Here is a 222,094-nt window from a genome sequence, read left to right on the forward strand (position 1 = left end):
GGTGACATTGCCTCCATCATACAGCAGTATCACGTGGCTTTGTGGGTGGCTTTAAAGGACAGAGTTCTGCCAGCCTTAAGGATAGATTGGAATTACAGATAAGTGGAAATACACAGGCTTCATCTATACCAGAAAATAAAACTGATTAGGACTCGTTCTGTAGGTGTCAGGGAAGTGGCATGACATAGCATGGTGCAGCTAAATTCTTTCCCCTTCAAAAGAGTGGCCTTTGTTTTCACTGCCTCCTGGATTTGTCAAGCCTGCATACCATTACTGAGCTGTGCTAGCCTCCAGCTTGGATGTACAAAGACATTGCTTGGAAAAAATACTGGCCAGGGACCCAACCATTCCTGGAATCACACCAGCAGTCAGAAGTATGGATAGTCAGGTGCCAGCACTGATTGGGCCTCTGTCCTGTTTAAGTCACTGCACTGTCACAGAGTCAGATGAGGGAGGAAATTTGGCTCAAGCCTGCAGCCAAAGCAGCATGAGAAAAATCCAGGAAGAGTGATGGGCTTAGACCAGAGGGAGTACAGACTGGTCTGTAAGAGTTTTTTTTGTTAGTTTGGAGAAGTAAAACCACCATTGGTGTGTTAACTGTGCTTTTAGAAGTGCAGTTTAACTGACTGAAATTGTTACTTGCATTTAAATACATTTGTGTGTATGTTGCAACACCAAAAAAACCCTACTGTTTGTATGATGTGCATACAATAAATTACCCCTCTGGTATAACAGGAAAAATATTTGATGTTTAAATGGTTAAAAGCTATGGGGCAGTGCAGAGCTACTCATGATCCATAGTGTCAATGGTTTTTGGTTTTTAAGCAGCATTTTCATATTCATGTGCACAACCCGACAGGTCAGTCAGCCAACAGTTCAGTGTTTGGGCTGAGCATGTGCTGCAAGTTTGGGAATATGGAGTAACACCATTCTAAAGATAGATGTCCCTTCTCTACCCCACAACACAACTGTTCAAAAATATGTGTATTTACTTGTCATTCCTAATTGTGAAAAGAGGGAGGAAAAAAATGCTGTGGGAAATTCCCACATGGAAAGATATTATTCAGCTTCATTAAAGAAAAAGTGTCACAATATTTTATTTTTGGTTCTAAAAGAGGTGGTGTGCCAAGCTGGTTTGAGGGCTGAGGTGAAATGGAAATGCTCAGTGTACAGAGGTCTGAAAGGAAATGAGAGAGAAAAAGAAGAACGTGAGTGCTAGAGCTGCATAATTCCAGGGTGCCGGGGCCTCACAGTTTTGAGGTATTTGATTTACTTTGTTTCGGAAGGGGAGCTGCTTATGGAAATTGTAATTTCTATGGAGCTAAAGTTGAAGGTGTTTGGTGCTTTCTTATGGTCATTGAATTGTTATAGAAATAGGTGTTATTTTCAAAGGACAAATTTCAGAAGGCTAGATGATACAAAATGTTCTCCTTGATCACTCCATGGAGAACATTTGCACAGCAGAAGAAAAAAACAATCAAATTTTGGAAACCACAAAATGAATTTAGGGAAGGACTCACTGTGAAAGACAAACTTGATATGAAACAACTTTTGTGAGAAATTTTAGTTTAGTATTAGTTCTACTTTTTAGTTTGCATATCTTCACTGTGATTTTTATCTCTTGTTTAATCTGAACCTTTAATTGAACAGTCTGTGCTTGATAACTGTCAGAAAAGTAGACTGGGTAGGTATATTTGTTGTTAAAAGTATTTTTTATGAAACTGCTCTGGGCAACAGTTTTATCTCTCTAAAACCACTTAATGTTTTTACCATGAAAGGAGAAGTTATGATAAGCATCCAAGTCTAATAATTCTCTAAACGGAAGTGGTACAACTCTGTCAGGAAGTGGATCATTTCTTGAAAGAGTGCATTTAAGCATTACTGCTTGCTTCTAGGGTCCTGTTTCAGTTAGTATTCATTTCTTCACTGAAAAGTGATTTGTTTATTTTTTTTTTCAGTCACTGTACAGTTGCAACTACCATTATATTACAGGCAGCACTTTCAAAAGTTTAATTACTAAAAGTCTACCTGGTTATAAAAGAGGGGAAAAAATTGTCATGTCTCTCAGTTTCTGATGAGGAAGAGGAAAATGAATGAATGCTGTCGATAGGGGAAAGAAAGCAGTACTAGCCATTGACACAGAAATAGGAGTTTATTTCACTTTTTGAACTGCTAAAGCTTCTTAAGGTAGGCAAAAATAGAATTTCTGTTTAATAAATATAATTGACTTTTGAATCCTAATCCTTACTCACAATAGTTTGAACTTTTTTCAGATTTGTTGGAGGAAACACAGTGAACTGTTCTACATAATGTTGTCATTAAACCTCAGTAATACTCCCTGAGTAAAGTCTAAGTCCTTTTCAAAAGACCTGCATGTGAATTCTCACTATTTTGAAAATTTACTGTCAACTTTGGAGAAGGTGACTTTAGAAAGGAGAAGTTAATCAAGGTGATCTGAAAGCTAGTGATGATGAAATTAAAACTTATAACTCATCATGAAGACTCTGAGTACATTCTGGTAATTGCAGAACTTATGGTTCTGTTTTCCTACCCCAGACAAGGAAGCATAAATATGAGGAAAAAAAGGGTTTAAATGGCAGAACTTAAAGCTATGCATTGTAGTTTTTAAAGTGAGCCTGCAGAAAAAGAGTGAAAAGAAGTGCCACATAAAATGAAGGGGGAAGGACAATTTTTTAAAAGCATAAATGAAAAGTAATGAATTAATTTCCACAAGTTTTCTTCTAATGATGTATTTAAAGGTATTGCATCTGTTAAATTACCAATGAGCAAAAAGAGATTTAATGAAGTGAACAATTATTACAGAGGTTCCTTTCCCTCTATCTTGAGAAAAGCTGTCTGATTATTGATTTTGAGCCTATTCTTTGAAACTTAAAAAGATAATATGGCTCCATTAATTGAAATAATGGAAAAGAAAATCTGTAAACAAATGGATAAATTAAGATAATATGTTTCAAACTCAGTTCGTGAATCTCCTGGATTTTGAAAGGAACTTGGAGCTCCTCAGAAAAAATATGAAAACTCCCATTAGTTTCAAGTACTATATTAGGTGACTGGAAGGCACCTCTTAACATAGAGTATTATAATATTTTATAATACAATATGATTTAATATAATCAGCATTACATTATAACTAAAAACACCTTTAAAAGGACCAGGAAAATGTTTTGATGAAAGATTTGAAAGATTACCCTTAGTTTTAAAGAACAAAAAGAAACTAAAATGTGTTAGAAAACAAAAATGTGTCTTGAGACTAGAGCTAACAGGTAACTGGTATTGAAGCAGTTCTATAATTTCATTACTGTTTTTCTTAATTTTTTCATCCCATACTGATTTATTTAGATACAGGATGCAAACTAGGGTATCTCTAGCTCAGCATTGCTGTCGCCAACGCTGGCCAGGAGCAGCTGCATAGTGTCATGAGAGTCTCTGGTTTAACAATGCAGTTCCTAAATAAAGACATCCATTTGCTTGCTTTGACTTTGCCATTTGCTAATTTCATCTGATGACCCATAATGATTTAGTTACAAAAGAGTGTGAAGAATTACTACCTTTTATTTCTTCCATGATTTTGTTGCATCTGTCCCCATTGCCTATTTCATAGGGAAGCTCAGAATATGAAGCAGTAACTTCACCACCTAAAAATATCCAGTACAATATTTACTGTAGATAATCTGCTCTAGAGGTTATGCACCAGGCACTTGGAGTTCTTTGAGCTTTCAATAATCCATGCACAGCCTCATTTCTTTCATTTTTCTTAAGTAGAGGACTTCTAGGTGAAACCTAGGTTATTTGAATGTTAGAACACTCCGTTTTATTAATCTTTTTTCTTTTTTAGTGTAAAGTGTTTGCTGTGACAGTCTTTGAAGAGGATATCAAACTCCAGTTGGTCAGAAGGCATTTTACCTCTTTTTGTAAATTCCTTGGGATTTGCATTTTCTCTGAAGTGTTAAAGACTTCTATGCAAATAAGTGCCCCATTAAGCAATTTTTCTTTGGCTGTCATTTATTAAGCCTGGCTAAGAGTGAGGTTTGGCATCTTCCTTCTTACAACATGTCACATTCAAGCTTACTTTTCTGTTGTGACTGCTTCTTAATGTATTGATGGGAAGCATGACAGCAATGCAGATTATTGACATTGTAAATAACTCCATTAACTCTGAGGTATTTCAACCCTCTCACCCCCAAGCATTTTTGAGCTTTTATAAAGATTTATACTAGTAACACATCTCTCTCCATTTTTAAGAGAATGCATTCTATTCAACCAGATTTTATTCCAGACCAAACACTGATTACAGAAACTGTCGTCAATTATTTGCTTCCCATTCAACTCAGTGTTGCATTCCTGGAACTCTAGTGAGATGCATCTTCAAACGGGAAGTCAGATGAGGCAAATGCCACAGATTCTTAGAATTACTTGTAATATGCAGAGAAGTTAGTGTATAAATTTGATTAAATCACTTCTCTCAGTGACTGTCTTGCTTTAACCCCAGCCAAGTCCAACCACCTGCTCACTCACTGTTCCACCAGCACATTTGGGGAGAGAATTGGAAAGGTGAAAGCTGGAAAACTCATAGGTTGAGATCAAGACAGTATAATAGAGAAAGCAGAAGTCACAAATATGAGCAAAGCAAAATAAGGAATTAATTCACTGCCTCCTATGGGCAAGCAGGTGTTCAGCCATCTCCACCAGAGCAGACCCCCATCACAAGTAATGGTGCCTTGGGAAGATGAAATCTGTCATTCCAAATGCGTCCTGCTTTCCTCTTTGTTTCACCCACTTTATATACTGGACATGATGCCATAAGGTCTGGATTGTCACTTTGGTCAGTTTGGGTCATTTGTCCCTGGCTGTGTCTGTCCCCAGCCTCCCATGCACTTCTAATTTCCTTGCCAGCATGGCAGTAGGAAGAGTGAAAAAGGCCTTTGCTTTATGCAAGCCCTACTCAGCAATAACAAAAACATCTCTGTTGTCATCACTGTGTTCAGTCAAATCCAGAACACAGCCCCATATCAGCCACTGTGAAGAAAATTACCCCAGCCAAAACCAGTTGTAAGGCCCCAAACAACTCACTTGATGAGACTTTTAACAGGGCTTACAGTTGTTCATGCAGTTTGAATTAGATTCATGGGAGAAATATTGACAAGATATTCTCAAGAGCTCAACAAAGAAAACTTTACTGGCAACCCTAGAAAATCAAATAACTTTGACAAGAAGTTTGTAGCAGCATTCAGTCAACATAAACCACTTGTCAAAGTATTAGTTTCACCCATTCAATTTAGCAAACTCAAAGCCCATTCAATTTTAAGTTGCTCAGAATTCTAACAAGAAGGAATCAGAAGAAAGAAAAGATATTGAAAAGAACAAATATAGCTACCAACTCCTGAGTTCCAGCAGCATTCAAGTAATAGAAATTCCAAGAGGAGGAAGGTCAAGAAATTCTTGTCTCATGTTTGGCCTTAAATACCCCTTGGCCTTCCTGGGCCCTTTCCCCAGGTGGGACTTTGGTCATTTGGCCACTCAGGAGCTGGGCTGGGAGCTCCAGGGGCAGGTGTGGAGCATTGCCTCTGATGTCTTGGGGATCAGTGGCTGCTGCAGGGCTGGGATAAAGGCCTGGGGGTGTATGGGGCAGAGCACTGCCTCACCAGGGAAAGGCCTGTTCTGCCTCTTCCACACACACACACGAAAGGTTTCGAGCCAGCAGTGCTTCCAGTCTCTCACACCAGCACAGAAACATGTATCTATAATGTGGTGTGGCCTTATAATATCTCCCCACCCAAGAACTTGGCTTTGGCAGTTGTGAGATGCTTGCCATTATTTTCCTGCTTCTTTAGATAACAAGTTGATTAAACTGTTCCACTGTGTGACAGTATTTTTCCTTAGAAAACTGTGATTAGTGGAGGTACTGGTTTGGTTTATGCATAAGATAAAATAATTACTTTTGGATAACGAGTACCAAAACAACAGAACTATAAATCATTTGAGTTTGGACAGGAACCCACTGCAGTCCCTGAACTATGCTTTGATGGATATTTAAGGAGGAGATGGAAAGGATTTCTGAGGAAATCATCAGAGCCTCACTGCTTTGACAAACAGCAAGTGTTAATCCCTTATTTAATCTTGTGTCTCAAGGCAGACCATACTCGTGTTTTCTTTAGCCTTTTATGTACCCTTTTTGACTTCAGATATGCCATGTAAAAGTAATCATGCCTCCTCTAAGACAGCAGTTGCCTAATCTTTCCAGTGCCTCTCTTTGTCTGCAGAGGTAAATGCCTTCACACCACCCACACACCCCAGGAGAGCAGCCTTCCCCCCACTCCCTGCCTCTGCGACATCCATTTGCCTTTAATTACAGACTTAAGGATGTTGTTGTCACAGCTGAAGGTGACGTTAAGTGTCTCTCACATCATCACTTGTCTCTTCCTATTGCTGCTTTTACCCCTCTATGTTGATGCTTCACAGTGCATCCTCTTAGATAGTTGAAGCTTTGGGCTACAATTTAATCTGTTTTGGCCTTATGAATTTGGTTGTTCTGTTTGGTTTTGTAAACTTTATTCCTGTTGGAATTCTAAAATGTGACTAGTATAGAAGTCATTTACTCTTATTAGACCACAGCCTTTTCTAGAATAACCATAAAACCAAAACATTTAAAGAAAGTCTGCGTATCCTTTTTAATAATACCGTACCTTGTTTGTAGAATAATCATCACTAATCCTCATCTGTTTTCTGTGGAGAAACTTGTCCCTTCTCTTTCCTGATTATTTGCTTGTCTTACATCTACCTATTAACTCAACATATTCATGAAATAAAATATTCCAGCCATCAAATTACCCCCAGTATTCATAAGTTGTTTCAAAGAAGCCACAAATGTATTCTGATTTATTACAAAAAGACCTAACGAATTTATTCTAAATGTTATTTTATAGATGGTATTGAGGCTATTTTCAGCAAAAGTTTCAATCTCTAATTGAAAATATACAGCTTTACCAACAGGACAAGTGTTCAGTGCAGGTGAGAGATTACATCACCATGCAATAATACTGAAGAGCCCTTACTATAGCTGGGGAAGATACAGACTTCATGCTCAGCAAGATACAGACTCGCAATAAACAGCTGCCCCCCAAAATTTCTTATTAATGTGCTATGATAAAAGCCTTTAGGAGACAACTGTAAACTGGAAAAATTACTTTTTCACTGAAGCTGATAAATACTATAAAGGTCAAAAATTGCTTGTCCATCAGAAGTATGTGTCTATCAGACACAAAGTCAGCCATCTATAAGTGTGATATTTTCTCTCTTCCTGTTTATTTTTAAGAAAGGCATTTGAGATGGTTGACTTCTGCAGAGCTCTTGAACACAAGGTCACTGAAGTTAGATGCATTTCTGTTAATATTCTTAGCTATTTTTAATTTACATAGTTTATATTCTAAACAATGCCCACTTAATACACTTTATTTCACATATTTTCATTTGTACACTTAGTAACTGTGGAAAAGTCATATACTGATCATTCTATTCTTTGAATTATAGGTTACACATTTTGGACTTTTATTCTGTTAAATTATTCAGTCTTGAAATAAGTGTTTAATTTGGAACAGTTTGCTTTATGTAATCAACCATGGAATTAATATATATATTCATATATAATGCATCTATAGTTTTTATAAATATATATATACACACTTTTTTTGCCTAGATTTTGAAACCAAGTGGAGATCGCAATATTTTCCTCCTTCAAAAGGAGTAGAAAACATTGTGTAATATTATCTGGATCTACTCAGAATGTTTGCTTTTTAAACTTTCCACTAAATGGGGGAGGGGTGGGCAGAGAACCATATTTGTTGTTTGATGCAAAGGACACTGATTTGTTTATTTTTATATATGGTTTCAAGTTCTTTTATGTGCCTTCTGGTAAACTTCTGGTATCTGATGTCTAGCAAGAAAGTCTCACTTCATTCCAGTCTTATAACTGAATGCATTGATGAGCTTGCATTGCTTCTGACAATTTTCCCATGGACACAATGATTGTATCTCTCATATATCTGCAGTTTGAAGTGCTTAATAGATTCAAAATCAGCCTTGTATAGCAAGCTTTCAATGTCAAATTCAGCTAATTTATAAAGACAAGTATTATGAGAATATGAAAGAAATTTCCATTAGGGAAATCTGTCAGTAGAGAATGGAGTTTGAAAGTCATTAGGTACCATCATGTCTTCAAATGTTTTAGTTGTAGTAACTATTTTTTTTAATACCAGTCTCCTAGTGCTCCATCAGTGTGGCTGGAAATCACAGCAGTTTCTAGTAACTGATGCCTGTTCATCTTCCTTTTGACTGATTAAAATCTTCTCATTTCAATCTGTAATGAGAAACACCTTGGTCCTGTATTCAAATCAGGAATAAAATTCAAATCAGTTCTTCTATCTTTGCATATTATTAAAAATACTTACTGGTAGTTAGGATACAGCAATATATGACAAAATACACCTTGCTCTATATGATTTTGGTTTGGTTACATTTACAAGTAGCTGAACAGCTATCCATTCTGTAGGTTTATTTTTTTCTCTCCAGAAATTATGTTCCTATATATACTCCATCTTCAAAATTCCAGGTGGTCCCAAAAATGTGTCTTTATACTAACTATATTAAAAGAGAAGCTACCTAAATAGGTCTAGGTTTGAACCAAACTCATTGCTCCCTTCCCCCACAATCAAAATCACACACATTTGACTAATCTTTTGGAGACAAACCCCACAGCTTTTTAGAGTTGTTTTTCAAATGTGAATGCTTTATTTTAATTGCACATTTAGACTTAGAGCACATTAATGCAAGCTGCTGAGTGCTTTTAATTTGTCTTGTCTTTTGCCACTGCATATACTGTGTAGTCTGACCCTTCTTTGGGAGGAGATACTGCTGAAAATTGCTGGAAGACTCATGTAAGATGCTTGTCTCAAGAGGAAATATATTTATGGAATAAGGATCAAAGGAATGTCTGTGTTTGTAGATTGCATTCTAATACAATTTTGTTACTTTTAAATATATTTGCTTTGAAAATGGAATCCTAATGAAACAGCCCATGTATAATTCTTAGCAGTTGCATCTAGTTTTCCAAGTAAAGTAATTTAGAAGGTAGCTGGTGAAATCCATATGAAATGCTGCAAGCTGCAGTTGTATGGGATAAAGTCCACTTGGATATCAGATTTTACATTAACTTCTATAAACAAAGAAATGTCCCTTAGCTCCAAAGTTTCTAAACCAGAGGTCATGAAATGCTGGAAGGATAAACCAGTTAGGTTTTGTGAATGTTTTCTCTGCTTTTGAGCTCTTCTTTAGGCTGTGCATTATTGATCCCTATCAAAGTCAGGATACTGGGCTAGATGTAGCTGTAATGCTATCTTCTGAAGAATATTGTTTTAATAATATTTTGAATTATTTGGACTCTATGTATATATTAACTGTACCATGAAACTATTCAGTCTCTATGATGTAATGTCAATTGAAAATCCATTTCAGAGGAGAAGGAAAATTCAGCCAGATCAAAAACTAATGCTCAAACAAGCCAAGAGTCTTTTCTCATTTGAAAAGAAAATAAACCAAAACTTAGCACACTCCCCATACTTAGGATTTATAATAAGACATGTTAACAAAAAGGTCCAAGAACAAAAATGGCATCTTTAAAATAGCCTCCTAAATAGGAATATCAGAGAATGGTTTGGGTTGGAAGGGACCTGGAAAATCATCTAGTTCCAATCTCTCTTCCATGGGGAGGGAAGGGACACCTTCCACTAGACCAAGGGGCTTTCTCAAATCCCCTTTCAAACTGGCCTTGAGCACTTCCAGAGATGGGCTGCCTGGGTCAGTGCTTCACCACCCTCTCAGGAAAGAATTTCTTCTCAATATCTAACCTAACCCTACCCTCTTTCAGTTGAAAGATACAACCCTTTGTCCTATCAAATTCCAAACTGGGGTATGGAATTTTAAGGTATGTTATTACAATTTCCTACCTGGCATGTGTACAGAAACCAGGAAAAAGGATCAATGGTTGCTAAGCAGACAAAAACAGAGCTAAACATAATTTCTGAACTGTATGGTTCATCAGTACTAGTTATAACTTATATCAAGGTTCTTATATCAAGGTTGTTAGCTTGTTTCATGTACATGTTTATAAAAAGCAAGTGTATTGCTTATATACTTTTCTGTCTTCATGCTTACTTTTCTGTCATGTCTTTCTCTATGTAGCTCTGCATATAGGATATGGCTTGTATGCAAACATGTATGCAGCTGAAGTAAAATACAGCAAATGTTTAAGCACTTCGTCTGTCCATGAGCTCAGTAGGACTAATTATCTGCTTATCTCTTTTACTTATATTTGTAGAAGAACTAGAGGTTTGAGTCCTTAAACTGTAAGCTCTGTGGTAAGGTTTTAGGCTTATTTACATCTACTATATCTGGGAACAAAACTCTAAAAAAATAATAATAGTAGAAGCTTAAACTTTTGTGCCGTTTCTATACAAAATATAGGCTCAATTTTTGAATTAGAGCACACCAAGATACCAATCACTATAGCTTATTTACATATTTAAAATATAAAATGAGGTGATAGAAGTGTAAAACATTTTCAGCCCTTACCTTCATATTCTTTGGTAATGAAAATCAAAATTATGTCATCAGCATCCCTTTCAAGCCAGCTAACTGATGCTGCAGCATTATGAGTAATCTCTTTTAACACCAAACTGCTTTTAAAAAAAAAATTTAACGGTGAGAAAAGGTTTGAGGGTGATACAGATCTTACTCTATTCTTGGAACATAGGGAAAAGCAGTAAAAGTTCAGGATTAACTCTATGAGCTAGAAATGTAGCTTCATTTTTCAACATCTTAAGCTCTTAGCTGATACTGCTCATGAACACAGTGGTTTGAGATGTTCAGTCTGCCTGCTGTAACTGCACTGGACACAGTGGTGTATTGTACTTAATTGTGTAAGGCGCTGAATAGCTACAGAGTGAGAGCACTTAGTCAACTGATACCTGATCTAATCTGTCAGCAGCAACTTAGATGTGAAGTTCTTCACGTGGCCTGTGCTGGGACCAACAGCAGAGCAGAGCTCCTGAGCTGCTCCCTTGTTGCATTTGTCACTGTAGCTGTCACACTCCCTTGCACTTGCTGCACGGCCATGGTGCTGCTGCCACCAGTGGTGATGCCTCGAGGGTGCCAGGACAGAGTGACTGCATCAGGAATACCCACATGTTGTGGGATCAGGCTGCCCAGGACAGTTCAATAAGGGCCTGTATCTTTTCAGGTCCTTAAAAGTAAGGTAATTGGGAATTTTCTTTTCAGAACACAATGCTTCAGTTTAAGCCCACCTTTCTCCTATGCAATAGGCACTATGGCAGCCTCTAGCTATGGTGCAACATTCTCTGCTTTGCCAAGGGTTGCTGTGGTGGATGAGGACAGTTGCCCAGTGTAATTACATCATATGCTGGTCTTGAATGACTGGTTTGAGTTCAGAAATGGTATAGGGAAGTGTTGACACTCTGCAGCACCAACACACCACTTGCAGGAGGTCTCTTCTCATGGTCATCATGGTTGCCACTTGCCTATGAAATTAATTCATTCCTGGTTGCTGTGGATGACTGGACAATCAGGTCAGTGTAGCTTGATTGAACTGCCACATCATCCAGGTCTTCCATCAGTCACATTACTGCGCAGCTGAGGTCCTCAAAGGTTCACATGCTGTAAAGTTTCATATTTTCTCTGTTAGGCAGGGGAAGAAGGTTAGCAATGATGTCAAGATCTTCATTCGACCCACCACAAGGAGCTTTGACTGTTCAGGATTATAACTCACTCATTCTACATGTTCTTGTTCACAAGTTTAGGAATGTTGACCATTATCGGTGATTATTTATGGATTCTGTGATGCAGTCTACCAAATAAGTATGTAACATCCGTGGTTTTCAGAGCTTGGGCATCTTCACTAGTGACAAAGCAGCACTCTCTTCTCCAAAATGACTGTGGTATTGTCAGCCTTAGAGTATATGTCTAATTACTGATAGCACTGCTCGTTGCTACTCCTTCTCATTGTCCTGCTGTACTAAGTGTTGGTCAAACACACCCTGATCTCTTGCAGATGGAGTACAAATATGTCTGCAGGTGCTTGGCTGCACCAAACAGACCACTGAGGGCAGTTTCCAGATCATCATGACAACTGTAGTCACCACGTAATACCACAGTTGTCAGGTATGCATTAATGAAAGCATAGTAATGCAGCCATAATTCGTCCATAACTTGTAATCCTTCAAGTTAGAATGGATGCTGCAGAACAGAGCTGTCCAGGTATCCTTGATGCAAATTAACATTTATTAGAGGGGAGGGCAGTGTGGATGCTCCAAGACAAAATAGCAGTCCAAATGCAGACCATTTGCTATCACATAGTACAGTTGCTAACAGCAATTTACCTGTACATACTCCTGAAAGTTGCAGTGAGGTATTCTTGGACATCCTGCCACAGATTCATCTGATCATCCATATAGCACTACTGAAGCCTGGAGGTTTGTCAGGGAAATTATGCTCTGTCCTTTTGAGCTATTCCCAATCCTTCTTGGTCTAGGAGTAGAAGGAAGCAGTGGAAAAAAGTAAGTTAATATCTCTTCATCACAGGTATGTGTGGAGATGGAGATATTTGTTCTTGGTAGTTTGGAGAGGTACAATTCACTGGAAATTCCCCACACACAGCCTGCTGAGACACCCACATCTCAAGGGCACTAACTTTGTGTAAACACATGGGCTGAAATAATTTTAGTGACCATTGCTGAGGAGACTTGCTTGGTGAGCAGTGAGTGGGTGCAGTGACAGCACCTGCTGGCAGACATGTGAACAAAAAAGGAATGGCATAATCCTGGAGGTAGCCTGAAAGACCTGAGAGCAAGAGCATGGCATGTTTTTTGGGAGCATGGTTCTATTTTTATGATGTGTAGGTAGCAGAACACACTTACCTGCTTACCTTCAGATGGAATTCCTGTATAGGAATGAGCACCCCATCAGCCCTGTGACCATGCATGATGTGACTGGGTGTAACCTAGGTGGTGATATATGTTCTTATCAAAACAAGAACCTGTGGCTGCTGCCTTGCCAACAAAGCAGTACAAGTAATTGTACTTTGTCCTATGGACTCCATTTTCTCTCCTTCTGGGTAAGACTGGAAAGAAAAAAAATCCCTTGCTTTAGGAGTTTTTGTCCAGCCAATGTACTGCCACAGGGGCTTGGGAGAGGATGGTGCTGGTGGTCTGCAGCAAGGTCCCCCTGCATTCTTGCGCTGTCTTGGTGCCAGAAGAGGCCAAGATAGAGAAATAGTATCTGGACCCAGCCCAAAAAATTGCGGAGCAACCCTTAAAATCTGTAGCTCAGCATAGATTGAGAAACAGTATTTAAATACGATCCCCATGCCCTTATTTTTTTTTTAAATTTCTTGAAGTTGAATAAGCGACTCTTGTCATCTTATATGATAACAACCTTCGGTGGATCATTTACAGCCTTCTCTTGCTACTGGTGAGTATTCCTGCCAGCAGAGTCCAAGGCATGAATGTAGCAGTTTTAAATCGTGATGAATTTCTTAGTCTCCTCTTAGGTGTATGCTGCATCTTGCCAAAGGTGCATGTAAGTGTGGTAGCTGTTCTAAAACTTGTTGGTTGTATGTATTTGTAAGGTGATGAGGCAGGAAATTGGGTATTAGGGTATGACTCAAGGGGTTGGAAGGGTGTGTGAAGTCATGAGGGCTCATCCTTTGCAGGATAAAAAAGCCTAAACAACTGGGATCTTGCATAGGTTGTGCCCATGCAAGGGCAGGGCCCAACGTGAACTATTCTCTAGCCTCTGCCCATATTTCTCCACCTGAGGAACAATTTGGTTTGTTCCAGAGCAGAAGCTGAGTGTAAAGTTATACCAACGCAGTGGTTGCAGCAGCATACGGTGCTGTCTGAAACGGCTGCTTTGAAACTGGTAATTGCTTTCTGTTATTTGTTCTTAACACACTGAGAGAAACTAGATGTTGTGTAGCTTTTTTGCAAATAAACAAGACTGCATCAAAGACATATTGATCCTATCAATTTCTTGTCCTGGCATAATCTGCAGGCTCTCAAATATAGGCTGGCTGCTTTAAGCAGCAGACAGAACACTAATGGAAGCTGATTTAAATTTCGATTTGCAGCCCTCATTTAGAGGTGCATAAACTTCAAACACAAATACCCTATATTTCAAATGTAAAGTTAAATAATAATTTGCTGGATGAGCTACTGTCTGAAAATACACTACACACTCCCCTTTTGGAATGATACACAAAGGTCTTCTCTGCTTTGAAATGATTCATAGCAGATGAGGAGAACAAGGTTCATTAATTGATTCTTCAAATAAAAGATCACAAGTGTAACTGAAAGATCCTGTTGGAAAATCAAATGAAGTAAATTTTCAGAGAAGCTTGTGCTTTTCACAGAAGTCTGCTGGCAGAATTTCAAATCAGCTTGATGATTAAACAGCAGGTCATTTAAAGTGTGTTTACGTTAACAATCCTCTGTAACCATGTTCATACTAGGGCAAGGCAAAGTACACAAAGTGTTTGTTAGATTATAATTAGTTTAGATTACTTTCCATTATGTATTGGAAAAGGCAGCCCATAGCCTGGCTCATGTTTCAGGTTACTCTGCTGTAGTAGCTCTGGGCGAGGTATCTGCGTGACAATATTTAAAAACCCTGCCCAGCAGTTTTAAGTACTGACCCTTGCACTTTTTTGGCCCATGATCCCGTACATGCCACCACCCATTCTTATTATCAAACTTTAAACTGAAAATAGGACAAAAGTGATATGAGCAATGCAAGGTTATATTTCGTAAGAGTCTTTGGGCTCCTTGCAAGCAAGTCTCTAGATTATGCTGCATCAAACCGTATTCTTACTAGTCTATCAGTGCCACTGGAGAAACAGACCTGTAATTCATAACACCAGAAATTGGTGTTAACTACTTTGCAGTGTTCAAACCTGTTTATTACCTTTACCACCCATACTTTTTACAGGCTGTGTGTTGTCATGTCTTCCATTTTAAAACCCCAGAAATGCTATTGTTTTGCTTCTATTTCATTATTTCACTTGATATGTGTGAAGGCAAAGTAGTCACACTGACACTTCTGAAGAATGTTTTAATCCTCTGTGTTATTACATAATTTCTTCATTCGTTTTTATCTGGTGTAGTTTAGCACAGCAGTATGGACCCACCCACTGCATTTCAAAGTGTAATCTCTCTGACACTTAAATGACATTTTTCCATTTTCTTGGATGATGAATAATTTACAATGTGGGCCTGTAAAGAATCTATGTTCGTATTTAAATATCTGCAAAATTTACAGATTCACTTTTTCATTTTGAAAGCTCTAAGATAATAGAAAATGTTTCATGTACTGGCCTTCCTTCTTTTTCCGTAAAGAGGTTTTGTTCTGCAGATTGCAAAAACACTTAATAAACTGTAGCTTGTAAGAGATATAACTTTGTAAGGCAGTTGGTGGTTCCACTGTCAGAAATTAAGAATAGAAAAATTAAGAACTAAATAGAAAAACTATGCTTAAGCCAAGCCTGTCTGTAATATTAAAAGGGATATATAGATATAGATGTATATTCACCTATGAGTATAGGTGGGATCAGAGGAGTCTAAATCTTAAATCTAAGTCTGGGAAGACATTTGTGAATTTATTTATTTATTTATGTGTATTATGAGTTCTGATGTTAGACTATTTTGTCTCACGCTAGGAACAGAAAAAGCTTGTTTAAGATTAAAAATTGAGATGTTAAGGTAAAACTGAGAGATACATCAACTATATGAATTAGAAAGAGCCAGTGAGAGGAGAGAAGGCATTAAAATTCCCATATTGCCGCAGCATGCAGTCAGACAAACCAAGGAAGTAAGTGCTACAAAGGTCAGCCCAGCTTGGAGTTATGGAGATAGGGGTGTGAGCTGAGGGAGGAAAAGATGCAGAGATAAAAGCACACTGTAGAAAAAGAGGGAAAAAATGAGGAATAGCCTGGAAGATGCAAAGAGGCTACTCTGTCCATCATGCAAGTAATCTAAAATGCAGGGCAATCTCTTTTTTTAAATCTTTTCTGGAACTACATTTTTCTTGCTTCATGTCTTCCTCTCAGCACGCGTTTTTCCTTGCATGAGTTGTGGATTTTTGGGCAAGTAGAGCATATTCTTTACAATCAGTTACTCATATGAGGCTTGGAACCAGTCTCATTTCAGTCATCTCAGCAAAGATGAGCACAGCATTGCAGTCACCTGTATTCAACTAGTGCTCTGAGAACAGCATGTAGAAATGACTTAGAGGTTAATGACTTAGAGCTTCATATGGCAACCAGGGAGCACAATTTCTAATGCAAAAATATTCACCCTCCAAATATGGCTTTCTTGGAAATTGTTTTTGCCTTGGTAATGAGATATTTTGAAAATCATCTGGGCCAAATAAATCAGATAGGGGTAACTGCTTAATTCCATTGAAGTGGTATTAAGTACGACTGCACAAGTATTTACTGAATGAAGATGTCAACTAACAATTTTATGTTACTTATTAAAGCCAGACCAAAGATCTGCTTGGAACTTTTACCAAACTGTACTTCCTGACTGCCACTATGATACAAAGAGAGTTTTTTTTCTTGAATATTTACATTTTCTTATTTTCTTGAATCTTTATATTATAAAGATTTATAATATAATGTCATTTCAATACAATATTGTTCCTTACAAATTGATTCATTATTCTGAACTACTGATCTGGCATAAACTAAACTGTCCTCACACAGTTCACACAGATCACACAGCTCCCTACATAATTTTCATCTTTTTCCAGCTTAGAAGTTTCATCATCCTTGTCAAGATCTGGAAGACCAGCTCAGGATATGGTAGTGCCCACAAATCAGTAGTGGGTAAGTGCCATCTTAATGTCTCAGACAGCAATGTATTTTAATCCTCAGCCATTTCATTCAGTATGTAAAACTCAAGCTACACACTAAATACATTGAACCTTCATGAAAATTCTAAAAAGAATAGTGTTTATTGTGCTTCTAATGTGGAAGCAGATATTTAAGAAAATGCTCCTCAAGAACAAACTTGATGCTTCAGTGCTGTGAAGCTTTACTATATTGATTGTTAGTGTTGAAAGTCAGGAAGTCTGATGTCAGCTACATGACTTAGAACAAGGTATTTTTTCAGAGTGGGTGCTTTAAGTATGAAATTTGTCATTATGCAGCCAGTCAATGGCTTGATTTTCAAATGCTGTTTGCACAGGATTCTATCTGGTCTGCTTTAAATGTTCATTCCATTAAAGAGAACACACTGGAAAGCCAGATCTTAGGAGCCCTTTTGGGGGACACCACATAGGATACCTTCAGGCACAACAGCCATCTTATAAGCTCTGTCAGCCTCTTCTCTTAAGGCCTTTTTAACACCCTGCATGTTGTCTTGTGTCATGATCCAACATACCCCCATGAGGTAACTGATACTATCATTATCTGAAACGATCTCAGAACAAAGTAAAGGAATTAAGAAACCTCTGCCAAGGCACAGATCCTGCTAACTGATTAACCACTGTCTCACACTGTTTACTTAGAGTGGCGCATGAGGCCCTATGAAGTCAGTCTGTGCATTTTATTAGGCATCCTGACAGAAAAAAATGGAAAAGATGCTTTAAGATCCTAATAACCTCCATACTTTTCTCCAGACATTCCAAACATGCCATGGTCATGATAGCTCCAAGGATTTTTCAGGAAGTCCTAGAGATGGTTGGGGAATTTAAACCTGACTATGCCTCCTAACTTAGAGAAATAGCATACTGCATTTCCCACTATTTGTGGGAAAGTCACATAGCAAAAGCTGGTTTTTACTGTGACCATCTCACTGGTTTTATTGTCTATCCAATATTAATTTAGTAATTAATAAACAAAATAACAGCATAATCTATTACAGATATTGTATTGCAAATACAGTGATCTAAAGTTAAAACTCAGAACATTAATCAAATTGAATTTTTCCTGTTACTATATAAAACTGCCCCAGGAAGGTGAGTCTTGTCTCACTGTGCTTATACAAAGTTAGTGTTTAAATTATTCACTTTCTAACCAGTCATGATCAATAGTATATGTTTATTCACAAGTAGGAGCAACAAGCCCAAGTGCTTCTGTATGATATCTACAGCTGACATTTCAGCATTACTGATATTCATAGTCCTGTAGCTTGTTAGCCACTTGCTGTCAAATGAACCAAAAACTTTTAGAGACCTAAATATTTGCTGATAAAATCTCCTAGGTACTTTCATTTCTGCTGCTGGGCCCAAACTTTATGAGAGGGCTTTCCCAACATCAGAACAGGGCATTTGTGACAAAATACTTAGCTAAAGACAGCTTTTGTTCCAGACTAATTTTCTGGACTTCAGACTGCCTTTCAAGTCCAACTAAACTAGTAGTTCATCAGTAGCAGGCCACCAATCCTACAGATTATTTAGATGGTTTTAAAGATCCTCAGAAATAAAGAATTATCTGAAAGAATTGAATGAACACGTCTCGAATATTTTACTAGGATCATTTTATTTAGTTTGAAATGTCTTGAATTAATCATTCCAGATTAGTGTTAGAAATTCTCTCCAGAGTAAGAATAGGGTATCTTAAATTGATACTTATAGGCCTGAATTAGTGCTCAGCGACATCTCTATATACAACTTCTTGTTATCTTTAAAGTGTGTGTTTGGAATTGTTCATGATTTTGTAATGAAGACTATTTTTGTACAGCATACAGAGTGATAATGTAAAAGCAGCAAAGAAGATCTAGAAAGTAGTAAGCTGGAGTTCAGAAAAAGACTTTTCATTTGGCTGACAATGTTATATAAAGATTTCAGAATTAAGAAAAGAGACAAAGTTTACTTTAAATTTCAGTGCACCACTCTTAACCTTTCAGAGCTCTGCAAACTCTGGGAAACATTTTGGACAGACTAGGATAAAAGTATCATTTCAGTCAAAACATATCACTGCTCTTCATGTTAATTACAGAATGATTGCTCAGAGGTATAAATTTTCAAACTATTCCACTCCACTCTCCAATTGTGAGAGTGAAACTTTGTATTATCATAGTTACAGAACAAAAAACTGGACCTTTAACAGAAAAATTAACTTTTGCTAGAAGGGTGTACATCTCATTATATATTAATTTAGCAACAACTTTTAAAAAGAGCAGCACAGCTTCTCTCATATTTATTACTGGTTTTGAATGACATGAAGAATGGCTTGTTCTGATTTAAAGAAAAACTTGGAGGTTGGTAATTGAATTAACTGGAGGATAGTTCAGTTTCTTTACCTGAAAGTAATCAAGATTAATATCATATGCAGCCAGTTATTATTTTAGTCAGACCTAACTCTTTTTCCTAATAGTGTTGTAATAAATCCTTTTTAGTTGTTAGTAGTTCAGGTTGAGAAAAAAGCTTTGTGTGAATTTTGTCTGGATTACAGAAAAATGACATTTTAAATCTTCAAAAGAAGTAAAAAGAGGCAGATATTGATTGTAATTAGGAAACTTTTTTCTGTACCTACTCCAGATTGTGTGACAAGTGACTTGAACATCTCTATGTGTGCTTTCCCAGTGGAAGAATAGCCACAGGAGTATTCACTTCTGCATAATTAATGTTTGAAAACCATAGTTCATGTGAAATGAATTACAGTGACACTTTCTGAATATAGTTCTCTCTTTACCACAAGGCTGCCTTGCTAATTGCCTAGAAGTATTTTGATCAGAGAAGTAATTTTATAGATTATACCCTGGTAGGTTAATCCACTTGTGCTTTTGCAATTTTAAATTTACAATGACTTTTGTAAAACTGCATACTCTAGAAAATGAATATTTATCAGGGAGGAAATAAATGTTTTTTACATTATAGGGCAGCAAAATTTTGTGTTTTATCCCAAATATTAAAATGCATGTCTCCAGCTAATTTATTGAAAGATTCAGTTTGCATATAGTCATAGAATGTCAGTAAAATAACCTTTTGAATTTGATCTCCCTTTTGAGCTACAACTTAGAATTTCCCAGTGATAATAACTTTGGTGGAGTACAAGGAGGAAAAATGTAAGCTAAGTTCTCCAGAAAATCAGAATTTATGGGGAGGGGGGAGGTGCTTTGTGTTAAAATTTATTATTATCTTTCTTTAAGGAGGAAAATATGCTTTTGACAGGAGGGTTGAAATCTCTCCTTCCCCGTGTGCTAAGAAGAATAATTAGATGCAACAGACTCCGTATTAGTAATAGTTCTGGAATGGCAGAAGGTAAGTAAACCTAACAGCTCTCTGTGCAAAGTAATTCTATTTCAGATTCATAACTACGTTGTTTTTGTTTGTAAAGGATTGAAGAAATATCAAAAGCACCAAAGTAAAACAGAAGAAAATGTTATATTCTTGGGTGTTTTTGAAATCATACTGTAAACACCTGACTGTTTTTTAAATCATAAAGATATATCAGAGGAAATGCACTATCCTACCTGAGTAATGTACATGGACTTTATTTTCAGTGTCTGCAGTGCATCCCTCAGCTTCCAATTGTCATTGAGAAATTATGGATGTAGAAAATATTTGAAAAATCTTTAACCAAATCTGGGTTTTCTTGCATGTTGTTATCACATTTGTAAGATGTTCTTCACTATGTTCTTCACAGAGACCTTGCTTTACTTAGCACATTAGATATCCTTTGGGAAAGAATTAGAGACATACTGTTACAGGAGTGCTTTTCTGCTTCATTTTTTGCAGAAGGTGAAGATTACTGGGTCAGCAAGGCTGGGAGTTATTAGGAGGAGGGAAAAATTAGTTTTATACTGAGATAACTGAATGCATTTTGGAAAATTGATTTCTGTCTTGCATTTCATAGCTGGGCTTTTACAAAAGCAGAGAAGTTTGCCATTGTTCTGATCAACTTTAAAAAATAACATACAAAAATACCATGGCAAATAGCTGATCAACAAAGCTGTGTGGACAATAGTAGCAGTACTATAAAATATGTTAAAGGTCATATTTTAGAACTGTAGTGAGTCTTGAGATTGTGTTTTTCTTTTCTATCAGTTCATAAGTTGAAAAATACTAATGGAAGACATTTTATAATGTTTATAATTTGCAGTTTGCCCCGACCAAAATTTTAAAGTTGAATTTATTGCTGCAATAGTTTTAAATGTATTCGTTCTAACATTTTTAGAAGACATATAAAACAAAAAAAATTTGACGAACAACCAGTTTCATTATACAAAAAGAACCATTGTAACAAATTGTCTTATGTTGTTGTTAACCAATTCTTTCTTACTGCCCTCACTGTCATTCACCATAGAAGTTAAAAGCTCTAAGCTTCTCTGAACTTGGACATGAGTGTGTTGAATTACTGCCTGGGTTGGTCAACACATCCAGCTCCACTACCATTGCTTGTGAATACATTCATAATGATGGCTCCATAATGCAAGTGAATCCATCAGGAGATATGGGTTGTGTACAAAAAGTAAGGATATCTATCAGGAGAAGCAATAAAGTTCTCAAAGTATTATAATGAAGCTGCCTGAGTTCATCGAGTATTTGCCTGAAGATTCTGCCTCTCATCTCTAACTAGTATGTTAAATTCAGTGTTGTCAGTTGAGTACCCTGACTAAACCCATAATTTTAAGAACTGATTAATATAACCAGCAGAGCAGAAAGTGCCTGTGGATTTCTCATGGATGGCAGGGAATGAAACTGAGGGGTAACCAAACTTAATGTTTTATTCAGTGGTTAATGTAGTATATTTATAAAGCAAAAATATTTTTCTGTATTTAGCAAGAATCTTGTTCTGTATTTAGTAACTTTTGCTAGTAATAAAATGGATTTTTGTGCTGACTACTCCCAAGAGATCAGTTTGTGGACAAATTCAGTATGCAAATGCATGCTTATCTCAGCCTTTGCTTTGCATTTTTCCATCAGGAATAGAATGCTCTTTGGATGTCTTGGTTAGCTTTAGTCAAGAGTAAGATTTGGCTCATTTTCTACAGCCTTTGAAGGCAGCTCATTGGTTTCAACTAAATTATTGCCTCTTTGATGACAGACTACTGCAGTATTTAAGAAAGTGAGTGCTTCTGTGCAGCCTCCTACTCACCTGCCTGATATCAGACAGTAATAACTCTTCAAGAGAGAATGGGTACAGAATTTAGGGATTGTAAATTGCTGGGTTTATACACCCAGGACCAGTTGTACTCCAGATTTCCCCCCATTATTTGAACAGTTGATATTTCCATGCAGAAGAGTTTAAATGGCATTGGTATTAACTACTACTGTTAAGAAAATAAATTTTTGCTCAATGGGACCTTTCTGCAGTGGTACTCATTGCAAAAATGTTAATGTCTTTAGAAGCTATTTCATAGTAGTAATCAAGAACCTTTTAAATCAAAGTTGTTTCCAAGTGAAGAAAGTGTAGCAGTTCTGTTTTAGTTTGTTTTTTTTTTTTAATAAGAATTTAAATCAGAACTTTAATTAGAAATTACTGCAATTCAGTGGACAGTCAAGAGTTTATTCCTGAGCTGTAATCATATCTGTTTAATTGCAGCCCACATTAAAATTCCCTAGCCAAGAAATTCTAAAGAATGTGCTATGAATATCAAGATACCAGGAGTTTACTTTTGGATTGATTTATATCTTGGTGTGGTGAAAAATAATTGTGTGTGGTGTGTGATAGCCTTTCTTTGGCTCTGAGTTAGCATTTGCAAATAAAGCATATTCCTATATTCTAATGTCCCCAGTTAGAAAGGAAATTATGTTTATGTATAAATGAATAGAAATGGTTTTTAATTATGGTGTCTTCATATTCTGCTACTACCCATGTTTGCCAACTGTTTTAGCTGTGAATGACTTCTCATATAGAGTAGGCCTAGTTATGATTTTTAAAGCATTTCAATAAGTTTGATCTAATTACAAAGTTCTGAATCAAAAATTTCCTTTAGGTAATTCATAAACCATCTAAAGAAATTCATACAGAAAAGTTATTGTTTCACAAACAAAAAACTGAATTAATAACCAGCTATTCCTACCTTCCACCATTTAAGGCTACAAACAGGCCAATATTGTGATTTTGCACAAGTCCCTGGCTGATGACTTTGAGAAGTTCTGCCGTGCAAACGATGGACCCCTGCCACTGCTGTACAGAAGTCAACCAGGTGACTGGAAATGTCCTTCCCTGAGAAGTGATTCTGATATCAGGTAACTACAGACCAACTCTGCTGGCCAATATTCTGAAGTGAATGCTGGTGGTGATTAGGAGAATTTGAGGAAACAGCCTGGTTACACTGTTGAAGATTTTGAACAAGGTTCTTGGAGTTATACCTTTGAGTGAAAACCATGTATAACAGCCTGATTATCTTGTTCTTGAGCCACATGTTATGATAATTGTCATTATTAAAAGTAATTTTTCTAATCCCAAGGTGAAATTTTGTGTAATTTTTTAATATTTTGCAGTCTGACCCTGCAGAATTCAATAATAGGGTTTTATATTTCTTTTATTTACTACAAACACAGTCAGGGTGCCTGCATTATACTTGTAGAGTCTCTGAAACTTGAAATATGTACTCCTATGGTAAACACTAAAAACATGGTTCAAACCAGCTCCCTAATTTTTGAAAGCCTGAGACAAGATATGCATAAGGGACCTTTACCTATAAAACCTAAAAAATCTCAAACTCTAACATTCTGTCTGTCAGCTTGGTTTGTGCATGTTCTGGGGGTTTTGCCTGTGTTTGTTTCGTTATTAGTCAGAGAGAACAAAATGGATAAAGCAGGCTGTATTGTGTGGTTTCACACTGGGTTTATGTCAATTCAACCAATTCACCTTGTTTTTAAAAAATATGACAAAGCTGTGATAACTTCTTATTTCACTAGAACTGATTGCCTACAGTACAGAAAATATGAGCATGGAGATTGTACTGGATCACTGAAAAGCCTTAAGGAGTATTCTGAACAACTCAAGGACATGGTGACTTTTTATTTAGGGTGCAGCTTCTCTTCTGAAAAAGCAATCCAAAGAGCTGGCATTCCTATCAGAAACGTTGAGCAAAAATGTAATGCAAGCATGTACAAAGTAAGTATATGCACACACAATCTTTGTTGTAATTTCACCTGTGAGTTTCACCCATAGTCACATTAGGTGCATATACCTATTGTTCAAATCAGAACTTTTTTTCTCTACCTACACAGTAACTTAAGGACATGTGCTAGTGCTGAAAACACAGGGTAAAACATTCCCAGCCTCAGTTCAGTGTAAGGCCAATCTCCTTTTTTATTCATTTTTTGTGACAAAGCTTTCCCTGTTTCCTGTGGCAGCCATTTCATGTGGATTCTGTTCTGGTTTGCCCCCTCTGTTTTACCCAGTGATCCATGCACTGTTCTGACCATGTCTTTACATGTGTCCTGCTCTCCATATCAGCCCCTGTTGGCAGTTGGAGTATTCCTTTTATAAACCTATTCCTTTTAAAACTATGACAATAGTGGTTTCTTCTGCCTGACAGCCACATTCTGGATTTTTCCTGTGACAGTAGAGCCTCTAAACAGCACATTTACTACAAACCCAGGCCTCTGGGCCACAAGATGGTCCCAAAGCAATGACTTGAGGTGTTTACCATAGCACTGAAAATTATGACTGTGCTCAAAAAGCTTGTGGTGTACATTTAAATGGTAACAGAAGTCTTAGAATAATTGTCTCCAGTAAATAAACCCTTTAATACTAAGAACATTGAAGTATGCATCTGCATGCCTTTTTCATTTAGTTCAGCTGCTGTGCTGCTGGAGAAAGGTTGTTATTTTCAGTGTTATCATTACACAATCTATGCTACACTCCACTCAAACAAAGGTGCAAGCATAACTCACACGTGAGTCCTTCTACCAAGCGTAAAGAAAAAAAATACAACTATGTATCTGTTCTAGAATTTCAGAATTAGGAAAATTTTACAGTTTATAGCACATTAATGCTGTGAAGAACTGCACAGTGTGTTTCTTAAGTGACAGGTGTGATTATTATCATTATAAAGGCTTTAAATGAACATTTTCTTGACAGCTCCAGCTCTCTGGATGTCTTGTTTATGTTCAACTACAACTCAGAAATTTGACATTTTTTCCTAAAAAGCTGACCTGCTTTCTTTCTAAATAGAAAAAGCTCAGCCTCCCAGCTGGTGAGGATGATGAATTCCATAGAGCCTTTGTAGGGGCATGAACTATTTGTATGTATAGAACTGTCATGCAACTTCTGTACAAGAGGGTGCTGCCATCAGCAGCTGCTGACCCTGCCATGTTACTGGGCTCTGTATTCAACTACAGAGGGTAGAGTCAGACTAAGTAGATTTGCAAGTGTGCCATAATTTTCTATTAGCTTTTTCACCTTCTGTAGGGGGGACACACCATTGTTTTCAGCTAATATTCAACATACTGAGCTCATCTTGTTGTGTGCACCAAAACAATGAATGCATTAAGTTGAAAATTTTAGTGATGTATATGATGCAGCTACATGATAGAACCTTAAAGGAAAAAAAATGCATTATCCCAAGAATTTTTTTCAAAAGGATTTAAAATGAGTGTTAGCATGCAGCCTTTCTAAACTCAAGTGCAGCACAAAGATTTAGTTTTATTTATTCTGACACTTTAGAAACATTGTTCAATATTCCTGCTAACACTGGATTCTTTTGAACTGCCAGACATCTGTGCCTTGCAACAGCATTTCTATGTTTCACTGCAACTTAGTAGTCACAATGAGACCCATTCCTGAAAGCAAGGTGGGAGTAGCTGTGTCAGCAACATCTGGATTAAAAGAAGCCCATGGAGCACCAATTCACATAGGTGACCCTGGTCAGTGCTTTTCACTTCTCATTCTGCACACACCTGACTTTACACAAGTGAGGGGGAAAGCATGGGAAGTGGTAGGACTGAAATACCTGCATCACTTAATCTCTTAATTCTTTCTAATGGTCACAAACCTGAATATAGAAGGAAAAAAGAAAAAAGGTTTTGAGTGAGCTGAATACACAGATTTCTTAGATAAAAGATAGTTGTCAGATGTAGATAAGTTATCTGGCAGGGGTGGTTTTGGTAAGAAGTATAATCACATTCTTCTGAAATGTGTGCAGTTTCATTTATATGTGAATACTTTCTTGCTGTCAGAGATTCCAGTGACAGGATAGCAATGACTGACAGCATGGGGAGAAGTATGTGTGGAGGCATCTTGTGCCTTAGTGGTTGAATGCGAAAGTAAATACTGCATTATTTTAAAAAATACTGAAATAGCATACAATGAGCAAAACACTTAAGACAAAATGAATAGAAATATGACAAGATGTTTTTTAAATCTAGTTTGAACAAAAATGAAAAAGTTAAGAGGAGGCCGTTTGAAAAAGAGCAAAACCAAACAAACACCTGTAATATGAAGATAGATTGCAATAATTTCCCCCCTGCTGTCAGAAGTTTGGTAATCATTGGCTACATACACAGAAGGGTCACATTGCAGGCCATGGAAGGAGATGTCATTGGTTAACACAACACTCCAGTAATGTACTTGAGTAACATATCTGAGTACTTAAGCCTGACAAACTAGTAATAAATCAGTGCAAAAGAGTAAATTAACATACATACAGATTATATAAATTAATTTCAGAATAGAGAGTGGTATATTAAAGCATCTGAAGAATTTAAAACCAAGGGAAGATAGCAAGTGTTTAGAATGACCCAGATTATTACAAGTAGGTGTTAGAATACAACAAAGGACAATTTAATGAAAGGCAGCTAAGAGTGAGATGTATTTATCTAAGACAGAGAGGAGAAGAGAGATTTATCATTTCTCTAGCTAAAGAATGTAGGAAGTTAACACAGTAGAAAATGTGTTCTAGAAAGAACTCATTTTGCATTGCAATCATTTATTCTTGTTTGCCAGTGCTATGAATAGAGTTCTTCTGTTGATCCAGAAGATTTATATTATCTTGGAAACTCAGCATAGATGCCTAAACTGCATTTTGTTGAGGAAATAAGGTAAATACATTCTTACTGGTGTTATCAAGTACAGAAAGAGGGAAATCAAGTCAGCTCAGGCTCTGAGGATGTGCACTCAAAGGCAAACTAAATGCTCCACTTTAGGGGGACTTAACACTCCTGAACTCTGAGCTCAGTGTCATAGAATGATGTTTGGGGTCCACCCCCCAGCTTTGCAGTATTACTGCTTAATTAGAATCGCTCATGATTTCATTTTTGATCAATTCCAGGTCTGCTGGGAATACAAGATCTTTCTAAACCAGACTATGGCGATCCAGTTCACCTTCACCCTGGTGACATTCCAGTGTTTTGGGCCTCAGGACTAACAGGAGTAGAAGCAATTATCAACAGCCGTATGTGCTGCTTGGAGACTCTTTAAATTATCCCTCAATCTCTTTTCTCTCTCTGCTTTATTTTGCTTTTTTTAAAAGGATACTCAATTGGCTGATTAGAAGGCTTGATTTTAGGGGAAGATAAAATACACCCCAAACAACCAAAAGCCTTTGGAAGGAGAGTTTTTGTTGTGAAATACAGGTCTACTTTAAAGAAAATTCTTACTGAAATTTCACTACTTTTGTGTATTTTAAATGTTTAAATCTACAGCTCTGGCAACATCAAAACAGCTTTTTTAGCATTATAAAAACCAAGAAGTTTAAAAGCATTAATTTTTAAGCTTCTTCCTTTTAAAATATTATTTTGTACTACATTGAAGTAAAGCAATAGTAAAGGAAAAAGAAAAAATTAAAAAGGAATAAAAAGAGAAGCCAGAAATTTTTCCAAAATGTTGTCAAGAGCTACCAAATTGATTGACATGGAAAAGGGTTCTGAAGTGTCTCATGGAAAATGTTGAGCTTTTAGTTTTCTCCAAAATTAAGTAAATGTGACATTTTACATAAGTGAAACTTTTTTTTCTGTACAGTTTTTCTGCACTGTGTGCAGTCATTTATGCATGTATGAGCACCAAGGGCAAGAAAATGCAACAAAACCATAGTAAAACAGTATTATATACTTCTCTTAGTCACTATGTGAAATGAAATACCATAAAGAAGCCTAAAAATCATAGGCAATATATGTGGGAGAACCCTGGGAGGTTATCTGCTTTGTCCTTCTCTCCCTGCAGAAGCCTTTCAGATCTAGTTTCTTACAGATGTTTATCTGAACTTCTCCCAACACCTGCTTTAATATGTTCAGCTCTCAGAAGAGTCTTCTTGCTCTTTCTTACATACAATCTTTTTTCTCCAGTCCTAAATCCATGCTGAAAATCCTATTCTTTCCTGGCTTCGTCAGCAAACCTATTCATCTTCCTTATGCATCCTTGTGGTAGGGAAAAGAGAAAAAAATTGCCAATGTCTCTCCTATCTGTTGTACATGTGGCTGTCTATCCTGCCCTTGCCTGGAACAGACTTTTCACTTTCATTTATTTCTCCATTTTCTATATTAAAACTAGTTGTCATTAGTACACTGCAGGAAATTTTTGGATAGATTTTATTTTGCTGTGCTACTTTCTCAGCTTGGACATTTAAAATCTGCCACACCACCAGTACCCATACTTTAGATGAATCTGCTAGCTGGTCACAAAAAACCTCTGCTCACATTGTTTGGTGAGCTATAGTAAACCTCAACAACCATGTTCCCCAGGTGCTTTAAGCTGCTGGCCATAAAGTCCCAACAGATGTAGCTCCAACCAAGCACATATGTACTTATTAAAGAAACATCTTCTCCACTTTCACCCTCCTAACCAAGAAGGTTTTTCTTGTTTAAGTATACCAGTTATGATTAACCCAAAAACATGCCAATTTTGACAAATCAAGTATTACCAAGATTCAGACTTTTGGAATCAGTATAAAGACAGGAAATATTTTCAGTTTAGGAAGCTACTAGGCTGTCAGGTGTAAAGAAGCTTATTTTTCTCCAGGGTTTTAGAGGTTACTAATATTTCTAGTTTTCAAATATTACTAATATTTGCTAACACTTATTGGTCCACTTTTGACATTGCTCCTTGCCAGTTTAAATTGCCATGGTGTAACCCCAGACATGGATCAGGGGGAGAATTGGAAGAGTAAAAGCTGGAGAACTCATGCACTGAGATAAAGACAATTTTGCAGGGGAAGCAAAATCCATACATGCAAACAGAGCAAAATAGGGAATTAACTCACTGCTGCTTCCCATGGGCAGGCAGGTGTTCAGCCATCTCCAGGAGACCAGGGCCCCATGATAGGTCACGGTGACTTGGGAAAAGAAATGCCATCACAACAGACCTTCTGGAAGGGTACCAGAGTTCCATTCTTAGGTTACCTCAAGTTTAGACCTGTTGTCATTATATTGCAAAGGTTCCATATTGCTAGAGTTTCATACCTCCTCGATGTTTCTCACAGACAGCTCCTCTAGGCACTTCCTTGTCCTCACAGCAGCCAACTGACTCCAGCTCCCCCCAGCCAACCAACCCACTCTTTTATAACACTCTTCTTATTGGCTACAGCTGTGGCCAGTTAAAATCAGGCCTGCTCCTAATCCTTAATAATTGGCTCAGCTGCAACTCTTTAGGTGGCAAGATAACTTTCTATACTACCTTTATTTACTTATGGTCTATCCTCCTACATAGACCAAAGAGGACATTGTGGAAAAAACTGATCCAAACCCACATGAGCTTTTTAAAAGTGAAAAAATTTTCAGATGTACATGTGCACATTTCTTTCTCAACGTGTATTAATTGCTCCAATGTAACTTAAAATATCACCTGTTTTTGTAAGTGTCATCAGGCAGGGATTCTGTTGTTATATTAAGTGGCTTTTTGAAACTTTATCATGCCTATAATTTGTTACATTGCAATAATAACATTTAACTGAAGTCTTTTCATTCATTTTAGGAGCTCCGTTAGCTTTTACCAATTCTCCTGACTGCACGTTCGTTACCGACCTAGAGAGAGGTACAGTCAGCTCCTCAGGAGGAGCCCCACAGGTCCACTGCATCTCTCAAGATCCTCTGCATTTCAGCATTGTGTCAGCAGAAGCAGCCCAAAAGATAAATACTTTGGAGACCCTAATTGGAGTAGATCCAGGTATAAACAAAACCTGTCTCCCTTTAATGGGTTTGTTATGGGGTAGATACCACCTATCTGACCTTTTTAGATATTTTAGATTTAACAACACAGTAAGAATCTAAAGAGGGTTTTAAGAATTCTTTATGGAATACAGTGAGTTTATATAACTAGGTCTTATACTTTCTGTTACTGTAGTTAATATCAGAGTCTGGCCAAATTCATTCATTGTGGACAATGGAGTATCTGATCTTGATGGCTGTATGCTCCCAAAGTACACAGAATCAGACTGCAGAGTCCACAGGGAATAAGAACTGAGTAAAACAGAAATTGGTATGGGAAGTACAGAGTGCCTCAGCTTGCTGGTAACAGCTACATGGGTGTTCCCTGTGGAGTAAATAGCACACTTCTTTACATATATTCATGCCTACTGTGGTCTTACCAGAGAATTCCAGTAGTTGCATGTGTTTTTCAGACACCACTCTCTGACAGTGGAATTATATTAATTTCTGCTGACATATCCATCACTGAGGTGTTGTATGATGGACCAAAGTGACCCGGTCACCACAGAAGGTTGAGTGGTGGGGCTGCCTGTGTGTGCAAGGAAGAGAGGGAAGTAAAGGCACACTGAGTAGTGCAACCATTCCTAAAATACACACTGAGCTAGTCCCCTCTGGCTGCTGTAAAGTCTGAGCTCAGTGTGCCATAAATTTTCTGAAATCCTCTGTAGGCAGTAGTGGAAAACAGCTTACACCCAGTACTCCCAAGCTCTGGGTTTGGGCTGTGTGCATACATTTAGGTCTGTTTATTTTTACTCACAAGGCCTCTCCTTTCCCACTCTCTGGAGCTGGCTTGGCATGATGCCATGCTCTGCAGAAATACAGTTCCTAACTTAAAAGTTAGCTCATTTTATTGCTAAGGGAGAGTACAGTACTTTTTCTCAGTTAATATATCCCACTTCTCAGATACTTGTATTCTGCTTATGTTAAGTTTTCTGAACTTTTTTCTCTGCCCATTATCTGTGTATTGCCTGTGTGTTATTTAGGAGAAACAGGAGAAATGCCAAAGGGGAAAATGAGGACAAAAAGAGGAAAATGTGGGGGTCAGGGGTGCAAGAAGGATGAATCTGTGAGGAGACTGGAAAACACCAGTGAAGGCTTACCTCTATAAGCCCATCATGCTGGTACTCATGGTTTTCTTGAGTACTAGCAAACCGAAAGAACTGAGCTGTGAACTTTTTCCAAGTGACAGGGAAGGAATGTGGGATAGGAAGTGTTTGAACAGTGAGAGCGATACCCAGGTAATAGTGTTGCCCAGTTAGGGACTGACCCATGAGAAGAGACTCCTGTTAATATTCACCTATTTCTCAAGGTCTGATAATGTGGTTCTCTGCTACATGAAGTGTTACAAGAACTTCTAGTAGTCACCTGGATACCACTGCATTAACTGAGTTTATGAAGTCCCCAGGAAACTTACAATGTCTCTGAAACCTCACTTCTGAGGTTAATAATTTCATTAAGTGAAATTTATTTGGGAATTAACTCTTCCCAAAGGGGACAGAGTTAAATAGAGACAAAGGATCAGTTCATACATCTGAAGTCTGCATCAGAACTTCTGTAAGGCATGGGATGCTTGACTTGCAATCCAGCTTCAGTAGCTAAACATGATCTAGCAGGACTGTCAAAGGAAAACAGAGGGCCTAAGGAAAGGAAATAATATGAAATAAGCTCTCAGAAAAAGCTATTTACATTTATACCTAGAAAAGCTAGGTATAATAATTTTCAAAAGCTGACCTGACCATTCTTAACCTGGAAGCACGGCCCATTATCTTCATTACTCATATCCTAGATCTCTTAGGTTTCCTGAGGAAATTACCCCAATTCCTGCCTTGACCAGAGGTTTCTCTCTTTTATTTTTTTAACCCATTTTATGTCACTAAAGCATGTACTTTCACCCAGAGGCAAACTTGAAAAGGAGAGTGATACACTGAAGCGTACTGCTCTCTTTCAACCCTCTCGTCCAGGGGAGCGGGGGATCGGGCACCTGCGGCGGCAGGGGGAGCTGCTGGGGGCCAGCCTGGCCCTGTCGCGGGCGGGCTCGGTGCTGGTGACCACGGGATTCCCCACGCACTACAGCCACCAGCCCCCCGAGGAGAACGACGGCCCCCCGGGCGCCCTGGCCATCGCGGCCATGCTGCAGGCCCTGCAGAAACGGGTTGCCATGGTTACGGATCGCAGAGCCATGGAGCTGAATACAAAGATTATTGAAGAAGCTGTTCAACTAGGTAAGAGACGTGGGGTTTTCAGTTTTATATCTTGCTGATTTCAGCCAAGGTTTGCTTCAGTTTTTATTGGAATAAGATCCCAATATTACCAGGTAGAACGTGCCTGGGCTTGTCTGACCCTTGCTGCTGGGCCAAAGGCGGCAACTGTGGTGTTTCACCTCAGGGGACACCTTTGGCTGGCTGGATGTAGCAGCTAGGCACTGGAAAGAAGCCAGGCTTGTAAGAACTCAGTTGACCTCTGATGGAAAGGCTTCAGACGACAGTGAAGACAAAAGGAGCGGATTCCGTCGGAGGGTTTAATCCAGAGTTTTATTCTGTGGTCACAGACATCTGAATCTTGGTAACAGCTCCAACAGAATAAAAGAGGCATGGTCTTGGCTCAGTTTAGGCCCAGGGACAGGGGAGAGGAAGGGACAGGTGAGCACCAACCAGGTGGGAGGGGCAGGGTCTCAGGGAACGAGGGACACCCAGACAGGCCAATGACCCTCAGGCCTTAAGGGCATCCTTTGAAAGTGACCAACCACACAAAGCCTTGCTGGAATGTTAAGCCTGATTAACAGAACTCATTCAGCAAGGGGGCGAGGGGGAAGGGAGAGAGGTATTGCCACACCTGGGAAGGTACTGGGAAGTAAAACAGGGAATGAGCTCACACTGCAACAAGTTTTAATCTGTCACTTAGTCCAGGACATTATTTTCCCCAGAGAATGAATCAGAATTCATCCTCTAAGCTCTGCTCATGATGACATATTGTTAATCTAGCTGGCATTAAGGTAATGTGTACATAGCTGAGTACTGATTCTGGATGTGATAAATTGTGGATGTCTGTTCTTATTCTTGTAAACCTGTTTTCTACTTCAAGGTCCCATTTAACAGCATTTACATCTAAAGAAGTTTAATTTAAAGTAAGGATATAGGGAGCTCATCAAGAACTGTGTAAAGACCTTGAATTCTTACTATTCTAGCAATTTTGCTTTCTTTTTTTTTTTTTAAGTTACTCAAAGATACATTAAAAAATATGTAGCATCTGAATTTCATTTTGCTTTCCTGTAGGAATCCTGAAGAAGCCCATCCCTCTATTGAGTTATCAAAGGGAAAATGCCAATTCAGCTTTAATGTTTTTGTGTGAGAATGGGAATCCTGAAAGACCTAGGTATGTACATTCAGTTTTTGAGAATGGGTAACACCTCTACTGTGCAAAATTATAATAAAAATAAGGACCATGGTCTAAGAAGGCACAATGGCTGCAAGTAAATCCTTAAGACTTTGAATGCACAGAGCAAACTTTGAGGCCAAACACTGTTATTGGAGCATACACTGAGTACAGAATTCCCCATTACTCTGCAATTATGCACTTCTGGAGTACAAAAAAGAAACAATTCTTCATATATCAATAGTTCTTTTCCTTCAAAGAATTTCTAAAATATTTTCAGCTGTTATTTATAAATATATGTGCACACACTATATATTATTTTACCATTTTTTAAATCTGTGAGAAGATCAAAAATTATTATATCAAAGTCAGTGAAAGAGCTAAGGAAACTGCTGTGGAGAGTGTGCATTTTCTAGAGCTTTAGCTCTAGTCTGACAGCTAGGGAATCTGATCTGACTTAATAAAATGTCATGTGTTTGTAATGGTGTGATTAGGGTAAATGCACTGGAGAATTTGCTAAGTAGCTGCATGCTTATTTCATTACTTAGCATGCAAGTTATATTTCCTTGAAGTAGGCGTACATTGCTCATTTTTATTGATCTTTCCTTGTAAAGTATTTTAATATAGTTGCCCTCAGTTTGCATTCTTGAATAAAAAGGTCTTTCACGCTGGTATTTGCTTCATTAACTTATTGAATTCTCATCTCTTTCCACAAGTTAGTGGGTACTGTAACAGTATGCATGATACTGTCTTTATTTTTTATGTGTTGTTTTAAAAATGTCTTTTATAGCTAAGCTTAATTAAAGTATAGGCATATTATATTTAAATTGGTCCCTTAGTCCCAAAAGGCTGAAGTAAGTATATTTTTAAGTAGACAAGTTACCTGCTAAAGGTCTCTGGAATCCCTGTAGATACCCACCCACAAGAACATTAGGTAATTCAGCAGAATTAGTAACCTCTTAACAGTAAAATCAGAGAAACAGAAGCAAAATAACTTAATTCTAACATACAGTGGCAGAACTGAGCACTGTAGTTCTACTTAAAATGTAGGACAGCTGCAGTACATCTGTCTACTTTCATAACCACCAAAACAGCCATGCACTTAAAAATAAATCCTCCAAATCTAAAGACTCAAACATTGCCTAACTAGAAACTGATGAATATTTGCCAAGAAATGTACTTTAAGCAGAGAATATATTTGCACTAATAAGGATTTAGATGATCATTAATTTTCCACTTTTTGCTTTCTTTGAATGCACTTACAGAGACTAATATTTTAGAAGATACTGTCTGCTTTAATGTGAAACAGAGCCAGGCCAGATGGCTGACCCAAAGGATTGCTGGCTAGGAGGATTGCAGGAACTTCTCAATTTCTTGGTAGCAAATGTAGTTTAGGGGAGCTGCAGTAAAGCTATTTAAAAAACCCTAAACTAACCTTTGGGAAAAAAAACCATAGACAACTACATTCAGAAATAACAAAACAGTGTCCAAGTTTTACCTTGAATCCCAAATGGTCAAAAAATAGAAACAAGTACAAGCAGCCAACAGAAGTATTTTTCATGTGAAAATCACAGCTTTGAATTCTCCCCTCTGTTTTTTCACCCACCTCTGACCAGATTTGATCACCTGGTAGCAATAGAGCGTGCTGGGATGGCTGCTGATGGCAATTATTACAATGCCAGGAAAGTTAACATTAAACATCTTGTGGATCCCATAGATGAACTATTTTTAGCTGCACAAACCATTCCAGGAATCACAACAACAGGTAAGTGTGAGTTTGTGTGATGTTGTCAGAAGCAAGAGAAGCACAGAGCAGGAACTCCTACTGATATTGAAGAGGAGCAGGAGGCAGGTGCTGAGTGGCTGCTTTCAGGCTGCAGCTGTTTGTTGGGATTGGATTTGAAGACACTGTTGCTGTAGAAAAATTACAGGTTTCTATTGAAGGATTCTCACAGCCAGAAAAAAAATATTTCAAAGTTATTTAAGGACAAAAAGGAAAAAAAAGCAGGCCCAGATGTATTACCTAGACACAAGTCTATGTACATACACTCTAAGTGCAGTTTTTGATAGTGATTTTATTCTGTATTTTTTTGTGTTGAAGGCAACATAGAACATAAATGATTGTTGGATGGTAACAGTCTTTTTTAAAGTATTGGTTTTATGATTGTTGCACCTAAGTTAAAACAGCAATCTGGATAGAGTCTTTATTTATATTGTCCTTAGCAGTACATTCCTTTAAGCAGGGATTACATATGTGCATCTATTAAAATAGTGCCTTCTCCAACAAAATCCATGAGTACAGTAAGAATCTTGAAAGGAATGCCTTGTCCTTCCCACATAAATAACACTGGCCTTTGCTAATACTTAGAATGAGAATGCTTTGGTCAACATTCTGCTCCTCTCTTTAGGCAACAAACTTTTTTTTCTTGAAAACTTATTTATATCTGGTTTGGAAAAAATATACCATAGACCATTGTACAATATCCTTGTACGATCAAATGCTTCCTGCTACCATGTGTGGCCCAAATGAGAGTTTTGGAGATATATGATCTCTGTAAATATTAAAATCAAATTAGAAATAAGTACCCATACCAGACTGATTTCTGTCACATCTGCTGATTTAGCTTTTTTTCTTCTTACATTGCTGTGGACTCACTCCTAAGTATTACCAAAAGCATGGGAACTTTGGCTTCTCTGTTTTGCTGGTTTTCAATTGTTTCCACAGAATTTAGAGAGCTTCTGCAGAGATAATGCATAGTCTGATTTCACTCTATTGTTATGATTTAAAAGCTGTGTAGCAGAGGACTTCACTGATATGTATTATTATTGTAAAATTTGCAATACTTTGTATTTAGATTTAATTCAGGGTTTTTTCCTCTTCATAAGATGTACCTTCCAACATTCAAAAGGAAGCACTCTAGATGGCACTGTCTTGGCAGTCTCAACAGAGGATAAAGATTGACTGAATAAGTATTATAAGCATTCTATAGGAAAAGCTCTGTTTTATAAAGATGTGTAGCAATTGCCTCAGAGCTTCATCTGCTGCTGTTAGTTTCAACTCCTGTCCCTGATTTTAGGTTGTTGATAAAAGAATTTGATCTCTTCAGCTACTTACATAACATCACAACCTGATTTCTTTAGTAAAAATACCCTAATCTCTTCAAATATCTCCCACAGCAGCTCAAAGTATATTATTCATTTACTAGAGTTTGGAATGTTCAGCCAGCTGAGAATTTGAATCTGTTCAGCAGAATGCAGTTTGTTTCAAACATTCGCTAAATATTCAAATATACTATGAAATGTCATTAATAAAAAATACCACAGGCTTGTGAAAAAGAAGAAAAGCAGTTATTCAGATTCAGTGTGTCTCAGTGCTGTGAACTTTATCTGAAGAGATTTCTGCATAGAAAATGGTTTAACAAGTCAGAGGCTTTAAAGGACAATGAAGGGATCTGCTCTGTTCTCCCATGGCATTTGTGTAAGTGGATATTCTGCTCTGGAGAACTGACTGGGTATCTGTAAGAAAGCAATGTAATTGTTTCTTACATTGTCTGTTATCCAGCTAACATTTCTTGTTTTGCTGATCACATTCATTTTTTGTGTCTGTTATTTTGATTGGGTAGCAATTTCTTGGGTTGGATGTTGGGTTTTTCAGTGTCTTTCTGCCAAGTGTAGTTTAACTTGGCCACTGTGGCCTTTGTGTTTTGTCTCCCATTACTGATAGCAATATGTTGCTACTGATGAGGATAATTTTTTTTTCTGGTGGGGCTGTCTTCAACTTTCTTTGTGGTCAGTAGGCATTTGGAGGCATATGACTAGTGCCAGAATAAATGCAAAAATTGTACAGAATTAGGGTGGAGTACTTGAATAACCTTATAGGCTAGAATACCAGAAAGATCAAGTTTTCAGCCTACAGAAGTTCTTTATATAGTGTGCTCTGTAGCAAGAAGCACTGTGTCAGTAGGTGGAAAGGGGAAATGTTAGAACATTTGTTACATGCTGATTAATTGCTGTCAAGTGTTGCATTTAAAACAAGATCTGTGTTCTTTTAAAAAAAAATTTGATCTGGTAGTTTGACCACAGACAAAGCATGAGCAATGCCTGAATTGTATGGGTACTGACATCCTAAAAACTCCGGGAGTGAGGAGCAGCCTTGAATAATTCACAGAGTAAGAAGCCATGAAAGGCTGAGTTTGGAAGGGACTTATTTTCCACATAAGTCTGAAAGAAAAGATTAAGAAATGTTACTGGAACTACATATTATTTTTTCAGCTGTCATACAACTGACATAGCTATCTGCTATTTATATAGGAGCTAATTAAAAGCCTTCCAAAGTACTTCATGAAAAAATGGGGTCACACATTTTCCTTTCATACAAAAGATTTTTAGCACAGAAGACTGATATCTCCTGCATATTTCATGAATGCAGTTTCAGAAAACAATGTAGTCAGTGGGAGCTTGCATGGAAGATCCAGCAGAACTATTTTTCCTTTGCCTGGAAAGAAATTGGGCCTTTAGAAAAGGACTCATCTTGCCTATTTTCAGACATCTATATTTGAGATGTCTGCCTTGGGGTGAGATGAACTGAATGTGTGAAGGGAGTGTTTCTTTCTGCTGACTTTAAAAGCAGCAAAGCTGACTGGCTCATGTATGGATAGCTGTGTTGCACAGGTGAATTTCACCCTGGAGATCTACAGTAAAGTACAGTTCTCTGGCAATGTGTGGAAGAAGAAGAAAACAGATGGGAGAGGAGATTTTTCAATGGGTGTTCCTTTCCTTCCAGTGTGACACAAATGGGATCCATCCACAGCAATAGATCTACTCATGGTGCAGCCATCCTGGTGACAGGACTCCCACAAAGACAGGAAAAGCAAAGCAGAACACATAGAAAAAGCCCTGAGCAACGGAGCAATATATTTCAGTTAAATAAACTGTTGGTTATTTTCATGGGACAAGAATTCATCACAGCCCTTTTAAAGAATGTTGAGAGCAAAAATTTTAATTTTGAGTGTAAGAAAAAGCAGAATATTGTGTGTGATTCTTACAAAGCAGTAAAACTTCCATGTTTATATATGAGGATAGAAGCACCAGGATTATATCAATACCTGTTTGAAAAGTACTACCAATAAAGAGATTTTTGAAAGCACCATTAACTCCCAATGGTGAAATAAATGTGAGCAGATTATTAAAGCAGACAGAAAGGAGTAGCTGTTCCATGGCAAATCCTTTTATGTAAGCTTACTCAGTTACACCCTGCTTGACTGGATAGACTTAAGGAATCAAATAAAAATTGCTGCTGAGAAATAACTTTCCATTTCACCTAAGAAGAAATTTGCTACAGACACATGAGATATTTATGCAGTTACTAAAAGTGTTAAATTTACCAGTTTTCAGGCCTTGAAATGTAAATTATAAATATTGTAATTTCTCTGCTGCAACACAAACTATGCATTAGAGCACAGTCACATTTCAAATTCAAATCTGATACATCACAGTGAGGACTTGGAGCTCTTCACTATTCTGTTTCACAGACATGGTCAGGGATTTTTCTGTAAAATCTTCAAATTGAAGAAGATGCCATTCAGACTAACAGATGAAAGAGAAATTTTAATTTCCAACTCAATAGTAATAATAATTTATTAATAATTATAAATAATAAATAATTTTAGTATGTTTTTTAATATATTGGTAAGAGACTAGAGGTACTATCCAGCTTTTATGTGAACTGCTAGTTTATATATTTCGCTCATCTCCAGAATGTCATCTGACAACTTTATGTCCTAAATATCAGGTTGCCTAGAATTTTCCTGAAATTGCATAGATCTCATTGATTTCACTAAAAGCACTAAGACAAATACACAGTATTTCTATTTGTGCAACAAAAATCTAGGTCCTACATCAGTATACAAGAAAAGTAAAATAAATAAAGACTAGCTATTTTTTGGTAAGTGATGTGGAAAATGAAAACAGTAGTAGTATATGGGGCTGGGCTCTTTGTGTACTGCAGCACATGAGGGATCTGTATCAAACAGGTGGGCACTGCAGTCAGGCCTGCTTCTGCCCAAATCCTTATGGATATTTTTGCTTGTCTTTCTGCAATAATTGTTATTTCTATTCTGGTTTTTTGATTAAAGCTTGTAACAAGCCAAGGTTTTCTATGTTTGCTTTATCATATAGTTGTTGGCTGATTTCTCAGCTTGATTTGGGTTTAGTTTTCTGTCTTCTTTCTTTATTTGTGATTATGTACTTGTGATAACACATTATATAGAACACTCGTGTGAGGCCTTCCATAAGCAAAGTTCACTGTCTTGATTCTGTCTGCAGTTCATAACCACTTGATAACTGTGATTTCTTTTGCATGCGGGCAATGTACAGTGTACATTGCATGATAAACTTAGAGGCTGGCATGTAATAGATGATTCTTTCAGCTATTTCATTCACAGTCTTCTGTTTTTAGGTGCTATGGATGAAAAAAGGATAAACCATCTCATATGGAGCTATGAACTATCATAGCAACTGTGGGGAAGAAACTGGATGTTTTCTAAAGGGATTGTCATTTTTATGCTGTGTTCATACTCATTTTGTCTTTTTCCCTTTTATAAAGGTGTTGGAGATGGAGGAAATGAACTAGGAATGGGCAAAGTAAAAGATGCTGTGAAGAAGTACATAAAAAATGGAGATGTTATAGCTTGTGATGTTGAAGCTGATTTCACTGTTGTAGCTGGTAAAGGATTTTTGGTGGGGTGGGAGAGTAGCTGATATTTGAGAATGAAACTGACAAGGAAACATTTGTCTTTCCAAGTAATTTTATTTACCCTTTCCAAGTCATCCTCAGCAAACTGAGGATCTATCTCTGTATTATGGACATTTTCTGAAGAGTTAAGCACAGAAGAGTTGCTTCAGGAGAACTGACTGAAAATTGAGAATGTTCCATGAACAAAATGCACTTAATTGGAAATAGTTTGGAAAATCCTGCATATTTTTGAAAAATCACACATTATTTAAAATCACAGAACCATGGAATCCTAGAATGGTTTGGGTTGGAAAGGACCTTGAAGATCATCCAGTTCCTACTCCCCCTGCCATGAGCAGGAAACCTTTCACTAGACCAGGTTACTCAATAACAAATATTAATAAGGAAAGCTGCAGAAGTCATCTATGTGAAGACTAAAATGTCTGTGCACATAAAAATTTTCAGTATAATTGATAAACTTCTGTTTAGTGTGGGCCCTATCAGGCATAAATTAGTCATATTGCTCCTTTACAAAGAGATAAGTCCTTTCAATAATCACTCAAGGACAAATGTATGTTCTTGATGTTCAACAGTTGAATGTTATAGTTAAAATTCTGTTTTACACCAGCATGAAATAAAATTCCCAGTGAGAGAGAGAGATGTTCAGCACAGACCAACTTCTGGACTGGAAGGTCTGAGTTGTCCTTGGGCTCAGCTTTCTCCGTTCTAACCCAGGTGTGCGTGGCACACTCTGGGCACTCGGCAGCCAGTTTGTGCAGGTTGGTTTCACGGTGTCTCTCGTTGCAGGTGTGTCTAACTGGGGCGGCTATGCCATTGCCTGTGCCCTGCACGTGCTGCGCTGCTGTGCCACCCACGAGCGGTACCTGCGCCGCGCCCTCGGCTGCCCGCGTGCCCCGAGCCAGCAGCCCTGGCTGCCAGCGCTGCCCTCCGTCCCCAAGGTACCTCCTGTGCCCAGGGCTGGGCTGCTGGGACACGGGGCTCAATCCTGCCTGGGCTGGCTCGGGGCCTCACCTTCACAGGGTCTTTGGGTGCTCCTGGGGATTCCTTGTGAAGGAGCAGCCACGCTGCGCTTAGACTGTTTTGCACAAAGGAGACAGATTGCAAATAAAAATCCTGCAGTATGAATGTGTTCATGTCTTGTGGCTTCAAGCAGAAGACAGTGCTACAATTTTATGGGCAATGCAAGAGATACAGTGATTAAAATTCCCTGTTTGCTTCCTTAGTGTATAACCCTCTGTTGTAGTGTCCTTTAGATGTCTGCTTTCAAAATCAAAAGCCACAGTTCTTATGCAGTAGCCACTCCATACTTCTGATCTTTGTACCTTCCCCCTTTTCTAGTTTGCTGGAGCCTTTCTACAATTAGTTTTGAATGTTTCTAAATTGAAGTTGGAGAAAAACTTGTACATGAATATTTTTAAATGTGTTTTGACTAATGCAGCTCTGTACAGTGTGATATTCTGGGAATGCAAAGGTTTCAGACTGAGAAAAAGTAAAATAACTGAGAGGGGTGAGAAATGACTCTGATCTGTGCTCATCCTGCGAAGCACGTGCCTCTATTTTTAACTTGACAGTGGTTAAAAAAAATCTGTCTATACACACACACCCCCCCCCCAATGATTAAATAAGATTTGTTCCACAACTTTGCAATAAATTAGGAGCTTCAAGATTTCAAGATTCCGCTTTATGAGCAGAGTTGGACAAACCCATTAAGTGTGTGATGTCCAAGAATGCTAAGCAAAATGCAATCCATCTACCATAGCTACTGCCCAAAACAAAGAAGTTTTTCTCCTGAGATGATTGGACATTCTGCATGAAATTCCAACAAAGCACATTTTAAGTATTTTACAGTAGATCCCACTTTTTTTTTTTAATTCTTGCTATCTTAGTTTTTCATCTAAAGGTCATAAAACTGAAACTGATCCCAACACTTGGCGTAGCCATATAGCTTAACAAAGCTTACATGAACCTTTTCAGCAGTCTTTTTTATAAAACAGTTTAATTATTTTTCAGTTTTCAGTGTTTTTTCCAGTTGCATCTACTGATTTTTGACCTTTAAATTAATGCATCCTAAAATGACTGTGATCAAAATTCCTGGTAATGAGATAGTGTAATTAAATGTTATATTGTGTACAGGAAAACCTTGTTTTTGTTTTACTAAGCTATACAGCTGGGAATATTAATGATCCAATAATGGGCTACTGAAAGTGAAAAACTAAAATCTGTTGAGATAAAATTAATGGAAACAGTTCTGTGGAGGAGAGAAAATGACAAAATGTCTGACAAGAAAATATGATATCTTTAATTATAAATCACACAACAATGAACAGTGCAGAAAATTGAATACATTAGTATTCATGTGATCCATTAGTATAAAAAATCAGACCATATCTGTTTATCTGGCTACTTTCTGCAAAATTCAGCTTCATTTAATGCTATAATAATTGCCCTAATGAGATAAAGAGCAATACCACACAGATCCATCTTGGTGTTTATATTTGTGATTGTAACTGGAAAGAGGACATTAGGAGTCCCTTAGCACCAGGCAGCTTTCTTATAATGTGTTGTATTTTTCTTCAAAAAATGCCACTTGCATGAATGCTGTAGGTCATAATCACTAAGTGAAGACTTCCCCTGAAACATCAACATTATTTCCTTTCAGGCTGGTGTTCAAATAGTGTCAGGATTGCACTGCCAAACCCCAGAAGTGCAGAGCTGTCCCTTCCCACTGAGCAGCAAACTGAGATTGCTCTGAGTTCCTGGATGAGCCTTTCCACACAATTTAGTGAGATGCTGCAAAGCATTTGTTCTGTGCTGAGAACTGCAGGAGCAGGAAACAGCTGGACCTAAACAATCTTTGCTTACCTTTACCTTTGCTTACCTAATAATTTGATTATGGTATTGGCTTGGTTTTTCAGATGTTCATAGTGCTTTTACACCAAAGTGACTGTAATGAAATTAATTCATTCATACATATCCAAATGTAGCTAATGCTAAACATCCTGCAGTCAACTCTGCATTCCATTGCATCTCACAAACAGGTTCATATATCAAGCATTTGTTCTTTTTCTGAACTGTTTATTAATGGCAACATATTAGCGGTATAGTGTTATTTTTAAATTATGACCTATAAGAATATGAATTATATTATAAATATATAAAGGTATGACATATTTTAGTGTGCTTAATTAGCTTTGTCTAAGGAAGTTTGTGCTTGAGAAAAGCACAAACTAATGAGATATTTTTCTATTAATATGATTATTTTTCCAGTTAACCCACTCCCAACATAATTATTTAGTAAAGAGAAAGCTGTGGTCAAATTGCAGCACTGTACAGCTATTTTATGGCAGGCTATGGTTTATCAGGCACAGTTATGTAGTATTAAACAAGCAAACTTTTTTTACCTCATATAAGCAGATCAGAGAGCTCTAATATGTAAATATGTAGCACAAACTATTCATATTAGGGATTACATTTTGTGTATCCAATTTAGGTGCCTCTTTTGTGACAGGAGAGATCTCCTTTTCCCTTTTAGATACACTCAGTGCTCAGAGAAACCTCTGTTGTGCAGAAAGATCAGTTGTATATATTTGCATTTATGTATATGATCATTCATATGATGTAAACTGATGTGCATTTATAGTTATATTAATTATAAAGTAGCAAATTTATGCTACTACTGTATCCAGATAATTTCCTTAAATAGCTGTGTCACTGCTGACACCATGTAACTTTGCATATTTTTCCTTTAGTAGAAAACCAGAGCCTCATTTAATTTTGTTGCAGCTAAGAATTAGGATGATTTACCAGGAAATAAAAGACACATCTTTAGAAAGTGCATTCAGAGAGGAGGTTACAAAATTAAATGGAATTGATCACACAGGGCATGCTTTGCTTCATTCAGAAATGATTATATTTTGGCCATTTTACCATTAGGTAAAATACAACTATATTGTGTCTCAATTCAGATCCACAGCTGCTGTATTCTTTGTGGTTTAGAAGTGTTCCTAGAAAAAATTCTAGCATTTGATAAGAGAAAATTAGATATTTTAACATTCCTTTTTTTCATCATTCATGTGTGTACAGGAGATAGAGAACTTCTGCTAGGTTATTGTGTGGTAGTGTCAAATATGAGGTGTTCAAACCCAGAGAACTCCTTGTCAAGGACACTGGTAGGATTGTTGCAGCAGCAATTTGCATGGAAATGGATGTGGCACGGTAGGCAAGGCTCAGAAAGGGCATTCCTAGTAAAGAAAGAGAGGAAAAGAGGAAGGGAAAGGAAAAGAGAGGAAAAGATAGATAGGTGAGTGTTTCAAGGTCTTATATAACCTATCACAGGGTTGGCATAGGGAAAGCTAAGAAGTGACCAGGTTTTTAGTTTTCTCAGACTTTTATTAACGGAATTCAAGGAATAAATTCTCACTATAGTGAATGCCAAAAATTAGGAAGTCTTACTGTGTACATTTCACAGCAAATGAAAAGCAGAGCAGTTTATGCCAGACATACATTCACTTGAAACCAGATCTTCAAATTTCACTGTTCCTGTGGTTTTTTCAGAGCTCATTTTATCCCATCTTTTTATCTCACAATGCTAACTGGCCCATAGCTCACAAAAAAAGGATTTTGTTCCCTCTGTGTACTTTTACAGCTCAACTTGGAACACACTTTGTTATCTGCTTATATTAGTTAAGCAAGAAAATAACTGTAGTTCTAAACAAAGCCTATGCTAGTTCAGAGCATGCCAAGGAAGCACAATTTCCGAGGTTGTTTTCTCCCCAGTCCTTCCCTAAGCAACCAGAATTGTCATAAAATCAAAAAATGAAAAGAGAAGAGAGTGCCAAAGCACAGAGAGATCAGAGAAGCTGCAGGAAAGGAAAGTGAGTGTGCAGCCCATCCAGGTGCTCTCTGTAACCTTTTCTCCTGGTGCACCCTCCTTCCCTTCTGTCTTTTTCTATAAAAATGCAGCTGCAGCCAGCTGCCTGGCTGGGGAGACCACAGATGGATTTCTGAAATACTTTGGGTGGAGGTTCCTCTGATTCTGATTTGTGCAATATAGGAACTTGAAACCAAGCAAAAAATGATGTTTCTGAATTGACACTAATGTTCTGTTGGAGGCAGTGTGGAGAAAAATAATATTCAGTGGTTAAGTAGCAGTTAAGATTATAAACCATCTGACACTCCCTGAGCTCCAGCTGCTAAACATATTCTTTGGGACAAGATAGTACTTGCAACTTGATGGCAAAATAAATATGAAGGATATGGTCAGTCTCTCCCAGAATTAAAACAAAGATCTTGATGACTGACCTTGTCTGATTCAGAATTTTAATTGTACTCTGTTTCTTTGTTTTTCAAGGAGGAAAAGCTTCTGAAAGCACTTGTGCAGCTCGGGGTCCGCAGTGGCAAAACTGCCAGTCTGGAGATGGAGGTAGATGGGCTGCCCTTCTACAGCACCCACTCACTGATGATTGAAAAGCTGCTGCAGGAAGCTCAGCACTGACTGCCCCTAGTGATTTCTACATGAAGAGATGCTCCCATGTCATTTCCTTATTTTTGAGGCTCTCTCAAGATGTAAAAGATGAGAAAAAGATGGCTTTTCATCTCTGGTGTCTTGACCACACACAGCCTTTCATTGTTATCCTTACAACATCTCTGTGAAACAAGAAGAGGATATCATCATCCACTTGGCTTACATTTCTTTTTTGTAATTTTATAATTTTTAATGGAAAATTAATATTAAATTATATTATACAATTAGAGGTGATCTGGCTTTTACAAAGAAAGCATGAAATTACAATGAGATATTATTGCACTGCTGTTCTTGTTTTACTAACTTCATAACTGCAACAGGAAGTAACTTTCATAGCAACCTGGATTTAAAAATACTTGTGGTGAGGAAAACAGCTACAGTAGAGAGAGAAGATTCAAAACAAAACTGCAATGTTACAGTAGTGAGAGCTCCACTGCACACTTCCTGTAGCCCCCCTCTTGTGTTCTTATGGTGGGGGATAGTTTGTGGAAGTGTGAGGGGAGAAGGAGAAAATTTTAACTGAACTAATGAAAATAAGGGCAGCATTGCAGATCTTCTGTGTAAAGGGTTGGCTGTGCCATTACCCCCTGTCATATTAGTAATTTGCCACTTATGTATTTTGCCACTTTATGGATAGTAGAGAAAACGTGTAGACATTTCAGAGTATCCTGTTGTTACAAAGAAATTAATTGAATACAAAAATAATTATTAGAAATTAAAGCATGATTCTAAATGAATAAACATTTGCATTCAGTATAACATTATGTTAATGAACTTTTGCATAAATTCTTAATGTAGAGGTTCAGCTCCTGACAAGACCAAGTGCAGTAACATTGAATTCTATCCCGTAGGATTACTGACACTGAAGCAGTTCATGACAAATGGTTGTGAACTGTGCCCAGCTTTTGTCATTCAAAGCTGTAATTTTACCTTAACTCCAGGTGAGTGGCAGGACTACAGTTCAGCTGGCTGTCAGCCCTGCCAGCAGAGAGAGGGGGGTGCATTTGACACCACCCCTACAGCACTGGTGCTTTTCCTGTCATGAAATGGAAGTTGCCTTCAGTTGGACTTTCAGCAGCAAACAACACTTTATATCTCTTTTCCTTCCTGGCAGGTGAGTTTTATTTTCCTTCTTCAATACAAGACAAACAACATAACTTTTTCAGAATGAGAAAAATAATTTCATACCACAAACACCAGCATATTTTGAACATTAATCAGAAGTCCCTGAGGATACAGGGCCTTTGAAGACATAGAATAGTAGAACACATGACAGAAAAAATCTTAATGCCAGACTTCTGCTAGACATTCAGGTTCACCAAAGATCCCAATAGTCATTTTCTAGATCAGTCTTCTTTTTTTAGATTAATTTTATCTAAAAACTTCTCAAAGGATGTTCTAGAAAAGTATCTTGGAAGTTTCACAATTAGAAAATATCTCCTTTAGAAGTCTCCAAACTCTCCTAACTATATATAAGTATTAAGTAAAATATTTCATAAGAATGCTTGAACTTTTTGCCAAAGCCAGTGACTCTGCAGGATGGCATGTGTTCACTGCTGCACAGAACTTGCAGAATGAAATTTGCATCCTTTTAAAAGAAACAGCTGATTTTATTCTTTCTGTGCTACTGACATGTTACACTAACGGGTGCAATGGATAATTTAAAAAAAAATTCATTTAGTAACCTTTTGCTCTTTTCTCACCCCAAAATACAAGTCTTAACAGTCAGTTTTCATTAAGAAATACAAAATGTAATAATTTTTTTTTCTTTTTCTCGAGTGTGTGCTTTTAAAATGCTTTCTTGTGTGCATCCCAAGCATGGCATTTACTTCAGTAGCATGTGTAGCATGTCTCTAGCAACCTTAGCAGGACCCTTGAGTGAATGTCTTTTGACTGAGAGGGAAGGAAAAGCTGTGAGTGGGAGTTTCCTTCCTGCTCTGTTGATTACAGTTCTGCAGCCTAAGCCAAACAGTTACAATACAGAAAGAATTGATAAAATATTGGCCTCAAGGAAAAAAAAAGGGGAAAAAGAAGAAAAAAAACCCTCCTTTCTGTTCTGGGTTAGCAGGATAAGTGCTGAGAACTGGAGCAGAATGCTGCACTGTGTTACACAAGTTTCCATCTGATTTTAAACTGCAGCAGCTGACCACATCAAAGTTCCATCTCCAATGAGCCTTAATCCCTCAGATGACAATTCCATGTAGTACAGCATGCTCTGCATTCCAGCTGTCTAATTTAAACAGCATGGGGACCTGTAAAGGAGCAACACATAAACACAACAACAAATATTTAATCCTGGAACAAACCACGTGTGTCTTGCAGCCTGGCAGTCGTGGGGGGCCCAAGGAGTTGGTGCTTAACAATGTACAAGGTCAGCACTCCAGGGAGGGAGTCCCTGCTCTACAAACCCCTTGGAATACACAGCAGAGGAGATGAAAGATTAGGAGAAAATAAAGCTAAACAGTGCTAATAGTCAGGGGAAAAAAATGCAGATGTAAGGTTAATTAATCCAGCTGAGTGGTCAAAGTATAAAGAAATGTAAAATAATTAAACAAACCAAATGTTAACCTAAGCAAACCTAATCCCCTCTTATGACTGAGGACATGAATCCTTTCTGCAAGAGGAGGGAGGAGAGGATCTGTAGTCTCACAAATAGAAATTGTGCACCAAAGCTAAAGATAGTTATTTCAAACATGGTGTGAAAAAATATGAAAACTATAAAAACATTCTTTATTAAACACATCCACTAATTATATCCAATGTTGCACTCTCAAGGTGGTTTCCAGAAAACTGTTAGAATATATTCCTTTTGGAATCTGATTACTAGGAAGGCTGTATTACAATGACATATTCAGATAGCAGGAGTAAATCATCTGTCTAGACAATCTTTGGACTCAAAAGCAAACCAAAGAAACAGAACTGATTATACTGCTGGAAGTTATCAGCTCTGGGTTGCAGAGAGAGAGGTGTTTCAAGGAAGGTTTGAAACCAGAGAATTGAAAAGACAAGGCAATATTTATGGTGTAACAGCTGCAGGTAAAAGGATGTGTGATGAGCAGATCTCAAAGAAGAATCACACAGGAATCATTAGTGTAACAAAAAAACTCTAAGGAACCTAGAGAGGAGGTGGTGGTAGAAACAATACTGAGGAGCACAACTCCCAGGTCTTTAACAGCCATTATTCTCCACTTACTCCTATAGTTTGTTTCTGTCTAAACCAGGACACAGATCATTCATACATCATATTACTGATACTGTATTTACTGAACAATGACCAAACCCTAAACGATGTTATCTGTGGGCAAAAACATGGTTTAAACAGAACTAATTCAACAGTTTCCCTGACAAATGCATTGTTATGTAATTGCCTGCATGGTCTGTGCTGCACAAGACACACAAATTGTAAAGGACACAATCAAAACCTTAGCAAGGTGTAGTAGAATTTAGATGTAAATAAATATTCTTGAACAGAGTGACTCAGAGAAGCCCACGGGGTCAAAGTACCTCACATACTACCAATCTCTTGTTCTCTTCTGAGTCAACACACCAATTATAGACACTCACTGGAGCCCAGAGTCTCCTACTTCCAGAAGTCTCTAGGAGCCTTACAAAGAAGTTTAACAGTCTGAGGCTCAACAGTGAAATAAGAGCCTGAAGGTCTCAGCAGGTGCTGAGTTCCTCGTGCATGTTCTCCCACAATGTCTCACACTATCAGACTGATTGTTTTAGGAATCTGGTTCTGGCATGGTCTCTGCAGGCTTTGAAACTGGCAGAAGGAGAAGTTTTTTACAGAGAGTTACAGAGATGTTGCAGAAGTGTTTTTTTGTTGGGATTTTTGTTTTTAAAAGTATATATGGGAACATTAATTTTTTTGTCTCTGACCTTTTCAATAGATGATGACAGCTTGTAGAGAATTACTTTCTCTAGATGCTACAGGGGCAAACAGAAGCAGCTAAAGATGAGTTCACCAGAACTGCACACCGTGAGTACTGGCCTATTCCAGTCAGTGCAGTCATCAAGACAAACAGATTTTAAGTGGCAGCACAAGAGATACGTGATTATAACTGAACTGACTTAGCACATACTTTCCTCACTATTGCCAGGGTCCAAGCACCTCTGGAAACAGCTCCACTGTACAGCATTGCTCATAAGCCTTTGGGAGGTCACACTGTTGTAATGCATGAATAATTCAGACAGATCCACAAACACAGCCATAGCTGCAGGTGTAGGATTAAGGTCCTTTTGATTAATGCTATAGGCTGTCTGCATTAGTTGTGAAGCAGTCCTTCATTTCCAGCATCATCAAGTGGTATTTGTAATAACCCTGGTTGTTGTTCATGCTGTTTTCTGTTGGGAGTTTCAGTAGTGTTTAGTGGATAGGATTCCTTTGTCTCAGTACTCAGATGGCCTAAACACGTTAGGCAAGAGTCTCTCATCTTGACGAAATTGTGGTAAGTGCTTTCACTGGAAAAACAGTACAATACTGGGTCAGCAACACAGTTAAAAGTGGTTAACAGGAGAGAAATATGGTAAACATTGAATATTTTCTCAGCAAATGAGCAGCTGTTCTCCAACAAGCTACGAACTACAAGTAGGATGTGGTATGGTCCAAAGCAGACTAAAAATATGAAAACAGTGCTTGATACCAGTCTTTTAATTTGGATTTTCTTCTTCTTTTGGGTGCCAGGACTCTTGTGGACAACTCGTAGAATCCCACAGTAGGAGAAGGCCAGCAGAAACAAGGGGAAAAGGAAGCCAGCAGAGAAGCGGTAGTAATTGACATTGTGCTCCCATTTCTTGATGGGGTAATGCTCAAAGCACACCAGGTGGCTCTCAGCATCCATGCTGATCTCTCCATGTGTGAAGACAAAGCTGCACGTGATGATTTCTTTGGCCCAGATGACGCTGCTGACGATGGCAGCAGCCCTCATGGTGCGGAAGCGCTGGAAGCGGAAGGGGTGCACCACGGCCAGGTAGCGGTCGATGGAGATGCAGCACAGGAAGCCCACGCTGATGTAGATGTTCTCGTACAGGATGATGCCACACACCTTGCACAGCAGCTCATCGTAGGTCCAGTTGTCATGCTGTAAAGCATACTGAAGCCAAAAAGGCAAAGAAAATATGTACAGCAGGTCTGCTATAGTCAAATTGCAAAGGTAGACACCTAATTCATTTTTAGCCTTGATCTGTAAATAGCCATAGTACAGGGACAGGCAGTTTGCTGGCAAGCCTAATACGAACACAAATATGTACACCACAGGGGATAATGTCTCATGGATTTCGTGATTAATATTGCACTTCTCAGTCACATTCTCTGTGAAATTCACCATCTTCTACTTCTCCCTCTGTATCACTCATCAGGGTCCTGAATGTAAGACTTAATTACATTCAGTTTTCATGTAGAGTTTATTTCTTCCAAAAACCTTTAGGCTGAAGTGACAACTTGCTGCAGGATGTTAATAACCTGAAGATAAAACACAAGGAAATCTTTAGAAGGGATACAATTGTTAAATACATAGTACATTTTTCAGAAAGCTGCCTTTTCCTACCTCTAAATCTTTGATAAAGACAAAGCCTGTTTGGGAAATCAAGATTCACATAACTCCTAGTACATAACAGAAAAGTGCCAGAAAATTATGTGATTCAGAATCACAAAGCAAGTTACAAATATTTATTGTTTTATCTTTGGAGGTAACTAAAATGTGAAGAAATATCATCCCTGGTTTACAGATGGGGCAGAAAAGCATTAGTCAGATTTGACTGTGATGGAAAAGGTGTCTCTGGTAAACCAGAAATCCACAGACTTCCTCAGAGGATGTAGGGTGCACAAAACTCTTGATTATTAATTTCCATTTCTTAAATTTCCCTTTACATACAAGATACCTTGTAATATGCAGTTCAATTCAGCAGGATGAAAAAAAAGGGAATTTTTAGCACTTTCTCTTACAGTTACTTGTAAAAACAATCCTGAAAGCAAGCTGTCTTCCTCTGTTGGAAGGACATGGTGAAACTCTGGTAACAGGGCATCTTCATAGTCTCACTTCTAGAGGATATGCTATTAAATATTCCTTATTTGCCATCAACTCCAAAACCCACACACTTATGACTGATTCATTTGTAGCTTTCCTTTCATCTTCACTGAATATGAATGTAATTGTTTTCACCTGAAGAATCTGGCATAATCCAAAGACGTACCCACAGAAGCCATTGCTATGCTTTGCTGTACTATACTGAACTATACTATAACAACTTCATGCACCAAAACCACTGCTGACAGTGGATTTGCGCTCAGTTCTACGAGGTCAAGCCTGGACCAGCTCTCAGTGATGAAACCCTCAACTGAACAATGAAATGCCCCACCCAGCATTTGATCACCTCATGGTATACTCACACAGGCACAGATGCTCAGCACTGGAGAACAGTAGAGCAAACTGTGCCTGATCTGACGGGAATGAGTTTTACCTGGTGGTGCAGAACAGCTAGACTGTATTTCTTTCAATCTCTCCTCAGAAGATTCAGGGATGTTGGGTATATGTTTGTAAGGTTAACAATGTGTACTCTTGTGTACTCCTTTCACAGCTTCAGGTACTATGGATTCAAAAGAAGCACTAGCTAAAGACAAGGCCTTGCTGCTTTTTCCTGTTTGCTATGCTAATTTGCATTTCTGTTGTCATCTTCTGTCCCATCTAGGAACATAAAATTTCTTCCAAGGCAATGCTTACAAAAATATGACCACTCTACAGTAAAATTACTGTCAGCTTTAGCATTTGAGGATGTTACTGTCAAATAATTTTTTTAATACATACAGGTTTTCTTTAAAATAGTGATAGATAGGCTTTACTCCTGTGGAAACTGAAAAAAAAAAATTTGCTTTAAGCCAGAAAATAATTGCCTGGCTGAAATAAGTGATCAAACCTGCAAAGAATTTCATTTTTTAGCTTCAACCAGCATAGTTCCACAGAATTCATGGCAAACACACAGAGATAAGAATTGGGATGTGGTTTTCATCCCTTTACATTTAATATCCAACAGAGGAACATCAGCCTCTGTTGATGTGTGGGGAAATGCTGTGAGGGGACCCAGGCACAGGTACCTGTGCTTCAGCTTGAAGTTTGCTCCAGGAGATTGCCATAACCTCCATTCTGGAATAAACATGACAATGTTAGCAGTGCTGACATGTACAGCAGAAATCAATCACTAAAGTTAAGTACAAATTTCCCCAAACACTGATACCTAGGGCCCGTTAGCTCCCCCGTAACACTACGCAGTTTCTCCAAGGGTTCATAGCCACCACATATCTCTTCCATCTGCAGACAAGGGCAGTGCACAGAATCTTTGCTGAGACAGATTTGATAACCTTCTTACCCCAACCCACCTTTTCAATCCAGAGCTCCAGGCCTGAGTTTGTATTTCATAGCATTTCTGTATAATGATTTGGTGACTTTTACATGTAAGGGTTTGCCTGCACAGGATTATTGGCACACCTTAGTTATTGTCTAAAATACCTAAAATCTGAGACCTATCATCATATCTACCAGCACAGTGCCCAGCCAGTGTCCAGCTCCTGTCAATAGGGCCAAATAGTAATTTAAAAGCTGCTGACAGTTTTGAAAATTCAGAACTGTCTTTATATGTCTAGCACTGAGTTTCATTCAGTGTTACCCAGTGAGTCATTATGGATCACAGTATCAGGAAAAGCAGATGTACTCTACAGCTGCAGTGTTTTTTGAAAATGTTTATTTTACTCTAAGAACTCTAAATGTTTTTATCAAATTGTGTTTTCGTAGAGAGAATATAATTCTCTGTAATAAGTAAAATAATTTCTGCTTAGTTTAAGAGTCTTGCCAGAATGCAGAATGTGAAGGAGGCAGCAAAAGCCTTATTGATACAATATTATGGTAATATAATATACATTTATGATTACAGCAACATTTCCTGCTCCTGGAGGAAATGCTGGATTGGGGTGTTCAAAGGGGCAGGAAGAGAAGGTTGGCTGTAACAAATCTCTTTGCCTTGTACTATCAATCCCTCCCCAGTTTCCAAGATGGGGATGAAAAAGAAAGATCCAGATTCTTGTTCAATAGCTGTTCTGGTCAGTGGCAACAGTGAGGCAGGAAATCCTTCCCTTGTTTCAGCCTCCTCAGTGTGTGGGCTCTGGGCTGCCTTTGTACCCTTTGACCACTCATGCCTGGCTAAGGACAGACTCAGCAGCCAAGTGGAAATACAGAGGCAGTTCAACTTTTCCCCAGCACCAGGCACACCAAATATAGCTCTGCACCAGCCAGGGAGTGAAACTGTAGGATTTTCTCAACAAACCTGGTATCAAAGGAATGCACCAGCAGGTTTAAACAAATGGGTGTGCAAGAGCCCACTCTGTCATTAAGATGATGTGACACAATACTTTACAAGCTGTCTGAAAAAGTGGAACATGAAGGAAAGGTGATGCAGGGTATAGAAGAGAAAAGACAAATAGGTCTCTCATTACTTATTGGCCACTTCTGTAAAGAGGGAAGTGAAAAATTTAAAAAGTTGCTCTATGAAAAACATCTGGGGTGCAGACAATCATTAAGCTGAAAGCAGTTATGAACAGGAACACACAGGCATTTCTTTTAGACAGCTCTAATACAGACATAGTGCAGCTGTGTGACTTTTTTTTAATCATAGTTTATGTAACACCTTCAGTATCACGAGTCTGCAGTCATTTCCAGGCAATATTTCTCTCTTCTATATGCCCACATCTTTTAGATGATACCCATCTAAGCCTAAGTCTTGGCAGTAAATTAGAAGACTCTCTCCATCTACATGAGCTCCAAACAATTCTCTTGTTCCTAGATTAGAAACAGAGCCAAGAGCTTCAGAAAGCCTCACTTTTTCATGGTTTAAACAAGCCAACTTTATTACTCACTGGAGAGTTCAACAACAGTTCCTTTCTTTCCCAACTCCTGTGTGCCTTAGCTGCTAACAAACACATGACTTGCCCCTGCACCATGAACCATGGGGCAGCTCAGTGCAAAGTGCTGCCTGCTGGCAGTGGCACAGGAACAGCCAGAGCCACAGGCAGCAGCAGCCTCTTCACCTTGGACCAAGTGGTAGCATGGAGCCCAGGTGGGTCCTTTCAGTTTCAGTGAACACTGCTACAATTTTCATTGTAAGAAATCTGTCTGCAACTAGGCCTACATATTTTTGGCAGAGACAAATGGGACTGAACCAAAGAATTTTCTTGCTGGAATTTGCAACCATTGTGCACCCAGCTTGTCTCATCCACAAAGCACCCACTTCCATTAACAGGGAGTGTAGCATTCTTATGTGCCTGCATGATCTCTTGCTATTTAATCTGTCCTTGCACCTGTCATACAGTGCAGACAGGCCTGAGACACTTGGATGTCATTGCAGGACTTCAACTGTCCTGCAAATCTTGGAATCAGAAACATGGGATGGTTTCAGTTTAGCGTTTGGTTCAGGTCATTATCTACACAAACACCAGCCTTAAAATTCACATGCTAAGCTTCCTTCAACACTTGCAGGTTTGTAAGGTTGTTTGATCCTGTTTCACAAAGCCTGGAAGCACAAGGTCAGACAAGAAGGCAGGGAAGCAATGAGCAGCAGAAGAGACAAGGGACTGGCCAAACAACATAAAATAGGAAGGAAAGGCATAATACCCTTAGAGCAAGTTTGAGGGAAAAAAAAAGGAGAGGAAAGCAGAAATTTGGGTGCACCACCAAGAATGAAGAAAGAGCACAATGATATATGGGTTTAATCAGAGGAATTATGGTGTAAAAGATGCATCTGTTGGAGCACAGAAACAAGACAAGAGGGGTGGAGCACTTCTCCTACGAGGAAAGGATCAGAAATTTGGAGTAGTTCAGCCTGGAGAAGAGAAGGCTCTGGAAAAACCTTGTTGCAGCCTTTCAGTACCTAAAGGAGACTTACAAGAAACACGGGGACAGACTTCTTAATCAGGACTTGTAGCAACAGGACAAGGGGCAACGGTTCTAAACTACAAGAGGGTAGAGTCAGACAACATACAAGGATAAATATTTTTATGATGAGGGTGATAAAACATTAGCCCAGGTTGCCCAGAGAAGTGATGGATGCCCCAACCCTGGAAACATTCAGGGTCAGGTTTGATGGGGCTCTGAGTAACCTGGCCTAGTTGAAGAGGCCCCTGCTCATTGCAGGGCTAGAGGGCCTCTAAAGGCCCCTTCCAAACCAGACCATTCTGATTCTAGAAGGATATCAAGTAGAAAGACCCATTAAAGGCAATGAAAGATATTTCTATTAACACAAAATAAGTAAAGGAAAAGAAAGACAAATACATATGAAGCATAAACACACATATATATATTTGTTTTTATAATACAGAATTTAGATAATATAATATATAATAATAATAATATAATATATAATAATAGTATCTATAGTATACTATATGTATAACATATTGTATATATTATATATTATATATTACATATTATATATGTTATATATATTTTATATATAATATATATAAGATATAATTTATATGTTTATATGCTATATGAGTGTATTTATATTTATATAAAGATAGCTGAAATATTTACTGTTGAGTTTTATTCCAGTCTTTGGAAACAGAATTGTTAACCAGCATCTAACAAAATTATTTTTAACAATAGGATGGGGGCATAGAGGAGAATGGACCAGCAAAGGCTAACAGATATTTTAAAAAACTATGTGCACTCCAGGGAATTTAGTTACAGCAATTTGTGAATTATTGCTGATAATGTTTCAGAAATTATGACAAACTAGGGTAAAACAGACATAACCCAATGTTTTGTGAAAAAGAGGAATCAAGTTGAGCTTCTAAACTAAAGTAATTTACATCTATGCAAAATCCATTCGTGTTTGTTACTTGCAAGTGGATTTTTCTAATGCAAACCTCTGACTATAATAATTATTACTGTGTATATCTGTTTCTGGTGAAGGGAACTATAAAAGTGTTCTGTAAATTACAAATTACTTTTGTCATTATCAGATGACTGGTCTTATAAACCTATTATCAAAGAAGGAAGTCGGCAACATTTTTTTCAGAAGTCACATAAACAAAGACTAATTAGTCATCAATGTCCAATTTTTCCTAACACAGACATGCAATTTTTTACAGTCTTGAGTAAATCATTCCATTTGCACCATCTTTTGATATTTTGAGAATTCCATATTCTGTTTCTATACCTTTCCATTTCAGGTTTTTATGACTTTAGACTTTTATGCCTGCACTTTTAAAGGACAACTTGAGAAGAAGGGCAAGGGAGGCAGGTGGGATAATTAGCACAGTTAGTCCAATATCATAGAATCACAGAATGGTTTGGGGTGGAAGGGACCTTAAAAGTCATCTAGTTCCAACCATGGGCAGGAACAGCTTCCACTAGACCAGGTTGCTCAAAGCCCCATCCAGCCTGGCCTTTAACACTTAGGGATGGGGCATCCACACCTTCTCTGGGAAACCTCTTTCAGTGCCTCAACACCTCACAGTAAAGAATTTCTTCTTCCTACTATCTAATCTAAACCTACTCTCTCTTACTTTGAAGCCATTCTCTCTGGTCTTATCACCACATGCCCTTGTAAAATGTCTTCCATCATCTTTCTTCTGGGCTCCCTCCAGGTACTGCAAGGCAGCAATTAGGTCACCCTGGAGCCCCCTCTTCTCCAGGCTGGAAAATCCCAATTCTCTCAGCCTTTCCTCACAGGACAGGTGCCCCATCCCTCTGATCATCTGGGAGACCCTCCTCTGGACTTGTTCCAATAGGTCCATGTCCTTCCTGTGCTGGGACCCCAGAGCTGGATGCAGCACTCCAGGTAGGATCTCAGCAGGGCACATGCTTGGCTCTCTGGGCTCCAAGTGTTCCTGTCCAGCCTCTCACCCACCAGCACCCCCAGGTCCTTCCCAGCAGAGCTGCTCTGATCTGTTCATCCCCAGCCTGTGTTGATACCAGGGGTTGCCCCAGCCCCAGTGCAGCACCTTGCACTTGGTCTTGTTAAACCTCATGAGATCCCCATGCACTCACTTCTTGAGCTTGTCCAGGTCCCTCTGGATGGCTTTCCACCCTTTAAGTGCATCACTCCTCTCTTTGGTGTCATCTACAAATCTGCTGAGGCTGCACTCAATCCCTTCATCTATGTCATTAATGAAAATGCTAAATAAAACTGGTCCCAGTCTGGATCCCTGAGGGACACCACTTATCACTGAGGTCCTTTAGGACTGAGCCATTGACCATGACCCTCTGCACACAATTACTTATGCACCCAACAGTCCACCCATCAAATCCATCTCTCTCCAATTTAAAGAGAAGGGTGTTGTGGGGAACCATGTCAAAGGCTCTACAGAAGTCCAGATAAATGACATCTGTGACCCTTCCCTTACCCTCTAATGCAGTCACCCCATCCTAGAAGGCCATAGGCTGTGAGGCAGGACTTGCCCTCGGTAAAGCTCTGCTGGCTGTCCCAAATCACCTCCTGTCCCTGATGTGCCTTAGCAGAGTGTCTGTTCTGTGATCCTCCTCAGGAGGGTCTGTCCTGTGATCCTCCCCAGACACAGAGGTGATGCTAACAGCTGGGTAGTACCCAGGGTCTGCCATTCTATTCTTTTAAAAGATGGGTACAATGTTTCTGTTTTTCCAGTCACCTGGGAGTTCTGACTGCCATGACTTCTCAAGTATCATGGACAGTAGCTTGGCAAATACATCTGCCTGTTCCCTCGGACTACTCACTATCTCACACTACTACTTATTTTTTATCTAGGATTAGGGTCTTTTTACCTCATGTGAGGTCTGAACAACTGGTTGAGCACAAGAAAGTGCTGAAAAAAATTTTTTGGAAAATCCCTATTTATGGTAATAAGAAGTTCATGCAATGTGCAATTTCAGGCAAGCAGTCTAAGTAGTATCAGGGAGGTGAATCACAGCTGAAATTAGTCATGCTATAGCTGCCTCAAAGACTTAAAAAATGACCCTCATTTGCCCCCCACTTCCTGCTGTTAAAGATCAACCAAGTGGACAACATGACCCTCCAAGTATTTCACTGCTGAGTTACTATGACTAGATCCTACCCACAGGGCACATGTTGAAGCTTCGGGTATGACTTGCTCGAGTACAGAACAGTGGGTGGAGGAAAACACATCACACCACTTCCTGCAGACATCTTAAATCACTCTATTACTCAGAGAAAAAACTCCAGATCTTCCTTTCCCCTGAAATAAAATCTCAACCAGGTCAGTGTCCCTCTCCCCCACAATCCTCCTTGACACAAAAGCCAAAAAACCATCCTGCCTCTGTTGAAGAAGCAGCAGACAAGTAATAATCAGACATAGACAACAGAACTGCTCATAATTCCAAACTTGTACACTGATCCTCATTGAACAGAACAATGCAAGAAAAGCCAAGATTACACAGGTCTTGCTTATTAGAAGCCACAAAAGCCATGATCAATATACAAGATTACTAAGGAACAACGACTAGAACAACTGTTGTAGCCTAGGACTGAGATATAGGAACTTCACCCTTCTGAGTTAAATGAGCTCTGATTCATTTTACCATTTACAGCCTTGGGGAAAATCATCCTCTGATTCATTTTCCTAAACTGTATTATTGCCTCTTTTGATGCTGCAGCCTGCTCTGAAAACAGCACAGTGCTACATCAGGCAATGCCAGATATCTCGCACTGAAGTCAGTGACTTCAGGTTGAATTCATATCAGTATTTAATTAATATCTGCATTTCAATGACTTTTGCCTTTCTCGGATTGCCAGTGTGTCCCTGCAGCCTCAGGACTGCCACACAGCCCCTGTTTCAGAGAGGCTACCCAAAGGGAGCCATGGGAGTCACCCACAGCTTTCTCTGCTGCCTGACCATGGGCCATCCATCACATACCCTGGGCCATAGCACACTGCCAGCACCCCGTCCTGGGCAGAGCACCCCGTCCTGGGCAGTGCACCCCAACCTGGGCAGAGCACCCCATCCTGGGCAGAGCACCCCAACCTGGGCAGTGCACCCCATCCTGGGCAGTGCACACCAACCTGGGCAGTGCACCCCATCCTGGGCAGAGCACCCCAACCTGGGCAGAGCACCCCGTCCTGGGCAGAGCACCCCATCCTGGGCAGAGCACCCCATCCTGGGCAGTGCACACCAACCTGGGCAGTGCACACCAACCTGGGCAGAGCACCCCATCCTGGGCAGAGCACCCCATCCTGGGCAGTGCACCCCATCCTGGGCAGAGCACCCCAACCTGGGCAGAGCACCCCGTCCTGGGCAGAGCACCCCATCCTGGGCAGAGCACCCCATCCTGGGCAGTGCACCCCGTCCTGGGCAGAGCACCCCAACCTGGGCAGAGCACCCCGTCCTGGGCAGTGCACACCAAGTCTGAGTGAAGAACTGGCTCTCAGCCTCTACCTTGAGTGTATTGAGAACAATTTGCTCTCTGTACCCACATGCTCACCCAGAAAGGGAATGGAATGCCAGCAACATGCATGGCAGTCCCTTCTGTCAAGCCTCCCCAGCTTCACTCAAGGGAAAACTTGTTCAAAAACTGGCAAATTAGAGAATGAAGCAGGGACCAGATTATCTTTCTGCTTGCATCTTTTGTAATGCCACTCTGAACCCAAGGACCAGAACATCATACCCTCCAAACAAAACTATCTCATTAACTAAAAGTCATTTGGAAAGCAATCAAACACCCATCTATACAATTTTTTCTCTCTGTTTGCTGAAAATTCAATGGATAGCACTTATTGCACAGTGCTTCTGATAAGCTTGGGATATCCACAATCAATGCCTGACTAATAGCACTTGACAACCAGCAAAGGCTGTCTGATAGAAAAATTGCTAGGTCTAAGTGAAATGTGGTTGAAACTCTGGCATGTCTAAAGAGATTGAGCAGATCTCCCGTTTAAGGAGAATGTTAGCATTTTCATTATTTCATGCATCAGCAAATAATGATACATTCAATAAAGTAATCTCTTTTTAAAATGCCATTTTCTGCATATATGATTCAGTATATGATTCATTTTGTGCTGCAAAAGTTTTAACACATGGTAAAATTAAAAGCTGCTTACAATATTTGAAGACTTTTCCCTTCCACTCCTCATTTTTCTTTGACTTAATTATTTTTCCTCCATTTGGATTTATCTTAATAAAAGAGAATAAATTCATCATGGGATAGGAGCCTGTTCAACTGAAGCACCTAACACTGTGTGCACTGTTGCCATCTAAAAAACTAAAATCATTCTTTTGTACCTTTGTACTGTTTGTGTTTCCAGTTTACACTGATCACCACTGTGCACTTCAGACGTGTTTCTGTTCTAGATCCAATTCTTCCTAGTCTAGCACACCATCCGCCCTTCCACGCACTTCTGTTTAGCTCAGCTCATTTCCTTTTGGGCTCAATTGAGTCTTTTTGGCTCTTGTATTGTATTTCTGTATTTCTTCCTTGGATACAGAATTGGAGGGGTGGTGTGTGGGGTGCATTATGCATATGTATTTGTGCATGTCTTCAAATAGTCCCCATCTAGTTGGTAGAAACATAACTCTACTAAACTATCCCTTATTGCTATCTTTAATTAAATTTCTTCTCTTTTTTTCAGTTTCCCTTCTGGAGGTTAACCAAGTTTCCTGCAGAACTGAGTCAATATGCACATGGAAGACATGTTCCTCCATTGTTATTTCTCAGTGTTCTCACGAGAAGCAGTGTGCCCTGCAGAAGGTTTTCCTTGTTGCTGTTCTTGCTCCCTATATGACTATTGTCCTTTTTTTTTTTTCCCACTTAAGGGTACAGGACTCCAGCAACCTAGTTCCCAGTGGATTATTTAAATAAAGTGCTGGCATCTGTATCTGCAAGTTTGCTTACATTACTGTTTCCTGATTTTCCATTTCTGGATAAAAGAGGTTCAACACGAAAACTGAGAAAAATAGTTGGAGAGGCATGAACTCATAGAAATGCAACCCACCCCCACCCCTTCTTTAATAGTATCAAAGAAGCAATTCACAGCAAAAGCAACACCCTTGCTGTAAACCACTCACACTTCCAAACATGCTTCTGACCAGAGAAAAGGGAGAGAATCAAGTGCTTGTTACAGGGGAGCTCTGATGAGCTCATGAGGAGATGGAAAAGCTGGCACAGGAGATGTGAGATTCCAAATTGAGAGCTGTTCAGAAATCCAGGTCCTGCTTTGGGGTGGAGGTGTAAAACCAGATCTGAAATTTGGACATAGTTTTAAATTCCAAATAATAATATTCTGACATGATAGTCTCAGGGATTTTAGTTTAAGCCTCTTGTAAGTTTAAAAGACAATTGCTATTTTAAAAGCTATGTCTGAACAGTTCTTAAACATGGAGCATAAACCAGATAGACCCTCTAATTAGATGTGAGTAGACACTAAATCATTATCCATCACAGAGAAAAAGCTCTCCTTCCTTGGCAGAAGGAAGATGAAATGTTTCCAGATATAAAATGAAAACATTCTAATGGTTACTAAAATACTGAGTTAAAAGAAAGCCAAACCAAGAGATCTTGGAAATATTTCCATTCTTCCCTACTGATACTTCAGCATTTTATTCAGGTGTCATTAAAGTGACTGAACTTTGACAGTTCAATTACATTTGCTTTTGTAATTAATCCGTTATTTATCTCCCTCTGTTGGCAACTCAACCTCTCTTCAAGGCTTTGTGTCTTTACTGCTGGCCCATAGGACACAAGAAGAGAAAGGAAGCTTGAAGCCTTGCTGACTAAAGCAACAATGTTCAGAAAGGAAAGGCCAGGCTCATCCCAGCAGCAATAGCTGCCTGTAGCAATACCTAAATGGAGAATGTCAGGAGGACAGCTCCTGTGGAGCAGCAGGAACAGCAGCAGAGTGCCCTCTCTGTTACAGGTAGGTCACATCAGTTTTGCATTTCTATTTGATTCTGGCATGGTGACAGATCTGAGCCTAAGCAATCCCAGATCAAACTCCAAGACAACCCAGCTAGAAAGAAGTTTGTTGCCACAGAAACAATTTCTGGCAAGAGTGCTCCATGGAGAGGAACAGAGCATATACTTCCAGGTGTTTCTCACTCTGCCTCTAACAGGGTTTTAAGCCTATTGTCTACTCTTTTTCTCTTTTTCAGAAAAATTAGCTACAGCTTCCAAAGTGCCTAAAAAGCTCTTGTTTCCCTACCCTAATAACAGAGTTCAGAATGTGTTTCTAGTGGAGGAAAAGTGTTACAGTGGATGTATCCCTTAGAGAATAAACTGCAATGTTTTTCTTAGCAGCTGCTGCTGTTGCTTACTAATACCTTTAGTTAAAATTATTGGTAAGTTTCTTCTAAACATTAAAGCTGTTCTGTGTCTTTTCAAAAACAATTGCCACCAGCTGTCAGGGTCAGCAGCTCTGCAAATGCTTCAGCTGGCAGAATAATTCATAACAAGCAATAAAAGCACTCTGAATAAGCTTTATAGGAAAACCAAACATATTAGAGGAGACAAACAGCTAGTTATAAGGTAATGAGCCTCACAAGGCTGCCATGTCTGGAGCTCTCTTTCCACAGTTCTTCCCTTACAAATAATTACCAAGTTGTGCAAATGTCCTCATGAGGGGACATAACTTTCCTTAGTTACCACCACGCTGACACAATACAGCCATCAGCAGTGAAGCCCCAGGGCACCGTGAATGCACCCTCAGGTCAGGATAGAAAAACTGGAAGGGAAAAAATTTTCTTCTCCATGCACTGTTCACTGGGATGCCACAATAACTCACATTTAGAGCATTAGCTGGTTAATCTGAGTGACACCATCCACAAGGCTGGATAGGGGAGGAGAATTTACTTGAATGCCCCCACCCTTGAACACCTGGCTCTGAGCAACTGTGCTCAGCCACAGGAAGAGGCTTCCTGTCTGTCTGACCTCACCAGCAGCCTCAAGCTCCCCCTAATCAATGACATCTAGTGCAATGACACCTGTGTACCCTAGCTCTGCAGACTCACTTCTGTCCCTTCTCTTCCCTTTCCCCATATCCCACTTCTCTCTTTTCCTGCTGCTATAAGATTGCTTCCAATCCTCAGATCCAGAGCCAAGGGAGCCAATTTTTGTCCACCAACCACAAAGTGAAATAAATACCTCTCACTGAAGGTGTCAAGTGAAACAAGTTTTTTAATGAGATATTGGAACGACCAAATCTTTCTTCATTTAAAACAGTGATAATCAAATCACAATGCTGTGATGTAGACATTTTCACCTCTGCTCTCACAGAACAACATACTTGTCTGATCCTATAAACCCAACATTTTCTTATGGTATTCTTCCTAGACCCTGTAAAGACTTTAAAATTTGGGCATGTACTTTCCATGTTATCACCTTATCTACAGCTGTGTAGCACTGAATGTTAAACAAACTGGAAACAGCATTCTTCTGCCTCTTCACTCATGTAACAGAAAGGCTTTATAGGAGCATGAGCAGGAGCAGCCTGATATGGGGGAACAACAACAGAACAGCAGCAGCAAGATGGGGAGGCAGAAAGGATAGGGGAGAAAATTTTGTTTCCTCAAAGAAGAAATGAAAGAATGGATGTTAAATACACAGGACTGACTACCTTTTACTGGTCTCTTGATTAAAAAAAACTTCAAAGAAGAAGTGGTTAGACACACTGCTCTTCTGGGACCAGTGTGAATGCAGGGTGCTAATGTGGAAAAAGTCACAGTGGGTACTGACTAACAGACTGCTCAGAAAGTCCCATAATGCTCACAGTGACACTGTCACATCTTGTGAGCCAACGTGTAGCCATTTTTGCTTACTTTACGGTTAAGTTCCCTTATATTTTTATTAATAAATATCTGTATGTGTTTTGAACAGAACAGGACAAGCTGTTATATTCTTCTAAACTCTCTATTTCTCAGCTTTCCCCCCCATGCAACACACAAAGAAGAAAGCATCACTCAGTGAATTGCTTTACTTGTTTCTTTACAAAGACTGACAAGAACAGGAAACACGTTCTCATAACAAGGACAAGCTACAGTCATGAACAAAAGTTTTTTATCCTCTTGAAAAAAAAAAGATTAATTTCTCACCTGATGGATTTCACTTCTCTAAACAAGCCCTCACATTTCAGGTTTTCCAAGCCAGATTCTGAACAACAGGAAGAAAAGTGGCTTGGTGTTTGGAAAATATAGTAATGATATACATTTGAGTTACAAAGACAAAACTATATAGGTGTACACAGAGCACCCACACATCAAGGTATGTGGTTTAGCAGTTTCATGTTGGGTGTAATTTTGGCTTGTGTTCTCAGGGGAAAAGTCACTTACTTGTCCTTCAAAATATCTTGTATCTATTCCACTTACACAGTACTAGTAAGTGCTCTGAAAATTACTCCAGGAACTTATCTACATGCTACTGCTCTGATTACTTTCTACAAACAACAAACAGTTTCTCAGTTTATCTTAACAATTTCCTTTCATCAATACAACTTGAACATTCAGCTCTCCTTGTATCTAATTAGAACTCAAGAAAGAATTTTACTCAAAATTCTTGTTAGTAGGAACTTTGCCAAGGAAATTAATTTTGAAGTTGTGAATTTTTTTGGACACATTGCTTTGATTGAGTCCTTGGAGCACCTTGTTGTTTTGTTTTAACAACTCAGCTAGAAAACTCTCACCACCTCTCCAGGGGTGAGACCTGCTCAGTGATGGAAAATTAACTTGCTTTCAAGAATGAATACATAAAAATGAAACTCACCTGTTAGCAGAGTTTATGCAAAGAGGTTTTGCCTGCAATGTGAAGACCACAAAACTTCCCTTCTCCTCAGTCCTGCTCAGCCTGCTGGTGAAGCTTGTCCTCCTCCCAGCTGTGAGCAAGCCTGTCTGTGAAGCAGCGCAGGAAAGGAGGAGGAGATTGTTTCAGCTCCTGTGCTCTTTGTGGTTCATCTGTGAAGGAGTCAGCCCAGCCCAGCCCTGCCCTCTCCTCCCTCACCCCCTCATTCATGAGACAGAGATGAGAGTGCCAAAAGCAGGCACTGAACACAGAGATTGCAAAGTATGAGTGGTGTTCCCAGCTGTTCCCCCAGCACACACTGGCCAGCAGAGAGCTGCACTGTGATCACTGCAGCTGGTGCAGAGGCCAAATCCAGCTGCTCCCAGCTTATCTAAACATACCCAGATGTTGCCTCATGCAGGGTATTGAAAAGTATACAGTGTTAGTATTGTTATTAGTATCATTTACAGGAACTTGTTTCTAGGGCTCGAGGAGATCAGTCCATTACATCCAAACACAGCAGAAGGTGATTACTGCACAAGGAAGTACCTCCTCTCACTGTGAAAGAGCAAGGGCTGTGAGGGGGGGCAGTGCCTTCCTCTCTTGTCTATACAGCCAGACAGACCACAGAGGCATAAACAGACTGAAGAGCTTGCCCAAGGTCATCCAGGAAGGGTGTAGCAGATGAAAAAGCTGACCTCCTGCTAACTCACAGCCCTACTCCCACAGCAGTGAAAGCTGCTCTGTGGGATATGTTTAAATTGTCTCCCTCAAACTGAAACACACTACTTTTAAAAACACAGATAAATACAAATTACACCATTGAAGCTGGAAACAAAAGCTGTTACAAGCTCAGGCTCTAAATTGATGTGTAACTCACCTGATGCAGTGCTCCGCCATGCAGCTGTAGGGACACCACTGGCACTGCCTGGTCAGAGCAGCTCCCAGCCAGAGCTCCCTTCTGCTCACTGCAATGGCCAACAGTGCCCCGAGGACAGCCCGACACAGAGTCTGGAAACACAATCTTGTACAGGCAGCTCCAGGTCCATGTCCAACCTGGTGGAAAGCAGAGTGACATAAGCACAGAAAAAAAATAGAAAAAATGAACCAAAACAGGGAGAAGACACAAGAATATTTAGAAAACTTGGAAATACTCCAGGAGTACCCATGGCTAACATCAGAAACAGTATCAAAAATAACTCCCCATTCCAAACACAGGCAAAGGGCTCTTCAGGTACAGCAGGCTACCAGACAGCAGAGCCCTTCCTCTGTCAGGGCTTCTGGCAGATCAGAGACCTAAAATTACCTGCACTGTTAAGAAACGTCTCTGAGTTTCTGAGGAGGGAAGCAGCAAAAAAAAAAAAATAGGAAGTTCTTGGATATGGTCATGAAAGGCTGCAGCAAGCAGAGAACTGTCCTCTGCAGGCTCACCATGCTGCTTGGAGCATGTCAGAGGTCAGGCAGCACACCTGGCTGAACAGGCAAGGCACAGCCAGAGGCTGAACACCCTCTGCAATATTAAGAAATATGAATGGTTGGTGTCAAATTTATTAGGACTACTGAGAATACTCCCTCTTCCAATTACTTTTTGTTGTTGTTGTTTGTGGTTTAATTTTTTTTTGTACTCATTTAATCTATATTATTTATTTTTTAAATATATATGACATTTATTAAGAAAATCACCCAAACTGGGACCTTTCAGGAAATGAAATAAAGCATTTGTTTCAATACCTCTTAATCCAAAATTATGTGCCCTTGGATACTGCAACACTTTTACTGAGGAATTTATAAAAGATGGTATTAAGAAAATGAAATGCAGTAACTTCCTCAGAAGTATGTGCACTGTTCTACAGGGCATTATAGTGGGCTGCTTGCCTTCCTGAGAGGCTGTCTAGGGCAGAGCTCATGGGGTACCCAGTTCTCACTGGTGGCTGCAGGGAAAGAATTCCACCTTCTGCAGGGTCCAGGCTGCAGGCAGGGAACAAGCCCTGAGAATACCCACAGACAGTGCTTACCCTTTGGGTGCCAGGGAAAGCAGAGATACTGGCAGAGGTAACATTGTGGGCAGTGTCTCTTTCCTGGTTCCCACCTTGGCTGCAGTTGTCTTGTTATGCTGATGTGTGTACATGCTCACAGATGTGTTGCACCAATGCTGCATACAGATGGACAGAATTTCCAGAAGCACTGGATATTGCCAAGCCTGGACCTTGCTCATCAGACACAATACAGGTCTATCAGAGCAGGCTAAAAGGCAGCACCTGACCCATGCAGCTGCTAAATTACACCTTGCAAGTGGAACAGAAACAATGACTTCCACAAACCTCCCTCTCAGAAAATAAATAAACTCCAGAAAAATCCTGGGTTTATTTCTTTTTCATCCAGACATTCTATTTTCTTTGTCTCAGCATGCAGATGCTGTAAAGCAGGTAACTAAAATAATGGGATTTAGGGACCTGGGCTGTCTGCCCTCATCACTTCCAAGGAGGCAGAGCCATGTGTTGCCTCCTCCATCACACACAGCCACAGCCTGCTGGCAATATTTAAAACTCTCAAAATGAAAAGAAATTACATTTTTTGTAGCCTTTTATGTCCATGAATTATACAGTAGTTATTAAGGCTGCCAAACAGCTATTACTCGCTGCAAGTAGCAATTCCAGCTTTTTGCTCACTTTGGTCAAATCATTTTAATGTGTGTGATGATTAAGTAACACTTGGATTGAATTGCTCCTGGCTTGTGTATGTCAAAACCAGAAGCAGCAAGATTCAAAAAGAATGGAGCTAAACTGGTACAAATGTCATGGAAATGCAGCAGGAAGGAGGTAATCTAGACATTTCCTTACCCATTGAGGAAACCTAGACTAGCTCCTCTAGAGCTTCAGATTCTCTTAAATTGCCATGAAGGAAGATTCTGCCTCACCTCTTGCAATGTCTCCATTCCATGGCCAGGGCTGTTCTTAAGAAGCTTGCACTGATATAAAAATCTTTACCTTCCATGTTTCCAATTATAATTTATCCTTTTATTACCCTTCTATGAATGTACATGCAAAACAGACTACTGCTACCTTTCTCAGTATCAATAATTTAAATGTCTGAGGATTAATCATGCTGTCCCTCTTAGCAGATTAAGCAACCCAAAAACTTTTCCAGTGTTTTTTTGTAGATCATGTTTTCCAGGCCTCTGCTCACCCACCCTGGTCTCATTTCCAGTCATCAGCATCCCTCCTTAAGCACATTCTAGCAGAGGCCCTTTCTGGCAGTGTCAGCATTGATTCCAAGTACCTGATCTATGCCTTGCCTATGAGGGTCAACTTTCTGATGAAATTTGATTTAAATCCTTTCAAGCACCCATTCTGGTTAGGAAAAGAGGAAAACAAGTAACTTCTCTCTTTTGCAGTGACAAGCCACAGAGCCATTCTCATTTTCTACAGCTGAGTAACAAGAACTAGCTAATGCTCTTCCTGGTGCCACCCTAGGAACACTGCTGGGCCAGCTTTTACATTGCCTGTCAGGGTGGCTGTGCAGCAGAATGCTTCACTTGTTTCTGAGGTTTCACTGCAGCCAGGCATTTTGCTTTATCCAGCTGTTCTTCTCCTACTTTCCTTTGCTCTTGCTCCTGTTCCCATCTGCATTGCACCACGTGTTATTTTTAACCTTTCCCAAAAGTTAGAAGGGTAACAGGTTGTTCACAGGAACATGTGACCAGCAGGAAATTCTCTCTGTCCTCTCTATGCTGGTGTTTTCCAAGCTCCTTCAAAATTTAAATTCAAAGCACTCAAAATACCCTACTTTTGCCCACCTCAGTAGAGGCAGGAGCCTGGAAGGGCAGCAAGGACTCAATAAGCTAGATAGGGGCAGCAAGCCATCCCCACAGGGTTGGGGTTTTTTGCCAGGTAACATATGCCTCTCTACTTGTTTCATTGACACTGAAAATGCAGTTCAACAATCTTTTGCACCTAGACTGCAAATATCCAACATAGAAACTTCATTTTGCACACTAGAAATGGGCTTCATAGGGGTGAACTTGGCAACCAATACAAAGTACGGTGGCTACATGTGGATTGCCAGTCATCTGCAGAGGATTAAGGACCTGTAGAGGATCAGCTGGCCTGTCCTAGAGTGCTCTGTGGTGCAGCTGCAAGCACCCAATTCTTCCCTTTGCCTGTGAAGGCAGAAAGGCCTCACTCTTACAGAGCAGTGAAGAGTGAGGTGGTGTGAGCATCACACAGCTGTCCAGGAGCTCTGCCTGTTTCTGTTGACAACACTCAACAGCACAGACACAGACACAAAGGAAGTGGAGAATGCAGCAATTTCTATGCCAAGACTATCAGAATGAACAAAAAAGGTTTTTCAAAATCTCGGCATGAAGGGCAGTGAAATTACTGGTAGCCATTACAGCTACTCCAGAATCCAGGCTGAAATACCTTTGCTCTTGTTATCTACAGAACAGACTGAATGAATTCTTCCCCAGTTATGGTGCCCCTAGAGACACAGGCTTTGGTTACAAGAACCCATGGATGATTTTGGATGTGTTGGTACTCTATATATAATGTATGCATGAACGTCCATTCAATCACAGGTGGTCACAGGTAAGTGGAGCTCACCAAGAGGGACTGCCATGTGGACTTGATCTCCTGCGCTCTCTTCCCCCTATTAACATGGATTTGGGAATTTTAGCTTGAGAAGAACTGCAGTCATAAGGTAGTCCATACACCAGTGCCCCGATGCAGTGAGGAAGACGAGGCCTAAATGCCCTTCAACCAGTACTTCAAAGACAAAATAGTCCCCAGTCTTCTATCAAAGTATGAATGTTCATAGTTCCTCAGCTAATGGTGTTTGCCATAAAACACTGCTACAGACATCGTGCTAAAAACAATAGACAGGGGTCACTGAGTTCACTTTTTGCTTTCCTCCTCACATTCAGTTTTGGATTCCCTTCTAAGCATATTGTCCTTTTCCAGACAAACCCCGTGAAACAGATATAACCTGGGAGTTTAACGTGTGAAGGGAACATTTCTTCTGATTTTACTTATAAAAATTCATGTGGATGAAATTTGATACAATAAAGTCTTGTTGGTATCTGTTTTCATTGATTTGCTCCATTGCATAAGGAGAGAACAAGCATGTGTTCATATAGGGCAGGGTGGGAATTCAGGAGCTGCCAAATGGGACTCTGTTACCATTGATATGGCTGGTTAAATAAACAAGGAAAAGGATCCGTGTTCATGGGAGCTAAATGTAGGTAATAGAACTGGGCTTCAGGAATTCCAAGTTTTTTTCAATTAAAGAAGCCAAAATAAGCAAGGAAGGAAATTCTAAAACAATGAAAATTATGTGGAAACTTGTACTGTTAAAAATACTGAAGACTAAATAGAAACAATATTGCCTCAATATGCAAACAGTGACACGGATCTTCTTAAATGTATCATTCTAGGAGTGTTTTAAGTGTTAGCTAGTTCCCAGGGAGAATAAAGATAATACTCTGGGGTGAAGAACAGAAAGATGTCTGGTGCTGGCAAGGAGAAGTCACAAAGGAAGGAAATTTGCTGGAAGTGAAATGGGCTTGGCCAGACTGTAGCTGGTTGCACTATCTGAGCTGTAGGACAGGATCTGGCAAGAAGGCTCCTTCAAACACTTCATGCAAAGAATTTTCTACCAACACACCATGTAGTTGTTGTTGGAAGAATTAGTTTTAAGAGCACACCGAAACACTAAAAATATACTGTTCCCCATCAAACATACATAACCCCACCTCCTTTAAGCCTCAGCTATGCAGGAGCAAGATGCCACTGTGTGGAAACACAAGACAAAATAGCAAGAGCAGAGGGATCCTCCTGCCAGCAAAGGTACCAAAGCTGAGTTCTAGAGTGCACAATGGTTCCCTCACTGGATGCTGCTTTAAACCTTTTGTGCTCTAACTGATCTGAAGCTACTCTGCATGGAGAAGGAACAACTGTCTCAGAAAGCTGGGAGGCATGATGGAAACAGAGTACATAAACTGCACAGTCCTGCTTACATGATGCTGTTAATACAGCTTCCTAAACATTTTACCCTTACATCATTTACTGAAGGACCAAAAATGCTGTGAGCAAGCTCAAGAGACTGAGATAATCCAAGGTCACCAACTTCAGCTTAATTTTAGTTAAATCCCAACTAAACTGACACAAGGTCTACCCCATACAGGTTTGTGCCTGTTTTCTCCATCGGCCTTTTTACATAATCACAGAATATCCTGGATTGGAAGAGACTCATGAGGAATTGAGTCCAATTCCCTGCTCCTTGCAGGACTATCTAACACTCAGTCACATGAGTAAGAGCATCATCCAGATGCTCCTTGAACCCTGACAGGCTTTTACACTCCAATGAGCCAGCAGTCCTTGTTCAGAGGATTGCAGGTGTAAAAAAGGTCCCAAGATTTTTCCGTCCCATAAATTTCCCCGATTTCCATGATTTCTTCTACTTTCACTTATAAATGGCCATAAGGGTCCTACAGCAGCATTCAAACTGATTGGAAGTTTTCCATTCTGTAGAAGGCTGAGATACTGCAGCTGAACACCCCCAGCACTGTAAAACACACTTATCTGTGGATTAGGCATTTTGTGGGCTCACAGTGCACACAAATGCAAGTCCAAGTTTTGCATAACTAGAGAAAAAAAATTGTCTTGCAAAGGTGCAAGGAAGAAATGTTTTGTGGGTTTAACAAGAATGGGATTATTTTAGTTAGAGATAAGGGAACATAGGCTTCCAAATCATAAAACGTCCAAAATACCCCACCAAATGGTAAAACAATCACAGTAGTGGCCCTGTGAAACACTCACCTCAGTTCTTCAGACACATTTTTCCACTTCTTGCAGAAAACTCCCTCTTCTCTCCAATGCAAGTCTCTAGAGATACCTCAGCAGTCCACTGGCAAGTTGTGCTTCTCCATCTGGAATATCCTTCTCAAATCTCAAAGGAATATCTCCTGCTCTTCCTTAGCAGTGTGTTCCCAAACAAAAACTGTGCTTTTCTTGCCATTAGTGCATCTTGCACTTCCAGACCACTCAACAACTGCAAAAAGTGAGGTGATGTCTGACTTGCAAATTTCAGGGTTTTTTACATGGAGAGGGTGCTTTCTGTTCCAAGTGTGGAATTCAAAGGCAGCCAGCACATGATGCTGGAGAGGAAGCAGGAGGATTTTATACTTTTATCTGATGATGTTTTCTTAAAGCAGAGGCTGTTAAGCTCTCTCATATGATAACTCAAAATCATTATAACACTAAGATATTCTATTAAACTATATCATTTCATTAGAGCCTGGTACAATGACTCTCACCAACAGCCTCATTTTCCCTTTCCTAAGCACTCTGTCCTTTAGCAGAGTTTCAGATCACCCATAGGGTGTCACTCACTGCAGAGGGAGCTGGGCTGCTTTTGGTTTCCCTCATGTAATTCAGCTTCTCACAGGCTGGTGTCAATGCTCAGATCTGCTGCTCTTTTTTGTTCTGGTATGCAACACACACATCACACACTTTGGCATGGTCTCACCATCAGAGCCACATAATCTTCAGTTATGATAATCTTTGGATAAAAATGTTCAAGTATTTTAACAAGAACTGATTAGAACATCTGGGAATGATGAGCTGACAGTTTCCATGGCATTCTGTGTTATGTTTTGGACATTTGGACATTATGTTTTACATTCCTAGTTTCTGCAGAATAGCCACAACTTCATCATCCTTTTCCCAGGAGAAAAGCAGTTTTGCTTCCCTAGCATGACACCCTAACCCCCCACAAGAGTCACCAAATAAAGTGTCTCTTCCATGTTTGAGCTGAGAGAAGCACAAGTACTCTTCCACTGGGGCCCCTTACTCATCTGTGCTCTCTTTAATGGGATTCTTCACAATCCTTCAAATCTGAACTAACCTCAGCTTTCTGCCACACTTCACCAAATCACATTTCTGTCTTTAGGGCACAGGTTAGCCTTTTAAGGACTTTCCTATTTGAGAAGCTATTGAACAGCAGCCCTTTATTTTCTACTGTTCTCTTCATACTTTTGAAAAATTCCTTGTAACCGGAAAAACACTGTTTAGTTTTGCAAGACTTGCCATAGCTTCTCCCAGTAACTTTAAACTCCTGTCAGTACTCTATTAAATTGTAATTTTTTCACCCTTTTCCACCTGATGCCATTCTCTCCTAGTTCATATGGCAGCCTCTAGCACCAACCTTCAAGACCTTCACAGCCCAGCCTAATTCTCCAGTCTAGCAGCTCTTCAAAACAGTAACTTCATTTGTTATTTCCAGTAACTGAATTATCTCACTCTGCACTGTTACATCAGGTTAATTCTGCCTGCTACTGGTGATTTTTAAAAATATCCACAAATTTTCCACCTTGTCTTGAACATTTCCAGTGCTGTTGGGATCTGATATTCCATGATAGTGATGGGCAGGGAAGCAAATTTTAGGACAAATTTTTTATGTGAAATCTACAACTGACTCCACACTCCACTTCCCTCTTCATATAAAAATGCAAAACCATAATCAAATGCTCTCTGGACTGCTGGGTTCATGTTCAACCAGAAAAAGAAGTGAAATTGTGTTGTTCTTTGTACATCCATTTAATATCCAGGCTGTAATCCTTTCACATGAACTAACAATTTATGTGTAAATGTCTTTCATGGTCTGTCTTAAAAGTCATTTACCTATAGCTGAGCTAGTATGTCCCCAAATGTCTAGACAATCAGAAATAATTTCTGACCACATGCTGATGCACGGTTTTCCTAAGCTAAGCACTAGTTATTTTTACAATATCCTTAACACTTATAGAACGATAAAAAGTGAATTCTATTTTTTCAAATTCTTCTTCTGGTGGTTTTAACTTCTGAACTCAATTAACTGAAATCAGAAAAGGTCTGCTCACTTCACAATCAGGTCCCAAGTCCAAGAACAGTGGAAGAATATCTAACGGGAAAAATGTTTCGTGACACACTACCATTGTAAATGACCTCAGATTTCTGGCAAAGGATATTCTGTCACTGCAGAGCACGCAGCCCCGGCACCTATTCCCACAGCAGCCATTTATTTCACTTCAAACACAAACCATCATTTGTTTCCTTGAGTCAGCTTCACTGACCTCAGAGTCTGGGCCCACTGCGGGGAGCGGGCGCTGCCACAGCCGCGGCCCTTCGGCTTTCTTGGGACACTGCTGACAGCTCAGCGCCCTTCTCGGGACGGATCCCCCTCAAAAACCCCTCCTACAACAAAAACTCCATCTCGAGAATTAACGAGCCACTGAACGGCTCGAAGCGTTGAATCCAGAACCACTCCAGCAGCACTTAGCACACAATTAGGAACCTTCGGAGAGCACACCCTTCCCTCCTGTCAGGAAATATCAGCAAAGGCAGCGTGCCGAGGCCCGTGGCGCCTGCAGATCCTTTCCCCGGTGTCCAAAAGCGGCGGCGGCAGCTATGGCCGCCTCAGCCAGCTGGCCGTGCCCCTCCCGCAGCCGGGCCGGGCCGCAGCAGCTGCAGATCGAAACCGCTGCCATTCCATCTGCACTTCTTGGGAGGCATCGAGCGCGGGTCGGGCAGCTCCGCGCCATCCTTTACACACAGAACACCTCTCCCCACAGTTCCGCCACCTCACGGCACCTTCACCTGCACAACTTCGGAGGATTTGCCGATCCGTGTCTCTCTGAACACAATCGCTTTCTCCCCCTCAGGCACCAAAGCGGGTTTTGTGCCACTCTGAGCTGGCCTGAGGAGGCCGGAGCGCAGCAGCCCAGGGCTGAGGGCAGGCCCGGGAACAGCTGAGCATCGATGAACCGAGCAGATGGCAAAATGACCGCACCTGCCACGGCAGGGCAGGCACCGCTACCAAAACCAACCGTAACATCCCCAGAGAGGCCCGAGGGCCACAGACAGCACCGTGTGCTTCAACAACTGTTCCATGGGATAACCTCTGTATTTAGAATCATCCCACAGCTGAATGGTACTGCAAAGGTATTCAGTACTTTTTAATTCAAGCTCATTAGAACCGAGAAATAATTGTAAATAACTCAGAAACTGCCAACTAAGGTGTGCCACTGGGCAGGTATTTATAGCAAAAGCAGATCTACAGTAACTAACAAGGCACAGACCACTTCCTCAGCAGCCCAGCCTGCAGGTGTCCTCCAAAAAGGAGCTGAAACAAGGGAGAAACACCAGTCTCAAACCTTTAGTGGTCTGGCCAAGAATCCATTTTGAGATAAAATTTATAGAAGAAGAATTTCAGTTTACTAAAACATTCACTATGTTCTAAAATTGCCATATAGCACCTATTAATTTTAAATTTGTTGCAAAACTATAGTTTGCAATTAAAATAGTAGAGAAGGCAGAAAGGGTTTTTTTGCCATTCTCTCCATGTTGAAAGATTAATAATTCTCATTTTTATATGGCATCCCAAGAGTTAAGTACAAAACAGACTATATAAGATGCAAGCTTGGTCAAAATTGTCAGCATGTTTGCCCTTGTCCAAAGTGGTCTGAGAAGCATAAAAATCAAACAGTCCAATTCTAGAGTGAATTGTAACTCACTTATTATTGTATGTTCAACCCTCCTGTAGTCTTCACTAAGAAGGTGACAATCAAACAAAAAGACTCCTGGTACACCTTCTATGTTATAAAAACAAACCTAACTTCACCACATAGACATGAAAATCAATACTAAGGCTTGTGAAGAGCTGTTGCAGACAGACCTCCAGCACAGTCACTCACATTTTTGGGGTTTTTGTTTTTCCAAGGACAAAAAGTAGAACACCAATCTGTTTATTTTAGTCTTTATTATAAACAATTCTGTAGTTTTCAGAATGGGATTGCTACATATTAGATAACAAAAACATCAAATGAATCAGTTTTATCTTTTACTAAATTAAATCAGAACCAGCAAAAGAAGTATTTTTTAAGGATTTAGTCTATTGCAAGAAGAACAGCTTTACAAACATGGAATTAAAGATACACATTTGATCATATATACATAAGCAGCTAATGACGCTCTGGACAGAAACATACAAAGAACTTCTTTGCACATAAATAGATTTTTTAAAGTATATTTCTTTCACATGTGTACAAAATTATTTTGCTTCTATACTGAGAAAAGTTCTTGGAGACAAACAAGGACTTCTAAGAGACAAAAGCCCACACAGGATGTGTGTGGGCTGTCATGCACAAAAGAATGTAATAATACAATTTACACAGCATTCTTATACAGTACTCGAGCTCCTTATATACATACTTACAAGACACTTTTGTACATGAGATGCCACCTTTGCAATTCGCATGGCACCTCCCCTGAAAGGCTGCATTAGTTCCAGTGTTTGTATAAAAGATAAAACAAGTTTCAAAAGGCAGCACCACTCTGCAGAGTCAAGGATCCACTGAGCTGCAGCTATAGTGAAGGCAGTGGGGTAATTCTGCTGGCTTCTGTGTTTACACAGCCCAAGTGGGAAAGGTTGAGATATGACCCTTGAAGTCTATACAATACCTTCTACAAGATGTGTCTGTGGCTAGAAAAACAGATTTTACCAGATCCATGGCTAAAGCCACACACTTTTGCTCTTCATCTCTTCTATGCTACTTAAGTAGATTCTGTCTTTGGGGGAGGAGTCTGGCTTTCACATGACCTTTTCAGTATGGTTATTTACCAATGGTGGGGCTGAGTTTAGCACACACAGGACCTGTGAAAATTTCTTTAATGCATGCAGAAAGAGTGCATAGTGCAGCAATGACAGGAGACCCTGCTAAGCTTCTGCTGGACTGGGGAATGCTCAGAACCTGTAAGAATCAGGTGCCAAGTTTGCTGTGAGATTAGGTCAGGCTTCCACTTTGTTTTAGGCACAACAGTGTCTGGAGGACTGCAGTTTTGCTCCTTGATTCTCTTTATCACACTTTGTCCAACTAGGAAAGAGTACCCAGAGAAAACTCAGAGCAACCTACAGGTGATGCCTTTTAAGACCTGACTGTCTAGATAAATGATACCTGGACATCAGCCATACCAAACACACATGTTACAGTTACACTGTGGCTTACACACAGCCATACTCATACCAAACCGTCTGCTGATCCCCCTGGGGGTCAGGAGACCCAGGAGTGCTGCTGGAGCTGTTTCCTCTCACAGGCTCCTCCACAGCCCCAGAGCTGCTTTCCAACAGCTTACCCTGGCACTTGGTAAGGAGGGCATCACCCTGGCCTTGTCCTGGGGAAGTATTTGCCTCAGTGCTGCTGCAAACAGCTCTGGCAGGGGCCACTGTGGCCGCCTCCTCAGTACGAGGTGCTGACTTGGGTTTGACTTTGGAGGGAGTATGGGATGCAGATGAGTAGTGTTGCCCGGCGTTCACACGCTCTTGCTGCTGGACATTCAGACTGCTGCTGGATGCAGTGGGTGAGGCAGAGAACTGATGGAAGGAGAGTGGCCTCTCATCTTTAGGTGGGAGCAGGGAAAGGCGCCTCGCTTCGAGCTGCCGACAGCGGGAATCGGCACCTTGCACGGAACCCGCCGCCTTTGCGGACTGCGGCCTCTCCCTCAAGGGTGCCTGGGAGCTCGTTGGCACAGACGCCCTGGTGCTCTGGCAGACAGTGTCCTTGCCCCCATGCAGCTCTGCTCCTGACTTCTGAGGGCTCTCCTGCCTGTAGGCCTCTGGGCCAGCAGCCCTGAGGAGGTCTGCAGAGGCCAAGCTGAATGCCCTGTTCAGCGATGTGCTCCTCCTGCCCGCGGTCCCGGGCTGCTGAGGCTGTGCCATCTGCCGCACCCCGCTGGCACACTGCTGATGTGCCGGGTGAGGGAGCTTAAGGGACCCTTGGGGGTTTGCCAGAGCATCAGGTTCAACTTGTCTCAGGTTTGGCTTCATGTAATTGTCAGGCTTAGCCATTCTTCCTTCTTCACCAGCCACAGCCATCTTCACAGTTGGAGCAACAAGACTAGTGGGCATCTTAGCAGCCTCCTTTCTGGATGGCTGAAGCAGCAAGTTTCCAGCAGCTGAAGGCTCATTTGCTTTCCTAAAATAATCACCGAACAAGTCATCTCTGTTTGTGGAGGTGTCCTGGTGTGAGAAAATATGCATGTCACATTAAAGACAACACATTTTGTTTAAAGAATCATGCAGAACACTGTATTCACAAAATCTTCCTTCCCACTTAACCTAAACCCAATAATAGATTTTACATAGTGGAAACAGAAGAATGTTTAAAATGGGTATAAATCCAACCCAAGGAACAATGTGCTTATTGTAATTAGATTGTGACAACCTTGCTTGCCAGGTTAATTGTCATAATTTTAAAATAATTTTGGTTGCAACCTGGACAGCAGCTCTTTTGCTTCCTTTCACATCAGCCACTGTCACTTTAACATCAATATCATATTGATAACATCAGACATTAGAATCAGCAGATATCAATTATATCTGTCATATTCCAGAATATAGTTTATCTGGATAACTCTACTGTAACTTCAGGAATGTAACAGAAGTCAACACCTTGGGGAGATCTGCTAGCATTACAAAAAAATTTCATTCCTTCTTCATCGATTCCCCTCCCCTCTCCCATTCAATATGCGATGTATATTAAGAGCTGCATGTACAATACAATGAAATGTACAAAAATCATTACAAAAATTGTTTGCCTACAATGAACTTACAAATTTCATGTCAGACAATTAACCTGGCAGTAAAAGAAAATATACAGTGAGTATTTCATGGGGATGGTCCATGCAATCAAAAAATGGTGATGTTTGAACAGCTGCCATTGTACTATTAGTAGAAGACATGCTTAGAACAGTTAAGGGACATGCTGTCATTACAAACAACAATGATAAACAAGCTCATGACATTTACTTCTTTACTCTTCTCTAGGGAGCATGTTTAAAGCTTAATACACTTATTTCACTAGTGTTCCAAATATTTCTTCCAGTCAAAAAACTCATTTTCCATAAGCAAACATCATCAATGGCAATAGTGCAGTGTGAAAATTTCTAAGCTCAACTAAGTGTTAAAGTGTTAAGGTTATTTTTAACTTTATTTAAACAGCTGTTATGGACATTAGCATTACAGAATGACAAGTCCTCCAAAAGCACGCATGTGTACGAACAAACGCTGCAAATGCTTCATGAGCAATTAATGCAAGTGATCTTGCAGCCTTTAAAGTAACAACTAGGAGTTACAGTATGCTTCTATAGGTATTAATATGCTAGCAAAAGCTGTGGTAAGTCAGGAGCTGTTGCCTTCATAATAAGAACAATGGATACCCTGGGGATATAGAATGAAGCAGATCTCCTATTTCCCCTGCCTGTTCTGTGCCTCATGCTGCTGGGATATGAAACACTGAGGACCGACTCGAGAGACTGCGAATGTTCCTGATGAATGGAAGGACATAGGGAGTAGCAAGAGGGATACAGGGCATCAGCTTCTAACAGAAACTGGTGTAATGAAATCATTTCACTCTCATTTAAACTGCACCGATGCTGAAAAGGAACAGGATGACAGAAAGAATGAAAATGGACATGGTCAGGTAGTTACAGACACACAAAAGTAATAATTTTAAACATCTCGAAAAGCTAAGAATTGTACTTAGGGTAATGAGGGAATAGGAGGTATATTTCAACATTTCTGTGAAAATTCAAGGACCAGAATTTACTGATGCAACAAAATGGCACAGCTCTGCTGATTTCAATACTTTTACCAAGGCATTTATAAAACAGAAATCTCCATTCACTTAGACTATCAATTAACTGTTTTTAAGATACTAACCTGTTCAATAGTGCACTGCCTCACTATTGTACAGCATGTCTGAGCAATGAAAGACAAATGCCATCTTGAAAACAAACATTTAGTTCTTGAAAAAGGCACTTCAATGAGTGACATATTCTTGCTGTCACTGAACCAACAGGGCAGTGTCAGTCAACACACAAACATGGTGAAAGTATCAAAAACTTCCTTTTGCAAGAAGAGCCTGTCTCAAACACACTGATATTTTCAGATTATGAGATGGTTTTAACAACTGCATATTTTGCACTTTAATTGAAAATTATTCTAGGTTTCATTCCTAATTTTAGATTTAGCAGCTGAAAATTACACAGAAAACATACCAGTTTATAAATAAAGATACCTGGAGGTGAGAACTGATGATACGAAACCATGACCACAATTATTTGCTACAAAAGTACTTGCAGTGAATTATCTAATTTGCCATAGCTGATAAACAAAAATAAATTAACAGAGTGCTATATGAAAGCTAATTTTACCTTAGTTATTGAAACGGTCTCATTTGTTTTGCAAGATTCAATAGTACTTATGTATATGAACAAGGATCATCTTGTCTCTCTCTGTTTCCCTATGCCCTCATCCTCCTAAATCAGTTTTGAACAGTTTTTTGACATCTGAAATGGGCTATCTAGCTCTATTTACTTACACTTGGTAGAGACAGCCTGTTGCTCTCTTCCAAGAACTCTTCCAAAGTTACCATCTCACTGCCAGGAGAGGCAGATCGCTGCCTGCCTGTGTGACACTGGGATGGATTGCTCCTCTGAGGTATATCACAGGACATCAAACCATTCCTGTGGGAGGAGGACTCATGCCTGCTGCCAGGGCTAAAAAAAGCAGCAGCAGAGTGAAGGGAATACGTATCTCGGAGCAAGACTGGTGCCTCTCTGCTTGGCACCATATCTTCACTGCTGAGGCTCTCAGTTCTACCATGGATATGGTCAAAGGAACCTGAGGAGAAGCATAAATACCATTAATGACATTGCTCTGACATAATTTCAGTAGATTTCACACTCAGGTGGGAACTCATCATCCAGGGCTGTTTCCACACAGACTGGGTAGCATTTTTTACCTTCATTTTTTTTCTCCTACAGAGCTCGAAGCAATCACAGCTTTGAAAAATCAGGACTACTAAGTATCTTACAGCAACTTAAACAAACACAATTACTTCACCAGAGAGTAAAAATAGCACTGGAGGCTAATAAAAGCCTTATATTAGTAAGATAATGTTGGGATGCCTCTTTACAAGCTGTGTGTCATTGAACCATCTCTCAGTCCTGGCTGTGTGATCTGAGAGTTACAACCTGACAGTGGAAAAGCAGAAAGCGGGTTTTTCCAAAGTATCAGGTCTCTTGGCGTCCTTCAAGGATGCACAATTTGCAAAAGCAAATCTTGAGAGCACACTGATTCCCTGCACAAGCTGTGTGCAGAGTAAGAACCACAGAGATCTCTTGTTAGAGTCTAAGAGTGACCTGATATTTCCCACAATACGATGCCAGTCAGACTGAAGCAAAACTCGACTGTCTGCCTTAAAAGCCACCCCTTGCCAGAATCAATCGTAGAAAAACACTTCTTGCCAGCAGTTTTGATTCCCAAGACAGCCATGTCCAGATTGCATAATCATTACCATTTCAAAACAAGTCTTCAAAATTAATTGGAAGGAAAATGGCATTTTACACACAGTTTCATGGAATTTCACTTCCTGTTTGTCACAACTCAGCTGTAAAAGCTTTACCTTTCAAATTGAGAGGTGAACTACTGCTGGAAGCGTTCCTACTGCTCTCTAAACTGTTTGGCCTGGACACTGAAAAACACAAATCAAGCATTGAACAAACAGATCTTAAGTTCCTCTGATTCTCTAAAAGACTTGGCTACAGTCTCCCTCCTGAAAATAGGACCTGTGCAACTAAGTCACTTTGAAAACTTTAACAGCGTAATAAACACAGGATGCCAAGATCAGGACAGAGTAGAAAACACCTTCATTTTTCAAGTTGCTTAGGATCCATCTTGTTTATCTCATTTTTTGCACAAAGAAACACATTCTAGGTTTTTACAGTAACTATAAAGTAATGCAGATACTTAAAAAGTTCAAGAATAAGTTGCTGTCTCTTTTTCAGTTTTCTTTGGAAGGAGCTGGTGGCCAGCTTGCAAATTCAGTTTTCCGCAAATTCAGTTTTCCGCAAATTCAGTTTTCTCTAAGCAGGCAGTGCTGCTGCTGCTTCAACAGCATTCCCCCTGTGGATCCCCAAGCCCCACAACAAATTTCTCTTACTGCTGATTCACTCCCTTAAGTAAGGAATTAAACATTCTCCAGAAAAATCAACAACTAACCTGTAGGACATGCATTAAAAGGTCTGTTGGTAGTGGAAGGCAACTTGCCTCAATGCCAGCATTGCTTTGAAAATTCATTTTGGCAAAATATCCATTAAAAGCTTCAACAGAAAACCAGAAGCAGTTAGAATCCCATTCCCAAAATGGTGCTGAATTACTACATCTCCTTCTGTAATATAAATGCAACTAAACCACTCCAGGACAGCTCATGTGGATGCAATGAAACAAGTCTTAATGCAGATGTTTTGAGCACTCACATGTTACAAGCTTACCGTGCCGTCTGGTGCTTGGAAACTCCACCTCTGGGGACTGCTCACACAGGTTATCTTCTGAATTATAGCCTGGAAAAGAACATAAAACTTATGAGGCCAACTGAACACAGAAAAGTTAATCCTTCAGGTCTGTCTCCAACACATTCTAGCTGTGTAGAAGACTGAGGTGATCAAGAGGGTTTTATAGGCCCATCTTCTAAGCAGGGAACCACTGAAGAACTGACTCTCAAATATGCTCTGCCAAGTTGATGACACTACAAGAGCGAGTAAACCCCACACCTCATCAATTAAACCATTCAGCAGATAAAGCAGGAGTGAAAATATCAGTGCTCTGAAAATATCAGAATTGAATGCCGCTAGCTTGCAGGAACTGTGAAGCAGCCTGCCTGGCACTAGCAGCTGCTGTACCAAATGCACACACACCTTTTGGCCTGCTCTGGAGCCGGGAGATGGGGGTGGAAGTGTGCACGTGAATGGCTGAGCTTGAGTAAGTCCTGGGACCCATTTCCACACAGCTGGCTTTTGCTGCACAGTCTGCTGAGATTTCAGCATTATCATTGCTGCCTCCGTGATGGGAATTCCTTTTTTGCTTTAGGTCCATTAGCACTGGTGGGGAGAGAAGTAAATGAATAAGACTCAATGAAAAATAGCATTAGGGGATTTGTATTTATCTGCCCATACAAACATGACAAACAGGCACAAAGAAACTGCACAAAAGAGGCGCTAATTTGGCAAGCTTTTCCATAAACAGTGCAATAGTGGATAGGAAATTTCTGCCACCAGCTTGTCAATCATGTGTGCTCTCTGTAAAGTGTGGGAGTGACAAGGGCTGCTTAGTGCCAGTGGGAGGGTTGATATTATACATGCAACAATTACTGTGAAAGGAGGAAGAAAAGGAGCAAAGACATGAATCCAGAGAAGATAAGTGAGGTGTGAAATTCCCTTAACATTATTCCTCGCAGGTGCATTTTACAAGAACTTACTTCAGTAATAAAACAGAATAGGGAAAGAGTGACAGTAGTCATGCTCTTACTCAAAGAAAAATAATGCTGATTTGAAAATTATCTATCATGATCCATGCACTAAGCTAACTGCTTTCAGGTTTATATCTTTGCTGTGGATAAGAGCTCAGTCTTTACAAGGCTGAAACTCTGCTCTTACAATGTCCTGGTGCAATGATTTTTAAGTGAAGTTCCTGGGATCTTAGCAGGAGAATAACAAAAACTCTGCTAGAATATAATTTAGATTAAGAACGAAAAATTATTTTCTACTGAAAAAGCAGGTTAATTAATTTTTTGTAATGTCAATGTAATGCTTCAAGGCACACCTAGAACAAGATTTAAAACTATTTACTGCAGAAAACACACCTAATGAGATCCAAGATTCTAGATTTTATATATTTCTATGGAATACTTGATTAAGTAACAGAAACTAAATGCTGAAAATGCAGCAGAGTGCAGCAGTCAAAATAAGCAACTTGCAGAGACAATGGACAGACAGTTCAAAGCACAGAGCAGCTGTGAAGCTGTATTAGAGGAATGGACCAATGTGCTGTCAATCTTAGGTGGCTCCTAGAAGCTGACTTCATTCAGGAACAGTATTTTCTCCCTAGGTCTGCATGGGCTTCACAGACTGGGCCAGCACTTGCTCTCAGAATTGAAACATATGCCATGCCTGCAGGGGCAACTACTGGCTAAAAGTTCACATGCAGATCTGTATTTTTAATTGACTTCCTAGATACACTTAACACCTTCCATGAATGCCAAAAAAATTAATTGCCCTGGAGACTAACACTCTGCACAAATCCCCAGATGGGCAACAAAAACCCGGCTGCTCTGCCAGAGTCCCTGATTGTGCCACTGGGGACAGTTCTGAGTGAGAAGGGAAACAAGATCATCTGACCTCTCTGCTGAGCCCCTGGTAGCACACTGCCTGTGCTGCATCCAATTCTCTAACAGGTGGGGACTGGACCTGCACATTCATTTCAGAAGCCACTAGGTCATGATTATTAGGCAACAAGAATTCTGGGCAATGGATTAATGAAGGTTATTCCCAGCCTTAAGAGAACAAATCTACATTCTTCTTCCAAAAAAATCTGTTGAAACTGAAGCAGAAGAAACTGAAACGTCATCTCAATTCAAGATGAATTCTCTTAATTAGGACAAAACCTTGCTAAATATCAGGTCTGAATGTGAGCATCAAGACACTTGGCTGAGAATAATTTTTCCAGTAGCTTCCATTCAAAGCTAAACTACTCAAAAGCAGAAAAAGGTGTTACAAAACATTCCTTTTTGAAATCATTTAGTAGCACAGACTATTGGAAAAATCTCTGGAGCTTAGACTGTATTTTTATTTTAGTAGGACTACCACACTGTAGAAAGCATAGCAACAGCAAACCAGTTCAACACTAACTGGACACAATGCAAGTACATGACTGCAAGAAAATACTGAAGCGAATAGCAACTTCACTTACTGACAACATGCACCACAGCCAATATACATACGCAAACTGAATGCCATGGGGTCCCCTAAAGTGTGCTGCATTGAAGAAATGATCCACAGTGTGCAAGAGTGATTCATCTTCTACAGGAAAAATTAAGTCCATGTTCACTAATCTTTGCTTGTATTTAGAGTATTGTATAGACATGCTGAGTGTCTCTATCAATGTGCGTGTTCTTTTAAGGCATGGGGGATTTTTTAAAAATATTTTTATTTTAATATTTGTCAGAAATAAATGAAGATAAATGTTACAGAGAAGGTGTTAGAAAACTCCCAGTTCCGGGAAAGAAAGAATTTCATTAGGAGAGGATGGGATGTCGGAAGAAGACCAGAACCGGAGCCGATTAGAGAAAGACTGATGATTCGATGGAGACTTAGGAGACTTTTCTTTATCCTTGCTTTTGCTTCTCAAAAAGGCAATCTTTTTGCGCTGTGCAGCTAAATTGTTATCACCCAGGTATCCCAAAAAGAAGAAGAAAAAAAAAAAGTAAAAAAAAAAAGCCTTATAAATAAAACTTAAAATGACTTAACATAGATTAAAGACTACACCATCAGTAAAAACAGAAAAGGCTAAAACAATGACCAACACCTATAATGGAGGACTGATGAATGCATAGCTAAACATATCTAATCTGACTCAGATTAAGGCATAGATTAACACATATATACAGTATTTAAGCAAGTCTACTAAGAAAGTACTGTTAGATCATTCAAAATGTTTTTGCTTTATAATATAAAATTAAATTGGTGTACATGTTACTCAGTGATAACACACCCAAATTTCCTAGATGTCTCCTAGGCTTTAGTACTGGTGAGCCTCATCTCCACTGAAGTGTGTTTCATGTAGCATCACAACGAATGAAGCCCCAGAGACCTTCTGTTGTCTCTGGCACTCTGCAAGGGCCTTGTTCTGTGGCAACCCAAGCCCAGCTTCCCATGCTGAACTTAGGATACATGTTAAAAACCTGGAATCATATGGATGATCTTATTCCATAAAACATCTCTTTTTACTTTAAGTGAATAAATGACCTCAAAGAATTAGAGGAAGAGTTTTACCCAATTCAAAACAAAAGCTTCAGACAGACAGGTTCTTGCAGTAGTTTATAATAAGAGTTCTTTTCTCAGCTACTCCCCTTCTGTTTCCCACCCCCCACAGTTGGAAGACAGGCATTATTATTCAAATATCAATTTCAAAATTGTTTCTTGGAAAGTATTCCTGGAGTATGACAATCTATCTATACAAGCTGACAGAAGTTATCTCAATGGAATAAACAGAGCTTGGGACATATATATTACCTTTAATAAGGATGAAAAGTATTTATTTTGAGAAACTTTCTTTTAAATTTCCCATAATTAGGAACATCTGATTTAATGTATAAACTAACTTAACAGAAAATCATTCCATCTTCCTTACGTATTCCTTAGTGCTAAAAATATAATTTCATCATTTTACATGAAAAAACTCCTAGTTTAATTCTAAATCAAAACATGGTATTGTCTCCAAAATCCTACACTATGAATTGGTTATTTACAATAAATGGGTTATTTGTTCTGCACGTGCACCACCTGCTGGCAGTGGCTGTCAGCCAGCTCATGCCCCTCAAAGAGCCTGAACCACACACTATTCCATAATCCAGCTTTAAATGCTTTGCTGCAAAACCCCAGTAAATGAAGCATTAGAACCAACTTATTCAGTAACAATGTATTATGCAATACATGTGGGCAAACAGAGACTGAAGGGAGAAGTAGAAGATGAAAGGAAGAAGGCAAACTAAAACAAAAATAAACCTATTATCTTCTAGAGTTTACTCAAATTTCTATTTTAGGGTTTTATGCATACTAAAACTTCTATTGTACTAAAAAAAAAATCCAAACAAACAGCTCAAAACCAAACAACTAACCAACAAAAAAAAAAAAAAAAAAAAAAAAAAAAAACAAACCAAAAAAAACCCAAAAAACCCTAAAACAAACAAAAAAGGACATAAAATATAATGTGATTGGGCATTAACATATCCTATATATGAATTTTTATTTTTTTTTTAATTCAGCTCATGAATTTAGGCTAGGCATTCCTTACCTTTGTTTGAAGAACACCCAGGGCTCTCTCTCTCTTCCACAGGGTTTGACCCTGGAGAGGTATTATCCTGAGCCTCGTGTTGATGTTTCAATTTTTGGGAGGCAGATGGAGAGTTTACCATCTCTGGAGATTCACAATGCCATGTGGAGCTTTCTGCTGCTGGTTTCAACCGCTCCCTTGAGGTCTCCTTCTTTGGCTTGATAAATTTGACTAAGGCTCTGGCTCCAATCCAGGGGTTTTTCCTGATAAAGCAGGTTTTGTGAATGCAATCCAGAAAATGCTACAAGAAATACTCCCCAAAGAAGTTTACAGCTGTGCTAAAGCCATCAAGCCATCCTACATTTTTTGTTTACTGTCATGAATTGGTTCAAAAAATGCACCATGAATTTCACAGCACTTGAGATCCATTTCCCTCCTGAAGTCAAAATTACTTTTACAGAAATATTTCTTCAGCATGAGAAATGTGAGAAAGACAACTGTTCCCTCTGCCAGAAATCTAAACTACACATATGGGCCACATAAAGACATTCTTAGAGTATGACAAGCTCCACTACAGGAACAGACTGAGGAGGAAAAATGAAAGCTGCTTTGAAGCCTCTTTGCTAAGGTTATCAGTCAGAACTATGTATAGTGGAATTAATTTGGCTCTTTTTTGTTGTTTTTAGTATAATTTTTAAGTCCTTCTCTCTAACAGACTGGTTATGCCTTGCTTTGAAAGAGCACCTCTGAAAGCTCCTAGTGCTGCTCAGTCACATACTGGGAGCAAAGTGGTTCTTTCCCAATTATTTTGGGAGTTTCAGATTCTTGTATTAATACAGAGGGCCCCACATGAGATCCTGTACTCTACATTAACTCAACCTGCTGCTTCAGGGAGTACCTTGCAGAGTAAGAGGGAAGAGACAAGTGGAGACGACACCACCCATTATTCAGATGAATTTTCTGTTATCCCCAGTTATGGAAAGCCCTTTCTTGCCCTCACTGATCTGTACAGCAGAATTAATCCATGTGGAACTTACTTTTTTGGAGCAGGATCATAGAACTTGTACTGGTCCATTATCTTCTCTTCAAGTTTTTCCTTATGTCTTCTTAAGGCATTCAATTTATCACTGTGAGGGGGGAAAACATATTCTGAGTCATCTGTATGAAATTAAGCATAATCAAAAAACTGAAGACCAAAAGCCACCAAGAGAAGAAAGAGACTGAAATATATTCCTATCCTGAACCTTCAGGATTCACAGTCTGTTTGGAGAGGGCAAATGCAAAAGCCTACCAACTATGCTGATGGGTGATTTTTGTGCAACAAAGCATGAAAGGTGAAAGAACAACAGTAGATGGTGGTGCAAGATTACTAACTAATATTTCAGGCACATTTTGTTTGGTGGGTGTTAAGACTAACTGTGGTTTTTACTGATTATTTTGTTAACCTATACAGGGAAGTTGGCAGATCTTATTTTCATTCAAGTAGTAAGGCAAATGCACCTCCATCATAGAACAGTCAGACACCAGGATAAACAGATCAGAGAACATCTGAACTGTATTCAACCTATTTCAGCAAACAATTTCTAACACTTCAACCATGTAAGCCAGTTGATATAAAACTCAACTCCGTAACTCCCATATCATCCTGATGTGCTTAAACTAAAATTCTTGGGATTAAGAATATTTTTATTCCTTCTTTCATACCTATAAGAGAAATTCACTGCAGTGAAAACAAGGTTCTTTGTAAACACACAGTATCTTTAAACAGGATATCTCACTTTGACATGTCAACCTGGGCATGAAGGGCACAGCAATGTAGGTTGATGTCTGTATCCTTAAAAACAACATCAAAGCAGGTATTTCTTGAAATGCAAATGAAAAAAGCAAGAGGAGTATGAATATTTGCTATTCTTCAGGAACCTAAATACAAAATGACTCTTATAAGACTGTATTTTTGTTGCAACTTGGCTGTTTTCCAAAACCTTAAAACTCTTTCCCAACCTCCTCTTCTTTGAGAAGTACCACTGGGTTTAGCATTCCATCTTTTCTAACTCTATTTTCCACATAGGTTCATCTGTATTATTTGAAAAGAGCTGCCCAGGTGTTTTGTGAACAACCCTTTGCAGTAAGGCAATGCAGAAACATTTTGTGCTTTCTCCCATTACAGTTATCTCCTACCAAACATCCCCTTTTCCAACAGCTATCAAGAAGACCTATCAATCCACTGCCTGCTCTTCTAGTCCTGATAGATCATTTGCATTCTATAATTGTCTAGATTACTTAAGGTTTCACAATTCAAATCTCTTTTTTCTTACATGTACTGTTTCTGTTCTTCATGATACTGCTCCTTGCTCTCCATGTTCTGCTCCAATAACATCTGATTCTGCTGGCTCAGCATCTGAATCTGGCTCAGGAGATGATGGTTTTCTTCTTCCAGATTTCCCTTTAGCCGGGACAGGAGCTATGAAACAAGACAAATTCATCTTTCCTCTCCATCTGGAGTGCACCATAATCAAGATAACACAATAGCATGGCAACCTAAGATAAAAACCATACACTTCAAACTATGTGGGGGTGTTGTTTCACAGTTTAACTTTCTATATACAGCACGCCCAAAGCTTCACACCATGTGTGGCAGCTCTCTAACCCAAAAGCAGCAGTAGCTGGGTATTCACAGCCACTCACCTCACAGTGGTTATCCAGCTTGGTCAGAGAGATATCCATGGATTGGTGCTGTTCTTTCAGCTCATCATAGCGAGCTTGCCAACGATTCAACTCCAGCTGAGAGTTGTTCAAGGAAGTTTTCAGCTCTTTAGTGTGTGAATGGAGCCCTTCATACTCTGCCTTTAGCTGGTTGTGCAAGAAATTCACCCTAAACACGAAGAAGAGAGCAGGCTTATGAAGGGCACTTCACAGAAATGACCTCACATTCAAAGACCACACCATCAGTTTGCAGCTCTCAATACATCAAACATAGTTCCAAAGAATAACTCCTAAGGACATTTTTATTCTAAGCATTTCATAAAATTTTAAGAAGTAGTGGTAACATTACCAAAAAAATCAAATTTACAAAATAACTGAAAGGAAAATACATGAAAAATAAAACTGCTATTTCTTCAATATGGAAGAAACACACCACAGATTTCTGAGGCACAATGTATTTAAGAGCATTGGGATATAAAGGCAGATCTATTTGGCACAAATAAAGAAAACTCACAAGTTATTTTTTTATCCTGATGTATGAAATATAAGCATTCAAGTGTGAAACACTGTGGTGTTGTAAGAGGATACTGTGGCATTTTTTTACACTTTGAGGTAAATCTAAAAATGTCTACAAATAAGGAAGGCATAATATTAAATAACTAAATGAACAGATTAAGTTCTGTATCTGCTGACAGACAAGCCTGGTTCTGCCAGCCCTGTAATCAACATTATGCAACATCTTTGTCCCTAAGTAAATGAATTAGGAACAGCAAACTTGAGAAAACCTCTCAAGAGCTCTGTACTGTTCTAAAGCACACTGGTACAATTGTAGCTCAATTTAAAATGTGATTTTTAAATATGATTCAAACTGACATTGCTTTAACTTGATGTGCTCTTGACTGCTCATTTGCACCAAACAGATTCTCAGAACACCTTTGTGGTATGAACAGGGCTACAGGGAGGTTTGTGGGTGAGGCTCTCAAAAGGGGCTCTGCCCTAAGTTAACAGCTACCCACTGATCAAGAGTTTCTAAGATTGCTTTTAATAACAGGAATGGCAATTTTCTCTGGACAGCAGAAAATAAACAGTGGTAACTCCTAGAGGTAAAATCATACTGTGTAAAAACCACAGACCAGTGCTCCTCAAGGGGAAAAAAGCCAGTATAATTTGGGGCCTTGGCATTTGTAGTTCTGCCTAAAGGCAAGTGCTTGTATACAATTCACTGCAGAAAATGCTTTTGAACTGAACCAACCAAGCCCATTTTGTATGAGCAAAGGTTTCAGGTCTGAAGCACCAAATAACAGTATCAGTTGACAGTATTCATGAAGCTGACAATCTTTAACAAGTAAAAATTACCAAATTAACAATACAAAATAGAGAAAAAAGAACAGACACGTTATATGAAGGTACTTCAGAGCTAATGCAACACATCCATGTTTTGCATAATTGACTTTTAATTGATATATTTAACAATTTAGCAAAGGAACCATACCTATCCAGTTCCTCCCTCAGCTTCTGATTTTCCCCAGTGGTTATTGCATTTGATCTTCTCTCTTGTTGCAGAACCTCTCTCTCATTTTTTAAAACTAATTCCAACTCTTCTAATTCTGCTTTGTGTTTCGTTAAACTGTTGTATCTGCAAAAGGAAGAACAGCATACACTCAGCTTTCATTGAAACATTTTTCTTCCTCTGGGTTAATATTTTTAATAGCTAATCCCACAATGATTAGAAAGCATTTTTTTTTCTGGCTTTATTTATATCATCCACACTTATGTGGTTAAACTTCTACCAAAGCTGAAGAATTCAACACTATGCATGAAAATTCAACTTAGTATACAAGTCAGCAGAGAAGACTTTGGGAAAAGAGAAAGAAAAAGCAAAGCATTTTTTAAGGAAACAGGAACACCACTGCCAGAATCTTACTTCAATTTCAGATTCTGGTAATTTAGTAAAAGCATGAGATTCTGCAAAATGAGTGGACACTGCACCACTGAACTGGAATCCCAGTCACAAATAACAGAGTGGCAAGAGTTCAAAACCTGACTAGAAAGCAGCTCCCAAAGAGCAAAAGAAAAACAGTGCAATGAGCAAGAGTTTGTTAGGGAGCCACCTAATCCATACTAGGTTATATGCAGAGGTAATAGCATCCTGCACATCTACTAATCTCCTGCATGTTCCAGACAGATGATGAGGTATCAGTGAGTTGACAGCAAAACACCTTTAAGCAGAGGCTGACTCACCTGCTTGAGTTTTCATTAGTGAAGAAACCAAGAGCAAAACCAGTGTTCACATCCAGGCCTCCAGTATTACTTGGTTTATATAACTTGTGCATAAACCATTCAGGGCAGGGAGATGGGGAGAGAGAGAGGGCTGAAGGCATCAGCCCTCTCTTTAATTTTGATCTCTGGAATGCTAAACTAACCGAGGTGTGGAACAACTTCCCTGATATTTGGCACATGGATTAGGCAGGCTCAGCCTCCCTGAGGTGCTACACCACCTGCATCCAGAAAACTGAGAAGAACAGGGTGGACTGACATCATTTCACAAGGCAGCAAGCTGTTCCCAGATCTTTTTTCCTCTCTGGTGGCTTCTGTCAGAATTTGTGCCCACACACACCAGCAGAGGCCACTGGGGCCATTGGTGCAGTCAATGTCAAAAGTCATCAGCACAATTTTGGTCACCGTAATAAAAGGGAATTGCCCCAAACTATGACATACATCTGTGTCAAAAATGCAGATGTACTCTTCCAAGCACTTTTACAAGAGAATCTAAGTGGAAGATGCAACATTGCTTAAAAAGCTAAAGAGAACAAACATCCTTCTGTGACTCTCATGCCAGCAGAGATGAATGCAGAGCACAGTTACTCTGCAGTCATGAAAACTTCAAAACAAAACCAAAACCAGCAGACAGCACCAAATACACTGACTCCTGCCAACTTGTTTTTCTTTCAGGCTACCATTCCATTCATCCCAGGGTCAAATTACAGCCTGTCCCAAATTCCAGTCCATTGAAGGGCCACACAGGAAAGTACCTGTCTCCCAGACAAAAGCTGCTTTATACTACCCATTCCCAGTAACAGCAGTAGAGTTTAATTAACCTTATTTATTTGTTTTCTTGCTCCATTCAGCTCTGGGACATTTCAAATTCAATGTCCATACAACAAATGGAAGAACCTGAAAGCAGAGGAAGGTTTCACATCCAGCTCCAAGAAGCATTTTAGACAAACTGTGTGCCAATGCAGAGTCTGAGAACACAAACTCCAGTCAGTCCTTTAGCAGAGATTACCATGGCTGTCTCTGCAGAAATTGCACTGTAAATTCTTTTGCTGTCTCTGTATGGTAGGGCTACTCTGTTCATTTTTATCCAAGCCCTCTATGTTTTAAAGAGGGCTCCTTAGAGAGAAGCAGAATACTGGTCCAGCATTACCAGCCAGGCCCAGCACCACAGGCTGCCACATTGAGCCTGAGGCAGACCACAGCTGCTCCCCTAGTTGTTAGGTGAGAGGTAAGAAAGAGGAGAGAGTGTCTGCAAAAATGGAAATGATTGTTCGTGTCCGGAGCCCTAATGAAATCCTCAGGCAAAATCTTCTTGTAGTAGAGATTCAGCCTGGAGTCTACAATTTGAGCACAATCCGTGCAACCTGACAAGCTCTACCACCAGAGACCAGGTCACCCTTCCTGGAGACTATTCAACACTCATGTTCATTTCACTTTATAAAGCATCAGGCTCTTAGAAAAGTTTCAAAAAGGTTTTCTCATACATGAGTATAGAATTCATTTTGGCTCTGACACAATCTATTCCCAGGACTGAGGAAATGTAGTCATCTTTACTCCTTTTGGCTTTTATTCTTTTATTCTTTCTGCTGCTTTTTGAGGAGAAATACTATGGGTAGATATTTGTGAATGAGACAATTTTGAAAATGCTCAGATATGATAAAAAGTGTGACAAAAGGAACCCAGAAAAATAACTACCAGGCAGCACCGGTAACATAATAATACAACTCCCTGCTATATGTAACCCTGCAAAGCAGAGATTATTTTCCCAGTGTCTCTGCAGGATTAGACTTCTCCAAACTAAGCCACAAAGAAATGCTCAGGGATCTGTTAATCATCTGTAGCTACAAAATTATTACCTTCCCTTAGTAATATGCAATATGTAAAGCAGTTTCAAAAATGCAGAAGAAGCCAGCCTGTGTGTTCACTGAGACCATCAGACAGACAACTCAAAGTCAAACAACTGCTATTAATGGTAAATGACCCTAACATACTAATTCTCCTCTTCTTGCTGAGCCAAACCACACATCTGTGGTTTCCTGGGCTATGACAGGCCATTTCACTGCAGTTACAAACAACCCATTATTAAATCCCCACTACAGTGTTAATATGTGCAGAAAGAACCAAAAGCGGTTTAATGAAGTTTGCTCAGGTGCAGAAAATATTCTGTGGTTAGAATGCTGCAGAGTGAACTACACAAACCTTTGGGACCTTGGCTGTACATGTTATTGGATGTGCACAAGCTAACTGAAGTTGCTGTGGATCTAGATGGTTGGATGTAGACCAACTGCAATCATAGGTTTGTGTGGAAGTGTAATCCTGCCTTAAGCAACAGAACTCTGATTACAGAGCTGCCAACAGCTGAGGAAAACCAATCACCGTGGAGCTGTGACATGCAAAACTCATCTCCTAAACACCACACAAGAAAACCTCTTGGTTGCACTGAGCTGCTCTGGGGAAAACTTAGCAGGTGGCACATTCTAGCTGAACTTGAAAGTGAAATATTCTATCTTAGCAGTCACAGACCTTAGTTAAAAAGAAGAGGTGTAAGAAAATTCTTTTTATGCTACTCTTTCTCCCTTCTGCTCCCTAAGCAGCACATGATGGAGGGAGAACAAAACATGCACTAAAAAAGTAGCTTGTGGCTTTTTTCCTGACAGCCAAATGGAGTCCTTGGACAAATCACCTTGATAAGTACCTTTTAAGACTGATCTGCTGAGGAGGATGCTGCACACTTAGTACTGCCAAATTCAACTTGCTTTGAATACAGAGAAGGCCACCATCTGCTCCCCTGCAACACCTCTCACTGGGAGTCACATCTCAGAAAGAGAGTCCAAACTGTTAATGATCACAGTGGTGACCCTCTATAGATAACCTATTCTTTGAAAAACACTTTTTCCTTAGGCTAGAGCTGCTTAGTGTTTGGTACTCATCAAGCAAAGAAAGAACACAGCAAATTGCCTTAACACACTGCAGTGTAGTAATCTCAAGCAAAGCCTGAATCAATGAGAGCCATTAATCAGTCTGAGAAAGACTTGGTGAGCAGGAACAGTGTCTGTGTAATCACTTACAGCTCATTTAGTTGACAGCCAAGCAGCTGTCCTGTCACACAGCCCCAGTGGATATTTTAATCACAACAGTTTACTTCTGTACTTCATAAAAATCTACCACACATTGTATTTGCCAGCTCCTTAGTCTTTCAGGAAGAAAAGTTTAGCACCAGTTTGCAGTCCACCATCAAGGATCCCCACCAAGCTGCTCTGAACCCAACTCATGATCTTGCACAGAAATGAAATCTAAATAAAAGTGTTTTGAAGAAAATCTCTGAAAAATATAAGAGACATCTGAGAGGCAGACAGAGCAGCACTTTTGTAGCAATACATTATGTGTATTGTTCAATTCATGCATAATTGTCAGAAAATGACAGTGACTAGAGACTAAGCAATTAACAGTTTAGTCATTTCCTAATTCAGCTGAAGGGCCTGAAGCAAAAGCTATAGATATGAGAACTACAAGAAAATTAATAATACATCATTATCTCATAGGTCAATACAGCTTCCTTCAGAGAGCCTCCTTTGACATGACACGGATGTCACAAGGTTCAATGATTGAAATTTCTCAAGATACACCCTACTCACATATAGGTGACCTGCAGACTTTATGGTTAGGAGAGAGACTCCACACAGTAGAATTGGATAATGTTTTTAAGGCTGTATGATGTTATACCACAAATCTTTAAATGTAGTAGAAGAATTTATGTTATGTCTGACAAAGCATCTGAGATCGAAGCCCATGTTTGCTAAGTATCACCAGAGTCACCTCTGTTCTGCCACCTTTAGAGATCTAAAATCTAGAGCTTTGAAAATATTTTCATCTAATGTCCCAATGACAACAGGAATGACTAGACACTTTTTCAGGGCAACAACTTTGTAATTTATGCTTGTAATTGGAGACAACATTTAAGGCTAAAATTGTAACACAGGCACATTCTCGCTACACAATACCCCTGAGCAGTGAGCGTACCTCTCACGCAGACCTTTGTGCTCCAGATCCAGGGTTTTGTGTAATGTTTTTAGGCAGCTGTGCTGATTTATTAGCCTCTCATACTCTGCAGACTGCCGTTCATGCAGTGAAGTAAGGTGTTCATGGTCCTGAAGCAATGACTCATACTCAGCTTTCAGCTGCTCCTTCTGTTTCAGCAGATTTTCATTCTCGTTCTCCTTGGCTGTCTGCTGATTTTGCAGTAAAGCATTCTGGGCCGTCAGTGAAGCACTCTGGGAGTTGAGAGTTGAATTTTCTACCTAAAGTTTTGCAAGTAAAAGTAAGTATTACTTATCCACGTCTACTGGTACATACAACAAAGATTTTGTAGCAGCTCACATCCATATAGAGTTAGTCAAGAATGCCTACGCTGCCTTGTTGACTTAAGACATCCATGCACAATTTGGCATAATTTTGGGATTACTGCTGGCAGTATGCACCACATAAAGCTATGCTGTCAGTAGTAGGAAAATTATCACAATAACCTCTAAACTGAAATTTTTTTTACCAGAAGCTTTACCAGAAGCTCTTGAGCCCAAAGACCAAGATGATCTGGAATACTCAGAACTCAACTGCATCTCTGACAATCATGATCAGAGTCAAAAGTTACCCTGTAGTTGTGTATAAGTAATGAAACTCAAGTTCACCCAAACTCAGAAACATTAACTGCATCACTGTATGTGGACAACACTCCTAACACTGTGTATGTGAGCATTACTCCTAACAAGTCTGGTTTCAGTAGAGAGATGGTGCACTGATTTTATGTAAATCAATTACAGATGGGAAACAATTAATGAGAACAAAAAACCCATCTCTCCATCTCTGAACGTGCAAGAGGAAGACCTTGAAAAGTGAAAGTCATGCAAGAGAAATAGAGTTAATCCAATGCTGTCCTTTGAAACTGGCCTTCTTCTCAAAGTAAGTTTTTTTTTTTAATCAAGTAATTTTTAAGAGTATCTTTTCCACTGGCAACGTTGACATTTTGTCTGAAAGTCTGAAAACCGTGATTGGAACTCATTGCTACAACACCTATAGGGAACTGACTTGTGTCCTCTTTCCATTTCTGCTGAGCTCTTTCACAGGCACAGCATTAACACAAAAAAGAAAACCTTTTTTTAATTTCAGAATTATAGCTTCTGGAATAACACATCTGGATTTTGCTGTATTAATTTTAGTTTATTCTCTGTAAATAACCACCTTCTTGCTGAAGGTAGCTACCAGACATTAGCTACAGACCCAATTTCCTTTCTAGCTTGGAGAAAGTCAGACCCCAAATGAAGCTCCACCTCCTAGGCTTCATCTTTCCATCATTACATCAGCCTATCAACACAAACATTTCATTATTGTCATCTCCTCCACACTACAGTAATCAAATCCAACCTCCTGGCACAGAGACAGAAGGATGTTCTGACCTGGAGTTTGGCTGTCTGTGTCTGCAGGGCAGTGTTATGTTCTTGAAGGAAGACATTTTGCTTCTGTAGTGTCAGGATCTGATTGTTGAAGGAGACATTCTGTGTTTCCAAATGCTTTAGCTGTTCCTTAAGCAGCTGCTTCTCTGTATGCAGGGCTGCATTCTGAAAGAGAGATGACATTGAAGAGGTGACAGGAAGAAAAGAAACAGCTGTCCTGATTATCTGGAGTCCTTTCAAAGATGAGAACCAATTAATGATGATCATTCTGCAACAAAGGCATAAAAAAGCCTCTTTGCAGCATTAAATACAGGTAAGACAGATGGTAATACACAGGATCAACCCTTGCAAAGATGGGACAAGATGGACACAAGGCACATGAAGCACTTAGGTCCCGCGCAGTCCCAAGAGACACCCAAGGAATCTGGTAGACTTGGGTGCCCCAGAAAACCTATCAGATTCCTTTAAGCTCAAAAATCCAGTTCTCACCAACCCACTCAAGAGTACAAGAGAAGTCTATGAGCTAAGAGGACACAGGAGAAGGCTTACATTCCTTTCTAGTTCAATGGCCCTGTCCTTCAGTTTCAGCAGCTCTGTGGTGGCCTCTTGGTGCCCTGCTTCCAATTTCTCATTCATTTGCTGATTGGCAATGAGCTTCTCTGCTGAATTCCTCAGTGTCTTCTGAGCATACTGCCCATCCTGCTGAGTCTGCTTGAGTGCATCAAAGTCCTTCTTCACCTACACAATCAACAAGCAACAACCTTTAACACTGAAGGAACTGGAATAATGCATTAATAATGATGGGATATGTCACTCCTTTCTTGCACTGTACAGACTTTCATAGATTCAACAACCATTACCCCACTTCACAGACAGGGAAGCTGAGACACAGACAGGTGGAAAAATCCACATCTCTTGCCCTCATGCCAGGTGCCTTTAGACTCAAGCTCAGTCACCTAACAAACAGGCTGTTCTTAGGAGAGATGTTTCAACTGCAGTCTTCCTCAGCCCATGGAAGACTGGGGCATTCTTGCCTTGCTTAGTTGTTTCCACTAAACAAGGCAGAAAAACACAGCCATGCCAATGAAAAAAAAACATGGGAAAACAGATCTACAAAGAGCAGCTATCCAAGAAAACCCCTCCTAGCCCAAAATTTTTTTATGCATTTTGTGTCATTACATACAAAAGGACAAAAAAAAGGCAGTCTAGTGAAAAAAAGGTTCTTAGAAAGGATGTGTATTGGGAGGGGCAATGAGAAGAACAAACCTGCTATTCAATTAAAAAAAAAAAAAAATCAAACCTCAAACCAAAAAATCCCTGAACATGTGAATGTGCAGAACTGCAATGTGAAAAATTAAAATCCACTTAAGCTCTTACCATATTTAGATCATTCTGTAACTGCTGGTTCAAGTTCAGAAAGTCTTTCACTTGAGCTTCCAGCATTGCAATCTTCTCCTCTTTCACAGCTAGAGTTGATTTTAGTGCTGATTCAGTTTTGCTTTCCAGAACCTTGTATTTTCTAAAAAATATGATAATAGCTTTCTGATGTCTGCCACCAGGATATGAGCCACCATCTAAACAGCAGACTTCACCTTCACCTGTTCCCAATCCCACTACATCTTAAATTATACATGCCTGCTTCTTCAAGAAAATTATTTCCTCTACTGCTGCGGATTACTACTGATATATTATAGCTAGAGAATTCACTTGTGGGAAGTCCAATCAATTTTAACAGAGATTAACTCCAGCATGGTTCTACAGAAATATCAAAGAGTTACAAGACTTGAAAGAAAATAAGTTTCTTTCTTTCTCCCATAATTACACTACAGAAAACTCTTCTTATGGCTCTTTTGTAGATTCTTAACAAGGAGGAAGATCCACATTTTAAAGGTTCCTACAAGATGGGTAGGTTTCTCTAAGTAGGTCTTACCAAGAAGCCCATATGCACACAGGTTGTTGGGATTTTCTGTTCATTGCTATAGGACTTACAAAGAAATTCCTTGCCATCAGAAATTTCACATATATGTTTATATAAACAGGTATCTAGACCACCAATTACATGAAGTAATGACAGACACTGTTTAACAGACATTCTACATGAAGAGAAATACACACTGAAATAGCTACTCAGTTACTCTGCTGGGGAATACAGAGGCACTGCAGTAACTGTTAGCATGGGGACAAAGTGGCATTTCTTCCTTCCACCCAAGAAAATGTTTTGCAAAACTTACAGTATCCTGCCAAGCTTGCCTCATAAAAATGTGGTTTATGTCCAAAACTGTTAAGGGTAATGGCAAGGAGGCAGATGAGAACCAAAAAGAAAGGCAAAGGGCTTCAGTTAGGCTGAGTCAAAAGAATGTCTGGAAGAGCTCAGTTTCCTTACGTGTCACCATTGCCATTATCATCCTCCAGCAGCAGCTCTTTGTTCAATCCCATCTTCTCCAGTTCCTGGCTCAGTTTGTCCAGCTCACTAGACAACTTTTGACTCTTCAGCTTCTCCAGGACCAAATCCTGAAACAGCATTAACACAATTAGTTGCTATGCAAAGGGTGGTGGTAATTATCCAGCACTATACATGTTTTTAAGTGTACTGAAAAATTCATTGGATAAAATCCTAGTTTCAAGTAGGTCAGTTAAAATTCTTCCTCAGTGACAGCTGAGTGCAGAATTAAACTGATTGGTTTTATTTATAGGTCACTTGAAAAAAATCTGCAGAATGCTTCTTTTGGCCTTTGTTTCACTCACTGTACTGAACTAATTCTGCCAACACTGGCTTTGTGCCTGCCTGCTGAAGGAGGGAATGTGCAGGCCAGGAGACACCACCCCATCTCTGTGCCACACAAGGACTGTGCAGGGCAGGGGACACCAGCAGGGGGAGTTTCCATCTCTCAGCTAGGACAGAAAGCCCTGCCAGCACTGGTACACACACAGGAGCAACAGGACTTCAGTATGGGAGTCTCCTGAGGTATCGTGGCTGTGATGTTATTACCAAGGGACTTGGTAACAGGGTCAGCAGTGAATAATGCACTGAGTTTCTCACATATGGTAAATGCTTTGTTGTTGGGCCAGTAAAGTGGTCTGTGTGGAAATGGCCTGGGTAGATGTAGTGCCACCTGCATTTCTAAAAAGGACAGATTATTTTTGGTGCATAGCTAAGTGTGAAGATCTCTACCATTCAAAATTCTCTGAAATACAAATGCACCATAGAGATCTACATTGCTTGTGTTTCTGCTAAAAGTTTTCTTAACACATGAAAAAAGAACAAAAAAGCTACTGAAGAACTTTAAATTAAAAAAAAAATATCCTGAATGTCAAACAGAATCAAGAATAAAATTTTATAAAAATACTTTGTCAAACTGTAGGTATTCAATAGTCCTCTGACATCAAATTTAGCCATGAATTCATTCACACGGCAAGGTAAAAAATATGGTTAAGGTCAGTGCCAGTCCAGTGATCTGTAAAAAGGTCCCTTTAACATCCATTAACTCCTTCTGCAGGATCTATAGAAAATAACTAAAGAAAAGAAGATGGGCTATTATATGGGTGTGCACCACTGGAAATCTGCAAAATCTGAGAATGGAAAGATTATAGAGGAGCCTTCTTAGAAATTATATTGTTTTAATAATTTTTAAGGAAAGTTGGATAGAAACATAACTTGGGCCTGTGTCAAGTGTTTCTGACAGACTTTATTTCTCCTCCTCAAAATTACACTAATGCTTCAAAACTGAAATAAAACTAAACCTTGAAGTAAGCAATTGCTTACTGTATTAATCTTGCTAAACTTATCTATTTCACTGAGCTACTGCAGCACAACCCTTTTTCATTTTAATAGTCCTTCACAGGGAATCTGGTGCTGGCAGGACAGCAGCAGCCAGGACAGGCAATGAGAGCCAGCTGCAATAATCTGAATCTGCTCATAGGCCACTTGTAGAGTGTCAGGCTCTAGCACACACATCCTCAGATTGCCAATGTCCTAATGCTTGGCACAGGAAGAGAGCACTGCTGCTTAGCATGCTCTCATCCAGCAGGGAAACATCTGGGGAAAGATGCTGTAAGGTAGCTGTAAAGCAAAACCTTGGTGCAGCTGGTTTAGGTTGCTCATGTGGGATGGTTTTGTCTCAGAACAGGGATGTCTATGTGTCCTCAATAAGTGCCAGACATTTCTAGGCCTGAGAGTCAATCTCCCCCACTGGAGCTCTCAAGTTAGCAAAAAATTTTGTAGCCACAGTTGGAGGAAAGTATCAAAGTCTTTGGTTAACAGGCACCACATAAGAGCTGTTGTAAAATTTTATTCTGCATGAAAAAAGATGTAATTTAGAGACTGCATTGTGGACACAAAGTGGACACTGCACAACTGCACCAAGTGCAGTTCTTGGCCTGTTCCACTTTCCAAGGCAACACTTTCAAATGACTGTGAAGGCTGTGTTAAGGCTGTGAAGATCTCCTGTGGGACAGAGATATATCCCTTCAGTAGTTCACTGAGCTGAAAAAACAAAAAATAGCAGCACAGAACCCAGTAGAATTAACTTGTTTACCTCTCTCAGTGTAGCTAGTGTTCTCTTATCAATTGTAACTTGCTTTAGGAGGTCTTTATTGTCCTTTTCAAACTCTTTCAGTTTACAAGATGACTCTCTGAATCGAGCAATTTCCTTTTCTAGTGTCTTGTTTTCCTTCTCAGCGACTGCTAGCTTTACTGTACTGTCATCCAAAATAGCATCTTTCATTTCCACTTGCTGCCAAAGCCGTTTTGTTTCTTTCTCTAGCATTTTTTTGTCTTTTTCTAGCTGAGATATTCCTTGTTCTAGGGCTTTATTTTCCTTTTCTAAGCTCTCTAGCCGTTTGGCAGAAACCTTTAGCTCTTCAAGGTTCCTCTGGAGGACCTGATTTTCACTCTCCATTCCTTGAATTTCTTTTTCTAATTCCTGGATCTTTTTACTGCTGTTCTCCACAATTTGTTGAAGTCTCTGGTTTTCAGAACTGATACTCTGATAGCTTAGCTCCAGCCTCTCTGACTTCTTGTTCATTGCTTTTAACATTTCCACATTCTTTCTTAAGTCCTCTTTCTCCCTCTCCAAATCTTTATTTTCTGCTTCTATTTGTGCCATTTTTGTGCTAGTAAATCTCATGGTCTCTACCACTCTTCTAAGCTCCAGATTTTCTTCATCCAATTGCTTGTTGTCCCTTTCCAGGTCACCAAGACGGATGGAAATATTTTGTAATGTGTCCAAGGATTTTCTTAATTTCCTATTTTCCACTTCCAGATCACCATTCTCTTGCTCAAGAACTTCCACTTTTTCTGTCACTATTTTCATCACTGCTGCCTTTTTTGTGAGCTGTTCATTTTCCCTCTCCAGCCGATGGAGCTCTTTTTCCATTTCTTCCACTCTTTCCACTTTTTCTCTAACCTGGTCAAAATTCTTTTGCAATTGTTTCTTCTCAAATTCCAGCTTGCTCAGTTTGCTACTTGTCTCAGTTACCGTTTCATGAAGGATTTTGTTCTCTTTTTCAATATCTTTCACTCTTGCCTCGCTGCTCACTTGTGATCTTTCTCTCAGGGATAGGACAACTTGATTAAGGTGATCATTTTCTTGTTTAAGGTCCTTTATCTACATAAACAGTTGTGCAAATGTTATTCATCTACTTACAAGTATGGTATAAATTAGTCCTAAAGCAGAGAGATGACTGTTAACAAAATCATATCATATCAAAATCAATTTAATCCAAGACAAATTCCTCAGCAAATTATTTACTTGGTAACCAAGAACCCAAACTCTTAAAAAATTTATTTTAATAAATTAAAAACTGTGCTACATTCCTGCTACCATCCAAGAGGCAGGGGCAGAAGGAGAAAGCAGACAGAGGACCTTCAGAGAACACCTTGGAGAAGATGCTTTGTTACAAATCATTCTTAACAGAGGGTATCTTTCAATCTAGGTTTACCTTCATCTTGGGGACCTGAAGACTGAAATTATCTCTGGTAAGGTGCCAGGAACCTCATAATACTTGAAAATGTAGAGCAGTTACAGATGTCATTAAAGACACACTTCCTGTAAGGACAGTACACTTACCCCACTGGTCAAATTTCAGCTGATGCAATTGTAATTTAGACTGCAATTTGCATTTGATTTTTATACTAGACAACATCCACACAAATCAAAAGCGCCTAGACCTGAAAAAACCACAAACTACTCTTTTTTAACAACTGGGAATATTTCTGGTTTCACTTCCTGCCCTACCTTCAAACCATCTATTAATTCCTGCCACAAAGAGTCTGTATTTCTTCTAACTAAAATATAAGACTTTGTTAGTAAAGTGCATTTTCCCAGGGAGAAGTCTGCATAAAAATTCTTCGAGATGAAAAGAACTACACAAATGGGACATTTTGCTATTTAATTTTCACCTCACAAAACCTTAAGAGTAGATTTTAATACAGATTGAGAATATTCAGACCAGTCTCTAATGATCTGTGTCTGTATTTTTTTCGTTTGTCAAATCAGTGCAGATGGTACTTGCACAAACCTGTAATAAGAGTTTTCAGGCATTGCACACGAACTGCAGCACAGTGGTTCAAGCTGAAGGGCAACTAAAATGTCAATCTAGAAAACAAATACTTTCTCAGCATCTCTTTTAAACAGAGCAAAAAGGCTGAGTGGCTAAAGAACCTCAACCAAACAAATCATGCCATAGTGGAAGTCAACCTTCAGGAACAAAATGGGGATTTATTTGCACATCCTAAAACCAGTTGGTATTCCATTTAGTAAGATCCAAGGGCTATTTTCACTCAAGGGGGAATGTCTGTTCATATAATAGCCTAAAGATCCCTTTATGGTAACAAGAGCAGGAATCAGCAAAACATGCTGGGCTTTTACACTTGCAGAAGATTTTAACCTAGATTTGAACAAGTTCAACCTGAACTTAGTAGCTCTCAAATTGCCTTATCTCCCTGAGAGAACCAGATGCTGTAAATGGCATCACTGAATTAGCATTACTGAGCACATGTTGTTATGTTACATTTGAGAAATTCGCACCTGTCTGTCTTTGTCGGCTTTCAGAGTCTCCATGACAACTTGCAGCTGCTCTTTATCTTTTATCAGCTCCTCACTCAAGGTTTCCAAATCTTGATTGCTTTGCTTCTCTTTTTCAATTTGATTTTGCAACTTCTCAATCTGTGTGAAGAGAACACACCAAAACACATCAACCACAGCTGGACACAAGGACTGTCTGCACTTTAAGTCATTTTGAAGATCAGAGAGAAATGAGATGGAAACTATGGCTAAAAGATTAAATCCCTCTCTCCTGCAGTTACCATTCTCAGAGGAGGAAATGATCTTGTTTTTCTCACAGTGCTAAGAATCTTCTGCATGCCTTTAAAGATCAGAGCATATAAGGCACAGCAGTAAGAAATGCTTAGTTCACCTGCCTGCTGAATGCCATGTTGTGCTCCTGTCAACAGGAATTAAGTTACAGCTGCTCCCCTTCCTGAGGAACTTGCCTCCTCCTCTCCATCACTGATGGTCTTACTCTACCAGTTAATGCAGGCAGTTATTAAGACACTTCAGTGAGCAACAGCACTAAAAGACCAAACAACAACCTAAAACAGTAGCAGAGGAAAAAACACTAAAGCACTGGGGTGACCAAGTTCATGCTCCCACTCCGTGTTCTGTTCTCTTTTCCCCAGCAGGTGACAATACCACATTTGAAAGATTTGTGAATAAGGCTCCAGTCCTACAACAAACAAAGTTTTCTCACTTATTCATTTTGAAAGCTGTACTTGTAATGCATGAAGAACAGAAAAGCAGTAGCTCTTCAGTACTTAGAACCAAGAGGTTCTGGGAACTGTACTTCCCAAGGCAGGAAACAATTCCTTTTTAAACTTGCAAAGTGCTGTGAGCACCTACAGCTCTGCACAAGTATCAGCTCATTTTTGTTTTGGTATTATCAACTCTGCCAACAGTGAAAATGTCAATGAAAGGGGTATTAAACCTAATTCTTCCAAGTGGGAAATAGCTGGAGGCTGGGCTCTGCCTATGTCAACATGCCCCTCATTACAGGAAGTGTTTAAACAAGCAGGGGCTGCCCAGATTGGAGATAAGGAGGGCTCAGCAGCCAGAAATGTAACCATGTGGAGGTTCATTGGTCTCAAAGGAGCTGTTCACAGAAAGCTGCAACAAACTCAGTGGCTCAGCAATAGCTGATCTTCATCTGCACTTCCCAGAGAACTGGAGGCAAGTAAGACATTACTATTTCCAGCTCCTTTCAGTAAGTCAGAAAGGCAGAGACAACAGACAGGTACTTGGACTGCTACTACTTGAGTGTGCCTGAAAGGAAGGTTTTCTACTACCAGCTCCCCTGAAAACCTTGAAAAAAAAAGGAAAAAAATGTACATAACTACTTTTTCTAGCATGTCCTCTGGTACTACTAGAATAATCTTGTTTCAGCTACATGATCCCACAATCACTAGATCAGCAGATAAACAAGCATATTCAAACAACAATTTTTGAAAGTCTCAGACAGTGGATGAAATCTCAGCTCAGTTAAACAACTTTAGGGAGACAGGATTTTGGCAACTTTCCTGAGATATGGATATCTCAGGAAAGTTACCAAAAGAACCCCAAAGACATAGAACATTTGAGAAAAATACTACTTCATCTCTTGCCTTCTGACTTACACATGCTTGACTTTAACATTTCTCCAGAGCTCTTGCACTCCCCCCTGCCCACTGTAGCAAACATTCTGCAACAAATCTGAGACTTGGCCTATTATTTCCCCTGGCACACCTCACTGTATTCTAATTGAAGGGAATCACAACTGTTGGCACCAATAGAGTGCCATAACAGGAGATGCCCACAGGAATCTGCCTGGGGCAAAGCCAGAGGCTGATCACAGTTGTTCAAGTGACTTAAATTGCAGTACACCACAGGTATCTGCTGAGTGCTTTCTATGCCTCCATCTCCAGTTTTAGGCATGTAAATTAGAGCTGGATTGAATTACTTATACACAACGGGTCATAAAAAGAAGTGTGGAAGGAAAATTAGAGTAAACAGAATCTTTGCAGTATTCCTTTTTCACAAAAGAAAGGAAAAAAAGCAGAACTGATCTCAGCTTAGCAAATGAATCTCTGCAGAAGATGGAATGATCCAGTGCTGGATACTGCCCTCCCTAGCAGAGAAATGGGCTTGTTACAATCTAGGAGTCCATGAGCAGCATTTCATATGTAGGTGCTTCTCTCCCTTGTTCTTTAAGGGATTCAGCTAGCTCACAGGCAAGCCGAACAGAACTGAAATGATTGCATCAATGTCTCACACACACAGGTTACAGAAGTCATGGGAAAAGGAGAAATGTGGCTTAGATTGTGGATAATTTATGAATGGTAGGAATTTGGAAAAATCCAGCATGAAAATGTTTTATACTACAGAGTAGGAAGCATCCTTTTTTTCCCAGCAGCATTTGGCTCAATTCATCAGAACTGAGGAATCAAGTAACTAGTCAGACAAAAATGAGGCTGGTAGTTGTAGGTGAACTGAGCAGTGTATTTCACAAGGACAAGGACTGAGGTGGCATTTGAGCTAAATGTAATCAAAGTTAATAACAGAGTGCAACACTTGCACATGTAAGTAAAATAAAAAAATTATGACCTACATGTTTGTTACAAAGATGGAAAGAGCTGAAGTCTTTACAGGCAGAGATAAACACTAAAGAATTTATAACAGCTAAGAGGACAAGAAAAACAAAAAGCAGGCCCAGGACTCTGGACAGCAAGAAAGACATTTAGAATATACTAACCTGAATTCACCTGTGTAATTTATTTGACTTACATGTAAAAATTATTTAACTTTCAAAAAACAAAAATAGTTCAATGTGACCATGGCTTCCTTTCTGTGAGACAACAAAGAGGGACACAATCAACAGTACAATCTGACAGGGGCAAAGAGGCGCTGAAAATCAGTTTTTATTTAACAGGAACAGTCACTTTTTCTTACTATGATGCACATAAGCAGGCAGTGAAGTAGAAGGCATTAAATAAAATTATTAGGATTTAATTGCATTAGAATGCAATTAAACAGACAGGACCAAAATCATGGTCAGTTTTATGGGGATCACGAGTGAACTCCCTGAAAACTCTCATCATTCAGGAATGCTGCACAGCCCTTTTTGCACTGTGTTTAAAAGAACTAAGAGATCCATTTTCTCCTGTGAGGAAATTACCTTTTTGCTAAGCTGCTGATTTTCCTTTTCCAGTTCCACAAACTTTAGGCTGCTCTCTCTGGAGGTCAAGGAGGCATCTCTCAGCTCTTGGATTGTGTTCTGCAAGCTCTGATTATCTTTCTCCAGCTTCAGTATTCGACTTGAAGCACATTCATTCAACTCAAACACAAAGGACTTTCTGGCTGTTGAAACATGAGAAGCAGAAGGTGGCACCAATCAATTCACCAGTGTCTCCCTCTGAGGTGCACAAGATCCACCTGGATGAAGACTATTGCCATCAGTCTTACAATTTCAGCTTGACTGCTAAGTAAATACTTGGTTAAAAACAGAACTCATTTTCACAGACAACCATTAATACCTTCAATAAATAGAGTACTATCTGAACAGCCAGCCATCTACAAAGTTGCTTACTTTCTTAATTCATCTTAAATTTGCTTTAGTCATGTAGGGAGCGTAACAAAATATACTGTGATACCATCTCATACTTTCATCACAGAAATAAACTGAGGCAGAAAGTAAACCTCTGCTAAGTTTTTGCTAAAACAGTAAGGTGGTGCACTTCCAAGAGCTACTGAAAACTCAGGTATTCAATCACATTCAGTTATAGAAAAAATTCTTACACAAGAGAATTCCAGTGCTTATCATTATAGCTTCTTCATCAAGAGTATGCTGAGAATAATTTACTCCTAGGTATCCAGGCATGGGACACCCATCAGAATGCTGATCTGAGAAGTGTCTGAAGTAGAAATCTCAGAACGAAATATATACAAGTCTTACAACAGAGATGTTGTTTTACTCAATGCTTGTAGATCAAAAGACTCACTACCTCTCAGCCTCAAATCCATCACCTGAGCCTCACTGCTCTGTTAATTTCTCTGCCCAGCATTTGAATAATTACAAGAGCAACCTTCTTGTACACATGAAATAATTGCTACCCATCACCTCAAAATCACATTTCATATGAAATTGACTTTAACACTGTCTTTAAACCTAAGAAAATTAGTAACTCCTTCTAAATAAGCACTACAGCATACTGAGTACTTTAAGCTGGCAACTTTCTGAGATTGGTAACATTCTGTTTGTCTCTTTTGCAGAGCATCACCTGGAAAGCTTTGGTCAAGTGAAGACTCAAATACTTAACATTTACTAACTAAATACTCCAGGTGAGTTCTGTTCTGAAGTCCACCTAAATTACTTTTTCTCATGCTTATTTTTAAATTTATTTTTAATAAAAAATACCAAACTAGCTGGTAAAATCTTCTATCTGCCACCCTTGCAGACTCTACTTGATAGCCAGGAATGGGAGATTTTCCAGAAGAGTTTTGCAGTCTGACTCTATTTGTACAAACAAGCTGCATTCAGAACAGCAACATGGATTGAAATAAAACTTCTTACAGAGAATTACTGTAAAGTCAGAATAGCACATCCATTAAATAAAAGTACAAAGTTAAATGTTCTTTAAAAAAAAAATCCACTTCCTTCACCATTTTATTTTCCTACTGAATACAAATTTATGGACATTCTCAGTTCCTCATTCTTTTTCTTTGGTTAATCAGGGAGCTTCTGAAGCTCCAGTGCTAAAATGCTACACATCAGTGCAGTGCTAAATCACTCAAGCAAATTTTTCAAGTTATGTTTGATAGAAATTAGTTAATAAGAGGTAACTAGCATTCCTCCTTTGATTACATCAACAGTGAAAGCAAATCAGGAAGGGAACAAAACTTGCTATTTCAAACGGGCCATAAAATTTAGATATTTTTATATTTTCCTGAAATACTCTTGATCAAAATTTTTAAGTTTGGAGAGAACTGTGCTTTTCTCCCCACTAACACAATGAGCAATATTGTTAATTTCAAAGAAGCAGTAATAGAGTGACATTCATTTCTCATGCTAACATAACCTGCTTTGCAAGATTATTATTTAGAAGTAACAATTAACTAGCCATTAATCTTAGTGAAGAGAACCCAGATCCCAGACAGCAAGATTTCAGAATTGGTGTCAGCCACACACACAGCTGTTTTACAAAACAAAGCTATTCTAGACAGTTTCACTGAAAACTTAACATCTGCTTACTCTAATTTATTCCTTTGTCTTCAAGTTCAACTGTTCCTGGCTCACAAAGCCAAACACGCAAACCTTAGCAAAATAAGGTGAATACTCAATACTCAAAGCTGCATGTTGAATTAGAAGAAATAGTTTGTATTTCCCCAGTTCCACTTAGAATTGTTATTTAGGCTGCTGTAATAGACAGAAGAAATGCTAAACACAGGAACCAAAGCTAAAACCTGTCCAGTGAAGAAAGAATAAGCTATGTTTGTGATAGCTACGGAAATCAAATCAACCACTCAAAGAAAAAAAATCAGCCAGTTATTTTAACTGCACACATTTTTCAGTATCTTGTAAAAATAAATGACTTCAGCATACATTACTTCCTGGGACTTAAAGACCACATAACTGTCTGTATTAACTGTACTAAAGAACACTAAAGATCACAGACTCCACCCAACCATTCAGTTAGAAATATTCAATGTGACATTTCTGCTGTGTCATTTGCAAAGCATTCTTTATTTTTTAAATTTTATTAAAGTGTAATACTTAAAAGTCATTCTCTCAGTGATGAACATAACAAAAGGAAACATTTTGATGCTTTCAAAAGAGAGTGAAAGGAAGAGGAATACATTTTAGAAGTTCAAAAAAATGAAGGTCGAAGTCAAGTGGCTGAATGAGAGAAGCTTTCCAATCTTGGATTCAATTTCTGTTCCCAGTGAACCAATCTGTTTATTCAGCAACAGATCACAAACACCACAGCTACCCAAGTGGTACTCACTATCTGCAAGATCAGTGCTTTTAGACAGCTGTTCTAGTTCCCAGCCTAGGTGTGCAGACTCGTTCATGCTCTGTTTCTGTGCAATCTCCAAGACCATGTTCTCCTCCAGCAGCTCCTCAATTCTCTTCTTGTCCGTGTCCCGGTCCTGTGCAAGACACACGTGAATGAAAGGGTGACTCTAAGTCTGCAGGCTGAGCTCCTGCAAGCACAGTGCATGCTGAGGGTAGAAGAATCTCCTTAAACATTGGGGTTTTATAATGAAATACATCTTCAGCATTACACGGCTGCAGTGGGCCACCTGTATGAGCCACAGAAAGCAAAGCCCAGCTGGCCCTGTTGAGCACCAGCTCTGGTCCATGATACACTTGGAGAGAGGGGAATGGCAGTGAGAACTCACTGGGTGATGACAGGGCCATTGCAAGCCAGGACTACTATGGCAGACTGGATTGAAGATGTCTCCAGAGCTAAGCTCCTCAAACACATGCAGCATCACACTCTGACACACTAAAGTTCTTCAGACAGAACCTTGAATTCTGCAGAGCTTCAACTCATCACATCAAACTTGGACACAGTCATATGGATAAGCAAGTAACACCTGCCTCCTAATTTTAATCCTAACTCCTGAAACAGACCTGGAGAATGAATCTATTGTTGCTTCTTGTGACTATTTGGGCCATTTGCTTTTGTGGGAACTGAAATGCTGCCTCAGTGGTTCTCAGCTTTTCAGAAACCAAAACTCAAAAATTCATCAAGTCACCAGAAAAGCATGCAAAATCTCCAGCAACTTTGGAGAAGCTGAGCATTACATGATCTTTATAATATCCTGAATCATAGAATCATAAAATGGTTTGGGATGGAAGGGACACTAAAGGTTATGCAGTTCTTCCCAAGGGAAGGGACACTTCCCCACTAGACCAGGTTGCTCAAAGTCCTGTCCAACCTGGCCTTTAACACTTCTAGGGATGAAGCACCCACAACTTCTCTGGGAAACCTCTTTCAGTGTCTCAACACCTCACAGTAAAGAATTTCTTCTTCCTACTATCTAATCTAAACCTACTCTCTCTTACTTTGAAGCCATTCTCTCTGGTCTTATCACCACATGCCCTTGTAAAATGTCTTCCATCATCTTTCTTCTGGGCTCCCTCCAGGTACTGCAAGGCAACAATTAGGTCACCCTGGAGCCCCCTCTTCTCCAGGCTGGAAAATCCCAATTCTCTCAGCCTTTCCTCACAGGACAGGTGCCCCATCCCTCTGATCATCTGGGAGACCCTCCTCTGGACTTGTTCCAATAGGTCCATGTCCTTCCTGTGCTGGGACCCCAGAGCTGGATGCAGCACTGCAGGTGGGGTCTCAGCAGAGCAGAATGGAGGGGTAGAATCCCCTCCCTCACTCTGCTGATCATGCTGCTTTGGATGCAGCCCAGGGCACATTTGGCTCTCTGGGCTGTGAGTGCCTATGGCAGGGTCATGACCAACCTCTCACCCACCAGCACCCCCAAGTCCTTCTCAGAAGGGCTGCTCTCATCTGTTCATGCCCAGCCCATGTTGATACCAGGGGTTGCCTGACCCAGGTGCTGCACCTTGAACTAGATCTTGTTCAACCACAGGAGATCCCCATGGGCCCACTGCCTGAGCTTGCCAGGTCCCTCTGGATGGCCATCCCATCCTTCAGGTGTGTCAGCCACACCACTCTGCTTGGTGTCACCTGCACATCCACTGACAGTGCACTTGACTACTTTGACAATGTCATAAATGACAAATATATTAGGTAACACTGGTCCCAGTATGGATCCCTGAGGGACATCCCTAGTCACTGATGTACATCAAGATTTAGTCATCCCATACAGCATTCTCCACACTTTTATTTCCAACAGAACCCGTTGAAAATCCTCTATAGATAAACTACAAGAATTCAAATCATGGTGGGATAAGAGGAGGACTGTTAAGTAAAATACAAAAGATAAAAGAGTAGTTATTATTTCTAGTAGGTTTATGAAGTCCAATGTTTGTTTGTAGACAATAGTCTCCCACTTATTACCTTTCCTTATTTATGAAGCAATAAAACATATCTCTGATTTACACATAAGCAATTCTAGAATTTTGTGTCTTTTACAGTGGTAATGGATTCTTAAAGACTCTGCAATGGCTGGGGATTTTGTTTCCAACAAGAAAGACTATTAGCTAGAGTAGATTTAATTTCCTGATCTAAGAGACTTCTACTTAAACAGACTTTAATATCTCCATTAACAAAATGTGTGAAAGCAGACTGTATTATAAAATTGTGATATACCTTCTGCATAAAAAACCTTCAGTCTCATACAAAGTAGCACTGGCAATAACTACACTGTTAACACTGCACTATTTCAAGAATTCATGTGCAGAAAGTTCAATCTAAAAACCTCTTCAAAAGCACTATTGATTTATTTGCCTGTCTCTACCAGTTTCTGTGACTTGATTTTGTAATGTAAAGATAAAAACAGAAGTTTAAGAAATAAGCATAATGAAAAAGAAAGTGCATACCAGCTCTACATCATGAAGTTTGGATTTCAACTGTAGATTTTCCTTCTCTAATTCATGCAGCTTATCACCACGAGCTCTTGCCATGGTTAGCTGTTCTTCTAGCATGGCTTTTGTTTCAATTAATACAATGTTGTCTTCTCTTAATTCCTAGGGAAAAAAGTAACATTATTAATTTCTTACTGACTTTTCATCAACCAAGTGATTTTAATAAAGTGACATTGCAAAAAAACAAGAAGGAAATCTGACATGTTTCATAGAAAGACTTTTACTTAATATTTTAATGAAAGATGATAGTATTTTTTTATTACCTTTGAGTCACTATACAAGTAAATCTAATATTTCTTAGAGTTTTTTCCTGAATTTTACAAGCTTAACAGTTTCTTTGCTTCATACAAGGCTAGATCAAAAGGTGCACACAAAAGAGCAACTGTTCAATTCCACTGTTATAATTCCTTTGCCAATTCATCACAGTTCCTTGTTTTCCCAGCTTCAAAACAGATTATTTACTTTCAAGGGATGGGGAACAGTATCCATCAATACACTCAAGATCCACATTCCTGTTTCAGTACACTCATGTGCAAATGTCTGTTTAATAAAGTTTATCTCTCTGTCATGAACAGAATTTTAATTCACTTGAACAGCAGAAGTTGTTTTATATTTATCACTTAACACTCCCTGCCACTTCCCCACTACACACCTGAGCATCAACTGCACAAGCCATGTCACTTACTCATTAGAGCTTCTGGATCTGGTTTTACAGAGTAGAAGTTTAATTTATTCTTTTGTTGTAGCCACAGCATTAGAAACAGGTGAATTACACTGCACTGCAACTGCTCCTTTGCAAACAGCAAATCAAATGAAACTCTGTTCATTCAAGTATCTTATTCTGGAAACATGAAATATCCAAAGCATGAAATCTGGCCATGAAATGTTGGTCATATTTTAAACACATTTATCAAAAATGTCTCATTTTAAGCTATAATACCTCACTGCTAGCTTTTACTTTAGTTGATCCTCAGATAAGTCTTGAGTCCAAGATATATGTTCTATTGCAGGAATTCATCAGCATTTCAAGATTAAATGGATATAGTAAGGAATTTTCCCCAGATGAGTTACAACTGGGCAAGAAGCAGATTAATTCTCTACAGAAACTTCATCATTCTCTCCCCATCCACTCTGCTGTTCCAATGAAATATACAAAACCAGAAAATGTGCAAACAGGACAAACTGCTAGACAAGTTTATTCCTGGATAACTGACTCCAAATGTGATGTCTCTGCTGACACAGTGTTCATGTCTGGTCTCTCAGACCACAAACATCCAAACCAAGTAGATTCCTGAAAGATCATGAGGCATGAGCAAATCACTTTCACAACTTAATCAGTTACTATCTTCTCCTTTTTGGGGTGTAATCAGCCTTAAGAAGCCTTATATAAGCTCATTTATTTAAAAAGTAAACAGAAAAGAAGGAAAAAAAGACAGACAGCTGTAAAGAATTAGTTAAGAGTGTCTGATGACAGCCACTCCCCCTGCCTTTTGGTACTACAGGGGCCATCATTTAAAAGCCTTTCATAATCAGAGTTGTTTGTTGCAGCTCAACTGTATATGGCATAATATGGAAACTCTACCTCATGCAGTACCCTACTGCCCTTGATCTCTCAAGGGTCAGCTACCAACTTGCAAATCATGAGAGTAAAAATTCCCCTACTATAGTAGCATTAAAAGGACAAGTATGTCAGTGTTTGTGAAGAGGTTCATCTTCAATTAAAATGTCTGAGTATGCAAGTAACTAAAATAACAATAATACTGAAACACTAAGGTTACAGAACCTGCATTTTGGGCCAAGTCTGATCTAACAGGGTCACTTCAGGGTGGGCAAACTTAAAAGGCTGACACTGAACAGATGACAGACCAGAAGTACATGGCACAAAAACTGCTGGGTGTTATGGAAGCTGCCAGAATATCTGTAATGAAACTGCAATGTGCCAAGAGTTTACTTTGCTAGATCACCACACTCAATCTGGACCACAGCCCCAAGAACTGAAGCGGTGCCTGACCTCAAAGACATGACCTCATAACTATCCTTAAAACTGCCTACCAAGCAAGAACTAGTTATTTTAGTGTCTCATCAAGAGCCAAGCTATGTGCCAAGAGCATACACATATGCAGGCTCTGGTACAAACCACAAACCAGTGGGAGCTGCACTATATGGAAAACTGAAGCATTTTCCATTGAGCACCCAGGATGGGCAGTCATGCCAGTTCAAAGTAGTTCTGATGAAATATTAAATAAATAACCAGGTGGAAATGCCTGCTGTGATGAGGTAGACATTGCTCACTCTCAGATCTGAGGTTGTCTTAATACTGAAAAGTTCATATAATTTAAATAATTAGTCCATGGGAGCTTTCCATGGGAAGAAAAGCTGTCCTAACTAACACATGTCAGCACTAACATCTCCCAGAAGTTGCTGGAATAACACAGCTGACCTAAAAATCTAACTGGCTACAAATCACACTTGTTAGACAGTCAGCAGGTAGTGGTCATGGGGTGGTGCTGCTTCCACTGGAATTAAAGTTCCTTTTAAACCAAATTAACAAATTCAAATATAAAAATAGCCAAATATATAATTCAAATATAAAAAAACCCCATTATTTTAAAACTATAAGGTTATTTTAAAATCAGCAACAAAAACATTTGGCTGTGGATTTTGTTTAATACACTGGCTATAACTCAGCTTTTGCACTTTCTAAAATGAATTACATATTGTGGTTTGATGCCCTATCAACTGTAACTTGAAATAGCTTTAACAATGTGTACTGTGCATTCAGATGGTTATAATTAACTCTGGGGATAAGTGGTTGCACAGTCAGGGTGTGCTGTCACTGGGTAACATTTTCAGAAATTTAAGTAGCAATGAGAGTGTTTAAATCTTAAAAAAAAAGAATTTTCACATGCATCTGGCCCAATTCAAACCCTTGCCTTCAGGCAGTTCAGAAGCTGTTGCTACTGAGCCATAACAGTTAACATCTTGTGACAATCAAACATTGAACACTCATATGACAACATACAAGACATGCTTTTGCCTTTTTTTTTTTTAATTGACAAGAGACTCCTCCCATCATCCTGCATAGAAATTTGATTATGATAAGGAGAAAAACTGGGCAAGGCATACTGCTTGGCCTTAGAAAATAATCTCATCTCATGGAACAACAAAAGGTTCAGTGGAGATGATCCTGGAAGGGAGCTCTGCACTGCAGAGAAGCACCTCTATGGAGGAAGCCCAGCACTGAGCTGCTCCCTCACATTCACAGTTGTGACCTCGTTAAGCAACCCCAGCAGGAAGGCTCCAGAGGACATTCATGTTCCTTGAATGATGGTTCAATTAAAATGTCACTCCTGAACAATTTGCCAAGACATAGAGAGAAGGAGAACATCACACAAGCTTTAAATGTGTTACATTGGCATACAGATTTCAACCTTTTGCACTCCTCCTGCAATAACAGGAAGGAAAAGATTTTAAGAGCTCATTTAATACTTTCTGCATTGATGCACAACATTAAATCCTCTTTTTCTTCTCACCTACCAATCTGGCACTGCTTATTAACAACCCTGTCAAGACCCTATGAGCCCTAAGGTATCACATTACCACAGAAAAGCAGCTGATGCTGAACACACCTACATTTTCACTGTGTGCTCTGGATGATTTGTTCAGGTCTTAAGGGTTAGTAAGAGCTTATTAAGCCATTGGCAACCAGTAAATGCCATTAAATAAATAATTACTGTACTGTCTAGAGGGAAAAATCTCTACCATGTTATATCCCTGAACAAATCTAAGCAGAGACTATACTGACCCCAGACATTAATTCTTCTTTCAGAGGGGCAGAGGACTTGTGTCAGATTTGACAGAAAAGTAAGGCCCCGTGGAAAGCTGGATACTGGCTAGTATGCACAGTCTTTGTGCTACTCTGTGACCATAAAAACACAGAATAGGGCCCTGTGGAATCCTCTGAATGCACCAGCCTGAGACCAATGGAGTTTGCCTGCTGCTCAATGCTGTCAGTCCATGGTTGGATTCAAAACTTGATCTATGATGCCAGAGGGAGTGGTGAGAATGTGAAACTCGATGTCTATTCTAAACCACACAGCACCCTGCACACAGCTGTGCAATCCTGTTGCCTGTTAGAAAAGCTCAGCTCCTACAAATGTGACTTTTGCTAAAGGTCACACTGTGGCTCCAAATTAGACATGTGCCAGATCAATGGGAAATACTCCTGGTCTCACTAGTGTATTTGTGCTGGTTTGGGCTGGGGTAGGCCAAATGGCTACCATGGGGCTGTTTTACATTTGGCTGAACACAGTGTTAATAGAGATGTTTTTGTCATTGCTGAGTAGAGCTCACACAGAGCAAAGGCCTTTTTTGCTTTCTGTGCTGCCATGATGGCAAGGAAGTGGGGGATGCATGGGAGACTGGGGGGAGACACAGCCAGGGCAGGTGACTCAAACTGACCAAAGGGATATTCCAGACCATACAGCATCATGCTCAGTATATAAAGTGGGAAGAAGAAGGAAAGGGAGCACATTTGGAGTGATTGTGTTTCACTCACTTTCCAAGTCACCATTACATGTGATGGGGCTCTGTTCTCCTGGAGATGGCTGAACACCTGCCTGCCCATGGGAAGCAGTGAATTAATTCCTTGGTCTGCTTTTTGCTTTCCCTACTAAACCATCTTTATCTAAACCTGTGAGTTTTCCAGCATTTACCCTTCCAAGTCACCCTCCAATCTCTCTGGTGGGGAGTGAGTTAGTGGCTGCAAGGGGCCTGGCTGCTGGCTGGGGTTAAACCATGACAGTACTGCAGGGAGGTATCCCTGGAGAGCCAGCACTGATCTCTGACATTCTCCAGTTCCACCAAAAACTGACAGGATGGAAGAAAGCAAGGAGAGTTAGAAGAAATTTGAAACTAACATGAAGGTCTCTTAACTGAATGCTATGTTAAGCAAGATTAGCAGTGCAGGACATGAACACAGCAGTCCAGGAAACTGCTGGCTCTGAGACAATCAGGAAAGCTACAGCCTTGATCTCAAATGAAGGAGACACAACATCTCCTCTCTGAGCTCCAGGTAAATTATCTGAGCAGCAGGCACAGCTAAGCATCTCCAGTGCAGAGCCAGAAGGGAACACCAGGATGGCTCACCGATAGCCAGTGTGCCAGGGCAGAGCATGACTGATTTTCCAGCTTGAGGGAGGAAAACAGAGAGGCAGAGCTTCATTCTTCCTAATGCAAACTGGGAATTACCGAGAGGCAGGACAGGCTTTTGTAGTCTATTACTACATTTAATAACCATCCATTCTAGTGAACCTATTCATAAGAAGCAGCAGCTAGCTGCCCCCTTAGGTTAAAGAAGGGGAAAAAATAACCTACAAAGTAGAGTTTATAGAGCAGAAAAATAAGGTCTGTGCTCTCAGCCAGAGGCCTGGCAACATCACTCTTCTACCTCAGACTTGGAATTTTATCTAATTATAGTGAGGCTGTCAATTACTGAACCTCCATTTGGTTCAGCAGCCTGGATATTTATTTGACCTTGGCTGAAGTGTTTTGTATGTGGATTACTGGGAGTTTTGGTGTGAATTCCTCAAAGAACTGAAAGAATAGAAAGTAGGAGCAGTCCTACCAAAATTTAACATCAGCCATGCTGAGCCAATGAGTTTGGCCAGATGATCTCTAAGGTCTTTTGCAACCTAATTCAATTAATAATTCCAGGATGGGCATAGCTGCAGGTGACTTAAGCAACTGAAATTACTGCTGCAACAAAGCCACACACTTCTCATTGACATACCCCACTCATGGCACTAGGGAGGATCCAAATTTTTTCTCCTTTCTACAACAAGTAACAGTTGCAAAAAGGAGTTGCTAGAATTTGTCATCTGAGGTCATCCTTAAAAATCTTGACAGATGCATCTGCTCCAAAATCCTAAGGAAAAACACCCAGACATTCACTTAAGTTATAAATGCTATTTAAAATGTTTGTCCGAGGAACAACTTTGGAACAGAGGGAATTTACCTAAAGCTAAACTAAAGATCTGGACTCCAGAAATACCATCCAGAAAAGGTCTGTCTTGTTTAGCCACATAACGGTGAACTAAACAGAGTTCTTTAAAACTAATGTGCATTTATTTTGTGTGCACCAAGTACTTCCTCTACTGAAAGAAGTTTTAATAATGCTCAGTCAATAGCTACAATGCGTGTTATGAAACTTCTACTTGCTCTGATGCTCTGCTACAGTCAGCTCAATGACAAATGACACATGAACCAGTAACACAACAAAAGCCAAACATTAAGGATTACTCAGCAAATCTTTCTCCTAATTTTCACTTGCCTCCATGCGGGCTTTGTAGAACTCCACATCGTGAAGTTTCTCTTTGCACCGAACCAGCTCCATCTCCAGCCTCTCCACGCGGTTTGCCCTCTCCCTCAGGGAATCCAGCTCATCCCTGTAGGCTCGGGCAGAGCGAGCATCTGAGGCAAGGTGCGTGTTCTGTGAGGGATAAGCAGGGACAAAAACCTAACTTAATACTTGTTAGCATATACTTTAAACTTTATTATTTTTTTTATGCGTACCATCAGTAAGTAAATACAAACAGTATTCCTCTGGTTAAGGAGTAAGTATTCTCCTAGTAACCAGTAAATTCCTTACAAGACAGAGAGGTTTTTCAGCCTGTTGGACCTCTGACATTACTATGCCTGATGCAGCACACCTGATGCTGCATAAGCATGCAGGCACTACTAGGCTACTTGCAAGCTGAAGAGATGAGACTGCTCTCAACAGTTAAGTGGGAAGCATAGCACTGCTATGCCACAACCATAATCTTTAAACAGCTTGCTGGACTAAGTTGATTTCCTCATTATAAAACAGACATAGTAGTAATTTTAGCCTCACACTGAAACAGGATTTTTTTTTTTTTAATAGGGAAAATTGTCACAGTAAAACGAGCCCATCTCACCTCTTGCTTTATTTTTTGCAGCTCTAGGGTGAGCTGCTCAACTTCATGTTTAGAATCTGCAAGCTGTTCAGACTTCTCTTCCCTGAAAAGGATTAGAAAAATCTTAGTAATTTTTTTTCTTTCCTGAAACAATATTGATTATATAGACTGCCAGGAATCTGTAAAGGAAGAGAAAAATCTCCCAGCATATTCTTTGTTATGACAGCTTCATCATTTTCTCATGGTACTATACACATATCATGGATCCGAATTTGCAACCCCGTTTTTATACTAAGTTCCTGTGTTCAAATCTCACTGGTGCACAGCTGTCATTGATAGCTTCCACTTCAGGTTAAAAAGCAGAGCTGCCAGCTGGTATTTTGAAGGGGGGGAAGAGAGAGATGAGACACAAAAAGAAGAATGTAAGTAGCCTTCACTCTACATTTAAAGGCCAATTATGAAAGAAGAAAAGATCGAACACACTACTAGCTTCCTACTGCTCTGATTTAAAAGGTGTGATTCTGAGAGCTCCTATGGAAGCCAGTGTATTGGAGTCAACAGGCTCCTGCACCTTCAGGATGTACAAGACTTAATATGCAAGTCTCTCTAGAAGCACAAAATAATGGTGACTTACAGCTCCTGACGGATTCTTCTCAATTTAGCCTTTGTGTCTGCCAGCTCGACTGCAAGGTGCTGCTTTTCTTCATTAGAAAGAGGGTTTGCAGGGTTTGGGGAAGAATCTGGACTTGGTACTTTCAGAGGGCTTGGTGGTTGCTGAGACTGCAGATAATCTCTTTCTTGAGTGAGATCTACAATGACCTGGAAATACAGAAGACTATGTAATTCCAAGAGATAAATAGTGTATTTATACATTGTTTTAAAAATACCTAAAAATTATTTTTAGATTTGGGAAATTACTCATCTGGCATGATACAGAATTCAAGCAACAGCCAGGAGTGAAGGTTTCACAGAAGAGGAAAGGAATCTCCACTATGCTCCAACTACTAAGACATTCCCCTTCCAAAGCTCAAAATAAGTAGTCTGTTTCCCTTGAAGAATTCATAAAAACCTGTAACAACTAAGTTTTAACTAAAACAATTGCAGTCAAAAGCATGACAGAAGATTAACAGGCTAAAGAAGAGGAGAAGGCTTCTCCAGAGATCTGAAGGGAAAGTGTTGATGAATCACAAAAACTAGAGAAGACAATGGAGCCCAATGGCTAGATGCCAATGGAGAGACTAGCAAGCACTGCCTGAATGACTGGACAGACATGCAGAGACATTTGGTCTCCACTTCATGGAGACACTGCTCAACTGCTCTTTACCAATCATTTCACCACATCTTAGTGCTTACACAAGAAGCAATGAAAAGGCCAAAATCTTTCTACACATTTTCAGAGGTGTAGTAGAAAGGTCCAGAAGAAATAGAAACCTAGTGCACAAACAAGAGACAAGAGAAGGAATAGAGCCCACAACTGCTGCTTCTCATGAGCTCTAGATGGGAGAGATATGTCCTCATACTTCTGTGCATTCATCTCTCTCATCAATGAGCCTCCTGAGGTGGAAAACCATATTCCTGGAGAGAGACTCTAGTTCTTCTGGGGCCATATCTGGGAGCTCCAGCCACTGCAAGTCAAAGACATTCTCCTGATTGTGAGTCACCTAGGAATAGGAACAAAAAAGTATATCTTTGCACTGGTTGAGCTGAGAATTTGTTCACCATATATGCAGCATCCCCCCACTTCTTCTACCCATAAATTAAAAAACATATCCATTTTACCAAATGCAGGCTGAAAATAATAAATGCAACTACTTTAACTGTAACGCTACCCAGAAATTTTTGGTATTTGCATTTTTTATAATTATTGTAACTGATTTTTAAGAGTGATCAGATAAATATTATGATCAATAGTATGTGCGCTCACACATTAGAAGTGTGCAGCTGACTTACTGACCCAGAGGTGATTTCCACACAGAAGGGACTTATTCCCCACTGGACATTACTGAGAAGAACCTCTGATATCAATGAATTTGCAATTTGCAGCTGATACAGCTGGGAGGAGCTGTATCAGCTGCAGAAATACCTCTAGTTGCTGCCAACTGTATCTTTCAACTGTTACCCTACCTAAACTGATTTACTCTGAATCATTTAGCAGAAACATCAGGCATGTCTCTCAAGCTCAGTTAATGACTATTCCAACTTTTGCTACAACCATGTGCTTAGCTCATCACTGCTTTTTTCTTTCCTAAAAAATGAGCTATTTTTTAAATGTTAAGAAAAAAGTTCCTATCTTAAGACTTTCCCTATTTGTTCCTCAAATTTGAATGTACCAGGCTTTCTACACCTGTATGCACTGACCCCTGGGAACAGTCAGCACACATTCCCAGTGAGGGGCACTTCCACTTGGCTCACCAAAGAGACCTTCTGTAGTCTTTGGTAAGTCATTCCTTCTTCTGAAGCATTAGAAACCCAAGAATGTTTGTCATTGGATCAAAAACCTTTCAAAACAGAGCATATGCTCAATTTCAGCTCTTCAAGATCATAAGATCATCTAGCTCAGAGGTCACTGTCTGAAGCAAGTCACTGGGCAGGCTGTGCCACCTCCCACAGGGCTTGGGGAATGTGCAGCTTCTAAGACACACATTTTGTCACTATTGCACATGGATCCTTACAACAACTCCTTCTGCATAACCCACAAGTTGCAAGTAAGGCATGTACCATTGCATCTCTTTAAAAGACCACTGAGCCAAGTAATGATCCCAACACTAATAATTTTCATCTTACAGTTTGAGTGCAGCAGTATATTTCATTTTCTTTTTGGTGAAGTTTACGTATCCACTATGAAACTCCAAGCTTTAACATCTTATAGCAAAGATGTTAAGTCAAGGGAGAGAGAGATACAACACCAAAATACACAATACTAAGAATCCTACCTCTTGAATGTGTGACACAATGGCAGCTTGGGTTTCAATATCCAATTGTTTTATTCTGTCAATAAACTCTTCTTTTCTTTCACACTGTTAAAAGAAAGCACATCCTGAAACAGTGCTACATACCCTAAACTTACTGCTTAATTTTTCATTTAAATTTTAAAAAAACACCAAACTCAAACAACCTACACTGCTAATAAAAAACTGTTCAAGATCTACACTTTGTCACACTAGAAGGTATAACACTTCACTGCGCCATATGGAACATGAACCAAATTATGCATTAAATTATTTAAACGTTTTAGTCAGTACAATCAAGGCTAAGTTAAATGGCTGATTTTGCTCTTAAAAACAAGTTCAACATGCAAGAGGTGGGGAAACAGCCAGAGGAAATCATCACAGCTTCATTAATGGAGCTGCACAAATGTAAACCTTCATTCACACTGCATCATTTAACCTGTCTTGCTGTTTGCATTTTGTTTGGTTTTGGCAATGAAAAGAGATGCATCACTTTAGATACTATTTACATCAACACTCAGTTTTTGTTTGTTTGAATAAATCAACATATGCTTTAGATAAAAAACAAGAAACATTCTGGATAAAAATGAATGACATTTCAGACAAACAGATTTTAGTAAATCTTTTACTTAAGGCTTTAGAAGAGGCAGACATCTGCTATCTCTATATCTGTGATTGTGCACTAAGAATGTTATTGTCTCCTAGTAACAACAGGGCACTGTGAAGAACTTTAGGAGTATTTAAAAGGGTGTTTTTAAACTCATTTACAGTGTCCTTCTGGGCCTGGTTCTGAGACTCAACCATTAACTTTCTTGGGAAGAATCTCAGACCAGCAAATGAGGACTGAGGATGCTCAGCAGCCAAAACAATTCTTTGTGCTGCAATGCAACACTAACATAGTTCAGAGCAGCAATACATAGACAGCTTTACCCTGACATAATCGAGCTGACATAGCTGAGCAGGGTAAGTGTCCCAAGGCAGGGCAGAACCACAAGGCAGACCCACAAACAAGGTCAATTATCAGCAAAGGCCTGCCTGCAACCAGGCCATTGTTTACTGCCTCAGAGGTTTCGTGTGCAGAACACTGATTTCTTTATCTGGTGACCGCTGTGCATTTCTCCAGAGTTTCCCATATACATTGTCTCTCTATTTATTTAAACAAATGTCACATCAAGATCCCCACACTAATATACAAAGTATCTATTAATCTGGTATTTTTGACACATAATATTAAATCAAAATATTGTGCAAATAAAATCATGATTCATTAAACAAATGTTTAGACTTGTTAAACTATTTGTTTGGCTTTAACATGTACTGTTCCACTTCGTATTTTAAAACAGTAAGAAAATAAACCAACAACAATCTTGATATCAAGAACACTGTTCAAAACTTATCTTGTCCCACTGTGTTATGGAAGTTTAAAAGTACACATCCTGTGTCTGATTAAGCACTGGCAACAAATTGAGGCTACTGCTATCACACAATGTGCTTCCTCTCCCCTGCATTTCTTTCCTTCACATACTGTGTTTCTCACAATTTAGCTCATGAGCCATCTTGAGCTCAGGATTTGCTCAAACAGCACTGATCTTTGGGTAGATTTTCTCATTCCAGGAAAAAAAAACAGATTAGAAAAAAATCTTAATTTCCGTGAATTATCACCTGCACAGCACATCCCAGAACCAACAACAGCAGCTTCTTGATTTCATCCATACTTTTACCTGGAGAGGAAAAAAAAGTAATCAGTACATATGTGAAACAGATAAGTACTTGCAAATGATCCTCTCCAAAATATGTGCCTAAAACAAAACTACCTTTGAACAAGTGCCTGAACAATATATATATGCCTGTTATAAAGTTACCATATTTTCTACACAACAGTACAGTTCTTATGGATTAGTTTGAAATCCCAAATCCAGCAAGACTTTTTTCACTTGATATGCTATTCTCACCCATAGTTTTCTAAGGCTTTTCTGATCAATATATCACAAAAAAAATTCCTTTAAATAGTTCGATGCATTTGACCAGTGCTTGTCTCTTGTGCTGTGATTAACAAGTGTGCAAAAATCCCAACAAACCACCAATAGCTCTCCCCCCTCCAAAAAACCCCATCAAAATAAAACAAAAACACCATGGGCAAGGCAAAGGAGGGTTACTCACAAAGAACTTGCCCTAAATTCTTCTGTAAAACAGTTGCCACTCAGACTTCCCGAAGCTGAATACCATTCTGTGCATATAAATTCTCTCTGAGAGATCGATGTTACAGCAAATGAGTTCTGTCCGTTGTGCATCAAAGGCTGTTCACACTTTGAAGCTAAAGCCCATGTGGTAGGAGGGCAGAGAATGAGGGATGGCTGAGGGACACTGACCATATGCTGGGGGCCCTGGGGAGAGCAGCCACAGCCCTGCTGCTGCTGCAGGGAATCCTGCTGTGAGCAGCAGCCCTGCCTGCCATTTCCCACTGTTAGCAGAGGGAAAGCCTCAACTTCCTCAAGGGGAACTGGTGCAGCTTAGAACCAGCTTGTTTCAACAAAATTTAAGTGGACTGTTGGATGGTGAAGGAAATTATGTATGTCAAGGTTAGACAAAGGGCAAGACAAAGAGGGCAAAAGGAAGGCCAGGAGTTTCAATGAGAAAATAAAATATCTTTACAGAGCTAGGTTCAGAAAAAGCCTGTCCTCATCAACACTGGGGGAAGATGAGAAAAGAGAAACAAAGAAACCAAACAGGCCACATACACATTTCTCTCATCCCTACATATTTGCATTCTTTTTGAGTGTGTAATTGTGGGACTAACGCTGTCATTTATACCCTGATTTAATTGGGTACTCAACTGTTCCTATCACTAAATAGATACTAATTTCTGAGTGCAACTGTGCTCCTCCACCAACACCATGCCCTTGTGAGGCTGCCCTGGCAGACAGTCAGAGGCATGTGCAGGACCCAAGGCCAGGGAAGGGGAGTTAATCTGACTCATCAATTGAGCTGCCACAGCCCCACAGCTGCACAAAGGCACTGACCTAAATTACCACAGGGGCTCTGCCATTCCCACAACCTTGCAAGCCAGCAGAGTCATGTGCAGGCAGCTTAGGAACTAATTTGTTTCCTGATTTCCAAGCACACAAACGTCCTAAACCAGTCTTTACACATACTTACAAAATTTTCAATAACTTTTATGTATGTTCATCTTTATAATGACTCAAGAATGCCCTACAAAAATCATCAGTAGACTGTATGCATGAACACTACAATTCTCAATATCCAGGTCCTGCATTAGTAACCATTAAGATTCTGCAAGCAGAAACTCTTCTCTCCAACAGGAACAGCCATCTTTAAGACATGCTAGCTCACACTCCACCCTATAAATATGAGCTTATTCCCCTGCAGAATATTTAAAAACTGGTTTTGAAAGACATACAATCATTCTTACTCTTCTTCATGCAGCAGCACACGAGGCCTCCTCTTTCCTGGAAAGTTACAATTTAATTTACAAATTCCATTTCAGTCTGTGAAAGTCTGATTGTTCTGTAGGAATCTCAATAACACAATCTTAAGGATAGACAATGACACAAATCTTCACCAACAGCAAAAAAAAAAAAAAAAAATTGTTACTTCATGAACAATTCCTTTGAGGGCCCTACCGGGAGACTATTAGTTCGGTCAGAATGTATTTTTTCAAGAAACTGAGTTGTCAGTAGTTTCAGTACTGGGTTTTATTCTACATCAGCTCTGAAGCAATACAGACCAGGTACTAAATGCAGAGCATGCCTGTGGGACACAAAATCAAGTCATTAAGTTACGGAGACCAAGTGATGTGAGCACGTCTCTCATTGACCTAAACTTACTCAGGCAGAACATCTCCATGGAGAGACTGAAGGAGTCAGACTGCTTGCACTGGATCATGCCAGACACAAGATCTGACCCTTGTGCACTCTGGGCACCTTCATCTGTCAACCATAAATTCCAATGTGTGCACCACAGCATCCCAGTTCTCCTTGGGGTGAGCACAATGACATGAAATCACCCATTTTAGGAAACACCAGGGCATCTTCCCAACTGTGACAGCACCTGTACCATCCTAAAGACAACTGAGCTACTTAAAGCCATTCAAACCACACCCTACCTCTCTGCACCAAGGCTCTGCTATTTTCTCAGAGATAACAGATGGACATTGGTGTTGCCACATGATCCTGTGAGGTGAAACACCTTTGGCTATTACAGCAAAGTAACTTACCAAGGTCAGCCCTGGTCTCCCAACAGGGACAGACCTTGCCTGGAAATAGTGAGGTCACTTTGAGCAAGACCTTACCCCACTCCAGTCCTCCCATGAGGAAGTGAAGTGGAGGCAGACATGGCAATCCATGGCAGGGATGGACAATCTGGAAAGTTTGGACAAGCTCTTTTATAGAAAAGAGTGAGAAGTTAAGACTTGAGATAATCATTAATTACTAGTTTCTTAATGCTTTAAACATAGCATTTGGCAGTCTGCTCTCTCCCCTGGCAGCTTGCAGCGAAAATTTAGCAGTCAGGATTATTCCAAGGTTTCCTTTCCAATAAATTTTTCTATGCTTGGCAGACAAGCTACATCATGTAATAAAAGTGAGTCTGTACTACCCACTAGAAGCACTTCTAAGGCCACACAAGTGTTTCAGAAGATCATGTGTGATTGGAAGTTCCATTCCTTGGGCTTTCATTCAGAAGTTGTTTCCCATGGGGAGGAGACTGTTGACATAAAGGCACTCCCAGATCACTCATTCTCAAGCTAGGTTTGAAGAACATTTTAAAGCCTTGTACAATAACACTATTTACAGAAGATTCTTAGCAAAAATAGGGTACGAGTATGAAAAACCTCTCTACCAACCTAAAGTGCTTTAGAGAGAGTTTTCAATTAAACTTCAAAACAAGCCAGGAAGGGATTAATTACCCCTCTATCCTTTCATCTCATCCACAGGAGAGCTGAGCTACCACACACTTCAGTGGAATGCCCAGGTTGACAAAGTGAGTCAGAAGCACTTCTAGGAGTATTACAGAGTGCTGGACTGAAGTTCTGCACTCCAGACAGTGCCTCTGTCCTGCAATGAATGCTAAAGAAAGACAAGTGACCTTCATCCCTGATTCAATCATGCCTTCTAAACAGTCCTCATATTTTTCAAAAAGCTTGATTTGCACCCATTTATAAGATGGTAAAGTTCCTTGTGCAATCTCATAAGCAGGAACGTGCTGTCTCCCCTCTGCTGGCTTGCTGGGATGCCACAAATCCTTCCCAGACAGCTGGGAAGAAAGTCTAAGTCTACTAGTGCTTATCAGCTGATCTCACCACGACACTGTCCTCCTGAGACCTGGGACACAAACATTTCTGTCTAGGGTAGCTCCTTGCAGAGAGGTACCCACAAGATAAAGGGACAAGAGTCAAACTATCTCTTAAACAGAAAAGTGCTAATTAAGAAATAAACAGGTTTTTTTATTCCTTTTCTCAAAATTCCAGGGCAGTTGCTTCTCAGGCCCCGTGTTTGTGCCGCAAGGGAGACAGCCAGGCACCTGGAGCAAGCCCACGTGCTCCCAGCCGTGAGAGAGGGAGGGCCAGCAGGTTTCCTGGAAAACAAAGGCAGGGAAAGCCCAGACACCACTTGTGCAGCCTGGGAGCCTCCCTGTGCCAGAGCCACAAGATCCCTCTGCCCTCATGGGGCTGGAGGCTGGGAAACAGATGGCAGCACTCAGGGAGAAGGCGGGCACAGGGATTAGGAGATGCAACAACAAAAAAAGGAGGATCAAGGCACAGAGAGAACACAAACAATGATAAAAATGAAGGGGGGATGGGAAGATATCAGAGGAAATGGGAACAAGGGAGTCCAAGTAAGTGCAATTTTGGGCATGTGCTGCCAGTTTCTCCATACTTCTACTCTGATGTTACTCCATCCAGTGCAGGAGAGGGAGTGCCACATGCAGCAGCTGGAGGGTGTGCAGAGAATGTGGGGAGGGTGAAACATGCAAGTGCTGTTTTCCCAGCAAGATCCTCAGTGAGAAAAGTTTGAATGCTAAATTTACACTATTGAGGCAGTGTTTTGTTATAAACTTGGTATTTTATGAACCGCTGTGACTCTGGAGGACTGTGAAACAAAATGAGGAAGGAAACCACACATGAAACATACCCAAGTGAGAGTACACTTTTACAATATTAATGAAAACTAGATTTCTATAGGTACTTGTTAGCAGGGACTTTGGGGTCCTCTCATTCACAAACTTAACATGGGATTTGAAAAGTGCATATAAATAGCAAAGTTCTCTGAAGGGACAGAAATGAGCCTATTTTAGGCAAGTAAAACCTCATTTCCATCCTTGATCTTAAACAAGCTAAAATCTCTCCCCTCTCATGATTATGTCTGCTCCAAAAGATTAACTGCCACATATTTCCAAGTACACTCACTAGCTGTGTAAAATTAAGAATGTCCAGAAATGGAGAATTTTTTAAATGTATCTAAATTGAGGTTCCCAACCATTACTGATATTCCCCATGTGGCCACATGAATGAGGGGCCATTTATAAGGCATGCTAAAACCAGACATAATATGGAAGAAGTGATTACAGCAATGTCATAGATGATAAGTAGGCTGATGATTCTCTTATTGAACACAGGGGGATTTGTGGTGCAGTAATGAATTGAAAAAGCTGTTCAGCGAGAAAAAGAATTGAGGAGAGACAGAAATTAAGATTAAATTTAATGGTAGTAGCTGTCTACCACACAGTGCAGTGAAGAGAATAAATCCTCTGACATCAGCTGCATTATTCTGCAAGTCAAATTCCTGGGAAAATTTTTTTAAATCCTTTAATTAAACTTTCAAGTTTATTTTTAGCTCCCTATATTCTAGAACAGAGTCAAGCCTTAATATTCTAACAAATATTTCTGCTATTTTTATGCCCTTAGACAAATAAAGTAGGTAAATTTGCCATGACCTGGAACTGTTTAGAGGACATGAAAGCAAGTAAATAAAGCTCACAAACCCAGCAGACATGTACCTTTTCCTATGCAAAAGCCCAAGTGCTACTGCATTTTTTGTGATGGCAGTTCTGTTTTTCCAATAATCTCATGTTCAAAGCAGAGCTGCAGAAGCCCTCAGCAGTCCCAACTGGTGAGTGCCAAATGGAAGCTAAATGGTAAGAACAGCATTCACAGCCTCAGAGCTGTTCAGTTTATCATTTAATGCCTGTAACACCCTTTTGACTGTGTTTTAGAAGGCAAAAGTAAAATTCCTGAAAAGTGTGCATAGCAAAACATCACACAGGCTTGTTACAAGAAATAAGTCACTGAAATTTTACACAGTGCATCACATCTAATGGCTCTCTGGTCTTGGACCTGTGGAGACAATACAGTCATTAAGAGACTTCCCAGCTGAAACAGTACAAAGCAATGCTGGATTTGTTCCAGGAATGTGACCATGGGATTGGTTCTTCTTCCTCTGATCAAGAGGGACCCTTCTGTGAGATAACTTAGCTAAAGGATTGGGAAGGCAAAACTGGAATTTCATCACTGCCTCACTAAGAAAGAGAGAATATCTTTGTTTTGCTTGTGTTTCCCCCTCCCAAGAGTTCCTGCCTTCCTCTGACTCCTCTCTGCACAGACAGTAACAAAGACATCATCACCTGATCATCACAGCCTATTCCTCCATTCAGCTTTTTGCATCAGCTTTACTCCCTCTGCCTCAGCCACCTCATTCCTGTTCCCCCTTTCTGAGCTTCCCATTAGCTCTCAGCCAGGTTCTTCTTCCTGAGGGAAGTTCCAGTTCTGCACTTCTCTGACCACGTCCCCTGCACATCTTACCAGTGAATGCCTGCCCAACACTAAGATTAAGATGAGTTTTTCAGACACTCTCCTCAAGTACATTCTTTAAAGCAAACACATCTGGTGTCTTCCTTTGCTCACCACCTAGTCTGTTGTGTCTAAGCTGGGACTGGTTCTCCACAGTTGTTAGATAATACGACAAGAAATTTGGGGGTTTTTGTACACATACCCCACCAGTTTTAGACGTTATAATCCAGAAGTTACATTTTTACATTTTTTATCTTTCTTCTCATGTTCTGTCCAAATAATGCCAGTGATAAGTCAGCAATGGGGAAAATAAATTTTGAAAGATCACATTGAAAAAAAAAAAACAAACATACCCTCCCCAAAGAAAACAAAACAACAAAAAAAAAACCAAACCACCACTTTTTAAAAGATCTCAGAAAGAGAAGAAAGTTTTCTCACTGTAATTAAAGGACCTAGAAGACAGCAACACATGTATGACCAAGTGTCTTTCCTACAAGAGACACAGGGACTTTCATCAAAGAGAGATCTGAGGCGCTGACAAAAGCCAGCAGGCCAATGATAGCAAATTATAGCTGAATACAGGACAGCTTTCAAATGTGCATTTTCCCAGGAACCAAAACTGTATTTACCATATCATGAGTCTCCTGCCAGCTGTCACTCAGGAATGGCTGTGACAAGAAACCAGCCAGCCTTTCCCACTGACACTTAGCCAGCAGAGATACTGCCTTGCTGGCCCAGACACTCCTATTCAGAAGCACTCCTGATGCTACGGAGCCCAGTGCCCATATGACTGACAAGAACAAAGCTCTTGTCTTTTGACTTTCTTCTCTGCCCATAACAGTAGCCTGTGCAGCTCAATTAACACCTGCAGACTTTATTCTGCTTGCTGAAGAAGTGGATTTCTTACTCTCAGTTTGATTTTTACACGACTATGTAACAAGTAACAAGACTATGAGATTCAGGGGTTCAACACTGGCTAATATTCTTTTCTGACAAATGCTTTTTTGTACATATACACTCTACAGCTCCTAAGAGCAGCAAAATAGAATCTTCTGCCAAGGTTTCTGCCATTTGTTTATTCTGGAGATGCTGATTAGCATGTGATTCTCCATCACTGCTGAGAGGTTTCATTCAGTTTACCTTCTTTGGTAAAAACAAATACAATGTCCTTGGCACTAGCACTGGGCTTAGGGAGAGAAAGAATGGGCATGCAAAAAGAAAAAAAAGTAAGAAACACAGAAACAAAACTTTCCATTTTGGGTATGCGTTTCAAAGAAGTCAACTCAATTTTCAGGTTTTTGCTTTCTTTTGTCTCACCAAAAGCACTGGACTCTGGACATGAGCTTACTGGCTTCCACCTTACTTCTGATGTGATACTTTGTGCAACATATCACTGTCTAAACAAGACAGTCAGACAAATGTTTTTCTTTTTGTCCATTCTCTTCCTCACTTTTTCCTGGTTTTTCCATATATGTATTTTTCTCTCCATTCTCATATTTCTTCTCACATTTCATTTGCAACATTTCCTTCACACCTTCAGGCAATTCTGCAAGACTCTGGTGTGTATATATACAGCAAAAACTAAACTCATTATACAGGCACACAGAACACCTGGAGGACAGCACATCTTTGTGCCATGGCAGACTACATCCTGGGCCACTTGCAGTAAGGGGTGAAGGGACACAACTTGCAAACAAACAAACAGCTGCTCTTCTGGCTTTGGCAAGAACTCACTCATCACACGTACATATGCATCACATGGAAATACACATGCATATTTATATGTACAGGTATATAAATACCTCAGTGTTACATCCTAGATACATGAAGTTGTGAGATTCAGAGATGCTCAAATACTTGTAGTTTGCCTACAAATACACACAGTTTATTAAAAGTCATGTTTGTATTATGGCCTGTTTAGGAGACTGGTTGCCAGAGTCCCTTAGGAGCAACTCTCAGTCCAAACAGTTAAATCCAGCTGGTGGCCAGTCACAGGTGGGGTTCCCCAGTGCCCAGTACTGAGGCCAGCCCTGTTTAATGTCTTTATCAATGATCTGGACAAGGGGATCAAGGGCACCATCAGTAAGTTTGCAGATGACACCAAATTGGGTGGGAGTGTTGATCTGCTGGAGGGCAGGAAGGCTCTGCAGAGGGATCTGGACAGGCTGGATCCATGGGCTGAGGCAGTGGTATGAGGTTCCAAGCAGTAAAAAGGTCCTGCCCTTGGATCAACAGCAATCCCAGGCATCACTACAGGCTGGGGACAGAGTGGTTAGAAAGTGGCCCTGTGCAAAAGGACCTGGGAGTGCCATCTGACAGCAGCTGAACACGAGCCAGCTGTGCCCAGGTGGCCAAGAAGGCCAATGGCATCCTGGCCTGTGCCAGCAATGGTGTGGCCAGCAGGACCAAGGCACAGACCAGGGCACCACCTTGGCCCTGCTGAGGTCACACCTCAAATCCTGTGCTCAGTTCTGGGCCACTCAGGACAAGAGAGACATTGAGGTGCTGAATTGTGTCCAGAGAAGGGCAATGGAGCTGCGAAAGGGCCTGGAGCATTAGTCTGACACAGAGCTGCTGAGGGAACTGGGGGTATTTAGTCTGGAGAAAAGGAAGCTCTGGGGGACTTTATTGCTCTCTACAACTACCTGAAAGGATGTTGTAGCAAGGTGGGGGTTGGTTTCTTTGCCCACATGGCAAGCAATAGGTCAAGAGGAAACGGCCTCAAGTTACACCAGGGGAGGCTTAAGAATACTCTTATGGATACTAGGAAAAATTCCTAACTGGAACAGTGGTCAAGGATTGGAACAGGATGCCTGGAGAAGTGGTTGAATCACCATCTCTGGAAGTATTTGAAAGACATATTTGTGGTGCTTAGGGACATAGTTTAGTGTTAAGGGCTGCAATCTTTAAAGTGTTTTCCTACTTAGTTAGAACAGAATTACAGAATTGTTTAAGAAGACAAAAAAAAAATACAGACTTTATTTAGTAGTACAGAGGAGGAGGATGGAGAACCCAATGAATTACTCACCAGAAAGAGGATCTTTGCCAATCATTAAAACATTTGGTAAATTCATTACAATCAGCTGCTGAAGGACCTCCTAAACAAAAGAGAACAACAGACAAAGTTCAGTGTGAAGGAATCCAAATCAATTCCACCACAAAGAATACAAAGCTCCATCAGTTACAAAGCTTTTAACATACTGCTAGGTCAGAGGTCACAAGAGGAAGCCCCACTTGAGAGAGGAATCACTATTTGAAGATAGCATCAGGTTGCAGAGCTAACACAGACTAATCACTTTCTTTTAACAATGGCTAATATGGAACTTAAAGGGTCCCATGGCACTAATCAGGATAAATGCATGACCATGCCAGGCACACCAATCATTCATGCCTTTACCCCAGGCATGACCTGTATTCATCTGATGTGCAACATACAGCTGCTGCCATGGTTCAGGGCATATAAATGCAGCTGGTTCAAACATACCTAAGCCACTCTGTGAAGTCTGAGTAACTCAAATAATTGGTCACATTATTTCATGGGTCTGAAAATTTAAGGATGGGCTGGGGAAGTGGGTGTAGGGAAAAGCACTCGACCAGGCATCTGGCACTGCCCAGAGAAGCTGGATATAAAGTTCTAGATTTATTTGCATTGTTTTTAATCAGGAGTAAAACAGAATTAAATTATGTTCATTACATAATTAAGGGTCATTTTATTTTGGGGGAGATGACAGAAGGGAGATGTACATCAGGTTGAACATCTGAATGAGCATCTGTCTGAAGCTGCTCTGAAATCACAGAATGGTTTAAGGGGGAAGAAAGGCTATAAGCCCTGGGGCAGGTACAACATCTGAAGTTGCTCAAATAAATACATTGCAAAGGGGATTCTGTACAGTAATACAACCAGCCATGCAGCCCAGAAACGAAGAGCAGAGCAGTACAGTTGTCACCTTTGACTTGCAGTTTCCAGCACCCCCACTTGTGATGATCTGGATAAAACATTTTGCAGGTGGGTTTTTAGTTCACATAAAAAGATGGGGAGGAAAACAGTTGTATGACTGAACCACTGTGCTGAGATTTAGGAAACAAAAGTTCACAGATACAATTCAACCAAATGTTTGGCAGGTGCCTTTTTCCGGCTTGTCTCCACTTCCCAGACTACCCCCAGGCCACTGGAAGGGCACAGCATTGATACTTGCAAAGCATTCAGACCAGGGGAAAAAGCACCACAGTGCAGCAAAGTAACACACTTCCTGAAACAATCACCCATTCACCCTGACACTTCCCCTCCCAGCTACCCATTGTTATTTCTCTGCTTTTAAAGTTATACCACAGGAGCAAAATTAAGCCTGATTGAAGGAGGAAATAATTTAGAGAGCCTGCAGCCTTTGATAAGCAATCAGAGTGCATATTTAAAAAAATGTTTTGGACAGAACACATTTCATTTTTTTTCTTCTGATCCATACCAAAACACATTTCTTGTTGGATAAAGTAGAAATATCTGTGTCACAGCTAATAGGATTTCTGGAGCTGTTAAGGAAAAAGATTCTATAGTCCTTTATGTAATGTGAAGCTTGGCTACTGCAGACCAAACACTGGCTGACTCATTAGCCAAATACATTTTCTATTTTGGGCATTTGAGACACATTAAACAAAGTTTGTTTACTGTAACAGGTGCAAAATCTATTGGATGTAAGAGCACATGGCTGGACTGCAACATGTGCTATGACAACACAGCACGGCACTGAGGCTTTAAACAAAAAAAAAAAATCAGACTTTGCATATACTGAAGTATTGAGCTTTAACCAGCAATTTCCATGGCAAAAAAGAGGAGAAAGAATTCTGCTTCCAGTCACCCAGCACGTGGAGCAGCACTGAGGCAGGAATGCATAAGGAATTCGCGTTGTCTTTGTGTAACCATCAGATCTGTAGCTTTTTAACTGGCAGACACTAAAGACATTGCTGCTAACCTTTATGCTGTCAACATTCCCATGAGCTCCTCCTGCAAAATTATTTGAGTATACCACCCAACACAACCATGACTGAACTCTCTCATAATTGTCTGAGCTCAGTATCTTCTGGCAAGAATCTGACAGTCACTGAATAGAAGCTGAAATGGCCCCAAGCCTGGAAGAGTGAAAGATTCTGATTGTTGCAAGACATGACACTCTGACCCGTTTATTTTTAAAGTAAAATAATTAAACAGATAATTATCTGTATTATTCTAAAAGCTTTTGCCTTCAGATTAGTGCTTGTGATGATAACACCTGACTTACAGTGCAGCTCACCAGCAGAGCTCAACACTTTATACAGGAAGGTCAATGCCCCTGCTGCCTATTTTCAAGCTCAGGAAAGCAAGTCAGAGAAACAGAGTTACTTCAGTTTAATAAATTATCATCTGCGAACCAATGTACCAGTGAACCATCCACTCACACAATCACAAGCACGAGATAAAACATGCCAAGGGAAAGCTCCACACTGATGAATTTAACTCAGATTTTGTCCAGATTGAAACCCCAGAAAGTCAGTGAAGCTCAGCTGACACTCAGTGACTGACAAAGATGATGTGACCACATGTCAGATTGATTGCCCAAGATCCCACATCTGGAAATAGAACTAACATCCTCCTCACCTAAAAGCACATCAGGAATTCTTCAACTTCTATAATTTATCAATGTTTTCTTGTTTTCCTTCTCTGAAGCAGTAATAACACAGATTATCACACAATAAAAACATTTTACACAAGTAAAACGCTGTGCCTCAGCCTGGCCTCTCAGCTCCCCTCAGATCTTATAATTCCTCCTTGAAGACCCCATGAATTCAAACTCTGGCTTCAGGCAGGGAGCTGGGCTGTTTCCAGCCTGTGAGCTGGCACTAAGAGTCAAAGGGCCCTGTGGACCCAACCATCTCCCAGGGTACAGCTACCCTGGCCATTGGCTTAACCTGGACAAAAAAAGAAACAGTAGATAAAATGGCCCATTCCCCCACAGGGGCAGCAAGCTGTATTATTGTATTAGATATAAATGTTATGCTTGAAATCAAACACAGCTGTAAGACTGCAGCAGAGGCACAAATGGTGTGTGCAAATCCTTCTGCCTCAGGCAACCAGCATGGCTAGGGGCAACACATCCAGGCAGGAGCTGCTGGAGAGGGAAGCAGGGTTTTCAAACATTTCAAATAGCCTACAGCAATCCAGAGCACCCTGGAGAGCAACTGTACAAGCAAAAAGTCTAATTCCTCCACTGAGAGGCCTTGTAATCATTTTTACAGCACAACTAAAGCTTGGTTAAAACGGTAAAGGTTACAACAACACATGGTAAAAATGTCCCAGATCATTAAAACCATTAGAAACTGAGTTGCCAGGTTTACAGCTTAACCAACTCAGAAGCCAGCTACTGCAAGTCAGCAACCACCTCCCTCAGACTACGGTTTGTGAGAAAATAATGTTGGTATCAGAAGGGTTTTTTAGGGAATCTAAACAAAGCCCTGTCAGTGCTCAGTGCAGTGCCTGTAGGTTTCCGAAATGCTCCTCACCCAAAGAACAGGATATTTTAAGCTTGAGGAGATTTGTCCAATGTCTTTTGACAGCAGTAACGGTTGCAAGAATGGAGACTTCTAGGTAGTACATCCAACACCACGATCACAAAATATAAGGATCAGCAGCCAAGTCTTACACTTCTTGAGCCAGGCACTCAAACTCTGTAGATAAAGCCCACAAAGGTTTGAGCAATCAGTTACATGGCCTTGTATTGCCAGGGAGGGCTTCTCAAGGAAGGTCACACTGTGTGCTCAGACCTCGACTGCGGTGTTTGCTCACAGAGACATGGAGCCTGAAGCTGACTGGGACAATTGTGGTGCCCCAGGAACAAGAGGGACACTGCCTAAGCCACAGGTAAGCTTTGCTGGAAGCATCTAGGACTGGTACACCAAGAAATATCAGTGAGTTACCTAGAAATCCTAAGGTTAAACAAATATTAATGCTCTGTTTCTCTCAGCAGCCTTCTGGTGTCTAAGCCCCTGCTATGAACTTGCCTGACATTTGCAAGCTCTTTGCAATCACTTTTTTAAAAAGAAGCTTAAGACAAAATAAAGCCAAAATTCCTCCACATTGATTCAGACAGTCAAGGGCCTTAGGAAAAATCAAGACACATACAAGATTAAGGATAAAATTCTAAGCACCAAATTAAGCATTTAGGCTTACTAAATTGCATGAATAAACACATTCATTCTCTCCATCTGAAAGTTTCTAATCATTCCTGGAGTGCTGAGGCATATTCTGCATCCTCTTCTTATCCCTCCAAGATCACCCACACCGGATGTTTGCTCTTTGTCTCAGATCCTCAGCAGAGATGCAGAGCTTCCACTGCCTCGCAGTCTCCATGGTCACATATCAACATTCTATTTACCTGTAACAGGCTAAGTGGGCCTCTTGTAATTTTGTAGGAACAAAGTCTCCTTGGCCCATACTGTACTTCAATATATATTTGCTTCTTAAAAATACACATGCAACAACAGCATGGAATAAAATGGTCTTAAGGTATTATTCTTGGATGCACTTTTTTAGTCCCAATTTAAGTGTGCCAACAGCTCTTGCAATGAATGAATTGCTAGGAAAGGAGTAGGTAAAATTGTCCTTTCCATGGCTGAGAGACCCAGCAAACACAAGCTTTACAAAAAAACCTTTCCCTGCATTACCATACAGCACAGCATTAATGTAGAGTAACTACTAGTTTCTCATGCAGAATTAAATTAACCTCTGCCTGAATCCTAAACAAGAAGCAGTACTAAATAAATTATGTAAGGAGAGAGGCAGTCTAACAGTCATTGTAATTCAATGCTCAAGCCAAGCAATTCCATTTAAGTATATTGCTTAGCTATAAAACGCTAATTGCCCAGCTGACTGGGAGCCAAATGGTGCTTTCCTATTTAAAATGCCCATGAGGAAAAACCATCATCAGCTTTATTTATACCAGCAAAAGCAAACAGTACCTAGCCAGGGAATCTGGCTTACATTTTATCTGCAACTCAGGCCAACAGGGGAGGAAAGAAGAGTCCTATCTGTGCAGCACAGGCAACACCTTACTCTGATAACCTCAGTATGGATCTGATCTCACAAACATCCTTGGAGTGGGAAATGTTTGGTGAAGCACTCAATCCTCAGAGAAGGTCTCAGCAGGAATCAGTGGCCATCTGCACCAGCCCAAAGCCCCCTAGCAGCAGGATGGGGTGCCAGCTTTGCCCCTATACATTTTAAGGGCCTTTGGATGCTGCCACAAAGGCTGGGAGCTGCATTTCCCAGGCAAAGTGCACTCCAAGGGACAATCAAACCTAAATTTTTTTCTGGAATCAGAATTCTAAGGAAGAACAAACATGCTAATGAACAAGCTTTAAAATAAACACATTTTAAACAGCAATTTGTGACACAAGGGTTGCTTTTTAAGTTGTTTTTTTTCAAAGTTCCCAGTTTTGTATTAAAATAATAATGAAAAGCTATTTTCAGCCTACAAAGACATTATATTTTAGACAAAAAATATATTTGTCTTCCAACAGATGTAAGCTTCATAAAGTTTGGGGGGGTTGCTGTAATTATCTGAGGAGTTATTAATGGTGACAGAGAAATCACAGCAAGATTCTGTGAGCTGTATGGCAGGGTCTTACAAAAGATTAGACAAGATGAAACAAGTTGTTGCCAGAAATTACAAGGAAGTGAAACACAAATGGTTTATTGACATGTTTTTCATGTACATCTTACCATGCAAGCAGGCCTGATGACACCATGTATGTATGTGACTCAGTATTGTTTCCCTGCCAACACATTATATACATGACAAAATTTGATTAAGAACTTTGCTCATCTCTGCAACAATTGTATTCGTTATGTGATGGACTAGAGGATTAGCTGTCTTTAAATGGATTTTTTTTTCCTTCTGAAAACCAGCAAATTACAAAGCACATTTCTAAAGACCCTTCAAGTGGAAACCCAAAAGCCACTAAAATAACTGTGGCCTCATCTGCTGAAAATAATCTGTTCTGACAATTGTAGACTGGAATCTCAGTGGGAGGGAATGTGAAGGAATCATACCTAGTCTTAATTGTGCTCAGTCTGTGCAGGGTGCAGACAGCCAACTAAATGACAAAACTGTTATCAGTGTGTAAGTACACCATGTAAGAACAGATTTTATTTTTAAAAATTACACATATGAGATTTGGATGGCATATAATAGACTATCACATAAAACCTCTCAAAATACTCAGAAGGACCCAGGCATAACCATGCACCCTATTCATTGCTCAGGTTTTGTTATTTGTATTCAGGTGGTGCAGAGGTCCCATCCAGGAGTAAAATCTCATCCACTGGAGCTGTACAAACAGTGAAGCATCCCTGGAACAAAGAACTTGTTATATATACCCAAGTTCAGTAAACTACTAACAAGTTGGGGGGGGAAAGTAACAAGCAATGGAGGAAGGAAATGAAAATAAGATTCTGTGGCTATAATATGATTCACCATGTACATTCTCACTGCTTTATGAACTGGCTGGAGGGAACTACATCTCTCCAAATATCAGAGGGCATGGGAAGCAAAACAAGTCCTGATAAACACATTTTGCTTTAAGATGAAATTGTTCACAATGCACATTGTTCACATCACAAAAAAATCTGTGTACTTAAATAAAGGTACTTTTATAGGACACAGTTTTACTTCTATTTTAGTGGAATAAATAATGGACAGACTAACACACATCAGTCACACAAATTTTATTTTTTTAATCACTCTAAATACAAAAGTGTACATTTACTTCTGAACAATGGCATGTATAGCAGTGGATTTTTTATCCTAGTTTCACTAACTCCAGGTTGAATAATCTCTGTTAATAAAACATACAGCCCTGTGGTTGTGGCTAGTGGCAATATTGATTTGACCCAGAGAGTAGAAAATCCAATTGTGGAGCACTGTGTTTTCCTGCTTTTATTGCCAACAGCACCTTTGACTAATTTATCTACTTTTGCTGCAAATAAACAACCTATTTGATTTATCCTCAACTTCTCTTTTCAAATTATGTGCCAGTGAGTACACATGTTTGTAATAGTGTCCTGACAAATTACTCTTGACTTGTATTTTATTTCATCTTAGATTTGTCCTGAGGTGGTTTATGCAGTAACAGGGAGTATGCAATGTTCTGTGTTAAAGGCTTGTCACTTGACATTACAAATCTAACCAGCTAAAATGCAACCCATCTGTTGAACACACTTCCAGCTAATCTACAGTGGTCTCTAAGGACCAAATTCACCTTAACACAGTAAAAAACCACCATAGGCCATCAGAATAGACTTAAAGCACCACTAAATTCCCTGAAACTCAGCACCCAGCACACACTCGTTTTAAAAGGAAGTCAGTTTTCCCCATACACTGGACATATTTTATTGGGATAATCAAAAAGTTTCACATCAAACTCTAAAACTGAGCAACTGTATTTAAGCTTAACACTGAAGCCTGATACCAAAACACAAACACATTAGCCATGCAGAGCTCTGAGGTACAAACTCTGCTCCACTGCCCTTGATCACTGGAGTGAAAACAATTATATTATAATAGAGCTTGTTATCAAGCCACAAACACCAACACAATTAAAGCTTCTCTAAGGAAGACTATGTGTAAGATCTGTTTTTTGCCATTTCTCCTATTACAAGCATTTCTCCTATTACATTTTGCCATTTCTCCTATCACAAGCATTTCTAAATCTTGGGAGGCTTATGTGTTTATATAAAACATACACAGCAAACACCTAACTGGGCACATGATACCAGTTCACATAAAATACACTGGATTTCCTAACGCAATTGCTATATGCCACGAAGAAGACCAAACTTATTCAACCCAAGGCAACAATATGGCAAGTTGTGAGGCTTACTTAAGAGAGGTTCAGAACTAAAGATCTGTATTGCAACTTCAACACTGCAGTGGGGGTCCAGGCTTTGAAAATGTGCCAAGACTCTAAAGAAGCAGGCAACCACCAGACTGACAATTATGACACAACTCCTGAAAAAGCAGCAGTCAAAAGTAAAGGAAATAAGGAGTCAAAGATGGGAAGATGTAGGAATACTAGCTACACATTATAGCAATCATACTTTCCCAAAGATAAATAATGAGCAGGAGCTAGGTAGCACAAACGTATACTTTTTGTAATTTATTAGTACGAATATTGCTTTAAAAAGAATGTGTTTTCTTGGGGAAAACCCTAAAACAAACTGTTACTCCTGTGAGGGCACAGGGGCATGTGTAACAGGAATAATTTTGATGTTTCTCTAGTAAAAACATTGAAAAGCCAAATCAAAGCTGAAATTTAAATATGAAAACAAATCTGTCAAACTAGAAAAAATTAATAAAGCAGAGAGGGGACAAAAATGGGATAATTTCATGATTTCTAGTATTATGAAAAACATTTTAGTAGCAAACAGAAGGCCTAACAGATGCAAACAACTATAATGTGAATGTATGAGTCAAATTTCATCAGTGACTAAGGGTAATAGAAGCAAAACTAACATCAAAGTTGACTGTTACCAATCTGAAAATCTTATGTCCTGTTTGAAGCAGGAACTCATGAAAAACCTTTGATCTACCTCTTAGTCACCAAACAAAACAAGCTGCTTTACCCTGCCACTCTTACTAATGCTGGTAACATCCCACTGTCTCAGCCGTCTTGCCTGCCATGGGGTCAGAGCTCACAGAGAAAAATATTTCTGTTAGCAAAAGGCTCCATGCCTTGCCTTCACTACATCCAAACATCCTCAGAGCTGCTCAAATATAAGGCAGTTAAAGGCTCAGAAACAAGCACAAACATGCTTGGTCTTCCCAGGATAATGCTCCCTTGAACAAACAAGATTTAATTAACATTACACTGGTAAACCATTTTCAGAGACACAAATGGGTAGCACTGGAGCAACACAGAAAATGACACCTAGAAATTGACAAACTGCAAATACATGGACAGTATTCACAAAGTGATGACCAACAGGAATTTTATGGAATAAACATTTAGGTTATTGCTAAGATCACTTTGAAATGCATGAAAATCTTTGTCTCCAACTCAGGAAACTCAGTGTTTCCGGAACAATTTTTTTTCTTCCAGTGAAGAAAATGGTTGTGACAGCGCCTGAAGAATACCTGTCAGAGAACTGAGCAACTGGTGTGACAGCACTTGTCCTACTTTTTCCACCGAGCATGTTTATAAATATGAAGGGAAAAAAAATCAATTAAGTTTAAATTAAACCGACTAATTTCCAAAAGCTAATTTAAAGATTTTTAACCATGAGTCTCCACACAAGCTTGAAACTTGTGCTTGGGCAGCTTACATGCAACCTAGTATTGGACAACAAACTAATGTTTCAGGAAGCATGCACACAGTCACTGTGCCATCATTTATTACCTAACTGCAACAGAGAGTGCAGCCTGGGCAAGAGGGGTCCATGAGGCATTTGCAGGTGACCATGCAAAAACCCATGTAGGATTTACAGAAGAGGGAAGTTTCCAGCTGGTCTGAAGAGGAGAGGGTACAGGGAACAAGCTGTTCTACACTACAAGGATGCCTGATCCAACAGTATGGTGCTATGGGTCAAATGAGGTGACTGGGGAAGGTTTTTTGGGAAGGTCTGTAAGTTGAAACAAAAGAGTCCATAATTGCTAAACATCTGATTATGTCAGGTGCTTTCTGCTACAACCGCCTGATGGTCTCTTGTAGGCAAACTGCCATTACCAACCAGTTACCAAGGGCACTAAAAACTTCAGTACCATTAATGCAGAGTGGAGTCCTTGCAGTTCAGGCATGCCCCCCTCTCAAATACTCCTAAAAAACCTCTAACAGGTATTATTGCAGGTTAATGTTATAAGCTTTCCAACTACTCTAATGCAGAATTTATATCCAGCACATCATTACTTCAGTGTATCACTGCATTATCACTATCATTTAATTTACCCAATATTAACAAGTTCAACAAGGTGCTTTGCCACTGCAGTAATAGTCTCAATTTTTTTAAGTTAAGGGAGAAGCTTCAAGGCAGGTCAGATGGGTCTCCCATGCACAAACGTACAGTGGTGTTTCTCTTTATAGCTAGCAGATTGCCCCAGGCAGGGAACACGCAGAGAATTTTCAAGACCGTCAACACTTCTTGCACTGTACAGGTGCAGAAGCTGCAATAAATTTCACATGACTTTTTCAAGGTAACCCACGCACCCTTTGGAAGGAAAACACTCCCAACATTTACTGTGATAATCAATTTTACCATTAGCACTGAGTTGCAATAGAAGAAACAGAATAAAAGAAATACAAGAGAAATAGAATAGAATAATAGAAGAGATAAAGGAGGAAAAGGAAGATTACCACGGAATCTAGCAGTGAATAAAACCAAAGGGAAGGAAAGGAAGCCATGTCCTCAAAATAGCCACTGGGCTCTCATCGTTCCCTTTCTAGATTTTCTATGTTCATTTGTTTTCAAAGGCAAACAACCTTTCCATCTGGAAAGTTTCTGCGTCCCCCTCGGAGGGGGGCACGGTACCTACGCAGAGGAAACACAGTTATTTGCAGTTGTCACTGGGCTATTCACGGAGTTTGCTGCCAGCAATTCGCACCTCGGCCAAGCCAGGTCAGGCGCAAAGCAGAGGCAATGGCCGGGTCGAGCGCAGCCTCCCTGACTGACCCACCGTGCTGCCAGCGGGGAGGTGACAGGGGCTCGTCCTCAGTCCCAGCCCACCGAGACCCCTCGCTGGCATTGATCCCTTCGTAAACTGCCAGCCTGGAGCTGCCAGGGTAAAAATCGGTGATGCTTCAGGATGCTGAGTGCCCAGCGTCCACCCGAAGCAAGCGGGTCCAGGAGGGGACCTGGGGCAGCTCCAGGACATCCATCCCAGGACACTGGGGGACTTGCCCTCTCCTGTGCCATCCCCATCTCACGGAAGTTCACTTGCTGCCCGTGCCTTCCGGGCGTCCCACAGTAACAGAAATACCATCCTCTAACAAGAAATGGATATACACACATGTATCTGGATACACGTACACTGAATTTTGCGTATATGTGTTTCTGCTATTTTTCCCGCCTACTACTCCGGTATTATTCTAACGGCTCAGACCAGTAACAAGCAAAATCCTTCTGGAAGCCCCATGTGATTTGTTGTATGCACCTGTCCCCCCACATTCAATTATTTGGAGTCCCCACAGCTCAACAGCAGGAGCATCAGGAATCTTGCCCCACACCACACAGCAGCAACAAGGTGGCTTCCTAAACACACAACACTGAAAAGGCCGCTAAAAGGCCGAAAAACCACCCTGTGACACGCTGTATACGTGATAAAATTTAACGTTAGTCTTTCAGGGTCAGGTCATTTACCCAACTTACCTCAAGTCTGAGAATTTACACCAAAAAATAGTTGCTATAACACTTGCTTTAAAAAAAATGAACACTTTGAACAAATATGGAAAATCACAGCACAAGGTGCTGTGGTACATCAAGACTTTACATCTGCAATTATCAAAGTCTTCTTTATGATGAATTCACCCCCTACACACTTACAAACCCCACTCACCTTCCACATTCTATTTCACAGATTTGCAAGAGAAAGACATTAAAAATTAATGCTGAAAAGCCATGAAGCCACACTGAGTCCACAATTCAAAGAGCAGTTAACATCACAGGACAGCAAAGATCTCCTTACTGCACAGCAGGGGAAATACTTCACCAAAAGAGAGTTATGACCAAAAAGAGACAAAAGGAAAAAGTCGCTTCCAACAGCTGCCACAATTTCACCTATACACAGAACAGGAAATAGCCAATATCCCTGTGTGGTAGCTGCTAGGCAAAATTTCCTTATCAATGGTAATCCAGGCTATGCATTCACACACATATGCATACTTGCTCATGCAAACATTCTCTCAAGAAGAACTTTCAGTCTTGCCAGAGCTTAACAGTGCTCCTTTAAGTATCTGAAAGGACTGATTAACCCCGCTTAATACAATCTGCGTAATCTACTGTGAATCTTGCAGATAACTCATAACTGTTAACATTAATTAACTCAGCAAAGCTTTACCCTTCTTGCTCCCCCACCAGCCTCATACCACAGAGCTCAGTTTAAGCATTCTTTCACTACAGCCCTAGCAGACAGTTTCTGTATCAGAAAACTCAGTTAAGTAATGACACTGTTTTAAGAGAAGACTTTTCCCCACATTTTATACTTCTTCATTACTGATCAGTAGTCACAGCTCACACTCAAAGCATACAACACTGTGGAAATACCCATGATAAGAGAAAAAAATGTAAAGGATACTGCTACATCCCCAAAAATTCTATCTTTATGCTATCTGTGAGAGAAACTGACATAAGCTGTGTCACTTTGTTATTACTAACATTTCAGACGAAGTAACTTATAACACCACTATGCCAGTTTTTAGGCTTTTGACCACTGATTTTTTTTTTTATATCAACAAAATACAGTTTCCTTCTAAGCTGTGATGTTTAGCATTTTCCTGAGAGAGGATGTCAATCTATCATATGTTCATACAAAAGTCTCATTTATAGCTGAAAGAAAAAGCAACTTTCAAGACCTTGTATTTATAGAGGAAAACCTTAAAAAATGGTCACAAAATACTCAAAGTCAGCAAGGGCCCCCAAACACAAGGAGATACCTTGGCTGTAGGTAGAAAAAGTAGAACTATGCATACTACCAACCCCCTTCTTTATCACAAGTACCATTTTTTAGATCATACTACTTAATTTTCAGTGTCCTTGAAGGGCACACAAAGGTGGCAGGCATGTATGGTTCTCAGCAATTTCCAAGCTGCCTCACACGTGGCTCATATCCCTTACCTCCACCAGCAGAGCTCAGGTTTATTATTTAAGCAACATAATGGAGGGAAACTCAATATGAAGTATCAAGTGACTTGGAGCTCCCTATCAACCAGATCACAAAACAACAGCAGCGCAACCTTATGAGCTGGGAGCAGAGGAGGGGACAGTAACTAACCCCCCAAAAAAATTGCTCCAGGCAAGAGAAATTCAAGCCTCAGGCTGCAAAGAACAGCAACACCTCCCATCCAGCACATCTGGGCTGCACTGTCTGTAGAAATAAAGATTATTAGTATTTCAGCAGATATAGGTTATAAAAACGTTTATATTGTTGTTGTATCTACTGAGTACCAGATCTAAGCCTAGCAGCACTCAAAGCATGCTGAAACCTCCTTGGTGGTGTGGAAGAAGCCTGATTCCTAGAAGCAGCTTCCAATGAAATTTTCAGGGACACTACAATCAGAAAAATGTAGCACAAGCAGTATTTTATCTACAAAGACAGTGTTTACACTCTTCACCTCAGTAAAGTACAAAACCTTGGCAAGGAGTTCCACTATAAAACATAAAAAGGAGCCATGCAAGCTCCACTGCAAACTCAGGAATGACAATGATGTTAAATGCTGGAATAAGGACTATCTTCCTCTGGTTTAGTAGCAGCTTTTAAAAAAACTTATTAAAATGGCTCTGCATCATTGTTTAAACATACTTCGGTGGAGGCATCAAATTACTCTGACAAACCAGTTTGTCTCAGAGTACCATGAATTAGTTCAGTGATGAATGGCCCATCAGAAACTGGAGCTCTATGGGAACTGGCTCAGCCACTCACCAAAAGAATGTTACAGTAAAACGAATTCAAACCTATAGTAATAGTCCGCATTTTGAAGCTGTGCATCCAAACTAATGGTCTTACTTCACATTGCTCAGAAAACATGCAGCTCCCACAAATGATAAAGGGATAAATAGATGCTTACTACCTGAAGGAAGCAATTAGAGAAATCCAGCAGTTATAATACAGTACCTTAACACAAGTCTAGGTACTCTGGCACCTCAGTTGCAGTACCCAAATCCACTGTTCCTTAAAGTCTCAGAAAACACAGTTTGTATTTTTAGAACATTAACATACCCAGTAAATACAGGGTACTAAAATCAGGCATTTTAGTTTGAACCTCCAAACGAAGCAATTTGTTTTGACAGTGGAAATATGCAGATGATCTGCTAAATTGAAGATTAACACACTGTAGTAAAGACAAGAATTTCCCCCAAACTAAATTTGTATTCACTGATGTTACTTTCTAAGCAGCAATACAAAAACAGGCACAACTGAAACTAAAAAGAGCATTTGCTGCATTTCAGACTAGTAGATACATGACTCCTTGTGAATTTTGACTGGAAGTCATTCTCACGAGGTAGAGGGAACAGGCCCTTTGAAATTGGCTCAGCACAATGCAGGCAGGAACTAAGCAAACTTCTTCAAACAGCTCTGCCAACATCATTCAGCTCCAAGCCGCAAAACTCCTGCTGTTTCAAACTTAGGGCCTCCCGTGAGCAGACTGCTGATTACACCAGGTTGTATGGCAGGTTTTTGATATGTGCTCAGGACAGAAGAATAAGAATGAAACCTGCCCACTAGTTATGTTAAATACAAGATTTCACACCAGACTGAAAGAAAAGGACACTTTGCCATCTATTCATTCCCTTGCCCTCCATTTAAAGGAAAATTCATTGTAGTACACTGTACACATGCCCTGTTCAGAGTGCATAACTCATGCAAGCATTACTGGACACACTGCTATCACAAAAGATAAGTGGGAGACAGCACCATGCCAACACCTTATCTCCAAACAGAGGAGATATGCTCAGTCAATAAAGCCAGAGTGCTGAAATGCAGGGCTGCAGCACATTTAATGGGGTTCTTTATCCCCAGTTATGCTTGCACATTACAGAACATTTGGAGCAGACAAGGAACAGGAACTACAACAATTCCACAGGTATCTTTCATATTGGTTTTTATGACGCCAATCCAGAGGAATCAAACTTGTACAGGTTTCTGTGCAATTTTTCCAGGGGAGACCCTTGGGTATGACCCCAGGCAAGGCAAGAGCAAAGGCTGCCATAGCAAGCAGCAGCCAGGTCACTGCACACCTCGATGCACACAGCCCACCCCCCAGCCATGTGTGCCTGGAGCCATGGGGAAACAGCAAGGGAAGAGGAAGACATCGTGTCTGTAAAAATCTCTCCCTTGTTCCCATAATACTTGTTTTTTTATTTATGAATTTGAGCAAAGAGGCCTTTTCTGTCTAATCAAGTGCAACCCCCTTGCTGCCTTGTAATATCACAGCTGTGAGTCTCCTAATTGCATCTTTAGTATGCAAAAGGTAAGAAATGCTCATGAAAAGATGACAGGAAAGGCTTGGCTGCTTGGTCATCAACATGGACACGAGGGTTTTTCCTTAGGGAATGGCCAGTACAGAAATCAGATGTTCAGAATATATTTCTGGCCATATGGTTCAAAGTGATGAATAATGTGCTTCAGAAAAGAAGGATGACAAAAATAATACAGCATTGCAGTAAAGCACCAAATTAAACAAATAACAGGTGGTGACTAAAAGTGCATTTTTAATGAGCATCTCTTTATGAATGCACACAATACAAAGTGCTTTCCACTGTTTTGTAACACACCACTCCTCATTATGGACTAAAAACATCTCAGTTATATAGAGCCAGATGTATAAACTCTTACTCTTTGGACATTTCATAGAATTTATTTTTGTGAGATTTCACAGCCAAGCAACAGGAACTTTAAATTACAAACTCTTAATACTCACCAATTCTTTAATTAACACTAACTTTTTTCACTAGGCAATTCTATTAAATGTTGATGTGTGGTTTAATAAACTTTGATATGTTTCCAGTGCATCTGCCTCATCAAGTGTTCTGCTCTTCACATGTATGTAATTAAGGAAGACAGCAGTCCAGTGGTTAATACAGGAGACAATGTTTGAATTCCTGAGTCCAGACAGACATGGACAGATCCACAGCAGTTCTTCAAAGTGAATTACTGCCTTCCCAAGCTCCTCCCAAACCAGTCTGCATAAAATCCAGTGGCCAAGAATGAGACACTACTCCACACCAGGAGGTACTGCTATACCATGGGCTATTAAAAGAACTGAGAGAAAGCTAGAGAAAACATTGCAGAGACCAGTTATCCAAGAAAGCAAGACTAGTTTAAATGGCCCATTTCTGCAATGGAGGAAGTCTCAGAAAGAATGCCAGGCAGTTAATGCAGTCAGGAAATGAGAGTTTGTGGTGTTAGAGCTAGAGTCTAATGAAGTATGTGCAGCTAAATCTGTAGCCTACTTTGTCTCACCAGAAGAGCAATATTATCTCAAGGATTGTGGCGGCAGTTTAAGTGGTTACTCAAGCCTGAATCTTCCTGCATGAAGGAAGGTCAGTGTTACAGAACATGAAAACAAATGTGCTCCTCCTCTCAAGTGCAGCTGTCTTGTTAATCTCAAAGATGACATATTCCTCATGTATCAGTCACCACTTTAAAGCCCTGATTCATACAAACAGACTTAGGAGCACGTGGCAGGTTACTATTTCAGCAGGTTGCTTAAATCTGCAATGCATAATACTCCTTGTAATTCTTAATTGCTTTACTCCTCAAGGGCATACAGCTATGTTCTGGGAACTGGAACAGACTTGCTCTGAATATCAAAGAAAAATTAATGACTTGTCATTAAAAAGGTGAGAGGTAGTATTTAAACTCTACCCTCTTCTAGCTGGCTCCTTGGAAGGACAATTTTTAAAAATTATTATTTTTCCCTTTTAATAGTTGCTTTGATGATATGCTAAAAAAATAAACAAAAAAGGCCTGCCCCACTCTGCAAACAAATTATTTTAGGTGCCTGTGTATTTAATATTGCATTACATTACTCAGTATGGTTGCTCTGTTAAGCACAAACTCTGATGGCTTCCCAAGTGCCAGGAAACCAGTTCATTCATAATTTCTCTGATACAGCAGCAGTAGGTGCCAAATACATGGAACTCAAAAGGGTCTGTATCACACACAGAGAAAGATGATTAAACAAACTGGAAGTGCTTAAACTGGCCAACAGTGCAAAAACCTTCCTCTCCCCCCAGTAAGAGCACTGAGCTCATCTCAGTTAACACCAAGAGCCAAATTCTAACTTTTTATTAACACACAGCTTCCCTAAGGCCTTAAGATTTGCATCACAGCTTATAAAAATTTTAAAATCCTTTCCTAATTTAAAACTAGCAGAAGGAGTCTAGAATATCCTTCTAGGAGATTGCTTGGAACACCAAGCAAAGCACTGCACTTCCATCATGACATTTGAATGCTGCTTCACATGGACAGGGAGTAATTAAATGACATGCCTTATGCCAGCCAGCCTGATACCAAAGGGACAGATTAGTCTGAGATAAACAAACTGAGGATCATGAGTGTTTGTGCAGAGGAGATGCCTTGTTGAAGCAGCTGTCCATGGCTGCAATTCTCAACCACTGTACTTGGGGGAGGAAAATCTGTTTAGTGAGAACTTCCTTTTGTACTGCAAGATGGCAAAGCTGGGGTTTCTAGAGGCAGGTGGGTGCCAGCACTCCAAGGGAACACACACAAACCGAGCTCCCTGTACCTCACTGGGGTCTCTGCTTCCAGGCACGGTCCCTGTGCCCGAGCTCTTGTGCCCTGCCCCACAGGAGCCCAGCTGGAAAGGCTTTCTGCCCTCCACAGTCACAACACACCCAACAGGCTGAAAACCAGTCCTTAGAACATGGCATTTATCTGACAGGCTTGTGCTGCAAAGTCTCAGAATGAGGGAAGCTGTACATTTCAGTCTGTAGAGATTCATGCTTTAAGGAAGTCAAAGTCACCATCAACACCAGCATATCTACCTGGTAATAAAGAAAAGACTTCAAAGTTCAAATCCAACAAATGGCATTGTATTTCAGATGTCCCCCTTCTCCCAGGTAAATCTATCAATATGTAGAGTACAGATATTCTGGGGTCTTTTCCTCTGACCACTGCTCCATTTAATTTATTTCCTCTTCTTACCTTATCTCATCTGAGTCACACAGATGTACTTTAATACCACTTTTTCTCATTTTGTGAAACTACCTCTTTTCTTACAAGCAGCCTGAAATCTTTCACTTGGGGCAAGTTAAACTTCCATCTGACGGCTAAGAAAGTAGAAAAGCGTTTTTTTAAAAAAAAAAATCAGAACCCTAGTTGAAAGTGGAATAAGACAACAATGAAAACAAAATTATTACACTGCATGAAAATAGTTTAAAAATCCATCCTATAAACTCATACATAATTTTTGTTGCTGTGGAATCAAACAGGTGTGTGAAATACTCAACAAGTGTTACATTTGACACCTCAAACACATCTGAACTGACCAGCATGAAATACTGAACAGTACATTTTTGCAGTTTAATCTCCCTTTCTTTACACTCAAGCACTCTTCCTTGTAACTCTCAGACTAACTTGACAGTACCAGAAAACTCCATTTCTGGAGAGGAAGAAGTTCCAGGTATGTATCTTCAGACCTGTACACTTGTCCCTTTCACAGTTTGTTGGTACCAGGTTAGGCAGGACCCATTCTTTATCTCAGCAAAGGAAAGACAAAGGCTGCACACATCCCAACAAAATAACACTGTGGCAGCCAAACACTCCCCACCACAGGCACCAAAGAGGATAAACAGGGAACCAACTGCAAGGTCACAGCACATACCAGCAGTGTGCATTTACTCTCTTAAAAGAGACAACTACCCCAAAAACTAGACACACAAATGCAATGAAGCCCACAGTTCAGAAAGCTAGTCTTTGTTATAAATTTATGGGCAGGGAGGAGCATGTGTGTGAGATTTTATTTTCAGCATGGCTTTGTCTTGGGAATGAAAAACAAGGACTGAGTATTTCCCAGCCTCTGCCTATGCAGATATATCTTTCAGCACCTCTTTACCAGTTACACAAACTACTCAAACTGGAACACTATATATCAAACACAAAGAGACACACACCCCCACACAGAACAAAAACCAAAACCCCACACACAGAACAGAAAACCCCCACAACTATAATGACTTAAATCTAGTGTTGACCTGGTAACCTCCTTTGGCACACTAGTCAGACAGCTGCTTTAAAATCCCAGATTCACTGATTCAAAATTATCACACATAGAAAAGCTTATTTAAAACAAATGTGCTGAAGGCCAATCTGCTTCTCACCTCCTTTGCATATTAAATATAGTTGGTGGAAGCAACTGAAGTATTTTACTTGAGTTACTGCTGAAGTTTTGAGCTGGGAATTATATGCTACCTATTAACCTATTACAGAAAAAGCAACCGTTCAGGAACTTGTTTGTGTTTTAAGCACCATTCAGAGGCATTTAACCAACTAAAAATAAATCACTCTTCACCATTAACTTTCTTAACATACAAAACACTTAGGGGAATTAAGATTAATGCACCCTGAAGGGAGAGACTTGCATGAGTATCAGTAAGATCAAAGTGGCTTGTGGGTTTGGGGTTTTTTGTTGTTGAAGTTTTTAATGCATTTGGTATTTAAGATTATTCCTTTACAGTCTCAAGAGTTATAACTAAGTAGATATAGAGTTACTGGTAATAAGTATATTTTCCACTTGTTTGAAAGCCTACTGAAAAGAAGAAGCTTTAAATGAGCTGTCCTTTACAAATGGGTGACAGGACAAGCCTGACTGCAAAGTCTGTGTGCTAGAAGAGCACAGCAATTTACTGGGTTATAAAAACAACTGCTTTTTAATCTCTCATGCCAACTCAGCTCTCCCATCTCAGTGTGTCCCTCTTACAGCAGGTTTGGCAGAGCAAAGCCTCCAAAATTAGGTGCCCTGCTAAGCTCTAGATTGGAAAGCAAGCCAGTATCTTTGGATACTCAAGCAGCTGCCATAAACACTGCAAAATCTCTAAGTGCTGATCAAGTGTGATACATACCTCTACACTAGTAAAAGCTGCAATATGTCAAGAAGAACCAAAACAAATTGTGATCTGGCAGACAGCACAATATCCAAGGGTTTCAAAACAAAACTGTTTGAAGACCCTGCTATGCAAGATGCTCAGCACCTCTAGTCCAAGTCAGTGTCACTTAAAATCAGGTATTATGCCATACAAAGAAAGGACAATTGCAAGTTAACTGAAATGCTTTAGGAAGCAAAAGGCCAAACTGCAGCTGCATCTAAAGGAAGACAAATCTTCAAGCAACAGCAAATGATTCAAAATCTGAATCCCTTCAATTGCACAGAATTTGGACCTAGCAATTCATAAAAAGAGAATGGGCTAAGTGAAAAAAGGGGCATGAAAATCACCTCTCCAATCAAGATTTTGGCTCAGGCTACAAAGGCAATGCATGCTGGAAGAAATGTGAGACAGCTCTACCAAGTTTGAGAATTAGAGCACTCTGGTTTAGTTCCTTCTGCATGACTGGAAGCTGCGAGCTAGCTTAAGTGCCAGAGCACTGAAGTGTAAGCAAGGCTTCTAATAATGGCAGCTTTTGTGGTCCTCTACTACAGAATCATTCCTTCTGCATGTAAAATTGTAAAAATACATCCACATGCTGTTCAGATAAGCAATGCCACAAACTCTGAAAAAAGGAGAAAGCTTTCAATACTGATACACAGCTTTTGAATATTCAGGAAAACACAGAACAAACACACAGAGTGGGGCTTTTCTGGTCTAGTTGTTGGGGGTTTCTTTCACTTTTTAAAATAGCAGCATTGAAGAACTGGCCTTAAGACACTTATCACCTTAAAAGGGCAGCTCCTTGTAGGTGAACTGTTGTTTTGCTTTGAAGTACTACACAGTCTTGAGAGACTCCAACTAACTCAAACAGGTTACTAGTCAAACTAGAAGAGCTGTGACTGTAGGGGTTTTTTTGGTGACCACAGTTTTTGATGGATTTTTTGTTGTTGTTGTTGGTTTTTGGTTGGTTGGTTTTGCTTGTGTTTTTTTATAATTTTTGATTTTATTTTTTTTAATGCTTGCTTGGCTTTGTTTTTTTTTTTTAAGTGAAATGTATTTTACTTTTAGAGCAACTGCTTCTTGGGACTGACGCTGTTTCTTCAGAAACTTCATCCTGACAAATGACCATTTTAACAGACTTAGTAGCTCTGCCCATAGTACCAAAAACTTCTAAAAGAAATTCACCTCCTTCCAGTTTCTACCAGTAAATGCTCATGCCTTCCTTGGGACCCCAGTAATTTTGCTTTACTGTAACACAGCTGCTCCAAAAAGAACCAGGCATTAAACTCAGCACCAACCTCCCCTCCCCTATAACACACTGCACACCTAACAGGTCTTACTGACATATAATTTTGATACTCCACTCCCTTGCAAATACTGTTCCAGTGGATATATTGCAATAGGAGCACCAAAAAAAACCCCACAAAATCAAAAAAACCAAGACAGCCAAGAACTCTTAAGGTTCCACAGGGAACTTATCTTCTTTTGCATTTTTGCTTCTTAAACATACAACTTGCTTTGTGTAAGCAAACAACTTACACATTTCTGAAGTCAGTTCATTAATGTAAGGTAAATAAAGGCAAGTTTTTTTAGAGAAAGAGCATTACATGCTGTCGTTTTAAAATATTAATAACCCCCTAAATAAATATCTTCCTGTCCTGTGAAAATTATTAAATGGAATTCATACAATACTTTTCTTTTGTGCCAAGACAAGTCTTTCCTGCCAGCTCCCAAAGGAGCAGATGTCTATCACTGTTATCTTGATCACCTAACACACACAAATGATGTCATTTTAAGTCTAAAAAACAAATTAAATAAACATCTAGAGACTTTTAATAATGCTAATTATGAAAGAGAACAGACAGTGGCAACTCCACAGGGGCTATTTCTGTCTGCTGAGCAGATTTTTATTTAGGCACTTTTACTGGCCATATGAGGACCCAGCAGAATTTAAACACTTCTCCTTCAACTCCATCTCTTAATCATAATGGAAAACAGAGGCACAAGCTCACAATAGCTTATATTCAAACAGCCCATCTGAACAGCTATTTCAAAAAGTCATTCTGCTTACTCAAAATACAACATGCACACACTTTAATTTTCTGCTTTATTTGCTCCTTCGAGTTTGCTCATTTTATAAATCCTTTTCAAAAGCCAACGTGCAAATGGGAGATGCATGCATGCATGAGGAAGTGACAGCATTTCAATTTCTGTGCATTCATGAGCAGGCGCCTTTCTTAACTTGCATTGGTGTAAAGTCCATGCACCATGTAAAGTAGGAAATATACTCCTCCCTGTGAGCTATCTTTAGCAAAGAAATCAGCACACTAAAACTCCCTCCTATCCCCAGGTCTGTGACTCTCTGGTCCAGTGACCTGCTCAGCAGGATAAACCCCATCATTCTCAGTCAGAATAGGTGTCTCCACAACTTTCACACCAATTTCTTGGCCCAAGAGCACTCACATTTGCCAAAATACTGGAGGTCAACATAAACTCAAGCAGACCTCTACAACACAAACCACAAAAGCTTTCAGAAGTAAATAAAACTCTGCTTTAGATCCATCATCTCCCACCCAGTTCTGAAACCCAATACTCCTTTGAAAGGACAGGGAAGCATTACTTTAAAAGACTTCTCAAATACCTGTCTGAGATGAAAATGAACTGTGGAAGAATTGCTTACAGGTCTAACAAGCCACTAAAAAGAGCAGTATACAGAAAGGTGGAAGTTCATTCCAGAGCTTTGTAGCAAGAGCTGAACTAAGATGCTGTTGAGTGGAAAGCCAAGGCCAGCTGAGTTCCAGGCACAGAGACACCTTTGCTTGCTCCACAGATCCCTGCCTGGAACAAGCCTGGACACCAAACCTCAATCTGGAGTCAGAATTCTGTGAAATCCAGGCTGTGGACTGAACCATGGGTATCACAATACAGAATGTGACAATAACCTCAATGAAAGTGACACAGGATTAAGTAACACTTATACAAGCAGAACATGCCAATAAAATTAGAATATAAATCACTTTCCCTTACTACCTGCCATTAAAAAGGAGAAGTTATTTGCTTTGGGAACTGGTATGCAATTAGGGGACTGTTTGGCAATCATACTTCATACACTTGTGGAATTCATCTTCTCTCTTTAAAGACTTTTTTGTTAAAAAGTTTTTAATGATATGGAGCTCATTACAGAAACAGGCAATAAAGTAATCTTTAGCTTTTATTTTTTATTTCAAAAAATGAACCTCAAAGCTATTTGCAGCTGTAAGTAGCACACAGGCTGTTTTCTAACTTACCCAAAATTGGTAAGCTCTACGAAACTTAATTCACCCCTTTGCAAAATTTCAGCTAACAAAAATAGAACACTTGCCCAAAGTTGAGGCAGCAGAAGTGAACATGGCTGTCTGAACAGCAACTTACATGTCAAACCTAATATCCAAAAATACCTAAGTGGTAGAGGACTGAAATACTCTGTGGCTTTAGCATTGGTAACAACAGCAACAGTCAAGGAGATTAACATCAGGCCTTGGCTTTGGTTAAGGAAAGTCACACACACTCTCACATTACTCTTTTTAAGCCATATAAAGGACACTGTGGGTGTGTTCTGCAGTTCAGACATCCCAAGAATTGCTCTCAATTAACATAGGTTAAGTAAATGCTGCTGTGTGGGAACCAAACAGCTATTCCATACTGTAAAATTTTACAGGTCTCCTCCATCTGCCACTGTATGTTAGGACACTGCTCCTCTCTTAGCTCAGTTTCTTCAATTATCTGCACAATACATTCACACCCCTCTAGCCTGTTAGGCAAAACAAAGACACGACTGCAGACATATGTCAGGTTATTCTGCCCTTTCCCATATTCTAGCTCCAGGAGAAAAGTAGTTTCAAAGTCAAACCATTCTCTTCCATTTGTTTGAGGTCAGTATTTCATTCTGCATTCAAATGCACACAGAGCCTCAAGGATAAAAAACAGGTCTCTAAAATCAGTCCTCCCTTGAACTTCCAGATAGAACTCAATCTATCAGCCAAAATGCATCCTGGATCAAACCCAGTAATCTCAATCAGGTGTCCAACAGCATGCTACTAAGTCACTTGGAATGGTGCCTCTCACCAGCCTGGAAACACTTTTAAAACTGACCTCTGCAGAACCTTATTTCAACTCTGAAGCAGAAATGTTTGTTTAGTTCTTCTGGAAATGATCAAGACCATTTTCACTAACAAAGCATCAGACAGTCTGGCTGCTAGTGATGAGTCACTTGTCTGTCTCTTTCCCACTGAAATACCTGATAACAGAACCTATACAAAACTATCAGATTTTTGTGATTCTTGTGTTTGTTCCACTGCAGCAGAGTGGTACCCATTTTCAGCTGAACTAAAACAGAGACTAACATCACTGGTTCAGCATTTCCCAAATGGCAGCAGCAAGGTCAGTCACTCCCTTGCCCTGCACACAGCACTACAGTAAGTGAATGCCTTCACAATTCACTGTGGACAGCACCAGTCTTACATGCAACCTTCATGTTGCATGATCATGCTCCAGCAGAAGAGAAAGCCTAACTCAAAATATTTTTGCCACTCCAGAACCAAGAAAGCTTCATTAAGCTAAGTACTGCATAAATACATGTAGACAGTCTGTGCCTGTAGCAAGTTTAAACTAGCTAGAAGTCAAATGAACAGAAGCAGAAGCAAACACACAGCTAATAAGGTTCTACTCCAGGTTGTGCCAGTGGCAGAATCTCAAGTCCTGAAAGGCCCAGTGCCTCACTGAAACACAGACCATCCCTACAACAGCACCTTACAAATATTTTTTTGTCACAGGAGTTGATTTATTGTAGACTGGTGAAAAACAGAGGCTTGGTTTATTTATTGTAGACTGGTGAAAAACAAAGGCTTCATGGCTGCTCCCTGTTGTTGCTTTGTGCAGCTGTAACTTCAGGCCACAAGAACATGCACACTGCCTCTGGTAGGTGCAGCAGCACAACTGCCAATGCAGAAAATTTGGAGACTCTATGAACACAGCCCACTCAACTGCACAGAAAAGGGAGAGAACTGCACTTAGGAGTGCATGGCATCAGCAAAGCATCTGAATTAAAAAGGTTCTGTTGAAGCTTTGGATACCTTTGTATGGATATCTTTGTTCATGAGAAAGTTGACACTCAGTTAATAATTTTGGAATTTAAAGCTCAAGATGAAGAAAGGTTGGCCCTAAGCCAAAACAGTTCCTAGGGAATAGGAAAGGAAAGCAGTCACTCAGGCACAGTACAGCTTAACCCACCAAACTGACAAAGCTAGCAAAAAGCAATTCAGTTTTACCTCATTTCAGCAGGCCACTGCAGGTACAAACTTTCCCCTAAGAACAGAAAAATACTTTTTTGGCTTCAGGGTGTGTGCATTTATGTGCATTTCTAGCGTTTTGCTGTTTACTTTGCTAAGGACTAGATCACTAGCCCACTAGAAGCAGCCTGCCTAGTGGGGAAAAGATTCCAGCTCAGAAAAGAGGACACTGCTACTTCCAGAACTTTATTTATAGCTTGAGTACAGTTGCAGGTCCCTAGGCTGTGCCCAAATCTGGAGCTCCAAGTTGGAATTTCTCTTTGCAGTTCAGTTAAGGACTCTAAACCTGACTCAGTGCTTCAACCACAGAAGTGGGAGGTGTTTACTCATCTGGAAGCTATTGGTATTGCAAGACCTTCACTGATCCACAGGGAAAAACTGCATTTGCCTCACCCTGAAAGCAAATTCCTATCTATTCCAAAGGTTAGAAACAGCCTCAGCAACTCATGGGCAGCTAACATCCTTTAACACACCTGATAAAAACTCTGCTGCTTGCACTTGTTTTACACAAGTACAGAGCAGGGGAACAAAAGGAGGCCACGTGTCTGAAGAAATATGCCTTAGAAGCAAGGCATCCTTGCCCTCCATGAGCTCTGGGCCCAGCTAAGTATTTAGGGGGAGACAGCAGGATTTGTGGTAATATAGTCTCTAAAAATTCAGTGAATTGCTTCCCTTTACCCATTCCCCTCACTTTAATGAGAACACTAAGGGTTTTTGAGTTTCTTACTGAAGTTGCACATGCCACACAGTCACAGCTCTTATCAGAATTGCACCTCAGTACAACTTATTTCTTAAGTAAGAGATATTTCCAACCTTATAGAAACACAAGGTAATCTGCTAGGTATTTAGTAGCCACAACTGCAGGGAATAGAGGCAACAAAAATACAGCCATGTACAACCACACTGTAGCATTTCTTCCAACAGCATTTCTCATCCACATACTCCAGATGTGACCATAATACCCATCCAGGCACAGCCAAGGGATGATCACATTCTTTTCTTTGTCAGCTTCAAGTTTTTCATGTAAATGCAAGGAATTTTTGCTTGAGAGTGCAATATATATATACTGTTGGAGTGATTACTCACATTTTTGAAGGTTAGGAAGCTAGCTGTTTTCAAAAGAGGCCCTTTCATAAAACTTTTTTATTTACTGGTATCAAAGTGATTCTTTGTTCCTTAGGAAAAAAACACTAAACCCAAAGACTGACACATGAGGAAGCTCAATAAAGCCAGTTCAAGCCTCCCCTGCCACCTGCCTCAGGCTTCTTCCAAAACTCTACAGGTATGAGCACATTATCCCAGCATTGCAGTTATCAGGTGCTGCTCTTACACGGAATCTTCAAGTAGCAGCACCTACTGGATTTAAATATTCTCTACAACACAGCAAACGGAGAGGCTAACACCCTTCTGATTTTCCAGCATTCTTCCATCTTCTTTCAGTTTAAAGACAGACAAGCATTAGAATTCAGAGCGAAAAGTCACATAAACAGCACACTATGAGCAAATTTTCTGCTGTGTTCAGCCTTTTCCAAGATATGGCACCAATTCCAGAAGTTTTATGACCAGCCATTTCTCTAGTGAACCAGTAGTGTAACTGTTATTAAATGCAATTAATGACATTATCTTGAACACTCATAAAATCCCACAGCAAAATGAGTCATATGCTCTGTTTCAAAAGAGGGGCCCTCTCAAGTCAACAAAACCTACAAAGGCACAAATGTTGAGAAAGTTGGAAATGCAAAGATGTTGCATGGTACCACTGATAACATGTATTACATAGCCAACAAATAAATTTAAAAATTACCAAAGCCAGCAACAACCAGTGTTGTCCTCCATTTTAAGAGTCCTGACACTTTTTCTTAGTAGCCACCAGCAATGAAGTCTCATGTAGTTGAAAGCTGCAAGATGGCAACTTTTCAGAAAATTGCAAATGAACAAATTCAGTTAGCAAATTTCTAAAATAGAGAGGTTATTCAAACAGAAAAAAGGCCTCTTCGTTGCATCTCCCAAGTTGTGTCTGGTAAAGCACATACAGGGTCTGATCTTGAAAGCTTAAATCAAACCCAAATTCCACCAACAACCTGCTCATATGTATCTCCAGCAGAAACCCTCAGCTTATGAGATAAGGAAAGTGCCAACACTGTAATACTTGGAGTTGTGCTTCTGGAACAGACCTGTCCTTGTTTTCTGAAGTAGCATTATCTGTATTAATGAGAGTTTTGCTTTAATGAAGAGATCAGCGATACAGCTATACAAGAAATCTGATATTAGACACAGACTAGACAATTACATGATCTGAAATGTCACCTGCCTTCTGAATAACCAGCATTAATTTTAGTAGGCACTTATGTCACCTTCCTCAGATACTGTTTACAGTACCATGAATTTATGTCACACTCTTGGTTGCTCCTGCCCAGTACAGAGAAGGGCAAGTATTCTTTCATACCTACCAATGTCCTTCAAAAAAGGAGAAGGAAAATGCCACTTCATTCTAGATAATCTGGTCTTCCAAATTCAGCAATTATGCCATAAACTTAACTTTGGCCCATTAAGCAAAGAGGAATGTAAAATGTCAAGGCAAATGTCATTTTTCAGAGCTTTTGTTTCTCTTGAGCAAGCAGAAAATTTGTGTTCCTATTGTTTGTCAGGAACTTCTCCCTCACAGTCTGCAAACATGTTTTCAGCCAGTAAGACACTACCCTCATTTAAACTTAGGCTAACATATTTATACTGCTTCATTAAACAGTGCCCATAACTTCAGCCTATTTAAAAAATCTCTACTACTCAGGAGAGAAGTAGCAAAACAACATTTAATTATTAAGAATATTTGATATCCCAAAGCACCTATGTGGTTGTATGTAATAAAAAACCCTAGTAAAACCTACTTAAATCATACACTAAATGACAAGAAAACCTCCAAACATCCAAGAGGGACATGAGTACAGATGTAATGCTATACTCCACATCAATCTCACACAGAGGTCAATTACAGCATAGATGGCCTCAGCTACCCCCAGACGATGGAGAGCTGGAGGCTGCACACACCACATCAAAGGGAATCTCAGATTAGCATCAAGACCTTGGACTTGCCCTGAAGATATGATTGTGTCAAGGAAAAAAGTTTCTTATATAATCTTATTGCCACAAAAAAAGTTATTTTATTGTAAACTTTGTTGTAATTACATCTTCAGGACCAAATACAAAGACTGATGAGCTCTCTCTGACTGCTTTGTTTACATACTGTATATATAGTCCTCAGGCAGCAAGATTCACAGTATTTAATTTCTGGACTACAATAGGAACATCATTGTTACAGCTGCTACTGCAAGCCTCAGCTACTGTTTCCCATTGAAAATTCTGTGTCTTAACCTATTCTACTTGTTACTAGCTTTATTGGATTAGCTCAACAGCTAGGTCAACAAGCAACATAACACATGACTGAATCACTTTTTTTTCCTGACTCTGATCGTGCTCCAGGTACTTTTAAAAGAGGTCAGAGTATCAGCTTCAAAAAAGAAGCAAAAAAAAAAGAGAAAAAAAAAAAAAGCTTGTGAATCAAAGCTTCAACACCTGAAGGACCAGACTCTCAGACAGCAAATCTTGTGGGGGCAAGGAGAAAGAAGGTTAGGACCAGTCTCTCTTGTAGACTCCACATACAGTTAAACTTCAGCCTCTAGTTATGACCAAATGGAATTTCCCTTAGAAATCACAAGTCTCAGCAATGACATCACATTGCATCAGCATTTCCAGATCTCAACAAGAGACACAGATCAGTTATCTTCAGAAACACATGATATGCTCTCCTACACCATCTCAAACCTGAGTGAGTTTTTCTAGCAGGCTGCTGGAACTTGCACAGATGAGTCACACAGCCCATCTGACTTTGTCACTTTTCACATGTGCCTCTCCCTCAGACTTCCCTAGGCAAGTCCAGGAGCAGAGCAGCCATGAAAAGGCACTACTCTACATATCTTCTGTATTTTGAAGACAAAACCAATATATAGTCTCTTTTATATACACAGAAAAGATGAAAGGTCCAGGGTAAACACACTGGCATCAGCTCCTACAATTTAGCTGGCTTGTTCATTGTATGATTGAGACACACAGGAGCATTTTAACAATCCTAAGTGGTTTTAGCCTGGTTTATATACTGCACAGCGTTCAAATCTGGCAAAAGACTCCTAGAAACAGTAGAACAGTTACCTCCTCAGTAAGAAGTCCAAACACACACAACAGTGAGCATACAGAAATTCTATTTAGAGTAACTGAGTTCATGCTATGGCTCTCCAGCAGTAGCCAAAATGCTCATAACTCTGCAAAAGTGCTCAGCTGTCACCAGCCTGGTTTTAGGGGAGCACAGTTACAGTAGAGGAACACTGACAGCTCAAGAATGACACCCAGCAAGTGCAGTGTGAGACTCTGCAGTCATTCCTGCGCTTGGCTCTCTTAGAGGACTTCTGAACAAACAGCTGCTTGAACACTAAAGTACAGAGTGTAAGAAGTCTACCTTCAAGCTAAGCAAAGATTTATTGTTCCTATCATTTCAAGATATATATTCTAGTGTTAAAAACATTTCTTCATCAATATTTTATTTTCTAGCAGCCCCTTTAAGAAAAGGTTTCCTGTTTTTAAAAAGTCTTATGCCTAGAAACACTACTTCCATTTCAGTAAACCCCTTCACATACACAACCCTACCACAAAACAGCCCTTTTAGTATATACATCTCCAAATGCTGAGAGTCTTTGAGGACAACAACTTCTTCAAAAAAAAGAAGGCAAGGAAGCAGCCTCTGGCCATGAGGAATAGATGAAGATAACCGTATTGTCATTTTCAGAAGAAAAAGCATGGCTGAAAGTACCTTACACAAACACAATTTCCTCTCCATTTCCTGCAGCAAGCTTCTTTGAGCCCCCAGCCCCTGCACAAGCTAAAACAGGACAGCAGTCACCACAGATTAATGAGCAGAGAGCAGGAATCTCACCTGATAGTAAGTCTTAATGTTTCTGATCAAGATGGTCAGGTTTTGAACCCGAAGATAGGTATCATTATTGACGTGCTTGTTGACACGCTGGTTGGTCGGTCGAGGATCTCTATTAAAAAGGAACAAAATAAAATATTAGTAATTAAACTGGTGTTAAGACTTAACACCTCAATAGCACATTTAAGTATTATTAATTAAATATACTGAATTATACAGGGTACATAAGCATTAATTCATGATAGAATAAGCTCATTATCTCTGCACCTATGTGTAAGTTGGAAATATTTCCTGCATGTCACAAAGTACCCTACTGCAACCCACACAGAATTTCAGGTCAGCTTCCCTTCTTACCCACATTTCCCTGAAAAAAGAGCATATCTAGAGTTTGTGCAAGCTAGATCAAAGCAGTCTCTGATAAGATGGGGTTTTCCTTGTCCAAATAAAGGCAAGTTTAGGAAATACTATCATGTCTTCCTCAGCTTTGGAGTTTTATGACAAGAAAAGAGTATTAATACTTGATTGGTGATCACTGTAAAAACTTCAAAGACCAGATGTACCCTAAACTGGAGGGAAAAAAAAATAATGCACTTATTACCCCCATACCATCTTACTAGATCGCTAATACACATGCTATGTTCTTGGTTTGATTTTAAAAACAAATCAAAATTGTACCCAAAGGAATTCTATTTCTAAAATAAAAAATAAGACAGAAAAAAAAGCTGCAAACTATTTCATACAAATGTACACCTTCAGATCATCTCCATACACTCACGCTATAATTCTGAAACAAAAAAGGAACCCGAAAATCTTTATCTGCCAATAGCACAAATCAAAGATTTGTGTCTGTCTTCTAATAATGACTCTTATCAGCAGACTCCTACACAATCCAAACACCTGCCTCCCAGAGCTCTGCTCTGGCTGGTAATTAAGCCATTCATAGCTCCTCCAGGGCCAACTACTGAACTCAGGCGTTGACAAGGAAATAAAAGAGGAACTGATCCAATATTTATTTTTAAAATATATCTGCCAACATTTACATAAGTACGTCAAAGAGTTTACATAAATATGTTTACTTTTTTTTAAAATGCACAACCAGTCCTGAGCACCTCTTGAGTGAAAGCAGTGCTATGTGAATAAATATGAAAAAAATACACAGACATTCCAGACACGAGAGAAAACTGCCTTGAGAGCAGGTAACATCTGACATGGTATTTATGTACATGCATTTAAGCAGATGTCCAATACTGGCATAAACTAGCAGGACACTACACAGCCTTTCCAGCAGCAAAGGACTTTGTATACACATTTATACTATAATAAACTATGAAAGAAAGAACAAAAAGAGGCAATTGCAACAAGCTTTTGAAGTAAAATCTGTAGTAAGTATTCCATGCTACTGCTGCTCAGACACAGAAGTGCAGAAGCCACACTGGTAACAGTCTGACAGGATGGGTCCTCCTTGAGGGAGAAGAATAAATCCCACCTGGGCCTGAGCCCAGACAGCACCCTGCCCTCAGCACACTCTGAGCAGATGCTGTGCCTCAAAGGAAGCTGGACACAGCTTTTTTAGGCAAGGCCATGACAACAAAGTGGGAAGCTAAAAGGAAGAAGCACTCAGTAAAGAGAAGCTGGCCAAACAGAAGGGCCAGGCTACAGTTTTCATTTCCACGTGAAAGCTCACGCAGGCAGCACAGTGCCACGCCACTGGTCACTGTCTGGCAGGGTTCCCAGCTCTGTGGCCAGGAACTGACATCTCTGACTGGCTAGCAGTCACTACTCCACAGTCCTGCCCAGAACTGCACAACATAATTTTTGTGGGTCAAAAATCCACAAAACAGAGGGCACCAGCCACAGGAAAGCAGAGGCTATTTCTTCAACAGCTGCAGCAGTGGAACTGCAGGACTTGGATATTTTCAAAGGCACACAAGACACAGAACAGCCACTTCCTGGACAAGACCTGCTCATTCTTGCACAGTGGGGACTCTCTTACAGGAACATAAGCACCAGCAGGACCAGGCCCTCAGGAGCAATTCCAGAGCTTTTATCCTATCATCTTCGTTAAGGGTAATTGATTGCTCCAAGAGCCCTTAATGCCACTGACCTCAGGGTCCTCTTAACCTCCAGCCAAGCTGCAGCACAGCACAGCTCTGGCACTGCTGCCACTTCTCCATCACAAAAAAAATGAAAAGCTTTTCTGAAAACAGAATGTAGCTCAAAAACATGTTTTCTGGACATGTTGTATAAACAGCTTCACAAAGCACCCCAGCTTACTTCAGAGAGGACCCTCTGAACAAGATGTGGAAACACAGTGCAGCCTACACTGCAAACTGCCACAGAGCTTATTGTCTGCACAGGAAAATGGAACAATGCCCCTCAACAAGCAAGATCCCATTTCTTCTTTCTGTGCTTGAAGACAACCCTACACTAAAGAAGACAGGGCTGTTGGTACTACACTTTGAACATTATAGCCCTTGCCTGTATGGTGAAATTTGTTCATCAAGAATTTTACAAAAAAACTCTAAGGATCACACTGAAAATTATAGAGAGGGGTTTTTTTGTTGTTGTTGTTTTTGGGTTTCTTTTGGCAACACTAACCAGGCAACCAAAACAAATTCATGTCTGGATTTATCTAAAAAAAATTCCTGAACACCACCTCAGATGCCTTTTCAGTCCTTTGATGTTTGGCCTTTCCCTTACACACAAATATAATGAAAACTACATTTCTTTTTTTGTCAAAACCACCTACTTGTCAAGATAAAAAAAGTTACCTAAATAAGACTGAGACAGCATGGCTGAGGTGCGACTTAGGGAAGTACTCCACAAACCAGTAAAAACCCACCCAAGCCAAAGAAACAGAAAAAGTCTCAAACCTCACTATATATCCAAATATTTTAAAGAAGTTGTCTGGTTTGTACATGCCCAAGTCTTCTAGGAACAGAGAGGAAAGGAAGGGTCAGGAGACACAGATCAAGTGACAAATTCAGTGGGCATGAGGCCACCAACACAAGTGCATGATAATGCAATCCCTTAAGTCATAAAACTAACCAAAAAAAAAAAGAGAATCCAATTCTTACAGTTTCTGACAAGCCATTTTGAGGAGCAAGGGGAAAGCCCCCAAGCCAGGCCCAAGGGTTATGAGATGCCAGAAGGAACTGAGTGGCCCAGCATCCTGTGGCACTTCGCTCTGCAGGCGAGGTAACCAAAAATGCACCACACCAGGGCTTGACTAACTCTTTCCTCTATCAAATGAAATAGTGCTACTAAGGCTGGCAGATTCCTAAATTGCCTAGAAAATGGTGGAAGAATGCAGCTCTACACAGCATTCTAGAATTTTAAATTAAGCAGATGCACATCTCTAATACATGTTGTAGTGTTTGTGCCATTTGCACAAACCACGAGGCGCGGGCACTCACAATGTGGCTGTTCCTGTCACGTGGTCCAAATTAAAGACAACACATCAACAGTACCACAAACCATGACAGCAACTGAAATGGAGAAACCTATTATTGTGCATTGTTATAACAGGATTTTAACACAAATAGCATTATCAGCAGTATGCCTAACACACATTTCTGTTTGCTAAATGCTTTGACAGTCTATTTTCAATTAGAATAATTAGAACAAGCCAAAGTGAAAACACTTATGTGCCTGCATAAACCTCCATGTAATTTCTTACAGGAAGTTTTATTTGGGAAGTTAAATGAGGCAAATATTTGCTTATGCTTGTAGATATTATGCCACAGCTGCAACTGTACCACTGAAGGCAGTCATTGCAGTGCCACCACGTGCTAATTCCATACCAGGAAGTGACATACAGCCATCTGAAAAAAGTTCTTTAAAGTATGTCTGCAGAGAATATCATTAACCTGGTACACATAAATCCATCAGCAACACAAGCTTGAAACACAGCATTTCCACTTTAAACACTGACATTTTTGTATGCATTCAGCCAGTACTGCAAGTCTGCAAAAATCAACGTCGTCCTTCATGAACAATCATGTTGGGATATACACTTGAGCAGGACACAGGCAAAGGAAATAATTCATTTACAACAGAATTATTTGAAAAATCATTTATGTTGTTTTAAAATCTAATAAATTTGGGGAAGCCAAACACTGCTGTCTGACTCTTGCTACTAAATTTATTAATTTAACAGTCAGGTGCCCCTACTGGGAATCAAACAGCACTCAGCTTTCTTAGAAACAGTCTTGTTTTAGAGATCACTGGTAAGCAAAGGGATCACCAGCCAAGGCCAACAGCTGGTGTCCCACTGACTACAGGTTCCCCCCCGCCCTTGTGCCGTGGCTACATTTGGCAAGCCTGAGCAGAGCACATTTTATTCTGGGCTGCCATTCCCAGGGGCAGCTCATTTCTGCAGAGGATGAAGTCAGGGCACAGCCCTATTTTCACCTCCTGTCACAAAGCCAGCAGGGACCTGGCAGGCTGGAAAAGCAGCAGATAGCTGTCACATATCTCTCTGGTGACACAGCTGCCTTGCTGAGATGAACCCACCACCTAAAAAACGTTGACACTGCAACAAAAGCAGCTGGGATCTTCTCCACCCAAAGCTGCCAGACAGCATTTTGGAAAAACCTGAAGTATTACAGCAGAAATTAGGGGCTGGCTGAACTCCTACAGCCCCCACCATGACTCAAGCAGCTGAAGCCTTACTTTCACTCAGCAATCTCCACTCAACAGGTGTATCTGGATTTCTTCACAGATCCACCTGTCTTCATTGTCTTCTGAATTAAAATCCGCTTTGCTGCAGGGCAGAAATGTTGTATTTTTAGTAATGAATTTCCCAAGAATCTGGCTTTCAAAATCTTCACTGAAGAAACAGCTTGACTTGCAGCAGAGCACTGCATCACACCTGGTGTTTAGATGCAAGCTCACATGCCCTGTTATTTCTGTTCCCATAATCAGGCAAACAGGACAAAAAAATTCAAAGTGAAATAACACACGAGTGATGAGGCAGCTGCCCACATGAGTGCCCAGCTCTTTCACTCCACCTCCCCCTACTCTCTACATGTGTGTGCATGCCTGCATCTGTGCTTCCAAGCAATCAACACTATCATGGCATGGCAAATCCAATTCCAGATTTATCAAAGGCCCTCATTAATTGGCTTTTAGCAGGAAGAAACTTCCAGCCAAGCACTGAAATCCATCTTCAGGACCCAGGACTTAAAGTGATGAGGAAGAATTTTTAAAAACACTTTTTTTTTTATTCTGAAAGCTTTGTGGGGCAGAAACATGCCTTGCAAGACTTGCCTGACTTACATGTAAGCAGTAATTGCATTGCCATTTGAAAAGTTAAAATCAAGGAAAAGTAAAGGTCAGTCAGCACCTTTCCCGAGCACCTTGCTAGGTCAGGATACACTGACCTATATAAAACTGCAGTCCTTCCTATATTAAACAATCTTGGCTCTCAGAACAAAGCTCTTGGTTTCCAGCTCTTCAGTCACCATTAGAAGCACTGCTAAAGCTGCCTAAAAGACTCCAACACTTTCTGAGGCACCACTGCCAGAGATGTTTGTGGGGGAAAACACAAAGAAAGAAGCTTAAAACTCGTAAACGTGCCAGGGCACCTCTCACCATCACAGGAGATCACACAAAACGCCAACTAGTGTCACTGCACTCAGCCAGCCTGTAGGCTCCTCTTCCTTATTTCCATGAGCTCTTAGCATTATCTCCTTGTCCCCAGACCATTGTTCAGTTGCTCCCTTGAGTTTAACAAACAAGAGTTTACCAACTCTTAACTCCTTAGACATAGTTCAATGGCCAATTACAAATATTTAAGTTTGCACACACCACCTAATAAAACTCTCCTGACAATGCCACAGTCATTCAAAAGCCACATCGCTTCATAAATTCATGATTAACTACAACTTGGTTAATTTTTGTTTTGAAAGGAGACGACTATTGCACATATAATAATATAAACATATTAGATAACAGTGCTGTTTAGTTAAACCTGCAGGCAACTCAGTTGCTGCTCTGTGATAGTTATGTTGGTCATCTCTGTGCCAAACACAATGGTCAGGAATCAAAATTTAACTTCTCACATCTTGGAAAGCTACAAGCCTAGACCTAAATGTTGATACTTGAGGCTCTAATTCGCAGAAAATAATCTTTTTAGAGTATAAGCATTCCTTTAAAAATTCTGGAAATTATGCCTTCTCTTTACAAGAGGCTTCTATCTCTGCTAGTTTACACCACTAGTTTGTTATCTCCGTTTGCTGGCTGATCTGGGCTCTGTTCTGATTAAGGATTTTCACCAGCTTCACTGTTTAAGCTTCAGTTCACAATTTTCACTCCTGGTAACATCAAATCAAAAGACAATTTTATTACCTTCTCATGCGGAGCAGCCAGGTACCAGAAGATAACAAAATTTCTCAATCTGACTGGGTGAGGCACTGATTGTCAGATTTAATGTTATTTCTCAAGATTTTAAAGGATTCTAACACGAATTCTTCATTTAAATGCTTGGAGTAGCACTGGAAACCACTGGCCGAGCTTCAATTGATTTCAGTCACTTAAGAGAGCACACTGCCAAAACTGAGTGACTCCCAAGCTCTCCTCCCCTGAAAGCCAGACACTTGCCCCTACAAACTCTCTCTCAGATGTATTTCAGGATATTTAAAATCAAATACAGTAAAAACAGTCAGGCTCAGCATGCAGCACAGTAGATCAGCAACAAGAAAGGATGTGGTTAAAAACAGCACAAGTCCTAACGGCAATTCAATTCAGGGTGTCAGGGTATTTTCAGCACCCCATCTTTTAACCAATTTCTAAGTCTCCTAAACACATGGCCTTACAGTGCCGCCGGAAAGAGGCAGCACTAAAAGGTTTTTCTAAATTATGTATTTAGTATCGAAGTTTACACAAGAGCAGACAAAGTTCAGATGAAACCCTCCCAGTAAAGCTTTATTTGATACTGTACTTTCATTTCCTTCTTTTTACTGCCACACACCTTCCACTGTAACACTGACTAAGATAACTAGGAGGAAAAAAAAGGAAAAGAATACAAAAACCGCACACATACCAAGCAAAAAAGATTAAAAAAATAAGTTAAAGAACCCTGGACCTGGATTAGTTCAGAGCTTTTTTCCCCCGCACTGTTTTCTGTTAATTTCAAAGAGCAGCCACAATGAAAAGCGCTCGGGCCCCAGGCCGCCCCCGCGCCTGAGGACAGCCCGGGGCCGGAGCCCGGCACCCGCGGCAGGGCCCGGGCGCTGCCCCTCACGTCTGCTGCCCTCGGCCCCACTCACATCTGCAACATGATCTTGTTCAGGACCACGCCATCCACCAGGTCCATGTAGACGCCGAGGTTGTCCTGATCCTCGCTCCCCAGGTCCCCGAAGGTTTTCACCTGCCGGAGGAAGGACAGCAGGGTTGGGGGATGGCGGCCGGACCCAGCCACCCCCGGCAGGACAGGGCTGCCCCCTCGCTCCCCGCCGCCCCGCTCTGCTCACCCATGTCACCAAGGGGCTCTGCAGGAAGAGCTCCAGGAGCTCGGAGACGGTCACGTCCATGTCGCCGGGGCTCGGGCGGCGGTGGGAGGCTGCGGGCGCGGGGCTGGCTCACTCGGGAGACAAAGGCGCGGAGCCCATGGCCCGCCGCCCGCCGGGCGCTGCCTACGGGGCAAACAATGCGCGGCTCATCGCTCCCCCGCCCCGCGCCGGGGGCACACGCGGGGCCGCTCGCCGCGGTCCCTCCTCCCGACGGCAACAGGCCGGTCTTCCCCGCCGAGCTCGCTCCGCAGCTGCAGAAGAGGTTCGCCAGGCAAGAGCGAGCCACGCCGGGAAAGGAGAGACCTCAACCCCCCAGCCGCCACGGCGAATGCCCGAGGGCCGGGAGCAAAGACACGGAGCCCCGCCGGGACAGCTCCGAGCAGCCCCGCAGCCGCTCCACTGCAGCCGCCCCGGTACCTGTGGCGGGGCGCGCCCGTGCCCCGGCAATTAGACCCGGGCGGCGGCGGCGGCGTGACGGGCAGCGGCTGCGGCCAATGGGAGGGGCGGAGGGGCCCGGCGCCGGCCAATGGGCGGCAGCCCCGGGCGGCCGCGGGGGCGGGCCGCGGTGTGGGGTCGGGGCATCGCCCGCACGCGGCAGCGAGAGCGGCCGGAGAGCGGCCTCTGCCCGCCCGGCGGGGGCGGCCGCGCCTCATTCCCGCTGTATCCGGGGTGATGCGCGGCCTCGCCAGCAAACTCTACCGCGGGGCCGCGCCGGGGGCGGCTGTACCTGCCGGGAGCCGCCCGGCGCCGCGCCCTCCTCCGCTGGGAACGGCGCCAGCGCCGAGCGGGAGCGCGCGGGTCCGAAGTTTACGCTTTAAAAAGCACGAAATTAATTCCCCACAAAGTAATTCACAGGAGCGGTTCCAGACGTGCCGCGTAAATCCCTTAGTGCAGCTCAAAGAAGTAAGAGGGAAACTCGGAGCAGGGCGAGCGGCGCTGCCTGTTGCGCTCCCGCTCGGAAGGAAGCGGCAGCAGGTGCCCGTGAGGGCGCTCCCGCCCGCGCCGGGACAGGGCCCGCGGAGCCCGGCCGAGAGCCCCGGCCGGCCGGCCGTCTGCCACAGCGCCCACCGGCTACCAGAATTTATTCCGTCTTTAGTTAGGAAAATAAACAATGACACGTAATCTGGATGATCGCTGCTTTATTTATCGCAGGCTCAGAACTTGAAGAGAAATAATTTAGCCGTGAAGCTGAACAGTGTAAGGCAGGGTGTCACACAGTGGGGCTTGGTTTTGTCAGGGTTTCTGTTTGACAGTTTGCTCTACTCTTCACAGATATAATCATTTGTCTCTGGTATTTATCAGTCTGTGCATCAGCCACTTCCTAGTGCACTCTGCCTGTTTCTTGTTCAATCATACTGAACTCACAAAATGAATTTTGGATCTTGCACAGTCAGGCGAGACATCTGAAGTTCTGTTTATTATTAACCACCTACCTTCGATATGTATTTTTGGTAAGGGGTTGGGTACATGTGTTCTTGTGCATCGGCTGAGGGAGAGACATCTGTTGTTGTGCCTGAGGGACCAGAGAAGTCTGCGAGCAAACGATTACTAAGGGATAGACACTGGTGTTCATTGCAGAGGCCTGTTTGTCCCACTAAAGATCAGGTTTAATGATCTGCCTCATGTGGATCCTCATTTTAGGCAGCCCTGTAGACAAGGAGGGATAACTCCTGTTCATGTGAATTGCAACTTGCTTTCAGTTTCTTAAGAGGATGTACCAGGAGGGCACAAGTGGTTCAATTAACCCTTTACTATGTGAGTCATGTACTCCAGTCATTTCGGGACCTGAAAATAAGGAAGTTTTGCAAGCAAACCATGTGTTGCAGTTGGATGGAGAAAAAAGTATGCTTTTGAGTGTAACAGCCTTGGAGAGAAAAAGAATGGTCGATAGTTTCTCAACACTTCAGAGACATGGACTGCCATACTTTAATTTATTGAAGCCTTTTGATTTCCTGTCTTGTGGAAAGATTTTATTAAATAACTTTTCAAAGCATTTATTGCAGTGCTTACTACAGATGTGAGTGTTAATCAATAGAATCAAAAGCAAAACACCTTAGAATTTGAAAACTATGTAGAGCTATTCACAGAAGACAGATGCAAGAATGCTTCCCCAATTTTCACAACTTGGATACTACTCATTTGTAGGACAGACTCCTGAAAAGAAGCAACAGCAGCATAGTCCGATCCAGGTCTTGCCAGTAGTAACACAATTGAAAGGGAGGGCGCCTCATGGAGCACGGTCATAAAACCCAAATTTCTTATCCAGGAAACGTTCCTGGGGATGCTGTTAGCTGCCAAATGCTCGCGCGTTATTCAAGGTGACTGCCTGCGTTACAGGAAACATTTGGCCTGGGGCAGTATGGAGGCGGGTGCTGGAGGCGCAGCCGCCGCAGCGGGACGGGGACGCGGTCGGGGACGCGGTCGGGGACGCGGATGCCGCCGGCTCGGCCGCGGCGGGCGGGGGCCGGGCGCCCTCTGGCGGCGGAAGCGGCTGCGCGCTCCGCTCGGCTGCCGACAGCGAAACAGCAGCGGGCAGGGACACTTGGCTCGCTTTGAAAAGCGCTGGGAGCGCTGATGTAGTCTGGAAAACACTGACAAAATGCTTCAACACGCACGGGGCAAGGGGAATGCGCTGTTGCGAAGGGCTGCAGGCCTCGGGGAGCACGCCGGGAGATGCTGAGCGGCTGCGAGCCCCCCGCACCCCGCGAGCCGCAGGGCGCGGGCGGGGAGCGCCGCTGCCCCGGGCACAACGAGCCCAGGCTTGCCCGGAGCTCCGGCGGGAGCAGCCCTGGAGCAGCGCGGGGCTGCGAAGGGCAGGCTGCCCGCCTTGGGCAAAACACTTACCCTGGCTCCGAGCCCCAGAACGCGTGCGGAGGGGTTTCCCCTCGGTAATTCTGTCCATACCTGTCAGCCCCAGCTGGGTGTGTGCTTCCTCCACCTCCTCTCCAAACTGTGCCTTAGCATCATTTATAGTGGGAGTACTTTTATTCACCCACCTGTGTTCCACCGGAGATGTATCTTGTTAAACCTCATCTACCTACTACAGGTCAAGTTCTCCTTTCTGATGGTACCTGAAGCTGCCGCCTTCCCAGAGCAGGTAAAATAAAACAAATACCAATGAATATATCCGAGAAAGTTCAGATCCAGACATTTACAAGCAATTGCATTCTTACAGTAGAGCAATGATGAAAATTTGTAGTATTTAATTTTAATGTGACTTGAAATAATTTTGATTTGATACCATTTCACATGGTCAGCTTTTAACTAAGAACATAATTATCAAACAATTAAAAAGCACCAGAATTGTGATTTAAGATACCGACATAGGTACAAGCTACTAAAGACACCAGTGTGTTTAATGCCGTCGTTATCATCATGTCTATTTCTAAAGTAGCTTTCACAGCCACCAAGTACTCGATTTCCAAGGACAGACTACAGAGGGAACTTTCTAAGCTCAAACATTTCCAAATGTTCCTTTAGGCTGACTGTAAATGGCATGATTCACCCCCCTCAGACTGTCCCCTAGCAACGAGTACAACCATCAACAAAGCTCCACCATTCATCTGCTGTCTGAAGTCTAAGTTGCTGAGGGATGGGAATAACAGAATTCATGAGGTTACAATACAGGAGTTAAACTCATGGTAATCAGGAAAGAGCTTTTTCTCCTCCTTTGCTTGGGACTGTTGTTAAGCAGCTTTCTTGTAAATATGACTTGACTGTTCATGAACCAACTTCTCAGCTATGGAGCAAGTTTGCTTTGAGTAGAGACTGGAGCTGTAAACAGTGTGTGCCAGGAGAAAAAGAAGGTGGTCGGAAGGTAGCTTTGGTCCTCACAATATTCGATTCTGTTTTCAATGTTGTTTGTTTCGAGAAAAGCAGTAAAGAAATTTGAATGAGAATAACGAGACACAAATCTGTACGTGCCACCAAAACACAAACAAAACCCTAGAAGTATTTGCTAATGTGCCTTGGATCAATCCGGGGGCGGGGCGCGCGATTCCTGTGATTTACAGTCTATGGTTGGTATCTGAAGCATTCAGAGAGAAACTCTCAGGAAAAAAACCCCTAGAATTAACCTTCGGCACATGTTTGTTCAGTGCTGAAATATAAGCCAGCTGCTTGGGCTCCTGAAGAGACTAACATAATACAGAATCTAAAATACAAAGAGAGAGAGTTTGGGCAGAATAAATATCTCATAAACTTCTGAGTCCATAGAAAATAAACAGAGACTCAAATACACAAGGCAAACAATAAAGTTAATACAAGCAAAAGATATGGGGAGGAGATGAAGGGGCACCAGCAGTTTATGGCTCTTTGCATGGACTTGAAAGCAAGGTAGGAGTACTCAACATCCCAGGCAAACACAAAATGGTGACATAACCTCCTTGACTCGAACCCTTCAGAGAGGCAATGAGTGTCACAGCAGTGGAGCAATGCCCATGGGCCTGCAAGGAGAGAAATGTTTTATTAATATGAAAATATTTGAAATCATAAGTATCAATTCCTATCAATCATAACTAGCAAATGTCCTTATAAAAACAGAATGTGATTTTGAAGGTCCAGCACTTGTGGAAATTTTAGGTTTTCAGACTGCTGTTTTGCCACTTTAGTTTACAAGAGTGTATCAATATCTGTATTAATGACACTGGGGGTGAGGTAAAAATAATAGGCAAGCACAGCCAAAAGTTTTATAAGCAGCTTTGGGAGATACTTAGGCTGGCTGGAGTTGAAGCGAAGTGTAAATTCAAAGGAAGGAAAACACTCCAGGGAGAAGTTAACAAAGCCTCAGCAGGAAGGTAGATGGCAGCAGGGCTGGGACCACCACCTCTGATACCTACTAAGAGCAGAGGCATTTCTTGGGACAGTGAACAATATGGCAGTGAGGAAATTTGTGACCCTGCTACCTGCTCAAATTGCACCCCAAATTCACTTCTGTGTGCAAGAGTCACAGATGTGGAGAAAAGAATTTGAGGAACTAATGAAAGACTCCAGTTTTGAGGGGTTGTGACAGAAGGCACAAAACTAAGGTTGTCCAGTGATAGTTAGATATAGTTGTTTGACAAGATTATGGTAAAAACTGGTGGTCAGCACTTTATGTATCATGTGCACTGACTGCAGAAACACAGAAGGTAGCTTTAATTCTAGCTGAATTATATAAAAATTTAATGTTATTTAGAGAAGGTCAGTGTGGACAGAAACTGACTTTAAATCACATGGACTTGACTTACTCCCTTAGAAGTGAGACTTTTTTAATTACAGATGCTTTAGAGAATTGTTATTTTCATTGTAACACTGGTATTTCACAGATGCTGGAGTGACTGCAGACTCACTGCAGAGCACACAAGGAATCTCCTGTGGTGACAATACTGTTCAAACCCCATTTTTGAACTTGACTATTCACATCTTCTACCTGTCTTTATACTCTACATTCTACAGTGCACAGCAAGGCCACGGCTATAGATCTGAGATCACTATAAATCAGTGGCTATTTCAAACACCTGCCAGTAGCATTCTGCTTTTTTAACATTACCTACTGTTTTATATATCATTTTTACATTGTTCATACAGACAATTGGATACAGAAGATGGCATCTTCCCCCTCCCTTTTTTAATTGCCTTTTTTTTTTCCAGCAGTCCACAGGGGTTCATTTCAGCTTTCAATTTTTTTATTAATTTATATTAAACCCTCACAAGATTCATACTCCAGTGAATGTGGTTGTAACTAGAGTAATATCAAATCAAATCTACCAGCTTATCAAGTAGCCAGGCACTGATGGAAATCATGAGAGAAACCTGGAACAGAACCACAGAATATCACAGGTTGGAAGGGACCCACAAGAGTTGAATCCAGCTCCTGGCTCTGTACAAGACAAACCTAAAATACAGTAAGTTATGTCTCCCTCACATATATTAAGACATTCAATTATGTATCTGACTGAAGGTGGGCATTACAGGCCCTCCCACAGGAGGTTTTCCTTTATCTGCAGCATGCCCACATGCTCCTTTCTGAACTGAACTATGAGCTGTATATTCCTTCATTTCTTCTGGACTCCAAAAAGACAGAGTGGTAGAGAACATGCACATGGACAACTTCTCTTCTTTGAATACTTGCTCAGTTTTACACGTAGGCTGTGGGTGACCCATCTCATCTCCTGCTTTCACAACTTACCGGGAATGGGAGATGATGTTCTCAAGGCAGGGGAACTGCAGTGCTGCTCTGGGAGAGGAACTGAACTGCAGTGCTGCTCTGGCAGGGGAGCTGCAGGGCTGCTCTGCAGGGGAACTGAGCTGCAGGGCTGCTCTGGGAGGGGAGCTGCAGGGCTGCTCTGGTAGGGGAACTGAACTGCAGCGCTGCTCTGGCATCCACAGCACTGCTCCAGAATGTCTCTGCAGCTGTAGAACGGTTGAGAGGGGTAAGGCTGAACTTGGGTGGCCACTCTACAGATGCCAGCAAACATCATTTAACAAGGCAACCAACGTCACTGTGCAGGGCTGCAAAGGCAGCTGCCTGCCTAACAGCACCACAGCAGCAGCATGAGAACAGAGCCTCACCACTGTTCCAATTAACCCTCTCTGCAGGAATGCAAAACCACAGGCAAACCCAATCTGAACAGTTCCATCCTCAGCACATTAAAAGGACTGGGCCTACTTGGCATTTAATTCCATGAGAACATGATGCCTCACCTGGGTGGGCTATGAGAGATGGATGAGTGAATGCCCTGATCTTTGTTGCCAAGCAGGCACATTACAGACAGCACATTCTAGGAACAAGTCACTGTTTAGATACATCAGGTTTTAGATCCTTTCACCTTCAAGATACAGGAGATCTCTTTTGTGCTGATGTGCACTGTTAACCTGAATGCAGCCACACTCTGCACACATTAGAAGAAAATCTGAAAATATTCCAGATCATGTGAATTTCTTTCATTAGTGGGTGGGTTCTTTGAGGGACCAGGCAATATTCCCAGTAAGTCTAGGCTCAAAGCTTGGACGTTCATCCAAGGAATCAGCATCAAATCTTTCAGCCACTGAAGGAACAGAGGGACCTGTATGGATGATTCAAACACCTTGGCTCTTGCCTGTAAATACTGAAGGGTTTGCCCTGTAAAACATACTTCAGGGCACAGTTAAAATGCAGTTAACATGACTGAGCCATGCTTAGTACAATATACATGCAGGTCTCCTGGGATTAAGGACAAATGGTTTTAAAAATCAGCCCAAAGAAAGATCTAGAACAGATACTGTTTCCAAACATCATTTCTTCCACCTATAAACTCAAACTCACTCTTAAAAAAAGAAAATCAATCACTTCTCACAATCCCAGTTTTTTCCCCTAAAATACATTTCAAGGTTTCCATGAATACAGAAGTGAACATCACTGTGCAAGAGTATACCCACCACTCATCTACTTCCAACTTCCATGAATATATTATATCTGTGCAGACATGTCCTGTCAGGCTATGAGCATTAGGTAACTGGGAAGACAACTAACCATCCAACCACAAGTCAGACAGCATTAAAAGATGTACAGCCTAATGTTTTACCAGCCTTTTAGAGCTTCATAAAAATATGAAGACATAAAAACTTCAAAAAGTTCCTGATTTCATTATTATTTTGACCAAGCCTAGTAACATCAGCATAATACTTCTTCTGTTAAATGTAATGTTTCAAAATCCAAGATTCCTACAAGTATTATGAAAGTATCTGAAAGTCTGGAAGACTGCAGCATCAAACATCACAAGATTCAGGCACTTGACTGCTGTAGGAACAGTAAAAAGTCTTTAACAAAAGTGTTCTTTTGACTAACTGAGAAGAATGGTTTCCTGAGATAGATGCTGCAAGACTTGCAGATGACTGTATGGATGAATTTTGAGAGCTTTATGCTCAAGAAAATGTTGACATCTTGAGCTGGATTTAGATTCTAATTAAGAAAACCTGCAAAATTGCAGCTTTCCTTGTCACAATGTCTGCTCTGACACCAAAGCTGCAAAAATCAAGTTTCAGACAGTTTGTTGCAACTGCATGGGGACTCAGCCTGCAGCAGCAAATTGTGTCTAATCCTGCAGTGACCATGTGCATAACTCCTGACCTCTGTAAAACTGCTGAGAATTGCCCTGTCACAGACATTTCAAATACATTATAAAAACACAACCTCAGAAAGTGACCACAAATGAACTCTTTGAGGAAAAGATGGCTAGTGATTTTTCCCTGATGCACACTTCTATCTAAATCCAAACGGGCTGGTATGTACTCATAAAGCACAACCACTGAAGCTTTGCCCTTTGTGGCTGGCACAGAACCTGCCAAGCCATCTACAATGTTCAGAAACAAAGTGCTCATCTACCCTTGGGTGTGATCACCTGTGATCCTGCCTCAGATTCTTATTTCTCTTATTTCTATTTGTATTGATACATTTATGCATTAAACATCAAGATTGTTGCAACCTGGTGCTTTGAATGCTCAAAAGGAAATTGGCTCTTGAAAACAGATGTAAGAAAGGAACTGAATAAGCAACCCTTCACAGGAAGCACTGATGTGCAAAGCCATCTTCTGTAGGAAGCAGAATATAATGCCTGATTTCAAATTAGTATTACTTAGACTTTTGGGAAAAGGGGAAAAAAGGTGGTCATTGATTCAGACCAAGTTAATTGCTGTTTTTCAATTGAGTATTAGAATAAATTTCAAAAGATGGTGTCCTTGTAAAGAGTTTGTTCTACAACCATCTTTTATTCATGAAAACTGGTATTCCAAAGGGAATCAAGAGATTTTTTTAAAATACCACTAATGCTGTTTTCCTTCAGCTTTAATTATTTATTTTTTATTTTTCTAAGTCAAATGGGTCAGTATATTGATATTCCTAATTCATCCATCTTGCATTATGGTGAGTTAGTTACCATCACTGTTCTGCATTATGAAATTTCAGTCTCTTTGGAATACTAATTTCCTATCTATAGATTCATTTTTTTTATTTCATCTTATTTCCCTGATTTTTCTCTCAACAGGTACTGCTGTAAATTTTAATATAAAATATTTAGTCACAAAATAGTATTGCTTTTATGCACATTGTTGCAAGATTTTTTTTCTCCAATAAAAACGTTACCATCTTCTATAAAATCCTCAACATATTAAGAATTGTGATGCAGAACAAAATTACACAGTGTGAAACAGGTACCAGCACAACAGTGAGATTATATTACATCAAAAAATTTTAATGGTCCCAAATATATACTCAACAACTAAGCATACACTCAGGGGGGCAAAAAAAATTATGACACAAAAGTGACCACATCTAGAATTCCACTCAATCTTTAATCAAGAAGGGATAAACAAATCCCCCACCTCAAAAAAAATTTCTGCAGTTTAAAGGGCAAAGGGAACAGATTTAAAAAAAAAGAGGAAACTTTATATTCGGCCCTCCCCCGCAGAGGTTTTTAAAACCTGTTGTAGCTCGAGTAAAATGTTCAGAATGTACGATTTCAAAGGCAGGTCTCTTTGTACAAAGAAACTGCTGGCATTCTTAACTAGTGAAGAATTATGGCAAAACCTGCCTTTTCTTCAGAAGTCTCATACGTGGTCCAAGAAAGCATATTCTGATTGTAGCAACTGACCAGCCAATCCAGAGTTCCACTAACAAAACTCCTGCCCTGTTGGCTTTTTTTATTTTTTTTTTCTTTTTTTTTGTTTTGTTTTGTTTTCCATTTCCTTCCCTGAGAAAAGGGCAACATGTGGTCCAAGCTGGAGAGCTCAAAGGCATAAGTCTTTCCCCTAAATGAAGTATTTCTCCTTCTTCTGCTCCTTTGAATTGGCACTTGATTGGCAGAAATCCATTTGTATAGGTTGATCTGTGTCACACACAGTAATTCACAAAAGATTGCTGCTTTGCTGTGGGTTTGTTTTGTTTTTGGAAAAAAATCCTTCCCCAACTGGTAATACTCTTCAGCAGTTGCCATTATGATGACTCAAGCTTTGCTTTCTTTGACAAAGGTAAAGTTTCCTCTTTATCTTCATCTTCATCATCCTCTTCATCATCATCAGGATAATCTACAAGCCCAACGAGGCCTCCCTACAAAGACAGACCAAATTATTATAATTAAGAGAATGTTTGTATAAAATATTTCCCTAAGTACACTGGTTCAGAAGGCTTTGAATAAAATCATGCAGAACAAAAAGAAATCCTTCAGGATGAATGACAATGACATTAACTGAGAAATGTTAAAATGAATAAATCCAAAATGGAGTTTCACCTATCCAACTGGAAATACTGCCAGCTGAAATTTAAGCAAAACCAAAAATCAACATGATTTTGCTAAGTGTCACTGCAGCTCCAGGTGTAAAGACAGTTTATTTTTACTGAGCACAGCTGACTGTATTGAGCAATCTGGAAGCACTTCAAAAACAAATGCAGAATATCTTCAACTGAAATTTTTGAATTATGATACTTTAAGAACACAGTCTGTCTTGGCAAAAGTTGAAGTGTGTAGTGATGAAGAATTTTTTTGAATAACATAATTGAATGATGTGTACAGGTTACGTAGTTTAAATAACTTGTCAGCTGAAAATGAAAATGTATCTAATATCACTAAAAACTCTCTTGTATTGCAAAAACCTACAAATTTAAGATTAGACAGCTCTGTACCCCTGAAGAAGCAGGATGAACTTCTAAAACTTGCCCTAACTATGCTATGTTGCAATTTCTGAAGCATCAAATACTTTACTCAAAGGTCCTATTACTTATTCAGGTGCCTAATAATGGACACTCAAACCAGAACATTTCAGTCAACTGTATGCAAAAAAATAACTTGAAAAACAATTACACATATTCTGTACAGTCACATACACATAACATCAGGTAAGTAATGAAAAACCCAATTTCAACACTGTTTCTAGTTTGTGACTGGCATGTTTTACTCTGAAAGAAGGTAAGATACCTTCTGCCTGAATCCAAGAGTGTTTTTCAGTCCACTGCATGTTCCTTTTTGTAACCTGAACATTTTTCTTTTGTCACCACTACTTGAATTTGTGCAGTCAATACTGTATCCAATATATTCCATATGTTAAGACTCCATTTCAGACTCATGGAATTACACTGTCTGGGAGAGAAAAGCCTCTAATAGACTGAAGGGATTTGCAAGCCAATTCCATCCCTTTTAAAAAGCACTTTAACTCTTGGGTTATGCAAGGAGTTTCCTCCACAGAAGGATTTAGAGGAAGTGTCCTTAGGTTCTTCCATCAGCCAAACACTTCTGATCCAGGTGTTTTCAAGGGAATGCAATCCAAATGCAAACTCTTGAGTCATGTGGAGTAGAAAAAAATCCCTCACACCCTGAACCCCCATTTATCTTCACTAGAAGTTAGGTGAACAAGCAGTATGGTAGCATTACAAAACAAGCTGCTATTCCAAGACTGTTATTATCAGTGTTATTCCAAGACTATCTGACAACTGGAATACATACCTCATCTTTTAGAAATGGATACACCACTTGTTATGAAAATAAATTCTCATTATCTGAACTGCACTGTATCAACATTACCTTATCTGTCCCCCTGTGCTGAGAAAACAGCAGTCACTCTCCTGACTCAGTCTGAACATTTTTGTTCAAAAATCTGATAAAATCCAACAGTGTCCTCAAATGTATTCTAAAATGCTAGTTTTGAATATTCACTGCAAGTTACAATGCTCTTTTAAAGCAGCCGCCTTCTACTTCAGAATGTTCCAAATCAAAAGTTAGTTCAAAGGTAAAAATGTCACACTCAGGTACTAAAAATTGTTCTGGCTTACAGCAATCACCATCCAATGCAATTTATTTCTTCCACATAGGTCGGTTATAGAATTCTGAACAATATTAAAGTGGTGATAGTAGAAATCCTCAATGGATGTGCAGGGCATTGTGGTATCTACCACAATTTGGCTATGTTTCCAAAATATGTATTTTTACCTGTCAAATACCCCTGTGCAATTTAACATGAGTACAGAGTTGTCTGTATTTGACTGTAAATATCACTGCTAAGAGCAACTAATGGCATGCTTCCTACTTGATCAGTCTGGGCATTAAAAGAGCTTTTATTTCTTTCATATACAGCAGATCTCATTAAAAATTATGAATGTCAGACAAGAAGTACACACAAACCAGACAGTCCATTACTGCTTAACTTGTTGGGACTCACATGAAGTTCAGAGAGATGCAAAAGCAAACTCCTACGCTGTAACAATAAAGCCAAACCTACAACCACTCAAAATTACCTTAGTTGTAATAGCTGCCATCTGAGATGTGCTTTTAGAAACTGATCCAGGTGAGCCAGGGGACCCTGGAGAGCCAGGGGACCCAGGAGATCCAGGCAGATTACTTGCAGATGACTGGCTGGTAAGGTTAGATTTTGTACCACTGGAAAAAGAAAGCTTGAAACTCGGGCTCTGGCGACCTGAAAGGTTAGTTTTCAGAAGAACTTCCTTTTCTTCACTCTCTTTCACTGGAAAGAAAAAAAAAAAGGCAAAAAATAAAGGATTATTGAGTGAAACATTTAATTACAAATCACTATCTGGGAAAAGGGTTAACATTTTATGTATAACTCAGTTAAGTGAGTCATCACAGACTTTTTCCTCACTACTGTATCACCTACCAGTGGTTGTCACTGGCCAGGAATGAACACTTTTGTTCTACCAACGGTATCACCTGATCATTTATATAGAAAATTTTGAGTTAACACGTAATATTTAATTATAACCCAAATAAAACACTGAAAAGCTTGACTATTAGATAAGATTTTAATTCAAATGCTTTAAGAACTCTACAACACATTTTCTATCATTCTGCTTCTAAAGACAACAAAACTTTTTTAATATGTGGTCTAACAAATTGATGTTGCAATTTCAAAATAAATACATGCAAATCCTTCACTGCAGCAAGACTGAATAATGCAAGTTATGGCTTTCATCTTCTCACCACTTACATTTTTTTCTTTCCATGAATTTGCTGATAGGGTCCATAATGTCCTCATCATTTTTAGGCTTGTCAGAAGGGGGCACCACTGCCTCTCCATCTTCCATATCATCCTCATCAGTATTAAACCACATTTCCTCCTCATCCTCCAGGGTTCTCGCATCCCTTCTGTACCTGTGGTTTCTCAAAATCGAGCGCATGCTGCAGAACAGGAGGTTTGAAAAGCTTAGATTCAAAAACCAACTTATATTAAAAATAAAACTTCTACTTGACACTCAGTGACAGCTTACAGATCCATACATTGCAGAGCAATAAAAACACCAGCAAATCATTCCCTATCGTGAACCTTTGTATTTTCAACAAAATATCATTAAAAACTTCTCTGTATAAAGAATCAAATAAAGCACAACTCTGCTAACAGCACATGCAGACAACTCGATCAGTACAACATTCTGTAGCATATAAACAGCACTATTAAAAGTAATTTTAATAAATCTCACTGAAGGGTTACATTCAAGCTTGGTTCACCAGTTTGCACTGGTAAATAAAAAGTTGTGAAACAAAGAGCTTAGAAACATACACATATTCTCTGAAAATACTTTGTAACCTGTTAGCATTCAGGGTCCAAGAAGTTAAATATGACTCCAATTTTAAGTAGATACATTGAAGAGAAAGTTCTCTCTCTGCCACATCCACTTGTTACAACTTTTGGTCACTTATCAGTATTCATTTTTCAGAGCCTTGGATATGAACTGCTACCTCTCCCTGTTTGATCTATTATCAATGTTAGCTTATCTCAGCTCTACCTTCCTTTTCTCTTTTCTCACAGCAGTATTATGGTCTTGGAGCAGAGGGACAGGGATGTGGCCCTTGAAAAATGGGGAGGAGAAGTGGAAGAGACATTGAAAACATTTTCATTGCTAGATGTTGATTTTAATAGTCAGTTTCCAACAGCAGCATGAAACTCTTGATGAAGCACTTCACAGTTTACTGGATGAAATTTCATGTTTTTCCGAAAATGTCTGTAGTGGTTTTGGTTACTGGGATCAAAATGTTAATAATACAACCTAGACATCTGCATTACAGAGTGCAGGAAAAAGCCAGAAGGGAAAAATCAAAACATTACAAGCTATTGAGAAAAAATGCTAAATGCACTTTTAATAATAAATCTAGGTGTAAGTAAGTTGCTTGCCAGCATTATCATACATCTATACATACTGCATCATTTTACATTTTATTTAAACTCAAGTTCTGCTAAGAGCACAAAACTATGGCTTAAGTGGAACTCTAATGAATACTTTTATGGCCTGTGTCCACAACATACTGGGCTCCTTCCTTACTGAACTATTCTTTGCTAAAATATGTAAATAGATTCTTGTTATTTGTACGTTTTATTATTTCTGGGTTTTCACTTTAAAAATTACATGCGCTGTTACAGGACTTGTGCAGCCACAACATTGGATGTAGGAAGAAGGCTGAGCTAAAGACCTCCTGGAAGCTCTGTTTGCTGTCAGATAAACTCATGCAGCACAACCACTTAGCTCAACTTAAGCCAAGAAAAAAATTACAACTTCACTTGCTATAGTGGATGGAAATTACTGAAGAAAGCAGCTGGCTGCTCTTTCCCACACATGAATTAATGTAAGCAAGGATCACAGCCTTGGATTTCACAGCTGTTTAAGTGATATGCTTAGCTGACATAAGCCAAAATAATAACATCTCACTTTTTACACCTTAGTACTCAAACTGCAGATCCTGCACATGCTCTTGAAAGTGCTTCAGTGTTTTAAAATAAAGCTACACTTATAATCTCATTTTAATTGCACAACTCTCAAATTTAGGTATTAAGAAATCTTGTGGCAAGAAATAAGTCTGAAATGTCAAGATATCCTACTAGGACTAATCAGAATTAATTTTCATGTGTTTTCAAACTAATTCAAGACAGGAAAACAAGAACAGACCTTGCTACAATTCTTATGAGTAACTAATCTGTTCACATAAGCAGTCATTTTGTTTTAATGAAACTAGACATAAAGCAAAAATAAATGGAGCAAAAAGGCCTAAACTTCCTATTTTAATACATTTCAACCTTTTAAACTTGAGCAACTGCGTACTAAGGAAGGGAACTTTTGCTCTGGCAAACAGAAAGAGTGATTCAAGCTTTGCATCAGATTGCTTTTTACTCCATCAGCAGATCTAACAGGGACAAAAAAGCATTCTCTGAAAATTTCTTTCTATGTTCTATTCCTCAGGCATTTTGATAAAGCTTATCTAAATATCTACTCCCACAACTAGAATGAAGGGAAATCTGATGTGGAAATTTTTGAAGGAAAAATCCACAGAATGGTAATTCACAACTAACAGTCTTTCAAATTAGCAGTGGAAATCTGTTATTTAGACAAATCAGCTTGGTAGAGATACTTGGTAGGCTTCCAGCCTCATTAAAGTACTGCAGATAAGTTTAAGGTATGATAAATAAGCATTATGACTAGGGGTCCAGCAACTAGTGTTTGCTGAAAAGTCTATAGAAACAAATTTGAAAATCACTTTTAACCAGGTAAATTCAGCAAGGCTTGAGATGCAAGCAGGAGTCTAAATTACTTGTATTTCCCAGAACAAGAGAACAACCCACCAGTAGTCTGATAAGAGAATTAAAGCATCAATATGCTATTAAGAGCATTTAGTGTATTTTACCTGTCAAGTTTTGGATTATCTTGTCTTTCCCTTTGTTGCTCAAATCGTAGCTTCAGTCCTTTGAATGTCTGCACATAATCTACATCTTCCAGTGCCTTCCAGTAATTTTCAATTACATGAGCTGTTAACGATTTTATATCTTCCTACAGAAAGAAACAAACATAAAGTGACTTATTTTCATTCAAATAATTTATTTAATACAATATAAAAAGTATCTGAAATGAAAATGCCATAGCAAGCACTGTAGGAATTATGCAAAAATGAGTATATAAGTGTAATTAAAAATCTAGAGCCTCAAGTATTTGATTAGCAAACAACATAAATTTTCTAGCAGTATCTCCTTCAAAACATTACAGAACCTAAAGCCTGATAAAAACTGTACCAAACCCAATCCTACAATGTCTTTCCTCTGTAACTGAGAGATACTTTTACACTGATAGAGAGCATGGCAGGCAGTCCCTCAGGAGCAGGCTGCTGCAGCCAGGGCTCCCTGTGGGTCACAAGCCCTGTCAGTGAAGCTGCCCCAGGGTGGGCTCCTCTCTGCACAGGGCCACAGGAGCCTGTGACAGCAAAGGCTGCCCCTGGGGTCAGAGCCTCCTTCTGCAGGCCTCACCTGCTCTGGCCTGGGCTCCTCCACAGCCTGCAGGGGGATTTCTGCTCCACCACAGACCTCCAGTGGGCTACAGGGACACAGCTGCCCCACCTGGACATCACCATCACAATGGACATCACCATGGGCTGCAGGGGAATCTCTGTTCTGACCTCAGCCAGTGGCACATTCATCTGGAGCCAGCTGGCACTGGCTCTGTTGAACACAGGGGAAGCTTCCAGCAGCTTCTACAAAACCAACCCCTTAGCCACTGCCCAGCACTGCCCCTGCAAATCCAACACACCACGTACAAGTCATGACCACCTATGACTTTTCCATAGCTTCAAAACCAGTTTTCAGTCAACTCTTCCATGATGATCAGGTCATCTTATTCTTGAATTACCTTGAGTCCCAACTCAAAGAAGAGGTGATCAACACTACAGATTTCAAGAGGTGACAGTGTGTGGTGACTTACTCCTCCACAACTGTCTGCACCCTAGCTTGGCCCCATTTACCACATTTACAGTCTGTACAGCACCTTGTCAGAATCTGGATGCAAACAACAGCAAGGAAATAGTACTGTGCAGACAGCCAAACTGGCATGAATATTTAAGAGACGCCCCATGGAAGGAACTTGGTAGCACTCCATTAAAATAATCAAAAGAGATTGGTACCTCTTCTGTATAATTCCATATACCATTGAATTGACATTATAAAGCACAGCTAAATTTGATGGGTTTGCAGCAGTAGTTTCTAATTACATTCCTGTCATAACAAGCCCATCCAATCTGCATGATGAAATTTGATTAGTGCTGCCTTTGCAAATCTGGGTACTGTAAGTACAGTATCAAGTGAATTTAATCTTCAAGTAATGGTACTGTTTGAATGTAAGAAAGAACATGTACAAATACGTAACAGTGATATAAAACAAGGTTCATATAAATACAGCATCCTGTGGTCCCATTATGATAGCATAATTTAGGGCAAAGGCAAAAAGTAAAGTAATCTTGAATTACAAGTCTAAACAATGCAGTAATTATCCTCAGCATACACTAGCACTCACCACTCTGATAAATTCAAACATCTCTATTATGGCAGAGTTCATCAGATTATAACGGGAACCATTATTTAGAAATGCTTTGACCACGGGTTCAAACAAAAAACTTTTCATTATGTAACGGTTGTAGAATTCATCCTTCAGCCCAATTATCTTTCTCTTGAAACGAAGGGCACCTGAAACACACATGTTGTCAAAAGAGTTTTTACATTTTAAAGCAAAATTGCAGAAATTACTCAGCATTATTACAGCAATTTACAGCCTCAGTTCATATACAGCAATACATTCAGTCCTTCTCTGCTTCTCAATAGTCTTGACTATGCTGCTGAATATTACTTAGCAGTTCTATCATAAAGGAATCCTCCATCATAGCTGTACAAATGAAAACACCTCTGTTCACTGAAGAATTCATATAGCATTGTTCAACTATAACACTACCAACATAAAAATCTATTTTCAATTTTTAAAATTACTTATGGTAAAGGTAAAACATTTTCTCAGTGAAAGAGCTCAGAAATTTGCTTATCATCCCTATTATTCAAATGTCTGTTTAGATTTAATTAGTTCTATCAGATTAGAATATAAATTATCCCATTTTAAAATTGGTAAATTACTTTCTATTCACACACATAGTAAGGCAAAGGCTTGATTTACAACCAGTTTAAAGCTCTTTCTGAAACTCCGAAGTGTACACAAGTGAGAGAATGTCCATGCATAAAGAGAAAGTACAGTATCACATGGCAGCACATTTTGTTTAGCAACCACGTGTACAGGTTATTTGGCTACAAAATGTAAAAGGTACTTATTGTATGGTACTGCTCAGGCAACTGAAGGCTTTGTTTTTTTAACTCTATGTGCACAACAGAATCACAGAGAAAATCTCCCACTTGCCTCTAGAATTAAGTCTGCTTTGACACTACTGAGCTGAGTGTGACCAAGAAACTACCAGCCTGAAGAGAAGCACACTCAACTTCTGAGCAGTTTAATGCATTCAGGTAGCCATAGCTCCAATTAGTACCTCTGGTAATTTCTACTAAAAAGCCATCAAAACTTACAACGTTCTCTTAGTATATTCAAAACCGACATAACATCTCTTAAACTCCCCTCTCCACTGAAGTAAAATCCTTCTTTTTCAAGGATAAAAATGTATCTATAAATGCAAAATTATTTATTAATAGTAGCTGATATAAGTAAAATCTAGTATGAGAAACACAGACTATAATGGTAGAATTTCTGTATTCAGTAAAAAAATGTCATGATCCATGAACAGTTTTTTTTCCAGCAGAGTGGAGATATGTACCAGTTCACATGCACAAAATTCTAGTTTATTCCTTAGCTTTCAAACTTACACAATGCCAAGAAAGCGTGCTTTGAGGCCATGAGAACGAGTACCCTTCGCAGGATATCTTTGTTAATAATGTAGTTTTTTATGTGATAGGTATGATGTTCTACACAGAAAGTTAGCAATTCCAGTATTAATGCCAAGAGTTGGGCTGTCTGAAAATCATCTGTAATAAAACAAAACCAAAATAATTAAATGTATCTGGAATACTGCCTTCAGAAGCTAACTTCAAATATCCAACTGTACTTCAGCAAACATTTTTACTGCTTACAAGTTTTTTTATTTTCCCACAGACATTTTATGGAACATGCTGCAGAATATGTTTAGTCTTTAAGACAGACATTTGTTATGGATTGAGTATTTTCTATGAACACAGATAGGGCAGGAAACTCTTAAAATATGGAACCAATTACATTTTTCTTAAACTGGTGTTTGAAGGTTCAGAGTACAGATGTTAACCCTAACAGGTGTAGTCAGGCTTATTTAACCAAATCCCATTATAATGTCCACAAATCTAGATCATAAACAATTTCCCCATATGCAGTGCCTTGACTAAGTTTACAGCAAAAATGTGATCTATAATGCCTTTTAACTAAAGCAGTATGCAAGAAATACCTCGGGGTCTTTTAACACTTGTAAGAAATGCTGCTAGCAATCAGCATGAACAATAACTTTATCACCAATCTCTGCTTTCTTAGTCTGTTGAAGAAACAACTCTGAAATTCAGCACACCTTCCCAGGGGAAATGTTGCAACATTTCTAGTAATCCCTGACCTTAAGAAACCATTTAGACATGTTTAGAAGTCTATGTCAATGAACTGCCCCATGAGTTCCTAAAAATTGTACAAGTATTTTATTTTTTGCTAAAGCCAAATTTGTAGCAAATGTTGTTCACTTCTTAAATCAGGTCTCTCTGCAGAGTTTTGTACTTATACATTATTCAAATGACTAAATATTGAATCAGCATTTTACTTTGAACTATGTTTCATAATCTCAGACTCAATTTATTTAGATGGAAAATGTCCTTTGACAATTATTCTAAACGTTGACATTCAACAGCCTTGATGTGCCCAAAATGCAGTGTCATTACCTTTGCTAGGCTTGTCCTCTGTAGTATTGGCCAATAAAGGGGCTGTCAGAACATGCATACAATGTTTGTAGAAGAAACCCAAGAACTCTGTCTTTTCTGTTTTCTAAGGAATGAAAAAAAATATATGCAACATATATCATCAAATACCCTGAAAAAATCAAACATAATTTAATTTGAAGGTATTTACTTACATTGGCAGTGGCAAGCATATTTTCTGGATCAACTAAAGTACGAAGCAAACCCATGAGTAGCACTGCTCCTCCAAGTTCTGGATCTGTGTCACAAATCATGTGTTCTATAATGAGGTTAATGAGTAATATATCCTAAGAGGGGAAAAGAAAAAAAAACAATTCAAATGCTACTCCCTTGCACCAAATCTGAAATTATACAATGCAACAAGTATCTGTGAACAGGTGAACTCATCTCACCTAACAGAACTCTTTAAAACACAGCAGTTCAGTGTCCTGTTATCAAATTACTTATTTGAAACTAGGGCTCATGGCATTCATAGTCGTAAATACACACCAGTAACTTCAAACCCCAGTAATTTCCAAACCAATGCCTCCATTTCTGAGGACTCTTTACTTACATCATCATTCTGCTGTGCCTCCTGCATCACAAATTCTCGTACCATGGATGGGTTGTATTCAACCAAATATGAGAATATATCAGTGGCTGCACTTCGTACTTGTGCATCATCCATACCCTGCAAAAGTAAAATAAAATCATTCTGCTTTCTTGAAAGGGTTAAATGAACCAGAAAACACACAGCTTTAATTCCTTCTCAAAAATCACACCTAATTATTGCTAAAACCAGATTGTAAAATTAAGTCAACTTGTACTTCTCTGTAAATTTGACAACAGCTGACAAAATAAACTTTATGGTTCCCCTGCCCTTTTATCTATTTCCCTATTTTCTAACTTATCTGGATACCAAAAAGCAAGCAAATCTAGGAAAGCAAATAGGAAAACAAAAACTGAAGAATGCCAGGGTGCTTACCAATGTCATATTGTAAAAGCTTTTAAAGTTTTACAAAAATATTTTGAACATTCTGAATCTTAAGCTAGGACAAGCCAAATGAAGCAAACAAAAAGAAAACCACTTGCTGAAGTTTGTGCTAAAGTTATTTTTTAAAAAAGCCTCTCTGAAGACAAACAAAGTTGTTATGACAAATAGAATTAAAATGACTTACCAATATGACTTCTAGTGCAGGCAGTATGCCCATATTTGACAAAGTTTTGAAAAATGCATCTCTGTTTTGAGGTTGCAGTGTTTGTGAGAATGCACAAAATTCTTTCAGAAAATTTACCTGAAAATCAGGAATATACTAGTTTAATATTTAAAAAAAATAAGATTCACATGTCACTTTGTGGTAACTGTCATATATTTTACAGATTTCTTACCAATTCCTGTCTTTTCTCCTCATCTGTGGCTTCATCTGTTAGTTGTGCAAACAAGTCTGTCAGAAATTTTTCATCTTCCTACAAAAGCAAAACAATACCATTTGTTTATTTGACAATATCAAAACGCATCCAAGTATAATATAAAAATTCTTCTAGACCATGCTTCCTGGAATGAAGGGAACATATGTTTGTACATTGTAATTAATCACAACAGTATCAACTTTCTAATTCAATTTTCAAGTAAATTAATATGCATCTTGTTTTTGAGCTTTAATCATGTTCAGCATCCCTCTACCCCCAGATCAATTCATTCTCAATTACTATGTTTGTTGCACTGCCTTCTAGTTGTTCTTTTTCTACTTTCTACTGCAACTCTCATTGTTTTGTCTTTGACTTCTTCAGCTTCCTTCCCCCTTGTCACATGCCAGTCCCCCTAAATCACACTACCCTTGGTCAGCTGTTTATATACATTTATAAACAACATCCCCCACACAGACACAGGCATATCTTTGGAATGTTATTAGATCTCTGAAGCAGAACAAAAGCAAGGACACAATGAAGGGAAAGCTGCCTAACAGCAGGAATGAGGTGAGCTTCCTTCCCCCTCACTGTTGTGAAAAGGGTGAATTTTAGAGAGCAAATCAAAACAACTGTTCCTACTGCATACAGAATTTATTGGACATTCTGGCCAACAGCAATCAAAACCCATTCCATTATTTTCACACAGCTGTACCTTAGCAAAACTACAAACAGCTCCAAATACATTACAAATGTGTGTTTAGATTGAAAGAAGGAGCAGTATTTAGCTTCCCATAACCTTTACAGTTCCAGCAACTAGGAGATTATTGAGACAGAAATAAACCTTCTCCCATCCTTTTCCCAATGTTATGCACTAGTAAAGCAGCAGTAGTAAAACTGCTTGAGAATTGCAGTTGCTTGTTCCAGTACATCAGGTACTAATGCATTTTTTCAGAAAGCTGCCACTGCTGTTTCTTGTGAAGTCAGTAACACATGGATGTGCAACATCCCTCCATCCCAGTGCCACAGTGCCACAATTCCAAGCTGCTTTGCTCATGTTAGCACTGCATAAAGCAAACCCATCAAAGTACTTCAGATACACACACAAGAATTTCTTGTGTTGTGAATTACCTCAGTACCTCGTTCAGGCTCACCATGCAGCCCTGCTGAGGAAGTGAGTACCTCAGTTCTGACAGCACACCATGCTAAGGCTGCCAACAACACAATTAGCATCTCTACATGGCACTGCACAGCACACACAAACCCACTACAGGCTGGCATGAGCCACTGTGTCTCACTGCACTACAAGGTAAACCTTATATTTAAAATGTGCCACCTTTTCTCTTGTCTGATGCTGAGCTGTGCTCCGAACCTGACCCAACAGACAATGAAAAAGAGTGATTTCTGTACACAAGTTCAGGTGCTGTTTCAGTGACTGCTTCAACCCTCACTTGAAGTATACCAAAATACACCCTGGAGGATCAAGCACAGATGTAAATTTTGACTTCCAGATATCAACAGTGAAATATGTTGAAAACAACTATGAAGGTATTTGATTTCAAGAAACATACCTTAAGCTTTGATGGGCAAATGCAAGGCTGTTTGACTACCTGCTATCCAGCTGTTCTATGGCTTTCTAAGTTTTCTGTTCTAATATTTAACTCATGAGGCATCACCAGGTAACCTAAGTAACCACAGTAGATATACTGACATATTTAGTCACTGAAATTAAAACAAACAAACAAACAAACAAAACAAATCCCCATAAAGCCCAGGTTTTTTGAAGAATATGCAGGTTTTTTTCCATGATTAGCAGGGCATTTAAGAGAAGGCCACATAGTTTGATTTCATTTCTCTTTTCGGTATTTTGATCAAGACGTAGAACTAATCTTATCTATGAAAACTACTGAGAAGATACATGCTTATCCTCAGCTGGAAAGCATAACCCCTATTTCCATTCTCACTGTGAAAACAACTTTTCACCTCTTCCATATCTGAGAGTAAGTGCAAGTCAACTGTCTTAGAGTGATCACTGTGAAAAAATAATGGAAACTTCAGCAGCAGACAACCATGGCTCTTACACATGTAAGAGTAGTGTACCTCTGGGGGGAAAAAAAGGTATGCAATATTAGCCCAAGTATCAAACTGGGGGTTTATGTTCTGGAAGGAGGAGAGCCCCTGTACTGTGCTATGTGGGTCTCATTGATGGTCTCTGCAGTGTCCCAGAGACAGAGTCAGCTGCAGAGGCTGCACATGTGACATTATGTGCCAGAGCAGCACAGGCAGGACTCCAGCTCAGCTCTCTGGCAGGTCCTGCCCCATCCCTGACCTGTCCAACTCGGGGCTGTCTGCAGCACAGGGCAACCACTCAGCCTGGTGCTGGCTGCAAACATATGGGACTTGCAGAGGGAACCTAAAACTGGCAAGGGATACAGACTTCAATGCTGGCACTTCATGTTTCAGGATGAATTTGCAGAAGTTCAGTACATAACTAATTTCCAGCATTCCAAATATAGACTACAATACAGTATTTTACAATTCTGCATTAAATATAATACTGAAACATATCTCCATGTCATGTCCTCTCTCAAACTCCATTAAATACCTTGCACTTATAAATTAACAAGATTACCTGAAATCCCTAGGCTCCAGAACAACCATGACCTATTTAAAATTGGACAAATTAAGACGGACCTGAGTGATTGAAACATCCCACCCTTGCATGGATAAATTGCAGTAAATGGCACTTATTTCAAGAAAATAAAAACAACTTATTACTAGCTTCACACTTTGGGCTCAGCCCTGAAAAGCATTCAGCACTTATCTCATTCCAGATGCTAAATGAAAGGTTGCTGTTCATGAGAAAAGACTCAGTCCTCTCACATATATAGAAAAAGTGTCATTAAAATAACATTCTAAGTATAAGATTCTCTCTCTCAAGCTGTAAAATTACTGACAAGGGCAATATATCTAAAGAAACATTCCTGAACAATGCTGCCAAGACCCAAGGAAATGCACAGTCTGAGAGCAGAGTTCACATACTTTAGAAGTCAGAAAGCACCAACACACAGAATGATAGAACTACATGAATTTGAATGTTTCCTTTTTTTTTTTTAACTTGCAAAAATCCCTCAATGTATGTCTGTGAACACAGTGCAAATGCATAATTCTCTGCAGTATGTGGTCTTTTCACACAGCCAAGTATCAAAACACACTTAGCTCTACCTTAGAAGCTGTGAAGGTCACAACTGTTTTCCAAGAAAACCAAACTGCAAACAGTAGTTTATGATGTAATTGTGGATTCTAGGTACTTTCCCCAGGCACAGAAATTATCAGAAGTGCAATACTTAAACTATGTGTCTACCAGACACTAAGTATATTAATTTCTGCTTTGCAAGATCTAAGTAGATGCTTCTAGATTTAATAAATTTCAAAGCTCATGAAGATAAAAACAAGCCAGGCCAACTACTCACTCAATTATTTATGACTTTAAAAACCAGAAAACTCACAGATAAGCCAGGGTCACAAAAAAGAACACTATTTACATTTGTGATTTAACTCCCAAAGTAGCCCTCCTCCTCCTGAAAGGCACTTTAAAAAAGGATTCTTCAAAACCAGGTCTCTCTTAAATATAATTAACATTCAGTTATCAGGTATTTTTGTGTCTGTGATTACAGATGAATGACATAAAACATACTTTTCTCAAAGAAAAAAAATCAAAGAAACTCAACACCACCCAAAGAAGAAAGAGAGCACACATTCCATACTATACTCCACCTTCATATTCATTTTGGGTAGAAACAGTATTTTAGCCCATAAAGTGAAATTTTCATAAAATATTACTAGCAAACAGATAATTACCACTTCAAACACACATTCCTTCCTGCTACCACACAAAAGATTTCTTAGTTTAAAATCCCCTTTGTATCAGACTGCCTTTCCACACATGCCTTCATCTGCACTACCTTCAGAATGAAGAAAGAGAAAAGAACAGAACACCCAACAACTCAGCTGCACGCACACGAGTTGCAGGATGCCTTGGGATATCAGCTACTCAGGGAGCTTACTTTTATCCTGCCAAGTGAAACTTCCAAAAATGACATCTCTTTTGTCACATCCTCAATGATCCAAGAGAGACAACCTAAAGTCAACAGCAGAGGCATTAAAATCCTTTTTTATTCATCTACTAGGAACTCGAGACTCATCCATGGCTTCCAATAAACTACCATGAGGCAACCCAGAGTGTTTTCAATTAATGATGACTTCTAAAAGAAACCACTTTTCAAGTACACATGTAAGGTTAGTGAGCACCAAGATCTCAGAAGATCCAAAATAACAAATGCCAGGAACTACAGGAACTACACATCCTTCATACAGTAACACCCCCTCACACACACAAGTATTGTAATACAGCTACAGGAATGCATGATGTTAAACCACACACAAATGGAAGAAAGCCCTCAGGAATTAGTTACAGAAGTGAAATCAACAAAATCAGTCCTTTAACTCAGTTCTTAGAGCATTATTTATTCTGTGTAAAGAAATAGGAACAAATAGTATCATATATTTTATACACAGACTGTAGGAATGGGGGATAAATGAAACTAGAGTGCAGAGATTACAGAAAAGTGCAACCTGGCCTACTGCTTTATGAATAAATAAATGCCAGGTAAGTAGGCTGAAACCTTGGGTTACAGCTACATTGCAAGAACTTGAAAAATCAATCAATCAATCAAGCCTTTTAAACTCTTAGAAATGCAATGGACACATAATTTGTGAGTCTTTTTTAATTCCCTCAAACCCAAAAATTGATCAATGATGTCATATTATTTCTAACAAATTCTTACTTAAAAACTTAGGGAGTTCTCCCTCCTTGCTAGAGAGCTGTACTGTGAAAGTACTAGGAAGTGCAGTCCAGCACAGGGTGCATTATCTTTCTTGTGTGCTCTCATTCTGGGCTCCTCAAAGCTGCAGAAAGCACTTCAACAATGCCAAACCTTTATCTATTTAAACTGCAATGTTAATTCTTCTGGCTCCAACATACATGAAGTATACTTTATTCTCAACCATAGAGAAAAGCAGTGAAGACAGCATTCAAAAATCAGCTGTCACACAACAAACCAAAATCAGATCTGAGCCTTTACTTCAACTGTAAACTGCAACTAGCAAGTCTGGCAACAAACAAAACCTTGTTATTGTAACTTAAACCTACCCTACAGCTATTAACCTAACAAAAGTTGTAAGAGACAGAAAAAAGGAAACACATCAGTCTTTGGTTCTCAATAAAGTTATCTCAGGATATCTGGCAAACACACCCGTCATGATTTTGCAGGATCAGACCCTCTTTTTCCTTGCCCAGTTTTCTTTTTTGAAGCTCAAGATCCCTCTCAGAATCAGCCACTGTCACCAAGACTCCTGAAAAATTCTTCCCCTCCTCCTCCTCAAGTCAAAATATATAATCTTCAGAAATTGGCTTTTAGCAACACTTGCAAAGAAGGCAAGACATTTTTGAGACAACAGTCATACTGGATGCTCCAGTTGAGACCCCTTAACTGAGTCTTTTTCAACATTCTCTCAAGGTCAGACTTGTAAACTCCTTCAAAGGGGCAACTCCAAAATGCTTCAGGCGTTCTCACTGTTTTAGACAAGCAACTGTGACTGTTTATCAAGGACACACATCCAGACATGAACAGTTTGGTTCACCTGGGCATAAGCTGGGGCCTGCTACTACTGAAGATGCCTGAGGTCTTTCACCTGACAGATTAAAGCTCCAAGAGAGCAGATTAAATACAGATTAAATAATATCAGTATTCTGATAACTGAGTGCGATGGAGGAAAAGTTGTGAGGCCTAGTTTTGACAATTATTTGTTCTATGAGCTTGCAAAAGGAATTTTCACTCTCCTTTGCTATATATTTTCCATGAAACTATACAGGGTACATCCTGAGAGACAAACTGAAAATAAACATGATTAAAGTAATCAGTATCACCTAACACTTGGTCCATTTCTCCAGATCAGACAGCCCCTACTAAGACAGTGACTATTCATTTATTATACTCTGGGAGAAACAACATAATTATCATTAACTTCAACAAACCAAAATACATGTGCTGTAGCACTTTGCTGAGTTAGCTGAAATCTCCCCTTACAGAGATGGGCCACCAACTTCTAACACCATTCAGAAAGTTCATGGGTTGGTGCAGAACACCCTAGACATTGGTAAGCTATGTAAAGCACCAAATAATCTCTTTACATTTGCACTAAGACATATTTCATGAAAAACTGGTAATTCCAAGCACCATTATTTAGGGATTTATTAAGACAAACTAAAAACAACATTCAAGCATCTAAAGCGGTCTTATGTTCTGAATCTGTACTTTCCAAACAGCTAATTTAATTTACTTCAAAATTACAACAGCTGCATTGTGGTACGAGATTATATTGTGAAATTTAGGCAAAGAGATTTTTTCATGGTAACATGACAAAAGATATCCCTAAGTCTAGTGACTAAAAAGTCCCAAAATACAAAACCAATAACCTCAAAACTCCTATTAAAATCAAAGATTCAAAGTGCAAACAGCACTGTTCATTCCAAAGAACCTCATTCAATATTCTATAGGTTTGCTCCATTTAAATCAGTTGCACAGCATCTAGCCCAAATCCAGAAATTAAAGGATGGGTACTTGACAACTCAGTACTCAAATCCATGCCTCTTCTGTCACACTCCACAATCATTTACAGAATCACAGAAGTGAAGGTTCCACCAAAGCACCTCAATCTTTCCAGGAATAATCACCTGACTTTCTTTGCCCAAGCACAAGTAAGAGACTGAATTTTTGAAACTTACCTGTAGCATGCCAACTATTTCCACTTTATTAAAAAAGATGAAAGAATGAAGAGTTGATAGCATATTTTCCTCAAAAACTGAGGGAGTGGGTAGGACCATATCTTGAATATACTGTACTCTGTATGTCTGATGTATTTTTTGCTTCAGCTCTGGATCAGATATAGGTATCACCTCTTTAAATTTTGCTGTTTTAGTCAGAAATTCCCTGTGTTTCCGCGACTGCGATAAAGACGGATCATATTCTAGGCATCCAATTACATCCATTATACATTCCTCGGAAAACATGACTTCAAAAAGTGCAGTTCTGTTCAAAAGGAAAATTCCCTTAATAATTTCATATAAGTGGTGTAGTCCTTCAATGTTCTCCAAGTCTTCGCACACGTGAAAAATTTCTAAGAGCTTCTTAATGTAGCCCTCATTTTCCAGTGCCAGGGCGAGTTTTTCACGGCGCAAGGGGGAAGGCAGGGAAGATGCCACGAGCTCTGCGATCTCCTCCAGCCGGCTGAGCTCACACGACGGCAGTTCCAGGCCTGGTGAGGACATGTCATCAAAGCGCTCCTCCTCAGATTCATCAACAAGATCCTGAGTAATGTCCACTGAAGGGTCTTTGCCTTGAACCTGCAAAGTAAGAGGGGTCAAAAAGTGGAGTTTAATTTTACTGTTATCTGAATGCTTTTTAAAAAATACCATCGAAGTAGCACACGTTTTTAATTTGTATGGGCAAAACAGAAATGCAAATCTAGTCTGACATTGAGTACAGTTGGTTTGGAAAATAAAAGAGACAATGAGAAGATTTGTTCAAATAGAAAGCATTATAGAATGTTATGAACAAAAATTCAGTTGATTTTTTTCTGTGAGAAAAAAGTTACCACTATTGCTGGGCTGCTGCCTGTGTTATGGTAATTACGGGTCGTTGTTGTTAATAGTTGTTTTTGTATCGGTAAAAGCCCTGGCTGGGGCGAGGTAATGGCTCTTCTGTCAGACAGTAAAGGGTGCGGTACCTCTCGAACAGCGAGGAGAAAAGACTTTGGAGGGGAGGGATATGCAAAATAACTCGAAGGACCAGCATGCTGTGTGGGACCCCTACTCCAAACGTGCAGGAAGAACCCCAAAAACAACGAGCCACCTAAGAGCTGAGAGACTGGAGTGATGTCTGGACGTGAGGAGCCGAGTGCTGAGCCTGCAGAGATGCGGAACACCCTCGGAGTCCCTCTCGCCCTGACCACGGGAGTCGTCCCGACGCCGGGAGCCGGCGGGAAGGGGTCAGGAAAAACAACAACGAAAGGATCATCACGCTCTGCAGGCTCCCACGAGGACTTGATCCCCAGCTCTGCCCTTCGTGGACAAAGCTGCACATATCCTCTGAGTCGCCCTGGGACAGACGACGGGAGACTGCAGCCCCGCCGAGCTGCCCAATCCTGAGCTGATCACTTTTAATAAAGGCATTAAAAGGAGAGAAAGTCTCCTGGCCCTGTTTATTTCATAGAACTGTTTCAACATTAAACATTTAATTTGATTTATTTATTAAAAATGGGAGAAAGAATAAGGAAAATACCTACATTTTCCGAGTACTTCAAATAAAAACAGAAATTTGCATTTATTAATATGGACGGCAACTTCTTAACAGACTACTGAACTTCTTAATAGACTACTGAACTATTTGTTTCCATCCTTATTCTCAGCAGACAGATTTTCAAATGCAAATCAGCATAACATTATTCTAGTGATAGCTTTAAACATTTACCTATAGGCTATTAACTGCTCTTGATGCTTTTCAAAGCTTCCACTATCTCAAACAGAGGAGAGAGGCCAGTCTTGCTAATTTATCTGTTTTCAGTTCTGGAGAGCTGCAAGTCAAAATCTGTTACTGTGCACTTTCTAAATACTCAACAGAGACAGAGTCTTCTCTTAAGAACAAAAAAGCTCAAACCAACACAGACAAAATAATAGAGGAAAACTGACTGTCAGAAAAATAATGCACAGGACTTGCAAAAATCTCTCCAGAGATATGAGGAAACTGTGGAAAGTATGAATTAGTAAAAAAATACACAGATGCCTGGGCAGCAGAGTGTATCAGCTTTAATGACATCTTAATTTTAGCATCTGCTTGGAATCTGATGTCAAATTCAGAGAAACACTGCTGAGTGGAGCAGTAGAAGGTGCTGTTGTTTTTATTCTTGAAATTCAGCAAAAAACCCCAGGGAGAAATAATGCCTCATTTATAACAGCAGCCTATACTCAGAATGATGCTAAACCCCACATATTGTTCTGCTTATAGAGCAGCAACCACTTTCTCTATAAATGGTATCAAAGCTTTCCTTTTAGAAGTTTTAATGACTGAGGAAGCTTAAGATCTATAAAGTACACTAGACACAATCACAAAGCAGGATATAAAGACACTGGTTTCCTACAAAAATATGAGGTCTTTACATGAGGGTGAGGAAACTGGGCTTCTTATCTGGGTGTTTCCTAAGAACAAAACTTCCCCCTTTCCCTACTTTGTTTCTGACCCCAGCTTTGGGGCCATGACTGCTAGGGTTCTTGGAAATGTTTCCGTGTTTATTTACATAAGTGGTAAACTGCTTAAAAGACTCATTCTTAAAAAAAAGGAATAATCTATACACATGTAATTGTGAAACCAGATTTCTTTCGCTTAGATTCTGAAATTACTAAGAACAAACTTCAAAAGGCAGAGTGGGGAGAGCTAGATGTTTGTTAAGAACAGAAAGAGAGTGCAGAGAGAGATTTAGAGTGATTTAGAGAAATCCCACATACTGCAGCCCAGAATTAAGAGAAGTTGCAATGCTTGGATGAAAAAGCCCAAACAAGAACTGAGAAATGAACTAACATCAGTGAATATACTGATTAAACTATTTTGTTTCAATAGTTAATACCCAACAAGTATTACTCACAAACAACACTGATTCAATGACTACACAGTCACCTGGCTGTAGTGGTAAAACACATTTTAAAATATATACATGCTGCATATACATTGATTCTTAAAACATTAGGGTGATGATACAGGGATGGAGCTATCTCCTACTATCAGATTAATCAAAAAAGTTATGTTAAGTAGCAAGACCTGAAAATGCTCTAAAAAGTACCCAAAACTTAGATTGGGTCTGTATTAAATTTCTGGAGGAAGGAGAAAGTTTTTAAATTGAAAAATGCAAGATTTGGGAGAGCTGGCTATAACAGTAGTTTTTACTTTCTATCTACTATTGTTCAAACTCTTTACTTTCTATCTACTATTGTTCAAACTCTTAGAACAGCCTCTAAGTTTTGAACACAAACATTTAGATGAATTAGGTTGTCTCAATCTTACATTTATCAAACTTACCTGACATATTTTTTCCCATATTTCATCACAACCTGCTTTTTCTTGAAAGCTAAGTGCCAAATCATAATTTTCAGCTTCAGACCACACAATCAAGGTATCCTTTAAAGAGAGGAAGAGTATTTTCAGGCAATATATTTCAGATTTTATTAACCTAAATAGTGTTTAAAGAGTAAAATTTTAAATTAAAAACAGCCTGACACCTAATTATGACAGGACACTATTGCAATACAAATGTAACCACCACACTTCATAAAATTTTTATATGTTTATACAATTAAAAACATTCCTGCATTAATCAGAAGAAGTTCCAGAAATATATAAAAAGCCTTTGTTCTTATTTTATGTGACCATAACATTGTAAATCTCAAAAATTTTGACCTAGAAAATGCACTTCTACCACAGTGTATTCTCTAATAAAATACAGTAACAAAAGCAACAGGTTTATGTTAGGCGTTTCTTTAATGTTTCATTTGGACCACATAAAACTGTACTTCTTCTGTAGGATGAATGTTACAACTTTTTTTTTTTCATTTTTGTAGGCCCCAGAAGACACTCTGCTAATGCACAGAACAGCTGTTTAAAATCTAGTCCCAAAATGGCTACAAACTTTAAAGAGGAGAAACACCACAGTTCCCTGCCTGGGACCACAGGCACCCACTACACTGAACCACGCCTGAGAGTTTTACTTATTCCAAACTACAATTCTGGAAGAAAAATACTTGAAACTACTTCTAGAAAAACTTCTAGAAACTACTTGAAACCATGCTTAGCTATGTTCACTTCCTAGACACCGAAGCTCTCATCAATTTACTAGGATAGTTCAAGAGTTTACCTGAGCCCTCCTACTGCATGCCAAACCAATATATGGAAGTGGAAGCTGTGCTGCAAGCAGCAATGTCACACACACTGACAAGGGATTTGATGGAGTAGGTTACAGAGAGTCTACTAAGTAACTCTAAGAATAACTAAATAGAAAATAAAAATTAATAAAAGAAGAAAATAAAATCAGCATTGTGTTTATGTATTCAATCAAGTTTCATTGCTAGTCTTTTTTCTTCCTGTAACAGCTGAAATACAACCACAGTAAATACACACAGCTCCATGAAACTGCATTATTTCAGCCAAGTGCCAAACCATGCCTTCACTCACTAGGACAAGAGACATGGGAATTTTTCTTATACATAAAATACAGAATTTCTACTTCATTAAGTACAGATTTTGCTTAGAGTGATATTAAAATGAATACTGACAATATAAAGAAACCTTACCTTTAGATTTTGATATGCACTTACTAGAAAACACCTTAAACTAAACTGTTATCTAAACAGCACAATCAGCCAGCTCCAATGGGACTGTCAAGCAATACAATATAATCAATTTGCCATTACCAGAGCAGCTACACTGCTTCAGAGCCACTAATGGCTTTACCTTGTAAATGGCAAATAGTTTACCTTTTCCTTTTCCAAAGGGCTGAGGAAGAGGTGGTACACAGAAGAAGGAAATTTAGGAAGACCACCTCCAAAATACAAAAGGAAGAAAAAAAAATTCATCATTAATAGTTTATTCTCTACAAGACAGGCCATGGAGCAAATTCTCTGGTAATAACAGATTGACAGCACCTGGTACTGCTGACTCCAACAGAGCAAAAAAAAATTTTGTTTGCAAAAATCTGAATAGTGAAGACCTCAAAAAGTTTTTCCCTTTACCATCTTTAAAAACCAGTATGTACCTTACTGCATGTTAAGTGTAGGTATCAGGTTCAAATTCTAATACATTTATCTCTCCAACTGTATTTCTACTGCAGTCATTTTCAAGGCCACTCTCTCCTTAGCTTCACACTGAGTACTGCTTAATTAATTAAAAAAACCAAAGCAACTCTAAGATTAAATTTTAAGTAGACCCTAGCAGAACTTGCAACATTGCCATCTAATTACATTTCCATCCAGGTGAAAGTAGTTAGATTTCTAAGTAAGTAATTTCCAAAAGACCAAAATGTATTTTCTTCTTGATAAAGAGCACAACTAACAAATGGGGAAATGACTAAAAGAACACTATTAAGGGCAGTGCTATTTACATTAACTGCTTAAATTTAATAAACATAAGCTCTGAGTCTCTGAATAAAATCCAGCAACAGATCAAGACAGAGAAAGGAAGGCAGGCAGAGAAAAATAAAAGAGAAGACAAAATTTAAAGCTGCTTTTGAAAATTACAGTCACAGATGCAGAAAAGTGTATTTGGCCACAGCATAGCAATTTTTCTCTTTAACAAGACCATCTACTACTAAACATGGAAGCTCACACCTCCATATAGTCCCATTTTTTTAGTTATTTCTTCTTTGAAAAACAAAACAAAACACTGCTTAAAGAAATAATTTGAGCAGCAGAACAATCATCTTTCAGTTTGTTTTATCAGTATTAGAAAAGTGGTTTCCAATTGCCAACATTAAAATTTGAAATTATTAGCGTCTGTTGTCTTAGCACAGATGGGTTTCATATACTATGGTTCCTCAACAGAAATCAACCAACTGCTGCTCTCTGGATCTGGAGTAAACTGTATTTGTTTGTACAACCTTTCTTAAATGGAAGGGCTTTTAAAAAGAGAACATGAAACAAAAAGCACTTCACTCTGTTGTGCAATATACAGTTTTGTCTAACTTTAAATTCACTGTTCAATGCAGACAGTTGTGACTATAACTTCATTTCAATCCTACAAAACTTATAATCATCAAAAAGAACAGTACAAGACTTATACATGTATGAAGAAATGACTGAAGGAAATTCCAGATGAAGTTAAAGATAGAAGAATCACATCAATAACAGTCTACTTTCTGCTTATTTTATTGAAAGAAATCTTTGTACATGCTTGATCTGACATTTCTTCAGTGTAAGTTGAGTCCACTAACTACTCTGCATCTCTCAGCTATGGAACTGGAGTTTCTGTTGCTTCCCAATGTCAAATACTACTTCTTGAAACTTCCAGAAAGCAACTGAAATTTCTTAAGACTGCCTCCTCCATTCAAAGAGAAAACAGGAGTTAAGGACAAATACGCTTAGTAACAGTGGCTACAGGCTAAAGAGGTAAGGAGATAAGTCTTGCACATTTCATCTTGGTGAGCATAAAATCTTCATTTCATTTGATTCACAATAGCAGTTCTGGCTCAGATAGAGCAAAGACATCTTTGTTGTTGCCTTTCATATAAAATATTAGCATCTACATGCAAGGAACTGGATGGGATAATTAAAACATCTACAAATTGCTCTTATCTTGTTCTTTACGGAAACAATTAAAATGTGAAACAGGAGTATTAAATCATAGCTACACTGTGTTAACTGTCACAAACCTGGACAAAGGTTTTATTATTGAAGGATCTTATACTGAGTTCTCTGACAACCTCAGCATTCTAGCTCCTCATATTTTCAAGATGCATCACAGTTCTTGGCAAGATCTTTTTTAAATAGGGTGATAATCAGCAGCTATTTATGTAGAGTTCATGGTCTTAGTCAAAGATTGAAAAATCATTTTCTGCTTTGCAAAAAAATATCTTGGCAGTAGTGCCAGTTGGAGGTGTCATCGCTATCTTAGTCCATACAAAATTTGCTGTCTCCTTAAAACCATTTACATGAATTTGTTTTCTGTTACAATAGTGCTCATTATGATTGAGAATATAAAGTGAGAATTTTAAAAATTTAACCAAAATTTCTGAGTATGGCTTCCTTTTAGGAGACCTATGTACTTAACACTCCATTAAGAAGGTATCAATCATTTCTATGGGTGTAGGATAGCTTTGGACACTCCAGTTCTTATAAGGACACAGCCTGAGGCAAAAATTCAGAATACAATCGGTGATTCCTGGGCTGCTTCTCTCTGCTGGCTGCATCAAGCCCCCATGAAGCAAGTTCTGGTTAGTTAGAGGCTCTCCAGAGGCACTGCTGTGTGCTATAGTTTTATCTGAGACATCATGCCTCAGAAGCTAACCTGCAATAATTTAATCCAGGAAACAGCAGCAGATGCACTGAAGAAGGACAGGGTTTAGTATCTACCCTATGCCTCTTCATTTTTTTGAAACTATTGCCAAAAGGCTTCTGACTTACTTCAAGATTAAAAAGGTCTTTTTAGTTCTTCTAAAAATAACTTTAGACTGATACATACTATCAGTCTAAAGTTCTTGCCACAGCACTCACTAAAGGTCAACTTTTACTAGACATTAAATCAGTTCTATTTAACCATTAGAAAGCTGATTAGTAGGTGTCTTGTACAGCACTCACACAAATCTCCAAAGCAGGCTCTGGGATTTCATAATGAAGAATTTCAGAGCAATCAGCATTCAGGATTTGACTCTGCTATGACTAAATTAACAAAACTGTTGCTGTTTGACAATGGACTCTCACTATTGCTCATCTCCAGGGACAAGTCTTCTCCATAGCTCCAAAAGAGTCACTTGGCAGCTCTATGAGATTTAATCTACACTCAAGAAGTAGATATGCCCTAAATTTGGTTAAGTATTTTGTAAATTTTTACTTTTAGCCTTAAAAAGCAAATGAATCTCTTCCTATTAACCCTCACATGGTTCAGGCTTATGGCACCTTCCTGGCCCACAGAAGGTTCAACACAGCCAGGCTGTTTCTTCCCCTCCTGGACTGCCTGTCGCAGACACTTCCCTGGACACGCCAACCCATCTTTCAGCATCCTGCAATCTAAATACTTCCAATCAAAAGTACAGCTTCATAAGTTCAGGTCTCTCTTTATGAAATAAACTTATTTGCACTACCCAGGCATTTTAAGCCAAATAGAGCTAGTGTGGTAGGTCATGGCAGAATCTTCAGGCTAAAAAAAACCATCCAAGTAATGTAATATAAAGTTTCAATTCTGCATTTGGTTTCATGCACTTTTTCACCTAGAAGCTGGTTATCTGGACTTGCTAACAATTTACTCAAAAAACCTGATTAACATGTCAAAGGCATACACAGATTGAGGTCCACCACCTTCTGTGAAAGCTCAACAGTCATACACAACTTTTCAGTTAGTGATTTCATAGCTGTATTGCCATGAATCAGAAGGAATAAAATCAGTTTATTAGTTCTGCAGGAGAAACTTTCTAACATATTTAGTGTCCTGGGGTGATTTTATGATGCTGAATTGTACCCTCATTCGTCTGTTTAAGCCAGAAGTAAGTTTTGCACCCTTAAAACTAGATCTGAGAGTGAAGGGTGGAAGGAGAAGAAGCAGTGGAATGTCTGAGGTAATTGTATTCAAAACCCAGAGATAAGAGCTTCAGCTTTTCTCTCTCACAGACTGTGTTGTCTGCAGCACAGAGAAGTAGGAGAGAGTTCTCCTTTGTTTTTTAGTTAGTTTTTAGCTAGCTGAGGCAGAGATGTTCCCCAGACTGGCTTTTCTTTTTCCTGGAACTGATCAGCCCAGCTCTGGACTGAAAACCCAGAAGAACACCAGGAGCTCATGCCTGGGCCGTGGCATTATCCCACACAGGTGGGACAGGTAAGGGACTGAGTGAGCTGAGCTACACCCCATGACAAGGACTTGCTCAATTTCTCATCTCTTCAGAACAGTGAAAGGTTTTATTGTTTAATATTATTCATTTTTTTATGCTTGTGAATACATTGCTTGTTAAATAAATAGTTTTTCTCCCCCACTTTTCACCAAGGAAATATTTTCCCAAATCAGTCTGGGGAGGGGCCACTTGAATCTGCTTTCTAGAGGGACCCCTATGGAAGTTTCTTCCCAAATTTGTCCCTAAACCAGGATGCTCAGCAAAAGCAGAAAAATCTGAATACACAGGAAAACAGAAAGAAAGGAAAATAATCCTATGTTAATTTAAAATAGATGAACCCCACCCCAAACCCAAGAGCAGCCCACCCTGCCCCTTGTTTACTCCCTTGCCCCACAAAGCCACACACTCTTCCATACTATCTTAGCTACAATATGTACAAATTTTATTGAAATCATTTCACTGTTGGCTTGCTTCTCATGACAGCAAGGGTATGAAGTTCATCTTCTCTGACTGAGCATTCAGTCAGTGCTCTTTTGGATAGTTGCAAAACTTGGCTTTTTTATCAGTAAGTCTGCTCTCCATTATTCAAGGATGGCCACCTTCAAGTTACATAGCTAGTAGATAGTACTCTGGATGAATTTTAGCTTTTTATGTTTGTGAGGAACCGGAAAAGAGACTGCAAAAGCAAAGGACACAAGAGACACCCCTAGGGCAGAGGCAAGACTGTAGGTGGAAGCTGTAAATAACTCAAGTCTTCTTTGTATCAGGCACAGAGAGGGATGCAATATGTACTTCATCACTGTTACAGGGTGTACATGGATGCATCTAAAACAGCTGAGGATACAAGTCTTTACTGTTCTATTTTTAAAGCATTGCCAAAGCATACTGAAAAGCTCTACCCCCCCCCAATATCAGGCTTCTCCCTAGGTAAATGCTATGTATATAGAGAGGTTTTTAATCATTTAGAGCTGCTATAGGAAAAGGTGTCCTAATATACTAGTGCAATTATTCATTTTCTGAATAAGGATCGCATGTTTAAGAACAGCATCTTTGTCATTAACATTCTGAAATTTCAAAGCCTTAAACCCCCAAACCTACAATTAAATATCTTCTACCTTTACTAGAATATTAAGAAAACAACCAACAACAGAAGAAAAAACTAAGTATTCCATGTGTGACCCAGCAATGCTTTGTATAATTAAATTCCCCTTACTACAGAAAATTTGCTTTTAAGGTGAATGCTACCACTGGATTTGATTACCCAGTAATCAAATCCAGTAATATTCCATGGCAAAGTTACTGGACCATTATTGTAACATTTTAAAATAAAAATGCCAAAAAATTTAATACAGAGCTGTAAGCAAGAAAACAGATCAGGTGCTCATGTGGCTTACTGTGCAAACCTTGCTTTTTCTGAAGAAGTTTCTGCCTATAAATAGTACTTTAACATAAGAATCTAAGAATATACATAAGAATATAAGAATATCAAGTCCTCTTTTTGAGCCATGGGACATTAGTTTCTCAAGTTGTTTTCTTTCTAGCTTTTTTTCCTCATTTGGCTTACTTTCTTCTAGTTCTAGATAAACAGTGATGAGTTTGCCAGGAAGTGCATGGTTCAGAGCACCAATGAACTTCCACTGGTAGCAATTCTATGTTGCAGAATCAGACACACAGACCTATATCTCTTTTTGAACACAGCAGAAAACAACTCTTCATTGTGACAGACTAATTAATTTGACTACTGAAAAGGTAGTCAAAAGACTGTCAATGAATGTCATGCTTTAATGATTTATTTCAAAGCTCCAGATGGCAGGTAGGTCTGGAAGACTGAGAAGCAGACTGTGCACACTGAAGCATCGCAGGCTGAAGTATGAAAAGTGAGTCCCTGTGCAGAACTCAAGATCTCCCAAGTAATCTTTCTCTCCAAAGGCAGAAAGCTGTACTTACCACCACAAAGGGCAGTCACTGCTTTTAACACTCAACACCAAGAAATATAAAGCAGACAACTGGGACAAAATCATACTAACAAGCTTCACAGGTATAGTTTTTGTTGGGGCTTTTTTTGGTAGTTTGGTTGGTTTTGTTAGCTTTAGTTTCCAACGGAAGAGAGGCAGCAAGGCAAACATGTCCTCAGGTCTTCACACTAGTATTTTGATAAATAATTATCTAAGCTATGCAGTTATTAAAACACACATATGTAAACCAAGAGATTGCATAATTTGTGATATCAACAATTAACAAGACCATCTACTTCACACTAGCATTAACAGATCAGCATAGGCAGAAGGCTCTTTCACCAGTGGAAGGACTCCACAGTTTATCGCAAAGGTATCTACAGGCTTCTTTTGTTGAAGGATCCAAAGCAGCTGGCATAGCAATGTTCACCAAGAGCTTAGTACACATTATCTCTCTCTGCTTCCAACCACAGATTGTTTCAGTCAGCCCAGTAAGACTGTTTCTTCTTACAAACCTCACGTCAGCCCAGACCAAAGTCAGAACCCATCTATTTATTCCATTAGATATTCAAAGTGTCCACAAACGGCATGCTGTGTCACAGCAGAAAAGGATGCTGCTATGTACCCCTTAAAACAGGTTCATCCTCACAAAAAAATTCTGAGATAAAAGCCTTCTAAGATCATAACACTACACAGCAACTTTGAAGTTTAAAGCCTTAGATTTCTGGGAGATTTTTCTTGAAATTTTCTATGTGCAATCAACAACAGCAGGCAAGCTCAAAAGCAAGTCTTTTATTTTGGGCCGCAGCTTCACTAGTAGTGAGGTGACCTAAGTGACCTTCTGCAGTCAAAAAGAAATATCTCACTCACTCTTCCATCTCAGCTCCACAAATGGACCTTGTGTAAGGTGGTTTGAAAGTTCTGCCAGCATAGAGAGTTATAGTTTTTGAAAAAGGATTTAAAGTACCAAGCTGATTTTCTTGTGGCTTTAATAAGTTTAAGCCATTCAGTGTTCTAGAAGCAGAGCTGGAAAAAAACCTATTCTTTCTTTCAGCTGCTAAGCTCCAAGCTTAGCTCATGTGGAATCAGGTTTAAACTCTGAACTTGCCTTCTACTAAGGGAAAGGATAAGTAGGCCTCACATGAAAGAAAACATGCTACAGAGCAGATTTAATACACCAAGAAACATTTGGTATTTCTAAGGCTCGGAGTGGAGCCCCATACTCAATTTATATTAGAAACTGGTTTGGTTAAATATGAACAATCCATCTGCAAATATAAATCTCTGTCTATGCAGCATTTGAAAGCTTTAAAACCAGCACTTCTCCTTCTCCAGCACAGAGAATGTGCAGTGCTGCTCTAATGGGACAGACTCACGTTAATTGTTTTTATTTCTCTAGCCATGTTTTCACAATGACCAGTATGATTTGTGCAGCACTAGATTACAATGTGTGTCAGACACAGAGCAGGAAATGCTGTTCCACTGACCGGCACGTGGAGTGGTTTGCACCAAGCTCGCAATTTTATGTCTCCTTGAAGCAGGTTTCAAGTCTGAAGTGGCACAAAGCCTATTGATACAAAACTCACCCCTCAGCTCTTTTAACTGATTTAAGCCAGCAAAGCAAGCTTACACCAGATAATCACTTTATGCCATAGAGCTGTGAAATATTCAGTGTCACTTCAGGAGTTTTAAAACTCAAGTTTATCATAGAACCATGACCTCAAGCTAGTCAGGATTACAGCTAAAATTTAGTCTGCTCAGCATTTTCACTGGTCTTGTCCTTACATCCTGGAACTGACCCTCCAGACCCACACTGCCCTTATCAGTTGCTCAGTATCAGCTGCTTATACAGTGCACTATGAATATATCAAGAGACAGATACAGGTTAAATTTTCCAAGGAAGGGTATTTTTAGCCCATACCGGTTCTCCCCATTCAGTTCAAAATACAATTCTACAAACAGCTGCAGTGATACAACTACTGGGACTGCCTGTGAACAAAACAGCAGTATGTCCATGCCTGTGAAAAACTATTAAAGGTGAAAGACTGAAGGGTGTTTTAATACATTAACTGTACCTGACAAGACTTTAACAAGTCTGAGCTTACCAAACAGGCAACAAAGTACAACCTAGTTCAGCATTTTAAACCTGTAAAGGCAATTCCCAGCACCCATGAAACAAGCACAGCAAATGAAGTACAAAGCCTACACAGTTCACTTCTCATCCATCTCAGGAGCATTCTTTAGGGGCTCACAATGTATGGTTTAAATAACTGAAGCAATGTGCAAACTAAAGGTGAGAAGCTGCTTTTATGAACACAGAATGCTTTGGAGCAGTAGTAACCCATACCCACCTTCTAAGTAAAAGACAAACAAAAGGTTAACATGTAAATAATTTTAAAGCCTTCTAGTCTTTTCCTGAATAAAAATACATTTAAAGTTAAAGCATCTGAAATATAAAGAAGAAAAAAGCAAGATGATACTAAGTTTCAGATACTATAATCCTCAGGAACCTCAGCTACTTTGTGATTTTCCCAACTATGTTTTGATTGCCTCTCCCAAAGCAATTTATCTGTATAACTGTACCAAAAATGCAGAGAAATAACACATGATCATGTAATACACAAAAATGGTGCAAACTACTTTGCCTATTTCTGGCACAAGAACATAAAATATAATTTGCAATAGAGGCAGAAAAAAAAGTAATATATTGCTACACTGTTGGTTGTATACTGTTAAAGACCCTGCCTTTAAACATGAGGAGAAGAAAAGGATGTTTACCTGTTGCTTCTGGTACGCAGTGTTCGGATTAATTTTGGACTCCAAAAGAAGAGAGCCTAGAAGAAAAAAGTTCCACTTATTTATACATGTGCTGAAATTTTACCCACCACAAAAACTTTCTGATCACTCTTTCCTTGAGCAACAATAAATCCCTTAACTCCTAAGAGATACTGTTCACACAATACAGAATAATGCTCTGAGGACTGAATTTTAAACCTTTATTATTCTGAGTAACAACTTTTCTACAGAAGATTTCTTAGACATGACAAAGTGTGCAAGCACATTAAAAGCATCACAATTGCATTCCAGAGATTACTTATGGCTCTTTTGTGTGAAAATTCTAATTGTGTGGTATTTGTTCTTAAAGGTTAGCCAAAACACTTCTTTTTCTGGGAAGCTTATCTAGAAACTAATATTTAGAGCAGTAACCACTGTGACTGCTAATACCAGAAAACTTCACACAAACTCACAACAATGGTTTCACAGCAGGTTTTACTGATGTACAACACAGAACAGCAATTCCATTCTCAGGTCTGTGCCTTCTTTCCCTTCCTTTTGCACATTAGCATTCTTGTGTCACATTTAAACAATCTGAAGTGTTGATCTATGCAAAAACAACTTTGAAAACTGATTTTATTTTTGGACCAATCACTTCCCTCATCCACCTCGCTACTCAGCTGCACTAGTGCCAGTGCATGACTTAAATTCACGTATCTGCAGAGCTTCACTCAGCTTACACGAAGAAATACTGATAAATTACCTTGCAATGTCAATCATATAATTAAAATGTAAGGCTGCAAGCACTCCTTTAAAGTGGCATTTCTCCATTTGCTTACCTGGTTAAATTTAGGCTTTAAGCAATGTACAAACTTTAAGAGAAGTGTTAACTTGTCAGTTCCATCACTATAGTTCAAAGGCAAATGTATTACTAAAATATGGGCTGCTCTCCATCTGTTCATTCCCTAGCCTGGACTGACAGCAGGGGCTGCCCTGACCCAGGTGCAGCACCTTGCACCTCCTGAGGGTCACAAGGTCCCACTCTGACCCCTCAGGCATGTCAACCACACCACTGCAGCCTGGTGTCCCTGCAAAACTGCTGAGGGGGACTCCATCCCTCTGTGTCACACTCATGAAGGTGTCAGGCTGGGGGATGTGAGGGAAGAGACTGAAGAGCCACATCACAGAACTTCACTTGCTCTAAGAGTGGTGTATCATTAAAGCATTACAGAAATATCAGAACATTCTGTTGTCTGATAAGGAAGGTTACTACTTGATGAATTTAGAAGCTTTGCCAATGATTTTTACATCCCCCAGCTTACTATGTAAGTGATCATCAGATACAATTATTTTTTACAAATGAATGTACATGTGGAGGCTGCTTGTTTCCAGTTTCTAAGTCAGTTGTTCTGCAAGAGGCAGCCTTCACTAATGAAGTTGGCTTGAGAAGCTCCCACCCTGTCTCAACTGCTCTTGAAGTAAAAGCAACAGACAGTGGGAGCTTACAAACTCTACATAATTCAACAACAAAATTGAAATAAATACCCCTCAAGGGAAAACAACACACACAGGAAAAGCTCTCCTGCCTCAAGCCCAAATATACTATTCAGGGTTTGAGTTTTTCCAGTTTTCTGACACACATCAGCTCTGCTACCAAAGCAGCTTATTTGCTCAAGTGTAAAGAAAAAATATTCACAAACCATAGAACATAGAGAAGGAAAATATCTAAGATGAGGCTTACAGATGAATCCAATAAATTGCTCATACTTTGGCCATAGTCTCAAGCTTTGAATTCAGGGTTTGCCTAAAGAACATCTAAACCCAGCATTTCCTTTTTACAATAATCAGATACACAGAATAAGTTGTGCTTTCAAAGTCTCAGCTTCTAGTACATGAAGACTTAGAATATTATTTGTGCTATTAAACTGGAAGACAAACTTTTAGAAAGTCTTTACTGTCTAGAAATAGTTAATATCAGCAAGTATGAACTAGAATCTTCTAGGAATCAAAAGTAATTGATAATTTCAACATCATATTTTAACGGCTGACCACAGACCTACAGACATGTAAACTCCAACGTTAGAAGAATGTCATGTTTGGCAAAATACTATTTAAAAAAATGGAAAACAACTGAATGCAGACACTTCATTTTCTAAGCTAGAAGAGAATGACTTCTTTACTGGACTTATCAAAAAAGAGCATTTCTCCTTCTCTACTAAACCCAATGCTTGTAGGAAAGACAAATAAGTTTTTTAAGGATTGAATTGCTTCTCACTACCACATGATTCAACTTATTCCTCACCATTTTGGACAATAACTAGAAAAATACTGATCTGGTGACAGAAACATACTGAAAGTTTATTGTGCTCTATAACTAATAACTGCCCCAAATCTCTCATTCTGGAGAACATGATGCTGCATTTGTGCAGTAAGTTCCCCAAAAAGGGTTCAACAAGTCAAAGATCAGTGAATAATCTACTAGTTAGTACCCCTCCTGGTATGAGGCAATGTTAAGTCTTTGTTACTTGCATGTGGAAAGCAGGCAGGAGTAACAGATGTCTGAATTCTTTAGAAAAAGGTTACAGAAATGTAACACCACAAATAAACTTCTATTCAAAGACATTATCACTTATTTGAGAAGCTTTTGTCATAAGCATTACTTTCTACGTAGGTGTTTTTCCATTTGTACTATCCTAGAAAATGTTAAGACTATCCAGGCTAAATACACCAACATAAAAATAAAAATACACCCACAAAATTTCATTTTCATTGACCCAAAGACTCTATTCAAAGTTAGGTAAGAGCTGAACACTCACCTTAATGAACGCTATGTTTTGAGTAAATGCTCCAAAATTATGCAGATCTAGGGTTTGTGTGTTTTTAATTACAGCTGTGAATGAATTTATAAAGGTAACTGCAACATACTGAAGCCAAAAAAAAAAAAAAATAAAAATCTGAAACCACCTGTAAAGAAGAAAACGGACTGGCAGAATTCTATTAGCTGGCACTGCAACGCAATCAGGCACAGCCGGGGCTCTGTCAGTACAAAACACCATTCTGTGCTGCACAAGCAATGTGTGTAGAGGGCAAGACTTGCCCAAAAGAGATTATTACATACACACATTCAATACTATTCTCAATTATATTTAGAGACATCAAATATCCCAATTCAACAGTCTCAAACAGCAAATTTGCAGCTTTGTTTACAAATACAATATGGAAGAGGCCAGTTAATCTGGCACACTGCTCCTCTCCCACCAAACTGTTACGTGGAGTCTTCCTCAAAAATAGAAGAAAAAGTGCTGCTTACTACTCCTCACCAGCATAAACATGTTTACATTTAAATGAAAGTTTCAAGTCAAGAGCTGTTTCTTGCAAGTTGCACACAGAGGTTTAAGTTCTGCAATCAGTTCTGCTCCAACCCAATCACAGAAATCCTCAGAAACTCAAGAAATAGCTCAAACTGAGGTCCAAGAAAGTGTTCTACAATTCCAAGAGAATATTCCTGAGTCCAAGACACTTCTGGAATGCCAAAACCAAATATTAAGGAAAGGGAAGAACTAGGAGAAAAGAAACAGAAAAACCCCCAGTCATCTTTCCCCATGCTTTTTTCATTTTGATCTAAGATAAATACTGTGTTGCTTACCTAAAAACAAGCCAATAAAATCAGTCCCTTGAGTTTGAACAAGGTAAAAAAACCTGAAGCCAAGTTTTGTCTAAGCCTGCCAGCTGTACAGGTTCACTGAGAGCTGCACTACAGCAGCACAAAGGAGAGGTGCTTGCCTCGTGGCAGAAGTCATTAACACACAGACTTCAGAAGCAGCAAACTACAAATGATCAGCTCCTAAAAGAGAGCTCACAAATGGCCTGCAATGGAGGGGTTAACTTTCACTTGTCAAAAAGTTTAGATACAGAACCAGTAAGTTTTAATTAAAGGTTTAATCTTTCAAGTTAACACAAATTACTTGAACAGAAATGTTCACTTTAGAGGTCACTTCAGTCATCTGGGCTCAGAATGAAAACAAGGTGATCTGAAACCATGCAGTAAACCTCAACAAGTACAAAGACAATTTAAGAATAAGGTAGGCCACAAGAGCCTAAAATACCGTGTCAGAAATGGGTAAGAAAGAGTTCTGATCACACAGAGACTCACATGGTAGGTGATAATTTGTAAGAAAATAATTCACTCTTGCTCTGCTGCAATTCAAGTAGAATACATGACAACTAGGAATCACACAGAGAAACTTTTCAGGGTTTTAAATAAAAAGTGAATAGCTATTATAGTGTAAAAAATTTACAATTTCATGCTTCAAAGCATAATATACCTGATATGAAAGCAGTTTATGGTATTTCTGTTCTAAAACTGATTATTCCAGATTGTCTGCAATGACTCTTAACAGTTTAGTGCCTGGAAACATCAGACATGCAGCTAGCAACACAACTCACTCATCTACTCTAAATTATTTTCTTTTATGGTGGTGTTAAACACCAGCACAAGTTAAAAAACCACTCCTACAAATAAAAACTCCTCTTACTCAGTTCTTACTCCTCCAATTCCAAATGATAGCTTACACTGGATGTGGCATACTGATTGTACTTCCCTTATCTGCACACCCTGACTTGCAATAAAATCCCAACCACGTGTAAAGCAGCCTACTACACCAAGTCACAGCTGCAAAATCCAGTCACAGAAACCACGGCAACTCTGCTGTTGGTCTGGGCACAGCCAAAGCAGCCTTGGACAGGAGTGGCAATTTCCCACACACATCAGGAGCCACCGCTCGTGTCCCCAGGAGCTCCCCTGCTCAGGAAACGGAGCCTTCACCTTCAGGCCGCTGCCCAGGTTTTCTGTCAGCTTCCTGCAGAAAGGCAGTGAGAACATGGCAGCGTGCACAGGACCAACCTCTGCTCAGAGGCAAGGAAAAGCTGCTTTAGAAATGCAGGAAGGAAGAAGTTTCATTGTGGAAAGAGGAGGAGCTGACAGAGAAAGACAATACAAGAATGCAAAGGAAACATGGAGACAAATGGTGTACAGGGCAGTTCTACTACTCACTTCATACCACTTGTATGTCTTTGGGAAAAAGTTAAAAATCACAGTCAACTATTTCATTTAGTTAAAAAAGCCTGCAAGGAAACACAAATTGCACAGTGTGTAAAACACTGGTATGGCATTACCTTTTTCCAAATCATTTGCTCACATGTAAAAATGACTGTTTGCCTTCAAAATTAGCCCACAAACAACAGACAGTGGGAGTAATCAAATATAAATCAAATTTTATGAGGTGTCTACACAAGCAAGTTAGAAAAACTAGCCCATTAATAGAGTGCACATTTACCCAGGACTGATACTACCTACTATATTAAGAATTTTAACTGGGTATTATTCAATACTTTGAAGTAGAAAGTATGCAGCTTGAGAGAGGGCTAAAGTGTATATCCTACCAAATAAACATCTGTGTATTAGGTGCAATTAGTAAGTTTGAGACAGTCCCTGCTTTGATTGGAATATAATCTTTGATTGCAAGATAAAGCAATGACTTAATTTTAGTTTTTAATACCATTTTGTATCTTCCTTCTTACAGACCTTCATTTATTTAATAACAGTCCAGCTCAGGTTCTGATCAGTCCTATGCACACATATCCCTCTGGAAGTTAATAAATGGATTTTAGTTTGAATGAGCTATTTCTTCACAAGGAGATTGGGAACTGCAGTTCTTTTGGTTTCTTTTTAGAAAAGAATTTAAAAAAATAACAGAAAAATTTTAATACATAGGAGACATAACAGTTTTTAAACACGCTCTCAACAGCCATGGACAGTATCTACGACAAAACATCCTGTAAAAATGAGCCAAAAAATGTAGTGATAATTTTTTAAATTCCTTCCTCATGTTGAAATTAAACTAAATCTATTTCCATTTTGAATGTTTTCTCTTGCAATATGAAGGTACTCAAGGTTTAAATGCATCTTCCTCACTGTAAAATAAATAAAAATCAGGTGTCAGTTTAACCTTTCAAAGTATAATCAAAAACTATAATCAAGATCTCTCCGGGGGCTTATCAGAAGCTCAATTACCAAAATCCTCGTAGATGACTGATTCTTCCATATCAGTTTATGATCTTTGCTGTAGGGATTACATACTGTACAGTTTATCATAACTTTCCCAAAAAAGTAAGGATTAATGATTCTCAAGTTGCTTCTCATCCTACTTCCTATGATAAAAAAGCTTAATAAATAAAATTACAAGGTTTGTTGACAGTCAAAAGCTACAACTAGATCTACAAGTCACTAAATACAGCAGCTATACCTCTAATGAAGTAGTAAGTCATGCACTGACAGATTTTCAAAGCAGAATGGTACAAGGCGAATACTGTGAAGTACACATTTTAAAATCTCTGATCACAGCAGTCACGAACTCACTTAACCAACAGTCAGGACTAGCCCAAACATGTAGCTACAGGGCTAGATATTGCTGCTTAACACATACTACTGACATATGCTGCTAGAAACCATGAAAGAAGTTGATAATCCATCATTTTAAATTTATTTTCAGGGAGTCCTAGAACTGCTGAAGGGCTGAGCACTCCCATTCCATTAAAAAAGGCATCTCTGAAAATGCTGTTCTGTCCATTGTATTGTCTTTACTACCATAACCGTACTTCGAAAACCGTTGATAGCTGTTAGAACGTCTTACATAATTCTAAAAGCTACCAAAGAAAAGGGCAGGTGGAAACACAAGGCTGTTAGCCATCCAACGACCTCCTACAAACAAATACTAAAAACCAACATCTAAGTTTTGAACAACTTCCATGAGGGGATCGCTTCCAGAAAGATCCAGCGATCAGTTTTGAAACCAGACCAGTAGATATCCAAACCCAAGCAAGACCTACAACGAGCCTCGAACGCATTTTGCATGCAACACTGTGTACCCAGCGAGTGCCTACTATGCTCGCACTTGATGGCAACCTTCTGTTTCTTCCACTTGGCCTAGCACGAATGAACCCTGGTTAGTGCCCACTCGCTTTCAGGAATACCATTTGAATTATGCAGCAAAACATTAACGCAACAGACACAAAGCAACACCCAGTTCCTTTTCTGGGTAGGACGAGGAAAGCCCGTGCCTTCAGCCGTGCACACTTACCATCGCTCTCTGCCCTGACTAGCAGGGACATGCCCTTGAGCCTCTCCACGTAGCAAGAGGACACATGCCCCGTGCCTCGATCATCCCACTGGCGGTCCTCATTTAGCGTGTAAACCTTCACCCTCCGCCGGGTGTCCGTCATCCTGCCGCCTGCCGCAGCGCAGCCACCCCTCGGGCCGGCAATCGCTGCAGGAGCACCAGGCTGCTCGGGGGCCAGGCCCCCCTCAGCGGAGGGCAGCGGGAGAGAGGGCAGCAGCCCCACACGGGCACGCCAAGCAAGCTCTTCTTACTCCTCTTCAGTGCCCCAACGGGATCCTCATAATCGAGGGTAACAGGATCGGGGAAGAGGGAGAAACAAGAAGATGTGAAAAGGGAAGCTGCTCCTTCAGGTACAGTCAGACGCTGCACAAAAGGCGAGTAAGCCTAGGCAGGGAGAGCCGCAGAGAGGAGAGAGGCTCTTTGCAGGGCGAAGGGCAGGCGGGAGAGGCGGTGAAGAAGGGATCCCGGAGGAGAAGGGGATCCACGGTAGTGGAAGCGGCGACGGACTGCAGCCGGCCCAGCGTGACAGGAGCAAGCGTTCCTGAAAGCCGGAGCCCTGCCGAGGAAAACAGGGGGAAGCTGGTGAGGCCGGAGGGAATCAGAGGAAGGGAGGCAGGCGGGAGAGGGGCCGCTCGCCCCGGCCTGTAGCCCGGCTCTATTGTGCGGCAGCTGCCCAGGCCCGAAGCCCCTCGCTCGCCGTCCGTCAGCGCGGGGCTCAAGGAGCCGCCCTCCTTCCCGCCCGGGCTGCTTGCGGACACCGCCCGTCCAGCCACAGGGCGAACGGCCAGGCGAGCTCAGCGCCCCGTCTTCCCCATGGGCTCCGGTCGCAGGCGGTGGCTTCACTCCCAGCCTGACTCCGCCGCCATGTTCTTCTTCCTCCTCTTCCTCCTCCTCCTCCTCCTCCTCCTCCTGCCGGTGCTGCGGCGGCTCAGTCCCGACTCCCCAGCGCGCCTTGCGACGTGGCTACGCTTCCAGGCGTTCGGCGACCCGGCCGGCAGAGAAACGCTGTGCCCTGCGGAGGGAGGGGGCGATAGGCAGCGGCTGGTGCGGCCCGGCTCCCTCCGGCCCCGGCTCCGCCTCAGTCACTGCGCGGCCGCCATCTTGGTTTCACCTCTCACTGGAGGCGCGGGGTCTCCCAGCCAGCGGCGGCACGGGCCGCCCGCCGGCATTTAAAGGGCCAGCGGCCCTCGCGAGCAATGCGCGTGCGGCCGGGGCCGCGCCGTTACCGCGGGCCGGGCCGGGCAGGCAGACCCCGGCTTTGAGGTTTTCTTGTCCTTTTTTTTTTCTTCCCTCCTCACCTTGCCGACTGATCCCAGAGTTAAACAGCTTTTGGTTGATTTGGATCTCTGCGGTCATAGATGGGATCAAAGAATTCTAATATCAGAAGCTGTCGAGGCTCTGCTTCTGCCGCTGCTGCCAATATCTAAGCACGTGTCTGACAGATTTCCCTAAAATATGGGAAAGCACTGGGGCGCTGGGACCC

The 222,094-nt window shown here is 40.0% G+C and overlaps 4 protein-coding genes and 1 long non-coding RNA gene across 7 annotated transcripts; 1 reads left to right on the forward strand and 4 right to left on the reverse strand.

Moving 5' to 3' along the window:
* Positions 1 to 12,137: 12,137 nt before the first annotated feature.
* DGLUCY (D-glutamate cyclase) lies at positions 12,138 to 46,595 on the forward strand. Its single transcript, XM_059474172.1, has 14 exons — positions 12,138 to 12,249; positions 16,894 to 16,969; positions 20,260 to 20,349; positions 23,130 to 23,283; positions 23,959 to 24,157; positions 25,764 to 25,914; positions 27,318 to 27,440; positions 29,954 to 30,145; positions 32,148 to 32,408; positions 33,459 to 33,558; positions 35,175 to 35,323; positions 40,163 to 40,282; positions 41,099 to 41,250; positions 45,663 to 46,595. The coding sequence occupies exons 3-14, from the start codon at positions 20,340 to 20,342 to the stop codon at positions 45,804 to 45,806; spliced, it is 1,755 nt and encodes a 584-aa protein (XP_059330155.1). The 5' UTR covers positions 12,138 to 12,249; positions 16,894 to 16,969; positions 20,260 to 20,339; the 3' UTR covers positions 45,807 to 46,595.
* LOC132074385 (uncharacterized) lies at positions 25,685 to 29,493 on the reverse strand. The gene is made up of 3 exons (XR_009418606.1): positions 29,443 to 29,493; positions 29,244 to 29,348; positions 25,685 to 26,042 (listed from the first exon to the last, which is right to left on the reverse strand). It is a non-coding gene; the product is annotated as an uncharacterized LOC132074385 (long non-coding RNA).
* A 3,402-nt stretch (positions 46,596 to 49,997) lies between the features above and the next one.
* Positions 49,998 to 65,686, reverse strand: GPR68 (G protein-coupled receptor 68). Its single transcript, XM_059474173.1, has 2 exons — positions 65,567 to 65,686; positions 49,998 to 51,300 (listed from the first exon to the last, which is right to left on the reverse strand). The coding sequence occupies exon 2, from the start codon at positions 51,164 to 51,166 to the stop codon at positions 50,105 to 50,107; it is 1,062 nt and encodes a 353-aa protein (XP_059330156.1). The 5' UTR covers positions 51,167 to 51,300; positions 65,567 to 65,686; the 3' UTR covers positions 49,998 to 50,104.
* Positions 65,687 to 76,356: 10,670 nt separating this feature from the next.
* CCDC88C (coiled-coil domain containing 88C) lies at positions 76,357 to 172,193 on the reverse strand. 3 transcript variants are annotated; one of them, XM_059474064.1, is made up of 31 exons: positions 171,837 to 172,193; positions 171,633 to 171,733; positions 164,365 to 164,473; positions 134,242 to 134,311; positions 125,072 to 125,130; positions 123,395 to 123,478; positions 121,982 to 122,122; positions 121,096 to 121,280; positions 120,483 to 120,564; positions 119,858 to 120,016; positions 113,482 to 113,628; positions 110,963 to 111,107; positions 108,136 to 108,317; positions 104,958 to 105,095; positions 102,465 to 103,535; positions 100,313 to 100,440; positions 99,307 to 99,448; positions 98,479 to 98,667; positions 97,933 to 98,094; positions 96,503 to 96,780; positions 91,698 to 91,841; positions 90,188 to 90,374; positions 89,818 to 89,963; positions 88,540 to 88,629; positions 87,524 to 87,765; positions 83,371 to 83,553; positions 82,948 to 83,016; positions 82,080 to 82,148; positions 80,994 to 81,295; positions 79,831 to 80,046; positions 76,357 to 78,631 (listed from the first exon to the last, which is right to left on the reverse strand). In XM_059474064.1, the coding sequence occupies exons 1-31, from the start codon at positions 171,894 to 171,896 to the stop codon at positions 77,618 to 77,620; spliced, it is 6,294 nt and encodes a 2,097-aa protein (XP_059330047.1). In that variant the 5' UTR covers positions 171,897 to 172,193; the 3' UTR covers positions 76,357 to 77,617. The 3 variants fall into 3 exon arrangements, with proteins under 3 accessions (XP_059330047.1, XP_059330046.1, XP_059330048.1); XM_059474063.1 differs by having other exon boundaries at positions 82,933 to 83,016; XM_059474065.1 differs by lacking the exon at positions 79,831 to 80,046.
* An 8,622-nt stretch (positions 172,194 to 180,815) lies between these two features.
* On the reverse strand, positions 180,816 to 221,707 carry PPP4R3A (protein phosphatase 4 regulatory subunit 3A). Its single transcript, XM_059473976.1, has 15 exons — positions 220,573 to 221,707; positions 213,437 to 213,492; positions 203,198 to 203,296; positions 199,855 to 200,472; positions 192,990 to 193,067; positions 192,779 to 192,895; positions 192,175 to 192,291; positions 191,777 to 191,908; positions 191,586 to 191,688; positions 190,503 to 190,661; positions 189,160 to 189,329; positions 187,508 to 187,650; positions 184,824 to 185,014; positions 184,117 to 184,343; positions 180,816 to 181,938 (listed from the first exon to the last, which is right to left on the reverse strand). The coding sequence occupies exons 1-15, from the start codon at positions 220,712 to 220,714 to the stop codon at positions 181,825 to 181,827; spliced, it is 2,466 nt and encodes an 821-aa protein (XP_059329959.1). The 5' UTR covers positions 220,715 to 221,707; the 3' UTR covers positions 180,816 to 181,824.
* Positions 221,708 to 222,094: the final 387 nt, after the last annotated feature.

Source organism: Ammospiza nelsoni, chromosome 6, assembly GCF_027579445.1.
Source record: "Ammospiza nelsoni isolate bAmmNel1 chromosome 6, bAmmNel1.pri, whole genome shotgun sequence".
Lineage (NCBI taxonomy): Eukaryota > Metazoa > Chordata > Aves > Passeriformes > Passerellidae > Ammospiza > Ammospiza nelsoni.

Coding starts and splice junctions, on each gene's coding strand:
- CCDC88C (XM_059474063.1), bottom strand. CDS start 171,896: ATGGACGTGACCGTCTCCGAGCTCCTGGAGCTCTTCCTGCAGAGCCCC. Junction 123,479..125,071: donor TTCTGGGATGTGCTGTGCAG/GTGATAATTCAC, acceptor TTCTTTTAACAG/TGTGAAAGAAAAGAAGAGTT. Junction 89,964..90,187: donor AGCTGGATAACCACTGTGAG/GTGAGTGGCTGT, acceptor CTTGTTTCATAG/CTCCTGTCCCGGCTAAAGGG.
- GPR68 (XM_059474173.1), bottom strand. CDS start 51,166: ATGGTGAATTTCACAGAGAATGTGACTGAGAAGTGCAATATTAATCAC.
- PPP4R3A (XM_059473976.1), bottom strand. CDS start 220,714: ATGACGGACACCCGGCGGAGGGTGAAGGTTTACACGCTAAATGAGGAC. Junction 189,330..190,502: donor GCACGCTTTCTTGGCATTGT/GTAAGTTTGAAA, acceptor TGTGTGTTTCAG/GTGCCCTTCGTTTCAAGAGA. Junction 187,651..189,159: donor TGTTTGAATTTATCAGAGTG/GTGAGTGCTAGT, acceptor TTCTTTCTGTAG/GAAGATATAAAATCGTTAAC.
- DGLUCY (XM_059474172.1), top strand. Junction 24,158..25,763: donor GTAATGCAAGCATGTACAAA/GTAAGTATATGC, acceptor TTGAACTGCCAG/ACATCTGTGCCTTGCAACAG. Junction 35,324..40,162: donor TCCAGGAATCACAACAACAG/GTAAGTGTGAGT, acceptor CCTTTTATAAAG/GTGTTGGAGATGGAGGAAAT.